The sequence below is a fragment of the Pezoporus occidentalis genome, unplaced genomic scaffold (genome assembly GCF_034315485.1).
Source record: "Pezoporus occidentalis ecotype Australia unplaced genomic scaffold, CSIRO_AGI_Poc_V1 ctg59, whole genome shotgun sequence".
NCBI classification, from domain to species: Eukaryota; Metazoa; Chordata; class Aves; order Psittaciformes; family Psittacidae; genus Pezoporus; species Pezoporus occidentalis.
Window position 1 is genome coordinate 3,303,773 of NW_026915932.1, and position 260,421 is coordinate 3,564,193.

Sequence of the window (260,421 nt, forward strand, 5' to 3'; positions counted from 1 at the left end):
TTGGAAGCATTTTATTCTAATTTCTGTTATTACTTTTAGAAACAAATTCAACTCTTACTGTAACATTAAAACCACTATTTTATGCCAGAGAAAAATATACTTGTAAGTTAAGAAAGGAGGAAGAATGAAATGGCACTGAACAATAGGGTAATGCATTCTGTGCACACTCAGACCTCTCCCTGCTGACTGGCTTCTGCGCAGGGAGCGAATGCTTTTGCTTTGTGTCCAGACTGCAGGTTTAGAGGCGAGAAAGCAAAACTGCACATGTTCTGTGAAGAGGAACAACACCACAGATTGATCCAGTTCATAAAGAAGGGAATGTTTTCTCCCAAACCATTATATTCACAAATTCTGGATCAGCACAAGACTGCATAGTTGCACCCTGAATGTTTTTTCGCCAAATGCTTCTTCCCAGAGTGTGGGTATCGATCTAAGTAAACCAGTGTAAAGGCTGCTCTGTCCAAGTAGCACAGTTTTGCTCCCGAGCACTGGGCGCAGGTGGTGGGAGGTTGTTTTGATGAGGTTAGGAAGCTCCACCCCTCTTTCCCTTAGCAGCAGCTACCCTGCGTCAGCAGTAATTGTGTGCCTTGCACTGCTTTACAGTGAGGGTGAGTGCAAAAGATACATCAATATGAGGTATCAAACAGAGCTTTAGATGTTCCTTTTAAGTGGCCGCTCATTTCCTTGAGCCATAACATGGGCTAAAGGTTAACTTACACATTCTTCGTGGAAGAACAGTTTCTTTTTTTGGGGAAGGGAGAAGGAGGGGGGAAGGGCGTTGTTTCATACTCTTTCCTACCTATAGACTAAATGTGATGTACAGTGCTGTTCATGCAGATTTATTTATTTTTCTCCCCCCACTGGATTACGTGCTAATCAGTCTGCGGTGCAGTGGAGCTAAAAGAGAAACTGTTGCCTAGCTATAGCTGGGCGGCTCTGCGAGCGCCCGAGCCCCCGGAGCCGAGGACCGACGCCGCTGCCGCGCTCCGGCTCCCGGCGCGGCCCCGCCGCCGCCCCGCCCGCCCGATGGGCCTGGCGCGGGGGAGCGGCCGCTGTCCGAGGTGCTAGGATGCTGGCTGCGCGGGGGGCCGGGGCAGCCCGACTGTTGCGGCGGGAGAGGAGCCCCACAGCCCTGCTGGCACGCGAAGGTAGGCTTGCTCTTTGTTTGAGAATCCCTGATTAATCAAAAGCAGCATCAACTGACTAAGGCAGCTGGAGAGAGCAAGCCTGCCTGTAGTCACGGGGAGGGGGGGGGAGAGAGAGAGATGATGGCACGAGCTAGACTGCCTCAGACCTTCTGTATCTAAGTGGCAATGAGAGAGCGTCTTTCCTTCTGCAAGAAGCCATTTGGATAGGATGCTTTCCATTCCTTATATTCCTTTCTTTTTGTCTCCACAGAACATATTCAGATGAGGCACCTTAGAAATCTCAGTGTTAGTGCATATGATGGTGCTGTAATCTTCTATGTTGTAAAGTGGGTAAAAATCATCCCGTTTCTCCTCTGCTGGACCTCAAAGCAGGGTGTTGTTTATACCCTCCCATTATCTGTACCCTCTCTTCTCTGAATGTGGATTTAAAGAAGCAAGCACCTGTCTTCTCTTGCCACTGCATTTTTTTAAAAAAAGCCAAACTTTCCATGCCATTTTAATCATATGTTAAGAAGATCTTTAATGTAACACACTGACTTGTAGTGATGTCGAATTCTACGATCTGGGCAATTTTGCCAACAAGATTTAATGCACTTTAACTGAAGAAAAAACTGAGCCTAACTGCAAATCTGTTTCTTATGGTGCTGAAATATCCCTTCCGACTGCACTGAGATAACCACAGGAAAGGGCTTTTACAGGCAAAAGTCACCTTTGATTATTGCACTTAGCAGTCCCCGTGGACTTAAATTTTGGTACGTACATATTTTAATACGTTATATAAGCATGCTAATAAAATACGGTGCTAATTAGAAAGAGAAAAAAATACAAAATGAAATAATGAGTAGTCAGAATAGATAATGATGAAGTTGCATGTATTTTTAGGAGGTATTAATCAAGCCATTGCTAAACTAAAAGCTGAAGTCCATTTGACTGGTTTTGTGTACTTCACATGTTGATTGTGCGTGTAATAGAGACATTTTGCAGCTGAAATTTTTTTGTTTGTAAAAAGCACGGTTAAATAATTAAAAACATTGTTTGCTATTTTCTGATGAATTCATTGCCCTAATTTCTAACATCTATGTTAGTTACTTAGACACATTGCACAATTAATATTTTACAGCATCTTAATGTGATGCTGGTGGCAATGAAATCTCCATTTCATTTTCTTAAGGAGGAAGAAAAATACATCAGCAAGGAGCGTATTCTTTCTTCTGAGTTCAAATGCACTCCTGTTTGCATACAGAACATGTCTGTATATGTCTGTGTGTGGTTTTATTCTTGTTATTCGTAAGTCTTCTGCATAATATTGGGGTGATAAAATGTCATAATTGCACTTAAGTGCTGGCCATTCAGAATCTAGATTTGTAATCGTCCAGCATTGTGTAGTTAGGAAGAAGTATTATTTTCCTCAGGGGATAGAAGTGATAAAAGTGTTACTGTGTTGCAAAGTAAACAACGGCTCTTTACATTCTAGAGTCATAGAGGAGTCATTGTTAGAAAAGACCTTTCCCTTTTCAGAAGGCGCTAGCAAGGGAGCCAAAATTTAAGGCTCAGGGTATTTTTTGCAGTTCTTAAAACTACATTGAGCATAACTGTCCCCTATGAAGGGTGGGACATCTGTAGAAATTGACTATTTCTTTAAACCCATGCAGTAGGATTCTCCTTCTTGAAGGAGCCACTTTTAACCTCTTTAAGTAAAGGGCTTAGCACTACTTAGCTTCAGTGATTTCACCCAGGTGCCAGAGCTCATTCTGTGCAGTATAATGAGGACAAGGTATATAATCTGTAATCCCAGTCAAAATGCAAAGTGTATTTTGTACTTCCAAATGAGTGTAGTGGTTAATTTGCTTTAAATATCTGCATAAAAAGTTGCCAAATGATATATAGTAGGAAACTTGCAGGCTATTTCAGAAGGTCTTTCCTCTTTGACATTAGAATTGAGTGCATTGCTGTGTGTGAATGCAGTAATGCCAGCTCATTGTTAAGAATGAGCAGGGAATGCAACTCTAAAAAGCATGTCCTAGAAATTTGTCTCATCACACTCAACTGTTCAAGTATTTCAAAGCTCAGTTGGTATAAAGCACAGTTAAGATAAGAGACAGAGTTCTGCCAAGTAGTCTGTAGTATATTTTTCCATCACCGATTTTTTTTTGTTTGTTTGTTTTTTTTTTTTGGTTGCAGTGAAAGTATTCTTTGTACACCCAATACCATTAGGTCCTTATTAGTGCTGCTGTGGTCAGCAGTTTGTGAAAACTGGATATGTCTGGTCTGTCTACTTTGCTCTTATTGCCTTACAAGCAACTAAAATGCAACAGCTCAAACTTGAGGGTTGTGCAGAATCCACTGAATTTAGTGGAGGGAGTTGACAGGTAATGTGAAAGCAGATGTGTCTCAAAGAGAGGAGGCAGTATTTGGAAGGGAGATGGGCAGGACTGGAGAGTTGTGTAGACCTTTATAAATTAGGGGTTGGACTCAGGACTTTGGGCAACCCCACTTTTGTGTTTCCAGGCTCCATTCTCCTATGTTAAAATTTAAAAAGGAAAAATAATATCCCTCTCTTTGGAAGAAGGCAATCAGTGCCTTTGTCATTACTTCAAAAAGCTCCTTCAGTTTAACGTCAGCATTGCCAATTTTCAATGCAGCACAGCTGCAGCTTACGGCTGTCAAGCATGCTGTAAAGCAACTGATGTTTTGGGGATCCTCGTGAATAAGAGGGGGAACTGTGTGTCTGAATATTAATGTATAGCACTGCTTTGATACTGTGATACTGGGTCGATTACGCCTCATTTTCTGAATTCAATATTTTTGCACACTGATGTATGAAAAGGAGGTGGGTTTGGGTTTGACCAAAAATGCTGTATGTTTGACATCAAAGCAAACAGTTAAATTAGAAGTAAGGTATGCAACAGTCTGGTGAAGCACAACACATCACTCCCCATAGAAATTGTATCTGAATTGATACAAAGATCTTGTATTTAGTTATGTAAATATTTCTAGGCAAACTGGTAAGGGGACTGCTTGACCTTGGAAGTAAACCAGATGCATTGGCAGGGAAGAAGAGAAAAATCTTGCTTTACTCCTCCCTTGCTGACAGCTGACTGCACAGTGCGAGCTGCTCTGTGGTCCTTTGCCAGTGTCCCTCTGATCTGGGAGTACCTGGAGGGGCCAGTGAACAGGATTGGTTGTTTTGTGTTGTGTTTTCTTCTCTTCTCTGTGAGGTTTCACACAGTGTGAGTTTGACCTTTAAGAGCAACCTGAACATGTTGGAGAACTCCTTTGTGTCCTTGTACTCAGGTGAATTTCCAAAAATGTTCATGTTCAGCGAACACTTGCAACAAAGTTCCTCCCATCAATTTCTGGTCACTTCTCAGTGTGTTGGCTTCAGTAGCTGAAATCCAGGGCTTTTCGTCCTCTCTTGCTGTCTCCTACTGTTGCTTCACGATGAGGAGGGGAAGAGAAAGAAGTTGTGAAAAGAATTTCCCAAACAGAGCAACTCCCAGTTACAGTTTTCTAGGACAGCTTGGTTTCAGAGAACAAAATGCACTGAAAACAATGTGATTGCAAATACGCTGGTGACTCTCTATGGTCCTTGTTACCAGCTAACAAAATACCTGGTGGCAATGTACATGTTAAGGGGGGCCAAAATGGTGGTGCCTCACCTACACTTTATATTACTTATTTATCAACTTGCATTTGCATGTTTTTAATCAAATATAAATGTAAAACAGAAGCTTGTGCTTGTGTCTGCCCTGGCAGATGGTAGGAATTGCTCACTGCCTGAGTTTACCAGTCAGCAGAACCTTTGATCAAAAGTTGATCAGTGCTGTCCACACATTTTCCAAGGAGGGTGGCCAGAAAGCAATGCATGCAGCTCAATGGAGCACATGGATTGGCTACGGCCTATTGCGGTCACAAAGCGCATTTACTAAGGTAACAGTTTCTCTGAAGTGGTGTTAATACCTTTAAATAAAATAGGTCATAGTGTGCTGTACAAGGAATACTAATACTGGAAAAATGTTTACAGTAATTAGGCTTTTTGCCCCAGGTGTTTGCATTTTTATTCCCTATTTAAGTGTAGCACCCACAACTGTACAATATTAGTAAATGCAATGAGGCTGTAAAATACCATGCAGGCAGGAAATACATGAGGTTTTAACTAGAAAATGCTTGCTACTGGTATAGAGGCTTTTCAAAGTTAGTGCCATAAATGCTGATTCAAGGTTTTGAAATATCTGACAGTCCTCCAACCCCTTCTGGGAATACTCCAAACTGAATTTGGTGTCATGAGCATCAGTAGTCATAGGAGCTAAGTAGCTACAATTGCTAAGTTCTATTGCAGGATTGGACCCCTGTTAGGACAAAGAATATATCTCGATCTATTTACTAAATGTTATGTAAATTGTTGCCATTCTGCATGACTTCAGTAAGAGAAAACATCAGTGATAAACCAGCATATAAAGTATCTGGTCAGTGCATGCAGCAGAATAAAGGCATTTTATTCAATCTTTTTTGCAATTAGAATGACTTTATCCTCTCATATGAGAAATAACTATCATAATGAAAGGAGATGCAGCATATCTGTAAGTGTCAGCTTATTTTTGACCTCAGAAAGGGAAAAAATGAGAAAAAAATATGCAGTATTGTCATCAAAGAGAGTGTGCAGCAGATCAAGTTGTATATGTCTTGGGGAAAAATGAATCTGAATGGCATTTATTGAAAGCCTGCTGAAGTTTTCTTCAGTATAAAATTTCATATTATATTTCAGAAGTAAAATCTGGTCCCTGGAGAAATAATGGCAAAACTGCCATGAAAGTCACTAGGGTGGGGTATCTCTGTTGTCCAGGTTTATCTGAATTTAATTCAACATGCAGAAACTAGGCTTTACTAGAAGTCCAAAATGGAAAATATAGTCAAATAGCCATCTACTGGGTAAATGACCCAGACTTTAACATCAAAAAGCATATATAAATGCTTTATGAAGAGTGTGGAGACAGTGAAGTTAGAGCTGTCGATGCTGTTAGCATTGGTTTTAATCAGGTAGGCTTCATGCTGTAGACAGAGAATACCAGGACTATGGTATATGGACTTACTTTTCTTAATCAGAGAGGTTAGGAATTGGTCTAAAATGATGTCTGCTGAAACATCAGTAACATTGATAGTGTCTGTTTAGCTCATTTTCAGCTTCACAATTCACAATTCATAAGGTGCCACTTATGGTAAATATATAGAATGGCTCAATACATATTGCAAGCCCGTGGAGTTTTAGCTACTTCCAACATGAAAGCTGTGTGAAATTGCATGCACGCACACACACTGAGCTGCTCTAAGACCTCACTTACTGGTTTTGCCCTTCCAGGATTAGTAGGAAATACCTATACCCATGCCTGAAAATACTTTTTAGATCAATTTAGTGACCCTGATCATCAGCCTTACACTCATACCTGGGCTTAGTTGATAGAAAAGGATATCTTGGAAGGCAGAAGAGGTGATAGGAGCAGACCTTTTGCATCCTCTGAATCTTCATTATTTTAACAGTCAGGTTACCACTGTACAGAAATAATTTTGATATGGAGAGCAGGGGAAACAATATTGATGTGCTTTCTAAGTATTAACTGCCTGAAACCACCTGCTTGTTGTTGATTCAGGTAATCAATGGGGAAGTAAAAATTTAAAAGGTGGAAAAATATTTCTCTCCTTTTCATCCTTGCGGATGGATATAAAAGCGTTTTGTTCTCATGTTCAGGGCTGTGTCTGAAGGCCCAGGGTGGATTGATAGAGTATAAGAGATTTTAATTTATTTATTTTTTTTTTATTTTAATCATTGCCTGGCCTGGTCAGAATTTTGCTTGTCTAACAGTGTAATAAAGATTAGAAATGTGGCAGTATACTAGGAAACAGAGGAAAGATTTTTCTTGCTGATTATGCAGGGACTCTGCCCTAAAATCTGTGTGCAGACGGATACTTATTGACTATTCAGTAAGATCACTTCTAGTTGCAGTACTGGCATGGTTCTCGGGCAAATTCCGAGAAGTCACACCATCCTTCTTCAGGGAAAGGAAGGATGCTCTAGTAGTGAAAAAGCTAAACCTACCTTTGAGAGCTGAGCTCAGCTGCCAGGTCACTCAGTTATGCTCTGCATTGACTTTGTAAGACGAGGACCCCGCTCACAGGCCTGTGTGAGGATGGTGTCACTTAGGATCATATGTCTCAGGACCTTACAGTAATCAGTATTTAAAACAAGAAGATGGTACAATTCTGTTTTCTTAAAGTTCTGTTTTACTTGTTTTATAAGTAGTCAATGCAGTTGTACAGAATTTTGCTAGCTATGTTTCTTGAAATTATACTTCACATTTAGTCACCTGTCATATTTACCCATGTCTAGACACCAGAGTTCAATTCCCAGGGTGTCTGCTGCTGAGTGAAAAACCTTTGGGGCCTTTCTGAGAGCTTTTAGGCTGCCTGCCATGGAGCCAGGAGTGACCAGGATCTAAATGTGTCTGTGCCCAAGTGTCTGTAATACCTGTGGAAGAAATATAGAAGGCTAGAGAATTCGGGGCCATTAGAGTTCTGAAGATCCCAGCTTAGCTGGGAATTCTCATCTGTTGTTTGAGCTTCAACAACTGTGTCGGGCAACAGATGACCAGGACATAGGGGTTCCTATCTGTATTACTAAGAAACACAGGAAACTATTTCACATCATCTCTTTCTGGATTTTGAATCTGAAAAAAATTTTGAACTTTTTTGTTCCAAACCATGGAACAGTATTTTCCACCTGAACTTTAGAACATCCTGGATAATAGGGGTTTTGTCTAGTGATGTGCTCTGGTGCAGCTTTATCTAAACTGCAAAAAGGACTTGCTATCCTGGGTTGTAAGCCTTTTTAGTCCAATTCAAACCGAGATCCAGGGTGATCGGTGTTGTTGTAACTGAAGGGTATTAAAAAAAGGCAAGGGGTGAGAGAAAATCTTTTTGTTTGGAATTTGAACAATGTATATGGCTGGATCTGCATTGCTTGCAAAAAAGGGACTTTTGGGTCTTATCTCCTTTTGTCTCGAGTAATGTTGTTCTGTGCTCTGAATTGCTTTGTTTATTATCTTTAGCCAGGAGAAAGTCTAAAAAATTGTCTCTTACAGAGATGTTAATTGCAATTGATACAATCTCGCTGTCATAAACCATAAGCTATTTTCCTACTGATTAAGGTATTCTGTGTTTTTCAACCTGCAGGAAACGTTGCTTTCCTTTGTTCATTATCTCCTGCAAGATGATGAGTTCTAATCAGGAGGAGGTCACTTTGGGAGCTTTTCTCCAGTATATTGAAGATATGGGGATGAAGGCCTATGATGGCTTGGTTATACAGAATGCATCAGACATTGCTCGAGAGAATGATCGCATGAGGAATGAGACAAACCTGGCTTACTTGAAAGAAAAGAGTGAAAAACGCCGAAAACAAGAAGAAGCAATAAAACGGTAAATATGTTGATAAAAAGACGAGTGGTGTGGCAGAGTGAATGCACGGTGAAGGGCTTGCTCTCAGATATGGTAAATATGTGTAGACCTGTTGATTTCAAATCAGCTTGCTGGTAAAAGCAGCACAGAGCATTGGCTCATGTTAGGCTACTAATTGCATATGCTTTATGTGATACTGAATGGTTCTGCCTCCCTTAGTGGAAGAGAGTGTTCCCATCCAAATATATTCAGTTAGAGCATGTATGGCATCTTCAGGAGCTGTGGTTCAAACAAACAAAAAGTTCTGGTGTTTGGAACAGGATGTGTAAATCTAGTGGAAAACAGGTCCTCATCCACTTGGCCCTTTTAGAAGCTTTCAGATGAACAGTTGTGTACTGTGTGCCAAGATGAGCTCTTGCAAGACAGGGACAGCCTCATAGGCCAAGATAGACTCTCCTTGAGTTGATGCTTCAAATTTAATAATTTTTCAAATTGCTGTCTGATGTTTAAAAAAAAAAAAATCTGTTATTTATGTTTTTCTCACCATTCTGCCTTCTCTGAAGTCAGTAAAAATACTGCAACCATTTAAATGAAAATGGATCAAGCCCCTGATGGGCAGAACCCTATAATGGCTCTTCTTGAACAATTCCATTGATTTTAATTGACAGTTAATGAGAGGAGCACTCATATGACCTGGCTTCTTGTGCCAATGGATAACAATGAAATCTCTGCAGCCTCTCAGAGAAGAAAAGAAGGTTGAATGGGATAAATATAAATATTTATTCTACACGCATTTGCATATGTTAAAATACATTTTCTTGAGGGGAGGTACAAATTGTCTAATGCAGGTTAATCTTCCATCTGAATGCTAAGCTTTTGTATGTTTATACATGGCTGGCTTGGGCACAAACTGATAAGAAGTCCTTTGATTTGTTTGACCCCAGCATGAATCTTCTGTATTTCGGTTTAAGGGATTAAATTTAATGCCTTGTCTTGGCTGCTGTACATCCAGGTATAACAGACATGTTGTGCTGTAAATGTTCCAACAACAGCTCTGTACTCTGGTAATTTTGATGGAATGTGAAAAGGAAAAAGAGCAGCACATAGTTTGTCACAGGAGGGAGAAGCAGCAACATAAAACAAAATTATGGCTGCTTTATGTTGCAGGAAGTAGATCTTTTTGGATTGTCACTAATTGGGATCTGTGTGTGTGTGTGTGTTTGTATGTAAGAATAATGTGAAATGTAGGTGAATAGTGAGAACCCATGCAATGTGTATTGTGGTACCTTCTGGACTATTTATTTTCTTGTCAGCTGAGCTTTTGGGTGATCTTTAGGGGGATTCAAACTATTGGGGTGTCAAAGGCATAGGCTGCTTGTAGCAGAAGGTATACTATGCATAGCTTCATGAGACAAAATATTTTTCCTTGCAGTAGATTAATGCAAGAGGGTTTAGGGTTTCCTTTTTATTTATCTGTGCTGGATACACATTAGGTTTCATTCTTGCCATCTTTATTTAGAGGTCATCTCTTTCTTTTGATTACTGAAGAGCAACATAAAATGCAACATTTCCAAGAAGAAAAAGGTAGGGAGACCTACCTCAAAATATTTCTTAATACGACAGAGAGGGAAGTTAAGTTCTAGTTATATTAAGCAGAGCGAGTATGTGAATCTGTGTCACGTGTTAAGTGAGAGCATACAAAAGTGCTAGTCAATAAATTGCTGTTTTAAAGTAGTGAGATGAAGAGTACTTTCTCATCTTACATTGCTGGCTCTTACTGAGGGAAAAAAAAAATTTGCAAATATTTTGTATTTATTAAAACTTAACTATTACATTAATTTACAACTGGTTTAAAAAATATATTCCCCAGTCCTTGTGATAATTTCTTCCTTTGATGATAAACTGTGTTAAACTGTCAATGGATACAGATGTATTTAGAATACAGCTGTCAGAGTTGACAGCTAATAAGGCTGTGCTCTGGCTGACCTGTTTGCATGCACTTTTCTATGTGTGACCATAAAGGTCACTAAGCATCAGAACAGGTTTCTTGGGCAGAGAGTAAGTTGTGTGCCTATATGGTTCCTGAAGCTTCTGTACCTAATTTGAATGGTGGTAATAGTATTTCCTTCCTTGTGGTTGGTTTGTATGGTTTTATTTATTGATCTTGGTAAAATGATTTTATGAAGAGCTCTGAATAAGTGCAGATGATTTAGGGCTGAGCCAAACCATGTAATTCTTGCTCATGCTAAACTGAGACCACTGAAAACAGATCTCTAGTGCTCACATTCAGTCAGAAGACACAAGGAAGATTACCAGCAATATAGTGAGTCTATCAGAGAAACAGCATGTATATGTGTGTGGATTGGAGGCATCAACGTTTCTTGAATATAGTACTCTTCTGTGGGAAACCATGTTTATGGTGGTCCCCTCTACTCTCTCCCCACTTGGCTTATCTCAGTAACATTGAGGGAGTAAATCATATCTATCTGATGAAACACCTTAGAAAATCCTGTCTTCAAGTTTCTTTTTCCATCTGTTTGCTGTGTAAACTTAGAGAGGGAAAATGAGCTATTTGTAATCCATACTTCGTAAGGGAAACTAAAAGCAGTGGCAGACCAAGGGAGAACATTGATTCGACTAAAGGAACCATGATGTCTGAAATCACTTAGGCTGAAGGCAGTTGAGTCGGCTCCCTGTAGTAACCTCCAGAGGTTCATCCAATACCATGGTGTCTATTGAAACATAGCAGTCAGAAAAGGTAAAGTAGAATTATTGATTCCTTCTTTGTTCTGTACTATATTCCTTACGTCTTTACCTTATCTTGGTGGGTATTTTTATTATGCCTGATTCCTAATAGGGTGGCCTAGATAGCAAGTGGTGCACATGTGCAGTGGTAACAGTGCTACCAGTCTGGAGAATACTGACAGCTGAAAACAATCTCCTTAGCAACAAGGGAGTCATCCCCTGTGATTAACTGCAGGTAGATTTTGAGCAGAAGAGGGGGTTTCAGCAAACACTCTCCTTTTGCTTATGGGAATCAAAATAAGGCAGCTATAAGTCTTTGGCACCTACCAAAAATTACCTAATAGTCTGTTTATTTAATTTTTCAAGAAGCTATTCAATTTCAGTGTTCAGATGGTCTCTTTCATAAGAAGGCTGATCATGTATATTAACAACATAATAATGAGTAATTTATTATCTAATAAAGTGGTGGTATTCACACACAACAGTATTTGGAAGCAGCTGTTATTTACCTAAATCATCTCATAACCATGCTGAATGACTTAAAAGTTCATTGAAATGCATTAGTCTGAGCAGTTTGGAAACAAGATCTGGTGAATGACCTAAAAAGAAAAGCTGTTTGATTGTACATTTTGCCTTCCTAAGGATAAGTTGCCTGTGTTCCTTCAGCAGCACTGATGTACCTTCCATGTGATTGCTGCCTCATCATGTGTGGTTCTGATAGGTTAATTGTGGGGAAAAAATGTATGGATCTATTGTACATTGCAGGGAATAAACACATCATATTGGATTGAGGGGGAGGAAAAAGGCAACTAGTCTTTGTCTGATCTTGCTGGGCTGAGTCAGCTGATCTGATCTGAATTTCTGACCTAATTTTAGTGTGGTATTTAGCAATCATGCAGAGAAAATAAGGTTAATGTGCTGATCAGTAGCTGAGATTAAGCCACAAAAAAAGTATGTTAGTATATGTATTTTGGACCTAATTTTTAGACCTTTTTACTTCCATCTTTTATTTGTTTGGTCTCACTACTTGATCATTGTCTGTTTAGGCAGCTGTGTCCAGACCAAGCGAACATACTGGCATATTGCCCACAGAGCTTATAAATTGCAAATACAGTTATGAAGCAGTATCATTTTCACTGGCAATAGAGTTGCAATACTGTGAGATGTACATTTGCTATGATACAGTATCTGCCGTAGGCAGCAGTTTCTGGGAACAGAAGGTAGATTTGCCTCAGCTGTTACAGGTGCCAAGGAAAAGGTGAGTATTTTGAGTTTATATCAGGCAGCTGTTAGAATGAGCAGTTGCTTTCTGACTCATCCTTAATTGAAATGTATATATTTAGATACTTTTCATCTGTTATACACAGTCTTGTGTGGATACTTCACCAGTGCTTTAATTGTATAAATACAAAATCTTGGTAAGAAACAAGTAATGAACCCTACACCTCCTCTGAAGGCTGAGATGTCGCATTAATCATAGGGAGTGGCTGGGGTTGTACGCTTTGGTTAGGAGGTGCTTTCAGAGTTCTGGCTTCTAGTCTTTAGGTGTCTTTCAAGCTGCTGTTTCTGTCAGGGAAGTTGTCATTTTGATTTGTAACGCTATGAAGATGTGACTGCTCTGGTGTAAAGCCGATGGTGTTAGTGGGCATGAATTTTTTTCTGCCAGATCATGGACTTGGCCATGAAAATATTTATTTCTACTTCTAATGATTTCCCTTACTTGTAGCTCATTCTCAGTACCTAAATGGCTCTGTGGAAAGCCTTGTTTCTACTTGTTGAAGGAAGTATCCAGACAGATGCTGTCAAGAGGAGGAGCTTTTAGGAGCACTCTCCTGAGCTAAAGCTAACAGAAATGGGCCAGCCAGTCAGTGGGAGAATTAAGCTCTTGTAATAAAGAAGGAATTGTAATGAACAGCTGTCATCCTGACCTCTCCTTTCTTTGGAAAATCAAATACTGAAGACTAACCCATCGGCAAATGTAAGATCCTATTTTTCTCTTTCCTTTTTGTTTATTTATTTAATTTTTAAGGTTGTGAAAGTAATCTAAATCAGATTTTATCTGTCTGTAGTTTTCTGTAATTCCTGTCCTTAGGTTCATTCATGAACAAGACAAAAGTTATATGTCCATCAGCTAACAGTTAAGTGTTATCAAGTTTGGGTGACAGCAAGCAAATATGAAAAGATTTCTAGGCATGGGATTGTTCACTGCTAAAATCTCTGTTTAGCAGAGAAAACGTGTGTAATGTTAGATTATATGGACATGCTGAGGAATTTCTACGAAGAGATCTCAGCCAGAATAAAAAGTAACCTAAGTAAAAGAATTTCATTATGAACTTACTGTTTATAGTAATATCTCTAGATCAGAAAAATAGGTGAAAGAGTGTTTCAAGTACTGTTTCTTCTTTTTCTGAACATTTGTCTGTAGTTGAGATTTTGCGTAGTGAACTTCAGATTTCTAAATTTGCAGGAATATTTGTGCTTGTGAGATTATAATATGCTTTTAGCCAGACCTCAAGAAAAAGGTGAAGGAAGCGCAATAAATATTTTGGATCATGGCAAGGGGCTCAGTTGAGATATCTGCAAGCACAGTCTCGAGATGTTACAACACACAAGCTTGTGAACCTATTGTTATTGGCTCAGTGTGTCACTATGGGCTTTTCATTGGGGTGTTTTTGTGATTTTGTTTCTTGTTTTTTCCAAATCTGAGTTCACTCAGTGAATGTGATTTTTGGATATTAGGTCAGTGGTGTGTGCTCCTTTAATCAACGGGTGTTTGTTACAAGGAAGTTTAACTGTGGCACTGGTTGTTTTATCTTCCTCCTGGACATGCTGCATACTCATTTCATCCTAGATTAAATTATTGCTGTGATACCATCTTTTTAGTAGAAGTGACTGATGAGGTATGAGAGAGACTAATCTTAGTATGATTTCAAAACCTTTTTCTCATGAAAATATCATAGGGTCTCTTTTGAAGTTGTGTTGATGTAGAAAGAGTAGCGTTGATGGCTTTTTTTCATCAAGAGTGAGTAAAATGGTTGTGCAGTCAGTGACCTCCAAATGTATTTTTGTTGCATTTATAAGTAAACAGATGTGATGATCTAGCCAACAAATCCTCCCTTCCAAATGCTCGTATCCATATGGCCGCCTGTATTATTGCCACACAAAGTAAACAACAGACACAATGCAAACTATATTATATTGCTGTTGCTGTTATTCTGAGAAGTTTTATTTTTGGACCGTCATACAACAAATGTCATTTAAAATTTAACCATAGAGTCTGATAGCCTGCTTGGTAATCCTGGAATCCAAGGAAATAAAGTAGAAATAATTGTCAGTTTGGTATTTTGGTATCTAAATCTTGATGTTATTTTCAATAAGTCTTCCAGGTTCTTAGGGCTCCTGACTACAATTTCTACTTTTCTGTGGGGAAATTATATGTTATATGATCCCCTCCTCTTCATCATTCCACAGATTTCTCAGATGTATACTAGCGCACTATGTAAGTGGGTGCATTTTTTCTCAGGATTCATTTGCTATATTTAAAAGCATAATCGGAAGTGTGAGGCCATAGAGAGCCCGGAGGACTTCTAAAGGGGTCACAGACCCCTTTTCTTCTACTTGTTAAAATCCAGTGTCAGTGGCTCCATGCTGTTGGTATTCACAGGCTGTGTGACCACCTGTGTAAATGGAACTGGCCTTGCTCCAATTCCATTCCTACAGGCTGGTGCCTCCTCGGCAGACTGAGTCATTCTGGAGGAGGTCTGTTGTACCACTGGGAGACAGTCCATGGCATACCATTGCTGAGAGATGCTGGGGGATGTATGGATCTTAACATCTGACTTTTAATCAGTCATTTCCAGAGGGGAGATTTAGATTAAACATTAGGAAAATTATATCATTCTTCAATATGAGGGTGGTGAGACACTGGAACTAGTTACCCAGAGAATTTTTGGATGTACCATCCCTAGAAGTGTTCAAGGCCAGGCTGGATGAGGCCTTGAGCAACCTGGTCTAGTGGAAGGTGTCCCCGCCTGTAGCAGAGGGGTTGGACCTAGATGATCTTTAAGGTCTCTTCCAGCCCAAACCATTCTATGATTCCAGTTGTATTTCTATTTTTTTTCTCACTCTATTACCCTTTAACTATAGGATGTGGGATTGTAACCAGAAAGCCCCTCTTGTGAAGACAGAGATGCATTTATTGCTATGGGGAAGTAGGTATTTTGCACAACCCTCTAGGGTTCTGGTGGTGCTGCTATTCCTAGTTAAAGGTTTGTATTTGTTTGGAAAGTATATTATGAAATTGTATAGAGTAGAGCAGAAATAAATAGACTGTTATTGTGAGGACTTGTCCTGGGTTTAAACCACGACAGAACTGAATAAAAGAAAAAAAAGGACTGGGTAAAGAAAAAGAAGACTGTTTTCTCAAGCATGCCAAGATTGAGTATTTATAACTCATCTAGGATGGACTTCATTAATGGAGAGACATTCGTTAAAACTGCACAATTAATATGCCATGTAATGTTAATGTAAAGTCTAGCCCAGGACTTCTGGCAAAATTGATCTGTCCTGGTTCAAGGCTTTCAGTAACCGAAAAGCACCCCATGCTGAAGTTCACTGGCACCTGACAACTGTTGTAACTGCCTGTGACCTGAATTAAGAATTCATGTTACAACCTGAAGGACAGATACCTGTACAGAAGGCATGCTGAAAGTAGTCTCATCGCCCATAAGTAGCAAAATTGCAGCTAGCCACACTCCTAGATGTGCACACATGCATGTTCAGCCACATGCACTTTGGAAATTCTGCCCAAGTAATAAACAAGCAGCACCAGTCTGAGAAGCCAGCAGAACTAAAGGCCTGTGCTAGAATAGTATGAGTGAATCTTTCTGAGCCTTCAGGAAAACCCATTGTTTAACAATACCTGTTCATAAAGCTGAAGAAAAACAAACATGTTCTTTGAGCGAAACAGCTCTGTGCATTGTTCTTTCTGGGGGTGTAAATCATAGCTGCTTTGGCTGGTTTTAATAATAGTAAAGATTACTTAATGCCCCACCCAGCTGGCAGGCATTTGTTCCCTTTGCATGTTCTCAGCATCCTTCTGGCAGGCTGCGCATGCTTCTCTATTTTTATTTATTTTCCTCCACAGGAAAGCACAAATATAGTATGGTGCTTGATTATTTAATTGGGATGTTTATTTTCTTAAAGAAGAGAGTCTGCTCCTGGCTATATCCCTGAAATCAGAGAGCCTCAGTACAGACCACCTCTGCAGCAGAAGCATCTGGTGATGGGCATCTTGTTGCCGAGTTACACTACATCAGTGGCTAAAATTTGTATGGAAACAGGAATGTGCATGTTCACTGATTAGATTTTTATGCGATTGGATTAAGATGGGGAGTAAGGAGAGATCAGAGAAGAAATGGATTGCAGAGACATTACTAGCTGTAGGTTTTGTAGTTAATTTGAGTTTCCTTTTATTTTTGCTCCTGGCTTTCCACTCTAATTTGACTAAGTGAAGTCAGTTTAAAAAGAAATATATATAAAACCAAGCAAACCCCCAACAAAACAATCAAAAAAAGCCCCCACCCTGTGGTGTGTGTTCTCTGCAAAGGGTCTTCATCAACAACACAGAGCCAGCAGCCATCTACTGTGCTGAGAGGCCGTGGTGGAGCTGGTGTGGGGGTGACACTACTCAGGCCCCAGGGAGCACTGCACTGCTGGCGGTTGGCAGTGCTGATGCTGCAGCTCCCCATACGAGCTGATGGGAGCCTTTGAATGAGCAAAGGGAGCTGGTTTGGTCCCACAGAAAGCAGTCAGAAGTGCAATTGGTTTTTATTTTATGTTTTATTGCACAGCACCCAAGGACCCTAAATGGAAATTGGATTCCTGCGAAACACTAACCCAGTGCACACACACAGCACAAAGACAGCTCACAGTGTGAGTTGAAATTGTACCCAACAGGTGATTAAAGGAACAGCTGAAGAGTTAAGGGACTGCTCATTTCCTTCCCTATATTAGTATGGCAAAGAGTAAGCTGGAGTGTATCCCCAGTGGTTGAGATGAATTACATCCAGCAGTACTCTCTGAAAGCTAGAGAGAAACAAACGCTTCCAATAGACTCTGGCAGATGCTTCTGGAGCATGTCAAGATTGAGAAGGCCGCAGCCAGCTAAATCCCTGCCAACAAGCATGTTACTTGACAAAACTGTAACATTTTAAAAGATCAAAAATGAGAGTAACTGTAGGGTTTACCATAAATTAATAAGATTTACTGGAGTTTAATCTGTTTCTCCTTTTGGTGGATTATATAGGGCGTATCTCACCAGTAGATCTCTGCTAGCTGAGGGCACTTTAGTTATTAGTTGAGATCACATGTTAGGAGCCATTAAGTGAATTGCTTTGTACAGCCTTTCCCTGAATGCCAGGGCAAATGCAGTATTTCATACCCTTAGCTAATTTCATGCTGTAATTTAATTTCTGAAACATACTTTTAATTGAATCTTTAAAGACAAAAGGAAGCTGCTGAGTCCTTTAGTATTGCAAAAGAGATTGTTTAAAAATGTAGCCCATCTAGAGAATAATCTCCCATAATTAAACTTAAAGTTTGTTTTTCTTCTCTGCATGCAGCTATGGAGAAACAAATGCCTGCTGTCTGCAGAAAACTCAGGGCTGAAAGAGAGGTATTGAGGCACATGAGAAGTTATTTATCTTATGCTCAGCTTTGTAGCTCTGACATGAGGCAGTCCTGCAGCCCTCCACATCATGCAAGTCTGAATGAGTAAACAAAGAAAGGCTAATTAAAAAATTAGTCTGCTAACACCAAAATCACATTAGTAGGAGCTCTTGAGTAGTGACCTCATTTTTCTAATTTTTGGTAATGAGATGAACTTGAGAGAGGTGTCAGCAATTTTGTCATAAACAAAACCAAGTAGCACAACAAAACCGGTTGTTTGCATCTTGAAGCTGCAGCCATGATTTTCGTGGTTTGATTTTGATACTCATCTTCCATAAGCAGAGAGATTCAAGGCAGTTTCACTAAAAAATCCATATAATCCGTTATGCAATTTTGTTATGGGAGAAACATCTTGATTGGATCAGTAATGATGCAGGTCTTCAATTTTATGGGCATCCGATTAAAAATAATAACAGTCAACATTAAATGCACTCTAATGGAGAGGAAATCCTGGAGCATCACTTTGTGTTTTAGTATTCTGATTCCTTTAAATCAGCAAGAGATTTGCAATGGAGATTTTCCCTTTTATTGCTATTGGAGAAAAACCTATGATACACAGTAGAAGTGAGATGTGTATAGGGACAGGAAGAATTTAAGTGGAGTAAGAAGCATAAGGTTAAAAAAGAGAAGGATCTAAAATTAACCCATGAAGCCCCAGCACAGTATCTTCTAATAAAGGGAAAGAACAAAAGCAACCTCTTGTTCTTTATGTGCTGGGAGAGCTCCACACTTCCAGATGCCCCGAGTTGGTAGCAATTACAGGCATGAATGGTGCCATAGGTTTTAAGACCAGTGCCTTGTAAGTGATTGAAGAGTTTGGAAGTGGGAGTAGCGATAGGGAAATCCATTTGGCTTTAGCTCAAATTTAATTATTTTTTTTTCTGAAAGGAAGCACTGAGAGAATCAGTTGTCTTTTCAGTACAGGTTACCCCTTTTCAAGCACTTGTGCAAAACGTATGGAGACAAAGGTCTAACTTTTATTAAAAATTCCAGATGCATTGAATTGAATGAAACTGCCTGCATTTAGGTAACTGCTCAGAGGCTCGTGTGCTCACTCTGCATGGTTAGGAGCCTGGTAAATTTTTGCTGAAACGTTGCTTGTTCAGCAGTATCTGAAATTATTTCAGGACTTGGATGTATTTTCCCTTGGAGCAGTAGCACATGTGAAAATCACCTGGATGTGTAGTAAATGCTAAAGGTCAAGGTATGCCAAAAGTCTTTGGGCATTTAATGTTAGATCCTGGCACCATGGGAAGGTTCCTAAAAGCACAAGAGCATTGGTGCCTTGCTGGAACTGACCTCAGCCAAGTAAAACAGTCCTATGGCTGTCTCTACTGAAACAGAATCATCTCCATAAACCTGGCTTTGGGTTGCAAGTAGGCCCAGCCACATTCCGTCACTGAGTTAGGAATGACAACCTATGTGATGCAGGTTTTCATCAGCTTGTTAAATTAGCAAGCCACTTCATTTTGGTACCAGACATTAGAACTCTGATGATGGGTTTCCTACCTCAGTGCCAGGAACATCTTTCACAGGAATCTTGCGTATTGACTATCAGCCTGTGGACGTTAAAAAAAGCAATTAATGAATTTTAGAGTTGGTTTGACATGGGTTTTGTTATTTCACTGAAACAGTTGTCCCCGTTCTTCTTTCTAGCAGTTATATCTGTGTTTAGAGAGCTGAAGCAGAAATACGATTTTCTGTGTGTTTAAATGGAAAAGGTTGCTGAAATTCATGTGCTGAAACATATGCCAAATATGCAGCTGCTTTCAAAGGCTGAACTGATCATGTTTGTGTTGTGTGGCTATTGTTTTGAGATTAAAAAAATTTAGTCGGCATATCACAAATACCATTTGAGAGATAATTTAGAATATTTCAGCTTTACATCCAAACTGTTAGGCTAAGCAAAGTGCAGCTTTTTTTCCTGGGCAGTCATATTCCTGCATTGTTAATCTGAATTCGGCTATGTCTGTGATGAAGCAGATCAAGAACTGCATATGTACTTGCCATGGCAACCCCTGTATCACATGACACATGCACTACTTGAGCCAAAGAGCTTCATGGCTTATTAAACAGGCCTGCACAGACCCAGACACACACCATTTTGCCATGTGACTTCTCTGACCCTGGCAGCTTTTTAAAGGGGAACTGTATTTGAGCATCACAGTGTTTTCATCAGCATCAACTTGCCCAAGTTCCTTCCTCTCCTCTTAGATGCTGTGCTGAGATTTTAAAAAATCGTAGAATCATGGATTAATGTTGACAAAACTCTGCTTATAAGTGGTTTTTTTTTTTTCTGTCATTTAAAAAAACTCCGTGTGGAAATATAAAGTAGTGGGTGTTTTGGTTTATTTTTAAATTAGACATTAAGGGGTTCTTTAGTGCAGTTGAGTGAATGATATCTGCTTTTCTTACCAGATTTTGGGAGAGTAAAAAAACAAACAAGCAAAAAACAAAAAACCCAAACACAACTCTGGTTCATTCCAGTATCAACAAAGCATTCCTGAAACATTTGCCTGAAAACATCTTTGCTCCTTGCTGCTTAACACACTTCCTCTTAGACCTGATGATGATGATGACAATGATCTCTAGCTCCTCACCTAGCAAAATGTAGCCTGATACAAGTTTTTCCTAACTTGATTTGTTTAAGAGAGGTTATTTATGGCACTTGATTGGCAAATCTGAGGGGCTGCAACCTGAACAGAATGAGTAGTTATGTCTGAAGTTAAGAGGTAGGTCTGGAGTTGAGCAAGTATGTCTGTCTGCACCTTACTGTCCCCAAAGGGAAGGGGAAAAGCAGAAATGCAGTCTTGTCCCAATTCCATTGCTGAAAAGCAGGTGCAGTGTATGTTGCCTCTTGTTATCTCTACTGCCCACTGGCACTGTTCTGTGCTCAGAGAAGAGCTGCTGGAAAACTGATTCCTTACCAAAACATCATGTAGTGGAAAAGAATCCCTTTCCTATTCTGTTTGCATTTCCTCTGTCGAATGCCTGACTGAAGTGTCATGGGTTTTCTTTATTATCTAGTCAGAACCTGAGGTTTTTGTGGCAAGCACATCATTTGAGCCCAGATACATCGCCAGGTGTCAGACTGAAATGGAGAGCAACACTCTGCACAGCAGCAATACATTTTGGAAACTGTATTGGTCTTAATTGCCCCAGAAAGCCCAGAAGTTATTTAGTCTTCTATGTCTGCTGTGTAGATACAATATACAAAGAGTTACAGAGAAACCAAATCCCAGGTCCCTGTGTTGAAATGAATAGGGAATTATAGTGTTGCTTTTGAACTTAAGGGAAACCTGTTTTCAATGTCCGTTTCCAGCCTGACATTTTCATCTTCATGTCTGAAGTAATCAGTAAAGGTGCGAATACTTAAAATTAACACTATTCAGCTAATAGACTGCTGGTTCCTTGTGTTCTGTTTCAAATGAGTTTATTGTTTGGTTACCATTTTGGAGATGATCCACGGTAAGGGAACAATAACCTGCTTTGGGATTTAATTTGGAGAGGTACTTGTATATAAATTGATCATTAAACAGAGTAGCAGAATTATGTTTGTTAGAGGCACAGATAAAAAATGTGCTCTCTTCTGATGTGTACATCCATGCAGCTCTGCTAGTGATTGTACAAAGATTCTAATGCAAAATCAACATTTGAGTTAAGAGACATTATAAGATGGTGTGCACTAAAAAAATCTTTTGGCAGAATAAGGTTTTTTAAGTTCCTGTTTTAATTGTATTTTTATGACAATACTGATTTTCAGCATATTTAACTACTTTGTTCTTAATACCTTCTCTGATACTATTAAGAGGGAAAGAGAACTTAGACATCATTTCTTTCCTAGGAAGGCACTGAACAAAGACACTGCCCATTCCACTGAAATGTTGTGAAGATTTTGACAACTGCTCCTGGCAGTCTGCTGCTGCTGCTGCCTTGTGCTCGGTCTGCAGGAGTGGAGCAGTGGCAGCAATATTTCCCTTTTGGTGTAGAGGCAAAGAACCAGCTTTTCAGAATTTCTTCATGCCTACAAGTGGGATTGCATTTTCAAAAGCGATTACCAGAATCAAATATTTTTTGAAAATCCCTGGCCCAAGCCTCTCTTCTATTCCAGAATTTAAAATTTTGTTTCTTCACTTAAATATTGGGAGTTTTCCTATCTAAAAGTTTGTATTTAAACGATAGGCTTCTATATTGTGTTTATGTGTCGTTGTGGCTGTGGAAAAGGCTATTTAGGCTCATGACAAAATATTTTGACTAGCCTCTTCCTAGTTGGTCATCTGTTTGTCCTCAGTATATGTTTATTGTGTATTATCTTCCCAAGAGATTATAAACAAGATGGTAGCTTTCCCTAGTTGATCTAGGCTATCATTTAATGATGGGCCAATCCACGAGGTTCTGCACAAAAGGGGTTTGTCTAAAATTTGTGGAAAAAATGCCGTTACCAGAATAAATCAGAAAAAAAAAAAAAGCCCAATAACTTCACTACAAGACAGTTAAGGTTGCTAAGAGACAGAATATGATTATCTGCCAATTTGTTTACCATTCCCAAACACTCAGAAGGGCAAGAGCTATGGACTGCCCTGAATTCTATGCTATGTGCAAAATAAACTGAATGCATTTTGTTGTCACATGCAGTTTTAAGAAGGGCATATGAAAATGACACAAGACCTGTAAGTCTGACCTGTGGTTTTTTTTTCTGACTGTATAATGTCAATTATTTTCATTTCCCTCTCACTCCTGAAACCTATATATATTGCGTGTATTTCAACTGATAACATAGAAAATGTGAAAAAAATAAATGTATAAACGTCCAATCTTTTAGGAAAAGACAGTTACACTTCCCTGGAAATGATACATTCTTGCTTGAATAGTAGCAGTGTTCAGTGCTCCTGTATCATGATTCCATTATTGATGTATGCTGATGTTAATTTAAACTTGACCGGCATGAGTCATTGACTCAGTTTATGTTTCTTTTTCTCAAATGTTTTGTGTTGTGCTTGCACTTTGAGGTAAGTACTGCAATTTATTTGGGTGTAAAGCAAGTTTGTGCCACAATGAAGTTTACGTTTCTTTGTGTCACCGTAGCAATAATGTAGACAAGATAAGATTTATGCCATACTAAGTTATCCATTTTCTTAGTTTGAAGGGCAGGCATCTAGTAGTTTTAGAACAGGCAGTAAAAAGAATGCTAACACCTTCCACTGCTTTTTCTTTAACAAAGATTCACTTTTAGCTAATGTGAAATGCTGCCTGTAAAACTGAAGAACTCGCCACAATACTGAGGCAATATGCACTTCTGACCAACCTAATAATAAGCTCAAATCTGCATTAATGTTCAATTAGTAGCTCTGATGTGGTAAAGCATGTCCATACAGGTGTGTTACTCTTTTGTCGGATATTGCTTTGGGAAGGCTGGGGTGGAGGATGGAGGGCTGTCCTGGAGTGTGAACTTTGGCCACTGCACTTTGCCCCAGTGAGCCTTCCATTCACTGAAGCTCAGCAGGACAGACGAAAGTAGATGTTTTTACCAAGCTTCAGCATAGCCAGACTGCAGGCCACTTCCCTAGAAAAATTGCTCTGGGACAACAACTGCCAACCTCTGTTTTTGTAGATGCAGGTAACCTCTTGCCTCCTCTTTAGGGAGACATGACAGAGTTTTAGGGAGATGGCATCAGCCCCTCAGTATCACTGTAGCTCATTCTCTGGTCCTTGTGGCTAGAAAAGGAGTCTTGGTTAAGTTTTAAAGAAACACATTGTCTGAAGACTTTATCAGAAGTGACCTAGCTGCAGACACATTGGCCTCTCACAGAGGATCATTCTTTTAACTTGCACTGGCAGCAGTTGAGCAGTGGAAGCTGTCATTGGGTAGCCAAGGATTAAGTTCCAGTTGTCCTCTTGACATGTGCTTATCGCTCTGGAAAGCTGTCTCCTAGGTTAGAGTTGCTCAGCAAGGGCTTTCTGTTGGCTGCTTCTTTTCCTTTTGGGATCTCAGTGATCCACTGTCTCCCACATGTAACGTAGACAAAATTGCGTGCTGCCTTAAGAAAAGGAGCTGAGCCTCCACCAGTGAAGCCTAGAAGGGCAAAGCTTTGTTGCTGGGTGATCTGTTTTAACTGCAACACCACTACCCATTGAGACACTACATGCTGTGTCTCAATGCAGAAAGCATGTTTTTTGCATGTGTGTGTGTGATAAATTGTTTTCTACTCCACCCCAAACAGGTAGTCAGGGAAAAAATTGTCATTTAAATAATATTTATTTACACATTTGAGCTTCTAGACACACAATTATCAAGATGAAAAGGGATTGGATCTTAAGCTTTATCCCTTTGGGCAGCAGTCTGAATTTCCTAGCTTTTTTCTCTTTTTCATTTTTCAGAATCACTTTGGGGTGTTCTTTGGGAGCAAATGAAATGCAGTGACAAAAAGCAGAAAGAGAGGTTGGCTATTTTCAACCTTTTTTGCCCTTTTATGGAAATAAGAGGGAGAAAAAAGCTTTTTTTTTTTTTAGTCCTTTTCTTTAATGGCAAGGTCATCAGAACTGCAAATTTACTGTAGACCTCATTTTATGAAGTGCTTTGTAAAAGACTGAGATAAATACTGCAGCCGTGGTGTTGATGCTCTGAATAAGCGATGCTATATGTACCTTGCTGTTTCTTTGGCATACAGCTTTTCCTACACAATTTCCAATTTTACTGTGTGTAATCGCCAACTCTCCACCTTCATGTTTCAACATGGAGATAGTATAAGTCAAATCTAAAAAAGGAGCTAAATGTCTTTGATACTGAAATTGGAATCGCTGTTGCAGAAGGGCCTTTCCCTTGCATGTTTTCTGTTTTGAGATACTGGTGATAATCCTGCCTGTTCTAACTCTTATGAAGTCCAGACATTTTAGTTCATACTTAATTTGCAAAAGAGACCTTAACTACTTTATGGAATATATAACTGGTTTTATTTAATTAAGGAATGTAAACAATTGTTCCATGCACATTAACAGTTAGTTTACAGATATTTGTGTTAACTACAGTAGTCTAGTTTATGAGTTAATGCATAATACAAGTAGTGTTTTCTTCTAGCATGTCCCCTAGTGCTGTACAGAGTCATGCTAGAACTCCTAGTGCAACATCAATTCCATGGTTAAATGGCATATAGTACATCTGGCTTAGTTAAACAATATTTTGTTATTACTTATTGATATAATTTAAAAAAAATAAAAACCTTTTATCCTTCCATATATTCATTAATGATATTTTGTATTAAGGCAATGGTGGGAAATTGGTGGAAAAAGCTGTCAGCATATCTGATGGCCTTTAACATGCTCAGCACAGTTATTGTACTTTTTTGGTACTTAATTGTATCTGATTTCACAAAGTTGCACTAACTTGCCTTGAGCTTTCTATGGCTTGTGGTTGTGTGTGATCTGCAGAGGTGCTTTCCTGAGCTCAAGCCTTCATGCACGCTGAATCTGGCTTTCATTCTTCTGAGTACATGAAATTTTGCTGGGCAAAGCAAGCACTGGCTGCTCAGTACGTGGATTTGCTGCTTATGCAGTAGCTAGTTTGTATATAAATAGTGTTGTGGTGCCTCCTGCTCCCTGAACCAGCAAGGAGGGAGGCCGGGGGACTGCAGGAGGCTGAGGGAAAGCATTACAGGGGGGTGGCTTGGGTGGCAAGCTCTATAGTTCATCTCTGTGGCAGCTGCAAGTCCCATCTGAGCATGAACCCAGTGCACAAGATAGAGCTGTTTTTTTTCAGTGCTTTAGAGCCAACTTTTTGCACACCCATGCAACTGCTTGTAGCTCCAGAAGAGAGCTGCTGTCACCTGGCGTTGGTCTGCAGCCCCTGAGGAAGGGGATTTGTACAAATAGGAACATAACTTCAGGAGCTTTTTTTGAATGCTTATTAACTGTGTTCAGACCAAGCACTGTGAATAAGTTCAGATGTCTGTTGGAGGCTACTAGGTTCTACTTTATTTAACTAAGTAAAAATATTAGCTATAGGAGTTCTTTGGGGTTTTGGGGTTTTCTTTTTGGGGTCTTTGGTGGTTGGAACATAGCTCTGAGCACTTACATTAGTGTTTGGTACACAGGCTGTACACAGTCATCTTTACTTTGTTTAACATGATGGCTCTCAGTGTATTAGCCTTTGAATACACTGCAGAATTCAGCTATTTGGGAAAAGAAACTCAGATGTGCTTATTGTCCTTATACAGGACTGGTATTCAAAGAACGTTACATTTGTTCAGATTCTGCTTTTTTATGCTTTGATGCCTGATGGAAAGCTGAACATGAGAACATTAGGAAATCCAGCTGGGGGCAGGTAAATACCTCATACGCTCAACTAATGGAGTGCTCACCTAATAGTGGTGATGAGCAAAAATGCAAGTGCTGCTTTCTTTCCATCAGATCCATTTGGATTTTCTGGCTGGTGTAGATTTCAAAGTAATGGATTCATGGCCTTGATTTTTACAGTAACAATAGTGTTTCCCAAAAGTAATCGGAGAACTTGGGGGAGGTGGTTGTTTTCCACTACTGCAGTGCAAGAAGAACACAGTATTTTAGTTCTTCAAACCCCTTGAAACACTTATTATAGCATCTGAATTAGTCCACTGACTTCACAAGTCATAAGCAGAGCCAAATACTGGAGCAGGAAATTGCAGGTGAAGGCAATTCCATTTTGATGCCAATACCTAAAAAAAAGAGACAGAGTGAACAAAATAGCAGATTCTCAGATTGAGCTCTGCTGCTTTATCACAGTCTCTTCTGAAGACAATGTCAGGAAGCATTCCTATTAACATACCCACCCTGCTTCACTAACAGGCCTTAAAACTTGCCCAAACTCCTCAGCTACATGCCTGCATTGTTACAGATGGCTAGACTAGCCCTTTGCCCAAGTTAGGATTTGAAGATAATTTGCTATCCTCCTGTTGATAAAGGAGGAAAGATCAGGTTATTGGTAACTGATGTACACCTGTATGTTGCAGTGCAAGCACAAGGTTGTAAAGGCTGGCCTAATTTTTCTTTTCCTCTTAGTTTCTTGTTTGCCTGAAAAATCATCTCCATCAGAAGCTTCTGTTAGCCTATCTGCTATTTGTTTATTAGGCCTGAAAAGTGGATTAGGCCCATGCATGTTCTTGTCAACTGTGGTAGAAATATTGCATAATGGTGCTTTTTCCATTTCTAATTTGAACAACACAGCACGAACATGCTGATAGGAGCTGCATGCTTTGAAAGGTGCAGGTGGAGATTCCCACAACTTTCCCTTATTATTGAACAGAGCTCAAGAATGCTGAAAACAAGGTTGGCTTGAAGAAGATGAGATCAAAACAAGGCAAAGAAACACATAGGGTAAATCATGCAAAAGTAAAAATGTTTCAAGTGTTTAAAATTCTCCTGATCTAATATCATCAAATGCAGCAAATACTCCAGCATCTACTGTCTTTCTGTGTTTTCTCACTCTAGAGATCACTAGATAATAATTAAGTCTTCCATGAGAAATCTTTTCTCAACTCCACAGTCATCTTTTCCTCCTACAGAAGAATTGAAAAAGCATTACGTAGACTTCAAAAAATCTGTTTTGTAGGAAATTCTACATCTTACAATTTTTTTCTCTCCAACTGAAACCAAAATCAGAGTTGTTTGGTTTTGTTTTGGTTTTCCCTGTGAAATGAATTTAAAAGGCAAGTTCCATGCCTTTTTCTTTTGCTATATGTAATTTTGAAATACTGGAATTAAAGGTCACTTCATGTTGAAACATCTACATGTTAAAAACTTCAAATGTCACTGTTGAATACTGACTCAGTGGATATGCTCACTTTTAAGTTGTTTTTCAACATAAAACACTATCAAAATTGGCATAGGCTGCAGAAAGTCTGCTTGCAGCAAAATACTTCATAATTTTCTCACATAAAATATCCTGTCAGAAGATCCCAGATAAGCTCTGGTATAAATGTGAGTTATACTTAGGAGATAAAAAATAAATCAAAAAGTACTGAAAACATTCATTCTGCTTGCTTAAAACAGTCACCTGTATCTGTTCTCCCTGCAAGGTGGCACAGTTGTTAATCTGTTGGATCCCTTTGATGCTTGTTTTGTCCAGTGGCTTTGCTGTGGTTCTTATGCTGGTGACAGCAAGAAAATGTGACTGTAGGTTTTCAGTGAAGTGCATAAGTGGCCAGCGAGCAGTATTTCTTAGATTAATCCAGTACAAAAGTCTTGGGGCATTAAAAGGGGTCCTGAATTAGTGTGCCCTAAGGTCACAGTCATGTGAAGGCCAGCAGTGGTTGATCCATGTTTATTTCAATGTGCTTTATGAACTGACAGTGATCAAAGATGCCGCTTGTTTCACAGCACTTGCTGTCAGCCTTGTGGAAGAACCTCCACTATCAGGGTCAATGAAGCAGAAACAGGAGAACAAAGAAAGACAGCAGAGGAACTGGATTCTCAGCTGTTTTCCAGTGGAAAGAGAAGGAACAGGGTGGTCAGATATAAATGTGCTGTTGGTGATTTGCAGCCCCACAACCCACCCTTTCCGTTTCCTGATTTGGGAATTGGAAGGCCTTTCTCCCATACTCTGTAGCATATGGAAACCTTCTGTCAGCTTTCAGCAAAGATGAGAAGTTAAGGACTCTACAAAATGACCACAGAAGGGTTACATGTAAAGATTAGTTTAAGTGTATTCTTCAATGTAATCTTTCTCTAGCAAATTACAGTACTAGCCTGTGCATTGAAGAGGGCCTTTCAATTTCATCTGGAGAGCATATTGAACTTTGTTTCACTTGAAACATTTAATTTTCAGTGGTTTGCCTTTTTTCCTCACTGAAGACCAAGACTGGTAATATTATGGTTGTTATTTGCATACTTGGCTGTTTATTTTTCACATTTTTTTGGTCATGTAGATCAAACCAAGAGAGCAGATGTACCACACAAAGAAAATTGAGGTGCTTGTTTGCTAATCGTAGCCATGTATAAGGTTTTACAGTACACAGGAGTCACTTTTTGGTTTGTGAAGTTGGCTGTCTCTTGGCTTTGCAAGCCACAGCTGTGCTCATGAGAAGACAGTGCTTGGATTCAGCCATTTTCAGGCTTAATTTTGCACTATATCCCAATGTAAATGCCTCCACCTATATGACCCAGGTGTTTAAAGTTGTAGCAGAAGGTGTCTGGATGAGCAGAATTGCATGAATGTTTACTGTATGGCTGTAACATACTGTTGGAATTTGCAAGTGGATGCTAGTCTCAGTGCAGTGCAGGCTTGCAGGAGCCTTTGGTTTAAAAGGTTGCAGTAGCTTTATGATAGCTAAGGTGAGCAGAACTTGTTCAGAAGGGTGAGCACGAAATGACAGCTTGAGAAAGAAATATACTGCCTGTTATTTTTCTTTCTGTCTCCATGAAGTCAAAAACATTAATCATCAGTTTGAACTAGAACAAATTTTAGGTCGTTTGCCTCCTCCGTGTTGTCTTCAATATGCAAGAATTTTCAGTTTCTTCATTGTGGTTAGGAGACCACAGGATATAAAGATACCTAATCTTGCCATTTTACCAGTGTGTTTTTTTTAAACCTTGGGATATTTATCAGAACCAGTCAAGGACCTGTAGAAGCAATTTGATGAATAATTTGTTTGACAAGCAGTGGCAGAGTTCATTCAATGATTCATACTCTCAGACTGCCTCATCTAAAGCTTTGAAGTTTCTTTGCTTTTACTGCTATGTCCTCATTTGTCTCTCTGCAATAGTTTCTCCTGAAAATGATGCTAATCACTTTTTTTCCACTCATTCTTTCTCTGCTGCATGGGAAACAGTGAAACATACTCTAATCGGAGCATTTTTGAGGCTGTGGTGGCTAAGGGTTTTACGATAGGCACTCAGACTCCACTCTCAGCCCACTCATTGAACACAGAGGGGGAACACGAGATCAGTTGTGCATTCTTTCAAGAAAATGACTCTTGTAAGCTGATGAAGCGTTCAGGAGCAGATTGACATTGACCTTAAAAGTAGCCAGTTTTCTCCCACTGGAGTTTTAGAACCTCACTGTATAGATGATTAAAAATTTAGTTTTCACCTTAAAGCAAATAGGTTTCTGTAGTAGAGATCTCTAGTTTCTGGCATATCTTTTTTTATGTGTGTGTGTTTTTCTGGTGCCTTAAAGCAAAGGAAGGCAAGTTGTCTACTCAACGAGGTATGATCTGTGACCATTTTTCATATGATGGAGTTTCCACTTCTTGTAACAGCTGTGTTGCTATTTATTTAGGTCCTTTATGCCTACTCATGGAGGAAACAGTTAAGACAGTTTAGTCCTTATTCTCTTCCTTGCAGACTGATGCTTTTGATATACTTTTTGTTGCTTTTTAATGTGAATGTGTGATGGCTCTGTGGTCAGGTAATACAATACCCACACTGGAAAAAAACCCTGGGTGGTCAAAAACCCTCACAACTTTGTAATGATAATGAAAGCTTATATGTCTGTTCTCCTAATAGCCTCAAGTGAACCATTTCCTGAACATGCTAATAATACATCCTATTACAAAACCGTGTTTTAACCATGTTAGAATATTTGTTGACTTAGGGTGGTAGTTGTAAACAAAGAGAATAAAGCACCTCTGCAGAATATGTTAGATTTGCTTCCACTTTGAGTTCATTATATTTGTCCAGATAAGAAGCCAGAAATCAATTCCAATTGTTTCCAAAAATCTTTAATTGATACCTTCTCCAACTTTTCCCAAACACAGAATTTGTCTTGAAGCAGTAAGGGCTAACGCCAAATGTAATACAGCTGCCTTTATTGACTGGACTAGCATTTGGGATTAACTCATTCCTGAACTTCATTTGAAATAAATCATTGGGGAAATGCTATTTTTTTTTCACCTCTGTGTGGTTTATTTGTAAGCCTGGTGCATTTTGGTGCTATCAGAGTAAGAATGCTGATGTAGGGGTCCTGATTCAGCTCCTATTCATTATTCATTTGTACTTCAAATAAATAGTTCAGTACTTGCTGCTTACTATGAGCCATCAGGCTGCTGAAACTGTCAGAGACTGCAGTAAGCAAAACAAAAGGTCACGAGCACTCCAGGTCTTTTAGTAATACTGCAGCAATCCTTCCTTACAATTGCATAAGCAAGAAACAAACACAGTATAATCAAGTTGTCTATCTCATCTTAGCAGTGCGTGATCATTAGTGGTTTTCCACTCCATGTGGAGTTGTTCCACCCCAAGGGAGATGAAATCCCACCTGAGAAGTTGTTTCTTCTTAAATTGATGCATATGCCAGCTGTTTCATGTCTCCTTTCTTTGATGGCGTGACAGACTGTGAAGGAACAACCGAGGTGGCTGCCGGCATTGTGTGCAATGGCTAGCAGGCTCTCTGCATCCTAGTGTTCACTCAGCAGATCCAGAGCATTAAATTAAGGCTGTAGGCCCTGCATACAATTTGACAGTAATGGTGTGTTAAACCCGCTGCTGTCTGTACATTAGAGGGTTTGCTCATAAGATCACAATGCTTTTTGAAAGGATGTTCCCTGATTCACCCTCAGCCAAGCTTTTCCTGGCTCTGTGGGGATGCTTGGGAAGAGAGGACACAGAGGAGTCTCATTCTGCCTCATGACTGCTATGAAAGGGCCAGAGATAAGCAGCACCTGAGATCTGGAGGGATTTAGTGATAGCACCTTCCATGTGCCTCTGACACCCAGGAGGAGTTGGGTCAAGAGGAGCAGCTTCCTCTTCTAATGTTCATGAACATGATGGAGATCTTGCTTCTTATAGCAGGAGTTTTACAGCTTTGTGTGAACCTTGGGTGCCATCAAAGAGAACAGGCTAGCTGGACTTTGGGTCCAACCCAGTGGGACAGTTTCTGTGTACCAGTGATACCTACCATGTGGAAGTCTTTTGTATTTTGTAAAATCACTTTCAGATTCCTTGGTTACACTGGCTGTAGAGCTAAATCTTCAGGAAATGTGGCTATTTTGTAAACTGTCAACTTTGAGTTAATTTCCAAAGCATTTAAAAATACTTCAGAATTAAATGTTTTAAAATTCTGGTCATGTTAATTCACTTGCTGTGGTGGTTTTGGTTATTCTTTCTCTCCCAGGCTTGCAGAAAACTCACTCAAAAATAATGACTCCTTTTAAAGGCACTGTGATTGACAGGACTATCCCTAGTTGATAAAGTATCATGTGATAGGTAATTTCCACCCATATTCTCTTTGCAGACTTGGGATTGATAGGGTAGGTGCCAAACTGTCATGTTATAGCCTTTAGTAATTAAAATATAGGATGGCATTAGTATTGGTTCTGGATAATTACTTGGGTTTTGAGCAAAGTTTTGACATACAATATTATGGAAGATCTCCAGGAATTTTGTTTAAAAAGCTCTTCTGCCACAGAAAGTGGGGATTATATTTTGCAGGTAGAGCTATTTGGAAACCAGTTGGTACCATTTAATATAAGAGATGGTTGAGTGATTTGTGGAAAATAAGGTTATCTGACAAATTCTGCCCATATTTCAGTTCATAAATCATTCATAAGCTGATCGTGACTTCCACAATGCATTCATTATTCATAAGTGCTCACTGAATAATTTGTGCAAACAAATTTCAGCCTATAGAGTACCCATGAGTTGTTTTGTTTTTCTTGGTGTGTGATAATGGTGTTTGGTTTTCTTTTCTTCCTGTACAAACTTTTAAGTCAGAGGCTAGTAGATAACATTCCCAAAGCAAATGGAATACCTGTTCTGTATGAAACAAATGATATTTATGTTATGCTTTGCCATTGCTGCTTTGAACACACAAGCATTGGTGGGTCTGTAACTGCTTATATTGTCAAGCAGAAGCCCACAAAATCATGGTTCAATTGTGTCTATTCTGCTGAAGAATTGTAAGTCCGAACTCCTAGTGTCACCCAATTCTGCACGGATTTTTCTCAGGAAATGTTTTTATGGCAAACTGGCCCTCTCCTGCTCCACCACTGTCTCTCAAGAGAATTTTTCTGCAGGGAAGTAGGGTACTGGGGAAGGGAGAAGAGATGAGGAGATAGTAACAGGGAGATAAATAATAATAAAAAAGATCTTCTGGAAATTATTATAGAATCATAGAGTGGTTTAGGGTGGAAGAGACCTTAAAAATCATCTAGTTGCAACCCCCCTGGGGCAGGGACACTTTCCACTAGACCAGGCTGCTCAAAGCCCCAGCAGACCTCTCCAGGAAGAGGGCTTGAGCTGATGTAAAGGAATCCTCAGTTTCTTTTAAATAAGACAAGAGGTTAAAGTGGGGGGGATTATCCTGTTGGAGAGACTCTTGTTTGATCTCCTCTGCTGTAAGCAGCATTCTGTCAGGCAAAGCAGGGCTTTGAAAAGAAGGGTTTTCTTCTGTCTCTGCCGCTGTTAAGAAATACAACCTTAAAAAAGTCATTAAACCTGTTTTCCTTTATTTCTTCCTCCTTTGCTTACTTCCTATATTCAGATTATGCACTGTTTACAGAAGGGACTAATGTCTAATTGTGGCCATGCTGTACATATCATGGGGCCATGGTGGCACATGAGGGATTCTGGAGTCAACAGCATTGGAAGGCCCTGCCTATTTTCAGATCCTTTCAACATCTTCAGCAGTGGTGTGGTGTGTCCTCTGTACCTCCTGAGTAATGCTCCTTTAGGCTTTTTTCTTCATCTTAAACTAAAAGCTGCTGGCTCAGAGGCCATCGATCATTTTAGGAGTCTCTGTTTTCTTCCCTTTATGTCTTGCCATGCTTGTTTTTAATAATGGAAAACCTCAAAATAAAATGGAGATACCATTCCTTAATTGAGGAATCTGAGACAGAATGAAGTTCAGAAGCATTTTAATTCCATTAGCCTGTAGGAAAAAAACTGGAAAGAAGTTTTCAATTTTTCATTAGAGAAAGTATAAGACTTATAAAAAGGATTTCACAAAGTACTCCTTAAGCAGGTGTTGAGATGCAAGTTTTGAGGCAACAGACCTTTTTATCAGTAGTTTGGGTTAACAGTCTGGTATGTTTCAAAGTGAGCTGTTTTAGCTGTTTTATTGACAGAGGAAGTACAATGTGGTATAAAACTGCTAGTTACACCTGTGTGTTTAATGTGCCAGGTTTTTTGTTATTGCAGGCATTAGATGTCTTGTGCAATGTTAAGTGATAAACAAACTCCATCTTTTTTGTATATATGCATAGGTACACGTGGTAGGGTCCAGGTGTTTCTAATATACATCCTCTTTATTGAAAAAGTCACACACATCCTAATTATTCCTGTTTGGAAAGCTGTAAGGATTAATGTTGTCTGATATTTGTACAACTGCACCATCCAGAAAGGCTAAGGAAGATTAAAAACAGCCTCATACATCATACTAAAATGGCATTTCTGAAGGCCTGGACACTGAGTACAGCTTGTGAGAAAATCTGAGGTGCTGACTATTTGGGATTCTATTTGAACACTAGAATTAAATCGGAGAGAAAGGATACAGCCCAGAATTCCTATGAGATGTGTGATGTTGTTCAAGTTGCATTCCTCAGCCAGTGTCTCTGCTTCTATGTAGTATTTGTAATGTTGAGAGGAGAGTCTGGGTAACTAGTTCAGGGTTATCTGACCTATGGATGCCTCTGACCTATTAGGATGGAATTTGGAGACTTTCAGCTACCCTGTGAAGGTGTAATTTTGTGATGATAATGCCTACTTGGTGTCAAACACAGCATATTGACCTGTTATCATTGCATCAGACAGCAAGTTTTGCAGGTTTGTTTAGAAATAGTTTCCTTATTTACATCCACTGGTTCTTCACTGGGACGGAGAGTGGAAATGAGCATCCCCGTTGTCATAATTGGACATTAGCCCAGTTTCCAAATTAAAAACTTAATCCAGTATGTGAGTTTAGTCACTAAATCCTGGTGTTTGGCCTTTATTCGTAATTCCCTGGATCCAGGCAGCTCTCAAAATTTGGGAAAATTTAACTGAAGATCTAGTTCTGGATTCAGATTTCACTGCCTATTAGGTGCTAGTCTCTGAACCACAGAAACAAAGCTGTTTTCCAAATATGATGCAACCAGTTGTTCTGCTGGAGTAGGGTCAGATAGTTACAAGCAAAATTTGCTCTCATCTAAAATTAAGCCTTCCAAGGTAGGAGCAGAGCATGCTTGGAACAGTATGTTTACTGAGAAGAAATTTGTGTCATGCTTACAAATGAAAGAGTTGTGTTTAACCCAAACTAAATTAGCATGGCTGAAGGACTTCTGAGCTGTGAAAGAAAAGGGGAGGCAGAACTTCTTAGGCCAGATTTGCTGCACCCTCACTGTAAGATGATGAATAAGGTACTTCTGTAGTACTCATGTGTTTGAAAAAAAACAAAAAAAAAACCCAAACCAAGCATCTGTATTAAAAGGCTTATCTTTTACAAGCCCTTAGTTCACTTTCAATACTTTAATACATACCACTAATAATGATTCCAGTTGAAGAGATACAATTATGCCATATGCCCTTTTATTGGTATCTAGGGAGCATTTGCAAGTACACAGAGATAAATGTAAGTTATTGCTGTGATAATCAAACCATGTGTGTCATATGGCACATAGAAATGATATACTATTTAATAAAAACTCTTGGTTTCTTTAATTAAGCAACATTTCATTTAAAAACATGTATAGGCATTTATTTTGTATATAAAATTAAATAAATATTTAAGATATAAATGTATAGGAAGGGAGAAAAATTATGTAAGCAGTAGCTAAAAATTACTTGATCAGATCTGGAGACCTCAAGAAAAGGTATCACTTTTTATGTCCTGTCACATACTGTGCTTTAATGATCATCTTTCCCTTCTCCCTCTGCTTTGCTGGGTACTAATCAGCTGTGTAATTTGACTGGTAACACTTTCATTGCTTTTACTCAATTTAGCCATCCTTATGTCCAAAAAATATATGAGTTTTAGAATTGAGAAATTCATAGCTGGAGATTTTTCATCCCTAATAAATAATAGAGACAATGGAATTAACCTCTTCATGTTGTTGCACTAGATTTTTTTTCTTTTCTAAAAGTTTGCTTTAAAGTTTGTAGCTTGTTTTAATGTTTTTGTTTGCCTATTCAGAATACACATTTCTACAGGATTTAATGCCATCAGTGGACTTTGCTTTCCCTGTTCAAGAAGTTATCCTTCTAAAATGTGTCCTTTTTTGTTTTGCCAGATTTGATCAGTTTGAGACACTTGCAGAATTTTCCTCCACCTAACTACTAAGTATTTCCATAGCTGAAAAGATAATCATTCTGTAGCTAGCAGAAGGGTGTACCTACCTACCTATCCCAGGCCAGAATATCCTTTGTAAAACAAGAAATCCCTTGGGTCCTAATCCTGGAGATGGAAGAAGGAATCACCATGTGGCTAAATAGCAGATTCTAATTGTGCATAAGCTGAATAAAGTAAGAATTTGTTAATTGACACTAGAGGAAAGAATTGCAGAAAACAACCCAGGGCTAGCTCCTGCTGCATCCAGTTGACGGAAGGATTCTCACCTGCTCAGAAATAGCATCAAGCTCCAACTAACTCTAGCATTTTAGCTGCTGTTTGTTTGGGGGTTTGTGATCTTCTTTTCTTTTCTCTACTCCTGACAACCTAGCTGTCAAGAGACTAACCTGCTATTTAATCTAATGATGTGTTTACATTTATTAATCAATTTGAATATATATCCTCCTCAATGTGACATTCTTCCCCATTGTCTCCTCCCCCAGATGTAAGCTGGCAGCATTCAAAGTGATGAGTATCTTTCTTCCTTTTTCACTTGAGAAAGTGGCACAGAAGTTAAAGCACTTCAAAGAGATTGTTATCTCTCCATAGCTGTTGTATAATTAAACAACGACCTTGCCATACTGATGTACATTCTTCTTGATCTTTAAGTAGGAAAACAAAAAGAAAAGGCATCTCTTATGTTTGTCACATGTAACAGATGAGCATTAGCCTTTCTTCTGTAAACGGCCTTGGCTTTGCTGGAAAGAAACTGAATTAGGGCAAGAAGATTTTTTGCATGCTGCTGTAGGAAGCTACTAAATATAATCTCTACCAATTGATTAAATTGTGCAGATGTGTGATTAATGATAGCTTGGTCAAATGTGACCTTTTAAATATAGGACAGGTTGCGTGCAATGACTTGCAAGATTTAATGTGGAGTTTTAAGCTACAGACAAGGGGGATGCTTTGCTTGTCCCTTTTGCTCAGCATGTCTCAAACAGGTTTTAGCTGTAGCAAATTAGGTAGAGCTAGATGAAATGAGAGCCACCTCCAGCTGAATTATCCAACTTAAAACAGCTTTAGCATGCTATTTTTAGATTTAAATATTCCTGCTTCATGGTGGGAGATGCCAAAGTTAATCTGCTTATGAAGATTCAGACTTATAATGTTTCCGCATGGGGTCTGTTCAAGAGGAAAATAGATTTTCTGTTTTACTGTTTTAAACACATTTAACTTTGGATTTTTAATTTAGCTGGAGGAAGCAAATTGCTATCTAGGACCACATTTTGGTATGGTAGATAAATCTTTACTGAGCCAAATTTTCAAGCATGCAAACTTGCATAGTGCCACACACTTTGAAGCTACAGGATTTCTGCCATCCGCAGAGGAATTTGCTTCTCTGGAATCAGTTAGTGCGAATGGTAGGAGAGTGGACAAGATGACATTGCATCAGACACTCCTTATTTTCAGCTGTTTCCATAAAGAAAGCCTGATCAAAGGTGTTTAAAAATACCTTTCCTATTGCTGCAAATGGCGGTAGACTGACAGTATAGAACTATAAAAGGCAACTCAAATGAGACAGGTTGACAGTGTTTTACTTGGTTTCAGACTCACTGCAGTATTGTTTAATGAAAGCATCTTGTAAAAGCTAGTTTATGTTTGAGCTCTAATTTATTTTTATATATAACATAATGATAACTATTAGTGTTGCTGATCTACGGTAGAGGACTGAATGTGCAAATAGCTTTTCTTCTAGTCTGGAGCTAAATGTTACTGGCCTGGCTGCAATCCCAGCTGGCTGGTTAAAGAAATGTGTCGAGGGATCACAGAAATATAGACATCAGTGGTGCATTTGGAGTTAAAACTTGCCCGCCTGATACCTTTGCTCTCCTTAAAGATTTTCAACACTGTGTAATCTGGATAACTTTTTAGCACAAAGAACCTGTCCAAGCAAGTGTCTGAAGCATGGTTTTAGAGCATGAGTTTTCTCTAAGGAAAATATTTGTCTTTAAATGTTTTCAGGTCTAGTTGAAACAACGTACGTATGTTTCATGTCTGTGTGAAATGTAATTGCTCACGTTTGCAAATGAAGAGCTGCCATGGCTGCTTTTGTAAAATTGCAAGCAAGCAGAATCTGGAGGTCAGGCCCGGTCGGTTTTAATGACTGACTGAGTGGTTCTTGGGAAAAAGGATGAAGCTCTGCTGCATTTGGAGCCTGCTTCAAATAAATGTCTTCTCTTCAGAACTGGGGCTTGCAAGCTCTACTTCCCTTCAGGGATTAGACTGCTTTGGGGCAACACTGCCAGGGGAGAAGGCTGCTGTAGGGCAGGAGAAGCTTGGGGAAAGGCTGTGCTTGAGGGAGGAGTTACAGCCACAGGACAGAGGTGCCTTTCCTTCACTCCCAGCCCATGATGTAGTTATCAAAAGCACAAGGCCGGGCTAGCAACTTAGGATAACAGCTACAGAAATAAGGAAGGAAGGGAAGGAGGAAAAGTAGTTGTAGCTGGCTGGGTAGTGGAGAACCAGTTCATTTCTTGGCTCCAGTCCTGCTGTGTCCCAGCCGTTCCCATTCTGCTGTTGTGCAGCAGGTAGGTGTGGGTGTGATAGAGTTGTCTTATCCCCCCTTTCCTTCTTCCCTTGAGGCAGTAGGATCTGCTCGCTAATATGCCTGTGGCAGGAAGGATGGATCTTAGCTCATTATCCTGTGGATCCAAGCAAAAGGAGAATGCTTCATTTCTTCTATTTGTGGGTTTGCTTGTTCTGGATGAATGGACTGAAATGATTCTTTCCGTGGAGAATGGGTATATGGGAGGTATGTGTTTCTGTCTCCTAGCTGCCTTGCTTCTGGAGTTGTTCTTTTGGGCTGATATTTCGCCTTGTCCAGCTATCAGTGTAAGTCAGGGCATAGTTTCAGAGATTGAATTATACTACTGAAATATTACTGATGTGTTAAACTGGTGTGAAATCAGTCTCACTACTCATATCAGCTCCCTGGGAATAAGGAAGGTGCTGAATGCTTCCATCCAACAGTATCTGTCACTGCCTGCAAATCCAGTGCTTTGAGGCTTCAGCAAGGACTTTGCTGTTCTCAGGTGTGGTACAGGGTGAGGTACATGAATCTCTGCTAGTGAGCCAAAACCACAAGTCTCTTGCATCAGGTTTTATTTACCAAGTTAAAATGGAGTTTGTTCTCTGGGGTTATTACTGTCACTCATTATTAAAGGTCTAATTAATGGTGTTGATTCTTTATTATTGATTTAGAATTAATTTCTTATTTCCCACTTCATGAATGTTAGCTATGTAAAAATAAAGGTTTTAATTAATTGACTGAGTTAACTTTTCCAATACACATCAGTCCCACTCCTTCCCACACATGTATCTGGAAGGGCAGAATAAAAGTGACATATGGTAAAAGGAAGCAGAATATCTAAGCTCAGGTCATCAAAGTGGTAATAATAAAGGCTTCACCAAATGGAAAATGCCACAAGTCTACTCCAGACTGTCTTCAGCACTCAGTTAATTTTTATGATTTATAAATAAATAATCAACACTCAATTCATTTTTATTATTTATAGCATTAATTATTTTGGGAAAAAAATCTGTATAAATTTAATTCATGGCATGGTTGATAAAGTGTAAATAACTGAAACTGCTGAAGCTTTTCCTCTAATAAAATTATAATTAGCCTTTTACAGTAACTACACTAATAAATTTTCCTTCTCCCTCCTCCTCATACTTAACAAAGCAGAGCTACTTAGTTGCCATAAGTTAGAGTCATTCCTTTAGTCTTGTGAAGTTTTGCTACTTGACTCTAGCTGAGAATCTGGCTCAAAGCAAGGCTGAGCCAAGGGAAGAGAAACATTGTCTACAAGGTATGTGTATAGGATTGTCACGGGCTGAAATCAATGCTTTGTCTCTTACAGAGGAGCAAAATAGGGCATTAAAATTATTTATACTCATTGAGATGTTTTATACACAGTGATAGAAATTTGGAGTAAAAGATATGGTTCTGTTTTGCAGTTGCTGCTAGTTACATATTAAACTGATTTTTATTAACACACTGAATACATGATAGATGTAATGCACCACTTCCCCTCAGTATGTCTTAAGTACCTGTCTGTTGCTTGTTGCTGTAACATCTCTGCACCTTCCGATCCACAGTGTACCTGATATCAACAGCGTGGTTGTAAAATGGGGCTAAAACCTAGATTTATCCCATTTTAGTCCCATCGCTTGAATCAGCAGAGCTACGTGTTTGAACTGCCTGGGCACTTGCTGTGGGATAACAAGAGGCTCCAAAGGGAGAAGACTTTTGTAGATGATAATATAAATGACAGAGCCAGGCTGTTCAGGCATTGTGTGATGAAGCACACAGATGAATAGAGGTTTTCCAAATTTTGAATGGCCTATGACTTCATGAGTGTACTCTTCTTTGCAGCCACCTTAGACTGGATGTTCTGTTCTTATTCTTTATGCATTTCTGATAGCCTTTGTACCTATGCATCGTTTCTTTCTTAAAATCACCTTGGATAAAGTAATTATTTTGTGCACAAGACTCATAAAAGTGCTTCAGGTTTCTCTGCTTACTACTGTCAATATATTTCTGGGTTTTGGATGTGAAGCCTCTCTCTCTTGGTTAATGTATTTCCAGGTCACTTCATCTACAGATTCTGCATTAAATATTGAGGCTTGTGTGTGCAATCTTTTCAGTTTTGCATGTGTACAGATTTTATACATGACAATGCATATTTTCAAGTGCAGTGATCCCATTTTCTTGGGTTAGTACCTGCAGATTTGGTGTATGTTTGCATTCATGCAGCAGGTATGTGATATTCTGATAGCTTTTTACCCTGCACAGGAGCGTGGCAGGAACCCTGGAGTGGAGCGCAGTCCTGGAACTTGGCTCTGGTTTTGGATGCTGGATTTTGCAATCGCATAGCCGTGCACCTCCACAGGATATAGGGAAGGGCTCTCCCTCTTGCTGACAACAGCCACTCAGCCTCTGTAGTCCCTTTAAAGTCTAGAGAAAGGAAGCCACACAAGATATCACTTAATGATGTTCTTGTAGCTGCAGTCTCCCAGGTGTACATGGAGAGTCATCCCTCTTCTTACCATTGTGGGAAGGTGTAGGCACATCAGAAATTGGCCCTTCCATGTCCGATTGCAAGAAACCTGCTCTGGTGACTATTCACCTTGAACCTGCAGGGTGGCTTGCTGATTCCCTGTAAATAGCACTTAGTCCAGTCTCAACCTGCTAAAACTTATGATGATTAACTTTTTTTCCCCCAAGTATTTCTTTTGACAGCACTATAAACAAAAGGACTTCTCTGCATCTTTCTTTGCTGAATTATTTATTTGAATGTAGGTATGAATCATTCTTTATTGTGGAATACAGTGCAGTCAGGTCCTAGTACTAAAACATCAGTGCTAATTAGTTGGAAATAAAATTGTCAAAAATCCTTGATTCTAATTAGGGTCTTCTTAATGTTTATACACTGTGGATTTGATCTTCTTCCCAGTGACTGTGTAAATCTGGGATGCTTTCATTGACTCTAGTACAGTATTCAAGCAAATAAGATGATAACTTTATGGCTTATTCTTAATGGTTATTATATGCTATTAGCTAAATAAGAAAGCTGTTCAAACTTTAAACTGTTTGATTAAGTAAAAACAGTCCACATGTTTCCTACTGCATATCTAGAGCATGGAAATTTAGCAGCTATGGAATTCAAGAAGTATAGGTCTGAAAAATAACTACATACACTTATCTATTTTACATACAAATGTGTAGATAATTGACTGATTCCTCTTCATATTGGCTGGAATTGTTCAATTCATATGGCTAAAGCATTATTGTGATCTGCACAATGAGTGATACTGAGTTGTGCCTGTTAAAAGTTATTCAGATCCTCTGAGGTTTCCCCACATAGTTCATTTTACCATTCTTTTTCCCTTTGAAATCAATTATCTGTCTGTCATTTTAAGTGAAGCTCAGCTACTTCTCTATGTAATTCCTCAGCTGTTCCCCATCCATTTTCCCAATCTCCATGTTCATCAAAACACTCAATCCTGTAATATTGCATCAGCTTTGTACTTCTGTCCCAAGAGTTTTGATGGTTAGGCCCAAATTCTACATTTAACCAGATGTGAAATGGGTTTAGATTTATTATTTTACTCTGTGTCTTCACAACTGAGATGAAGTATAGATTTGTACCCAATCCCCATTGAACTTTGAAATAGATCACATTTAGTGAACTTGGAGGATGACATCCTCTATAAGAAGGAACTTTTGAATCCTGAGTTGTCTCTTACTGGCTTCTGGCGATCTGACTGGGACCTCCAGAGGCACTTGTGCAATTCCCTCAGTCCAGATTTATATGCTGTAGGCTGTTCTCTCTGAGGCCCATGATCTGTGCTTTGTGAACAGAAAGACAAAAGAAGTATATATTCTTCATTTTTCTGAAATGTGTACTTCAAAAATCATAACTGCTTTTTGATAAGAGTTAAATTCAAATGGAGTTATGTCAAAACAACATGGTTGCAAGCTGTTTATTTTTGCAGCTACTCAAGTAAAAGCTAGAGTAGAAGACATTTTTACAGCAAATAATTGAGTTGTTATTTTTCTCCTTTATAAATTGCTTAAGGGAGCTTATGATTTCATTCATATTTTATAAATTTGTTATAACTGGATAATTCTGTAGCTAATTCTTGAGCTGTTAAATAGTTCATAAACAATTTACTTTGAGGATTTTTTTTTATGCAGATTTTGGGGTTATCAGTAGCTACTTTTGTTGGTTCATTACTAGCTCTGGGTTCTCACATTTTCATGGTCTATAGGATGAGTGTTGGATCCCCATTTTGGGACCTTTAAAGAGCAATTGCAGTGTAACAGAAATCATAGTGACTTTAACTGGGCTGATGTAGCACTGTAGCATATTAGGTTTCTGGTATGAGCATGCCGCTTAGTATCTTGCTGTCTGGGAGTATTCTCTAATGTTTAGCTCTAAATTGGGCTGGGTCTGAACTGATCCCAAATCAGGGTGAACTACCTCAGACATTTACATAGGGATTTGCTTGCCCCAGGATCTCTTAGGTCAGGTAAGAATAGAAACTGCTTTGCTGTTTAGCTGAAGATTAAATTAGAAAGGTCTTCTGCAGAAATGGATAATTTCTTTCCCATGTAAGTCGTGAATAAATACCTAGATGAAACTGTTTTCCTGTGACGCCAGCCTCCCTTGCTGTCCTGAGGCAGCTTTATGGGGACTTAAGCCTGGTTCTGTCCTGCTGCAGCCGCATTAGCACAACATGGAGAGGCTATCTAGGAAGTGCATAGCTGTATAGTGACACATACATTCGTGCTTGATGAAATATGATCCAATAAATGGAGAGATTGCACTTATCACTTGTCTGAGGAGGTTGGGTAGGAAACAGGGGAGATGCCTAGGAAAGGGCTGTTCAATGTGGTTTAGGTTGTACCTTATCTCATTCCAGAAACTCCAACTGGCTCAATTCTGCTGCATTTAAGATGACCGTAATGAGGAATGTAATGTCTCTGTGAATTACCTGAAAATCTTTTAAAGACTCTCTCACTGTTCTTTCCCTTGAAATTAAAGACTAATCTGGGGTATTTGCCATCTAGGATTCTACCTAATTACCTTAGGTTACTTGCCGGTCAGTAAGAGATACTTTATGAAGGACAGGGGAATTGCTCTAGTGTTTGAAAAGTCAGTAATTAGGCACATCATTCCCCACGAGACTGGTTTGAGGAGAAGTCCTGATCTAGCTGGAAACTCCTATTTCATGAGATGAGCCATCCCTTAAAGTGAGTCATCTCTCCACCCCTGGGACTTTCCCACAAAGCAGCTAGGCTGCATGAGGACTTTAGACTGTGCGGAAGACGAGTTCAAAGCATGTATTGCTGTATCCAAGAAAAATGGTGGCTGTTCATAGATCTAAAGGTACAATACAGACTTGGGAAAGAACAGTAATCTTAATTCCTTCTCACATGATATGAATTTAAATTGGATCTCTATGTGTAGTTCAGTTATAAACATGTAATAAACTACCGAACTTTTCAAGAGTCTTTTCCTGTAAGGTTATAAAACATGTAAAGTGTTTCTTCACAGTAATTTTTATTGAGTAGATCATACATTTTTAGTGAGTATTGTAAATCCTTCATTAGTGAAGAGTTATTTTGCTCCAGCAGTTAAATCAATATTTAGTCAGGTTTAAGCTACTTACAGTTTTTCCAATGCACTGGAATGGCTTTTTGTGCTTTAATCTATCAAAAAAAAACAAAAAAAAACACATCTAGAAAGTATCTTTAAGTACATTGAAGAAATATTATGACACTTTTTTGACAAGGTAACCAGCTAAACAACAGCATGAGGAAAAACTGAAAAGATGAGGATTACCTGACTTAGAAAAAAGAGTGAAGAACATTCTTCTAATGTATTTCCACAACTCTTCTCTGAGATGAACTGATGAATAAAAGGTTATAAGGGCTGTCGATTTTGATACTTTTTACACCATATCCTAGGACCATCAGTTCTACCAATGCCCAATGTTAATACTAAGTGCTTCTTTTTATGTATTGTGCACAGAAGTATTTTATAAAAGGTTGGGAAAATAGACAGTTGCTGGATGGTTTCTGCTAAGTAATATTTTATATCATGCTTCTAGAAAGTAGTTTTCTCTTTAGAAGTTACTAAAACACAGCTTATCAAGCCTTAGTTCTATTTTTAAGCTATAGAAAGCTGTGTTTAAAACATGGTTGTTATCCAAAAAACTTTCCCTCTCAACATGGCAAGTATGTGTAGCAAAAATGAATTGCTTTTAATACTGAATTTCCTGAGCCATCTTTCACACATTATAAGAGGCACAAACACATACTAGTAGAAGTCTTGGCTTTGCAAATAATCTGTTTATACATATAGGAATCTAGAGGGTAAGAGTCTTCTTTTATTACATAATATGACCAACACAGAATTAGAGGAATTTCTTTATAGTGATTAAGCAAATTACCTGGGAGAGAATGTAGATGTTAATTTTAACATTTTGTTTAATATTTCCCTGAGCTTTCTCGATTTAAGTAAACTGGAACTTGGATTTTTGCTTGTATCATTGAAATACTCCTACTTTATATTTATTCTCAGTAGTAGTATCACACTCCTGGCCCATGTTTTTAGGGTGAAATAGAACATCCATTTCAATGATTAGACTTTTATTCCTACCACAGAAAATAACGATTTGTTTGACTTTGGCCACCTTGTAAACATCCTAGTGCACAGGAATCAAGTAGACAAATGCCAAAGACATCTTTATTGATTTATACACACAATGACATTTACAGTGTGTGGTTGCCCAAAGTAGCAACATACAATTTCATCTAAGCATGGATGCAAGTTCTCAGGCTCACCCTCAAAAACAAACAAAATGGCAAAACTGAAATTCAAGGAAATGATCATAGACTGAATCTTCTGAAGTACTTTCAACTCATTTTGCATGTTGTTCTACTTAAATAATCAGATCATCTTTCTGTATTAGAGTGGCAGTTTTTGCTTTGGAAAGCTCCTTGCTGTAGATGAGAGTTTTTTGAGGGAATGAAAGTCACCACAAGTCATCAGTTGCATGATAAGGTATTTAATACACTGCATGATTTCCCTACTCCAAACAAAGGGAAATTTTGATATATACCATTGCTGTGCCAGCAATGCGAGCCACATCAGCAGATCTAGATCCAAACTTTGGGTCTGTTTGTGAACTCAATACTTTGATCAAGTTATGTGCAAAGGTGGGCCTGTATCAAAATGCAGTAGGTAATTATACTTGATCCTGGTGTAAATGAAATGTGTTGCATGCTCCTGTACTATCAGTGGGCTTTACAAAATTCTTGTATCTGAGTTGGACCTGAGCATTATGACATCTACCCATACAGCGTCATTGGAATTTTGTTGTACTTACGTCATTTTCGTAATGCTGGAGATACAGAGAAGGCAAATGCGACTTTACGCCTTTATTCAGAAGTGAAGAGTAGAAGTAGTTGCTGTCTTCAACAGATGGGTTTTATATCCAGTCCAGAGAGAGAACAAATATCCTCCTATATGGAATATTGCCAGTTTGAATCCTGATGAAAGCATTACTGCCTTTGGATCTGGGCCCTGGAAATGGCTAATTTAATACTATATCTTTAACCATTTATCTTGGCAGCTGATGTTTTACCAGTGGCACCATGTGTTAATATACAGGGTTATCCAAAGAAAAGAGTAAATGGGATGAGGGGATGCCCATGACTTGTATAGGTCATGTTATTGTAGTAATGTATTCCCAGTGCCAAACTGGACTGCTACTTCCCCTAAAACCTGTCTGCCATCAGCTTTTATTTCTATTTCCCTGCAGTGTATTTGGACTGTGTTTTAGGCTACATATTTTGTAAGTAGTGATTGGTAATTTCAAAACCTTTTACTGTCTCCATTTCACCACACTTTAATTCCAAGGCTGGTGTGTTATGAGAGCTGAAAGCCATATCCAGTAGCACTTCTATGGGCAACGTCTTCCTCAGAGAACGTGTTGCCTTTTAAAAGACCACTTGGTTGACCTCTTAAGATTGTTATTTGTGAAAGACAGAAGAGAGCTGAATATGACCGTCACGTCTTGTGGTCTGACTTTTGACAGCTCTGCTTATCATTTCCAACCAAGGAATTACTGTTGTTTGTTTCTTTCTCAAAGAGATTCAAGTGGGCTGGAAACAGGCTGAGGATGGACATTGTATGGCTTTTCTTCACTGGCCATTATGAGGTTAAAGGTGCTCTTGTTACCTGTCTTGCTATCTCTATGTTTTAAGTCCTCCATGAATGACACCTATAACATGTTAGGCTGCTGGGAAAATATTGCAACCAAAGTACAGTCCGAAGAGCTCCCTCTGAGTTTACCAGATAAACCATGCTAAATTTAATGGGCAACTGAAATCTTACTCATGGCTTTCACTGTAGCGTATTTTCAGTTAAAGGGATCCCATTGCTGGCTAGGTGTCACAGCAAAACATAGGTTTTGCATTGCTTTATTAGAAAGCATTGGACTGGCCCCATTTAAATATACTGTACTAAGGATGTTATTGTTAACTGTGCATTGACACAGTGTATTGTGTGAGCGATCCAAGTTTAATGGCTTTATACTCTCCATCAACATGATGTATCATAATTGCTTTTTTGGACCAGTTACAAGCTGAGTGTAAATATTTAGTATTAATGAATTCAGGTTCATTTTGTGTAAGTGTATCTGCAGTGCAGCAAATACGCATCCATTCATGAAGCATCTTGGCATCCTCAGGGCAGGACTCCCCCCCCCCTTTTTTTTTATGTCTTCCTCTCTTTTTGTGCTTATCTGCCTTCTGAAAGGCAAAATAACTTGCCTGTATTTTTCTCCAGTTATTACTGGTCCCCTCAGCCTTGGCCCTTCACAATGTTTAGTGGACCCACTCTGGCATTTCTGCCTGTCATTTCTTTTGTTATGAGCAAATTGCTCAAATAGTCAAATCCATCCACAGGTTGCTGGCCAAGGGCTGTATCATATCGACAACATGAAGTATTCTATTCTATCCTTTTTGTATATATCTTGTATTTTACATAACATCAGACTTTTGTTTCTCCTGCCAGCGTGCTGGAGAACTTTGGAAACCAAGGTGGGAAAGAATGAGATGACAGCTGTAGATGAGGTAAAAGCACATTCTGTCTCTGCTTCCCAAGTCTGAAGCCACACTGGAAAGCCCTTCTTGTGCTCTCAGGCCAAGGGCTTGGCCTTCTTCTGAGAGAATGCCATTGTGGACTGTGTCAGAAGAGAGTGAGTTGGGGGATCTTTGTAGCACCAAAAACTTCTTCTTGAACTAGTGATCCATGATGGCTTGTGATGCATTCCTCTCTGAAGGCTCTGGAGATGCCTTATGGCATACTGCACTACATTCAGACCAGTATTTGTGTGTAATTCAGAGGTGAAGTTCTAACCACATAGAGAAAAACAGAAATGTGACCCAGGGGTGGTTCTGGGTTTGAGATTGCAGCGTGGGAATTATGGGACATGGATTCGTGTTTTGCTTAGCTGTATGTTCTGCATCATCTGCCAACCTTTGAAATGGAGCAGTAGCTGTTATCTCACAGAGACAGATAAATGATCAGGCGATGCTCAAGCACTGTAAGCCTATGAGACTATATAAAAGACAGCTATACAGACTGGACCCCACTTTCTCAGTGGATCTTCTGAAGTCCTTGCCATCCTCCTGCCATGCAGCTCGATCTATAGGCCTAGCACCATTTTGTCAAACTAAACTGATTATAGGTGCTTAGAATCAAGGATGGCCCCTGCTTTCCTCAGTGCCCCTCATGCTCTCCTTTCCTCTTGTTCCTAGATCAGATCAACTGTTGTAAAATGTCAGAACAGGCATACAGTTGTGGTGCTGCTGGACATTGGCACAGAAGTTCCCTCAGTGTATAACATGGAGTGCACAGGGTGATTGATGGTCCTGCAGTACAGGGGGCATACGGAAAGGAGGAGAAAGGGCTGAAAAGATGAGGCTAAAATCAAAGGCTGAAGGAAATGAGAAAGAGAGCAGTGGGTGTTTCTCTCCAGGAAGTCCTCATGAATCTTTAGGTTTCCTGCTGCCTTCCCACATTTTATAAATGGACTGAACAGACGACAGTTTATATTCCTAAACCTAACAAGATGCTGCTAGTCTTCTGTGAAACTGGTTTAATACCTAGTGATAAGCGAATGCTTAGTAGCAGTTTTCTCTCTCAAGACAGTATGAGTCCTAAATACCTGGTTTTATTTGGTGGTTTGTGTAATAAGGCAGATGATCTTCTCATTAAGGCATGACTAGGGTGGAGCCAAGCTCCCTCTGTACAGCCTTGATGGTCTGACAAGTTGCTTCTGAGCTGTTACGGCTTTTGAGGAGACAAGAACCTCCTGGGGGCCAAGGCTGACTGTGATGGTACTGCCTGGTGGACGCCAACTCACTATTTCTGCCTCAGGAGACGGTGTAGGTAGAATAAATGCAGGAGAAGGAGGGAGTTGAGGTCACCTTGCTATGGTGGGGGTAGATGGCCAACACCTTAGTCTGCTTCTCTAAATCCTAAGGTTCTGTTGGCCTGTGGCTTTAAAGTTTGGTACCCAAAGAGAACACATGGCTCTGCAACAGTGTTAATTGCTCTGTGTCTGAGATGACGTGTCCTGTGGTTAATAATGCACATATTTCACAGAACTGCCCAGAAAGTGGTAGGCATTTTTGAAGATCAGGATAACTACAGCTCTAATGCCAGCAATAAAATTGCCATTTATATTAAAAGCCCCAGAGTGCTTAAAATTTAATTGGAAGTCGTAGATGAGACATTGCTTAATTTTCTGCTGTTTTTAATAATAAATTGGGGAAAACATGCATGCTGTAAACCTTTTAGCTAGGATTATCTAAACTCTGAGGTTTGTTGCTTTATTATTTTTCTTTTTTTTTTTTTCTCTTAAGTGTTAGTAAATAACTTTAATATGACTTTTAAAGAAAGTGGAGACAAGTAATAAGGCCTGTTTTGGATAGCTTGGAGGCCCAGCTGTTGACTGATGAAAGGCCTTACTCATGTAATCTCTTATAATTTACTTAACATTGCTATCTTATAGTAACTGCAATGGATAAAAACTCTACAATCATTCTGTAGGGAGCTCAGCCCTCAAATTGCACATAAAAACTCTTGTGTTGCTGGAGCTTGCTGTAGGTTTAACTCACTGAGCTACTCAGTAGATTTTACTAGCAATATTAACTAAGAGCACATGTAAGCCTACCCTTGGAAAATTTTAACGATGCTTTGGAGAATTCTGAAGTGGGTTTCCATTGCAAAAGAGTCGTCAGAACAAGCTTGTATTGCTAGTTGCCATATATCCCTGCTGTATGACTACAAAAGAAACTCTCCGAGTTGTTTTGCCTATTGACCTGCTAGTCACTTCAAACCCCAGTGGAGACAAGCTTCTTTGAGGATCTGGAATTGCTTATTTTTTGTTCAGCTTTCCAAGTATAAAGTTGAAACTGTATAGATGAATTTCCCTTTGCCTTAATAGAACAAGATTCAGAGTCTATTGAACACATCACTGCAAGCTCATCTTAATAATAATCTGAGTTTATAGACTCACTCAGCCTGAAAATAAATTGAAAGGTACTAGAATTAGTTTCTTGCAGAAATATTTTCTGCCACAGAAGTTCTAATGAGCAGGTAATGGACAGACTTGGCAAAGAGCAGAATACTAATAAAACACATTAGAAATGGAAGCTAACAAAAAAAAAAAAAGAAAAAAAAAAGAGAAAATGCAGCCAAACAAGAAGGCTCAATAGTGGTCATTATTCCTAAAGAATACCAATGGAATTATTAAATTACATATTGGAGCATTGTCGTTGGAAAGCAGCACTCGCTAAGACTAAAGCTTTCTGCATAAGGTGCAAATTGTATGTATGGGAGGTATAAGAGTGTGTACAACTCTGTCTCTAAATGAAATTTTGGGGAGCTTGAACTTTGTTTTGTGGATGATTTAGTCCCAGTTTCATCTTGCACTTTGCAGTTAAAAGGCAGGACAGAGGAGCAGCCCTGAGGTGACCAAGTGACTGGGGAGACTGGTCTGACTCGCACTCTTCTGTTGAGCCACAACAAGCACAAGGTGCCACGGAGCCTGGACTGCTCCTCTCCAGAGATAACCTTAGCCATTTGTCCAGCCATTCGTATGCACTGTAATCACACTGAGCAACTTGGCTTATAGGAACAAAAGTTAACATTTGTCAATTTCCATAGAAAACTGAACTATTTGTTGATACCCAGCTCTAACCCTGTAGTCCTGATAAAGCCTATAAAGGATTAGTGGGAAGGATCCAAGCCTGACTTTGACAAAGAGTGTGATGAGACTGTCTGTGATAATGGTACAGAGGGCACTGGGGAGTGTAGTCCTGCTCAGGTTTCTCAGTTTTGCAGTGGTTTTTCAAACTTGAGACATTATATTGAATTTGACCCTCTTGTTTCAAAAGCAAGATGCCATGGATTTGACCAGCTTGGATGTTTTCTTCTTCCAAGCCGGCTTTTTTGATAGCTTCATGATTTACAATCAGAGTCTTCCCAGCTGAAATAGGTAATTGGTTCATATCCTGACAACCAATGTAAACCTTTTGTGAAGGTAATATTGATGTCTTTAAAATGGGATCTTTAACTGCTCTCACTGTACATCACTATTAATACAGGAATTCAGTCTTTCATTTCCTGGCTGTATTCCTATTTTATTTAAGAAAAAATCATAGACTTTCTTTTATCTTTTCAGTTCATCAGCCAAATTTAATGTATATGTTATACGAGTGACAAATAGAGGGAAGCAGTTGATTTCTAACTGTCATTCCTGTATTACTTGTGTGTGTGCAAGTAGAACTGTCTAGTAACAGACTTAGGGATAAGTCTGGCTCTGCTTTTTCTGGTATGCACTACTCAATTTGCTCAAAGTGAGGAATAAAATTAGTGCTGCTTATTTTCCTATAATTTGAAGCAATCCTTTTTTCTCTTAGTCTGAAATTCAGGTTGTTTCCCAGTCCCATTGTGTTCACAATGTGAAGGAAATGTTCATCTGTTCAGTCCTAAAAAAGGAAAATTCAAATGCGGCTTTAACATGTCTCTTTGCTGATGTGGGCTTTCTCTGACGTGCACTGATTGCCTGTCATACTCTGTAAATCAAAGTTATATATCTACATGCCTCATGTTACAACTGCTAAAAGGATCTAGTTGTTTATTTAGCTTGGAGGGTGATAAACACAGATTAATGAGCATATGCAGAAATAACTCATATGTATTATGAAGATTATAATTTGTATTTATTTTTATCTGCATTTCAAGAATTATGGATGCTATTGTTTATTAGACAACCCAGTTTCATCACTTTTGTGGTAGGGACTCTCTCCCTGGTAGATATTTAATTTTGCTTGACACCATTCTTTTGTGAGCCCTCTTGAAGTGGATCTGGGTCTTGAATTAAAGCTACCCTAAAGATTTTAGTGAATATTCCTGTGAAGCATAAACTCCCTTTTAATATCTGAGGGTGGATTAAAAACTTCACCTTGGATCGCTCAGAAACATCTGCAAAACTCCACAGTTTTGATTCCCCAAGTTTTTTCTCTAGTGTCTCACAATCAGTCAGCAGGATTAGAGAAGTGCCTTGCCTCTCATTTTAAGACTGTGCTGTTATTCATGGGTATAAAGCAGAACTTGAAAGTGTGATGACAGGTAGCCATATAACTCAAAACCCTCAATGGAGAATATGCTGGTTTTACCCTTTACCTTCACATTTCTAGCAGGCAGTTGTTAGAGCTGCAATTATGTAATTGGGCTGCTTTTATCTTTTCTTACCTCTAATAATCATTTTGTTGTAAAGCAATGCATTCACTGGCTAAATAACTAGGTGCTGATAGGCTTTATTTAACAATTATTATTTTTTACTTCTTACTGAGTAAAAAATAAGATACAAGGAGATTCTAGAGACCAGAATAATGAGTTAGTCATCACCAGAAATGTTAACAGTTCTGCATGCTATTCTAGGGAGCCTAGAAAACCATTTCCCAAGCAAATTCAGAGACGTGTGTGTGTGAAGTCCAGGATGGTTCATCCTCCACAGAACTTCATAGCCCTTTACTGCATCTAGTAAGTGAGTGACAGTGCCTATTTAAAGATAATGTTGCCATGAGTTCTCTGTAGTACTTGAAAGCCTGCCTGATCCAGTACTATACATAATGGCCTCAAATGTTTGAGTCAAGGCTGCTCTGGTTTAAGGTTTCTATCATGAGACTATCTTGAAGGAATTTTTATTTTGGTTTAGCATTACAAAACTTGAAAGCTTGGCATAACCGCTCAAAGGAGCACACAGCAGCAGGCTTCTGTGTCCTGTGTGGGCACTAGGCAGCAGGGCAGGGAAAGGAGTATTGTGTATTCTGGAGCAGAAAAAACAGTATATCAAATTTTAAAATAAAACAAACCCAAAGTTGAATAGCCCTTACTAAAGACACACAGGTATCCCTTCGTGCTGCCGAGTTTGCGAAACAGCTGATTGGGGCTGAAATCCTTGGTGCATACATGCATGCATACATACATGCAAGGTGTCTCTACTGGCTTAAGTTGTTTTAAAGTAGACTGCTGCCTGCAATTTAGCACTGGGAGATGGAAAACCAGTTCATATTATGTTAGGATTATGGTTTCTAGATAGAAGACTTTTCAAAGGGGCTTTTCCCTCTCATGGAGGGAACTGAACCAGTATGTTCCCCACTTAATTTACCTTCATACCATTGAATGCAGGTTACAGGGGTCTTTGCTCTTTGTTTCAATCTTTTGAGTCCCTAAAATAATCCTCACACAGATTTTCGCAGCTTGAAATACATACTGCTGCTTTAGCAAAATTTCATTTCACTGCAGCTTCATAGCCTAGTAGTGATAATCCTTTGGGCAGCGTAAGTGTATGTCACTAAAGAAGCATTTAAGTACTACCTTCCTTCAGTATCAGAGCTTGTTGGATTTATTTTCTGTTCAACTATTTGGCAAAAAGCTACCCCTGCAAGAAAAATAAAAAAGAAAAATCTCAACAGAGCAGTGATCAATAAATAGTAATTAGCTGCACATCCCCATTTTTGCAAAAGTAATTCTGAGAGTGATGAAAATCAGCATGTGCTGATTTTAGGCAGCTTTGGCAGTTTATTGGCAGCTGTTATTGCAGCCGGTTGTCTCTGATGTTAAATTCCCATATATAGAGAGAGACCTTTTAGTGGGCTGCAAGAGTTAGTGTATCTGGTCCATTAGCTCTGTGCATGGGTAAGCAGGAGAAAAGAAATTCTGTGCTTTGCATTCAGACGATTCACCTCAATTTCTAAATAGAACACTTAGACGTGCACTGAATATATTGGAAGACCCTAAGGATGGAATTGATTCAGAGACTCTCTGGGTACATGCATGCATGGGGCAAGCTATATGTTTGCAGGTAGCTTCTTTTAGTGTCCTGACTGAAATAAGTAAGTCTTAACCACCTATATGCCCGTTACACTTGCTTTTCACACACTCTGACATGCAACATTAAATCAACTGTGTTTCTGAAAATATAATGTCTTTTTTTATTTATTTCTCTGAACAAATAAGAAGCTTCTGACAGCCCTGGCTAAGAAACTGACATCCATCAAGACAGGAAAGAGTTGGTTTTTATCATTATTTCTAAATTTAGGTGTGAAGCTCATTAATATTCTGATGTGGCGATAATGGTCACTTTGCTATGGATAAAAAAGTGATATAAGCAGAGATTTTCCAGGCGACTTTGTATAGAATCATAGAATGGTTAGGATTGGAAAGGACCTTTAGATCATCTAGTTCCAACCCCCCTGCCATGGGCAGGGACACCTCACACTAAACCATCTCACCCTAGGCTTCGTCCAACCTGGTTGTGAAATACGAACTCACTCCTCTAAACAAAGTAGCAAGGTTTTATTGAGGGACAAAGTCAATAAAGCAAAAGTAACAGTGCTGGGTGCATGACCGTAGCCAGAGGCGCAAGTGGTTAGCATTTGTTACAGGTTTATATATTTTCACTATTACATTAGTTACATACATATTCATAATTCCCGCATATAGGCGGGGGATATTATAAGTAGCTTCAAGAATTTATTATCATAAGTCTCCTCCTCTTGGCGTCTGCACACTGCTCTGCGTTGATTGTGGGCAGGGGTCTTGAGGATGAAGTAAACAATCTTCCTCTTGTGAGTAGGGGTCTTCAAGATGAAGTAAGCAGTCTTCCTCACAGTGTACTTTTCACCTTTGGCACAGTTGGACGCCCCAATAACCACACAACCAGCTATATCTGTAATTATTCTGATAAATAGGAAAGATTTAAAACAGTGTGACCTTCCTGCAAAATTTATTGCAGGACTGGCAGACAAGGAGTATCCCAAGCTAGCAGATGTTTGAGAGGCTCTGTCTCTAAATTAACTGATGAGTAGAAGGATGGTGTGAAATAACTCATTCATGTTTAGTGGGGCCACTAAATCCTGTTATCTCACCACAGACTTAAAACACAAACATTGCTCTTTAAAACTACTTTAGAAGACTAGTGTGAAACAATTAACTCATGTTTAGTGGGGCCACTACATTCCACAGACTTACAACATAAATATTGTTCTCTTTCTACAACCTAAGTTAAGCTAAAAAGTACTTTATGTTTTCTAGACACTAGCTTTCCTTATATCAAGCTTCACCCCCCCTTCTTTTACCTTTACAAATTCTTTTGCTGTGTGACTCCATTTTGATCAAGAGATCTGAACCTTTTTAACTTGTTGTCTAGTCTTGTGTCTTTAGTGAGCTTTGTTTCTGTTACTGTAAACTCGTACAGTTATATCCACATAACCACACCTATGATTTGCGAAAGCCAGTACATTTATGTGTTTATCACATGGTCTTGAACACTGCCAGGGATGGAGCATTCACAACCTCCCTGGGCAACCCATTCCAGTGTCTCACCGCCCTAAAAGGAAAGAATTTCCTCCTTATATCCAGTCTTAGTGAACAAGCCTTTCCAGGCTTTGACGCTGAGAACTGTCGATACTGATGTACAGGATTTCATGTAGTTTTATTTACCAGATTGAGACTGTTCAGAGAAGAAGGAAAGAGAGAGACCATTGCATACATCTGTATGGGGTGACTCTCTTTCCTGTTTCTGGGTTAATCACACCTGTGAAAAATGTTTCACTTAGTTTTTTGAGTCTTTGTTCATGTTGCAAGGCACAGGCAGACATTCATGCTTTCCAGTTAAATCACCAAGCGGTGATCGATAAATGAGCTGAAACTTTCCCTTCAGAAATCGAAAAACCAGAGATGGTAACATGGATACTTACTAGCAGAAGGCTGGTAATGCTAGCTGTAAAGTTGAGGCAATGGACTCGAGCAGGGCTCTTCCAGTGCAAAAAAGGGATCCTTTCATGAAGCTTTCTATGGGTTTCAACAGCTGTAACAGCAAGGTGATGTGTCCAGCAGAGTATTTATGTAGTTAGGGTGGGTAAGCTGCACTAAGTTAAACGTTTTTGTTTCCTGTGCAAAGACCAATTCAGCACACAGAGACATGGTAAATGGGGGAAAATACCCAGTTTAGCCTTGTGCTCTTCTTTAGGAAATTGTGCTTCCTGCAACTAGATGACCTTTGAAGATTCCTTCCAACACAAACTATTCTGTGACTGTGTGAGTGATTCTGTGAGTTTTGCTTTGTGCTGAGATGTCTGGAAGCAAAATTGCCCTGTATGAACATAGCAGATCTGGATGTTGAGCTGCCAAAAGGCAAATCTTTGCACAACATTGTCCTGTCAGTGGAGCCTGTGTCCATATCGCATCCCTACTGTGGCTGTGGTATGAAGACCTCCTCGCAGGCTCTGTACACCAGGTAGCGCCTCTCCCTTTCTTATCAACTCACATAATATTTAGAAAAGAAAACAGAGAGCCAAGCCAGGCTAGGGCCTATATTTTGAATGGAAAGTTATGAATAACAGGAGTATCCAAAGAATTATGTCAATGTCTGAAGTTTCAGGGCTAATTAAACAAAAGAAATCTGTATGTTTTGCCATGCCAAAGTGAAATTTGTAAGGAGTTTTCCTCCCAAACAAAATGTTGTTCTTCCTATTCACTGCCAGGTCAGGATCAAACTCCTTTCTAGCACTGGAGACCATAGGAAGCATTTATTTAAAACCTTAATTTCCTTATATTTGAGCTTGGATTTTAAATGGAAACTAGAGTCATGTTTGCTCAAGGGATTCAGAGGAGCATCTGTACAATCACTGTTTGAAGTAAGCCTGAATCTGGAAAGGTTAGACACTGTAATATCTCGGCAGGCTCAGTGCACTTGGTTTACAAATCACTGTTCTTAGAGTGTTGGCACATTTCATTAATTTGTCCAAGTTTAAACTTTTCCCAGCATCTGATCCACAGAAAGTTTTTTTTACTTTTTGCTTATTTTCCTTCCATTACAACTCGACTCAAAGCCAAAGAAACATTTTCTTACAAAAACCGACCAAACTGATTTTGTATGTTAATTTATTCCCATACCTCATTGAAATATTTACTTAGCCACAGTTGCTCAGGCAGAGTGGAGTCTGCGCCATGTGGCTTTCTGCTGAATGTGACAAAAACACAGCCTTGTTCTGGCTCCTCCCGTTTTTGACAGGATGCAAACCCCCACTCCATTAACACGAACATGCGTTTGCACTCAGTTTAAACTTTGCATATGGTTGATATCTAATTCTAGGTGACTCTGAACATATGAGCTTTCATTTACTGGCTTTTAGCTGTGCATCTCCCATGCAAAATTAAAAATATCTGTAGTCATATAAAACCAGGGCACTTTTCACCCCTGCCTGTTAAGCATCTTCTGTATTCACAACTCACAAACCTGTCCATATGCATCAGTTAGCCACCAGTCATACACAGGGCTGGAGCACTGGAGACCCGCTGCCCCATATACAGTAGCAACGGTTGGTCCTCTGAGGAAAGCAACATCAGGCCATTGTGGCTGTTCAGCCCAACCTGCCCATTCTTAGTCCCTGGTTAAGGAGGCAGCCTACTGAAGACAGAAGGAATGACACCGGAGATAAGAACTAGTACCTGCATTTCTGTTCAGACTCATGAAATACAGCTTCATTCAGCTCTCAGTGGATCAGAAGGTCCTTACTCCTCCATTACTCCTAACAAGCTGTCTAGCTTGTTAGGTTTGTTATAAAAAGAGCATACATAGTTTTTATTTATTGGTGTTTCTTATAAAGTTTCAGGTTTAGTTTGGTTTGATTTTGATATTTTCCTCCCCAAGCCTCAGCTACTGGCAGCATTTTCAATGTTTTGCATTATGAAAATTGTTTGCTGTGGAGCATCACAGATCATAATTTGAGATTAGGCTATCTGGCATCTTATGGAAAACCTGCTGAGGACAGTCTTGGTTAGTTTTGCTTTTATCATTCATTGTGTACTGCATAGGAATTACAGCTGTGTTTTTGGTTGCTCACCAGGGACTCAGTCTTACAGTGCAGCCACAGCATGTGGTGGTTCAGTTTGATCTGGAAAATCATCTGCATGCAAGATTCAATCCTTTTGTGGATGGCAGGAGCCAGACTCTTGACAGCAGCACAGTGCTGTTAGAGGTCTGTTCCACATACAGGTTGGCTCGAAGAAATGATTTCCTAGAAATAATCTAGTGTCAGACTATGTGGGCACACCCCATCAAGTGGCATTGCTTAGAAGAGAGGCACAACTGACAACCAATTTCTGCAAGGCTTCCTAGTTACTCCAGTACAACAATGCAGGTACGCAAAGAGGGGGTGTCAGCTCATTGCGTGTTTGCAGGATCAAACCCTGTGCCTGGGGGTTTGACAGGGGTAGTGAAAGAATAAATATTATTTTCTAGCACTGATGTTATTCTGTGTCCTGAGAGGCCTGGGCGACTTAAGCAGCACCTGATCTCCTATGTCAAAGGCAGAGGCATATTACAGACGTAAGATGTTTGATGTGCACAAGCATGTCAGTTGCTCACTTTAGATAGTCCTCCAGGTGCACAAAATAGCTATAAACTTAACCTTTGTCATGATTCATTTACATTTGAGCCTGTATCTAAAAGGATGGTAGTATGATCCTCTGGATCATGATGTAAGATTGTGAGACATCTGGAGTCTGTCAGAATAAGGAGAGGGACCTCTGGAGTGTAATTGAAAAAAAAAGGAAAAGGAAAAGAAAGTAATTTGGTTTTATGTTTAATTTCTATAATGAAAATGGCGTGGATTTGTGTAAAACCATACTTACAGTGCAGTTTCTGAATCCATGATTGTGATCCTGCCCTTCTTTATTCAGTATTACATTTCATGGTCTGCTGAAATCATGTTTAGGGGGATAAAAATAGTGTATCTTCTGTTTTTTGGCATCCAACCTCTAATTTACAAATATAATTTATGCTAATCTTGAAAGTGCTTCTCAAATACAAAGTAAAATGTGTCATCCTTAGTATATGTGTGTATAATTTATTCTGATGGGGAATAGACATTTCAAAGCCATTTCAGGCCTTTATACTCAGAACATTTGATATGAGCGGAAGAATGAGGTGTTCATTGCTGTATGAGTAAGGAAGTGATTAAAATATCAGTAGCTATTCTTGTAACCCAAAAAAGGTAGATGCACCAAGGGATGCACTGCTGTTTGCTCTATCAAGCCAGCTCACAGACAATCCCTGAGTGAAGTATTTTTATTCTTTTTGTATCTTTGCAGATGGTTAGTCATTTTTATGATGGGCTTATACAAATCTTCCTACAGCATCACAATTAATTTTTTGTGACTTATCTTTGGTCTCAGACAGCTTCCCTGATGGATTAGATGTGTGTCATGGTAGGGTAGCACTGGCTTGCAGCTCCCCAGAGGGAAGAGGCCTGGCCATCCGTGTGCATTGTTTGCCTTGTAACTCAGTTCTCCCCTGTTCTGCAGAGTAGCTTGCAGAGACTCTCAGCTCAGTTTCTGCCAGCTAACAAATCAGTATCTGACTGAGTCTTCCTCACAAGAAGAGTGAGCATCTGCTATTGAAATGGCTTCTCTTGGCTGTCTGGAGTGTCACCCCTGAGAGTACATTTGTCACCAACAGAGTACGTCCGCTTTTCTCCTGCTTAGGAGGTCAAGTCTTATAATCAGGTGTAGTTCCCCTTTTGAACTTGTGGATAAAAAGTCAAAAAATCTCATGTAAAGGAAAACTGGAAGAAAAATAGAAACTACACAAAGATGAGGAGAGCTAGCAAGTGGTTCTTGGTGCCTGAGGCATGAAACTAATCCGTTTTAAGTCTGAACTGATAAGAGAATATCTGGATGAATACCAAGAACCAAGGGTGGATAGATAGCAGGGAAGAAAATGTAGCTCTAGGGTATTCTGACTTTATGGGGCTTAGATATTCCTAAGAATTCTCCTACTCCTTAGAACTACAATGAGGGATTTAATATGCCACATTGTTTGTAGTTAAAGCAGTAACACCAAGTAAAACAAAAGTTTTTACACAACTATGATTTTTTATTTTATTTTTTTTTTCCCCAGGAATTACTTCAATTTCTCCTTGGTCCAAGTAATGAAACTTCACAGAAAAAGTAAAACTGTTACTTGCAGTGCAAACTAGTAACAGAGCAAACTAAAAAGACCACGCTGATTGAGGCAGGCAGTCTCTAGATACCTTTACTTTGCCATGTGTTCTTCAGCAGTGTGATGAGAACTTCTTGTTCTTAGTTTTCCAACTTGACAACTCGAAAATATGTTTCCAGTCAATAGGAACATTATGAGTCATGGCAAAGCAAGGTGAAAATGACCTGGCCTGTGCTTTGTCCATTTACAGTATTTTCTGAGTTCATTTCTAATGGTGTGTTTTCTCCTGTAACTTCCATTCTTGTGGTGAGTAATAAAATGAATAATACAAAAGTTATTGCCCTCTGCAGTTCTTCAAACACATAAACATTTCAGTTATTCCATGTTGTAGTTTGGTCAGTGCTCCAGTATCTACTTGCTAGAACAGAGCAGGCAGAACACAATAAACTGAGCTGTAATGTGTCCAGGACCACGATGATCACAGCTTATTTGCAGGTAGTCTGATTCCACATTATGGAACAGCAAGGTTGGAATGGTTTAGTTAGCTGAATTCTGACCTCAGAAATCTCAGCTGACAGATAATAGCTATATAGGAGGTATAACAAGACTTGTCAGCTCCATTATTTGGAGCTATTCTACCTATTTTAGTAATGAAAGCTGAAATCTTCTATTGCCATTTTGAGGCTTTGGTATTTGCTATAATGATTCAGTTCCAGTACTGTGTGGAGGAGGGAGAGGGATGAGAACAGTGCACCCGAGGAGGGATAATGTAATCTGGCAGCACTCGATGGTCTCCATCGGACTTGTTAAGTAGGCTTTGGAGAAGTCCCATAACTTGTTCTTGAAAGAAGAGCTGCTTCAGAACACTCTTCTTAAGTGTGTCTGGAGCTAGCCTTACTGCACTGCCCTTTCTGCCACCCACTGCAGCATCAGTCACTAGACCTAGGCAAATGCCAAAGTGCATTTTCAGCACAAAGTCAGGTTTGCTGTGTGTAGCGCAAGTGATTGTATGATTAATTTTGTTATTATATAATTCATGTCTCTTGTTGCAGACAAATGACTTGCCTTTTTAATGGTTATTTGAATGCTGTATATAATTCTTTGTCAGAGAAGCAGTTGAACCTGGCCAAGTTCAGATTGAAACTTCCCAGAGGAATAATCCAAATCTGAATTTCCATATATATTAATAAACTGTGTAATACTTGCAGCAACTCACATAATACAGTTTTGAAATGAGATAGAACTCATTATCAGTACAATGAGGAGCACAGGCTCTTTCCTGTCAGAAATAACGGAGTGAGAGCTACACAATTATTTTCCTTCGCTGCTTCTGGAGCCATTTATGCAGCAAGGTGTGTGTAAATCTTTCTCTGCGTGTTGTGGTGTAGTGGGACATATACCAGCCCCAGACAACTCCTGTAGTTGCAAGCAGGAAGAGTTTATAAACAAATCATTTCTGTCTAGTTTCATGGTGTAACATCAGCAGTACTGTGCATTGCAAAGTTGTGTTCCACAGGTCTCAATGGAGCATTGGCATGCTGCTGCCTGAGGGTAGGAGATGCCATGTTTGAAATCTGCCATCCAGCTTTTGTATTTGTTCTCTGGGTATGAGTCTGGAATGACTCCTTTCTCTGTGCGCCACGGTGGATTTCAGTCTCTATTACCAAGATGTGAACTTGGCACTCCACCTGATGTTATGCTTGCACTTGCTAGTCAAGCTCTGCTGGGAAACACCCGCTGCCCGACACTCAGGAATCCCTACCAGCATAAGTCCCAAACATAAGCTTTTTTGTGATCCTGACTGATGACCTCGGCCCAGTACCAAGAATGAGAGGTTAGGCTTCTTCGTCTTGGGGTTTACAGTGCAACTATCAGCTGATAGGTTGGCTCCTACACTCAAAGAGGAATGGACAGTCTTACACATGGCTGAAAAGAGGGAAATGGTGCCCTGCTGATTTTGTCTAGTAGCTGAGCAGGGAATATAGAAAAGCAAGACCAGATCTACTTCAGCACGAAGCAGAATAACAAGTTCTGTTCTCATGTGTACCTGCAACCTCTCTTTGACCTGGCTATAGGCTCTTTATTCTGGAGTATGCATAGGAAGCAGGTGAGATAGGTTTTCATCTGTGACGTTGAAAGGAATTCAGTAAAGAATGAAAAAAAATATGGAAAGGGAAGGAAAAAGGACACAGTTCAGTTGTTTAATGAGATATGTGTGTTTAGACACTGAACTTACATTTTGAAAGTTCTTATTTCTGGAGTACAGGATGCAGCAGTTCAGCAAAAACCCACACTTCATATAAATGCAGTTCTGTGTATTCTTAGGAAATGGGTGAAACCTATCATCTCGGTGGACTTTGTGCAAGTCCATCCATAATGGAATCTGCCTTACAGTGTGTAGTTTCAACACTTTCATGCAGTAGTGAAGTAAATGCACTAATTAAATAGTATAACTTGATGAGAACTTTCATGTCAGAGACATGGCAAACTGAAATTCTGCTTGCTAAATCTGACTTGTCCAATGGACTTAAGGAAGGAAGCAGACCCCCACCTGCATTCTTCAGCATGTTTGGATAGTAATCTTCTCTAAATAACATGACAGGCCCTTTTTGTAGTCCAGCACCAGAGGATTATATTATTTTCAGAACAATTTATGCAGGATTAGTGGAGACATAGTTAATCATTTAAATTAGCTACAGGTTTTTTATTAATCTTCAAAATAATGAGCTCTACCTTTTGATCTTTGTGTCTGAAAATCCCTCTGGAATTGATGCCAATTAGGATTCAGTAATAACTTGGTTATGAACATGGATCAGTATATGCATATGTGTGGCATGTGTGTGAGCAGGTGTGTGGTGTGTACATGTGCAGGTGGAGAGCGGCACATATTCAGTTAGACCTGTTCACTTGTTACTGATTTGGAAAGGGGATCTCTCCAGTCATGGAAAATAAATAAAAATGCAAGGACAGTAGTAAGCAAAAAAAGATTCTGCTTTATTATGCAGTCGTGCGTTGCATGGTGCCAATCCGATGCTTTTAAGACAATTAGATACAGCTTGTGTATTACCTACAGTGAAGATAGGGGACAGTATCAGGGAATGAAGTGACCTTAATTTTCACATGAACCATTGAGAAATGTTCTTGTCTTTTAAAGAAGGAAATGTGTTCCAGAAGCAAATAAACTGCATGAGCCCAAGGCAACACTGAATAGGAAACTTACAGATGAGCAGACTGACCCTGCTTAGAGCTTCACTCTATGTGAAGGAGAAACAGGAGGTAATTAGGGCTTTCCAGGACTTTGCAGTTCTCATACTGACATTTCTACATGCTCACAGTGGCACATACCATTTCAAACCTCCATGCAAACAGGCCTGTGTTGACCTGTGTATGTTGCATAGGTTTTTCGTGTAGTCAGTGAATTGCATTAATTGAGCTGTGTTATGGGTTTGCAGTAAAAGCATCAGTAAAAGCTATGATTCAGAACTGATAAGCATACATGACTATAGCAGGGATAATACCTTATTCTCAGTCCTGCCATCCATGGTACAACGTAGTATTTGGTATGATAGCACTTTTTCAGCTGAGCTTTCCTTCTTCTCTGTGTTCCTGAATGTTTGGAGGTTATTTTCTTCCTGGTGTCCCACAGCCCATTGCCTTTGCATCTCCTCTACTTGCATCTTACTAGTTTCATACTGCTCATGTTGCAGCTTCAAGTGGATTTGATGAGATGTAAATACTCAGTTTCCTATATACAGATAATTTTTTGAGCATTTCTTTCTCTTATCATTCTTTAATCTGAAGGGAAATGATTGACTGGGCCCCAAGAGCCTTGTTTCCAAGGTACATGGATGTCTGTAGTTAAAGATGAGTGCAAGGGAGTGTGGATCAATACAGGATATTGCATTTCTAAAGCAGTATTATTCTTTGCCCTACTTGTGGTCTCTTCCTAAAAACTGAGTTCTGACTTCTAATGTTTGAATTTTTTTTCTGTAGACAATTTCTAGTCATAATGCTATGAAATGTGAACAAAAGCTTTTCTCTATTTTTTCTTGTAAAACTCTGAGTGAGTGCATAGCGGTGTATGTACCTTTGAATTCTTGGCAACCTACACTGAGTGCTTTATTCTAGTAGTCATCTTCTTTCAAGAAAAGAAAAGAGCATTGCTGGTTTCCAAATTAAAAAGTACAATCTGCTCCTCAGAAGCAGAACTGAGACTGTGATTCCAGGTACAGTTCAGGCAAAGGTGGATCATTTACTTATGTGTGTATTTTCTCTTACAGCATAGGTGGAGAAGTAGCGAGAGGAAATGAAGGAAGCTACGTGGGGAAGCATTTCCGCATGGGATTTATGACAATGCCTGCTCCTCAGGACAGACTGCCACATCCTTGCTCCAGTGGCTTTACAGTGAGATCCCAGTCTCTTCATTCTGTTGGAGGAACTGACGATGAAAGTAGCAGCTCTCGTAAGCAGCCGCCTCCAAAACCTAAACGAGACCCCAACACCAAACTGAGCACCTCATCTGAAACAGTCAACACTGGAACAACAAATAAAAGTGGGAAACTACCAGACAGGACCGAAGGTAAATGCTATAATTCTTTGGAAAAAAGGTTTATGGTGACACTGTTAAGATTATCCAGTTGATAATCTTGTATTTAAGGATTAACTGTAGTTTCCCTCTCTGTGTAACAATTCCAGCACAGATATCCCAGATCATTGTGCTCTACATTTTGGACCCCTGGGTAATTGCCAACCATTGACATTTCTAACAGAACAGTACCACTTTTATTTCCTGGTTATATACTGGAGAATGAGTTGAATTATTCAAAATGAAAGGCAAAAGAAATTGCTATCAGGTAGCAATGTTACCTGCACACCAGCTAAGGACCACTCACTATATCACTAGCACCGTGCAAACCACAGTCCTGGACAGGGTCCTCCTCAACAAAGAAGTAAAGGACAGAAATGATAAAATACTGAAAGCTGCATGGCCCTGAATCTCTACAGCAAGGAGATATTATCCAATAGTAAAAATTATACCTGAGATGATATAATGTATTGCCTAAGCTTCTGTTTGCATGTAGGTCTACATTTTCTCTTCACAGCTACATTGCAGCCTAGTTACATTCTCATTTCTCCTAGTTCCATTGCAGCCAATGCAATATTCAGAAGAAAATAAACAAATGTGTTGAATAAGGTTAGAACTTCCTTACTCTGAACTACTAAAGAAGAACTAACACTGTAGGGATCTTCTTCTTCCTTTCTTCCATGCTGGAAGTCCATTTTGTGAAGCAGTAGGACCAGCTGTACTTCCTGCTAGGAGAGATCAGGATGACTGTGATTCACAGTGTGAACTGTAAGAAGGAACCCTTATGGACAAATGGTTTTGATCAGTGCTGGTCTTTCCTACTGCTGTGTTACATATCAGTTTTGACATCCCATGCATTATGTTGTGCTCTTAGTGTGTGTCCCTTTTGCTTCTTGCTGTGGCCAGAAATACTTGTTAGCTGCATTCATGTTACAACCCCTTTTAAGCAAATCTGATTTTGAAAAGTCATCGGTGATAATAAAGATGCAAAGCAATGTGTAATTCAACTGATGACACATATGTCTATGACTGCAAGGTTGAGCACAAACGCTGAACAAACTGTAGATATATTTGTGCTGTTGGTGGTGGTTATTTTGCATATGACATTTAGCATTACTTCCGTAGCTTGTCCTCCCCCATGACCATTACATCAACTCCATTGAACAGATTCACATGACAAATCCAAGAATTGAGTAACTGCCCTTAATAAAAGCAGTTTAGCACAATTTTACTGGACCAAAGGCTACACAGTGACCACTCAGATTTGTGCCACAGACAGATTTAAAATCTCATATCAGAAAGTTTCAAGTCCTCCATTTAATCTAGAAGGAGAATTACATGGCACAAACGTTTTGGTCTGATGTGCTCTGAGGTGAAAGATAGAAGCTTTTAAGTTTCTCAAAAGTTCTTTTGAAAAATATTATATTTCAAAATGTTTTTATAATTCTTTAACATATTAGCACTCTTTCTTCCTGAGTCTGCTCAACCAGAATTACAAAGGCTAAATGAAGTTTATCTTGCAGACAGGGCAGTAAAATAGGCTCTAACATTTTCTGACTTGTTTAATGAATATTCCTGCAAGTGTGCATTGAGTCTCAGAGTATATTTTGCTCTTTGGTATAGCCGACCTTCACATTATCTCTAGGATAATTAGGAATAAGGTCTGTTTTATATCCATCCCCCTAGCCCTTTTCCTCATTTACTGAGAAGCAAGAGTCTCTGAAAGCCTTAAAGTAGCAATAATAATAATGATAGTGATAATTGAAATACATTCAAGTATTCCACAGATCTCGCAGAAATTATGGCAGACTCCTTAAGTAGTCATGTAGTTAGGTAGAGCCATGTCCTTATGAAACTGGATCTTCTTCAGCACTATTATTATGGAAGACTGTGAAGATTTTGCTTCCTTTCCCTCATTTTCTCCTGCCATCTGAAATTTGACACTGAGGACGTAGTATGTAGTCATGTCCCTTCTGATAGACTCCAAAATTTGTAATTTATTGACATTTCTGTTTCCAAGGCCTGCTTTCTGTTTGCCTGCTTCCACTCTGTACAGGTTGAGCTCGATCTATTGCATCACAAGATGGTTATGAGTGGCATGCATGGTGCTGTAGCAGGTTCACTTTGTATAATTTCTATGACAATAGCATTACTACACCATAGTACTAAGTATTGCAGAGCACCTCATCTTTGTTACTGTAATCAATGTCTGAATATTCATAGCAAGATCTCTGGAAAGAACTGGTTAATGGTTAATACTCCATCACTAGCATAAAAGATAGTACCTAAGTGTTGCCTCTGAGTGTGACTAAATGCCTTCATGGAATATTGAGAATCTCTATGATACTTAATATATGCCATGTATTACATTCATTCTGCAGGTTTACATGTAGTACTGCAATGGGTACTTTTAAGCTATCATGAAAAAGTTCCTGGAGATTTTGAAGTGACATAACCCATTAACTGTTTTCATGTGTTCAGAATGCCTGCCCTGTTTGTATGTGTTTGGTTTTATATATGCCAGACTTACAGGAGTTTCACCAGAGTCTGATACATAGAAAGTAAAATCAGATTGTAGGGGGGTTAACTAAGCAGTCACATTTTAAAGTCTGAGGTATACTCAAGGTGGTGTTTGGATGAACAAACTAAAATGCTTTGCTGTCACCAGGAAAGGCTTTGTTATTGCTTGTGCCCTCCGAGGTAACAAGTTTGTTGTGATGAAAGAGTTTTCAGCCATCATCTGGCTAGCATAGGAAAGTTTGTATAAAACCTGTGGTCATACATTGATGAGGGCATCTAAAGATGAGCAGAATCAGATGAAAGTTAATTATCTGCAGTATTTATCTGATACAAATATTAAACCAGCTTTGTCCCAGAATAGGAAATTATTACTGTTGCTTTACAGTTAATCCCAGCAAATAAAGTATCTGAAATTGTGTGTAGCTCAAAGAAACCTGTGAAGGTCTGATTCTGCAAATCTTTTTTTTTTATCTGTGCAAGTGGTGAAGTTTTCCCATATCTAGTAGTTCTCATTCTAGTAGCAGTCTTTGAATTCAAGAGGCTGTAAACCTGTATCTTGCCAATTTCAGGTAAGATAGTCCATAGGATACAATACTCATGTTCTCCTAGGAAGGTCTTTGGAATGTCAACTCCGAGAACACAGAGGCTTAACTTGGTCTTTATTGTTGATATTGTACCTAAATATTTGTATATGCATGCCTCTGATACATTTGCATGTATTTGTGGTATTTGCAGGCTGAGTGGCTACTGCTTTTTCCAGGAGCTATTGAAAACAATGATAAAAACCCCTATTGTTTCTCCACCAACTATTGTGGAATCTTTGCAAAGGAGTTGTCACAAAATTATTCCCAGCTCATTTTTTTTTTATGGCAATGCAGAATAATTCAGACTATGATTTCTATTGTCTGACCCTGTGGCTACTTTGAAAAGGAATTTGCTACATTTCCTAGGCAACCAGGGACAGCCTCACCGCTCATTTTTATTAAACATGTTTACTTTTTGCTTTTTGATAACTATCCACTTTATACAAACAAAACCAATTACTGGTGGTAATTTTCATTCTTTTTCTGATCATGGTGAAGTCCAAATATTGAATCCATCTCATCTTAGTAACCACCATTAACATTAGATTATGCTTTGAATGAGAGCCTGACTTTACTGCAGAAGTAAGTGGTGGAAGAAATTTGGTCATGAGCTTGAAAGACCTTTTCCTCCCTAAGCACAAATAGCATCAGTAGCAGCCAGGGTGGTTCTTTCCCTGTACAGTCTACTTCCTTCCAAATTTGTGGGAGTGTGAGAATCTTCTTTCAAGTCACGATGACATGCATTAACCCTGTCACATTGTGCAGCAGTGTGGTAACACTTCGGTTAGTGTATTCCACGCCAGTCTACCTTGGCTTTGCCTGAAAGAGCACTCTACAGCCTGGAGAACCTCTCCTTAACTTGAGTTTAATTTCATTGCTGTGTTTTCACACTTTCATGTGCCTTCTTAAGCTCCAGTATTCCTTTTGACTCTTCTGGCTACCTCTCATATGCACCCACTGAACACCTTCCCCCCAGTGCATTTCTCCCCAGTGACAGATTTCTAGAAAGTTGTTTTTAAAAGTGTGGGTTGTCTTTTCTGCAGAGTTTTCAGACTCTGATAGGAACAGTAAACAAATGGAGCTGTGCCCCATATCACACACTGGAAGTGACAAGTGAACTGAAAGGGTCATTATAAATAACATTTCAGCATGGAAGGCCTGTCTAATCTTGATCCCAAAAGGGGTCTTGAGAAAATGCAGGAGTTTAATCTATGTGCTTTCAGTGCCCAATCTTACAGAAAAAAGAATTACCAAAACAGTGTAACTGGTGAATGTAACCAGCCTCAAGCAGTGGGTTTTATGTGAACCCTGCTTATCCACCAGAAAGGTTTACAGATCCCCTGCAGTGCAATCATAAATGAAGAGGTATCAGTGAATTGCATTGTGAAAGTTAACTTTTTGTTAAAATTCTGCTTAGTAAAATGGGTAATGACTACATTATACAAGCATATAATACATATAGATAATGAAAATGCAAGTTTTATGTGCACGCAGGTACATGCAAATATGTGCATACAAATGCAAATTACGACTCAGAGTAGCATTTTCAAGATGTTGCACGGGGTTGTTCTGCTTCTGCTAGAGCTCACAGGAAGTTTAGGTCTAAGACATGAAAATGCTCACAGGGATCCCCATGCCTTGAAACCCACTCAGTTTGTTCAGTGCTTTTCTTCCAAGTGTCATGTGTGGAAGAAGCTACCCTTCTTGTCTCTTTCTAAGCCCATGCAGTGGAAGCCTTTCTCTCTTGCTTAGCAGTCTCTAAAGGTGGTAAACTTGTAAGGAAAATATTCCTCTAGAGAAGAGCAATTACAGTAAGTGTAACTGGGGTTGCAGTCCAGCTGGTGTCATAAATCTATTTTTCTGTCAGCTAAACTGGAGACTCTGCATTGTAAACTTGAACTTCGATACTGTCATTGAACAGAACTTGCTGGTTTTGCATGATGCTGGTTTCCTTTTATTTTCTGCCTTACTGAATAGTGTATTTAACCTGAACTTTAAAATAGTGTCCTCTGCAGTAACTATGTCATGTTCTTCCTTGTAGCCAGATCTGATTCTCGCATCTTTTCATCCATGCCTGCTAAAGGAAGAAATATCACTAATGAGACCTATTCAGACCTTAGAAGTGTAAAGCAACAGAAAGATGAGTTATGGTGGGTATAGCTATGGGCAGTTTTAGATGCTACTGCTTCTGGGCTATCTGCTTGGCCTCCTGCCAGGCATGACAACCCAGTGCTGATGAAGCAGAATACAGTATTTTAGGAATGTCTCTTTGAGACATGGATGCTCCTGCACAACCCTACTGCTAGGCAGGAGCTGTGGCATGGGAGTGGGGCAGGGAGGTCTGGTAAGAAGCATCTTTCAGTAGATTTATTCAGAGCCCTGCACAGCAAGCACGAGACTTGGGCAGATGCTCTTGGAACACGCTCCCTCTTGGTGAGGGTCAGTCATCACTGTGGCTTGTGATGCTGTTGCAGTGCCAGGATATGGGTCTGAGGACGGGGTAGGGCAGGCTGCATGGCAGAACAGAATGTCCCCTGTATGTCACTGTGCCTGAGAGGCCTGAGTGCTTGTGTATTGTGCTCTGTATGGTTTTTAGCTCATTTTCCCTCTTTCCTCCAGTCTGCTCTGTATTTTAAACAAAACATTTTGACCCGTGAAAAGCTGCAGCTAGTGTTCATGTTAACTATGTAGGTATAATGCAAGCTGGTATTCAGCAATGCATGAAGCAGTGTCTGTTTTCATTCATATACCTTAATCTGATTTATCCATTAGTTTTTGTACACTGTAATGTAACTCTTTCAGACTGCAATGCTTGAGAGGGCTTAACTTGAAACTGTGCACACTGGTAGAAGGCAGCTGGCAATGATGGAGGGAAAATTCAAAGCCAACATCAGAAAACACAATACCCTGTTGTCAGCAGAGTGAGGTGGAATTGGCTCTTAACTACTCTTCAAAGGACCGCCCTGTGTGGCCAGGTGTCAGAGATGGATATATATGATGCTTCAGCAGCACTAGAGCACTGCAGTCTTTATTAGACACCTAGCACTTCCCTTTGTTCAGCCCTGCATCTCAGCAGTCTCCTTGCTGATAAAGTGGTTAAAAGACTGGAGGGCAGTGCTGGCCTGACTTTGCTGTGGGACTGTGCCCAGCAATGCCTCTGCTCTGTGTTTGGCCCATTTGGTTGCTGAAGCAGCTTATTTCCACTGACCTGCAGTCTAGCAGGAAGGGTATGACAAAGATTTCAATGTATTCTCTAGTATTTAGTAGCTTAGAGATTTTTCAAAGGCTTTGCTTTTTGGAGGGAAGGGGAAGTAGTTTTTCAGTGTTTTGGGGTTTTGTTTTCTTTGCTTTTGCTGAAATTTCAGTTTGCCCCTCCCTGCAGCAAGCCAATTTTCAGTTTGCAGGTCCCAGAGCTGGTTACTTTCATGTGCATATCACCTCCTTCATCTTTTCAGGTCTGTTTTCCGGTCCTTCAGATAAGGCAGGACAAGGGGGAAGGAATGAGTGAAAGGAGCAGTTCTTATAGCTGTTATAATAGCTTTCTGTGCAGAGCAATGAGCACAATGTGATTTTTGGAGGGATTTATAAACAAGTTTTGAAGTCACACAGGGAATATGCTCTTCCCCTCAAGGCACATATGCATACTCATTAACGTTAATGGAAGCTGCAGGCACTGAACAGAAAATAGACCATGCAGCAGTAAAAGACATGAAGATCTAGTTACCCACATGGGAATTGTGTTGTGCCCAAGACTTGGCAGTTGGTACTTTAGCTATGTTGTGCTAGTTTATCCTGTGTACTTAGTGTCTTTTTTTCTTTCTTTTTAATTTAACAAATTTTCTTTATATATTCCTTATCTCTCTTTTCACATTACGATGTTGCTCATTTGCTGAGAGATGCTGCACCTATGTAAAAAAGCACAAAATTAAATGTGCAGCCCCCCTGCAGTACAGATATCTCTCTGCTCTCAAGGTGGTGGAATCTGGGATGTTCTTGATAATGGAAAAGCCTTAATAATGTGAGTTCAGGGAGTGTTGTGCTGATTTACCAGATTGACTGCAAATACATCCAGTCCAGGAGGAGGCTGCCTGCCCTAAACTAAGGCTAGTAAACCCTGCTAAACACTTGATTCCTGCTGAGTGTGTGGGCTTTTCTGCACTGTATACCTTGGTGTTCTAGGGCTCAGGAAAATTTATAAGCGTGGTTGCAACCACAGGCCCAGACTGTGCTTGTGAATTCACACCATTCTGCCCTGGAATTAGCAAACCACCTAGGAGGTCAAAACAGTGTTGGGTATAACGCAGACATGCTGAGTGGGAGGGCTTCTCCAGGCTGTTGCCACCCTGAGGTCTGCTGACTGTACAGAGTCACTGTAATCTCTGGAAACACCTACAAGGCAAGGAAATGTGAGCCACTTACTCATGCAGTGAACTGGGATCTAGGACAGAGTATTAGCACAGGTTTCACATTGTATGAAAATCATGAGGATGCTTTTATAACCAACCCAGTACTTCAGCTGTGCTCCTGAGGTGCCTGAATCCATAATCTTTACCAGAATGACCACAATGAACAGTGAGTTTCTGAAGAAAGCTATCACGAGGGTGCTTTTGTCCACTGCATGGTTAATTTGCAGCCTAAGTAGACAACCCCTTTGTAACTGGAAGGTTATAGTGTCAATAAATCCACCCATTATCATCAAGTCACTCTATGTTAAGCCTGGAATACTGTGAGAAAAAGACTGTAAGTCATCGTATTTGTGACTATTTCATTTTTTATTTTATTTATACCTCAGGGAATCATAATGCTCAGGCTCCTCAGCATTTCCACCTGTGAGCTGAAATACTATGAAACACTAGGTTCTTGCATTATTTTGCATCACTGAATGGCTCGGGAATCAGGGCCAGGAGAGGAGGAGAGAGAAATCTGGGTAATTCACTTGCCTCATTTTGACAGCCCTTCAGACCCTGTTAAGTAAAAGAAATGCCCATGAAACTACAAAAATATCAGTTTTAGAATACTTGTACTACACTTCTATTTTCCATACTGTCTTTGTCATTGTTGAAGACATTGCGGACAAATGAGTAAGGCCTTGAGGGATCCGACTGAAATCCTAAAGTCTATGTTTATTCTCAGAGTTAGTATGTGATAATAGAGATGTCTGGCAAAACTAATTGGGAATTAAAGGAAAAAAAAAACCAAAACAGCTGTGCTTTTAATTCTACAACGAATACATTGGATTTCCACCTCTTTATCTTACCTTATTTTTAACTCATGTCCTAATTCTGTTCTCACTTAAACAGCCAAATGAGCCAAATCCTTATGGAGGGAAGCGCAACTGAGCTTTCCATGCATTTCCTGCCAAGAGGTTGATACTGAGAGGGTGGGAGGGCAATCACCCTGCATTCACATTGGCTTTACTGGGAATGCACGGTGCTTAGCAGAATCATGTCCCAGGAGATTTAGGTCTAGCTCCAGGTGAGATGCTGTCATGGCTATCCTCTGTTTCATTGGTAATTTCTTTCTGATGACTGTTTGAATATAGTGGTCTTGGTTGGTGCACTGGTTTGCTGCTTTCATCTCTTCCACTTGGCTTAATGCTGGATGACATCAAGCAACATATGCCTGACATGCTGCAATTGTGTTTGGCACTTCACGCTTTCCAGTCCGTACGTGTTCAAACAGTGCTGTGTTGGGATAATGTGCACAGCAGTGACAGCTCAACAGAGCACAACTTCTTTTTTGCAACACTGTCAGCTTGCCTGGAGGTCACAGTGTATCAGCCTGGGCTCTTCACAGATGCACAAGGAAAAAGAAAAACCAAGCACATGCAATTTTTTGTGCTAATTTTAGTGACCATAACTTTGAACTGCTGGCATGTCAAACAAGAAGTGCAACCCCCATAGTCCAGAGTGGTTTGCAGCTGGCTGCTGGTTCAGGGGGAGGCTTTGTGGTGGGAAGTAAAAGGCTGAAGCATGGTGTACTTGACATCATCAAGAGGCACAGCTTACTATCCATTTCCAGTGCAGTAGTATAATATTTGCCAGGGGTTCTATTATTTCTCCAAGATAAAAATGAATACTCTGCCTTCAAATTCACAACCAGCTTGTATGTAACAGTTGAATAACTCTAGCTTCTCTTATGCTTAGTAGTAAAAAAGAAAAGTGGTAGTGCAAGTACAGCCCTCTCTGAGTGTAGAGGGAACAGTATAACCTTTGGGTTGGTGGCACTTCCTGGGACGAAGAAGATTCCTGGCATTTTCCTCTCCATGCATGATTGCAAGGGGAGCTGTCTCCCCTTTCCTTTTGGTAGAATACCAATGGCTGGCTATAAATCTTGCCTTAGGATCAGTGTGGTGGTGCCAAAATGTCTCCTCAACTGGGAAAGTTTTAAGGGGGGGTGTGTTTCTGCTTATGACAATGGAGGTCTCTTACTACTTGGACTTTGCTGAAAGAGACAGTAGCTGTTTGATTAAACAAACAAACACAACAAACACAAAGAAAGCAAACATACGAATGTGCACCAAGCACAAATTTGAAGTTATGCCACCGCCGTGGATTAAAAATCTTGATAATGTGTCTAGCGTGTTTATTTTTTTTACGTATGAGATTTTGCAAACAAAAGCATGGAAGCTCCAGGTATTCTGTGATTCTGCATTATTTGTTATTTTCTGTTAAGGATGAGGTAATTTTTACAGCTGTTGTGGATAAGTATGTGTAGAGACTGTATGTCATAAGATCCACATCCTGCGAATATGTGCTTGCATGTCAGTAAATGTTATGCCAAATGGAGACTTGTATAAATGGAGGAACAGGGCTCTTCACAGCTCTGCTACTGGCTTGAATAACCTTGAGTATTTCACCTGGTTCTTGGAGTCCCAGATTCCTCCTCTGTAAAATAGAGAGAGTGACAAAGGCTTTGTTTCGTGACACAGTTTGCAGCCAACTTGGGATCAGAGTATTTCTGCTCACAGTGAAAACTTGGGCTGATGGGACACGTGTGAGCACTTTTGTGAACAGTGCTGTAGAAAGAGGCTTTTGAGCAGAGAAGGGAATACGTGAAAGACTGTCCCTGCTTAATGTGAAATTCCACACATCTGGCAGTGTTTCATTTGTGAACTCAGAGCAGTCACTGTGAAAATGAGAACTTCGAACATCTTGTTAACATAGGAACTGGTCAATTTCCTTTTCTCAACCTCCTGTTGGTGTCACTGATGCTGCAGTACGCAAATAAGGGTGGCAGAATCTAGACTATGGTTACAGTCCAGCTCTATGAAATGCTGAATGCCGTCGGTTTGCAGCACAGACTGTCCCAGGAAGTGGTAGGTAACAACCACCCATCAGAGCTTAGTCTGTTCTGTGATGCCTTCTACCAGAGGCTATGCCTCAGTATTATGGATGAATTCCTGCAAAGAGCTTTGCTTCTGAGCAACAGCAGAATGAAGCAGGCTATAAACACTGGGTTATAGCAATAGCTTCTGGTTTCGTATGGTCGTGCAACTGCTCAAAGCATGAGGGCATCCATATGCCCTAGTGACAGTAGGAGTAGATGCTAGTTCAGTCATTATGGGAAACTTCAACAGCTGCAAGATAGGATAAAAAGGAACAGTTCTTGCAGTGAAAAGTTGCTTGGCAAAGGAATTGATAAGATATGTTGTCTGAGAAAGCTGACTGGGATAACATTTTCAGCAGTCACTGTCTTTTCAGTGGCAAAACCAGCACTGGCTGCTCCCTACACCCATGCCATTCCGTTCTGCACTTAGCTGAACCATTAAGGCTGGTTTAGGAGCTGTGCTGTAAGGTTGGATGGGTCCAAATTATAAGTAAATGGGAAGGAGAAGGGAAAAATGGAAGGGAAGGAGGGGGAAGGGGAGTGCTGTGTGTGTGCTCACTGCAAACACTGTGGGGGAGACACAGGGAGAAATAATAACAAAGTTCATGCATGTAAAGAGCTTTTGGAAGGAAATGGTGGTCTTGTCTCTTTCTCCACTCATACTCAGGTAGTTGATGCCTGCTTCTTCCGTTAGGTATTCGCTAAAATCTTTCAGCCTGTGATACTGTTTTTGCTTTAATTGCCTTTCATTTACCTCAGCTTTCCAAACATTTTTGCTAGAGAGCTCCACATCTTGTCATTGCTCCATCTTCTGTCTTCTGCTTCCTAGTCTTCTTTTTCCCTTTTTTTACAGGGTGCTAATTTTTGATCAGTTCTCTATTTTTCCCACTAGTTCTACCTGTAAGTTGAACTGAACAGGTTCTGCAGTCATGGGTGAGGTAGAAACAGCTTCTGGCAGCAATGTCTCTGTTCATTTCTGTGCCCTATCTTTGTCTTTTCGTTCTCCATCTCATCTCTCAGGTGACGCAATAAGGTTAAGCCTGGAATTTGAAACAGGAGAGGGCTCTCCTGAAGCTTTTCTGGACCTGCGTACAGCACTTTCAAAGTGGTACTGTACACTGCAGCTGTGCCAGGTGAATTTATGGTGATTAGGCACAGCTGCAGGGCTCTTATAGATCAACACCATTACAGGCTCTACTAGTTTCACTAGACCACTCTGCAAACAAATGCAAGATGCAATGATAGATGATAGGTGCACAGAAAAGCTCTGAGTGGGAGGCAGCTGATGATGTGTGGCTTGTCTATAATTTTGTCAACATTTTATTTAGAGTTGAGTTACAGAGAGGAGTGACCCCTATAGAGATGGTAGTAAAATGATTAGCTGTGAGGCTCTCTTAAAGCCAGTTGCACCGAGTGTTTTGGCAAAGCTCAGCCTCTGACCACAGAGCTGTTACATCTCCCAGCACTGCTGCCTGCGTGTGAGCTGCTCTGACAATGCTCTGTCTACTTTAGCTATCATCATAATCACCCAAAAGAAGCTCAGTGACAACTGTCAGGAGCTGCTTCTGCCAGGGTCACCTTGTGTCTTTACTGTGGAGGCAAGACTACCCCTTTAGATGAACCCTTGTTCATTGGGCTCATTTACTTTCTCAATGCTCCTGCTGTGGTGACTCATTTGACCCCTTCCATCAAGCCTGTGCTTTGTTTTGAAATGTGAGCTCCATGGTGGAAGGACCATGGCAGCAAGAGGCTTTTTATACAACAGCTTGAAGGAAAAGAATTGCACAAAGCCCACAGAACTCCTGGGGGAGAGGATGTTAGTGAGGTCTGTTGGTTCCTTGTCACTAGTGGGAGATGCTGAGGAAGTGCAGCAGCAGTTGTGGGGCTGCTGTGCTGGTGGGATACTTGGAGACTACATTTCGTGTTGGAGTCACCAGGCGGTCAATATTCTGCACAATACCTCCTCAGTAGGTCTGCTGGCGTGATTTAATGGGCTGCAATTATTTTAGAAGCTTGCCAAACAAGTAGCTATTTATGTAGGCAAAGAATGGATTTGACCTACTTTTTGTAAGCAGATGATAGGCATTACTCTGGATCTGAAAAATGAAGAGTCTCATATCTTTGGACAAATTATTCAAGTCTTTGCATATAGTCATTCCTAGTGTTTTGGACAAGATATTTATGAACCAAAGCAACAATTAAATCAAGTGAGCAAATACAGACTATTTTCCTAGGCAAGTGAAGTAGGTGAGCTAAAGTTACGATTTCATTAAGCATTTGTTCTTTGTGTAGCTTCATTTCCTTTGTTTGCATTTTCCCTGTAAATCATTTCAGACTCCACAGTCTGGGTGCAGATACTGGACTTAGAAAACACCCAGTCAGGAACTCTTGTAGAGATCAGCTTCATTCACTGTCTCTATGAACGCTGGGACAGGAAGCCTCTGTACCATACCTTCTCCAGGAAGTTTATGAAAATCCAGTGCATAATTTCCCACATCATCTCCCTCAGCCACGATAGCTAGTGATCAGTTGTAGTGTTGTTCCTGCAAAGACAGGAATTGCATTCAGACTGGAGTATGCATTTGTGTATGTGAGTATTGCCAAAGGATACTACAGAGGTAGTCAGTGTCCTTTGGGCAGCAGATAATATATGAATAAGCAGCTCAGCCCTTAAAGACTCGTTGATATCACAGTGGTGTCCACTACATACCAAGCTCATATGATTAGACGTCTAAGGTGTGTGTCAGTGGGACTTAGCTCTTCACGCATGCCTAGAAGCATCTCTTTCTGAGCAGAAGAGAGATCATTTATTTCTGCAGGTCAACAAAAATGCTGCTGCACTTGCAATCATCATGTGGCACAGCCTGTAGAAACTATAAGACAAAATGCAGAGCCTCACCATCTTCTGCATGGTGTTTGGGTAGCCACGGAGAGGGGGCAGATAGCATAGGATGACAGCTATGGGAGAACTGAGCTATAGTAGCTGTACCACAGGCAAGATGGGGAGTGTCGGGGGCTGATATTGTCCATTGTTCTCAGTGTGAAATGCAGTCAGTTGGGCAGCTGAAAGAATAGAGCAGGAACAGTTAATTTACAGTAAAACCTGGTAAAAAGCTGGTCAGGTTTCATCTCCAGGGTGACAAACAACATGCCATAAATGTTGCTTTAAAACTGAAGAGTTTTACTCACGTTGCTGATCTGTGGCTGTTTTTCTGTACTCTGTTGTGCCCACGGTTAACTCTTCAGTGCTTCGATTCTCTATAGGTTCTCCACTAGAGCCACCAACAAACAAGCACATACGCTTTGCAAGTTAATTTCTCTACAATCATGATTCAGTAGTTACTCTTCTTGTAATTCATCTAATGATGCTTGCAGTTGATGAATTCCTGTGCCAATTGCCTTTCTATTTCTAGAATTCCTTCAGATTCGCTATAGTTACAGAAATTTTTATTGCTGCTATTTCACTGGCTGCAAAATCTGTTGCATGTATGCAGACTGCAGGCTATCTGAAACAGAACAAACCAGTACTTCAGCAATATTGGTTGCATGTGTGGGCAGTGTGAGGATCCTTTACTCGGATTCCCACTTCCCCAGTCATCCTCCCACTTCTGCCTCCTCAGAGCCTGCCTCCACTGAATCTGCTGCAACTTACACCCATGTAATACCATAGAGCCTGGCCCCTTGGGCATATTAGTTCAAAGATTTTTTTTCAAAATGGATACTCAGAAACCATTGAAACCTAAAAGAAGTTACTGTGAGTTTTTTTGTTTGCCTCCATTTGCACCCAGTTCATCAGTTTTCCAGTAAAAGGAGGATGATTCAAATTGATTTTTCTTTTGTTACTTATCCAAAATGTTGCTTTTTCTGCCTTTCCAGGGCTCTGCCAATTGCCAATTGACAATAACTTTTAGCTTCAGTGAATAGTACAGAAAGGCTTGATTGCAAATAATTTGTAATTATTTCTCAAACAGTCTTTTTCTTGCCTATTCAATTTTATCTGGAAAAATCAGGGACATCAATTACTCATTCTTCAAAAGAACTAGGATGTGACATTCAAGCTACATGAAAGCATGAAGCTGGGCATTTGGAAGGACACTCGGTCACTTTGTAATTTTCTGGAAGCTTCTGGAGACCTTTTCACTGTGGGAGAGGATAATAAGCAGAGCTCAGTGTGTCAGGTGGATGCACAGAGAAGCGGAGGGCTGTGGAAGAGAAAACCTGGAAGTCAGTCTGCTCTGGAGTGTGGAAGTCTGGGGAGGGACTCTCTCCAGCATGCTGATACTTCAGGGTTTGAAATGCCCTGGAATCTCTGGGTCTGCCCTCATCTTGCTAATGCAAGTAAAAGGACCTGCATCCCTTGCCGTGCTGGAGAGAGGCTCTGGCAGCAGGGCAGTCAGTGCAGTAAGCTAGCTTTTGTGAGGCCCAGGCAGGTATGGCTTCCTTGACATATGCATCGTGTAAGGAGCTGTGGTGTTGTGCCTGGGAATTCGGTGTTGTGGCCTGTATACACAGCTCTACACAGAACTGGACTGCAGGGCCCAATTCTACTCTCTGTTATGCTGGTGTTTAAATCTGGAATATCACTACTGAAACCACTGGGTTTCCACCACTTTGAATTAAATCAGAAATCAATCATTTTAAAAGCTGAAAGAAGTTGTAAGCCAAAATAAAGGGACCTGAATACTTTTGAAGTCTCCTTAATCATAGCCTTGAGACATTCAAGTAACACAGCAGTATTATTTTATGACACTGTCTTTTAGTCCTTTCATTTTCAGTATAGTTTTGTCCTCTTTAAATGTCTAAATAATTTCCAGTAAAAGCTGATAAATCCAGGAGGGGGGAGAAATACGTACTGCATGAAATCATTGTGCTGAAACCACCTATTGCTTGCAGAGCTGTTTGAATGAATCAGATGGCTCTTTTATACCTTCCATGTTCATTCCCTCTTTGTTTTTTTTTCTACTAGCATCTTTCAGAAAAGGAAGAGGTAGCTTGCGTCTGTGAGGACAATGCTATTTTGGAACCCACCTTTTTTCTGTGACAGAGATGTAACATCAGACTTCTCTGATGTTACTTCAACATAGTAGTGATATTTCTGTAGTCATTTGCTAAGATGTATCTTTGTGTGTGTCTGTGAATTTTGTGGCTGTTCTCAGAGTAGGAACATTTGCCTTCAAAAAAATTCCTTAGGGGAGAAGCGATGCATGTTCAACATTGCATGTCTCCAAAAGATACATTTAAATTTGTTTTTTCTACTGCTGCTTTCCAGGGATGGGAGCCACTGTGTACGGATTGATAGAAACAAATAAATTAAAATAAAGCCTTGCATAAAATACATTAGAGCCTAAAATGACAAAAGGTAGATGGTGAAAAGTGGCATTAAGGGGTGAAATGACAGGTGAGACCCTGTGGCCTGTGACAAAGAGATGAATTAAACTCAGGTCTCCTGAGTGATGATCTTTTGCGCAGTTCAGAGGACTGTGCCTTTTAAAATTCAGTTTCAGTAGGAATTTGCAAACTTCATCCGCAGAGATAATGAAATCCAACCCAGTATTAGCAACTAGTGCACAAATGCACTTAAGATCATGTGTAACTTGGAACAAGCAGTTAATTTCATTAAAGCTAGTGGGATTACTCATGGTCTTGAATTTACACATACATATACAGGTTCTGTGCTACCCTACAGCTGGATTTTCTCTGTTGAATTATGTGATGTAAATCAGAATCTGTGCGTATCTGATTCAGTATCCAGCATGTTCAGGGTTTAATTAAAGAAATTCTATTTCCTTTCACTCCTGGAGGCTCTTTTTGATAGAGGTATCCCTCAAAATACAGCAAGATTAATTCCTTCTGCATTTAAAGTAGAATTTCAAAAACTTTTAGGCCCCAAATCAGTTCACCATTTAGAGAGAAATGGTGTGCTATAGACTCTTGTAGAAATTGAAAGGGAAGAATTTTCCTGTTACATGTGCTTTTATTCTGTTTGTTACGGTGAACAGCACAAGAAATAGGCTGGGCATGTCTGAAAGCTATGCATAACCTTTGCGCTACAAATATCTCATTTCAAAAATGTCATCTTCTGCTTATTCAGTAGGGCTTTCATAAGGCTATTTTAAGCACTGCGTTTCTTGCTTCTAGATGAGAACTGAAGTTATTGCAGCCTTCATGTTTTGTTTCACTTGCAGTTTATTAGAGCTAGGTAATTGCTTGGTAGTAAGATGCTATTAAACATGGAGAGTTCCTGCCCAAGCAGCGTAAACTCCATGAAGTTCAGTTGTGTTTGCAAGGATCATTATGCCTCCAGTTTATCAGCTGTAGTTGTTTGGGAGGTTCTTATGCAAAAAAGGAGCTACTAGCATAACACCCCAAGCTCTGGCAGCCCCTGTGAGTGCAGGCGCATATGTAGCAGTTGCTGAGCTGTCTTCCTCTGGTCACTCTGCTCAAGCTCCTCAGAGACCTGGCAGTCACTTGCATTTGTGTGTGTCTGTAATAGAAGCCCTCACAAAGCTTTGTGGTGCATTTTGACATGGCTGCTAAAGGGAACTTCCATCTGGCAGGGAGAGAAATAGTTCTCACTTTGATTTCTTCAATTTAGCTTTGGATGAGGCCCCATGTGCTCTGATGTAAGAGAGGCAGAGTCTTAGGGCAAGTTACTGGCGACAGTTGCACCAAGGACATAGTAATCCATGATGAAAAGTGCTTAATTACTCCATGTTTAGGGCAGACAGTACGGCAGTATGTGTATCACCAATATGTCAACATGGTTTGCTTTTCATAGAAGTTTATGTTCCCAGCAGGCACCAATTGCTTTTTCTGCCTTATAAATGTCAAGTACTTAAAGCAATCTTGCCTGTTCCTCTCTGGAGATTGCCAAATAATCTCCTTTCATTGGCTATGGGATCTTGCCAGAGCTTCTGCATTCATGAACATTTATTCCTGCCAAATGTTGGTAACACAGGAACTGTACAAATACTCCCTGCTCCTTTCATTAGCTTTGCACAGCTCTGTCTGTTTGCAGGATTCCTGGGATTTTTTTCTCTTTATTCAGGGCTGAAGCAGTAGCTCATGGTCCACATTCCATTATCAGGTGTGCCATAGAATTCAGCCCTTGCTATGGAGCTGTGTTACAGAGTAGAAATCTGTGTTAAATAAACATGATCATATCATCATAGCCTTCTTAAAGCCAATTCAGTTTACGTCCTCAATGCCCCAGTGCAGCTGAGTGCATGTCCCAGTAGGTGTTCAGCAATTCCTCTGTTCCCAGTCACCATAAAAAGATCCCTTTGTTATTTACCTTATCTATTTACCTGTGTATTTTCTCTAGGAAGTCTTATAGGACCAAATTTTCTTGCTCTGTGTAGCATATAAAGGTACCTCTATACCTTTTAAAGGTTTTTAAAATATTTAAAGCATTTACTTTTTAATTTTAGTCTCAATAATCTGGTTTGTCAAGGGCAAAGAAAGATCTCAGTAATGTACCACCGCCTGGAAATAAATGCTTTAATAAAATAAACTGTGGCAGAGGAAAAAATGCTTTTAATAGAAAATGGAAAGTAAATCTTTCACCTTGTCATGTTTTACCTATGTATCACACAGCTTGACTGGGTCATTTGACCTTTTTGTTGATAATGTCACCAGATATTTTAGGCTAATGCTACATATCATGCAGTGGCAGATGAGAATGCTGTGTGTTTCACCGTGGTACTCAATTTCAACCCGTGCAAAATACTGTGCAAAACTAGATGACGGAATGTCAATCATTTTTCCATTACATTTCTCATTTCCTTTTCTGTATGTAGTAACTTGTGAATGCTGTGTATGCAAACCCCAAGGGCGGCATCCGTCCACCTAAGGATGGATCTAGATCATGTGGCAGAACCTCATTAGTTGGATAAAAACTGTGAAAATGGAAGGAGGGGAGAAGAATATATGACAAATTTTAGGTATTTGTTTGAAAACACAATGCTGTTAACCACTTCTACCTATTTTTAGATAAAAAATATCAGTTAACACTAGCCTTGACTGACCTCCAGCACAAGAGCATCTTTTGATTTACTTTGTCCGTCACTAACATCTCTCCGGATGTAAGAATGGGGATATGGCTGTGAGACAGAGTATATTTTCAATATGACATATGTAGCACAGAGATGTAGAAGACAGTGTATGAAACAGGCTTCTGAGGACGGCTGAGGAGCAGGAAACATTTGTATCTCAGGTAACCATTAAGGTGCACAGGGAACTGAAGACTGAGAAGCAACTGCGTACAAAATACACAATTTTGAAATGCAGCAGAGTCTGTAATCCTTTAACCAGTGTAGAGTCCAGGTCCTGAGAAACATATTCAGAAATGATCAAGCAGTTTGTGCCAGTCTCATTGTCTCTTCATTTTAATGACACCAAGAAGATTGATTTTGCCAGGGTTGTAAATCAGATTAACAGAGGTGTGGAGAGAGGATTGAGATCAAGTTTATGTCAGTAGAACATATATGAACATAATAAATGAATAACAGACTAAACAGAAAGAAAATAGTGATTTAGCTGGAATCATAGCAAGAAAAGTCTGCTAGTATTTTGAAATACATCAGGAGTAATATTTTTTGCAAAGCCCAAATGATTCTGGTAGCCTACATCTCATTCCCAAAAGTCTATTCTAATACATTCAAGAAAATTAATTTGGGTTAATTAAAAAGACAAATTTAAAGTGCATTAGGATATATCCACATAGAGAAAAACTATCAAGCTACCAAACACTCTTATCTGTGGTAGCTTTTGCATGTCCCTAGCCTGCTGCAAAGTGGAACACATTAATTGGAACCATTGTGAAAGCCTAATATCATTTTTTGGGTTTTGTTTCAAAATCTGACAAGATTTCTTTTTCATTTTGCTTTGTTGTACCTTAGTTATATGTTAAGCTTAAACAAATGCTGTTGACAAAGAGTGGTCTCATTACTTCATGTATGTGCATACATTCACAGCGCCTTATTCCTAAACAAAACTGGAATCCTGTTTAACATCTTCCTTTACTGCTATTCCTTGTAAGAAATGAAGAGAGCTTGTTTAGCAAATCAAAGCACAAGTATGACAAAGTGATAACACTAGGATTGAATCCTCCTCTGATACTGACCAAATCGCATTAGTAAGATGCTGTAATGCAGGCAATCTTGCAGCCCTGAGCCAGCGTCCTTGCAGACTGTCAAAAAGAGTGTCTTTCAGCTGGCAGAGCTGCTGGCTTTAGTAATATGTTTGAGCCTGTCTCTAAAAGAGAGGTTTTAACTCCATGAACACTGCCTGCTTGGTTTAACATTAGAAATCTGCTGCTGTTTTCTGATGGGTCAGCAGAAGGTGTCTGGAAATTTCTCTGAGCCCTGAGTTTGCAGTGACAGATCTGTAGCAGTGAGTTGCAAGGAGCAGCAATGTTTTGAAAGACAGGAAAGCTGACATTCTAGTTATGGATTATTTTTTTAAATTGGAAAACTTACCAATGAGGTATCAGGGGTTTCATCACAAGGACTATTTACCCTATAGGAATATAAATTAGGTTTAGTGTATGTGGTAAATTTTGTTTCTAAGTTTGTTGAGTCTGCTTAGGATAAAAACTGACTTCACCTGAACATTTAATGAGGCATTTTCCATTAGGGCATAATTTCTAAGAAACCTTTGACCTCTCATTTCAAATGAATATCATCACAGTGTTTTGATTTATAATTTCAAAGACAAAATGGTCTATTGTTTCTGGAAGTAACCTGCTTGGGAAGGATCTGAATCTGTGAGATACTATGTTCCCCTTTGACTTCACTGAAATCTCATTATTTCGTAGAATAGTGTCCAGATAAATGAGTAGAATTACCCCAGCAGCAAATTCTGTAATATTTGTATGTGTGTTCCTTCTCAGCCAGTGCTGAGAGAATTGTGCTTTATGCTAGAAGTTACTATAAATAAAAAAGTCTTGATTCATCACTGTGACTCCAGTATGAATGTCCAGGATCTTAACTGTTCCCTTGCAGCCATAAGGAGTTCATTTAAATACTTAGTTTTATGTCTTTGGCAACTCTATGGGACTTCAAAATCCCACAGTGATATTTGAAAAGCCTAATATTTAAACATGGGAAGTCCCTTGTTCAAAGAGTCTGGGAGAGAAGAGATGTCTCTGAAGAAGGGAAATTCTCACTAGCTACTTACTACTGGAGCATCAGAGCACTCTGGAGGAAGATGAGGAGTGTTTTGAATAGGGTGGTATTTTTATAGTGTTCTGTTGATATCATACCAGAGGAAACCGGCAACAGGCTGGTCCTATGAATCTGCTGTAGAATTATGACACTGTAATAAAGATCCTGTGGTTGACAAAGCATGTTACATACTTCTGAAAAATTTGTATTGTGCTCTGTTTTCAGTGTCAGCCAAACCAAGACCTCACAGTGATGAATACACAAAGAAGATTCCACCTCCTAAGCCGAAACGAAATCCAAATACTCAGTTAAGCACATCTTTTGATGAAACGTATATCAAAAAGCATGGCCCTATGAAGACACTTACTAGGGATGCCTCTTTGTCGCAGGTCAGCAGTCCTGCCCCAGACACTGAGGAAGAAGAGCCTGTTTATATTGAAATGGTTGGGAATATTCTCAGAGACTTCAAAAAAGACGAGGATGACCAAAGTGAAGCAGTCTATGAGGAGATGAAATACCCTATATTTGATGATGTAGGCCAAGATTCAAAATGTCAATGTGAATATGATCATCACACTTGTTCTTCTCAGTGTGCTACTCCCACAGTGCCTGACCTAGATTTCACCAAGTCTTCAGTGCCATCCACTCCCAAGGGCTTGCTTTGTGATATACCCCCACCATTTCCAAATCTGCTTTCTCACAGACCTCCACTGCTGGTGTTCCCACCAGCACCAGTGCAGTGTTCCCCAAATTCTGACGAGTCTCCTCTAACTCCACTAGAGGTCACAAAACTTCCCGTTTTAGAAAATGTTTCTTACATCAAACAACAAGCTGGAGCTTCTCCATCTTCACTGCCATCTCATACACCGGGCCATCAAAAACTGGAGAAAGACCAGACAGTATCTCATGGAACTAGCACCCCTGGGCACACCTCCTCACCTCCTCATCCTTCTACCTTATACAGAACACAGTCACCACATGGTTATCCTAAAAGTCACTCTGCCTCACCTTCTCCTGTCAGTATGGGTAGATCTCTTACCCCCTTAAGCCTCAAAAGACCTCCACCTTATGACTCTGTACATTCAGGAAGTCTCTCAAGAAGCTCTCCATCAGTGCCTCATTCTACAGCCAGAAACACATTGCAAGAAGGAGGAAAGATGGTAAATGCCTCGGTCAGTACCTACGGGTCATCATCTCAGAGTGGTTCCCGTTCTCGGACACCCACCAGTCCTCTGGAGGAACTAACTAGCCTCTTTACCTCAGGACGAAGTCTCCTGAGGAAATCCTCCAGTGGCAGAAGATCTAAGGAACCTGCAGAAAGTAAGTTCTTGATGTAATTTTTCCTTTTTCTTCCTTGTATAATACCTTTCACTATATTTTACTAAATCAAACTCTTGCAAAAATGAAATACCTTGGAAGTCTGAATTCCTTGTATAAATTTCTTGTAACAGGAAGAAAAGTGATTATTGATAAAATTGTTTTAGTTTTATATCATTATATTTTTAAGATTTTTGAGTGTGCATACTGCACTACAGAAGTATAATTCATGGCTTCATCTTACACAAAGAGTTAGTTTTCATTACCTTTTCCACAGTTTTAAGGGTCCTGTGTGAGCTGGGATCTTCCAACCATGTCACAGGTCCTTCCTTTCCAGATGGATGCTAAGACACAGTAATTGTCCAAGCAGTTTATAGCAAAATAACCAAACAGGAGCTGGTTTTTGGCAAAAATCCATTAATTGCCCTTAACTTGGCCAGCGATCACAGTGTGTATGATGGCAACTAGAGGTACCAGCTTAAACCATTTCTCTCTTTCCCACTGCCTCCTTCCATACTGTGTCACAGAGTGTTGCTTTCAGCTGTGACAGAGTAACTCCTTGGGAAGGCCATATTCTGAATTGATCTGAAAAGCAACATGACCTATAACACATTACGTACACTCGGAGAAAAGCACGGCAGGAAGTTGTGCAGGAAATCCGTAAGCCAATATTGACTTTTCATATGCTGTCTCATAAAACCATTGTCCCACATGCATTCAGGTTTACACAACATGCACCTATTTCTGAGCTAGTGAGCTGTGGAAACCCCTAATGAAATCGGCAGGAGTCACAGGTGTGAGTGAAAGCAGAACCTGGCACCAGTATTTCTGTTGCAAAAACCTTCCCATTCGGTGGTGCCAAAGACAAGTCTTGCAGTGGAAGCCAGCTGTAACACCTTTTGTCAGAGCACAAAGTGGGCTCAGGACACTTTGTCTCTTACTTCAGTAAAGTAGTTTATGACTTTGAATTCTTGACACCTGCTTAGTGGAAAAGCTCTCTTTGGAGAACAGCTGAACTTACATTAGTGTAAGTGCTATATTATACCTATTTGGCAGCTGTAACATATTAAATATAAGGTGATAAACTACTGGTTTATACCTGATAAAGGAAGGAGTTCTGGTTTCCAGGCTACTGTATTGCTACAGCATGGAAGTGAATTCTGCACTGCCTTTCTGGTTGTGTTTGTTTTGCTCTATTACATTGCTCATTGCAGTGTGGTCACATCACTTTGGGGCACACTTGTGGGGGCTTTTACAATAATACATATGCAATAATGCCAGATTTGTGTGCTGGATGGGATCAGGTTTATACCTAAAAGGCAAGATGATTCTTATAATTGGGAACAGTTATGAGGGATATATTGTGACATTTATAAATAATTGCAGTGAAGTGGTAGGGGGAGATTTCAGCAAAGTGCAAACATATTGAACATTATTAAACATACTTCTTATAAGTGAGCAGAGCTCTCTTGTAAACCCCATGTTACACCAGATCTACCTGGTGAGCTTCATAAATGGGACTGTTTTATGCTCACCAGTGTAGTCAGAAGTACTAAGTTTGGAATTTACAGAAATTCCTGAAGCGAATGTGGCAAATCCTGGGAAATTTCATCAAATTCGCAGCTGTCTCATACCTACCTCCGGAAAGATAGTCTCTCTATTCCACTTGACTAAAATTGAATGCAGACCTTCCAAGGGACTTTTCACTGATAAATTTAAAATAAATCTTGCCCTGCAGATCTGTACCAAGAACAGCTTTCTGCTTGGCCTCTCGAGGAGCATTCTGCTGGCTCCTTAGGAGTTAGAAATGTGCTCCTTATGGGTCACAAATGATACAATAAGAGATATGAAATAGAAACTGCGTTCATTTACTTTAAGGACAAAACATTCATGTTATAAATAGACACCAGTGGTGAAAAGACTCTGGAGTGCAGCTGTGTTGTGTAAATGAACAGACTGCCCATCTAATCCGATTGTAATTTTTCTGGTATTTACAGTATGACTTAATCCTGTGGGATTACTGCACAGAGCAAGGACCAGGTTTGTGTTCAGATATTACAGGGGAAGAAGACACTCTAAGATTACAGAAAACACAGGTCCAGCTTTTTATGTCTTGCAATTCTACATTAAAATGATCCACCATAAAGCATCTGAATTGTGGGATTCGAACGTAGAATCTGACCAGACTGTCAGATTTACATGCTCTGATAATACACAGTGGTAGATAGTGTAGACCAGACATAATCGTACAATCTGTTAAAGAAATCTTCCTCCTGCAAATCGTGCAGGAAGCCTAAGGCACTCATACAGTTCTTGATTATTTTTTTTTAAGCTATGGGAGAGCAAATGCTTAGCATAAGAGCAACTGGGACTGCCATGGTTTTATAGTTGTCACTTCAGGGTAATTTGCTCTCAGCATACAGAAAGATTTCCAGAATCTAGAGGATAATAACCATAAAAGAAAAAAGAAGTTATATGACTCTTACAAAATCATGCTGGGAAATTAAGAATATTGGCTTCTAGAATATAAAATCATTCTGAACACATCTCAAGCAACTTTCTCATTGAATCCTCCAAGCTGCAGCCCTCTGTGACTTGTCTGAAGCTCTCACTGCCATATGCTAGTAAAAAAAAAAATAGCACAATACTGCATTTTATATTCAGCTGAGTGTATTTAGAAAATATTGCAGCAGTTACAGAAAAATTTCTCTCTTGTCTTTATTGTTATTACTGCAACAGACTTTGTGAAAATTTGGCATCTGAGTCCAATACTCAGAATGTATTTGCTGTCTTCTAATTTGTGGCATATTTGAATAGGTTTCTTTTTGAGTAGGGGGACTGCACAAACCTGATTTCCAGTCAACAAGCAAAGCCATCCTTTGTAGCCTGCCTTTATTATTTTCTTAATTCTTATGCCTTTTTTTTTAAAAAAAAAAGCAAAAACCTCCTCCATTTTATTCCTATAGAGTTCACTGGAATTGCATGAGTGGGAAATTGGGATATATCAGTGATACTAAGGAGACTGTCACTTCAGGGCCACGTTTTCTGAGGATATGAGTTCTGTTGAAGCCCCAGACATGTTGCTGAATGCACTCAGCATCCAGTGGCTGCAGCTGTGATGTGCATATCTGGATTTTATAAACATCTCACTTACTGTGCTGGATTCTTCTAAAAATCCTCTTGTGTGCTGTTAGCATCTTAAATATGGATTATAGCACAATTATGAAGGTGGGGAGAAAAGAACAAAGAAAACTAAATTGTAAGGCCAAGCCGGAAATTAAAATAATGGTGGAAAATGAGCACAAAGAAACAGAGAAAGATGGGGAAACTTAAGGAAAACTGAAAAAAGATGTAGAGCATGAAAAATGTGAAAGAACGGAAAAGATAGATGTTATTGTCATTGCCTGTTCTTTAACCCTTCCTGCTTTTGTGTGGGATAACATGGTAGTGTGCCCTAACAGTTGGCAGGCTCCTGTGAAATGCAACATCAGTCCTCAGAGGGTAGAGGAAAACTGTGTAAAGGTACCAACACAATCTGGTATCATTGGGCTGCTGCAGTGTGTCCTTTTCTTATACAGTTGAAAGGTGTTTAAGGATGGCCACTCAATCCAGCTGTGCTGAATGACACATTCCCTTTGCTTTTAGCATATGCACTGAGTGTCTGTGTTACCCATATCCTTCAGTAAAGAGGGAATTATGGAGGGAGAAAGAGAGGAAATGGTCTTCAGATTTTCTGGAGCTGTATTTGTTCCCTGTCTTTTCTGCACCATAGAAACGTGTTGTACTCTGTGAAAATATAGAACTGTAGTCATGTGCCAGTGGGCATACCCACATCCTAAAAAGCAAAACAGAAGCTGCTGGTGTGCATCTGAACCGCACTCACTTGAAGGCAGTACATTTTTAATGAGTGAAATGGTCCTGCAAACCCTTGCCAGGAGCAGCCCTTTCTGTTTGTGTGTTGGTTATTTCCATTTGTTAAGGCTTCAGTTTCTCTATAATTTCCTGGGAATTTCATGCCTGTTCTGAGCGACTACTGCAAATAGTAATCCTAATGAACTCCACATATAGTAGTTGCCCGTGCTGTGTGCTCTAGCTCTGTGCATGAGGTGTGAGATCAGAACACACCATGCACAGCAGCTCATTGCTCTTTTCCTTGGCTGCTCTGCAGGGCTTCATAGGTGCTTTGGCTTTTGCCAAAGAGAGTTTCACTCTTCCCCTTCTAGTCACATGTAGGGAGGAAATTTGTGAACGTGCTACTGTGAAAATTCAGTTAAAGTGATTGGAAATTGGGATAATTATTAACATTTCCTGTTCCTGCCTGGTACCCACTGCATTAGGAATTTAAAATATGTTATTATAAGCTGTCATGTAGTGTTGGGAGGAGTGCATAAGTGGCTCGACTTGTTAAAAAGGAGCTCTTGCTGATTTCAGGCAGCTGAGACCCTCCCATGAAGAAATTGTGGAGTTAAGAATGGAAATTCTTACCTTTATTTGTAATTCTGTTGCTTTCCAGGGAGCTAGAAAGCAGCTTTTCATACCCTGTTAGATAGGACTGTATGTTGGAAAAGAGAGTTTGAGAAACAAGTCAAATGCAAGTTCACCCCACATAGGTCTGTTCAGTTGTTTAACCTCCACCTCTGTGCATTAAAGGCAGAATGAGGGACACAGGGCAGGATTTCAGCTTATGTATTTCTCATGGAGCTAGAATGAAACATGCTGGCCGAAGGAAGGTGGGCTTGGTATGCCATTGAACTGTGCATACCTCCTCATTTGGATAACTGCTCAGGCTTTGGTATTCTGAAGAGAAAGGGCTTCTTGGCAAGACTACGCCAGCCATAAAAAGTATTGTGGCTACTCTCTACATACCATTGCTCAACTACTGCGTAGCTGAGAGTCAGTATCAGAGACTGAAATTTGAAAGCCTATGTAATTTCTAACATCTAGGTTAGTATATTTTCTGTATTTTTATATAAAGCAATGCCAGCTTCTACTTTTCCACCCCTTTTCTGCGTCGTAGCAATTGTGTGCAGTATCACTGCTATGTTCAGTCTAATGAGACAGTTACAGTGTTACAGAAACAATACTCCATTACTGAAGTTACTCCTGAACCTTTGAGCCAGAGGTATATTGGCTTCTCTGCCACAGGTGAAGCAGCTGTTTCACTAGAAGTTAGCTTTTCTGGTCTGATGACTCATGATATGTATGAGATTAGACGAGGCGATCACAGCAGTCACATCTTGTTTGACAGACCTAAGAGTAGATCTGAAAGAAAAGACTTAGAGGAGGAAGCAGGGGGAAGTGCCAGAGGAAAAGGCATAGAATCATGGAATCAAAGAGGGTAAGAGAACACCAGCTTTGAAAATAATTACACTTGTTCATTACTGGAAGGATATGGTCTTACCACAGTTAATTGCATTTCGTTAAAGCCTGAAGACTCTGCCCTTGCCTGTCAATTGCTATCCGCCAAGATAGAAGCAAGCTGAGGAGTTGCAGCATCAGAAGCGCTTTCTTCAAGTGTTCACTTGTGAGTGCATATTCAGGGCAAGAGCTGTGTACACCTGCATGCACAAAGATCATGAGCTGTCTGGTCTGCTGGTGTCAGTTAGGGCTCTCAAACTCTGCCCTTCACTAAGGGATGTGGCTGTTGGGGTGAGTGTGTGATGTTGAGAGACAGAACTGAAAATGACTGAAGTGTAAACATGGGGATGACCAGATGTGGTCAGCATCCTTAAGGAACCAAGCTTTTGGGGGAAAACAAGATTCATTTTGCAGTTGAGTGATCTTGAATGCTGTTTCAGCCATACCTGTTGTCCTTCACTGGTAATCCTTAGATCCCCTGGTGAAAAGAGGTGGGCACTGGACTAAATATTTTGATCCAGAGCAGCTAGTCTGGCCAGATGGAGCCTCTTTCTTAAGATGACATGTGCTCCACAATTAACTATCACAGCAAATAACTGGAAAGAAAAGTCATAATGTGGCAGTAAGGTCATACAGCTAAGCACGCGAAAGGCAGGAAACCAACATTTCACCTCCAAGTGGGAAGGGATGAGCTGAGAAGCAAAGATACAAAGAAGAAATGTGTGAAAGCACGCACAGCAGCTCAGTGGCAGCTTGCACATCCCTGGGTGCTAATCCCCTGCTGTAGCTAAGCCATTGCTGCCCCATTTTGCATTGCGTGCCAGTAATAGTTCTTTCTCAGCACCAGAGATAATGCCAGGTTTGAGAACTTGTTTCAAATGGGTAAATCAGTAGGTACCTGTTCCTTATTGAAACACACACTATATCCTTTGTTGTCTTGCTGCTTTCACAGAAAAGCAAATATGTCTATTTTAAGGGCATTTAGTTATTCAAGTTACTAATGGGTGGGATGTCCCCTCCATTTTTAAGATGAAGAAATGTCTTTGTTACATTTCTATTAAAATAGAAAACACGTGTATTGAGATGATTTGCAGTGGTTTTGCTAATTGGTACCATGACATTGTCTCCTCTTCTAATTTGGCAATTTAAGCTCATCAGAAAATCAGGTCCTCCTGGGACTGTGACTGTATACAGAAGCATTGAAGAAGACATAATTTCATAAATAATTGCTCAGGTTTTTCTGGAAACAGCTGCTGTTTCAGTTTGATGTATATGGATTTATTTATTCCTTCTGTTTACATTACTTGACTGCTTGATAGAATTTCTGGTTAGCAATTTAATAAATGTTTCTTTTTTAAAAGAAAAAACGAACTTATAATGGGTAAAAAAGAGAAATTAATAGAAAAAAAAGTATTTGCTTTTTGTTAGATTTCAAGTATAAGACTGTTTCAGGTAAAGGATTGAAAAAAACGTTTTTCTCTTTAGGTTTAATGTACAGGAAGATGTGAGTTGTCTGAAAGTTGTTAAAACTAATAGGAAAAGAATGCCTTAGATTGATTTACCTATTTCAGTGTGTTGTGAATATGTAACATGTGCTGCACTTAAGGACGTGGATAATGATAATAGGTTCTAAGTGGCATTGATTTTTTTTTTCTCCCCCCAAAAGAGCTTTCTAAGCCAGAGAAATATCTTGACCTTTAGGCCAAATCCTCAGTACTTATAAATCACTGCTTTTTATTTGAAATCAGGAGAGCTACTCCAGTTTACACCATCTGTGTCTCTGGCTTCAAGAAAATAAATGTGTCCTTTGTGGCTAAAACAGCTTGTATTCAAAATGGTGTAGTCATACAGCAGGATGGTAAATCAGAGACTTTATTGTCTTTTTGTTTCAAACGGGACCACACAATTTATGACCAATTTATGGGTGCTCAGTAATAATGGCAAGAAATGCTTAATGTGGTGACGTTTTCCATAAGCATATATTACCTTCCATGAAACTGGTAAATACAATGTCTAACAATTTCTCACTGTTTTTTAGGGAAGGTGATATCAGTGTAGGGCATCAGGGTCCTCCTTTCGTGAAAGAGCTAAGGAAAAAAAAAGATAGAGGAAAGGAATCAAACTACTTTGACTTAAAGGAATGGTGCAGTTTTATTTATGTAGCCTCTATTCAGGAAGCTGGAGCATTATTTTCATTATTTCAATAATGATTTCATAATTTTCATTATTTGGAAATTATATAGGGCCTCTTCCTCGAAGAAATGTGAGGCATCATCTTTGGTTTATAGGACTTTTGTAGAGTATCTTTCTGAAATTGGAGAATTAGCAGTTTTAAGCAGGAATTGCATTTCAGATATGAAAGATACCCACGCATGTTAGCTTTATGAAAGGAAGCATGCTCATGAGAGTTCAGATCAAACCCGTGGCTGGGGTGCATCTTTTAGTGGGTCCCATTGGCTAGCTGCCTGGAGCAATGACTTTCAGTGTGGGATCAGGTTGTTCTCCAGCCTTTGGCTTTGGCAGTACAGGGCTCTTTTTCCAAGGCAGCTGTTAGATCTCTCTGAACTTGTTTTGATAACCAAGCACTGGACCCTGAATTGCGTTTTTTCAAAGTTAAGAATTCAGATTTCCTTTGCATTAGGATTCAAGTGCATTTTTGTTAAATCCTAAAAGTAAAACTAGAGACCATTAGTGGCAATGCCTACATGTATTGTTTGTTTTTAAGGAGCACGATGTTCATAAAGCACTTTGAACCAGATTTGATATGTTCCACAGGTAGGAATATACTTAAGTCTATTTGCTTAAACTAAATCACAGGGAAGGAGGTCACAGTGTTGCTTAGGAAGAGTAACCAAAGTCCCTGAGGCCGCACCACCACAACCAAGACAAGGACTGTGCACTTTAGGAAGGTAAAATACTGTGCATGTTTCAAAGACAGCAGAACATAACAGTTTGCCCAAAATTTATGATGAGTGAAAAAAGTTTTGCAAACAAAAAATCTATTTTTTTCCCCAGAAACTGGAATATGTACATCAGAGCCACAGGAGCTGCTCAAGTCTTTTGCATGCCAGCTTATGATCTGAAACCTGGTTTTATGATCTTTTGAGTTGCTGTCATTGCATCTTTACAGAAGATGGAGTTTAATTAAATACCTTATCTGTACTTACAGTGACACAGCTCTAGCTGTAGAAGCTGTGTGATTTTAAGAGAAGATGGTGGCAATATTGGGGGAAATAAAGAACAAGGTTTCTTCCTTCAGTTCTAAAATCCTGCAATATTTCAAACTTCTATTTCTCCTCTTAATATTTCTTAAAATGCCTTTACCTTGCTGATCTGTGTAAAAATGACTGACAATTTCTTGGGCTGAGTGGTTTATATATCCATTTTTAAGAAATATATGGTTTTCGGCATGTCTGACTTGATTCCTTGCAGAGTGAACTCAATTCTTAAACCCTGTTGTTAAAGGCCCAATCCAAAGGTCCTTGAAGTATAAGGTAAGATATAGTTCAGAGGATTGAATTATAAATGATGGCAAGAGGGGTCTTCTTGTCTTAGGTTGCTGTTCCTTGCAAAACAACTCTGCAAACCAAGGCACTTAGGTATCCAGAATGTAGCTGTGAATAATATGAAGACTAAGAAAAAGTAATGGATGGATGTATAATACACTACACACTTTTGTCATTGTGTTATCTAACCTGTCCATTATATACTGACAACAAGTTTTGGATTCGTAACTCAGAAAAGGTAGATATGCTACTCCTTAAGTTTTCTCTGGACCTTTCAGAAGTCTATCAGTAACAAGAGAAATCAAAGAAATAGCTGTATTTGTGTTATATATATAATATTGTTTCAAATATTGAACCATCAAATTGTAGGGGTGTACAAACATCCAGGTATAGGTAAGGTGAGAAGTACAGAAACATTGAAGAAATAATTGTCAGGATAATAATGCATATTAAAAAATCAGGTTCATTTACATTCAATTTGATGTGAAGGTTCAGATTACTTTTACTCCTCTGAGCAGAATTATCCGTCCCTAATAATTTTTTTTTGTTAAAACAGTAACATGCAATTAGTACTTTATCTGGCATTTAAGAATGAGTAAGGGGAACTATTGTTCTTCTAACTACTCATCTGAAAAAGAGAAGCGGCGTGTTTAATTTTGCTGGAGATGGAAATTACGGTATTTTTGTGTGTGACTTCAATTCATAACTCAAAAAGTGCCCTCTTCCAGGAAATATATAGCTATGTTACTGCTTGGGCAGTGTTTGAGTAATATATGTTCAATTTATATGTGCTGTAATGCATACAGAGACACTTGTGCCAGCCATGCTAGCTGCTCTGCATGCTTGTGAAAGCAGACTGACGTCTTACAGGCACGGGCCTCGGTCAGAGCTGTATGAGGCCATCTGCAATTCTGCTTATTTCCTCTGGATCTGAAGTCTTGTGCTGTCATGGCTTAACAGTTGCTTAGCTATCACAAGGAAAACCAGTTCACAAAATGAAACCTGTAATAAGAGAGTGGGGAAGGCCTAAAATGACTGACTCTGTTAAAAGGCATAGAAAGACAGTATGACAAACAGGTTTCATTCTGTAATCGGGAGAAACCTTTAGCATTAATTTGTCCCAGCTTGGCACAGAGGCTGCATAGAAATGCCTGTAGGCTTGTGCCTCGCTTTGTAACACTGAGAACAAAATTGAGGTAGGGCCAATGTTAAGACAATTTCAGGATTCCCTTTTACTGGTAAGGTATTGTGACAGAAGGACAGCTGTACAGATGGAACACTTGTTCTAATAATGAAAGGCACATTTTCTCATTTATTAATGGAGTCAATAAAGAGAAAAGCATTATTTAAAATGTTTTTCATAAAGGTAGTTAAAGTAGTAAAAAATTTAATTTCACGCCAACTTTGTAATGGATTTTTTAATATGAAAATAGGAAAGTGAGGGTTTCTCTCCCCAGTTTTCACAACCGGTGTCCCTTATATCTCTGCATTTTTCTGAGTAACCACATATTCTCACCTACTACTGAATCTGGATGAAGGCACACACTTAAGAAGAAATGAAAGTAGTAAAACAATGGAAAACCCCTGCATTCAAACTGCTGATATAGTTAAAAGGCTGGGTTGTTTTTTTTGACCAAAAAAAATGTTGACAAGTTTAATGTAGTCAGCCCTTCTATGAAAGATTGGTATTTTTGAAGTGAAGCTTTGAAACTTAAGGTCATGAACTTTCTACAAAAACATTTTTCTGAAAGTGTCTGTATATTTTAGCTTTTTTACCTCACCCTTGCCTTCTGATTTCTTGCCATACTGTGCTAGGACAAGCGCAATGCCCCTTAAACCATCGCTTCCTCATGCAAACATGAAGGCTGTATATTTAAGAGCCCAAATAACAGAATGATCGTGCAGTGAAATGAACAGGGTTAGGAAAGAAAGCAGTAAAGTAAGAGTGGGTACCATCATCTCTTCAAATCAGTAGTGCACAGAGGGAACACAGAGGGCTTCTACTGAAGTTTTCCTAAGTGCAAATCACCAATTTGCAACATTGCTAGCTCTGAAAGGAAAAGAAAGCGTGCAGTGAATATCGGAGAATAAAGTGTTCTGCTTAATTATGTAATTGTGACTGGTCAGAGGTAAATAGCAAACCTATTAATAGAGTGCCAAAAGAACATCCCTTCCAAGAATGCTGTTTGATTTGATCATGAGAGTCCCAGGACATTGCTTTTTATTTGCTTTGGTAATACATCTGTACAATGTGTATCTTCCAGATGTGGCCTTTTCAGTCAAAGGATCGGGCTGTGAAGTGATCTGCAGCAGAATAGGCACGCTTGAAAGATCAAGCACAGGACTGGAAAAAAATCATTAAGAAGTAATGATGGCCCTGTTGGAAACAGGATGTATTATAGTGTCATAACTTCTATAATATATGCCAAAATATAATTTTCTTGTATCAAATGGATCTCCTTATGTAAGACTAAAACTAGGTTTTCCTTTATGTCACTGTACAAGACAATTTTTCCTCTTACTCTAGGTCATCAAACAATGTTAACTATGTCTTCCCATGCACAGTTTTTAAAACTTCATCTTTTAAGTGACTGATAATGCCAGCTGAAGTTTATTGAAACTTAAAGAGGTCTCCTTTAGTCTAGACTAGTCTTTTTTTCTTCCAATCAGATTATAGCACTCATAATTTTAACTGAATATCTTTATTCTAAAGCTCTGGATGATCTTTTGGTAAAAAATCGATTCCTTCTTTTGTTAGTCTTCAATTGATTGCATTGTGAACTTTTTCTTTTCCTATCTTGTTTTCCTAATCAGGATTGCTGCCTTAGCAGCTTTGAGATAGCCACAGGAAAACAACCAAATGCATTTCTTCAGCAGTCCCTCTTTTCCCTCCCTTTGCTGTCTGTAGCAGGCAGATGCGATCTTCACTGAATTCCACCATATAAAGCAAAACAAACCCGACACTGCGCACCGAAACATGTGCTCAGTGAACACTGAGAAGCATTTCAGCCATGTCTCCTTAAATGTTAGATGGTTTGTGAGATTCTTTCAGGTTTTCTATTGATTTTGCATGGAACTAGGTCAGAGCTGCTCTTAATTGAACAAGCTGGCTGCTGCAACTCTCACTTAACTGTAAAAAAGGGGTATTAAAAATTGATATGCAAAGCAAACTTCTGCTTAATTAGCAAGCAGATGAACTCAGAATAGACAAACCACCATAGTTAATAAAGATGAGGAAACAGCTTTCACCAGCAGTATAATAAACTCCTATTTTCTGGGAAAAATGGGTTAAGTACTGAGCATTATCCATGTTTCTTGCATGTAGTATTAATAGACTATTAGTTTTGTTTGGGAGAGGTTGGGATAAATTTACAGCTGTGCTGATCAGACAAACCACCATACAACAAGAAAACCATTAAAAGGCAGCTCTGGTTTTTGAATGTGTAATAAAGGCAAATAAAAAGCCCAGGTGTGCAGAAAGAAGAAACTGTGGGATTCCCTCAAGAGTTTAGTGTTGCTATACGTCCAATGTTCATGGAAGTGCTCAGTCTGCAACAGATGGGCGCATGGTGCTCTCACGCTGGCAGTATTATAGGGAAAACTGATGGAGCTGTGCCTGGCCCACGGTTAGACCAGGGTTTGACCCAGGTTGACCAAACCCTGGGCAGCGCTGCTGCCAGCCCCGCAGTCTGCCCCATGTAAGAGGGTAGGAGGTGAAGGCTGCCTCTGATAGCTCTGATCTTCACACACACATATGCTGGCTGCAATCTGATCCCATGTCTCCACCCTTCCTGATGGCTAAGTGTGTCTTTGGGGATGCTCTATGCTCCTGCTTCTTCAGCCAGGTCCGTGGCCCTTTGCAGCCATACAAGGTGAGGTCTGACATGTCAGGACTGGAGGAGTTCAGGAGTCCTGATTCACATCTATACCCCATCTCAAGTGAATTACTTTGCTTTACACCTGTATGCAGATGCTGAATTTTAGACCCTGTGAGTAGTACCGTTTAATTCTCACAGTATGCAAGTTCTGCTGAGAGTGATGTATTATTTATTTAGGTTTATTACAAACACACAGAAAAGAAAGAGTAAATGAATAATGCATGGATGATTAGGTTATACATTTCAGCTCATAGCTGAGAGAGATGGCAGAGAGCAACCCTCATTTTAAGTTCCTTAAGACAATTGTTTTCCTTTCTGCCCCCAAAAACCTCAAGCTGTGTTTATCACTTTAGCATTAACACTAAGAAGCCACCACGACCTGAAATTCGTTTGTGCTTAAGAACAGAGTGGCAGACCATAGCTTTTTAGGTACAATGTTTTCCATAGCTGTATTTTTCAGTCTGCTTTTGTCCAAGTTACAGCTGCAGGCTCGGTCTGCTTCCCACTTTCTTTAGTATGTATGATTTTTCCCCTACCACAGTTCACGTGCCAGCCTTGCCCAGTGTGCAGCTATTAGGGGAACCTTCCATAGAGGGGAAATTGTACATGTCAATTATTTGTAAAATATGTTCAGTCTAAGAGAATTTAACCACCACCTTATTCTTGAAATGGAAAACCTGAGGTTCAGGTGAAATAAATAAGAAAAATGCATGTCTTTAAATATTGAAATACAATGACACCTGGAAGTGCTTGAAACATTTGAACGCTTTTATGGCAGTTCAATCAACTGTATCCATAAATATTTAAAGCAGTGAATTATTTCTTGAAATTTACATTTTTATGTACTGTTTTGGCTTACGAATTATTGAACAATAAAGATGTTTTCCATAATAATTTCAGCTTTCAAAATACAGCACTTGACTGTGAAAAGATTTGCCTGTGGCCATCATATGATTGAGGCTGCTCCCAGCATAACACTGAGCTTCAGTATCTCCTAACTCCAAATTAAGATTTTGAACAGCATGAGGTAACTTAGATGCCATCTGTGTTTCCACACTTCTCAAATAAAAAATAAATAAAAAAGCTGTGCAGCAGCTACTGCTACCTTTCAGCAGAATAAATATATGGCTGGTTAGAGTGCATGGATCAGTATGGGATCAGTGCGGGTAAAGCCGCCATTTAAATCCTCCTGTAGCTTTTAGAAAAGGTTACCCTGTTTAAGATATAGTGGTTTGATTTTCAGTCAATGAGGTGGTCACCACTCCATAGGTAACCATAGCTGGCAGGTACAGGAAGCATGGTTCTGCTTTCTGCCAATGCCTTGTGCCTGACTGCAGGAGGAGAAATCTGGAGCAATGAACGTGCTTTGATGAGACACAATAATTGGTGCCACTGAGCTTGTTCCTTGGAGCTGCATTTGCTGCAGGAAGTAGTTGACAGTATGAAAATATGCAAGTGACTGGGATGGTCAGCAAAAGGTCCCAATAATGTGCTGTGACCTGGGAAAGGAGCATTCTGAATTTCTGGAGCTGTCATGGACACATTAGAACTGAGCTACTTTTTCAGTCAAGCAACAACTAGCACAGTGATTTATTAATTAAATTCAAGTACGATTCCCATTGTAATTTATTAAGGAAACTGAAATTATTCTAAAGTCCTCCCCAAAATATTTGAGCAAAAGAGAGGCTTTTTTGGTTTTCATTTTTTGTGTATTCACAATTGACCATGAAAGTAATATCACAGAAAACTATCCAGAACACTGACATGTTGTTTTTCTGACTGTGTATCAATGTTGCTGATACTGATCACCAAATAATAATGATTCAGGCTCTGTGATGGGTTGCATGACATTGTAATCTGATCCAATCTGCTTTTCATTTTTAAGATATATTACTTTTCAGATAAACTGAGAACTGAAAACCCCCAAGAAAGGATAGTGGAATGTAAATTTACGAAGTCTAGACATCTAGCTGAAAACTGATTTTCTACACTTTATAAAGAAGTAGACTATAAGGCAAATCTTTATTTAGTCTGAATATTTCCATAGTTTCCAGCTGGTTGCAGAGAACTGCTGTACTTTGATTCAGCTGATAATAGAACTAAGGATGCACAAATCATTTTTATCAGCCAACAAGTACAAATGCTTCTCTGTTAAGTAAACTGAAGTGGATAAATCTTTAACTCCATACTCAAGCAGAGTGTTTCCACTGCAGCGAAACGCTGACTGCATGAGTGTGTGAAATTTCAATGGGTGGTGTTCAAGTAGTATCAATGAGGCACACACAGAAAAGGGTTTCACTGAGGTAATCACAGCATTTCCAGTAGCAGCTGAATAACATAGTAAATTAAATCTATTGAATGATGCATTAAGTTGGTGGGTCACTTACAGGGCCCGATTCCGACTGTTTTAAAGCATGTTCTATGATTTTGGCTTTCTCTTGTTTTGCCGGAGAGAAAAAGCTGTGATCTAGACAGCATCCTGTATTGCTGGGAAAGAGGATTGTGTGCATTTCCAAAGAATTTTGAAACTTTGTTCGTATCTTTCCCTTTCCCAGAGAAGTAGTATCTTAAAGAAGTGAATGTTACTGGTGTAAAGAAAAAAAGCAGATATATTTTTATGTAGCTGATATGGGGAAAAGTACATTATTATTTTTGATAGATCAGTGCTAAGAAAAAACATAAGAGACTTTTTGTTGATGACTAAAACAGTTCAAATGCGGTTATAATTTGGGCTCTACATCTCTATACATGTGTTATATGGGTACAAACTGTTAACTCAACCTTGGACCCTGCTGGGGTTACCAACTAGAAAAGACAGTTTGGATTTTCATTACAGTGTCTTTTTGCACACATTACAGTAGGTAAGTAACCTAGAAGTTGAAGGAAGAGGTTTGATTTTTGAAGGCCTGTGTCACATAAAATGTCACTGAATCCTGTTTACGAGATGTGCTAAATTGGGGTTGTTTCACTGTTTTCTGTGGAGTGATACTACTGTGTCTATTAAAAAAAAAATAAATCCTGACAGGTATGATATTCTCAACATTAATTTTTACTATTAGTTGGTAGCAGTTCATGAAATACACTAATGGTTACATATTGCACTGCATATCCAGTTGGATATTTTTACATGTTTCCTGTATGATGTTTCATAAAGGAAACTTCAAGCTGCCTGTGCTGTTGCTCATGAAGTTCATCTGCAGACTGGAATGTCGAAGAACTCAAAACAACATGAGATTTTGTTACAGTTGTGCACAGGTGGGGTCTCCACCGTACCATGTAGATAGATACCTAATATGGTGTCTTCCTCTGTTTGCTGTAGCAAGGGTGAACAGTGTATGGGGTTTTGAGCCACAGACAAATTAAAGTGGTTTGAATGTGATTCTTTTTCTGGGACTGTATCATCTGAGGAGCAACCAGTAGTCCCAGTTCCTGGCCATGGGGATAACTGGGAAAGGAAGTGGCTGCTGGAGCAAATTTTGTATTGCATCTCCAGCAGCACTTGACATCTCCTGCCTGCAAATGGCTTCTGGTGATTTTCCTTTGCTTGGCTCTCTCAAATCTTGTAGTGGCCCCTGTAGCCACAAAAAGATAGGTCCCAAGGGAAGATTGTCCATCTCTATCAAATGTGAATTCCAAGACTTTAGAGACACACAGAAATTATGTACATCAGGGGGTTAATTTATAAACCTGAATGGAAGGAACTATTACCTAAGGGTGTCTTTGAGCTTAAATAGGAGGCCTAAAATTCCAAACTCAGAGGGACTTTTGGGGCTTTTTTTTGCTAAAAGGAGGCAAACAGTTTAACAAGCTTTGAATAACTGACTAGCACAGTAATTAGCTGTTACAACTGAAAACAATGTAATGTTTCTTCTGTATCTACTTTTTCATGTGAATTTTTAAGAGCTACAGAAGGAAAAGATCAGGGATGAATTGTTTTTCCATGCATTGTTCAACCTGCAAGAAGAGAAGCTTGGGTCTCAAGAAAAGAACAGAAGATCACCAGCCATGAAGAAAGCAGACATCACTACTTCACTTGAAAAATCAGTCAATTGTGTTTTCAATTTCTCCTTCTTATATTGGCTCATGGTGTTGCAAGCAGAAAGTCATTTTCTGACTCCAAGGATTTTCCAACCAAATGAAATTTTATTCTGCAGGTTATGGTGCTGGGCACACCCAGAATACTGGACAGTTCTGTGGATCGTGTGCTTCTTATTAGAGCTTATGAGGAGTACAGCTATGTTGCTTGCACTGTACTGCTTTAGGAGAGAGCTTCCTTAAAAAGCGCCTGAAGAAGAGCTTGTTCCCAGTGAAATGACAGCTGAAAAGAATTCAGTTGTTTCCATAAATTGTTAATATAAGCATAATTTGGTAGGATACCATTTTTTAAAGTGTTTTCCTGACACATAGAAGCTGTAACAGAAAAACAACATTTTATCCATTTGCTGCTTTATTTTTTTGGTAACTAAAAAGTATCTTAAAACTTACATAAACTATAAGGTTTACACCTAGACAGTGAAATCGTGTTATAAATTGCCTTGTATGGAATTTTGAGCAAAAGATTGTTACATGGTGTAATTAAGACTCTCTATAACCAAATGTGCACTTGTGTATTTTGTAGAACCCCTAGATGAGCTGAAGATCAGAAGTCACAGCACTGAACCACTACCAAAGCTGGAAAACAAAGAGAGGGGAGGCCATCATGGGACAGCTTCCTCTAGGGAGCCAGGGAAAGCTCAGGAATGGGATGGAACGCCAGGCCCGCCTGTAGTGTCCAGCAGGCTTGGGAGATCCTCTGTCAGCCCAACTATGCTGGCTGGAAGCAACAGCTCAGGTAGGTCAAGTGGCAGAGCAGGGAAGATCTCATGAACCTCCTTGTGAGCTGAAGAATCTCTAGATATATACTGAAGTAGGTAAGTGTGCAAATTCCTTAGACTTCCAAGAATATCCCAGAATCTGCCCTGCCCATTGTCTGCTGCACTAATAAGTATTGTGCTGTTTGCTTGTGCTCTGACTGGAACAAGATTGGGATGGTGGCAGGTAATAAAGCTTGTTAACTTGCCGCTCATCATTTTAAAAGAAGTAAGGAATTCCACTTGACATTGAAAAGGGACTCAATGGCAAAGACACCCACAGGATGACATCTCAGAGGGAAGTTCATAAATTCAGATATCACATACAGCAAGAAAACCGCACTGCAGAAACAAGGCTGTCTTACTGATATGCACAGTGAGAGGATACAGGCAACCTTTCATTTATGTTAGTAAACAATTTCTAGAAAAGTGACTATGGATTTCAGAAGTCTCAAATTCATACCTTCAGAAATCATATGGATTCATCCATTTTATTAATCAAATTTTATATATATAAAATAGTGAATTGCTGTATACCCGGAAAAATAATGCAGCCTTGTTTATAAATTGACTAAGACAAGCACATACATGAATGATACAGATCAGATATGCATAGCTCTAGCATAAGTATTGTACTGGGTTTTTTTGAGGTTTGACTGTTCTCTTAAAGAAGTAACTTCATTGTTTATTGTTCAGATTCTGAAAAATAGCCATTTAGAAACAGTTGGCATACATCGTACTGAAGCCTCATTATGGTCAATGTTCAGTAAGCATAAGACCATGAATGAGCCTCTCAAACAAGAAATTATTCCTGCACGAGAGATCCACTGGGCAGTCAGTGGCAGAGATGAGTCTTCACAGTGCTGAGCTAGCAGACATGCTAGCTCCTCATGAAGGGGAACGCTTTCCTGTATGACAATGGGACTCATATTTTCTCTGCATTGCTGGGAATGACACCTGAAACTCAGTATATAACTTGAACAGGCTTTGCTGATGTGATGTATCATTTGCAGTAATTGGATGGTTCAGCTTTTCTTGCTCCAAATCCCCCAGACAGTTCCTCCTGGGGCAGCAGAAGTTACTTTTCTGCAGATCTCATGACTCTAGCACAGATTATTTGGGTATTACTGCCTTTCACTTGCTTCTCTGTTCTCACAAAGTGTCCTGGTAGGTAGGAATTTTCCAGATTAGCTCATAGGTTTCTTAAAAAAATCTGTTCCCAGTGTATTAGAGCGTCATCTATACTAATGCAGGTAAAAGGGTGGGTTTAAAGGTACCACATCAAAGTACGAGGACGTCTGATAATTAGACCAAAGGTCTGCACCAGTGTTTTCAGTTCTGCAAAATGTCAGTAGGGAACAGAGTAGAAGAGAATGAAAATCAAAGAGTAAGTTCTTAGCAAAATGTAGTACTTCTGTCCAACCTTCTTGCATCAGTTTTATTTCAAAGAGTTGGTTGATCTCCAAAAGCAGACAAAGCATGTTGGCCTCAATCTTCATTTGGCATCAGCAAACTGTAATAGTTGTTGAAGCATGCCTTGATTTAGTTAACTGTGACTTTGTCTTACATAGCTAGGACTGTCAAAGAAAAATCATGGAAATATTTTTTGGCTGAATTTTGACTCCTTTTTATGATTAAAATCTGAAAGCTGATTTTGATTTCTCTTTCCCCACAGTTTTTATGACATTTCATTTGATGAATATTGCCTCTCATCTGCCATGAATATTTGTCCCCCTATGTCTCTAGCTGTTGCCTGAGCGACATGTTTTACCTTTAATCACTGAGATGCTGCATTCAAAATTCTGTACACAGTTCCTCTCAATGAACTTGTACATGAACTTCAACAGTTCATTCTTCTCAATTAAATTAGAACTGTAACAGAATGCAAGAAGAGAAATTTAATACATCTGTATGGATACAAATGCTTTCTCGAGTCAAGGGGATGGAGTAATTCTGTGCTAGGAATTCAAACTTAGGTTTACTACAGGACTAAATAAAATCAGGGCAATCCCCAGTACAGTTGTCATTGCTGTTGCTCTCTTTCTAAAATCATCGATAAGAGGAAAAAAAAGCCACTTTTCTTGCGTGGTCCTGCCTTGAAACAGCAGTTTGCTGCCTACCTCCTAGTTCACACTGGTACAGGCATTTATTAGGGCAGTGTTGGAATAATTTAAAGAAAATAGGGTTAAATTGCTGTGCTGTAAAATTGAAAGGATGTGGAATGACTTCTCATGCGTGCACAAGAGGAAGCTCTGCTGCAGCACAGATTAACTAGTAAGTGGAATGGTCTGAATGAATACCTGACTGATTTTTTGTGGGTTCTGCACCTGCTGTTAAGATCAGATGGGAAATGAGCCATCTCCAAACAGAATCTTGAGCTCTCTGGTTATTTTGTTCATATGAGCCTGGCCTGTCAGGTGCACATGGGTATCACTAATGCCTGATTGTTCTTTCATCTGTCATATGATTTGTCAAGGTCACTTTCTGTTTCCTGGCATCCTGTCATTTCTTATGGAAAGCAGTGTAAGTGGTTTGAGGGCATTCTGGCATTTAGGAAAGTCAGTGCAAGTGCAGAAAACAGGCAGACGAGATCTGTGAAACAGAAGGCTGCGATAACTTCGCTCCAGGAGCTTCGAAGAGTATTTTCTGGAATGTTGCTGCTTTTTTTCCTAGCTGCAGCCTTGAAGCATTTTGCATTGCCACCTGCTGCTAGAGACGGGCACTGCGCTGCCTTTTAAATCTTACTCTACTCTTGTTGTGTCCTGTTTTTGAATCACCATCAGCTTGTCACTCAGCCAGCCCATTAGTATTCTAGCTGAAAACATTGTAGATAATCAAGAAGGGAGTAAATGCTCACCCTACACTGGAATTACTGGCTGGCATTATAGATTTGCAAAAGTAATGGATAGTTAAATTCAAGCTCTTTGGGGATGAAGCAATGCAAAGCCCAAGGTGCAAGAGGCGTACATTGGTACAAAAAGGGAGTAGCATTTAAGTACCTGCTCTTGCTAGCTAGGGCTGCTTCACTTGAAGAAGACTGAGTACTCCTATGAACCCCTAAGTTTTCTCCTCACAGGCAATATCAGAGCATCACTGTGCTACTGAATCTTCAAGGATTCTCCAAGTGAAGGCGACTTAATGCTTGGAGATACATGCTCCTGGGCAGCCTGCCCAACAAGGTCCAGCCCAGGATGCAGTGCTTCCAGACCTTGCCTGTGTTGGTCACTCATGTTCTCTGCACACAAGCAGCTCCTGTCACCTAACATAAAATGAGTAGTACTGGTACTAGTAGTACACTAAGGGCATCAAGCCAGTGCAGTATTAGCCAAGCGTATGATCTCCAGGGTGTAGGATCACACAGTCACAGAGCCTGACTGTAGAAGTGCACACTGCTCCCTCCAGCAGTGGTGTTACAGCTAGTTGGAATAATACACAATTGTCCTATTGATCCAGAGCCCCGAGACTGACAGTAGTCCATGCCAGAACCGTCAGAGAAAAACAGCAATAAATTTTAAGGAAAAAACACTGCCGGTAGGACATTGTTATTCCTTACCTCATTGCCTCAGTCATTGACATAGACCTGAGATATGACAGTTCACAACAAATCTTAATTTAAAACATACCCCAGCTAATATGGAAGTGGTTTTTTATCACTAACTGACTTGGCTGTGAGACCTGCTAGCTTTTGACCTATGAATATCTATCAATATTGAGTTCTACAGGTTCAGTACTCCCTTTGTGGTAACAGTTCTGTTTGACATGCTCCTGTGCTATGTCATGCTCCATGGCTTCTGCAGGTGAAGTCCTAAATACTTTTAAGAGACAGACTACTATGTAGTTTATTCCACCTTAAGGTTTCAGAATTCCAAGTTACATTTCAGCTTACTCATCTCTTTTTAGGAAACCAACATGGCCAGGCCAGCATGCTGATAAGAAGTGTGATTATTTTTTTCCAGTATGCATGTTTTCTTTTTCTTCTTTTTGTTTTTCCTTTCTTTTTGCATGTGATTACTCTCAGCCTGTCACATTGCCTTGTTTAATTCAAAATGTGCTTCTTGGCAGCTGTAGCAAATAAGCAATATTTCTCTTTTCATGTGCAAAGAAGAGACTGTGACAGGATAAGAAGCTTCTCCAATGTAAGTGACAGCCAGAGTATTTTTTTGAATTAAGATTAGGATAGGCAGAATGAAGGCTTCCTTGGATGAATAAAAGAACTCTTCCTGTTAAGATCCAAAAATAAAAATCATGCAGAGCTGTTGTATTTATGGAGAATATAGAAACCCCGAACACATTGATATAAAACTGATCAGATATATTTCCATAAAATCTTGTTGCATTTCAGCACTGTGCTTTATTGAGGAAAATCCAACAACACCCCTGCCCCAAACACAACCAGCCAAGCCTGTACATCCTTAGTTACAATGACAGCTCTTTCACTTTTAGAAGACAGGGTCATTTATGTGAGTTCTTAAATACGTAATTAAGTACACAAATTTAAGGCAATCCTGTGATTGGAAAGCCTATATTTCTGTGTTTGATAGTCTTTCCTAAAATTCTCATCTCTGGTGCTTTCCTTCAGGGCTGTTTGCTTGCTTATGTCCATGTGTAATCCTGCTGGCATTGTCAGCACTCAGCTTGAACCTGGGAGTCCAGTATAGCTGGTCCCATTGCAGGTGACCACATGTGTGGGTTTACTTCATACTGAGCTGGCTGTGGCCCCAAGCACTAGCATTGCTGGGAGTGTTGTGGCTGCTGTGAGTGATATAACTGCTATCCCCTACTAATATTACACTGCATCTGCACCTCGCTCCTGTAGGTGGTTTGGGCACTTGGTAAGGGATGAGTCATTTGAAGCTGTGCAAAATAATAACCCCAAAGTTTCATCAGTTAGATATAGCCATTGAATCTTATTAACATTTTTGTGCAGAACAGAACTAAATATGTTATGCAGCTTTCTAGCTACCCTGAACAGTCTGCTGTCCTAAACTACCTAAGCTACCCTAAACCTCATGCTGTCCGTTGATTGCAACAGGCATCTCTAATGGCTACTCAAGTGCACTGCATCCTCTGGCCCCAGTCCAGTAAAGCACTTAGATGTATGCCTATGAGTTCCCTTGCTTGGCAGCAGGCTGTTAGCCCTTGTCAGCACTTGAGTGGCTTATAGCAGTGTCAAAAGGCCCCTAGCTGTGGATGCAGGCAGGGCCTGTGTTTGGAGTGAAGTCTCTGGAACCCTCTTTATGCAGGTTTGATTTAGAGCCAGAGGATCCACCTGCACAGTGAAGTGATGGGTTGCTGTGCTGTCAGTGTGCAGCTAGATGTGTTTTAGCTTGCGTTGTCATGGGCTCTGAGCTGGTGTGTCCTCCTCAGAAGACAGATTCTACAGAGCCTCTCCTATGTGCTTGTGAGGTTGGCTGATAAAACTCAGCTCCACACCATGTATTACTGTCAGAAATGGGACTTAGCAAGAAGTCTCAAGACTGCTCATTTCAGATGTTAAGACTGAGCTGTCTCAGTATCATCCACATGAGATAAACTTGAATTAAACACTAGAAACCATCCCTGAGATTTGCTGGCAGTTGTTGTTCCTCCTTCAAGATTCTCAGTGGTAAACAGGAAAACCCATTTTCATTCCAGAACCAGACCTGACATCAATATGCAGGCCTTGCAGATAAGCTGAAATGACCATTTAAAGCATGAAAATCCAGAGGTAAAGATACTGAAAATGACTGAATGGTGGACACAAAAGACCTCTTACTACTTTTTAGATAGCCCAAAGCAGAAGTTATTATTTGCAGTGATCATTATTATTTTGAAGTGATCAAAATCCAGTTAGCCTCAGTACAGTGAATAAGATGTCCACAGCTGAAAAATAACATGCTGCAGAATGCACAGCAGAAAGCTGGGCATCACTTATGCAGCAAACTATTTATGGGTACTTTTTTCCCCACAGTAGTATGCGGCATGAAGGTGTTACTCAAAGCATTAATTACAGTAGAATAGAGTATTTATTTGGTCTAAAAATATTCCCACTGAGATTAGTGGAATGGCTATTAAAAAAAACAAACCAAACCAAAAAGAAAAAAACTATCTCCCTTTCACTGCATAACCCACCTTAACTTGAAAAAAGCTACATGGAGCTGTCTCTGAAGCCTCTTTTGGTGAGGATCACCATGGAAATCACAATAGTTTGCTTAATACTGTAACATAGATTACAGGGGGTTAAAGGAACTAATACTTCTTCTGTGTGTGATAGGTTCTATTTCTTTGATGCCTGATGAAAGGAGTCTCTTTGGCAAGAAAATGGTAATCTCTTGTTGTTGCACATATATCCAAATTGGAAATTATGACACTTCTCTCTGTTTTCCCAAAGCAAAGAAAACAATTCAGAAGCAATGGCAAACACTGTCTTGGAGTATTTTACATGCTTGGTGTCATATTTTGCTTGTCACAGCAATAACAGAGTCTCTATGTAGCAGTAGGGAAAAACAACCAAAAATACCCCAAATTCTTATCCTCTCTACAACCCCAACAAAATTCCAGGAAGGAACAGACATGAGGTCCAGTATTATACCTATATTACTGAAAGAAACATTCAGAGATCTGGCACACAGTGTAAAATCAGAACAAAAACAGGTCTAATCAAACCTTCAGAATAACTGCCCAAGTCCAAAAAAAAAAAAGCAAAGCAACAGCTTATGTACAAAATGCAAGGTTATGGGGGAGATCAGTCTGCTCCTTTTTGTCTGCTTATTGCCGTGTTGACTCATGGTGTGTTTACAGACTGACTAGGAATGAGTGAATTGAATAATGCATTCGTCAAACAGCATAAATATTTTTGCTGCTCAGCCAGCTGGATGTTAACCAAGCTATTAATATTTAGTTGATGAACATTCACCCATACAGATGCTTTCATTGGTCTAAGCCCTCCAGCTTAAGTGGATAGCTCTTCTCCATATCCTATTGAATTCTGAAACATCCTGGGAAAATAAACATTTAAGGTGACAATGGAAAAGGATCAGTGAGATTGGAAGAATACATTTCAGCATGTTGCTGGTAGGTGGCGTAACGTGCCAGCTGCCCTCAAGTTTCCAAGATGTGCCAAATGACCTTAAGTACCTGTTAGTGATGGACATCTTATTCCTTTCAAACAATGGCCCATGCAGTGGCTAGTGATGATACTAGAGAGCCACGTAGGAAACACAGATATTAGTATAAAACAAACACAGACTAAGCAGCAGTGTAAATGGGGCATGCAAAAACACATTTTGGAGACACAAGCAAAAGTTACGTGAGAAAACGTGCTTCAAAAGCAAACTTACTGAATCAGGATTGCACAAGGCATAGGTCATTCCTCGCATCTTGGAAACATAAGATTGCACAGGAGGAATTCTTCAAACGCACTGCAAGGCAGCATGGTATTACTATATTTACTTGTTATTCATGGTAAAGCAGTACTACCAGTGCTAAAATTGAGAGCCTATTATTATACAAAGTATGTCTGCTGAGTGCAAACATCCTTGCTCTCGGTGTTTGCCCACTACATACAAAAGATGGTCAGGGTTGGGAGGCTTGTAAAACATGTGGAGAATGAACACATCCACCTGAGCCAGAAGTCATGGGTTGAGACATATTCCCTTGGCCACTAACAGGAAATGTTGGGACAAATATTTTTCTTGAGCAGAAACAGGCAAACCCATTTCTCACAAAAAAGCAGTTTCTTCTAGACTAGATGTGGAGTGTTGAACAGTGGAGTAGCACACTGGTGTCAGCATGAGTCAGATACAAAAACCTTCACCCAGGACTCCCGAGCTGTACGGTCACCTTCATGTTGGTACATTAACAGCAGAAACCTGCCCTGAGAGCCTTCTGAGAAATGGATCCATGTACAGTAGCAGAAGGAAAATGAAGTAACTGTGTAATTTCTCTCTGGAATGGAGCTTTCTCTCAAGACAACTTCCACTTTTGTAATCACCTTGATTCTGAGGAACTGACTTCAGAATTTGTCACTGTTGATGTTCTGATTTCTCTTCTTTCTCCCTACTTTATGTCTTTCAATTCACTGCCATTACCATTAGATTTCCAAGTATTTTTTGAGTCTTTCCAAACCCCCAAGTGCAACGGTATCCTCACCACTTTTATACATTCCCTCCTTCATCTTCTGGCATTTCATGCTTTCCCTCAGCATAATCAGTCTTCAGGCTACCATCTCCCTCAGCTCTGTGATGGAGAGGTGAGACCAGAAGTTGCTGTAATTCCTTTAATCACTGCTTTATTTTATGAGGACTAGAAAAAGGAGGAGTGGGGGGAAAGCAACAAGAAGACTTCCTTTTTATGCTTCTTCTCTGTCTGGTGCTTTATGCTTTATATTTAAGCTTCAGAGACGGTAGAAGAGAGAAAAGAGTCCAGGACATAGAATGGGTTTTGTTTTAACCCTCTTCTTTCTGATCTCAAGAACTGTTCATGATTCAGCCAAATAACCAAGCCTTTAACTAGGAACCAAGCCTGGAGTATCTGTTCCAAGGGGAGCCTTGGCCCACCCTGTTTCAGTTTACTGCAGCAGTAACCCACCTCCTGTTCACTGGTGTATTTTCTTTTCTCTTCCTTCGCAGAGCCGAAAGCAAGTTGCAGATTAGGTCGATCTGCATCCACATCAGGTGTACCTCCTCCATCCGTTACTCCGCTCAGGCAAGCCAGTGATCTTCAGCAGAGCCAGGTACCATCGTTAGCCAATCGTGAATGACTTCATGTGCTGCAACATGCCAAATGTTTCTCACCTCTGTGTCTGTCATTTGTTACACTAAATGATTTTTTTGGGTCTTGTCTTTGTTTTCTGTGCGTGTGCGTGCATCTGTGTGTGCGCATCTCTCATTGGCAATGAAATTCCACTGGCCGCAGCCAGTTGAAGCTTCTTTGCTCTTAATTCTCTGTATCCTTTTCTGTCTTCATTCTGTAATATAATTGCAGTAAAACTGTACTGTATGAACTGGCTGGGGTTTTAATTTTTTCATGTTTACTGTACTTTCTTACTGTCTTTAAAATTTATCAAGCTTTGATAAATTTAATCTGTTTTTATGTAAATTTCTTTTAAATGTCTAAAGCACTTGCACCATTGTTTGTCAATGACTTGTACATACCTGACTTCTGCCCAGTTGTACTTTAATATTTGTGCCAGTCTCACATTTGTTTTGAGCTTAATGCATGATTGTATTACACTGTGATTTATCACTGTCCTGAAAACTGCTCTTACAGCAAGTTATTTTGTTTAGTTAAGGCAGCTAGACTCCCTCCATCTATAGGCCATGTAATGCTTTTATAGGACTATTAAATAGTCCACTGTAGTTATATTTATTGTGTATTGTTAGGAATCAAAAACCAAATCAAAGGAGTAATGTCTCCTTGTATCTTAAACAGAGGTACTTTTTTTTCCCTCATCAAAACCAAAAATGCCACATAGACCCTTGGGAAAGAAATGAAAGTGTTTGGATTTGGCAAATTTCTCCAGTAGTAAGAAAATGGAAAAGAAATAAAGACATGGGAAACCTATACTTACCTTTATTTTATATGCTAATACTGATATTGTATCATTTTGCTGCGCAGACCTGTATTGTTAGTTTGACAGAACTAACTGCTGAGAGTAGCAATTGAGAGAAGAGGTTTCACTTAAACATAATGTGAATGCCTTCTGTCAAGCTCAAAGCACTCCAGTATTGTGTCACTTCTGTGTACATGTACAAGAACGGGCCTACACATCACTGTGTATGTGTATGCACAGAGACAGACATATATGTATATATGTATGCATACATATATGTATGCATACACACAAACACCCTTATTTAGGTGGAAAATTTTCAGGATTGGCTTTCAGGGAATTAGATCCTAAAATCCTATTGAATTTCAGTGAGATTTGAGTGTAAAACTCCTTGAGGCTTGCTTTGCAATATTCACATATTTAAGTTGTTTGTAGCTTGGTGAGTTGCTTCTAGGAGGTCTTGACCAAAGTAGAGACCAGAAGAGTAAGGTTGATTTACTCAACCCAGACAGCCAACTGCTGTTAGGAAGGTTGTATTCGGGTAGCCTAGTCCATGCAGGTTAAAATTCTTTCACCTGCAAAACTGATGCTATTGTATTACTTCTGAGCCCTGCTGGACACAATGCCTAACAGAACAGCATATTTTACAGAAGAAAATCAAACCCATAATGGAGATTCAAAATGGCAGCCTATTTAAACACCATGTCAGGTGTTCCTTTAAAGGAAGAAAGTAGGGCAATTGTACTTGGCAAAAGTTTTGAGTATCCCAATGTTCATGTGGTATATGACGCTTTGCTGGTTACTTAGTGGCAAAGGCACATAGTGTGTTTTGAAGGGATTTCAGTCTCTCAGTTCATATTAAGAACTAAACAATAAGCCTTGAAAGCAGAAGCTGATGTGATAGAAGAGATAATGAGGCTTTTAGAAGCTGCAGCCAGGGTTCACTGAAACTGTGGAGGAAAAATCCACCTCACTTCATACAGAAGAAAGGAACAAAGATAAGAGGAATTTTCAAGTGACTGTAGAGGGTGATCTTGTTAATTGAATAATGTATGGTATGGACATGGCTTCATGAAAAACAAGAAAAACTGGTAAAAGCTTTTTCTTCCTGTAAGTCTTCCCTTCAAGCTGTCAATCTCTTACTGTCCATCTATTAAGTTGTCATTTATTATGATGGCATAATTTTTTAAAGGTGTGGATTTGACCCTGATTCCAGTGAAATGACAAAAATCTTATTATCTCCATGGCAGATACAAACATTACTTTGATTATGTTCTTTATACACCTCTTCTATCCTAATGTGCAAATAATCTATGACAGGTGAAATGTGTTTGGAAATGTCTGGGTTGTTAGCCAGTCTGAATCTGGCATACAGGGTATTTATTTCCATGTGCTGTGGCTATTGATTGTATTGATACCGGTTTCCTTAACCACATCATAATCAGCAGTTAGACTTTGCAAAATATTGAGAGGACATATCCTGTTGTCTTCCTGTTTGATGATGAGCTGGGCACAGCTAACATTCATACAGGGGTACAAGAGCTGGGAAAAGGCAGATTACTATTAATCAGTTTCTCAAATCCTCATGGATCCCAAACTGATGTTTTCCAAAATATTTAACTTGTGGAAAAGAAATCATATTTACAACTGAGCTCTCAAGGCACATCATTTTTTGGTACAGAATCATTCAAGGAAGTCGTGAGGATGCTTGGCATTTAAAAATAGGTCTGATCTAAGGAAATATGTATTGTAATTCCAATCAAATATCAGCTAAGTATGTATCTATTGACATTTAACTCCCCTATGCCTTATTTTCTTGTTTGTTTATTGGTGTAGGAATTGTGAGGATTAACGAGTTAATACTCACAGAACATATTAGTGGTGTGTTGATGGTAAGCATTATAATGGTCACCTATAAATAAAAAGAAAGAGCTTACAAGCAGAGGTTAATTATGTGGCTGGTCTCTAATAGAGAGCACTTTGAAGTTCTGAAGTGTAGCAGCAGCCAGCAGTTACCAACAGGCTGAGCCAGACAGAGAGCGTGCCAATTTGTGCTTAGTTCTGGTAAATGGTGAGAGCATTTTGAAAGAGCTGGTTGCAGGAAGTAACCTTGGATAAAGCTGTGAATTGACTCAATTTAAACTGAAAGGTAAACAGAAGTTTATCTTGGACCTGAAGTTATTGATTGTGTAAGTACAAAGTTTAAGAAATGAAGAAAGTAGCAGAGGAAGTCAAGTGTGGAGCTTGGAAATGTAATATAGCAGATGCATAGGATATATTTGAGCTACAGAAGTGTCATATAGCTGTATTCCCTAAGTACATATCTTAATACAAATGTCCTAAAGAGAGGCGTGTAAGTAGCAGAGAAGTTTTTTAGGTATCACAGAATGTAATGCCTTGTAAAGACAGGAAGGAAGAAGGAAAGAAGGAAACTTTAAAAGGGAAGGAGCAGGCTGTCCCCACGTGCCAAAAGATGAGCAAGCAGGGAAGAAGACAGGCCTGGCTAAACAGAGACAGCTTTGGCTGGAACTCAGGGGAAAAAAGGAGAGTTTATGACCTTTGGAAGAATGGGCAGGCAGCTCAGGAGGACTACAACGATGTCATGAGCTTATGCAGGGAGAAAATTAGGACTAAAGCCCAATTAGAAGGTAATCCAGCTACTGCTGTAAAGGAGAATAAAAAATGTTTCTATAAATACATTAGCAACTAAAGGGGAGGGTTAAGGAGACTCTTCGTCCTGTATTGGATGAGGGGGGAAACACAGTGTCAATGGATGAGGAAAAAGTTGATATTTACTGCCTTCTTTACTTCAGTCTTTAATGGTAAGAGCAGTTATTCTCTGGGTACCCAGCCCGCTGAGCTGGATGATGGAGGCAGATTGAAGCACCCGTAATCCGAAGGGAAATGGTCAGTGGCCTGCTACACCACTACACCAGTCTATGGTGCTGGATGAGATCCACCCAAAGGTACTGAGGGAGCTGGTGGAAGGGCTCACTGAGCCACTTTCCATCATTCATTGGCAGTCCTGGCTAACCGGAGAGATCCCAGTTGACTGGAAGTTAGGAAATGTGATACCCATCTACAGGAAGGGCCAGCAGGAGGATCTGGGGACCTACAGATGTTAGTGCTGGGGAATGTTATGAAGCAGATCACCTTGAGTGCTGTCATGTGTCACATACAGGACAACCAGGTGATCAGGCCCAGTCAGCATGGGTTTATGAAAGGCAGGCCCTGCTTGGCTAACCAGACATCCTTCTATGACAAGGAGACCTGCTTAGTGGCTGAGGGGAAGGCTGTGGATGTTGTCTACCTGGATTTAGTGAAGCCTTTTGCATGTTTCCCACAGCATTTTCGTGGAGAAACTGGCTTGGATGGGAATACACTGGGTAAAAAAACTGGCTGGATGGCTGAGCCCAGAGAGTGATGGGGAATGCAGTTAATTCCAGTTGGTGGCCAGTCACAAGTGGTGTTCCCCTGTCACTGTGGTGCTTGACATAGTTTGGTAGTGGAGTTGGCAGTGCTAGGTTGGACTTGATGTTCTTAAGGGTCTTTTCCAATCTAAATGAGTCTATGGTTCTGTGATTCTGTAAACATTCTCCAGTATTAGCAGAGAGCTTGCAGGGAATGGAAAAATGTTCTAGAAAGTCAGAGATAAGAAATGCGTGAACAACATTAGAAATAGTGAAAGTACGGTCTGAATTTGGCCTTTATATGGAAATAAAAACAAGTACCAGTCATTTGTAGCCATCCAGGTGGACAGAGAACAGAAGAAATTAACCACCATAGGAAGTTTATAAAGTAGACTAAACATGGTCCAAGGATTGGCCCAATAAATATCTCATCACCCATGCTGCTGGAGCCTCTGTGCTGGCACCTGAGATTTCTGCAGCAGGCATTGTCAGGTGTTTCACCCTGCAGTAGTCAAGCCTCAGTCATAACAGGCGACAGGGAACAAAATTGTTCACTTAGGTAAAGCAAGCAAGATTTGGAGTCACAGGTATGACTGTGATCCAGTGATCTTTACCTGCATCCTGGCATTCTCCACATCTTCACCTCGGGGTAACAAAGGATTATGCTCTATCAATGGACTCAAACCCCCCTGTCGCATAAAGGGTACATGGGCACTGAGCATGTCTGTCACAAAAGAAGAAAACTTATCAAGCAGCCTGCACGGTGGAAGTCCCACTGCTGGAGAGCAGAGCATCTCACATCTGTGGTTTGAATGTACATAACATCACCCCTAGCTCACTGCCAGGTTTCTCCGAAACAGTCTTCAGCACACCAAAACCCCACTGGTTCTCATTTTAACATAAAGGAGCCAATATAACTACAGATTTTTTGCTGCAAATGAATTTTGCAAAGTTACCTTTGTTTTCATGAAGATGCAGGTAGCTGCTGGAAAAACACGTGTATTAAGCTGCATAGCAGCACAGCAGTGCATGTTTATAATGAAGATCCACGATCTGACAGGAAATACATGCTTTGGAAACAAAACTCCTGATAGTTACAGTGTGATATTTGAGCTTTTCTGCAAAGCAGAGACTATTTTCAATCAGATTTCTGCAAAACTGAGTACTTTATCTGCAAATGTGCAGCCTCTCTTCATGCTGCCTGTTAATTACTGGCTTTTCAGTGGGAAGACAGCACTGTCCTTCACTGTTGCCTCCGTAAGGTATGCTATCTTAATTCCGAAGGTTGCATGCCTCTTAAGGTCTGGTGTCTTCTTGTGGGGAGGACCAGGCAGGAATATCTAGCTCCAATTTTAGTAATGAAAGAAGGTTTCAACTTTACAGTGATGATCAAAGTGAAATCCAGAAGCCATGCTGAGATTAGAAGGAATAACTCAGAGAAGGCAATGAAGATACACGGACACCTATGAAATAAGGATTTTCAGCTTGCACTGAAGGAATGAAGAAGAAGCTAGAAAATACATCAGAATCGGCACTGATTGGTTTTGTGGCTTAGTTTTTTAGTTCATTACGTGCCTGGTGAGACCCCAGCAAGCTGAGATGGCATTTTAATTCTCCCATCCAACACCATCAGTGAACATGACACAGAAGGCCCAACTGTGGATGAACTATTACCTTCCAAAACTGAGGATAGCTTTCATTTATTTTATAATTTATCTGAATATAAGATAGTAAAGGGGAAAGACCTCCCATTCAAGAATGGATTTGACCATGTACTTGTTTTCTTGTACCAAATGAAGCGAATGCATTTGAATGCATTTGAGTATGTACCTTGACAGGCAAGAATTTTAGATACAAGTTGGCTCTTTAAGTTTGTGTTTAGGTAGCAAAATAATGAAATGGAGTCATAGAAGGAGCAACTGTATTTTTCAGCAGAGATCTATCCTACCTACCTCTGAGATGTCTAAATCAGGGGTATAATACAGGTTCCCTGTGGGTTGTATGAAGAGAGGCGCTTGCGGAGGGGATTCACTGAGCTGAGCCCTCAGTGTCCACATACAGCTGCTGCATATCTGTTACCTCAGATAACCCGGTAATTTATCCTCCTAATTTAACCAGCTCTGTCAGCTGTGGGAAGCTAGCAGGGGTCATTCCTGCTCTGTGCCTGCTAGAGGCTCCTGGACATTTAGCACTGAACAGATAACAGTCGTTAAAATTTCTATTGCTAGGGATAGGCATTTATAGCTTTTCAGACTTAATCCACGAGCGCTGTTAGGAAGCGGCTGTACTGATGGCATGGCTGGGGCCTCCTGACAGTTAATCTTTGAAATGACTTGCTTTTGGCATCTTGATGCCAGGCTTTGTAGTCTGACTTGTGAGCAGTGCCCAGGAGAGAGCAGGCACCTGAAGTGGTGCTCAGGTGGGTGGGCTGTGCTTGTGTTTGGTGTTTGACCGCAGTAAGGGAGCTGGTTTAAGGGAATGGAAATCCAGGCTTTGCAGAGTCATAGAATCATCAACTGTTTTGGGTTGGAAGGGACCTTAAGGGTCATCTGGTTCCACCTCCCTTCCGCAGGTGGGAACACCTTCCACTAGACCAGGTTGCAGTCCTAAAAGCAGGAGACTAGGATTTTTCCAGCATAGTTTTCTAATGTATTAACATAGGTAAAGAAGTAGAAGACACACTTTCTACTTCAAGTATGCAGCAGGAAGGGGTTTTGTCACTGTCCAGTTGGTCTGAGATAGGTGTAATGTGCCCTGGTTTGTGTTCTGCAGAAAGATGAGAAATCGCCCTCTTCATTGTTTGGGTTTGTGCCGGAGAAGTCCTGGACAAAAGTGCACTTTAACAGCTGCTCACACTGAACAGTTTGGAAAGTCCAAAGCACTGGGGAAAGCTTTATTTGCCTCAGCGCTGGGAACTCGAGGCAGGGTGCCCACCCGGGGCAGCGGAGGTGGGGAAGCGGTGGGACGCTTCGGGCAGCTCGGTTCTGTGCGCGGTCTACCCCACCTCGCTGCTCCGGGCGGGCGGCTGCAGCCCTGTGTTGGGGGGATCCCGCTCCGCCCCACTCCGCTCCGTTCTGCGAGCCCGCGGCGCCGCCTGGCGGCCTCATCCCGCACTGCGCCACCCGGCGAGCGGAGCGGGAGGGCTTCCCCCGAGGAAATCCCTCGCGAAGGCAGAGAGGGCGCTGCCTCCCTGCCCGGCTTGCGGGGCTCCTGCTTCGCGCTGGCAGTGCCAAAGGGAAGGGCTAAGCCCCTTCAGACCCTGTAGGGACTGCGCCCGATTTTTCTAGAAGGTTATTTATTTATTTATTTGTATTTATTTATTTGTTTGTTTGTTTATTTATTTTAAGAATCACATGCTCATAGAGTGGTTCAGAAAGGACTTTAAAATCATCTATTTCTGACCCCCCTGCCTGTGCTGTTTGTTTTTTTTTCTTTCACTGCTGACTGGAATCTTAAGTGTTGCATCAAATAATGGCAGGAATCGTTGTGCAGGAATCGTTGGAAGCTGGTACTCTCACGCTGCCACTCCAGCCCCACACACAGTACAGCCTGGCACCTGGCATCAGGAGGGAGGGAAGGAGGAGGCCCGCACCAGCCCTACCTGCTAAATCCCAAATCCTTCCACAGAACAGCTTAGAGAATGTTTTGTTTTAAGACTCGATATTTAGGTGCTAACTGATATTCAGTTAAAACACACATTTTATCATGGGGGAAAAAAATACCTAGAATTAAAACTGATGTGAGACCTTATTTTCAGGGCAGCTATTATTTAATTTTGTGCTCCAGCTGAAAAATCCTGAACACATTCCAATTGTCCTATTTCGAAATGAAAGATGGAAGGGAAATACAACAAAGAAAAAGCTGAGCTATATTTAGCTGCTCTCCACGTGCATTCTTAGGGCAATGCCCTGTAGTTTAAGTGCAGTGGGGAACTTATAGAACTTCAGAGGAATAATTTAGACTTGAATTTTGACTAGTACTGAGTACTCTGCAGCAATGCAGCTGAGTATTTGTCTCATTCTAAGTTCACAAATAACTCTGTTCTGGGTCAACTAAATATCCTAAGTCCAGCTCTTGGTGCCTCTAGCCTTACGTGTGTATACGAAGAATATTATAGTCCTTGTAAGATTGTGTTTGCTCTGTAATTACTGAATGCAAGAAGCGTACATTGTTACTGTTGTGGCTATAGTTATTTTTGAAGGCACATAGACAAAGTACTTCCCCAATGAATTGGCATCTTCATGCTTTAACTGGCAAATGTGCATCCAAAAGCATATCAGCACTATGCTACTCTGTGAGCATAAACAAAGCATTTGTGCTCTTCTGTTCTTTTCAGCTTAAAGTTGCCGTTTTCCCCAGCAATAGCGTACCAGAGTTCAAAGCAGCCAGTAAACACCCTGCAGTTGTTGGGCATCATAGCAGGGCTGGGCTCCTGGTGGCTGCGTTTAATGTTCCATACCTGATCACAGCAGTCTTTTTCAAATATCCATTACATGGAAGAAACACAGCCATTGCAGGTAGATGGAGAATTCTATAGACTGATGTACTCTTTCATCCTGTTTGAACACTAGGGAAATGGTAACAACGACAAAAAAAAAGGGTGCTACTAAGAGAATCCGTATCTGCTACATGGCATAAACCTGTGTCATCTCTCAGTACTATTAATCTTTGCCAGATGCTCTGCTTAACAAATCACAACTGGAAACTAGCATCAGACTCCAGTGACTGTGCTTTTGTGGTTCCAGTAATGCAGAAGGATTTGCAATGAAAATTGCAAAATGTGCTGCTGGTTAAAAACCTCAGGGGGGATGCAGTTCCAAATTCCTATTCAAGAGGCATAGCTAATGACACTCTGGTATGACTTTCTCTGTCCCTCTTTTTTCCTCGAAAAAGTTTTGAAAGTCTATTGTGTATTTTGGATGTAGAATAGCAAAACATATGAAACGATTCATGGCTTGGTGGCAGTCGTTTTCTTCTCTCTGTGTGTAAATGTCAAGTGTTCTCCTTCAGCTGCAATGCCTCTGAGATCTCTGTGCTCCTGGAGCCAAGATTATGGTTGTTCCTTTTTGATACTTGATGTTTTTCTTCATTCAAAATGTATGTCCACAGTGTGGGAACAGTGCCATGCTACCCCCTCTTAGTAGCTTCTAGTTCTGCTTCTACAGCTATTCACTTAAAGGGACTTAATTACTCCTTATGTTTAACCATCACCTTCAATAAGGCTTGGGATGGTCACTGGATCCGAAACCTGCTTGATGTTGGCCACTAGGATCTACTGCAATAATGTCTGTGATGGAGTCTAAGAGTTGGAGTCATAAGTAAGGTCCTGTGTTGGTAGACAATGTGTGTCGAAAGACTGTCCTTACACCAAGGATTTGTAAGCTCAGTGTAATAGACGAGAAAGTAAGCAGTCACAGACAGTAGATTGGTAAGTATGTGACTGTCAGATATTGCTTAGGCTTTGGTTTGTGTGAAATTAGAAAGTGCAGAAACTATTTGGGGTGCAATCTACTGTATCTTTGACAGGGATTTTAGTCAGGTTTATATGCCACTACTACAGTGAAATGTATTTGAATGTCTAAAACAGGAAAGCCAGGGAAATTTTACTAGGAGCATTTTACAAATGATGTCTTTCCCAGATGGCTCTCGCATGGAGAAGCCTTTAGTGTCTGTGTAGATGAAAACAAGTAAATGTAGACATAGACTGGATTTTGCGGTTTTGCAAATAAGCTGGGAGGAGGAAACTCCTCTGGGTCCTACCTGGGAGGAAAGGCTACGGGGTACAGAGAGAAACCCCCAGCACAATCACTTCAGTGATGAGACATGGGCCAGCATTCACCTTGAGATGATGTCTGGATTTGATGAGCATGTGGCCTGAGTGCATTTGAAAAGCCATAGGATTTTGCCTTCTTGTTCAGACTGAATGCTCACGACAGTCACGGGTGAGTCATCGCACTGACCGCCACCACCGAGAAAGAGGTGCCGGGTGCGACCTGCGCCCCGAGGTGCCGCACAGCCTCCTGGGGAGTTTGCACTGCTGAAGATCTGAAATGGATTTCAAAGTACGCTTTTGTGCCTTTATGAAGTGCAGCAGAGCCCCATGCCCACGAGAGGGAGTGGTTGGATTGCTTTACACAGGGTTGTTTTTATGCAGCAAGGACAAATCTCTTGCACACGCGAAGGCAAAATTCTGCTGTCGTCAGCCCAGCTAAATATGCTGTCAACAATTTGGATGAGAGCAGCAACAAGAATTTTAATGCTTTAGGAAAGGCTCCACATTGCATTGTGTTGAGTTTCAGCTTGTATCTGGTCTTACATAATCAGTGCATGGGTCCAGAGCAGTGCAAATTGTTGCTAAATATACAAACTGCAAATAGAGATTGCTCCTTAAAAAAGAAAGGAAGAAAAGGAAATGCAAACCTTGAAGTGGATGGAATTGCTACATCCATCATCCCTCACCTCAAAGGCATGCCTGACTGATCGGCATGAAAAGCAAATGTGTCAAAGCTGTCTTCTGTTGGCAGGCAGCCCTTCTGTTGCTGTCCCAACATCTTTTCTTCATCGTTCAGCTGGGCTGGTCATGCAGCAGAAGCAGGTCACTGCATTGCTGAGTCCTACACTGCCAGCACTCTGATTTAAGAGCATGAGAGAGTGCATGCTTGGCAGCCCTCACACCCCCAAAGTGGCCTCTGATCCATCACATGCAGAGGCGGATCTGAGCATGCACTGCTATTGTGGAAGGTCCCAAGGCCCAAGCATGGCTTTGGTGACTCTCTTTCTCCATACTGCTCAATAGCATGGGGTTTAGGTACAAAAAAGACGTGTCAGGGAGAAGAAGTGATGGGTGAAAGCAGGTGAGCCGTAGGAAAAATAATGCTACAGAGAGAGTATCAGACATGGGAACAGAGTGACCTGTCTCTGAACACTAGATCTAGAGTCTGTCCTCATACCTTTCCTCACCCCCAAGTGCTGGGCTGGCTGCCACTATTTCAGCTGCAATGGAACAGAGTGGGAGTAAGAATATTCCATTACCTTACTCTGATCTCTTCTTGTTCTTGCACGGGTTTTGTAAGCTTGCCAGCAGAGTACAGAAAGAGACCAGTTTCCTCACAGAAGATGTTGAAACCTTTCAAATGCAGCAATATTCTGATAAAGACTGAAGTACAGCATTTATGAGGGGTTTTACTTGCCACTCAACATTTTTTACTGTCTTTACCTAGTTGTTTCTCAGATTGTGAGTGACAATTTCTTTAGTAGGCATAGGACAGGCATGAGAAGATCTCATCTGCAGGGTCTGCGGTTGCAGCGTGTTGTTACCTGGTTTTGATAGTGTTGGGACAAAGTACTGAAAAAGCAGTCTTACCTCAAAAGAGAAGTTTATGGGAAAGATGCCACAGCTGATGCAGCACAATGCAGGTGGTTGCTCCCTGGAAGGTGAGGTGCCCCCACAGCCCTGGAAGTTGTTCAGAAATCGGTGGGAACTGTGTGCCTCTGGAGCCTGATGGTTCAGATATGCGGCAACAGCCAAGCTTGTCCTTTGACCCAGACCTTTCTTTTGAGAGTCATGCACAGGTATGTAGGATGTAACATGGCATACACTGAAAAAAATAACTAATATTTCCAGTGAAAAAGTTTTGCAAGTTGATGAGCTGGGAAGGTACGTGCCTTGGAAGTCTTACGGCATCACTGAACAAGTGTTCCTAAGCTGTAATGAGCTCTTGCAGCTCATTAAACACTGAATCAGTGAGATCACTGTCCTGTCCTGCCTACAACAAGAAACTAAAAATGATATGGATGTTCTTCAACTCATTATTAGCTGCTCTTACAGCACTGACCATGTTTATACTAAAAAATAAGTAACAACTTGCAGTAATAATAAACAAACATGTAGTGTAATTTATGTGAGAAGGTTTCATTCCAAGCATCCATAAGTTTTCTACAGAGGAATTTGATTTGGTAGCATTCCTTCCTCTTCAGGGAATCTCTCTTTAAGGTGTTTGTCATAAATTTACTTATTCTCTTCTAAAACTTGTAAATTCACTTCAAAACTTGTTCTGAGACTTTTGTGTGCAAACAGTTAGCTTAGTCGCGTTAAGAAGGATGCAGTACCAGAACAATAGCGATTGCTAAGTTTATTTCAAATGGTCTTGTAACCACTATTGAAGACATTGTGCCTTGGTTAAAAAAATCCTAAAAAAAACGCAACCCACAAGCATGCAATTTCCTTCCTTCCCCCCCCCCTTTCTGTGTGTATTTATGTTTAACTCAGGGCAAGAATTTTATAATATTTAAAGGAAAAAATAGAAATAAAAATGGCATGAATTCATGGAAGCATGGGTTTATATATAGGCATTCTCTGGAAGTGAACCAAACATTCTGTACTCTAGGTAGAACAACCTTTCTAGTCTGCTCATATGCATTTCTGTCCCCTCCATGTGCCCCCACTTGTCTTACCTCTTTTGTATATGAACTGAATGTATCGTACCAGGTTTCTGTTGGAACTGTGGGTGCCTGATGCATAAAACATGGCACGGAACAGCAAGGTTTTCCCCACCATCTGCATTACATTACAAACCATTCAAGCTTTGTTCTCATGGTTGTCACCATTCCACCAGACTCTTTTGGTGTTTGTATAGCCTTATACAGTATATTGCACTTACTGTACCTGTATAGTATCTCGTCTGTATACTGTATGCACATAAATATGTATATTCACCCATGTATGTATGTATAGTATGTTTATATATCTCTGTATATGTATGTGTGTTTGTTCATAGTCTCTCACTAGAAATGTGTGGCTATTCATAAACATTATGTGTATGCCAATTATAAAAAGGTATGAATGCCAGCACCCACTTTTGATAACCTACTTTTTTTTTCCCATTTTGTCTTGTTAAACAATGAAAATAAAAATGTCATGTATTTTAAATGAGAACTTTAAAAGATTATTATTTTTACTAATGTTAAGGTTTCCAGTTCTTCAGAATGATGATTTGAACAGATCCAAAATTGAAAAGATACTTATGTTTCTCGTGGCAGTTTTCTGTGTTTGAAAGGTTGACAAATGTTTGGGAACAGCCCTCACTGTATAGTTTTGGTTCTATGTGCCTTATGCTGTTCAAGCTCCTAGGTGTAGAAATGCCCTTAACCAGATGAACTCCCATGCTGCAAATCCTGACTGTTCACATGTGGGACTTGCAATAAATCAAGGGTGAGATACATCTATAATGTCTTGCATGTATAAATACTGGTATTAGAAGGGCCTTAGGCTGGAAAGAAAAGTTTCTCCCGTGCAGGTGAGCCTTAGGAAAGGCTGGAAATACCTTACTTTATAAGTCAATTTTATGGGAACACTGTGGCCACTATTTGTCAGAACTCTTATGCTTTGCATTCCACAGGAACATATAATTGCCAATTGATTAGGCATTTATTAAAACAGTCATTTATTAGTCCTCTGTAAAATTATTCTTAATCAGCACACAACTTGTACGTAGGCCTCGAGGCAGCAAAGCACTGGCTTATCTTAAATAGCAAAATATCCCTGTAAATCAAGGGGATGACAGATACATATTTTTCAGTTGAGCACATGTTTGTTATTCAGTGAATTGGAGCTTCAATGATAATCATGTGTGTTTCTCTATGAGACCTGTGAGTGATAAATTTGCTTCCTTTACAGTTAGTATTATCATTGTGCTAACTTGTCCAGCTGGATCGGTGTCAGTGTATAGTAAGTTACTGCAGCAGAGTGGCAGCAGCTGCTCAGGAAAATCTCAGAAGACAGATCTTCGTGCAGGAAATACTAAGGAACTTGTAGGATGACAGAGGCACTGCTAGGAAGAGCCTTTACCCCAGCTAAGATCACATAATAGAAAATCCTCTTCGATGTTTAATTTAAAGATACAGGGTTAAATTCTGACCTCACGCATGTCAATGGCAAATTCCCAGTTCACTCATAAGCTATAATTGGAATGTCCAAGGAATGCTTTTCCTCAACAAAACATAGGATGGGGAAAGGACACATTCCTCTAATGGGTCTCGGTGTTTATGGGCCTGATCTCAACCCTTTGCAAGTCAGTGGCAATGAGTGGACACTTGGGTTTTGTTGGCCCATCTCTTTTTTTAAAGTCTGCAAAAGCACATGTACTATCTGGGGTTTATAATCACAATTGTATAATTCACAATGGGAAAGAATAAAAATGAGAAAAGACACAGCAATATGCATTTTTTAATTTAATATTGGTCAGATCATGGCTCTTGCCTGATTTTTGTGCCAAATGCTAAAACACAATCAAACAGTGCTCTTTTGCTGGTTGACAGTTTGTTTGCTTACATTAAGATGATGTGTGTATATAGGTTAACACAGAGCTTAACACTTTGTTCACTATGTATTGTCATTAGCTGTTCCGTTTAAGATAGGTAGTTAAATTTCCTCCTTGCTCTAGAGATCCAAGTTGAGTTTGCCCACTCACTCCCTGTGGGGGAGGCTGCAAGCAAAGCCCTGTTTCAGCAGACCTGTACTTGTGGTTTAGTATGTTGCAGTCTTCTCAATGAGTTAATGCCAATTCAGTGTCACAGACTGTATCAGCCCATGCCATCCTTTTGGAATTGCCTTCTAAACAGAACAGCAGGAACAAGGTGCAGGGAACCACTGCACCCAGTGAATGCCATTTTCTCAAACATGTGGATGCCAGTGTTAGTGTCTTTCCTGTATCCCAGCTATTCAGCATATCAGGAAATTCAGCGTGTCTGTATTAGATTTGGGTACTATACTGTCTAGCAATTTCTGATATAAATGAAATTGCATGATGTTGCTGTGAGGGTAGAGCAGATGTGGTATCTCATACTAAGGCAGGCTCTTACATGTTTGGATTACTTAAAAACTCTCAGTACAGTTTCTACCTCTAATAACTGTTAATTAAGATGCATTTTAATTTGGAGTTAGAAATTAATCATAAATGGAGTTCTCTGTCAATCGTGGGTTTATGCATCCTTAAAAAGAAAGTTGTGACCACCTACAATAATATGTTCATCTCTGTACATTCAGTGTTGTTTTCAGTCATGTTTTGCTAAATGTCCCCCCACATAATCAGTAGAATAATTAATTAAATCTAAGAAAGTTCTCATTGAATGAATTTTACCATCAGAAAAGGAGAAATGTAAGAATATATTTCAAAATTTCTCAAAGCAACTTCATAGTCTGTACCAGAGATATTTATGTGTTTTGATCACCTAGTACAAAACAAGTGGAAACGAAGCCATTGGTCATTTCAGTGATGAAATTGATAATTTTATCTTTTTTAATTTTAAAATTATTTTTGTGACCATTTAGTTGAAAATGCTAGAGAAATATAGACTCAGGGGCTTTGCTGGCAAACTAGTGTGGTGACGTTCTTCAGCCATCCCAGCAATAAAGGTTAGTTAAATCTTGAATTCTAACGCTAACTTCAATAGAAAGGGTGCTGAAGCTCATGTGTGTGTTTTTAGCTTGGGAAAAATGAGGTCCAATAAAATTGGAAAACTAATGGAATTTGTGGTGTCCCCATATCACATTTTTGTGATTTTAGGATTGGCCTCAATGTCCACTTTCTCACAGTTCTTAGTTCTTCCAAAGTCTTGGTTCCACTTATTTTCATTCTTGCATATTCAGTTTCTGGGTCCTTCCTGGCCTCTGATGGGTGACCACAAACAGTATCGAGACGATGCAACCTGCTGCTCTCAGCTGCCTTGTACATGTGAGCTTTTGCAGTCTGCAGGGGCTGGATTCAGAGGAGGAAAGGATCTTGCCCACCAGCAGCTCTTAGCATTCCATGCACCTCTTAACTTAAAGGGGGACAGGCTGTTCATCTCAGTATAGGATTTTAGATCTGGCAGGTTTTCAAACCTACCATGATTTGGAGTAAAAAGCACTAATCACAGGTGTGTTGTACTGTGGATGTGGTTACTCTGTCATAGGCAGGGCCAGCTGCAGTGGTCATTGAGGTCACTGCCACAAACTATCCTGCTGTTTTAAGCCTGGTTCGTGAGGAATTAAGGCACACAAGCAACAGAGCAAAACCTCCAGCAAGCAGAAGAGGTGGAGAGAAAGGGTTAGTAACTTCTCAAGGAAATCTAGGACATTAGAGCATTGCTCTGCAGGTGCTGTACTGCAAAATACAGTTTGCAGGAGATCTCTGCATCACTGAACTCCAGCAGAGTATTCTGTCCTTTGTCCCTCCTGTGATTGACCTAATATAATATTGAATTTTCCATTCTATTTTACAGTAAATGACAGGATGTATCATGGTGGGTTGCCTGAGTTCTGCATTTATTGCTTAACAAAGGCATAGATTAAGCTTTGATTTTTCATGAGTGATCTCACTAGGAATGCACTTTGTGATGATCCACTGTGTAAATGAGATGCATGAGACAACTTTACACCATGTCCCTAATATGAGTTACTTTACAGGCTCTTATTTCAAGTGTGCTAGCACTTACAGGACGTGTTAACTAACAGTAGGTCAAGCAAGACATTTCAGACAAGTTTGTGTTAAAAAAGAAAAGCTTAGATGAGAAAAATACATGTTTCCAAATAAGATAATAATGCAAGGACAGGAAGATCTATAGCTAGACTGATTGCCAGTATGAAAGTGGAAATTGGGATGGTGAATTTATCATTTAAAGTTTGCATTATTGATAGCGTCAGCAATAGTCCAGGGGTTACTGGAAAACTCAGGCATAGGAGAACCAACAGGGTTGGTTCTGTATAAAGTAACTGTGACATTTAGTAATTGGAAGCAATGAATCATGAAACTACAGGTCTGGAATCAGAGGTGCTGAGGGTTTACCAACAATTTGCTAATATAATTTTAGGAGAAGTGTTAATTGCTCATAATCTTGAATCTTCGAGAATTCCTGGATTGCAAAGATTCTTGTCAGTTGTTTGTAATTGGTGGATTAGTCAGGCCATAGAGCACAAGACAATGTGAGGCCTGTGTTTGAAAAAGGTGCCCAGAGTTTTCTTATAATACTGCATCATGTTACTATGTGAAGTGGTAGAGCAGCTTTTACAAGGACTCTTTTTCATTTTCCTATAGTATGTAAGAAAACGTATTTCCAGAAGTTTAGAAATTTAGAATAATGTAAATCAAAACATTAAACACAGCAATTCAAATGTTACAATAGCCCTAAAATGCAACGCATATACAGGTTCAGAAGCTGGAATAGCGTCAGTGAATTTTTTTAATGTTAAACATACAGGGTAAGGTTACAAATTGCTCCTTCCCACTCAACTGTTTTGTCAAAATTAAGAACAATGTGCTGGAGGAATTCTTTCCTGAGTGCTTAAAGGGAAAACAAGATGTTACTCTTGTCCTTTGCAGTGAAGAATTTGTGAAAGGCCAGAAAGGGTAGTTTGTGAGCGCTTAGCACCTTGCGTGTGCTTGTGATGCAAGTAAGTGAATGCACAAGATCATTCTAATGCGGTTGCTGGCACCATGGGACACCTTCTAGAGAGCACCTCAGGCACTTCTAGGGAATAATTTGCAGTTGCGTTATCCAGTTTCCCCAGGGAGCATTACCATGCACTGTGAATTGCACGGATGGTGTCTGCTTTCACAGCTCACGTTGCACATCCTACGTGTTCCTGAACATACAGTTCCTGTTAATCACTTTTGTATTAATAATCAATTGTTGTTTTGAATTTACCAGTAACAGGAGAACGGGTTAGCAGTACAAAGCTACATGAATGACTGTCACATTTGTCGTGAGCCAAATTACGCTCCTTCATGTCAATATTATTCCAGAGTACTTCTGTCATAGAGCAAGAAGCGACTGCAGATTTAGCCTGTAGTACTGCCCTCACCGACTTTTGCAGCCATTGAAGGTAACAACATTCAACTGCAGTGCAATGGTTATAGCTGACGGTTAGCAAAAGAAATGTTGTCCAGCATAATTTTCCAAGTGCTCTTCTGAAGGTTTTTTAATTCATTTGAGATTTTTTTTTTTACTGTTTGTTTGAACAAACTGTAGTCAAATTCCTGGACCCGTGAAGTCAGCCAGTGCGTTCCTGTTGGCTTCAAATGGGTGAGGATCTCACTGCTCAGATTTTGTGAAACCTCATTCTGGCTCAACTCCAGCCTTGGACAACTCCCATTTTGGGAACGTGTGCTAAAGAGGACCTCCACGTCAAGCTAAGAGTATCAGATAGCAGATCGTGAAGTAACTGTTGCTACTTAACATAGCCCTCCACTACTTGCACCCCGGCACATGACCGCCTTCTAGGAGTGGGATTTCCCACCCTCCTGAGTGGAATTACCCAGCCAGGTGGCTGGGACCAATCTGCACCAGAAAAAGTGCCGTCACAAGTTTCAGTGGGAAAAAGAGTTTGGAAACTTCTGTCTGAGGCAAGAGGGAGGGAGTACCTTTTCCTCCCAGAGGATGGTAAGTGGCTTTCAGAAAGCCTTTCTTCTTCACTCGCTGTAGCCTGCCAAAACAAACCAGCATGCTTGGCTCTGCTGAATGATGTGTAGCACTGCACACAGGTTGCACTCTTAGAGATCACTTTACAGATCCAGGACACATTTCTGATTATTTCCTCCAAATGTTGCTGATATTTTTTATTTCATTATATTCTGCGTTGATTTCAGATCACTTTGTTATAGCCTCACATCAGCTGTTAGGCTTTCAGTCTATCTGATATGCAGTTATCACAAAGAAAAGGGTATTTGTAGATAACAACCTGATCACATATGTGTGGTGTGATTTTCCCTGTAAATGAAGAGTTAGACCCTCTGCCCATCCAGCAGAAGAGGGAGATGCTCACAAGGGCCAGAGGAGATCATCCTCTCCCTCAGCCCATAACCTCTGCAATTTCAGCACAGTAAGCGGGAGTCTATAGTACTAGGAAAATATCATTAGGAAGCAGCACTGAATTGTGGGGCTCTCTTACAGCCCAGAGCTTCCGATTTCACCTCAAACAAATCAGCAGCCTGAAAATAGGCAAACCAAGAACTTACCAGCCGAGATGTCGTGAGGAGAAAGATGTGAATGGGATATGGTGTTGTTGTCTGAAGCCCTTATGTAAATCTTAGTGGAAATATTTTTTATGTCATTAAGAGTTTATACAACACAAACAACCCTCCCTCACAGAATTGTCCAGAGAATGAAACACCACGTGGTCAATTTAAATGTTAGAAAAGCTTCTTCAAAAATTAATGAAAATGAGCAGCATTTTTTAGCTTTGTGACTAATAATAGAACTACCTACAATATTTCAAATATTTCTCCTTTACAGCATTTTTATCGCCACGTATTTTCACATGCACTCGTGAAAAATTACAGTGCACCTTTCAATGTTTGGCTTCCTGTAATGCCCCTCAGCACTGGGAATTAGCATGACTTTGCCCTACTTAGGCTTCACCTGTGTGGCCTGACTTTGGAGGAACAGAATCACTCCTAGCATTTGTGTTTCTCTCATCCCAGCACAGGCAGGAGCTCAGGGCACCTGCCTGCCCACTGCATGGGGTTCATGATTGAGGTTTCGCAGGGCTCAGTTTGAGACCAGGGGATATGAGTGAGACTTATGTAGCACATACATCTGACCTCATGTCCTGTCCTTTAAGAACAATTGAACTGTAGATGTCCTGCCTGTCAAACCTCTGCTCCAAGAGAGTTATGTGATCTAGGTTAGAGCATTATCTATCTATGTATTTATGTAGATATTTATGTCACACATGAACAGGTAAAACTTATTACACCTTAAGAAAGAGGGTCCCAGGCCAGCACTGAGGATTCTTCGCTCTATATTTTCAGTCCAGCCCCCAGATTTTTCTTTTCACACCCCTCATGTTTTTCATTTGAAAAGACTGTGCTATGTGGGATCATTTGGTTTGTATATAACTTACAGGTATTGCCATATGTTTTTCAGTAGCATACATGTGTTCAGTGTACAGACCTGCTTATGCACTCTAGTGATGCACTGTGCCTGGTGCTGCTATCATGAAAGTCCATTTTCTGAAGGGCCAGGAAGTTTGCCTCATATTGTGAATGTTCTCCACCAAAAAGATTGTTTCCTACCCCTGGTGACCACAGCTAGCAGGTGTACAGTAGCTGTATCTGTCAGTAGCTGCTTAATGGTATTACTGGAGAGTATTTTTGTGTCTCTTTTTCCATCTGTAACTATTACTCTCTTTGCCAGACCAAACTATCTTGCTTAGTGAAGAACAGGGAAAGAACTATGTTCATTTACATTCCTTTTGCTTCCTTTAAACACCTATATTTTGAGCACTTTTGTGAATTAGCTGGTGCAGGCTGCCATGACTCCAGCGCGGATTGGAGCTGCACCAGCATTGTTCCACGGGCAGCACTGGGTGTGCCCAGGGCCAGGGCAGAGCCTGTAGAGAAGACAAAAATAATGTGCTTTGACACCAGGGGGTTTCTGGCAGCATGAGTCATTGACTGTTCCCCAAAGCCTGTTTTGAGTTTTCCTTGGGATTCTGAGGTTTTTTTCCAGTAAATTCAGATGGATACAGTGTGTACTGACCTCTGGATCCATGTCCTGACCTCTAAAAACAGTTGAACTCTCTGTCAAACATCTGCTCCAAGAGAATTCTGTGATCTGGCTTAGAGACATCATCTACCTGTTATCTATTTGTAAACCGTCAGGATTGCTGCTTATCTTTCTGGAATAAGTCAAGTCCTGTTAGGTAAGAAGAAACTAAGGCAGGCCCACAGTTACTGGAGTCACCTACACAGAAAAATATACTGGTTGCACTTTCCAGAGAAGGGAGGTAGTTTGTCTAGTTTGTTGCTCAGATCTTCACAAAGCATTAAAGCACTCACCAGAAGTGATCTTTCTTTACTTAGAAAGGTTTTCTTAGACAAAACATTTTCCACTGTTTTTTTTCCTAGTTCTAAGATGGTTTTGTAATATTACTTCTTGTTCCACAGCACTGCAAACACAGAACCTTAGAGTATGTAACAGATCTTAAGAAAATTCACTTTTGATGTTTTCGGAATAAAAATACTAGAAAAATAAGGGCAGATAATAAAAATAAGGTAGCATTTTTGGTTTCTTCTAAGGCCTTCAAGAAAGCTGGTGATTAAAACTGTATAGGGGAATTCAGTTTAGCATAGTAGAAGAAGTTTCTTACCTCCTAAGTTTGGGTCAAGCATTTGCTTTAAAGATTAAAAAAAAAACCAAACAAGAAGTCCTACAGCGTAATGAATAATCAAAGGGTTTATGTGTTTACCAGGACCTTGTAAGACATCCTCATTTACATTTGTGCTGAGTATCGTTCAGGTGAGAGAACTTCCAACCACTTTACGTTCTGTACTGTTTCTACGCACCAAGTTATCACAGAGCTTTTGCTGCCTGCTTAGGAGCAAGGGTTTGAGTTTACCTCCAGCACCTCCTAGTGAATGTCCAAACTTCTGGGCCTTTGTCTGGTGTTTTCCTTCACTTTCTTGCTCTGCCTGATTTTGAAGAAAAAACAAAATTTTCCTCATGCCCCATATAATTTAATGAGTAAAAATTCCGTCAAAACAAAAATTGATGTACAATCAGCAAATTTTATAATTCAGAGGAGATTATGTGACGCAGTACCTGATACACATCCTGGAATCTCCAGGCGATCCCTCCATACCATCCTAACATTAGCTGCTGGCTCTTTCTTCCCTTTCCAGAAAGAACAGGCTTTGAGCCAAGGCTCTTTGGTGAAAACCAGCTTTGCTTCTCCTGCACTGTGTCTCCTCAGCTATTACCTCCAGTGCTGGTGCATTTTGTGCCTGTCTGCCTACCCTCCACATCTGCAGCCAAGCTCTAAAATGCTGCAGTACTGTTCCACATGTTCTGTGGGAATTTCTTTCAGGAACAGAAGAGCTATATAGCTGTATAATGTTATGAATGCTCTACTTTGTTTCCGTAAATTAAGTCATCATTTTTTGTTCCTCTCACACTGAACAAATCCCTTGTTATGATATAGCAGGGATATTAACAACCTCGTGCATGACCAGAGGAACAGGCTGAAGCCAGAAAGGAGAGAGAATATGAAAAAAAGCAATGAAATCAAGTGTGAGCACCATCAGTTTAGTCACAAGAAGGATTAGGCCTAAATCCACAGTGTTAAACACATTAGCTTTAAACACCTCAGTAGCTCTACTAATGAAGTCATTGAGGGTTACTGATGTGATTAAACAGCTGGTTGACTGCTGCCTCATGAGCCTTAGCACCTGTAATTTCTCTAGGACACACTGACAATTTAGTTAACACTTTTTTGGGATTTTGTCTTAGCAACATGGTTATTGTCATCTCTGTAGTTCATTCATCTACAAGCTGGTGATTTCCTCTTACTTATGTCTTGCACCTTCAAGAGGAGCTCACCCTCTTTCAGTGTATTTTTATGTTGTTGCACATTAACACTGGAACTGGGCAAAACCATCCAGTAAAATCCTTCAACATTTGTTCTCACTTTTCAGCAAATTTTCCCCAAGCCTTTCAACATCATGTGTGTTCAGTTAGTCTATTTTAGCAAATTACTTCGCACATACCAGTTCTGCACGCTCATGCTGCGCATACCATTACCTGAATGCAGTTACAGCAGAGTAGTGTACCGTGTGGACAGTACACCTAAGAAGATGCTGATGTGAAAGACTTAACCAAAACCAAAAATAACAAGTGGTCTTGAAAATCATTGTCTGGGAAAGTGGAAACCCTCAAACTTTCCATAATACTTGAATCACTAGCTGCAACACAATGTGGTGGCCAGTATAAGAAAAGGCTTCTGGAGCTGCCTACACTTGGATTTATTTTAGGGGCTGTTTTACAAGGGATGGTGGAGTGTCTGTGTAACTGATACATTCTGCAACACTATTTCTATCTTTGGGACGTTGCAACTGGTATTTTGGAGTTTAGCATGTCAAAAAACCATGAGGACATTAGCTACCAGAAGACACTGTGTTGGCAATGGCGCTGAGTGTAGTACAGCGGCAAGAGTGGGGTGATGTGGACATAACACCCTCAGGGTAACTGTCGTACGTGCTGCGTGGTGCTTGTGATGCATGGTGACTAGCACAAAGTGTACTGTAAGGATTTGCTATTGGCACATACTCTGTTTACTTACATGATTAGTTATGAAAGAGAAGGTATTTCCCAATTCCTAGAAGAGAAACCCTTACTCAAGCACCGTTGTCATCAATTCCAGCCCAGAAGCTGGTGTGCAGCTGTGTGTTGTGAATATTTTGTGTAGTGAATCGTGTGCGGACTGTGTCCCTGTCCTGCCCCACATAGGAGGACCCAGCCAAAATGAAGACACTGCTGCGTAAGTACTAACCTGTCACTGATGAGTAGAGTGGCAGGGAATCTGCTTCAGGCAGAGCCTCATCCTAAGACCTGTGAAGTCAAGCCAGGGGTGGGGAGGAGTGTCTCTGGCTCAGTCAGTGAGTTTTGGACCAGGCCTGGACACCCAAGGAGAGAAAGTCTTGCAGCCATGGCAGATGACATGCCTCGTTACCTGCCTGCACCACAGTAAAAGTTAGATAGCTCCTGAAATAAAAATAAGGGTGTGATTAGGAAGAGCAGGCACAACAGGCTTCCAGAAGACTTTTAGCTCAGGACTTCACAAGGACATGTTACCAATGCATTACCTGTATATTTCTAAATCATAGAATTACAGAATCACAGAATCATAGAATCACAGAATGGTTGGGGTTGGAAGGGACCTTAAAGGTCATCTAGTTCCAACCCAACTGCCATAGGCAGGGACACCTTCCACTAGAGCAGGTTGCTTAAAGCCCATTAAATTCCTAAGAGTATTCAAGAACAAAATTCATATTATAGAATCATAGAATAGTGAGGGTTGGAAAGGACCTTAAGATGATCAGGTTCCAACCCTCCTGCCATGGGCAGGTGTAAGCGGCGAGGAGAAGCAGACAGGCCAACCCAATATGGGTGATAAGCAAACTTCTACTTTATTTGTGACGCAGTTCACATATATATAGGAGTGGTATTCAGCCACTCCTCCTTGGCACAACAGTATTGGTTAGCCCCACACAGCTTCCTCTACATTCTCCTCCCATGTCCGGTCTCCGGTTACCTGTGGGGGCCACCCCCTGCCTTGCTCGCACAGTCCTCCAGGGCTCTATGGTCCTGCTCTTGGAGTCATTCTGCAACAGGCAGGGACACCTCACACTAAACCACATCACCCAAGGCCTCGTCCAACCTGATCTTGAACACTGCCAGGGATGGAGCATTCACAACCTCCCTGGGCAACCCATTCCAGTGCCTCACCACCCTAACAGGAAAGAATTTCCTCCTTATATCCAATCTAAACTTCCCCTGTTTAACTTTGAACCCGTTACCCCTTGTCCTATCACTACAGTCCCTAATGAAGACTCCCTCCCCAGCATCCCTATAGGCCCCCCTTCAGATACTGGAAGGCTGCTATGAGGTCTCCACGCAGCCTTCTCTTCTCCAGGCTGAACAGCCCCAACTTGCTCAGCCTGTCTTCATACGGGAGGTGCTCCAGTCCCCTGATCATCCTCGTGGCCCTCCTCTGGACTTGTTCCAACAGTTCCATGTCCTTTTTATGTTGAAGACACCAGAACTGCACACAATACTCCAGATGAGGTCTCACAAGAGCAGAGTAGAGGGGCAGGATCACCTCCTTCGACCTGCTGGTCACGCTGCTTTTGATGCAGCCCAGGATACGGTTGGCTTTCTGGGCTGTGAGTGCGCACTGCTGGCTCATGTTCATTTTCTCATCAACCAACACCCCCAAGTCCTTCTCCACAGGGCTGCTCTGAATCTCTTCTCTGCCCAACCTGTAGCTGTGCCTGGGCTTGCTCTGACCCAGGTGTAGGACCTTGCACTTGGCATGGTTAAACCTCATGAGGTTGGCATCAGCTCACCTCACAAGCGTGTCGAGGTCCCTCTGGATGGCATTCCTTCCCTCCAGGGTATCAACCGAGGTTGATATTGTGGTTTAAACTTGTTTTACTCTAAGTACTAACATATAAGGTAAGATGGTTTTGCTTCAGTATAAAGAAAGTAATTCTATCTGAAATTCATTTATCTTGTGTCACCCCTTAAAATGTTTTTTACAGAGATACTTGAAAAAATATGCATATGTCTGTATTCTGTTTATTTTTCTGTTTGAGTACCTGATTTATTGTCACTTTTTCTTGCTCACGTTTATTCCTTTTGCTTTGCATCCTGCTATGAATCTGAACATGTCCTCTATCTATTTATCAGTAAATTCTAAATAAGCTTCAACCTGACCACAAAAACTACTAAAATCAATGAAGGATTCTATACTGGCTTCTAAGAAAACCAGTCCCCAGTTCTAGGAACCTGATGTGTGTCCATGCTTGGCGTTCTAAGATTTGTGAACGAAAGGCATATGCATTATTAAATGTACTCAAACACTCTTAATAAACCTACATTTCCTTCCTGAATTGCAAAATGCTGCCAAAGCATTACATGTGCATTTTCGTGACAAGATCAGTGATGTACTTGGACAGCCCCTGCGAATATATGGCGTGTGTTTACTTACACATAAATCCTTAATTTATGACTAATGTGGAAAATAAATGTTGGGAGACTCAAGACATCACTTCAAATTTGCAAAGTAAGTGTTGAAAGGAAGTTTTCTGATTTGCAGGTACACAGTGTGGCGTCCAAACACAAAGAGCCCTTTCAGGATAGTTTAGTATTAGCAATTTTGGTTCCAATTAAAAGCCTTTGAAGGCACACACATTTTCTGTCATGTGAGCACCCCAATAAACTCAAATAAAGCCACATTCTTAGGCTTCAGCAGGGCTGTGACATGTACTTACATGTAAATACTCACATGTACTTACAACTAAATGTATTCTGACCTCCTTTTTTGGATCAGGATCATGTTTTCAAGTATTCTAGATGCAAGAAAAGAGGGTGTTTCTAAACTCTTGGTGACTTCTAGTTAATGAAATATCACCACAGGATCAGATAGGCTAATCCATTAAATCATTTTAAAAAAATTAAAAACAGAGTTATATTTAGCTTGATACTCAGAAGTGTTAACACCATACTTTTAATGTAACAGATTGGATTTAGAAAGCAATATAAAACGTGGGTCTCAGCATATAGAATTTTTTATTTCCACAACTTAAGGATGTTGTTAAGATCAGTGTGCCTTTTTAAGATCTATTCCATCATTTAACACCAACCAGTGCTAGTTAGCTTTCAGTGCCCTGGAGAAGTTAAAAAAGGGACCTTTTATTGCCCATCTTTTTCATAAAGTAGAAGTTAGAAAGAAGACTGACTTTGTTTCTGTTGTTGGCATAAAGATTTTTTTGTTCATCAAACAAATTAGTGTTTTAAATAAGAGTAATGTTAACTTTGCAAAAAAACAACATATTCAGTTTATGACCAAATAGTTATTTGTATGCTTTCTTTCTTCTTTTATTCCCCCTTATTTTCTTTCTTTCTCACACCTTCCCTCCCACCCTGTAGGTGACATGTATGCAGTGGTTGCAAGGGGACCATACAATGCTGGATATGATTGAGAAAAAACGTTGCCTCTGCAAAGAAATTAAAGCTCGGCAGAAATCAGAAAAAGGACTCTGCAAACAGGACAGCATGCCTATTTTGCCGAGTTGGAAAAAGAATACTGGGACCAAGAAATACAGCCCACCTCCTTATTCCAAACAACAAACTGTTTTCTGGGACACTGCAATTTGACAGGCGTGTGGAGGATGTGCGCTCCACTGTGTTGCACCATGCACAGGTAGCCTGCTTTCTTAATAAGGCAAAGGCTCTAACCTAAGACTTACCTGCAGGTGGTGAACTTCCTAGGAAAAGCACCCATACAGTGCTCACCTGTCAATCAAGAGAGAGAATTAAGTTTCCAACTGGATTAAGGCATACATATTTATCTGGGATTTTTTTGGATCCAGATGATATCAAAATGTAAATACTTCACCAATATATTGAACCACCCAAACTGATACACTGTTTAAATATATATATATAAATTCAAAAATTTATGAAGAATTTTACTATATAATGTTACTGTTATACTGTTTTATTACCTATTTTCTATGTGGTATTCTAATGTCCTCACCCCTTCTGCCGCCACCATTTTATTTCTCTTACCTGCCTAGATTTGGCCTCTGTCTGTACAAAAGCATGTGGTTGTGGGTTTTGTTGAACAGGACAATGTACAAAACAACTTGGTGCTAGGGCTGTAGAAGTTACCTAGAGTCGTACTTGTTAGATGTCCTTAGCTTGGGGGGGGCTGGACAAAGGAGAGAGTTTTGGTGAGAAGCAGCAAAACTGCACACAATGCAAATAAAAGTGCTTAATGTGGATGCCCAAGTTGCATTTAAAATACTAATTATTCTGCATCAGTTTTTCCATAAAGTTAATCCAATAAATTGCCCCTGGCTTTATGTGAATCAGTTACTAAAATTATTTGGCCAAGAAATGAAATTTTCTGCAGAAAAGCCTGCAACATAAACTCTTCCTTTGTTGTATTCAGAGACCATGGTTCACTGTGACTAAGCATCGTACAGCCCGTGACGGAGAGACCCAGTCGCTTGGCAGGTTAAGGCAGTGGCACTGCAGCCACGGTTCTTGTGCACATTTGTCTTTGGTCCAGAAAATAAAGGCGACAATATCTGTTTACATATGTATTATTTTCAAATCCAGCAACACATCCTTACTTTAAGCTGTGTCAGATTTCCTTATTTATAAAGGCTGGAATTCAGACCCCTTGAAAGCCAGTAGGGAAATCCCTCTTGATTTCATGTGGTTTTGAAGCAGAGGCCCATGTAACACGTTCTCCCGGTTATGCCATTTCTTCTTCCTGGCTGCTTCTGTAATTGGCTTGCGATCCTGTATTATGTTACACCCATTTTAACAGAATATTATGTCATGACCAAAGAATTATGACCTCCTGGTTTTAACGGGAGAAAGAGATGGCTTATACTGATTATGAGGGTGAAATCCATGTGGTGAAATATCTTCCAAAAGGATTTGTTGAGAATGAGGAAAACTTGAACTTCTGTGGAGTAGGAGAAAACAAATCTATGGCATATATTTTGTATATTTAAATTTTTATCTATGTGTCTGAAGTTTGGTAGCACAAAAGTCCCTCTTTAAAACAATCATATTAGTATTATATTCGCCGAGAAGAAAAGGTGTGTTGTTTGAAACTTCTTGTTATATTGGCTTTTCTTTGAAATCATATTGACAGCATTGCCACAGCTGTAATTGCTGATCAAAAAAACCAAAAATAACAAATTTTAGAAGGTTTTTGTAATCTATATTGCTAAAGTTTGAGTTTGAGTAATGTGTTATCAGTAGTAGTTTCTTTTCAGACTCTGAAATAAATTTTTTAAATATTTTATAAGTAATTAACTAATGTATATTTTGATGTCCAAACTGAGATTTCTGTAAAAGATAGAGTGTGTGTTTATATGTGTGTATGTATATTAGCATTATTGTATATATATATATATGCATATGTGTACACACATATATATATGCATGTATCTGTCTATATATACTCATAGATGTGTGCATACGTATATACCCACATACATTAAATATTGGTGTGTGTTATGAGTATACAGTGGCTGGAATGGGTATGCAATTGAAATGCAGATTTAAAGGGCCCTTCACAGCCAGAATGACAGAAGACATGAAAAACCCAGAGGCTGTGAAGGAATCTTTGAATACATGTTACATCCAAAAGACACCAACTGTATATTCTGCTTATTCTCTTTTTTCCATAAAGAAAGAAAATGGCAGAAGAAAAACTCCAGAGATCTCGCAAAGTTCCAGAATCTACTGGAAAGAAGACGACTTGTTGGTTGTGAGAAATCTCTTGAGATAACAGGTTCATTATCCAGAAAGTGTTTATGCTTTTGTCTTCCTTGTTATGTGGCAAGAGAAGAATTTTTCATAACTGTGTGTGAAGTACTTAGCTCAGCCCTTTCCCCCAGCTGCACTAAGTCTCTGGTGACAAAATGAAAGCCAGTGTTCAGTCAGTCTTGATGCTCCTTCTCTGCACTGGTCTCTTCCCGGAGCAGTTACCGTAGAAACCCTACTACCGAAGCATTGATTTTGCAGTGCAGACCCGTGGATACACATGTGTTCTGCAGTGCCAGGCCCTTTGGGGGAAGGCAAAGGTTAGTGTAAACCGTTACATGTTTTAGAGTGTTTGTTCATAGAGTGTTTGTCCTTCCCATAACAATAGATAATAGGAATAATGATCAGGGAATTGAAGCATTCTTGTCCTAAGCAGACTTGGTTGTACACTTTGCCCACCATGAAACCACTCCTTGTTTTGCCTTTAGTGCTCAAAACTGTTTATGTAGTCCTCCCTAAATAACTGCCCGTGTGCTTCCAGGCCTCCATTGTATCCCATGGAAACAATGGCTTTTTGTTTTAAAGTGCGACAATACATGAAAAAAATAAAAGAAAACTCAGCACTTACCTTCAAAGCACTTTAGAAATGTGAACTAAACTTCACGCTTGCGAGAATCATTTTACAGAGGAGGGAAGTGAGGCTCAGGTGGGGTAGTTTCCAAAGGTCACGGACAGATCCATGCCACCCTCCTGTCCCCTGACTGCTGGCCCACCCCCATTGTTCGAGTAAAAGGTGCATCCTACTGCCGAGAGCATGCCATCAAAACGCTGTTAAACGTTTTCTACATCACCTATTGTCTCAGCAGTTTCTGTGTCACAGGGTGAATGACAGTGCTTAGTTGCGGTCATTAAAGCTGTAGTCTGTATAAATATGCAATCTGTATATACATACAGATCACATATATACACACACTTACGAAGACTGTATATATGAAATTGTTTGGTATGCACTTATTTTGCTTTAAACTCCTGAAGTTAAACATTATAGTGTAGCAATTTGTGTAAAGTGCACTGTGATTTCGAGAAAGCACAGTAAAGTCACAGGTCTTGTTATTCTTGCACTAAAAATGTGTTTACGTATATTAGCCAATGTATGTCTACTTTACTGCTCCTTTTGACAAATTAAAGCAAATGGTATAAAATGGTATGGGGTTTTTTGGTTTGGGTTGTTTATTTTTAAGTGGACAATGGCACTATGTTTTTAAATGACAGGGTTTTTAAATAAAATGAAATCATTCTGTGTTCATTCCAATGTAATACATTTACCAATATCTTGAAATTGAATGTCATGTTGCTTTTTTTCATATTTCATTAGAAATTGTCAGGTATGTGCCTGAGATTGTGTAGGAGTAAGGAGTAGCTAGAGGCTAACTGTAATCATATATTATTAGCCGTTTCTATATACACAGTATAAATACATATTAATTTTCTTTTCATTTTTGTACTTGATTTTTTTAGGTAAGATGTAATTAAATGTACTTTGATACTTCTGAAGTAATAAGATGTTGTTTGAAGATCAATTCTGCTTTCTTTAGTGCATTGACAATATTTTACAATAATTTAGTGCTTATTTATTTGTGCTCCAGTGTAATTATAATAAAAAAGCAATAGTTTAAAATATGTGACTGTTCCTTTTCATTTAATGGTTTCGGTTTAGAGCCGGGTTACTCACTAGGGATTAGCCAGAGATTTCTGGGAAGAAAAGTCGAGTCATAGATGTATATTTATGACATTCCCTAGGCACATTTTTAATCGCATCATTTGTGGGAGGAAATGAATTAATTCCTTTAGTAGGTTAGTATTTGCAAGCCATGGCTGGTTGTATCTAATGCCATGAGTGCAATCCTCAACTAAATCCTTAGGATAAGATTTCTTTAAAGAGCAGACAAATTTTTCTGTAAGTACCTTTCACAGTTTGGGATGAAAGATGCTCCCTTTGAAGACCTCCCTGCAGAGACCTCTGTTTGCAGAACAACAAACAGGAAAGGGACCCTCTAAAAACCGTTGCTTGAAAGTCAGCATAATCCTCCTCTTTCCTGGTGGAAGCTTTACTCCCATTGGGTTGTCAGACCCAGTCCTTGCAGAGGAATTCCACACTAGGAGGAGGGGACAAGACAGGGGCTGTTGGGGAAGAAAAGCAAGCGTACAACCTTACAAATGATGCTGATCTTCCCATGCTCAGTTTTTAAACTCACTGTGATTTTTGTTGAAGTTCTGTAGCCTGGACTTTGTGATTGAGATCCTCCCTCTGATTTTTTTAAGAAAACATTTTGTAACTTAGGAAGGTTTCCAAGAGCAGGCAAGCAAGTAGATAATAGAGAACCCAGTATGAAGCAAATGTGTTCTTGTTATAGTACTCAAGCCAAATTTCTCTCCCTTCATTGAAAAAGCTGCCTCTAATAAGCAAAATGGTACTACCCATGTTTGTATAGATCTGTGTGCAGAAGTGAACCACTGGGAATCTTTTGGTTGTCTCCTTCAGGAGGTAGTCTGAATCAGGCCACGGATGACCCAAAAAGTGCTTTCCAAGTGCTTCCCTGCCCCTGTGCTTTCCTCAAGGCACAGTTTCTCTCTCCTCAGCAGCAACCCCATTGCCAGGTCCCATGTATCAGCTGAAAAGCTTCTCCACCTGTTTATGCTCCCCTTCTTCCCTTCCAGCCCCTGGTATGGATGTTCAGTGTGACTTGTTCTCCGAGGCAGACTCCTGCCTTTTCTCCCAGGCTCCACATTCCACAGGAAAATTCTGTGGGGATGACTACAAATTAACTGAACAAGGTTTTACAGGGATTTCTCCAGGCCTTAAAGAGGAAAAGAGCTGTCAGATTAAGAGTCAGAATGTTGTCTGCACTCTTCTGTGGGACAGTTCATGAAGTCCTGAGTCTTAGCACATTTCCAGGATGACTTCCAGCACCCACCTCACTCACCATGCCATGCCTAACCGCTGCTGGAGACAGCGGCACCTGAACCAGAGAAGGAATGAAAGGGAGGATTGCCAAATGCAGCAGGGAGCATAAACTTGGGGTAAGTTTGGATTTCTCCCTATTTGAAATGTGTATTTGCTTTCTTTGCCACTGCAGAAACACTAAGTTCCATTGTTCCATTCCAGAAGAGGTTTAAATTAAAAGAAGACAAGACCATAAAAAACAATGGTTGAGTTTTACACTTGTGTTTGCTCTAACTTTATTTGAAAGTGGAAAGGTGCCTGCAGTGCTCTTTTTTGGGTCTCTGCTCCTTTTGCATTTTAAAAGCCATCACAATAACGCTGGCTGGAGTTACTGCTGGTTCTCTGCCGCAGTCACTCGGAGTGACCTTAGCTGGTGCCAGAGTGGCTGCAGAGCAATTAAAGCTCACAAGGGCCTGTCTTGCTTGGGAACAAGTAACTAGCCCTGAGCAAAGCAGAGAGGTCGAGCAGCCATTAGAGGAGAGGTGGGACAGCATCCCTCAGATCTACGGCCAGTGCTGACAGAGCTGGCAAGGGAAACGCAGGAAACCATACAAAATCTACAGAGACAAAAAACAACCGAAAAGAAACACTGCTTGAAAGCAAAGCCGAGCACATTTGGGATTTATTTCCTCACCCTGCCAACATCTCTTTTACGGTGCAGTTTTGCCTTTAAAACAAAATTACACACCTGTCACCTTTTAATTGAGATTTCTGGCACTGGGGTGGGTGGTGGTTTTAGCATTCTCCCTACCTGTGGCATATTTTCATTTTCCCTTTTCCCCTTCTCTCTCTCTGTCTCAATCCTTTCTTCCATGTTGTGTTTTGGGAAAATATGTTTGTAGGTACAATGGGAGTTCTCCTGCTGTCTTTTGTTCTTGTTAATGTTGTGCTCTCCCTATCCTGTTCTCAGCTGGCTCTCACTGTCTCCAAAGAGAGCAGGCACCACCATGGATTTAATTTTAATTGATAGCATTTATCAATGCTGTTCTCTGTGTATGCATCAGTTTCATGGAGAGATGCCGAACAAAGAAATGACACAGGATGAGGAGTTTGTCAGTGAATGCCAGGCTTTGGTCTCCAGTACAAGGGAACCCCTGAGGCAGCAAGGCCATGCTGCGGAGCCCTGCAGTGAGCTGGGTGGTTTCCATGTTCTCCAGGTGGGGTCTGTGTTCCAGTCAAGGCACGGCAGCAGCTTGGCCACACTGGCCCCTGCTCGCTCTTGGGCTTTCCCACCACTTTTGCAGTCAGCTCCTCCCTCAGTATCTGGCTGTATCTGAGGGAGCTGTACCTGGCAAGTCATGGCTGCGCTGCCCAGCCATCACAGGCAGCCCCCCTCAGCGTTCCTCATCTGAGAGGCCTCACCATTCCTTTGGAGAGTGTCCTGGCATGGTAAAAGTGGGCAGAAAGTGGCAGAGCTCGCTGAGGTGAGGCAGCAGATCTCTGGTCTCCAGCTGGTGAGACCAGCACTTCACCAGGTCACAGCCCGGCCAGTCCAGTGCTTGGCACGGGCTGAGCTCTGGGCCCTGCTCCAGTGCCACCTCTTGCTCAGGTGAACCTTTGAGCTGGCAGGCTCCATGCTGGGTTAGTCACACCTACTGTGACCTCCATCCCATGCTCTCAGTTCAGAGGAGCACAGCAACATGGTGGTGCCCCATGGCTGGCCAGGGTAGCATCAGGCAGCACAGCGCAGATCATCTCAAGGGGACATCATGGGGACCCAGCTCTGCAGCACATGACACCCACTGGAAGGTAATCTCTGAACAGTGTTGTGGTAACCAGCGTGCCCCCATGGGAAGGCTTCTCTCTGGGGAGGCAGTGGGAAGCTGAGGGAGAGGAGCCTGCACTTCCTCAGCAATCACTCTAAATTGAATGTCTCAGGGCCTCCTCTCTATGACCTTATACTTTGTTTAGACATTAACACCTCTGCAAAGTGGGTGTTAAATGGTGCTGTTAGTGTCTGTAACTTTTTTACATCCACTTGAGGAGTGTAAATGATTCTACAAGGTGAAGGGCAGTGGAAAATCAGCTTTCCCCCTGGCTCCAGCTGGCTGGGGAAACTCAAAATAACTCCTGTGGAATCCAATTCCCACCAAAGAGCTCTTTTCTTTCTCAGGTTCTTCAGGGTTTAGGTTTTGTTTGTTTTTTTTTTCACCCTGTTCTTGTAAACACAGCAACTGAATCTCTAGCGTATTTACTTTCTGCTTTAAAGAGGCTGAGATGTCCCTGGCTGAGCAGGCAGAGGCATTCACTTTCTGCCTGGCTTTTAGGTCCATTACTGTTTGAAAGTTTTGTCACAATTTCTGCTAAAGTGTGTGTCCCATCCAAGAAGTCTGAAACCAGCACTTTCTTTTCCTGGCTGTTACCCTGTGCATGAGGTGTGGTAACACAAGTTGTATATGGAATAAGCTGACAGGAAGAGTTATTCTCTGTGGTATGTATTTGACTGGCCAGGCCCTGCCTGCTTTGCTGTGTAGTAGGGCAAGTGAGCTCCAGGAGGGATGGTGGCACTCCAGTGTCCACTGCAGGTGGCTGTGCTGATATGGAGTGTTTTGGTACATGCTGTCTCATTGGGAACAAAGGGACTGGGGAGTGCAGCCATGATCACCTCCCCATGCAAAGCTGTGTTGCAATTAATTCGTGGCTGGCTACAAGGCTGTGTCTTCAGGTCTGTGCCTCCATCCCCTGGATGCTGGTTTCTCAGGTAAGCAGGAGCTTATGCTGTTCTAGACTGACATGAAGATCAAGAGGTTTCAGAACAGTATAGACCTAAGTCCTCTCTTGTGTGTCTTCCAAACACTTCAAGCAATTCAAGCAGCACCAAAAACTACAGACTGACTCAGAAGTATGAGTGCACCAGAGGAAAAACATTTGGTCCTCCCAGTGTACAGTGTTACTGTGCTCTTATAACCACATAAATATGGAAATGTTGCTTCATCCTCTGAACTGTTTCAATTGCAATGTCCACACTTGCCATCAGTAAGACTTCCCTGCTGCGCTTTGTCCATCTCTCTCCCTGACCATGCTGACAGAACATCTGGCCTAACTTCTTAAAAGATTTCTAATCTGGTCATAACACAGAATAAGAGAGGAAATTACCAAACTGAGATCCAACCTGTTCAGGGTACGCGAGGTTGCAAGTGATGCCATCAGTCTTGGCAAAAACTAGACTTGGGCAGCAGCAGTTAGCAGTGAAAAACCTGCAGTACTGTGCACAGGGGCAAAGGATTAAAAATCAGCACCAGAAGGAAAATTTAAGCTCTTGAAAACCACATGCAGAGCATCTTGCAGCACTTTTTTGGGTTTGCAGCACTACTGTGAGGAGTGAAAAAGTAGGCTTCTTTGGGGGAAACCCCAGCCTAGCATCTGAACTGAACTCTAGGTCAGGGACTGCCCTACCACTCTGTATGCACTTCTGTGAGCATGTGTGTGTCTTTATGTGACCAGGGTATCACTGTAAGTCCTTCAGAAACAGGTACTGCATGGAGTTACCACAGCCAATGCTAGAATGATCTTGCTGACAGTTGTGGCAGGAATTTAGTACTATGAACTGAGAGGGGACTGTGAATTTGACCAGTTATCATGTGTCTTTCCTTGTTCTTTTGCTTGCATTTCATTTATCCTAGGAAGCTCCCCTCTGTTTCATCACTTAAGTCTATTTTTGTAGACACAAACAGAAGTACAAATCTCCAGTACACTGTCAGAATTAATACGCCAAATGTAAGTCTGAGAAATGCTGAAAACCCTTCACAGTAACAAAAACCCTTCATAGTAACATTTTTTGAAACAAATTAAGTAATACTTCACATTGTTTTTTTTTTTCTTGTTTTTTGTTTGTTTTTCAGAAAGTTTCAGTTTCCCTTACTTTCTATCTGGTCCAGGAATTCAATCATGCATGGTATTTTGAGACTTGGTACCAAAAAGAAAATTCAAATTTTGACAAGATTTAATCCAAATAAGCATAATCTAACCATAATCTACTATTCAGGAACACAGAAAAGCAAATTTGAGCTCAGGCTTTCTGTACTGCCGCAAGAAAGCTTTCTTACTGCCATTTTCATTTCCACAGAGATGCTATTGCTCATGATAACAGACTTCTACTCCATATAAATCACTTTTCAGTCCTCTCTCTGAGAAAGAATGAATATGTAGTGATTTTTGCTCAGGTTTTTCTTTCTCTGCATGTCCAAAAGATAAATGAATGCTCTGTCAAGTGAGGTTAGTGGGTGTAGGTTAGGGAACAATTGTTTAGCGTCTTGGTATGGTGAAATATAGCACTTAATGCACCTAGCCTGCTAGTTCAAGGCATGTCTTAGGAAAGTTTTATACTGTTTCCATGACAAACTAATAGAAAATCAGACAAAATGCTGACTTGGGATTTTTGCTTGTGACAAAAGGTCCTCTCTGTCCTTCAAACTGCATCTCCACTGAAGAGCACTAGATAACACAACTGAGAAGAATAATTAGTGGTACGTTTGCTGCTGTGCTAGCACAGAGAAACACCCTTTTATATTTACCCTGGATTGAGAACATTTTATACACATTTGGTTTATCTTTGGCTAGAATTATTGGCTGCCTGATATTGTCAAAGGTAAATCAGAGCCTTAATGAAGGCCTAGTGTCAACCTGTCCCACTCTATTTCAGGAAACATTTTAAACTTTGGAGACCTTAGCTTTGAGTACTCTGTTACCTCTTCTCCCTCTTTTTAAATCTAGTCCCAGTTTCTACAATGTGCACCTTATAGATGCTTTCTAAGTTCCTGCTGGTTTGGAAAAAGCTAATTGGCTTCCACAAACAGAGATAGTTTGCTCTGCTGTGAGTTTTATTATTTTGTTTGTTTGGTTTTTTGTTTGTTTTGTGGATTTAAGTCTTGTGATGTTTCTATTTTGACACCCTCCTGTTAACCTTTGAAATAAGGAATAAATTAGTTGCCATGACAAGGAATAGACATACCATATATATATTAATCTATAAATGTACATCTTAAAAACAAAATGGATACCCGATTCCAAATGCTTCTGAACAATAAAATGCAGTCATTTGCCTTTTTGGCACTCAGGCCTTTTACATTAGCAGGTCTCATGTGTTGCGACAACACCGCCTTGGAATCCTGATTTGAAGATGTCATTTACTTCACCATAGATTTAGGCACTTATTTACGTAGGCACGTGAGTAGCTTTCCTCAGGAGAGTACAACATTACCTTCAGAGGAGGAAAGAAAAGTTATTACATGCTCTTGCAGAATCCAGACAGCAGTATATACTTTAGTTTAACAAATTATAATTGTTTTAAAAGAAAATAATTTTCAGTGTCACATTTATCATGAGCTATTTGATTGATGTGATTCTGTAATGGAATGTGAAACTTTAAGATATAGCCTTCTTTTAAAAACTCTTGTGAGGGGCATTAAGCTCTAGTGTGTCTAATTAATGCATTAAATATTCTTTGCTATCAGTTTAATCTTTATCTATCTCTGTGCTGCCTTGTTACCTAATATTAACTGCTCATTGAAATTGATTGTTTCTAGTCTTTTCAACCGTTGATTGTTCTTTCATGGCTGAACATTTTAAAATAACACTATTGATTTTTCTTACATTATAGCCCTCCTCTTAACTAAAGAGTGTCATTGTGGCCTAAGAACATGTGGAGACACTTACCAGTGCTGAATTTACAATAAGTAAAAAAATCTATGTTTAGTGCAAAATTCATGCAAGTATCAGGACCTTAAAGCAGTCAGTTCTACTATTCTATCTTAAACAGTGCTTTGGTTTATTTTCTTTAAAAAATGGCAAAAATATTACTCACAAATACGGAATAGTGTGACACAGAGCCTAAAATTTGCTAACTGGAATATAGTGGATTTCCACAAGCCTCTCATTTACTGATTTTCCACAGTTCCATGGGATCAGAGTAGGACTAGAGAATAATTTCTGTTCTCCCTTCTACTTCAAAAAAGCCCTCATACTCACAGGACTTACCTCTGTTGGTAAGTGTGCGTCATGTGCCTCCTTCATGCTGTCCATCATCTCTTTTGGCTTTTCCATGGTCATCTGATCACCTTTTATGACAAAATAAGCTGCTCAGTTGATAAAGGGCGAGTCATAGACATTGTCTACCTGGATTTCTCCAAGGTTTCCCACAGCCTCCTCCTAGAGAAAATGATGTGTTACAATCTAGACAAGTGGTCTGTGTGCTGGCTGGGAAGTGGCTGAATGGCTGCACCCGGAGGGTGATGGTGAATAACTCCTTTCAAACTGACAACCTGTCACTAGTGGGATCCTCAGGGATCGATACTGGGTCCAGTGCTGTTTATTGTCTTCATAAGTGATCTAGAAATGGGATCAAGTGTACCCAGATGAAGTTTGCCAATGATACCAAACTGGGTGGAGAAGCGGACATTTTGGAAGGAAGAGACACCTTGCAGGAAGACCTGGACATGCTGCAGGAGTGGGCTAAGAAGAACCTTATGAAATTCAACAAGGACAACAATCCAAGAACGCAGCACAGGCTGGGATCTATCCAGCTGGGGAGCAGCTCTGTTGAAAGGGACCTGGAGGTCCTGGTAGACAACAAGCTCGATATGAGTGAACAGTGTGCAGCTGCAGCAAAGAAAGCGAAGAGGGTGCTGGGCTACACTAAGAAGCGCATCCCCAGAAGAGATAAAAGTGTCATTATCCCACTCTTCTCAGCGCTTGTCAGGCCGCATCTGGAATACTGTGTTCAGTTTCAGTCCCCACTGTATCTACAAAAATTATGTGGACAGGCTGGAGAAGGTCCAGAGAAGGGCCACAAATGTGACCAAAGGACTGGGAAGCCATATGAGGAAAGGCTGAGAGAACTGGGTTTGTTCAGCCTTGGGAAAAGAATGCTTAGGGGAGACCTTATCATCATGTTCCAGTATGTAAAAGGTGACTACATAAAAGATGGAGATTCCCTTTTTACAAGGAGTCGCATGGGAAAGATTAGAGGTAATTGGTATGAGTTACTCCTGGGGAGATTCTGACTGGGCACAACAGGAAATTTTTTCACAATGAGAACAATCAGCCATTGGAATAATCTCCCAGCAAAGCCGTGTATTCCTCAGTGTCGGACACTGTAAAGATTCAGCTGGACAGGATGTTGGGCCATCTTGCCTAGACTTACGATTTGCCAAGAAAGGTTGGACCAGATGATCCTTGAGGTCCTTTTCAACCTAGTATTCTATGCTCTATGTCTGAAACAAGAAGCTTTGCAATCATCACAGCCTGCCATTATAAAAAATGCCTTGTGACCATAAAAAAATTATTATATCTCTGTCATTAGCACTTCATAAAGCAAGAAGTGTTTCATGTCTTCCTAGACTTGTAGCTTACACAGTGAAAAGGACACTGCATAGCTATTTAATAGACTCATAGAATCATACAAGAGTTAGGGTTGGAAAGGACCTTAGGATCATCTAGTTCCGACTGCCCTGCCATGAGCAGGGACACCTCACACTACCCTATGTCGCCCAAGGCTCTGTCCAACTTTGCCTTGAACACCGACAGGGATGGAGCATTCACAACCTCCCTGGGCAACCCATTCCAGTGCCTCACCACCCTAACAGGAAAGAATTTCCTCCTTATATCCAATCTAAACTTCCCCTGTTTAACTTTTAACCCGTTACCCCTTGTCCTGTCATTACAGTCCCTAATGAAGAGTCCCTCCCCAGCATCCCTATAGGCCCCCTTCAGATACTGGAAGGCTGCTATGAGGTCTCCACTCAGCCTTCTCTTCTCAAGGCTGAACAGCCCCAACCTTCTCAGCCTGTCTTCATACCAGAGGTGCTCCAGTCCCCTGATCATCCTCGTGGCCCTCCTCTGGACTTGTTCCAACAGTTCCATGTCCTTTTGATGTTGAGGACACCAGAACTGTACACAATACTCCAGGTGAGGTCTCACAAGAGCAGAGTAGAGGGGCAGGATCACCTCCTTCAACCTGCTGGTCACACTCCTTTTGATGCAGCCCAGGATACGGTTGGCTTTCTGGGCTGCAAGCACACTGAAGCCAGCTCATGCTCATTTTCTCATCAACCAGCACCCCCAAGTCCTTCTCCGCAGGGCTGCTCTCAATCTCTTCTCTGCCCAACCTGTAGCTGTGCCTGGGATTGCTCCGACCCAGGTGTAGGACCTTGCACTTGGCATGGTTAAACTTCATGAGGTTGGCATCAGCCCACCTCACAAGCGTGTCAAGGTCCCTCTGGATGGCATTCCTTCCCTCCAGGGTATCAACCGAACCACACAGCTTGGTGTCATCGGCAAACTTACTGAGGGCGCACTCAATCCCACTGTCCATGTCAGCGATGAAGATGTTGAACAAGACCGGTCCCAACACCGATCCCTGAGGGACACCACTCATTACTGGTCCCCAGCTGGACATTGAGCCATTGACGACAACTTTTTTGCGTGCAGCCATCCAGCCAGTTCTTTATCCACCGAGTGGTCCATCCATCAAATTGATGTCTCTCCAATTTAGAGACAAGGATGCTGTGTGGGACAGTGTCGAACGCTTTGCACAGGTCCAGGTAGATGACGTCAACTGCTCTACCCCTGTCCATCAGTTCTGTAGCCCCATCATAGAAGGCCACCAAATTGGTCAGGCAGGATTTCCCCTTAGTGAAGCCATGCTGGCCGTCACCAAGCACCTCATTGTTTTTCATGTGCTTTAGCATGATAGGAAAATAATGATAAAATTCTTTGTTTGTTTAAATATAAAGCAATTCTCGAATGCTAATGTGTCCTGTGATTTATTTTGCAAGTGGAATCTTTTCTCCATTTTGAAATGCATTTTTAACATTATGTAGGTTTTATATATTCATAAAAAATCAACGATTTTGTGTTGTTCACCAAGTTTAGGGCTTGGGAGTAGGCAAGACTAGAAACCTTTTTCCTTTTGGAATCAAGTTTCAAAATGACTGTATGTTCTGCTAAGCAAAAAATCTGACAGGAATTCGGGGTGGCAAAGCATGACATACTAACACATAAACACTAGGTCAGTGGCCACAGTGTCGTCTTTCAGAAGAGTTGTCTGTGGGCTTACTGTCAGTGGATAACATAAATATTAAGAAAACTCTAAAACTAGCCCTCAGAATCATGAAAAGCAGTTGTCTCTGCAAGCACACAAAATGTTAGGACTCTAGAAACCAATATAAAAACAAATACTATGCTTCATGGCCTGTTCTGTAAGATAGAAAGTCTTTTTATGCAAGAGAGATTGCTGGTTTCAGTTAGCTCTTTGTGTTGTATTATTTCTACCTTTCAGCTCAGGATGTGTTTCTGACTCTAATCTTATGGTCTCTAAAAGACAGATGATTAATACAGACACATGACTTATCCAGATATCATGCTGTGGTGAAGAGTTTGATTAAAGTCTCTGCCCGTATAGTAACTGAGATCTCTGAAGATTAGATAGTGCACTGAAAAGAAATCTATACATAAATATTTGCATGTATTAGAAAGGTTGAAAATATTTGCCTGAGAAGAAGAAGGTTTTTCCTTATATGTCAAAAATATTGAGAGTTTTTTGTTGGTTTCATTCTGGAGAAGATTCTTTCAACTGCGCAGAGAGGAATCACCTAAGTGAGCAGACTACTTTAAAAGCCATACATCTATAGACCACATTGCTGTCATTTCCTAAACAGCTCTTATTGCATCCCAGTTGGCAATGGCCCTTGGCTACTATTCCTGGCCTAATGCCATGTCCGTGGTTATGTCTGTGCATGTTGTCAGAGCCCTGTGGGCATGTTTTCCTTACTGGCCCTGATCAGACTTCCCTGGGGCCTGCACCCCTGCCCCACACACCTGCCCATGGGCCCAGGAGCCCCATTTAAGCCTAGCTCAGGGGCACTGATCCCTTCCTGAGCAGTATAATAGCAGTGATCTTCAGCTCTTCAACAGCCTTGTCCTGCTGATCTGGATCCTAGCCCTGAGGCTGATGTCCTACCTGGCCTGGCCTCGGACTTGCCTTGCACCTGCAGAAATGCCTGGTGACCTGAGGTGTTTTTTGCCCCCCAGCCTGCCCTGCTTTCACTCATCTCATCATTGGGAATTTTATTTTTCAGGAATATATAGAAAAAGACAAAATTAGGTAAAAGAAAAGTTAATGAAGCAATTTGAATGACTGTAGAAGACAGAAGATAAGGCATTGAAAAATTTTTATCCTGACCCAAAAAAATGTGAAGAATAGGCTATTGAAGAATAGACTGAATATGCTCTAGTGGAAGAAATGAAACTAAAAGGGAGAAACCAAACATTTACCAGTGTCATAATTAATGCAGTTAAATCACACCAGGAAACCAGCCAAAGATACTGTAAAATTTTAAAGCTGACACAAAGGAACTTGGCATAATTAGTAAAAAACCAAACCCCTCAGGAATTAACTGAGTAAATGGGGTAGGATTTTCAGTGTTTTGAGCACCTGCATCACCTATATTGACGCCTGGCTCTTATGAAACAGCTCTCAAGATTATGATGAATGAAGTCATCAAGGTATGTTGTGGATACAGATATTTTTACTCTGAAAACAGTATACAGTTTGAGGATAATTTTTTATGTTTTTGAAAACTTTGTCCAGTATTGCCCATGTTTGGTTTGGTACAGAAGGTGATTAGACTGGCTCATGTCCCATGCTGTTAGCACCTTGAACGAGATATGAGCCCTGGATCTTTGGATCTATGGATCTTTTCCCCTTAAGATGTTCTTCACTAGCTTCAGAAAGTTGGAAATCATCCTGGGAGTTGTTGGGGTTTGTATCAACCGTTAAAATCAAAATGTTGCTGTAAGGTTGTCCTGTAGTACACGCGCTGCTCTGGTTTATCTATTGTTTGCAAGGCATTGTCGAGCACTTCCCTTGTGTGCACACATCAGAGAGAAACATTAGAAGTAGTGGTCACCTCATGAGGTGATGTATGGCTCATCAGTCCATAGACTAAGTGTAAGCAGTAAACACCACAGAGAAAATACTGTCATGAAATCTTATCTCTGTGGAAATTACTCTTTGTATTGCAGTGAAGACTGCGTAGCATCATCTGAGCGAGCTGACTTTAAACCTTTTTCCATACAGTTGTTGTTCAAACTAACAAAGTATCATGGAAGACAAATACCAGCTACACAAAAAGCCTCCTGAGCTTGGTCTGTATTCTCTCCTTCTATTTTTCTCCTGGCTGGGTGAACTTCTGGCCCTTCTTTGTGAAGAATTGAACATTCAGCTTTATTTCAACAGCATGCAGTGCAGTTTTGATTATGAACAGGTCTCCTGGTCAGATCAACTTAGGGCAGGCTACTGAAGCAGGCTTGGAAACAACTGTTGTCCCTGGGCTACTAACGTCAAATCATATTCCTGCATACTTGTGACAGCAATGGGAGGAGAGGAATTGAACTCTAGATGAAGTTGCAGGCATCAAGCCAGAGGATGCATGTGTACAACAAGGCTAGATCAACTGTGAGGTGCTTTGCTGATAGTGGGTGGATGCTCACGAAGCCTTCCATAGTAATCTTTGAAATACCCTGGGTTTAATTTTGGTGTCAGGCTGCTTGTTTCTGCTGAGAACAGTTTACGGCAGAGTCGTGTGTTTACAGAGAACTGTTAGGCTGCCCTTTAAAGTGTTTAAATAATATTGTATCAACATGGTGCAGACTGATATGTATCTTAGCAACTGTGTCAAGTTCACCATGGGCTAAAAATCCAAATGGGAATCAAACAATCTGGAGCTTTAAAGCTTAGAAAGCTGAGAATAAGGAGAAAATTACAAGGTTATTCTGGGCTTAACCGATGCTCTCCTTCAGCTTCACACTCTGCTAATTGTAGGTTAACAAGTACCTTGAAACTATAATTAAAACGAAAGATACATACAATATCTCCACAAATTAATTCCATAAAAATGGTGTTTCAAGGCAAGAAAGAAATTGAAATCACAGAAGTGCAATTCAAGTTTGAAAGGTGGTAAAATCTATAATGAATAGTTATCAGTCAGTTCTTAAGTCTGGAAAACTCTGAATACAAAGTTGAATGACATATGTTTACTCCAAGTGCTATGTGAGTAAGAATAGAGGTGCAGCTCCTGCTGTAAGCCTAAGCAAATATATATCAGCTATGGTGCTGTTACAAAAAGACATGTAGCTCTGAGCTGTGCAGAAACCAGAACCATAAGAGTTTGCAGGCCTCCTGCTCACAGGTTAAATAGGCCATAAATTGTCCCAGAGCTAGCAACAGTCACTTGGCATCACATTTTGATGATCTACATTCACAGTCACCCTATTTATTATGTGACTATTTTGGATCATTCTTGAGCACACTGTGTGAACAATTCTTTTTGACTTCAAGAAGCTGAATTTGTACAGTCCACAGTACCTGGTACAGGTCTGCAATGTCACTTACATATAGGGAATGAAGGTTCCTCTATAAAGCACTTTACAGCTTTCAAAATGTGTCGTGCAGGAGTTGTTCAAATTTCCCAGGTACTCATTTATACAAAGATCTATCACTCAACTAATGGTTTGTATTAAGCTGATATTTAATGGTGTTATTAGTTAAGCCTGTTAAGTACCCTGGGAATAATTATAGGTCTGAGACTTTCTAGCTATCAGGACTTTAACTCATCAGATGTCTCTGCCAGATTTCTTATAAGGCAGGATTGTGCTTCCTTTGTTCATCTTTTTCTCTCACAAGAGCAGCTTTCAGTAGTTTTCATTGATTCCTACAGGAATGGCAAAACTTTCCTACAAGGGATAGTGTGTACAATGGTCGCAAAAAGATCACAGATCTGTAAAATATCTTAGTAAACGGGTGATGCCGTATCTCAGCTTCAGACTAATTCATAAGGTCATCTGCACTTTTACAAAGCTTCCTAGTTTAGGGTACACTTTCTAGAGGTGTTTATGACACAACACAATCATAGTTTCTAAGCAAAGCACATAGTGAATGGCGTTCAGGGTAGATGATTACATAGTAGCTATACTGTGGCTTTAAGGAAACTAAGATATTTTGCATTTTTGTGCTCATCACCTAGAAAGAGATGACCCATAATGCAGTGCTTGCAACTAATCACAAATATTGTTCTGACTGAATCTTTAAAAGTACATTTGCCTACAGAAGTGAAGCTGATATGTTTTTATGTCATGGATTTTATGGAACATTTTCAATATAGCTCCTAAAAAAATCTGCGTTTCAATGTATGATGTTAAGGACTTCTTGAAGATCTGAATTACTCTAGATGAGCAACTGGAATACTGGAGTATTGGAAAAAGCAGCTAAATGGGAATGATCAGTAACTCAAATAGTCAGAAAGGAAGCTTATTTTTAAGAGTTCTTGCTCTGGAAGAGGTTCATTTTTATTAAAAATGTAAAGTATGAAGAGCTAAATAGAAAGGCAGTGATTTTGAAGAGATGATAATCTGTTCCTAGCAAATATTACAATAAATATTTACTGTGAAATCAATTTTATTGGATGATAAAATCACACGGGTTTCCTCCATCATGCCAATTCTCAGGAATTAAATGCTTTTTTTGTGAAATAACCTTTTTTTTTTTTTTCCCATGGGAAAACTATATTTTTACAGGAAAGAAAATATTTTCCCCTTGGGAAAACTTTGCCTGAAGACAGAAAAATGTAGCTGAGAAGCTTTTTTGCTCTGAATATCATACTGGGAAATGAAGATGCTGAGTACCCCACAGCCTCACTGCCCCTTCAGCAGCCAGCCAAGGGAGGCAATATATCTCTGTGAGCATAGCTTCTCTCTGTTAGCTTAGGCTGTTCATGTCAATTTTATTCCAGTGAAATTACCAAGGTCTTTTCCAGCAGGCAGGAGGAAGAGAAAATTCATGATGGTTCTTCCAAAACAGTTCTATTTCCTAGAATTTGCTATGAGGACTGTAATCTCCAGTGCAGCTTCACAAACAGTATTACAAACTGAGAACTGTCTAGTGAAATTCCTTTTGCTAGCTGATCCTTGTTGATTTTGTTTGGTTGGTTTTGTTTTTTTTCCATCTATTCTCCCCTTCTTATCTTTTCCTCTGGGTTTATCTTCCCTTTCTTTCTGTCACCTTTCTCATTACATATCACCCCCTACTTTTCTTTCCGTAGGAATTTCCTTCTTGGGGGGAGGAACAAGAAGTTTGTTGTATTCAATCCCATTTCTTCCTGATAAAAGTATTTTTAAACTTCATGATATCTATATATATAGATATCTATATATATAGATACCATGAAGATATAACAGAAGAAAAGAACTAGACAATGACACCAGTATTCCTTCTGGCATGGTAAAAAAAAAAATTAAATGAAATGGCACAGCCTCAGTGTTTACACTAAGGCTAATTATAACACCACCACACATTGTCTTAATACTAATGTTCTCCTTTCCCTGAATGGCAAGGCAGTAATTATGAACACAATTTCATGAAAGGTGTATTTTTTCTTTACCTCAAATATTGTAGTTTCATGTCCTTGTTGCTTTTTTTGTTCTTGTTGACTTGCTCCCTGTTCTGGAATTAATGGTGTTGATTCCTTTGAATTTATATTTACCTAATACTTTCCAAATGACTAGCAAGGTCTTGGGCCTTAAATGAGACCAGATCACACTTTGCTTGAGAAACTCAGGAAGAATTATGGCACACATACATTTGTCAAATCCTGCCTGCACTCCTGCTCAGCAGGTATATATTTGCTCTAAGCCTGTCTGCAATTTTAAATGGAAAATTTTTGTTATTGCTGTTAAAATAATGATTTCATGAGTATATTCCTGTTTCAGCAGAATTTCTCTGTATTTTGTAAGAGAAACTTTTCCCATAAGAATAAATTAACTGCATCTATTTCCAACAAGGCTGTGTGAGAGAAAAATCTAAATTAATGTAGCTGATAATCCTTTCTTCTGCTCTTAGATATGTCTAAAAGTTGCAATTTTTTGTAACCCATGGTGCACTAAAATGACTTTAAGGGCTTCAAAGAAATACTGATTCTCATTTCAACATTTGTGTTTGAGCATAGAGCACAATTCTGAAAGCTTTTGTATCTTGCCCTTCAGTTACACTTTTGACACTTCAGCTACTGCATAGAACTAAGTTATTCTATTACAGAAGAATGTGTTTATTTATCTTTTCTAATTAGTCTTCTTAAACAAAATAGCTTTTTGTGTCCATTTATATATACTTTTTTAGACTAATGGTACTTTATATATATTTTTTTAGACTAATGGTACTTTATATGACTGTTCTTTTCCCAGATGTTGTTTAACATTTAGCTTCTATCTTTTGATTGGAATCATGTTGCAATGTTCTCATTTGTTTTGAGATTAGCTATGGTTACAATATTTGGCTTCAGCTTTTTGAACACTTTGGAGTTAAATGGCACTTAAATCCAAGATTAATCATGTCATTAGAGAAAGACTTCCATCTGCTAAATTTAAAATGACTTTGGATTGAGTAATTTCAAATATTAACAGCAAGGCATTTAAGCTTGAGCTTGCTTAAAGTCTATTGTTTGAATCAAACATCTTCTACTTCCTTTATACGTTTTGTCAAATCACAATGTAATATTTAGAAGATTGTTTTGTCCAATTCCATTACTTACAATGATATAACAAAATGACATTCTACTTTTTCATTCAGCACCTGGAAACCTTTCATTTAAATCTGCCAAAATATATAATTTGTCATTCTTAATGAAACATTTTGCATGCAGGCAAACATGCAACACAGTTCTGTTCTCTTGTTGGTTACTACTTTGTCCATGCCTGGTTACTGCACAGCCTGTGGTTCCGTTATAGGAAGTAAGTAAACCTCTAAGTAAAACTAGCAACACTTGGTTTGGTGCTTCAAAACAGAAATTACAATAGGAACACTCCCTGATTTCATGGAGACCAAGATGTGACTAAATATTGTTCCTATCTCTATCACTCATCTTTAGGTTGTGGACAAAAATCACTGAGCTCTTCAGCCCGAGAAGCACTACAAGCACGTAAGAAGCCATGCTGGAGCTGGTGAGCCTCTAGAGGCAAGGATTAGCTGTCATGATTAATGATCAAACAAGATAGTTCTTATTTATTTACTTTATAGGGGCTTATGAGAAAATAACCCTCTTGATTTTAGTTGTTGAGTGGAAGTTGGAGTTGAAGGTTCCTGCCAAGCAGTTATTTTATAGTGCATTTTGTATAAAGTTTCTCTGAAAATGGTAAAATCTGCCTGAAGTAAATTTCTATAAGCCTTGGTTATGTATTCATTGGGAAAGATTTCCAAGTGTTCTTGCAGAAACTGAAAAACTTCACCTTTCATTAAGTCCATGACCAATCAGTGTCTTCTCTGAAAGTATCTGCTGAAGGAAGAATTTCAGGAAAGAGAAAATACGTGGTACAATACCACTACCTTTTCCTCCTCAACATCAACTTCTCTTCATGTTTTTCTCTCATTCAGTTAGGAAGTTTTAAGTCCCTGCAGTGGGAAATGTCCACGACTAGAAGCTTCCCTGTATTTTTTGTGTTTCCCTCAGCATGATATTTTGTCCTTTATATCCTAGTTTCAGGCTTGTTATTTCTCCTTTTCTTTCTCTCCCACATACTAAAGAATTAAAAAAGGAGGGGTAGTAGCTGAATTCCTGACAGTAGAGATTTCAAGAGTGTGTTTGATTCCTATAGTGCAGAGTACTTTCATCTCCAATTAAAAGGAATAATGAATGAAAGTGTTTTAAACACAAGTTCAGTCACCAAATGATTTAATTTTACCTATGCAGCTGTAGTTTGAAATTTTCATACAGCACTGGATCTAGTGGAAATTCTCATCTGAATGACAAGGAACTGGGTCTTAAAATGCTGAAGCTTAAAAGTAGAAAAATGCAAACTATAGCATGGTTTGTAGATTTTCTCCTTCTTTTTCAAGATAGTTATTTAAGAAAAAAGAGAAGGAAACTTCACGACCGCATAATAACTCTTTCTGTATCTGTAACATAATTCTAGCATCTAATATGCAAACAGGCATTAAAATATTACATTACTCAGGTCAAGTTCAACAATCAATCAAAATAAATGTGTTCTCTTTGTGGACTTTGAACAACACAAATATATATATTCTTTTTCCTCTGCAACAGAGCAAATGCCAGGTCATGTGTGGGCTTAAACCAAGGCAAGCTGGATGAACTATGCGTATCTTCAGAAAAAAGATTAAAAGTTTAACAGTGTAATTAAAAAAAAACCCAAACTATTAATTCCTTTCGTACATAAGGAAGTAGTTACAACCGTGGTTTTATACCAAAGGTATTATATATCAGCACCAAAAAAATTAAGGTTACAAGATCTAAGGTTGCTCAACAAAGAAGCATTTTAAGAAAAATGCATAGCTATATAATGATTTTAAAATTAGTAATCAGTTTTGTCTGCCTTCTCAAAGTGGATAGGTAGTCTTCCGTGAGTTTCATCAACATCAGAAAACAGCTTATATCACCTTTGTTTTCTAAAAGCAAGTTTTTGCTCATGCTTGCAGTCCCATCAAAGTCCTGCCACTTCTGCAGCTCATAATCTATGACTGAAAAGGTGTGATTGCACCTTTTTTATCCCCTCCAACCTTAAGGAGAAAATATCAGCCCACTAGAGTATGCTCTTTGTTTTTGTGTTTCTGTCATTCCCAGCTGTCCCAGGTTTCATGGGTGAAGGCTGTTGATGTGTTAAGAACATTTGTAAATAAGTATGGATTACAACAAGTTTTGGCAGATTTGCTATCATTCATGCACATTCCTTGTTTTGGTGATTGCTGTTGTGTTTTGATTTTCATTTTTAATGAGGGAGTAGGAAATATGTTGGATGTGTGCACACCTGCTACATGCCACAGGCATGTGTGGGACAGTTAGCATGTGTGGAAATGCCTTCCTGCCATGGGAGTAACAAGCAGAATTTCCAGTTTTAGGCTGACTACTGAAAAACTTGAGTTAGGTCTGGCTAAGGAGCCTTTCCTCTAGGAGAGTAGAAGCTCAAGGAAAGGAATCACCAGAGGCAATAAGCCTCATTCCAAAGATTTAGTCATCCTGTTTCTGGAGATTTCAGCTTGTTTGTCAGAAGCAAACATGGGCATTTGGGTGATTTAGAATAAAGGGGCAATTATTAGCAATTGATTGGATTATATTTACTTCTTGATTTAAAAAAAAAGTGACAAAATAATGGTTTTGAGAAATCTTTTTTTTTTCTAAATCATTTCCAGAAACCTCAATATTAAAATCAAATTCTGCTAGTTCAAATGTGCTCAAAATCTCTATCAGCAAGCATCTAACTGTTGCTAGTTCACAAGACCATGTTTTGTCAAAGCAATGTACAGTAGTTAACTTACTGCCAGCCCCAGTTTCTGGAATGGAAACACAAGAGAATATTCATAAATAAATTACCCTTAACCTCCATTAAGCATTTAGTAAATTAAGTCTCAGGTTTATAGGGGTATTTAAAGACAGAACTTGCCCAGTTTTCTGAGGGAAAATGAAACAAATGGGAGTTATGTGGCTATTGAGAAGTTCTGGATCTGGGCCTAGATGAAAAAGGCTTAGCTTAATTTCCCTGAGAGCTCTGCTTTTCCCTATCCCATACCAATAGCAAGATTATATTTTTAGTGATTGTATGTGGAAATTTGGCACCATGCCGTTGTTTATTACTGAAGTTTAGCACTGAGTAGTGAAAGTAAATGCAAGTCATGTTGCCATTGGGACTATGTTTATAGAGTGTAAAGCTAAATTTTAAATTCTGGTTTGGTTTTGCTCAGGCCTGATCATGCAAGGTGCTTGGTGGGTCATAGGAGAATTTGCTTCCTTGGAATCTTCCAGATCAATGTAAATCTAATGCCCATTAAAATGGGATATAGCCAGAAATATAAAAAATACAAATGGGAGTTATGAAAGTGAGATAGGTGTCAAGTTTATTTCTTTTTGATAACAATGCTAATGAAATTTAGTTGTGGTTAACAAAAACTAGGGGATATTTTCTTATCATTGTTTCAGTCTTTGGCAACAGATAGCTTGACTCACAGGATTTAACTTAGCTGCCAAAAAAGAACCAGCGTCTTGACCCCAGTAATCCAAGGATGACTGAAAAATTGCCTTAGGAGGGCAGGGAAATGTTGCCTGATCTGGAAATTTTTCCAGGCAGACTAAAACTGGTGTGATCCCTTCCATGCTACACTTCACATTGCTATTTATGGATGGCTAGGTTACAACTACTACCACCAGCAGCAAAATTACTTTCTTTAGAGGCTGAAGGGTTCTTAACTGATCCCAGACTAAGATGTATAGTTATTTGTGTATATATATGTGATTGTGATAAGTATGTGTTTGTGTAAAGACTGTGAAGAACAACCTTTGTTTACCCTTCCTCTTAGCAGTTTTGTTAAACATGCTCTACAAAAGTGGAACTACAAAGCCAGTATCTAAATTTCTTGGAAATGGTGGCATTGTAGATGTTTGCTTCAGCTTTTGGATTAACTCATTTTAGATAGATTAAATATTAGGATAGATTTGATTTTATAGTCAAATTTCATAGAAGCTGGGTAAAGATGGTGGATACAGTACTGAAATATAGTCAAAGTAAGCTTTCTAGCAGCTGAGGTCTACATTGGATGCCTAACAGTTTTCTTCTTATTGTATTAGAACTGATGGCTCCCAGAGCATAGATGTAATCCTGAGCTCTAGAGGTTAGTTGCATACCAATATTATGCTGGCATCATATCAGGAAAATAATTAACACTTCTTTCTATTTTTTTTTTTTAGTAATCTTTTTCCTGGGTTTGAAATGATCCATCTGCTATAGCTTTGATTTCTATTGCTTTGTTATTTGTCTGAAAAAAAAAAATACAATTTTTGCATTTTTATGTACCTCTTGGCTCACAGGAATGAAATTCAGTATGACCCACAAGAAAGAAAATATATAGTTAGGTTTTCCTCTGACAAATCTTTACTGTAATACGATTTGGTTCCTTAGGGACTGAGTGAATGTTTCTTCTTGTGCTAGGCTTACCTTTAATGAAGTTTGGGTTCTTATTATAAACTACTATCCTTACATGTGCTGTTAATGGATTGTTTTGAATGATACTGGAGGGAAGAGAGAAAGGTGGGTCCTAATATTACTTTTTTTCCCTAGGTACACCTAAATATTTCTAAATTTATAGAAATTAAAGCATTGGCAATTTTAGGTTTTGAATGATTTTACATTCACAGAATCTTCAGGATTAAAAAGATGCTAACTAAAAATGCTGCGATAAGAGAACTATATTGTTATACACTCAAAAATTACAATATGGTAACATTAAGGATTTGTGCCTAACCTTAAATGTGTTGCCTTTGTATTTTCATGATTCATAGATTCTACTAATAAACTGTGTTTAGTACTGCTATAATATCTTACAAGTCCATATCTGGCAGCATAAAACCCACATCTAAACTAGAAAACATTCACTCTATTCTGGTTTTGTTGGGGTTTTATTGTTGTTGGGGTTTTGTTTGGGTTTTTTTTTGCGGGGATATGTTTTTTTTGTTTGTTTGTTTTTTTTAACATGACATTTTCCTGTTTCATCTTGAATTGTTAAGAATCTTTAAAATCCTAGGGAAAATCCTGAGAGTGACAGTGGTGCCCTTCTCTGACAACGCTGGTTATCTGGAAGTGAGGACATCCCCTGGTTCTTACCTCTCAGCTGTTGATCAATGCATACATCATGGACTTAAAAAATCTCAGACTAAGTGTTATTGCAATCAGCTGTGTACTTCAGGATAAAAAAAAAAGGTGTTGTTAGAGAAATACTGAGGAATGATCTTTCAGAATTGTCAGCGTTGTATGTGGTACCTGTCATTACAACTGCAGCATTTGCGAAGGTGGGTCACAAAAGGTCCAACATAATCATGCACTTGGAAATGATGATACCTGTGATAAAGGGCTGGTAATAGATTCCATATAATAAAATTTACTTCATCTTCATTTTTCTTATGTTATCAAAGAATCCATAGAGTTATGTTGTGATAAAGCTTGCTCTTTGTGTGTGATAAAGCTTGGGCTTTGTGTGTTCAGAGGTGACAGATGTTAAAGTCATTATCATTATTTTGGGCCAGACCTTCTGGTTATATTTTCTGTCTCTTGTATAGTTCAAGGGGCAGTTATGGAGTGAAAAATTTCTTTAAGTCACTTCTGTACCATTTTGTTCCAGGGAAAGATGCTGTGTTTAAATTATATTTTAACCCTGTCTTCCAGCACAGGGTCATGGGCTTGCTTCCTTTTCTGTGGCCACATGTGTTAGCTGCCAGGAATCCCTTGGAAAGCACTTAAATCCACCTGCTTAGAGCAGCTTTACTTAACCACAGAATGTCTACCCATATTCGCTGTAAGATCTCACTATGCAGTGAGAACAAGCTAAGCTATAAAATAAATAAACCTGGCTTGATCTTTTACACAGACTGTATCTAACTCCTTTTTTTACTGAGCACAGATCAGAAGGAAGTCACTTAAAATCAGTGAAAACAAGACTCCCAAGTGAAATGAAATAGAATTGGGATACATCCTGCACAGTACAAAATACACTTTTTACAATGCATCCTTGGGGGAATGCAGTAAATATGTTAAATTTAATGTGGAGCGTTGTTTTTTTTAATGAGCTGAGAGCATGATCTGCTGGATTTTTTTGTCTCTGATCATTTAAGACTGTATTGTATCTGAACTTCCACTTTCAACAATATCAACTATTATTACTTCAGGGGTATGAGAGCCAAAGAACAATTTTTATCATAAGGTTGTTTTAAATAAATATTTATTTTGATGTAGTTGTTTTCTTTTGGCTGACTAATCTCACCAACTGTTTAGTATGTTCTCAGATGATAAACCAGTTGATGCCATATAGTTAACAAGGGGGATGCTGAGGTCTGGGACAGGGCGCATTCAGTGACTGCTAAAGATTTTATTGCTGGGGAGGGAGAAATCATTATTCATGAGAGAAAATCAGGGTCTTAATTCATGGGTGGCACATGCAGTGAAAATCTGGCAAGTTTACAGGGGCATACTTGCTACATCCCTCATGCTCAGAGCTGGCATATTTATAGCATGTGGTGCCAAAAGCAAGAGGAGTAACAGGCCTAACGGTTTGGCAATCCAGCATGGGATGTCCATGCAGCATTGATGAGCAGAAATGAAAGATAATGAAAAGTGATCTTATTATAGTGAGTTTATTTGGTAGACTTTCTCCCTCTCTACCTTTCTCCAACGCATTTCAGACTGTCCTTCAACCTTGTCTTAATCTCTCATTTCTCCCAGTCCTGAGTGTCTCGCATCTGTTCTTTCTTCCATTATGAATAATCAGTCTGTCAAATGGATAATCTGCTGTAGACAGATCATAATCTCTCAATGAAGTGGGAAACTGAGATGTGTGAGAGCAGCCTATTGTCCAGAATACCCTCTGGTCAAAATGTGAAAGAGTCTAACAACTGCTGAAATATACTTTGTTGCATTTGCTGTTACACTCCTTCTTGCATGCATTTTCTTGGCTAGTCCCTAGCTTCCAAGGAACTTCCTGTATGGATTTGAGCTGTGGGGATATATACGCAGCCTCCTTCCATGGAGAAGCATCTCCATGCTTCTCCATGGAGAAGCCAAAGCATCTCCAATCACTCTCCAAACAATGTGGTGGGAGCAGGCTTTCTGAAGGGTAAGTCAACTGTGTCAAAGTAGAATGACTCAGCCATAGTTTTAACCACTAAGGATTGTGTAGCAACATTCTTTTCAGACAAGAAAAATGGTAGAGAGTAAATCAGATGAGTTTTTAAACCACATGGCAGAATGAAAGTGGTGGTTATGATACAAGCTGTTTCATCATCCTAGCAATTTTCCAGTGGTCTCAACTATAATTTTAGTAAATCCAGCTGTGGTGTTCAGTAAAAAAAAAGAGGTTTGGGGTTGGTTTGGGGTTTTTGGTTTGGCTTTTTTAGTTTTTGACTGAGTTTTCACATACTGTAAAAGGTCAGGGATGAATGGGAAAGGTTGATTCATTTCTCTCAGAGCTCTACCTGCCTCTTTAAAAGCTATATTTTGTTGCTACTTTGGCCTGAAGTTGGCAATTTATCTGTAACAATCTGTGTCTTGTGGTCTAAATCAGCCTTATTTCAACATACAGAGGCAGGATTGGCATCTTTGAACTAGAGACATAAAAAGTAGCAAGGTTGTTCTTTTATAATCCCAAAACATAGCTCTTACAAGTCTTCTAATTGTGGTGAACATAATGGCCATCCTCCCTTCAAAGTACTCTTTTAGGGAGCACATCTTTTTATTTCTGGCTGGGAAATGAGAGGGGTGGCCTGGCAGGGAGCAGCATTGCTGGAACTCACCCATCCTTGCCAGCAGTGGCTCCCAGATATTTGTAAGATCATTTGTGAAGCCATGATAGTCTAAGAGTATAAAGGAGGCAAGATCTGTAGACAGAGTTAATAGTTTTTATTAGACTGATATTCTTGGATAAAAGACAAGCTTTCAGGCACTCAGCCTGTCTTCATGTCTGAAATTGTGTTCTGCACAGCTTGCCATGGGCTGATGAGCTCGGTGCCTGCAAGATACTCTGTTTTTTCCCAGTGTTTTTTCTGTTCTTTTAATCAAGGTTATTACTTCTTCCTAAAATGCTCACTTGACTATCAGAAAATTGTGAACCTTCAGCAGGTGTCAGGAGATAAACTAGTCTGGATTACTTCATCACAAACATAGGTGGAACAAGTCATGTAAGTTCAGTAAGGTGGGCCATAACAAAATGGATGTGTATGCGTGTTTGTATTGCTATCCACCTGAGTACGTCCAGGATTTATTTCTCACTGTATGCTCTGCCTATGGCAATGGCCCTCCAGGGTGACAGAAATGGAAAGTCAACAAACGAGGTCATTAGGCAATATGGACCTAGAGAGGTTTGCTAACATAATCCTTAGCTGCCTGAATACTTTTTATGCATTCTTTCCCCTAGTTTTACACTGGACATAGTTTTACAGTAGGTCCCTTACTCAATAACTTGTGCGATTATACTGTAGCTGAACAATTATGAAGTGTTACATGAATAATGACTTGAGCATCCTTCTCTTAAAGCTCCTAATAGTTTAATCAACACCTATTAGAAACAACAATATAGATATTGCCATGATTTCTTAACTTCTGCATACGAATACATGAATATCAAATCCATAGTATACTTGACAAGTGCAGATGACATTATTTTTGTTACCTGTTCTTATGCTAAACTTTTTTCCCACATGATGTTTTTTCTGACCAACAAAATATAATGAAATTAACTTGAATTGCTAATATCTCTAATTTGGCTTTGCAGCAAACTTGTATTGGCAATCACCAATATGGTATGGTCAGCCTACTTCAGCCACTCCTCACTCTGGTATATAACCCTTGCAAGGTGAGAATGAAGTTTCTTGGAAGGTATTAGTTTCCTGGGTTCTTGTTTGTGCTTGTTAAAAGGCCTCACACTAATTATCAAATGAGTCATGCAATCCTGTTGAATTATAGTATATGCACCTGTAAAATGTTCTGCCAGATAAAACAGATTCTGTCAAGCATAACTAAATGTATCAATGTCAGTCAGCTTTGTCTGTGATAGAGTGGAAATCTTTACAGCATGTACAACATTTATTTAAGTGCATCCACAGCTTGTCACTAAATTAACCACACCCAGGCATAATAAAAGTGCCAGTCTCAGCACCTGTCTCTCCCTTGAAACTTGGAGCTGGTCTTACTAAGGGTAATGAGGTTCAGCTGTTCTGGCAGTGTTACCTTCACCCAGTCACGTGCTCAGAAGCTTTGTGAGTGCATGTGGTTGCTTTTGGCTTAGTGTGAGAGTGCAGCCCATGTGGATGCCTTGGAGGTGAGGAGGTCTGTGAAAGGACCCTAGAAAAGGGTTGCAGAAGTGCTTCTTTCTAATGTGGTAAATTAAAAATTTCCTTCTGCTTTGCTAAGACAGCTTCTTTTCCCTTTTAGGCAAAGCAGCAGAAGTGGACTGAGAACCAGCTTGTTTTTTCCAGAGTAAGAGGGACTTGCCACAGAGTACCTGCAACACTGAGAGTGGAGGTAAGTCAGAGATCCTTTAAAGTGGTTTATTTCAGACACTCAAGATTGCTATCTAGAAAGCCAGTGTTATGTATAAATGTACTTTGGACTTAGTGTTCACTGGGGGACATATGCTATCATCCTCTTGATGTCTTTCTGTTAGAATATCAGTAATACATGAAGCCTTGTAGGGAAAGAGGTTTTATCCTTGTTGCCTGCAGTTCTCAGAAGTGCCCAGACTATTTTTATTTTTTCTTTATGGTTGTTTCTGCTTTACTTGGTTTAAGTCATTTGGTACTTGGTTCTGGATGCTAAGGACTCTGAAGCCGTATGTTTTCAGTTGTGTCCATTTAACAATACATATCACAAATTTAACAGAAGATTCAGAAAATGCCTGTGTTTGGGAGAAGTGGGGTTAAGTAGTGGTAAAAAAGCCCTTGTTTTATTGAATATTCTCACTGTCTTTCAAAAATAAGATCATCTCTAAAGCCTTAAGCTTATGTGTTATTAACAGTAATAAGACCTGAAAAGTAAAATCTATAATTGAACCAGGCTCATCTGGGGCAATGTTTGAAGGATGGTGTGCTAGTGAGGTCTTTCAGTCTGCCACCTTAGTGAAAGTAGGGGAACGAAGATCTGTGTAGCAGCAAAGATGTGAGGGTTATTGATGTGTTTAAAAATTCTAGAAGCACCTGAGAATAGCCTCATAAGAATTAGGGCTTCTCCCTCAGAAAATGTGGCAGGATCAATAGCTGATGAGTGCAGTCCACTTCCAGTCACAAGAACAAGATTGTACTTACATGTTTGGCCCTTTTATTTTAAAACGTGTATGGAGATTGCCAAATATTGGGGTTGACATGAACACATTCCTTTTTTTAGTGGCTGAATGAAGAATAGGAAATGTGAACGTTAAGCCAAGCTTGGAACTACAGCAGAGAAATGAACCATATAACAAAGATAATACAAATGAGATCTCTAAGTCATTGGCTGATAAACACAGCTCCTAGTGCTATGCTGACCTCCACATTAACTTTCTGCTTATGTTTCTTTACCTGTAACAGAGAGGGCCAGAACAGAGGAAGAAGACTAAGTCTCTTTTGTACCAATCCATTACAGTTTCACCTGTATATCTAATGGGCTGCCAATAGCACTGTTGAAATGGTATTTCAGAAAGGCAGAGGCACCTGCTAGAGCAAGGCTTTGACCTGTGTATTTTCCAGTCCCCTGTACACAAGGATAATCTTTAAGAGACAGCCAAATTTTGATGAGTTGTGCAATGCATTAAATATGAAGAAAAGCTTTGCCAACTCTGATGCCTGAGGCATGGGTTACATTAAACATATCATCTTCACAATGTGTTTAACTTCTACTTGTTAATGCTAATAATTAAGTCACCCCAATTTTTAGTACGAGCCTTGAGCTTAGTTTACCTGGATTGTGATCTAGTATTGTTTCAGTCTTGGAACTGAAATGCCCTAGCCCCATTAGCTCTGGTATTTGTCTTATCACTAAAAGAAGCAACCATCCTGGGTGGCCATGAATCTGGATTTTGATACTATTTTAAGCCCATAAAGTAGAAAATAAGAAAACATCACTCAATGCATATTAGGAGTTTGGATAGCCAAAGCATGAAGAAAAAATATGTTGCATCTCTGTCAATACAAATTTGATTTGTCCTCAGAGATTCTTTAGTTCTCTTTGTTTGGTTTTTTTTTCGAATGAAATACAGTCACCTTGGATCCTGAAGTTGAAGTTACAAAATATAAAGAAGAGCCTGGTGTCAAACAGTTGTTAATCAGACAGCAGGAAACTTTTGTAAACTTTGAGTTGAATTTTTCTCTCTGCTTGTGTGAGACACTTCCTGTGTCCATGAGGGACAAGTACAACTAACTTTTCAGCTGAGCATCATACTCTTTAGCAGGTATAGTAGTTGGCTTGGCCTATGTAAAGAGCTGGTACACAGCCCAGACGAAGCTTTCTGCACATTCAGTCCTCTCCATAAAAAAATGATAGCTAATTCAGCTGGCATAAATAGACACACATGTATGTGTGTACATAAATAAGTGCATGTATATGTATGTGCACTGCACAATCAGTTAAAGAGAAATCATTAAGCTACCCAACAGAACCAGAGGGAAGAAAAAAATGGAAAGTAGGGTACCCAAATCTGTGGGGAGTTCAGAAGTGACTGCTTGCTTCAGTTTCCTGGGAGACATCTTGACAAAGAAACAGAAAAAATCCTGGCTCAAGTTGAGGAATGGATTAGTGGGTGCTGTTTGGAGTGCTTTTTCCCACACATAAACTTTCAGAAGTTTGGGGCTTATTTAACTGTCCAACACTTCTGAATAACATCAAGTAGAACTAATTACTTGTTTATATTTACTCATTTTCTAACAATACAGGCTTCACTGGGAAACAGCTTCTTTCCTCTCAAAACTGACTGTGGGTGAAAATGTCAGAAGTTTGTGGTTTTGTTGTTAGGGGGATTTTTTTAGGGTTCTGGGAACTGAAATGCAGCCTAAAGCTAAAAATGACACACCCATATATGAAGTTTAGATAAAATCAGGCATTCTAAAAATACTTGAAGTTGGTCTTACTTCTGGTAAGGTTAGTTACAAACAATCCTTGTATTTGATAACAAACTGAATCCTGTCTTCAGTTGTGTCCAGTATTAGACTTGGTGTCAGTATCATATAATCCTTATATAGTAAAAGTGCAATAAACTTCTCTGTACTGAGTTGTGAAACAAATGAAAACAATTATATTGATACTGAAAAAAATAAGGCTTCACCATAGATGAAGGCAGTAGGCTAAGCAGTAGCTATTAATGCTGGATGATTTCAAATCCAGGATCAGGTGTTTTTCTTCCTATCAGTGGGAATTACATACCAAGATATCTATACACATCTTTAATTGCTTCTCTGTTTTTAATTGCTGTTCTAAAGCTATTCTACTGAAATAATTTGTCCTAGTTTTATGAGAACACAAGGTTGTGATGTTTTGTTCACTAAGCATGAGTGTGTGTAGTAAGTAACAGTTGTCTTAGTGGCATAGAATTGATGTGGCCCCTTTGGGTGTGAAATTTCAGAAAGAATATATTAAAAATAAGTGCAGAGAATTACAAAATTAGTTAGAGTATAAGGGCATGCTGTGTGTTCAAAGGTGTCTACTTGGTCTGTTAACTTCTTCAAGTGAAGGTTAAGATGTGACTTGTAGTCAAGTGTCTTTGTAGGGAAAAGTAACAGATACCTTTTCCAGCTGAATGTAAAAACTATAAAGAAATTCAATGGCAAAAAGCGATGCTATGTAAATTCACAGTAGAGATAAGGCAGTCTCTTATCGGTAAGGGTTATTCATCACTGGAACAACTTACTAGACATGTAATGGTTTAACCTCCACTTAGAGTATTTAAGGTACGACTGAAGATCTTTCTAAAAGAGATGCTATAACTCCAACACAAATTATGGTCTTGAAGCATAAATTATTAGGTGAGCTTCACTGGCCTGTTATGCAGGACGTCAGACTATACTATCATAATGGTCCCTTTTGGCCTTACTGCCTATGACTAAGTAGCTCCCTGCAGGATTATGTGGAGGTATAAATCTGTCTTGGATGAATATCCCTATTGAGCTTGATGAATTGTGTATATACGCTTTATGGATCAGGCTAACAAAATAGCATCCATGAGCACTTGCCCAGCACTGTGTGTAGAAAAAAAGGAGACTTGTGGATTTTTCTAAAGGCCTCCTGTAGTCAATCACAACTCCTTAGAAAGGCAATGGTTGGTAAATATCTGCTATTATCAGCCTAGTTGCTAAATTCACTGAGCTATCTAGTGAAATCCTATTGAGGCAGCTGGCATGTTTACAGCTGTCTACTAAACTACTGAGAGATGATGGAATATGAAAGACAACTTATGATATCAGTAAAAATGCCAGATGTTATATGTTGGCAAATGTAATGAATTAACTGACATTGGTTACAATTGGCTCTTAGTGTAAGAGACCAGATTTGCAGATATTTTAATAATGGGTAATGCATAAATACCCTGGGCTAATGCATAAATCAACTGGGCTATTCTTATTGTCTAGTAACTTCCAGGAGCCTTGTTTCCTATGCTATCTAAATAACTAAAAGACCAGATCTTACATAAGCTTCTACAGATTTACATCCCTGTGCTGTATGCTTAACAGCCTATCTCTTCAGAGTCCCTACACTTGTACACAAAAATTTCCAGTACAAGTGGTGATACTTCTGAAATCAGAGCTCAGTTGCATCTGTATTTCAATGTAAATAAGGAGTACAAGGAATACTGCCTCTTGATGCATGATAGATTTCACCAGCTGAAGTCACAGAGGTTTCTTAAGTGAAAGAAGTGTTGGCTTTGACTGTGACTACTTTATTTGAAAAGGATCTCAAAGGACATCATGTTCTCCTCGAGGTCATACTGACCCAAGAAGTCTAGATGAGTTGCAGAAAAAAACTATTGTGCTCTCTGTAAAGACTTTTTAAAGGAGCATGCCAGGTTTGACATCATGGAATTCAAAACAAAATCTGACTCATATTAACTGTAATTAAAGTGTTATTTGTGTCAGCTAAGTACATAATGCCCTTAAAGATCATTATCCTGAGATATGTCAAGGTTGAACTGTCTCTATAGCAAAATCTGAGAGTGTATTTTAAAACTTATAAGATCCCACTGAAAATGCATTAAATCCTAGTATCCAACATATCCTGATTGTCAAATTCCACTTAAAATAAGTATTTATCAAAAAATATTATAGTCTATCCAGCAGGAATGTTATGCTCTGGTTGTATTTGACAGCTACATGTAGGACGGTCATACAGCCTGCAGAGAACAGTCTTAGTTTAGAGTGTTCTTCTAAGGGTGGATTTAAATAAACTTCCCAAGAAAGCTGGTGTGGCTTCAGCAGTCACTCTGCAGCAGGGTGACATTAGCGAGTGCTGTGCACCCCATAGGATTTGGTCCTTTTTCTCTGTGGTGCCTGCACGATGGAACCCATTGTTGGGCAGTGGAGGGGGCAGGTTACCTGTGAAAGCAGGGACAGCAGCAGTTGCTGTTCCTAAGGGCATGCTGTGAGTCATTCTGCTGTATTATTCATGTAGCAGGTACAGTCTTTGGTACCTGAGGGCATGGCTGGGGACAACCAAGGTTCAGAGGTAGGCAGGGTTTGTTTTGTGGCTTGAGGATTGCCTTGGTTGCTGGATATGTGCACTGCCTGGATGAGTTCCTGCCAGTGCTCCCATTGTGCTCAGCATTTCACTGACCATTGCATCATACCTGTGGGTACTCAAGGGTGTGTTTGAGCCATTCTTGTCTTGACTTTTGCAGGTGTGAATAGCCCCTAACATGGTTCCCATTGTTACCTGGCTTGGTTTTATAAACAAAGGTATTATTTAGTTCTAAATAAAACCTGGTTCTTCAGGTTCATCTGTAATCCTGAGCTCATGTCAATCAAAGCTGAGATCAATTTATATCACAATTCTGAGCGCATTCCTAGCACACTTTTCTTTATTTTCCTCCAAGAAATGCCATGAAATTTTCTGTAACTAATTTTAAAGCAATAATTGCATTGCTAGATGGTGTTCAAATGTTCTTGAAAAGCTTGGGAAGAGAGACCAATTCCTGCAGCAGTATAAGAACATTGGCCAGGGCTTTTTATTGAAAAACACAAAGTGTATTCTTGGGCTGGACTGTCACAGGTTCATTTGTTTCATGATGGAATGTGGCATTTGAGAATGGAGACCAGTGCTGCAAAAACTAAGAGAGGGGAGGCTCAGGCTGGACATGAGGTAAAAATTCTTTATAATGAGGGTGCTAAAATACTGGCATAAGCTGCCCAGAGAACTGGTGGATGCACCATCCCTGGCTGGATGTGGGTCTGGGCAACCTGATAGTGTTGAAGATGTCTCTGCTTACTGCCGGGGGTTGGAAAAGACCACTGAAGGTCCCTTCCAACCCAAACCATTCTATGATTCTATGAACGTATAGGTGGCTGTATGTTCTTATAATACTCTTGGCACTCAAATTTTTCAGTGCCAACTTAAATAATGCATAGTCTCTTTCCTATTTTCTTTAAAAATCCTGGTTAAGCATTGCAAGAATTGTAACAACTTAAAGAATTGAAATTGTATTTGAAAAGATGGCTAATGTGGTTTTAATATCTTTTCATGTAACTAAATAGTTACCTGCAGATAGTGACAAGTGTTCAGAAATGCAAACCAGACTGAGGCAAACAAAGCAGCATTGTGGAATTTGAGGTAATAGAATGACATTTGGCATGAATGAGCTATTTCTAGAAAAAGCAATTATTCAACCTCTCTTTTTCTAATAAGTTTTTATTAAACTTATGGAGAAAATCTTTGCACAGTATATAATCATTCTCAGAGGAGATTATATCACAAGTGTATTTAATAATGTTTATTGTTGCATTATGCATTTGGAGGACAGATGGTAGTTTGTAATGAGTTTCCACAACACCTAGTGCGGCAAGACAGGGCAGGTTTGCGATGATGAAGTAAATGAAGATGAAAGACATTATTAAAGAAAAAATTACTTGATCAGTGAGTATATGATCCTTTGTACCACAGTTAATTATGTTCATGATCACTTCCTTACATGTTTTATAGAGGGATGTGGCGGGGAGGAGGAACAGTTACATTTTCTCTTCCAAAATGTATTTTGAGTGGGTAATCATACTACCTCTCGTCACTGTCAAACTGCTGCTGTAGCAGGGCTCAGTGCTCACTTTAAAGAAGCAAAGCCAAATGCATCGATTGGTTTAGCATCTTTGAAGATAAAGTTCCTGACAAACTAAGGACTGAAATGTAGTGTGGTCTAGTTTAAGAAACGATCCGCAGAAACACAGACTTACAGCCACTGAAGCCAAGAGCAGCATATCAGTTTTATCTCTGCAGAAGGAAGATCAGGCAGCTGGTCTTTAGATGTAGAAAGCTAATTTTACATTACTGTGGTTATGTAGAAATTTGGTGAGAATAAGATAAAGGTTTGAGCTGCCAATTTAAACAGAGCAGATATCCAAAAGATGTCATTGTTGCTCTAAATTATTTACTACTTCTTAAAAATAGTTCAACGCTATTTGCTTGGTGACTGAGAAGGAATGTTCTCACTCAGCATCCATACCCATGTGTGCAATTCATTTCTAGATTAATGATTGGAGAAATAAATCTTCTCATTTGAAATCTTCAGTTTAAATTAAGCTCAAGTCATGATTAAAAATTTCATATTTGCAAATATTTTGATGTTGAGTCAGTGTTGCATAACTGGGCAGTAGAAAAAAAAAATGCTGCCCGCATCTACTTGTTTTCATCTCAAACTTTTTTTGAAGTGTGAAAATTGTGGCATTCCTTTACACCTGGAAAATTGGGCTGCATTGTGCCATAAGAACATTGTTTGGATAGTTACTTCTTATAAAGCTTTTAGGGGGGTGGTAATGACAAATAAACTCTTTGTAAAGAACTTCACCAGACTGCAGGTTCATGCTGAAGGCATGATAAATGCAAGGATCATGGTCTTTCTCTTAAATATATATTTATGTACTTCTTCAAATGTATATTTTTTTCTGTATATAAGTGATAATTTTGTTTCTTTTTCTAAGCTCCGCTATGTAATCTGATTAGACACTTTTTCAGAAGCTAGATATGTTCATCTTTATACTTCAGAATACCAAAACCTTGCTTGGATGATTTGGTTTCCTTGGTTTTTCTCCTCAAAATGCTAAAGTCCTGTTTGAAAATAGGATACAGATAGAATGACTGGAATTATCTGCAAATTCTACTTGTGACACTTAAAAGACAAAGGGTTTTTTTATTTATTTATTTGTGTAATCAGTGTTTTTAAAGCTAAGTTTCTTAACAGCTGGGGAGTGTTGGCTTCTTTCTTTGTCCAGACAGAACATTGTGTGTCTGTATGTCCCATAAATTGTGTTTTCCAGCTCTGATATCCCCCTATTTAATAGTTAGCAATTTTGATTTCTACTAGAACATCTCCTGGCAATTTCTTAGTCTCCTAATTATTCTTTAGATGAATTTGAGGCTTGTATGAGTATACACTATAAGTAGAAAAGCTATTGCTGTGGAAAGCTCTAAGGAAAAGAGGTGAAGGGGGTAACGGATGTAATTTCCAAGGAAAACTTTTGACTATGTAGGATGTGGTGTAAATCTTGCCTGAAAACCAGGAACTGATCATCTGGGAGGTGCCATATGACCTTCTCAAGTTCCCATTTCTGAGTTTACTATGATGTGGGAGGCAATTTCCCTGCAAAATGGAGGCAAATGGTATCTATCTATAACCAGATGACACTGCAACCACTTAAAGATAATTTTGAAATCTTTGGATGAAATCTGAATACTGTCAATGTGTACAAACGGTGAAGTGCAGGTTTGTTTCATGGAAAAAGAAAATAAAAAAGGCAAGCAGTTTTCCATTAAAAATTATTTGTTTTGTTGAACAGAAGAAAATTGTAGTGCAAACCACTATAAAAAAAACTATACACACTTTATCAGGTTTAAATAGCAGCTTTTATCTTCCATTGCACGCTTATCTATTGAAGATTAATTTTATAGCTTTTGTGTCTAATTAATTGAAATTGTCTAACATGATAGTATTTACTATGAAATTACCTGCTCTGGTAGAATCATTAAAACAGTCCATGCCAAATTTTCTCACCACTTTATAACCACTTCCCTGGACTGGGAAGAGCTTATGTTCTTTACTTTCTGAAGCAGCTCACAAAGCAACAGCTGAAATGCTTTGTATAATTAGACCAAACAGAAGTCAACTGGGGAGAGAACTTTCTCATGGCATGTCACTGTTTGTAATCTTGGTGATCAATAACTTGTAGCTAAACATGCTGCTGTTTTCGGGCCAGTAATGAGCAATTGCACAGAGTAATTTACTGCGAGGTGAAGTAGAAAACATAAGGAATTGGGGTTCAAGCAGCAGAGGAATGAAATTCTTCAAAAGAGTTAGAGAGAAAATATCAATAGTATGTACCCGAGATCTAATTTTCACAGCAGCAGCAGATATGTAAGAGGACTAGAATTAAATACTGACATTCTCTATAGAACATGTGTTTACTGATCTGCAATATTCACTCTCTGTTCCCAAGGTGGTATCAGTTGTGCTTTCATTATTTCTGCTTGTGTTATTTTGCTGTAAAACCTTTCAGAGAATGTCACTTCAGTCCCTGCTGTCTTCCCACTTCTGAACTCTGCCTTTGGCCAGCTTTTCCTCAGATTCTTTGGTGTCATTTCTATCAGCTGAAGCCTTTTAGCCCTTAAACCTATCCACTATGAGAATGAAAATACTTCCTTTCTTGCAACAGTTCACCATATCTGCCCTTCAGCATCTTTTTGTAAGGTTAAATAATTCCAAATGAAGAATTCCACTCATTCTTTCCTCATATGCTGAGTTTTCCAGGCCTTGATTATTTCTCATTGTTTTCCTCTGCTCTTTGTAATTGGCCTAGATAATTCCTATTAACCAGACTTGGTGGGTACAGTGAAGTTAGTCCTTCCCCTGTGGCACCTGTATGATCAATAGAGCAAAAGGACTTTTCTATGTAATTCATGCTTATAACCTGATGTAACTCCCTGGTTCTTTTCTATAGATTTGCTACTTGTACAGTTGCTATCCTTTAATGATTAAGACATTAATCCTATATCGTTACTTGGTTTTGCTTAAGAAGAATACTTAGTCTTGTTCACCTTAGTTGAACAAGAATTTGTTGCATTCGTCACTTATTGACTACATCTATGATTTTACATCTTTGCTTGTTAAAAATTCAAATTAAATTTGACTATCCAACTTCCAATACAGTGAGTAGTACCAGAGCCAGTGTAGACTCCTGCAGATTTCTGCTTTGATATACACTTCTTTCCTGACAGTGAGTGACTGACAGCTGTTCTCTGGATATGATTTTCCAACCACCTTCAAAATCATTACTAAATTCAGGGTATGACACCTACTGCTTCTTCTCTGTCCACAGCACCTGTTATCTAATAGAAATCATGTCAAACCAATCCAGTTTGCCCCCTTCTGTTACAAGGTTATATCCAATGTGGATGTGTCAAGTGTCATGTATTATCTTTTAAGTTTTTCTAAAAGGTCCAAGTTTTGCTGAATGTTGAAGCTAAGCAAGCTGGTATATTTTCTTTCAGAATCCTGTCTTTGTTAAAACATCTGTTGATATGAATACAGCTGCAACAGCATTCATTTTAGAAAGCATCTAGAATTTTTACAGCTAATGATATGAATCCTTAGAGAGAGTGGAGGAAGTTTTTGACAGCAGCATTCATTTACTATGACTGTCTTACTGTAAGTTCTTACTGTAAGGACAAAGTGGTCCTCTCAGCCCCTTCCCATGTATAACTTTATGCAAAGGTCTAAACTTGCTGGCACCAGCAGGAGAGTTCAACCTTTCTCTGAAGCAACAGGTGTTAGCTGCAACTAGGAGGTGTGAAGCAAAGCCTAAGGAATAGTTTAATGTGAGTCAGTAAAAGTAGTTTACAACATGGTAGGTTTTGATAATGCTTACAACAAATCTTTAATTGCACAAATAAATCGTGCCCTCTCAGACTTTGTTTAGGGCTTTCTTCTTCCCTGCCTCTTAGTTTAGTAAAAATAGTCCAGAATGCTAAAACACAAATTAAAACCCTATCAATTTTCTGGATGAGTTACTGTTAGTTTCTAAAATAAAGGGCAAATCAATGACAAGAATTGAAATTAGAGTATAAATGTTGTCTTCCCTGTCAAAGTAAAAATCCTTTATTAGATTCAAAATACTGAATACCACAAACAGCTGTAGCATATGTTGTATACAGACAGGCTGAGTGTGAATGCTTGTCTAAAAGATTTCGATGTGTTTATATAGAGGGAGGTGATAGAAGTCCCTGGAACTATATTACAGAGCTGTAAGAGGAGAATCTAATAACATCATCTAAATGCCCCTACACTTGGCAAACAGGTATTGTATTATAGATTAAATTTGCTAGAAAGCTTATGTAAATCATGTAATATTCTTCTTAATTGAAGTGATTTTTAGAAACTGTACTGATGTGTGAGAACAGCTGGATTCTGTTCAGGTACTGAGAGTATTGTATCAAATAATCTGTTTCATGCTAAGTTTAAAAACATCAAGTCTAGGTAATAAAGCAGTAAAGGTGCTGCTAGTTATATACATAAGCCTGTTAAAAACTGCCTCAGTAAAATGGCTTAGATCATTTAAGAGAAATTAAATGGATGTTGTCCAAAAAAAACCAAAGATATGACAGCCTGTGGGTGAACAGCTACAGCCAATTCCACTACTTGGATATGCTTGTGACTTCCGATCATGCACATTAGGGAGAAGAATTTGGGCCAAATTCTAAGTATTTGACTAGAAAACCGGATATATAGAGGTATGAAAATAACAAAAGAACAGCTGGCAAACACATGCTGTAAAATATATTGAGAATGAAGACAGCACACTTGAACCAAACCCCTGAATTCTGCATTCATTTTCAAGGCTGTTTTTTTTAAAGGACATCTGAGCACAAAGGAAAAATAACATACCTTTAGGGGGAGGATGATGTCATCACTGCAATTCAGCTTCAATATAGCTGATTCAAATAACAAGCTTCCAGGATGTATGCACTGTGAGAACAGGCCTACAGGACAGGAAGAAGTCAGGAAGAAACTGGAAATGGAAACCAAAAGTCTGATATGTAAATGGATTGCACAGACTACTTACTGTAATAGAAGGCAGTCACTGCTTAACTATAGTAAAATACAGTAGGATTATTACAAATTATTATAGATCTTGAGGGTATAGGATGAAAAGGAAGTTGGTTGAAAGTGATATATCAACAATGATTGTAGGAGAGGTCAATTACCCTGACAATACTAAAAAGGGAAGAAAAACCAAGGAGTGAAAAGAGTTAATGAGAAGATGCCCTGGTTTTGTCAACTTATGAGGCTACATAAATCATTTATTCTTGGTCACTTTCATAGAGAATTTAGTAGTCAGTGCTTTAGGGCAAAATGGAAGATTGTTACTTATGATTGGCCTCCTTGTGTTCAAAAACCTTCTGAAAATCATAATGGATCTATGTTTTGATAGTTCTTTCCGTGCTTTTAACCAAGAAGGCCTATTCAGTACAAAGTAAGGTTTGTGAAGAGCAGTAGCATCTCTTATTAGACCAAACTATTCAGTGTACAGGGATGTCCTATTCTAAGCTATCTGCAAAGTGAGGTTATTCTGTTGGTCCACTGCACCTGCATCCAATGAACTTGAACATGTCACAATGAATCTTCCCTAAAGATTAGCAGCAATTTTTTAAGTGAAAGGAAATTCCACTTGCCTGACTTTTTGCACTTTTCCACTTTATTTTCCTGCTTTGGCACACAGTGCTAGAGATACAGCCTCACAGATAACTTGTCTTGGTGTCCACTTGTCTTACGCAAGAGGTTAAGTGTGTCCAAAAAATGTCTAGACAGCACCTGATCATGTCAGCCTTCTGCTGACAGTCATTGACTACTTGGGAATAAAATATGCTATTGTGTTTGTGTATAGGACAGGTCCTGTATTTGTAATTTGGTTTTGGAAGACCAGTGCTAGATACCTGTAAAAAACATTCCTTGTCCTAGTAGCATTTATCCCTTCACTATCTTCAAAGTCAATTCCTTGGGAAAGTGGTGTACTGGTATTTCTTTCTGACACATTCTGCTACCTTGCAGCTTATCCAGGAGATGGGTTTGTGCATCATGAAGGATGTGTGGCGTTCACTGAACTCCTTGCTATTGGTAAGCAAAGAGGATTAATGTTGCATGTATCCTCTGGCTGTTCTAGGGGAGAAAAATCACATATGTGCTTAGGAACACTCCAAGTGGACAGCAGAATTGGATTTCTCCTGTCACAGAGAGGCACATAACAGAACTTTTTTGTGCTCCCCCCTCCAAGAACCTGGCTGTTTTAGACTCTTGAAAGAAACTTGATATTATTCACAAAGCTGCTCTTTTGCAAGCAGTTTTCTTACAATTTTCTTAAAGCTATTAAGTTATGTATTTTCTGAAATCATTATTTGAAGGTGATGTGGTAGTTTTTATTTTTAATATGCAACAGTTGGACAATTTCATGGAGGAAAGGTGCATAACCATTAAAATGACTAGATCAAAGAGAAAGAGGAATTAATATGCAGTAAGGATAGTAGTAGTGATGGTATGGTTTTTAAATACAGTATGATAATTTTTTCATTATGGGCCACAGACTTTTGAAGCTTTTCTATAATGTGACAGTGTAATTGAATAGGTTAAGGGGACTTGCCTGAATAAGGAGGAAATTCATGTTACTGAATGTTAAAAACAAGAGAAATATTCCATGAATCAGCTTTATTGAGTAACTTTAAACTAAGTGTGGATGTTCAAAACTTATAACACCTACTTTGTATGTCCTTTTGACCTGGCTGAATACAGAACAGCCCTACTGGATTAGGTTAATGGTCCCTCTGAACTAATATGTTGCCTTTGACAGCAGCCAGCAGCACATATTGAGGCAAGGAATATAAAATAGGGCAAACACATAATGATCCTTGGTGTAGACTACTACGTTTGGTTGGCAATCTGTAGCCTTAAGACTAAGGCTTCATTTGCACCAATGTTTTCAGTAGCCTTTAGAGGTTTTTTTCTATGAGCTTGTATAAATGATGTAGAAGGTAATGCTCATTTGTTTGTCTCTTGGTATTAAATGCTTCCAATGTTATTGTTTTGCAGCTTTAGCTTCATTTCGTAAAACAGGTGCTTCCTTTTTTTTCCCCCTCTGAGTTTACCACTCAGTATTTTCATGGCTAACTCCTGGTAGATGGGAGCAAAGCTTATCCACCCCTTCAATATTTGAGTCCCACTACATCCATGGCACTCTTATTGTTGTTCCACCAGAGTCCTAAATTGTTTAATCTCTCTTGACATGGAAACTGTTACAGATTTCTCAGATAATCCTCATTGCTCTTTTCTAATCTTTTCCCCACTTCGAAGGTCGGGTGACAGTAACTACACAAAGTACGAAGTGACTGAACCATAGATTAGCATAGCAATGCAAAAGCATTTTCTGTTTAGGTTCATTACACTTCTAATCGTGCTTTCACATACTTTTGCCTTCTTGAGCGCTGCTGAGCATCAGGCTGCATTTTCCACACAACTATCTGCATAAAATTCAATGTAATTTTCATGTTATAGCTAATTAAGCAATGATGAATTATAATGCATTTAGGGTTATTTTGCTCGCTTATGCAATTCTGTTTTGAATTTCACTTGCAACTTTATTGCTTATTTGAGATAATGAAATTCTTCTGCATTTTTTCAGTTCTTTTGTAGAGTAACTTTTCTCACTATTGAACATTCTTCTTTTTTTTTCCTGAGAATATTTTGCATAGATCTTCTGGCAGTTCTGCTTCCTTTAGAGCCCTTATTGGTCCTTTCAGTTTCAAGAATACTGTGAGATGATGCTTTGATATGTCACTTGCTCAATACCATCTTCAGATAGATTTTGATGCTAGGATGTCCCTGTGAAAAGCATTCTCAGCTCTTGGGTATTATATGTGTGTGTTAACTACTCTTTTATTATTATTTCAACCACTTGGACATATGCCAAAGATTAGGCCTCTGTTCTGGGTATTTCTGGGTCATGTCTGGAGCTTTCCTGAAAAGTGTTGTCCCACTTGCCTCTGGATTTAAGTGACAGGTGAGAACCAACAGGGTGTTGATGGTGTACCATCAGTATTAAGTATTGAGTTGTACTTCAGTAATTTAATTCAGCATAAAGGAAATAAGCACTTAAGCTTCTTTTGCAAGGTAGAATGCAATGGAGGAAAACTACAAGTATGTGGGATTTCCAGCCTTCTTACCTTATTTGTGTTAACCCTTTCCGTTCACTGGTGGGCTTTGCTACAGATTTTTGCATGCTGGTATTCATACAAGCTGAAGTGCAGAACATTAAAGAACCCCTCAAAGCTGTACAGGATGATGTTGGCTGTCTGAGAACCAGTATGTTGTGCAGACAATAGAGGCAAGCAGTGGATCAGCAAGCATTGATGTTCAGAGTAGGAACAAACTGGAAGAATGGAGATGTGGTCTAGTAAAAGCTTTATTGCTATGAGAATAGTTTTTTTTTAAATTCACCTGAATAGGTGAATTTCTGAAATACATGCTTTCAGACAGCACATGTATTTTAGTTTCTTGCTTATAGAACTTAAAACATAGGTCTTAAAATATAGAACTTGCTTATAGAACTTAAAACATGAGGGTTTTTTAAATCTCAGGAACATGATTTATCTCATCCTTGGATTTTTTAGCATTTTCACATTCAAAGTTGCTCATGCTCACCCTTCAAGTAACCCTTCCTGTGGTTCACTAAGAAATCTCTGCTTTATTTCCTTCTTGACACAAGTTTTCAAATGTTGAAGTCTTACAGACAAACTCAGATGTCACTTCAAAGCACTGTAAAAAGGATCACTAAAATGATCACTACATTTTACCACTCTGTTAAATGTTCAGTAGCAGAATAATACTTCCCCTGTGAGCGCCTGGAATTTAAATTGTTGCTCTTAGGATGTAAGTGAATTTTTGGCACATGGAGCTCCATTTTATGTTTGTTACCTCCATGAAAAGTGAAATTAGAAAGTCACCACCTTCATTAAGCTACAATTTCTTTAATTTGCCTGTCAGCACATATACCTGCATTGTATTAACCAATGCCAATTTTTCATGGTTTCTACAGACAGTTTAACCAGTTGAATTAATTGGCAAATAATGTCTCACCTGTGTTAGTGTTTTCTTGTAGCTATCATGTATCTTATACCATTTGGTAGCACAAAGTTAATGAGACTCCTAATGAAAGTCGTCTTAATATGACTTGTAAAAGTGGAAACTTAGCAGCATCTGTTTTTTTCATCCTAGATTTTGCAGTGGGAAAAAATTGTTTTGAGCTATGGCTTTTTGGCAAGGCAGGATGCCTCCCTAATACAGATGTAACTCAATCTGAACTTGGGGAGGGGGGGCACGGAATTTGCATTTGCAAATTCAGGTTAGGTGATGGCTCTTTGTTGTCAAGCTGGCACAGGAGTGTTGTAGGACTGGCTGCAGACAGCAGCTCCTGACATGCACAGGACAAACAGGCCCTCCCTTCTTTGCTGCTCTCTGTTTTCTGAGCCACTAACACTTGCCAGGAGGTTGAAGGCTGGGGGCATGCAGTTACCTCAGTCACAGTAAGAGTGGTGGAGCAATCAGCCTTTCCAAAGACTGAGCCACAACAGTGCCCTGGGCATGTGCTGGTCTTCTCATGAGAAAGTTTTTGCGTAGAGCAGGAAATGTTGCTTGTGAAGTAACCCATCTCTGGGTTTGGGATGTCCCTACAACCTTACCCCCCCCCCCCCCCGGCAGTTAAATTCTCCCCTCTCAGGTTAAGATCTGTGCACTGTAAAACTTAAAAGGCTGTGGCACTGAATGTCTAGTCAGAGTCCACGGTATAGAGTGGAAGTCTGGCTATTGGGTTTCTGTGGAAAACCCACTTAGAGATGTCAAAAAGTAGAAAGAAATTTCTAGGAGGGGGAATATTTTTTTTTTCTTGTTCTACTAAATCTGATTCTGTGATTAAAAACATTTGTAGTTGAGAAATGGAGGGGGAGATACCTTCCTCTGCTTTGTTTTTGGTTTTGTTTTTTTTTTGTTGGGTTTTTTTTCCTATTAGATTAGCTCTGTTGGAAGTCTATGTGCCAGGAGACTTTTTGCCTATTGCTTTAAGGCAGTAAGTTGATCTGCTTGAATTTGGCCATCAAAATGGCTGCAAATGTCTTGAAATTTAGGAAAAAGGAGAGTGGGGAAAAAAAAAAGGCTTAATAAAGAGCAGAGCTGCAACATACATCAAGCTTTTCTTGAGAAGTGATGCTGAATGGTGGATCTAAGCTTCCAGAAAAGCTGAAAAACACCTTATGTTAACTTTAGTTCCCAGGTGCCCAACTTTAAAGGTGCTGAGACTTGCACTGCCTGTAGCTTAGTTACCTGTCAAGTCTGTTTCACTGCAACCTCTGTGGGTGTTCATTGTATTGCATCAGGTTCTTCAGCAAGATACTTACCCTAGTAACAAAGATTTATTGTTTTATATGTACAGCCATGCAAATACTAGAAAACTGCTTGCAACAGCTCTTGCTGACTGGTAGTAGTGATGCTGCTTTTCTCAGAAGTTTTGAGTAATACAAAGCAGGAGCAGAAACAATGTAGTACTATGTATTCAGCACACTTAAATAAACAAAGGTGTAGGTAACAGATGGGTTTTGTTTGCAAACTACTTGAGGAGCTGTAAGCAGGAAGCACACAAAAAATGAGCCTCTCTAGAAGAGATTAAAATAATGAAAGAAATCGTTGAAAGACAATGTGATATGCTTGGATAGTTAATAGTAAAAGATAGTATGGTATCTCCAATATATAAGGTACAAGCTGAAATCTGCCTTGTAAGGTTGATATTTGGGAACTAAATAATTTTCAGTTAAAAGGAAGCTTGAGCTAGCTTTATCTCAGTTGAGGTCTACTGTTAAGCATTCAACTGGAGAGAAGGTACACAGAGCCCTTTTCTTCCTCTTCCATCCTCAGACTGTAAAAGACTAAAATAATCTCCCCTATGGAAATGTGTAGAGAACAGGAAGCTATCATTTTTTTCCTTACTTCCCCTTCTTGAGGTCCCAGGCGAAAGCATGCTCTTTACAGAAATAAGATTCTTCAGTTCTGGCAGATCCCCCTCCTGCCTCTCTCCTGAACACTTAAGCTCCTGTGGGCCGTATTTGGTCCCATAATGAATTCAAAGGTAAAATCAAAGTACATCTGGCATAATGTTTCCTTTAATGTACTTAGAAACACCTACTTCATGTAATGTAGCCAGCATCCCTACTCTTGCTTTATGCTTCTGTAAGTCAGAATTGTGCATTTCAAATTTAAAAAAATTTAGTTTTACCTAAGCTGTAAAAGTTAAGATGATGATAAATGAAAATTCCTTCCTGCCTGGGACTCTGGGAAACCCAAAGTGCTCTTCAGTATGCAGATTGTTGAGTAACTATTAAACTACTTTCGTTTATATATCTATGTGTATATCAGTATATATATACATTTATCAGTATTTCACAGAAAGCCCTATAGTTAATCAGCAGCAATATTTCCAGTTGCATAATCCTTTTTTTCTTTTGGTCATATTACTGTCATTTGGCTAGCAAACAGTCTACATTTAAAAATTGGTTCTGGTTCAGCCCATGTGTGCATATGTACAGTTCTCAGTCAGCAGCTGGTTGTGACTTACTCAAGTTCAAAGAGAGTTTAGATGTTAAGATGGAAATCCTGCCTGTAGAATAGAAGAATTAACCTCTGCCACCTAGGTCATTACTTTCTATGTCTGTTCATTTTGAAAAAAAATATTTTGTTGCATTGTCTTAGTCTTAGTGCTTTTTTTGTACTGCTTAATATACACTTTGTATAAAAATTATTTGGGTTAAAAACTGTTTGTCTTATTGGTGTCAACCTAAGCTGCTACTTGGACTGTCTAGAACCTAGAAACACTCCCTTTTGACTTAATTGGTTGCAGCTGAACCTACTACTTGATCCAGTGATGGGCATGCTGAAGATGTGCAACGTCACACAAATGGAAGTTTATGTACACACAGATATAAGGTACTTCCATATGGTTTGTACTTAATGTTATGCCCTGATTTTCTGAATGAAGTCCCCAGCTCTATGTAGACATCAGCTATAAATTCAAAGCAGCAGTGATTGCTTTGAAAGTAGCATTTGGCATATGAAAACTTTATGCTATGTCTGCTCTTGAATGTTACCAACTTTCAGGGCACCACCTGAAGGAAATAGTATGAGCTTAAGAGAGTGGACAAGCTACCCTAGAGTATGTGGGCAGAAACCATATTGTGGTGAAAGATAACCTTCTTTACAGTGGCTGTATTTGTCATCAGAAGGGGAGAAAACTGAACAGTGGTAAGTGAAAGATTTTACTTCAGTCTGAATCACACTTCTACGTACATTATCCTGTGCTACCTGGATGATACTTAGGTCCTTACAAATAGTTGCATGATTGAAGCCTAGTTTTATACTAAAAAATCCCAAGTTTTCTGGGAGCCCCCATAAACATAATGACAGGAAATATAATTTCATAAGTAAATTAACTGCTATCTAGAATTCAGATTCGTTTTACCTGTAGCATGATATGCCAAGAAAATGCTGAATTAAATAAAACATAGCCTGGAGTGATGTAAAAGATCTTGTCCCCACTTGCATTGGCCAGACAGCAAGACCCTGGTTAAACAGTGTTTTAACTGCACAAGTACAAATCCCATGTATTTCAACAGGAAAAGCAGAACATAGTTTTGTGTTCTTCAGTGAAGATGGGGAGTCCAAACCTACTGTGAGAGAAGGCCAAAACAATAGTTTTTTGTGTTTAGATGTTTGTTTCGTTGCTGTTTTCTGATGCGTTTTTTTTTTTTTGTTTGTTGGTGGGCAGAGGAGTTAATTGGAGCAATGCAACCTCAAATGCCCAGAAATATGGCCATGTATTTCTATGTAAAATGCTTTCACCACACAATAATGGTAAAGGTCTGAAAACTAATAAAAAAATAACTTGATAATAAAATAAAAAAAGGCATCTCACAACCACAATTTGTTCATTGCCAAATTGTCCTGGGGCACATGATGCAAAAATCATATGTGAGTCTGTTGGGAGGAGCTTAGAGACTTCTGCATTCATAAGTAGTGCAATACAGTTCCATGGCAAAATTTATCTTTGGATTTTTAGCTTATTAGCACTCAGCATTTATATGTGTGAGACCATAGTGTTCAATCCTACCAATGGTAGAGAGGTCAAGGTGTCCTAAGAAAGGAGCTGCGTTTAAAGCAGACTAAACCTGTGGCTAACACAAGAAACAAAGCAGAGCTGAAGACCCATTAGATACCTGTATCTGAGGGTGGGAAATGAGGAGGCAGCTGGACCAGTTTCAGAAATGTAATGGCACCTTTTTCCTGCAAAATATCCTGCTTCACGGCTGGCAGATAAATGTCTGAAATAATATTATTATTGGCTAATGAAGTCAAATGCTCATCTTGAGCCAATTTCAGTTGCAAGTCTCTTTCCAACACAAGCATGTATAACATCACAGCTCCACAGAGGCCTTTTGCTTTGGGCAAGGGAGCAGAATCCATCTCCCTTTTGTACCACAGCTTCTGTCAGCTTGTCACGTTCCCCTGGGACAGGGCCTGTGGTGAGATCAAATCAGGCAAAAGAATAATAAGTAAAGAGGATAAGCTGTTGACAGGATAAACCTTTCTCCTAACCTGCAGCCCTGGGATGCCCCACCCTCCCCTTGTGCAAAGAATTTAATACTTGGATGCTTCTTAGAGTTGGTACAGTGAAGTCTTCAAGTGTCATGCCTGATTGTTAGCTGTCATATACTTCTGTAATAAAGCAAGCAACCACAATTACTAAGCATTTAAGCTAAGAAAAATCTAATTTGAAAACAGAAAAGCACAAAAGCTGGTTTTGGCAGGTTACTTAGGTATGTGTTAGATCCAAAAGATTTGCTTTTGCAGAACTTTTCTTCAAATGATAATATTTATGGCATATGAAGTTTGACTGTTCAAGGCAACAAGGGTCCATTCTGACTATCTATGCCAGTCTCTTACATAAGGCACAGCACGGCTTTGCAAAAATCACTGCAACTTCTCTCGCCTGCAGTTGAGACTGCACATTTAGAGTAATAGACAGTGTGGAACCCTGGCCCCACTGAAATCTTTAGAAATAACATTTTATAGTCTTTCTCTTCATAAAGGCAGAGCTTTTTTTGGAGAGGGTTAGGGAACTCAACAGAAGTTAAGGCATTGAAGGCTCCTGGCTCTTTGAAATTTTATCTTCCAGTCTCGCATGTGGGATACACATGATTATGTTATTCATTTAATGGTTCCTGTAATAATTTCCCTGTAGAAAAATTATCTTATTTTCCAATAGAAAAAAATCAAGCTGCATTTTGTGTTTTTATAAGGTCTTGTTGGAGCCTTCAACTGTCAGGTGCTTTCACTGACTATAAGGCATTGGAAGTACTGACCAAGCTGCTTTACAAAGCTTGGGTCATCCTCCCAGAAATCACAGTACCAAGGAAACATGCAAGACAGCTGCAACTTTTCTCATGCTTTCCTAAGAAAAGCTGTCTATTGCTTCTGTTCTATATGATACAAAGCCCTAGTACAGTCCAAACCAAGTAGTAATTGAATGGTTCATAAAACAAGCGAGAATGAAGAACCATCAGGGTATAAGGCAAAAAAGAAGTAAAGATATGCAAGAAACTTGGTTGTATCTAATAATTTAAGGTTCTGGAGTTCACTGAAACTGAAGTAAATTTGCTATAGTGTACTCATGGGTCCCCATTAATATGTTATGATAGATATAAAAACCCCAAGTATCTTCTCTCTGTACCCATGAGTACTGCATGTCTCCTTGATCAACTATTGTAGTTCCATTAAAACATTTTAACTTCACTGGTGGGGAATCTTGATTGCATGGTGTCTTTCTACAGCTATCAAATCACTGAGATCTGTTTCAAGGTTATAATACCTCACACTGAATATGCAAAGTGTTTAAGTACTGATAGTTGCAATAGGCATAAATTGGGTCTGAGAAAAAGTCGTGCTCTTCTGGTAAAACTCTGAATTGTTATATAGAATTTTCCTAATAAGTCTGGGTGATCATGTCATGGTATCAGCAGCATCTCACTTGAAGGCAGATAATGACATTATTAAAATAATATGATTTACAATTACTCCCCAATTGCTGTGATCACAGTTTTTTCTTACCAGAGTAAGAAACTCTAATTTTAAATCTTTTTTATGGTAAACTTTTATATTTATAAATATTTTTTATACTTGCTTTTCCTGGCATCTGTTCGGAAATAGCTGTTCCACTTCATAAAGTAATATTGCTTCAAAGTACCAGTTTATTGTATATAATCTGCTAAGAAAACCAATTATTTTACATTAACATCTACCCTTTTATCATATAGGGAAAACACCTTTATATTTATTAAGGATATGATTTTTGTTGAGACTGGCAACTGCTTTATTTGTCAGAAGTAGGGGAAAGAAGAGATGTGACATCACGATGCAAATGGAGATAATGCAAAAATAACCTGACTGCAATGCAGACTTCAAGGTTATGTGGGGGTGTATGTGTGTACATGCAAACATGCATGTGCAAAGTTGTTAATTTATGTATACAATAAGCTGAAGTCAGTAGAAGTTGTCAACACCAGGCAGTGTCCTCAAGAAACTGTGCCATGGTAAATAAAAAAAAAAGTGAAATTATTTTGTTTTACTAAAGATTTTAGTTCTTGCCACTGAGCTCTCAATGTATATTTCTCATTTTTATTGAATTGTGCCCAGTAAGACAGGATGATTCTGAGAATGCAGATGTACTAGAAGTACAGTATACTCTTAAAAAAAAGTGCCAACAAATTGACACAAATGTCTGTGCAAGCTCAACTATTCATTTGTCTGTAGAATGTAGTCTAATCAGAAAAATGTGAGTTGTAGTTTTCCAGTATAAAATAGGCTTTTTAGTGACCTATTAGTTTCTATGAGTTTAAATGGACACTTCTACAACTGTGTTTTTCTAATAAAATTATAAGTATAACCTAAAAGAGGCCATTTGTCTGAACACAGGTTATTGGTTCTTGAAGTGTAAGGAATGCATAGCAGAAAATAACTGACAGACTCTTCTGCTGTAGGGTAGTTGTAATTGATGTGGGTCTTATACAGTTCCACTCTATCTAAAAATGAATAAGTAAAATTTTTCTGGGCATTGAATTAATAAATTATGGGGGTTCTCTAGCACAGTGAGTTTGGCCCAAGGAGAATGACAACCACATACTTACCTTGGTGTTAGCCTAATGCAAAACCTACAGAAAATCATGGCTATAAATTGCAAATACTCCCCTAAGACAATCTTTCTTTATTACTGGAGCACAGCTGATAACTGGCTACTGTGTTTATATAAAAAGCATCCAAAAAATAACATTTAGAAACAAAATTCTGGATTTACCATGGAAAGACTGAGATGCAAATGTGAGAATATTTTAATATAGTACATCACTGACTGTCCAAGAATCAGTTACAAGGAAGAGAGGATCAGTAGTTGCAGTACCTTACTAGTCAAGGTGTTTTCCAAATCGCCTTCCAGTTATTCCTGCAGGTAGGATATTTAAGGACCTGGTAGTGTAACAGAAGGACTGGTGTTGGACCACTGCTTGCATGTGTTGAGGCAACTCCTCTTCTCACTTGTGCAGCTATTGGCATGTTCTATCTTCTAGTTAAAAAACAAAACCAAAACCCAAACAAAACCCCCAAAACACCCATAAAAACCCCAAAACCATGAAACAAACAAACAAAGCCCAAATGAAACCCAAAAAATACCTTAACAACTAAAACAAGCAACCCCCTCAAAACACCCACCTGAAAAAAAAACAAAACAAAACAAAAAAAACAAAAAAATAAAACACCACCCCAAAAACAAAAAAACCACCCCAAAACAAAAAAAAAAACCCATCCAAACATGAATGATGTAAATCTTGAATCTTAAGTGTAGAATGGCAAAACAGCAGCAAAACTCAGCTGCTCCATACGTTGCAGGACTAAAGAAATCTGGTGTCCTACATCTGTTTCCTGCATGGATTATTGATGCATGATAGGAAGTGAACTCAGCTTGTTACAGCCTTCACTGGTCACTCATGGGGTCTCTCTCTGCCACCCATCTCCTTATTTTTACTGATTTCATAGAACATTGCTGTCTTTGGGTGCTCTTTTGAAATTGTTCAGTGGGTACAAAGTTATTGAGGGAGACTGCCATGTTTACACACCCAGCATGATTGCATAAATCCCATTCCTCTAGGAAACTGAAGTAAAAACCTACTTTCCTAACAGTCTGTATAGAACAAACCCCAGGGCCACTGAAGTCTGGTAGCAGTCATACAATTTGTTTTCAGTGGGATCCAGATTTTGTCGCAAAACTTTATACTTGGAGTTACGTACTTTGGTATTGCTAGACGTGTAAGACATTTAATACTGTAACAGTAGCTACCTCAAAGCTGAATTAATTTCTTTTGTGAAATCAGTGCCTTTTCTTAGGCCCACAAAGACAGTATTAGAGATGCTCAGACAGACCTGAATTGTCCACTGCTGGCTTACAACATGGGCCACAATATATAGCAGAAGGATCCTCAAGGAGTAAGAGGGGACCTGTGTTTAGATGTAGTTGGTGGCTCTATCATAGAACACTTTAGGTTGGAAGGGACCTTCAAAGGTCATATAGTCCAACCCCCCTTTCAAAGAGCAAGACAAGATTGCCCAGAACCACATCCCGCCTGGCTCTGAATGTCTCCAGGAATGGCACATCTACCACCTCTCTGGGCAACCTGTGTTAGTATTTTAGCACCCTCATTGAAAAAAATTTTTCTTTCCTCTCATCCAACCTATTCAGGACAAGTATTTTGAACTGTGCAATGCTAAATAAGAAGCTGTGCTGCATAGTGATGAATATTGTGGCTTAGAAATTAAAAATAGTGGAAGCTGCAGCAGTATTGATTTAGGTACTTTGAACAAAGGAAAACAGCCAGCATAGTCTAGGATATTTGGCTATCAAGAATGCAGGTTGGAGAGGATATACAATGGAGGACCTTAGGCAGACTTGCAACTTTCTTTAACAGCAGTGTGAAGGCTAGGCAGGCTACTCTGGGGACCTAGCTGGCAATGGATGGTGGTTGTCAGACAAACTGGTAACCACTAATGATTCTTACTTTTGCATACAGAGGTCTGAATAATATATTTGCAGCTCTCTTCACTCCCTTTGCTCATAGCCAATTCAAGAGTAAAGGAAAGAATTTACAGCATATAAGAGAAATGCAAAGACAACATTGTGATATATTATTTTAATTTGCCCAGGAGTTATAGCCCTCTTATTCAGACAAAAGCTTGGAACAAATAAAATTTACTCTCTCTTATTGTATCTGGAAAGGAAAAGGTCTTCTCTCTTGAAACAGAACTGGAATGAGAATCAAGAGCTCTCCTTTTTATCTGAAATTTGAATGTTGAGACAGTCTGAATTTAAGCATTTTAATTGAGGGATATTGATAGCTTACTCGGCTTTGCGTGCCATTTCTGTGTATGAAACTCTAAGCTCAATCTGTTTATCCCCCATAGAAACACAAATGGGGTGTCCTGCTCCTCCATTCACTTCAGTTAAAGTGCCTTCCGAAAAACTTGTGGGAAGATTGTGGCAAGCTTGAAGGGTCACTGCAAGGCAGTGATGAATACCCCTCACACTCAATGGCTTTACATAGAAACTTGCAGAATTAGTCCTATAGTTGACTTTAATGAAAGTAGAACCAGTTCCTCCAGGATGTAGCCGTTGACTGTCAGCAGGCTTAGCATTAGTAGAAACCTTGGCAATGCTTTACTCCAGTTATGAGTACAAAGCCTCCCTTTTTATGCTTGGACTGTCTCAAATGGCGAGTAAGAGAGAATGAATGACACATAGCTGATGCACAGCATTAAGACATAGTGAACATGTATCAAGGCAAAGAGGAAGGAAACCCTCAGAGCCTGAAAAACTCTTCCAGTTCTGAAAAACATTAGGGTAGTGAGGATAGCAAGTCCCAGCAGTGGTTTTTAGCTGGCTGTTGAGTTCATGTTTCAGTGTGGTTGTCCTTCTGGGGCTCTGTGTCTCTACCACAACTGCCAAGTCTCAGCCACCCTGTAATTCTCCTGCAGGTCAGATCTCATGCATGCCATGGGGTGCTGGGTACTTTCATCAGTGGCTTTCCAGAGCCTGCCAGTTCCATTGTGGTTATTTATCACAGTGCTGCTGCAGGCAGCATGCACCATGTTAGCTTTGGCTTTGCTTGTGTCTTGGGTACGAAATACAGTCGTCATGTCTAGGAGGTCTGCTTGCATTTCTCTCATGGCCTTTTGAGCTGTGGCACTTTTGCCAGAGTCCTTTCCTTTGACTCAGCCTCAAGTCAAGCTTTAGTCAGCCTTTTGCCCTTTGCTGTAGCAGTTCCCTGAAAGCATCTACGTTGTGGCATATCTTACTATGGTGAGGCTGAGTATGTGTCTTTGGCAAGCATAGTCATATCTAAGAACTGTGCATAGATTCATGAAGAAACCCAGATACATGTGTCTAAGAGCAGCTGTATAAACCTGTTAGGTCGATGTCTGTAGGGCTATTGATAATCAAGCAGAAAGCGCATCTAGCCAAGGATGCCGCAACACAGTAGAGACAGAAATATCAAAGCAACTTAGTACAGAGTGAGTCACTATGAAAAGCAGTGGCAGCAGAGCAGCTTGGACCACATAAACTCTGTAGGGAATGGGCTTTCCACACAATGGATTCATGTCTGCTATAAGGAGGGATGCTTAGTGTAGCCTGATGTACTAAATCACGTTGAACACCAATGTGATGTACGCACCAGCTATGTTAATTCAAGCTAACCACAGTTAAAGTGGTTCAACAACCCAATGTAGACATGGCCTAAAGAAGTGTAATAAAATTCCCTTCTTTTCCAGCCCATTTGGGGTTGTGTTGGCAGGTAATATAATCCTGGAGGTGGAAAAATTACTGTATTACCAACAGAAATTGGGAGGGGAAATCAATTGACAATATTGCTAGCACTTCTACTGCAGAATCACCAATTACTACACAATTCTCTGATTCTGGAAAAATCAAAACACAAGGCCTCAATCCCAAGAATATGCCATCCCTAAGAGTAAAGAATTTCTTTTTATTATTATTATTATTCTTTTATTATTAATTGTTTGATATCAGGGCTGCTTGTCATTATAATGAACCAATTAAATGATTGCTATTAATGTTTATACAGTGCAAGGGGAAAAACATTTCTCATCCTGGGCCGTAAGAGTACTAGGGATGTAGATTGTTCTCGTGTGACAGCTGAAGACTCCCTGTCTTGCCAAGATGGAGCAAACACATTCTCCTCTACTCCAAACAGTAAGGGGAATCACTAGTTTTTGGTAATCTTACAGTGTGTATACTCTCCTCACTAAGAACTCCCATATACTTGTGAATATCATTAAAATGAAGATTTTGGCCTAGGACAAATAATACATGTCCTACAGACTTGTGATTTATCATTGCTAGGCAAACACTTAGTTTCACACTTTAAGATTAAAATGAGGGTACCACAGTTGATACTTTCACGTGAGTGTAATAACCATGTCTTACCTGTATAATCTTCCATGTTATCAACCAACTATGTCTAGCAGACTCCAGTGTTTGTTCATAAATTTTCATTTTATCAAGTTCAGTTATCTTTGAAAGCCTGCACACTAGGAAGTCAAGGAGAATACCTGCTCTGACATGGCTCCCGAAGCATTGATCTACCTCAGTGCATTGAGTTATCCATGCCAAAAAGGCTCTGGTCTAATGCACCTCTAATGCAACTTCTGTGAAAATGAAGCCAGAGAACAGTCTCTCATAAAGATACACAAAATGTTGACATTGGACGTGTAGCATGTAAGTCCCAGTAGCTTTCTTTAGAGGCTTGAAATCCTAGTCCAGCAGAATAGTTCACTGTCCTTTCAAAAAACTAAGGGCAATTTGGACCATGCAACTGGTCATTTAAATGAAATTTAACTTTGGTTTCTTAAAAGTGAGATTTTTAAATCAAGGAAGAGGAGGAAAGGAGCAAAGAACAACCACAGTCACCTGAAGTGGTATGTATGGACTGCCATTCCTACAAAGTTAAAGTGCATGCTGGGGTGAGATATGAGGGCACAGGTTTTTTTTAGCTGTACAGTAGGAAATTACAAGCCTTTCTGTATATGTGACAAGAACCAACTGTTGCTTCAGTCAGGAAATACTGTAAAAAGTAGCATCATAATAATAATCCCAACACAAACCCAAAAATTGAGCTGATGGCTGTCTAGCAGTTACACCACTTCCATTGATTCATCGCTATAAAACTTTCTGTGATCACATAAGCTCATCTGCTGTTCACATTTGCCACCTGAAGTGTTTCTTATTAAGTGGTTTCCATGATTTAAAAAAAAAACAAACAGTCATTGAATTGATTTCTTAAAAGTCTGGGGATAAAAACCATTGATAGTTACAGTATTTGAGGTTACTTACCTGGGGCTTGCTTCCTTTCAAATGGTATAAAGTTAGTACTCTCTAAGTATGTGCATAAATAATGCAGCTGGTGAACTTAGGCTAAACTCCTTTCTTCCTTATTTATATTTGCTGTTCACTGTCAGATTCATATAAGAAGCAAGTCCTCTGGGCTAGAAGAGAGACAAAAGGAAATGATTGAAACAATTAACAAGCACCCCAAAGCAAGAGGACAAGAGTCCTGCCAGGTTCAAAGAATTGATGGAGAGGAATCGTAGAATCATAGAATCAATCATAGAATCATAGAATAGTTAGGGTTGGAAAGGACCTTAAGATCATCTAGTTCCAACCCCTCTGCCATGGGCGGGGACACCTCACATTAAACCTTGCCACCCAAGGCTTCATCCAACCTGGCCTTGAACACTACCCGGGATGGAGCATTCACAACCTCCCTGGGCAACCTATTCCAGTGCCTCACCACCCTAACAGGAAAGAATTTCTTCCTTACATCCAGTATAAACTTCCCCTGTTTAAGTTTTAACCCATTACCCCTTGTCCTGTCACTACAGTCCCTAATGATGGATAAGCCTTAGTTCTTTGTATGCTGTCCTTTAGACTCTGCACTAAGCACAATGTGGTAATACATCCTGACATAGTAAACACAGTAGTGTCTATAATATGGGGAAAATCAACTTCTGCCAATGGTCTGTGTTAGTTAAAGGGAGAAGTTGCTTCAAGCTGCCTTATGACCTTTCCCTTGGCTCTTTGGGACAGTAGTGAACTGTTTTAGTTTTGGATATTACAAAAAACGGGAACTCCCAGTATGAATCCTGAGGTAGGAGAAGTCTGCTAGAAGTTGGAAGCAGTTGGTGGTGCTTCAGTACAACTTAATTACAGGTGTGGGAGAAATAAGGTTGATGGAAAATATAAGCCAAATTATGGATATATTTTATTTTATACTGTGCAAGTTGTACGCCACTTGTATTACAGAATTAAGTGGGTGTATGTAAGTCTACTGATGATTGAGGCCTTACCTCCGTCCTAAAGCTTAGCTGTAGTACAGTTTTTTTTGCACGTTTACCTGTATGCTAAAATAAATTAGATAAGCAAGTTCATCAGGCAGTATTTATAGATTATTCTCCTGAAGTTCACCATCAGCATGGCATTGAGTCTGACCCCTCAGAGCTTTCTTGCTGGTTTTTAAATTCATTTCTGTATTTTCACATTCAGACCATCCGGTCTTAGTGATTCACTGGTTTAGCAATTCTGCAGGTTGCTCTTGAATCCTTTTTATAAGACTATCCACCAGGAAGAAGCATCCAAGCAAAATTGCAGTTGGAGGCAGTTTCTCACGTGAAACAGTCAACCTGCAGATTAGCTGCACTCACCTGGTACACTGCAGCTTACTGTTCACATTAAATGTTCTCTGTGATAAAGGATGTTGCCTTCAGGAAAGAGACATTTCTAGCCAGAGTAACTTAGGCGCCCTTGCATCTGAATTGCCAGAGCCACAGGTGCCAGCTAGTTATGTCAAAAGAGAAAACAGTGTACTTCTGTGATTTGGATGCCCAGCTTGGCCCTGTATCACTTCTCTGTTACCCAGGGGAAAGTTAAACCAGCTGGGCTGCAAAATTCTGGACCTGCCATGCTTACTAAGGAGCTTCACCCCAGGAGATTGTTGTTCCTAGCTAGGTGATATATGAATAACATCAGGATTTTACTGCCTGCTGTATTCACAGGACCTTAAGTAGTGCACAGTTTTAAAGGAAGGTTATGACTTGCAGCCAAAGAAATGATGTGAACCTATTCTTACTTTTATGTAGGTGATCAAATTTTAAAATAGGTACATTCAGGCTGACTGCAGCAGCTAAATGTTTTCTTGCTTGATAAATGTGTGTGGCTTTGAAATGAGATCTCTGAATTTCAATGTCAAAGGGTGCTTGCTGTTTAGTTTAATTGTTCCTTCTGATCAGCAGAGTAACGGGAGAACTAAGGGCTGATTTGGTTTTGTCTTTTTTGTGGGGTGTTTTTTGGTTTTTTCCTCCACTCATCTAAAGATGTTCTGGTTGAAGTTCAGGTGAAGACTTGTTTTCCTTGACTTACTGGGAGCTGTACATGAACAATTGCTGTCACTTGTCCTGTTTGCTGATGAACAGCAAGAAGGCAGAATAAGCAATTTTCAGAGTTGTCTGCTTCCTGTTTCAACTTAACAAGATGGAAGCTTGTTTTCCTGCAGACTGAGCATTTGCACTTGAAAGTGAAACAGGCCAGAAGCTTTGAACCCATATTACCAAAATTTTACTCTGTTTCACAGCTGCAGGGTTGAATGTAGCTGTGGGTGATCTGATTTTAGCTACATTTACGTAGTCACTCCTTCACAGCTCATCCGCTGAAATCAACAGACTTTACTATAATTTAAATTCAAATCAGTGCTAAAGAGATCAGACTCAGGCACTGTGATTTCTACATACCTCTACAGAGTCTGTGTCTGAGCCCTTTTTTGCACAGACTTTCACCTCATAACTTGCTATAGGACCAGACAAATGTAACTTAGTGAAAAGCTGGCACCATGTTTCCCGAAATTCAGTCTGTGCACTCGGTTTCTGGGTGGATAGGCACATATTCAAATTCCTTGTCTAAAAATTGCATGTAATTCATCATGAAAATGGAAGGCCTCTCTTTTTTCCTAGTGGTATTTATGATCCTCTGACCCTTCTACATGGAATATGAGTTTCCCTTGATGTCAATACTGAAAAACTTTCCTTCCCCACACTGGTATGCACATTTTGCATCTTTTATAAAAAAAATAGCTAGATGTATTAGCACAAATGAAAAAAGCATTCTTTCTTTTTCTTTTTTTTTTACTGGAATGGCTATGTTGGTTGATTCTTCATAGTATTTGATTCTCACTTAAGAGATGAAAACTGGATCACTCCAGTTGTACTGATGACCAAATACATTTGCATTTCCATGGCCCTATGGCTAAAAAAAGTTTAGTTAAATATTTACTTATCAGGCTTTTGTCATTAGAGTAACACATTTGTAGTGATTCTAACACAAAAAAAAAGTTGTTCCATAAGGCAAAAAGAGCGTTGCACAGATCTGCACAGTAAAACAAATACATTTATTTCAACCAGCATAATATTTATTTGGAAGCAGTTATTACAGTGTCACAAACAAGCATTACTAAGCAGCTGATTACTTGCATATTATTATTTCCACAGATTAAATGAGAGTATACCCAGCGTAATATATTTGTTTCCCCTAATTTTTCTAGGTGAATGCAAGGTACTAACAGAACTTTTGCACTGTGGGAAACCAAATAATTTTGCTTTTGTCTACCAACATACATTTTCCTCAACTGCTCTCCCTTTGTTGCTGTTGCAGGTGCAAAGTTGCACCTGCTTATTTCCCTGCCAAAGATTATGGTGTTTTGTTTTCCTCTAACTTATTAGTGTGACAGCAGAGCCTTTTGCACTGAATGTTGCCCTTCTTGGTGGGTGCAAGAAGGGAATGTTCAGTGGCAGGATCTCCCTTTAAACCTGAGGAAAGCAGGCACTGCTGCTGGCTCCCCAGGCTGACAGTCAACACACAAATCCAGCAACTGTTCCAGTGTGGTAAAGGTGCCCAGGCTGCTCTGTGTGGCAAAAAGCAACCCACAAGGAAAAGGGCCATGAGCAAGTGTAGTTAATCCAGTGGGGACACAAATTTGTAAAAAGCGGTGATGTCCCACAAAGACAGATGCTGAAGTTTGCTGAAAGCAAACTGAAAAAAAAACCCAAAACAACAACAAAAAACCAACCAACCAAAAAAAAAAAAAAACAAAAAAACAAAAAACTGAGATAGTCACATCCCCTGATGTGTATAGGATTGAAAAAAATAGACAAGCAAATTTGTGTCATGGGCAAAATAAGGTGGAACAGGGCTTCACAGGACCTGATTGCACTTTCCTGCAGCATGTCTGCATTGTGGGTGCAGACAGTTTCACTAAGGAAAAATCTGTTTACACCTTGCTGATGCAAAGTGGTGCCATCTGCTGCGACCTTCCCGCTTGTTAACAATAGGGAGCCCTTGCATTTCCTACAGAGTCCAGAAATTTTGCTAGATTTCACATTGAGGCATACAACCACAGTTTTTGGTGACTGGTCTCTGCAGCTTTCCAGGGGTTTGGGCACTGGCAGAAATCCAAATGTAGGCAAGGTTCCTCTGTGTGGCTTATAGAACTGATATATTGTAGGAGTGTTGGGATCATGTTTTGGCTATATGAGAAAAGATGCATATTTTCCAGTTGTATATTTCGCTCTTGAAACATTTTTGTCATATTTATAGCCCCACAAAACAAGAAGTTTGGAGACAGAAAGAAATGCTGCAGTTTTGTTGTTTTGACTCTTTAAGCTGCATGCAGTCTGTTTCTGTGGTCCTGGTTCAGTTACCTAGGAAACAGCTGTAGGATGGAATTTATTTACTCTGTCTGAATAAGTGTCTGAGATATATACAAGAGGATTATCTTGCTTGTATCTGTGGAAAATCAGTGAATGCTTATATTAGGCTAATATCAGGTATCTTCTACTATGTGAGGGTAATTACTGGCACAGTTTAACAGTTAACAAAAATCCTCTGCAGTTCCCAAAAAAAGAAGAGTGAAAGAAAAACTGTACGAATATATTATCAAGCATTTATGCTCTTAGGTCAGGGAGGGAAGCCACAGGAGACCACAGCTGTCTGAAGCAAGTGGGGACCGGAGTCCAACTGGCCTCTTCCACAGAAGATAGTGGTGTGCATCTGGAGCATGCTGCAAGCCAGGTGGAGGGCTGCCCACGGCTCACCAAAGCCAGATGTACAGAGAGGAGCAGACATGGGGTCAGATCTCCTTTTCCAAATCACACCCCAGTAGCCAAGATAGTGAGTTTGTAAACTTGGTCAGCCCTGTCTCTGGGAGCCCCTGTAAAACACCAGCTCTTGCAGGAGATGTTCAGGCAGAAATCTGTGTTCTTGTATTCTGACTTTGTTATCTGTTAGTAGCACAGGGTAATGACTCACTCATGGGCTGATGTGCAGGCAGCTGCCCATCTTTCACCTTTGCCCGTGAATCCTTAACACCCAGCATTTTGTCATGCCACATGAAAAGCCTGTGTTTCCAGGCTAGGAGACACTGATTCCTTCTGCTCCCAGTGGGACCCATTGCCTTGTTGGCCCCTTGCCCTTATCTGTTTAATTTATTTTTTTGACAAGAACACAATGTTTTCCCAGAGTGGCTATCCCAACATGCCCTGCAAACCTGAGGAAGGGTGAGAAGACCACCAGCCTGTTCCTCATCCCCATCCTTTCTTGCTTTCCCAAAACTCCCAACCATGACAATCTCTGTGTGGATAATCTCCACCCTCAGCATTACACAACAGTACTCATGTGCAGTGTGTGTCCAGCCTGACATGCTGATGTAGGTTTCACGATTTATACTACATAGAAAAGCAAAATGGTAGACAGGTTACAGCTGAGGCTTTGCACAGATTTTTTTAAATGGCCATTCAGGCCTTGTTGGTAACCCAGGAAGGGCTCTTGAAGCACTTCTTGTAAGTGTGTTTGTAGCAGAGATGTCCACATGTGGGCTCAGAATAATGCCACTAAGTGAAGTTTTTCACTTCTGTTTCCCATTGCAATCACTGTAATTGGTATGAAGGCAGAGCGTTTGTGTCTACTTTTAGAAGCTGGGGTAGCTATGGCTGCACTGGACACCAGCAATTTCTAAATCAGGGTAGTCTCGGCTGGATTTGGGACTCTTGAGTCCCTGGGGTTGAAGCTACATCTTCCACTTCAGAGCCTTGGCAGGCCTGCTGTCATTGTACTCTGTAATCAGCTGCAAGTGCTGGGCCTGCAGAAGAGGTCAGGTTTTTGGCTGCATTACTTTAGCCAGCATGTTGAGAAAAAAGTCTTGTATTTCAGTAGGGTTCAGCTAGACATCACAGTGAAATTTTGTATAAATAGAAATATTTTCAAAGTCATTTAGCAATTTGAATAGTATATAAGCCTTTGGTGACTACCCACTCTAAACTCTGCCACAGGGTGTACCAGATGCACTGCTGCTCTAAGATCACCCCAGCTGTGTTTCAGAGTGGTGACTTTTATCCTCCTCTTATAAGCTGTGCTGTGATGCTGCTACTGCTAAGTGCAAAGAAGACTGTTTGCTCCACTCTGATTTATGTACTGTGTAGTTCTGATTTTTTAATAGGATAAAGCAAGAAGGAAGTAAAGGCAAAATGTGGCCATTCATAGAATTTACTGTGTGTGTATCTTTATTGTAGTGCTTTGGTATTTCATCCAAAGTTCATAAAGTGCTTTATGAAGACAGTAAAATTATGAGCCATATTTTATGGGTGCTAAAACTAATTCTGGCTAGGAGAATTTCTCAGTGTTGCGCAGACTCAAGAGCAGGAAGAGATCCCCAGGTTTTTTAACTCTACATTCTCTCTTTTAATTAGTATATTATTTATTTTAATTAACATGGGCTTTTCTTGATACTACATTAGCATAAAGCAATCCAAACAACTCTTAGGAATCATTTTAGAAGCAGAGGAAGCTGTTAAACTCATAGTGTGAGCATACAGGAAATTAAAGCATGTAAGAAGTTTATGAATTTAACAGATGGCACTCTCTCAGCTCTTCGTACATATGATGATACGAATTTTTTAGGATCTTTATTTGAGAGGAATTCATTACACCACTAGTGTGGAGTATTCTTACGAAAGTCTTGGTTTTGCCTCTAGATGGCTCACCTGGAACTGCAATCACAAAAATGTTATCCAAAAAGGAATTCCTACAGGATATTCTCATGCTATACTGGCTTGCTTTTCCAGCAGCAATGGAGAGTCTACCATGTAAATGTATTATATATGTGTAAAAAACATTCTGCCAAATTGTTTTGCCTTTTTTAGGAGCAAGACTAACAGATGGATTAGGGACAGACCAGACTTATGAGTAAAATAACTTCCTATCAGCCATTATCATGAGTCACATCCTAAAATATCTTAGAGAGGGCTGTCTTTCTGGTTCTAATAAACACTTTCCAGGTGCAATCCTTGCCGTGGTGTAGGCGATCTGTTAGGTAGTGATCACGTTGTAATCTGTTTACTATATTTCAGTCCTGTAAATAAGAAATGGTGTTTTTCTTGGGGGATTAGGATGTAGATTACTGTGTGTAGTCCTAAAACTTCAAGTTATGTAAAAATAATCATGAATAATCTGTAGGAAGTAGAAAATACGAAAGCATTTTGGGAAAGAGCTAACAAGTTTTACTTCTCTTACTAAGCATATGGTTCATATAGATTTGTAAAAGTCTGGGTTAAAGTATATATTTCTTATTATGTACATAATAACTCACAGAGAAATGAAAAAGGGCAGCTGGTGGCTCAGAACACAGTAGAGCCCACCCAGGTTCCATAAGCAGAATTCAGAGAGGGCTGTGTGCTGAAGCTCACAAGTTTTGTGTTGTGAGTGTTTAGGGGTGTCCCATCATAGCCTGCAGATACTGTGAACTTGATTTAGAGAGCTCAGGGGACACAAACCAATACAAGCAACACAGAAATGAGCATCCTTTCCTTGGGGTTTTCACTGGAGTGTGAAAGAGCTTCTCAATATTTTCATTTCATAGGCTGTGCATTTGGGTTTGGGTTTGGGGTTTTTTTTAATGGTTTATTTAGGGTGAGATAAAAATCATCAGGAAAACTGCTTGCTTCACACCATTTTTGACTGCAATAGAGACTGTATTTATCCTTCATCTGACCAACAGGAGCAGCCCCCTTTATTTTCAGTGGCGCCCCACGCCATTCCCACTTGCGCATTCCACCTTTGTTCTGCGGGAGTAACTCCCCTTGACATCGATATGTTTTCCACACACTAGGTGAGTGCAGAGCCTGCAATTGACAGCCTCTGTGCTGCAGCTTGGGGAGAGTATTTCTCCAGATCGCTCCTTGCATTTTAATAGTACTGAGAATGTAGAAATCTCTTTTCTGAAATGGAGGGAGTAAATAAAGGAATAAAGGAAGTGTCAGGTACTGAAATAAGGATTAAGCTAATTTGATTTTTTTTTTTTTTTAATTCTACTATTTAGTCACACCAGCATCTTAGAGGTACATTAAACGTTAAGAATGTGGCCTCAGATTGCACAGATGAGATGGAAAGATTTGCCAGTGAAAAACTGGGGCATACAAAGATGCCCAGACTTATAGTGAGCTGGGAACAAGACTGAAATGTATTGCAGTGTCTCTCTTGCATCTCTGGTGCATGATTTTGGGGGGGAATTTTATTAATATCTAGTCAAACAAACAAAAAATGAATTTGAAATTCAATAGAACAATATTCCTCACTGAAACCTAGCTCTATCTCAGCCAAATTGATTATTTGTTGTAAGGTAGTACTAAAAAAGTCATCTCCAAAACTAAGTCTTAAGAAGTTGTGCCTGAATAGCTACTACAAACTTTGGTAGAAATAACATGAATTTCTCAGGGTGGTCCTCATGACTGTGTGCCTGTGTTGTACCTCCTGGTCAGAAATCTTCCTCTGCCTATGCAGAAATCTCACTTTCTTTTCTCAGATTCTGACTGCCAAGTTCCTCTACATGTTGACATTTGCCTCAAAAAAAAACTTCCTCAACAAAGGGACATTACATGGTTTTCCTCCCATGCACACATTTCAATCAGTCCATGATAGGAAAGACAGTAGATTTTTTTTTGTACTTCCCAAATAAGATGCTCAGAAACACCACCCAGAAGGGGCTCTGCTGTTGTGTTTTGTTTTTTTTTCTTTTCTGGTGGCCATTCCACTAAGATGTGAACTTCAGAGCCTACTTAGTCTTTGTGGTCTCTTCTAGGTGCTCAAGTCTGTAAATTATAGTGAGACTGAGGTAGACTCTGACTAGAAGAGCAATATGTTTAGGAGAGGTCATTATCAGAGGAAATCCTATCTGTTCCCCCATTTTTCCAGCACACATTAGATCCAAAATCAATCCAACCCTGCTGCTCCTTGAAGAATTTGTCACAGGTCCAGCACTACTAGCAAACCCAGCTCAAGGAAAGACCAGACCTACATTAACACAGAAACCAAGTATGTGGTGTTGGGTTGTTGTGTGGAAGGGAAGGTTCCTTTAGGTCAAGGGCAAAAGCGACAGCTGAGCAGAGATGTGGCTGCCTGCACTATCACTACTGTGCCCTTTGTATGTACATAAAACTTTGGTTTCCAGGGGTTCGCAGTCACAAACATTCCTCTGACACCCAAACAAATAATCAGAAATAAATAACCTGTAAAGCTGTTGATAATAAAACCAGAGAATGGTCATTCATAGAAATATGCACTACATCACTCCTCCTGACTGCCTGGTGATTCATCACCATTTCCCTTCTCTTGCCTTTTATTCTTTTGATTATTTTTGCTCAGGGATCCCTTAAACACTTTCCACCTAATTTTAGATATGTTTTTGTTTGAAATGATAGATCTTGGAAAAAGCCCTTTTGAATAGGAGTGTTTCCTATAAGTAGGTCAGCAGCCTTTGCTGACAAGATACTTTGCTTTCTAAAGCACTTAATGCTGCTTCACAAAAAAGAAAGGAAGAAAAAAGAAAGATACCCATTTGTTGACCTTTGTCTGGTGCTGGGCAAAGCGTCTTTCTGACCAGCTCAAGAGACATTAAACCAGTGATGTATAGAACTATATTTATACTCTGAATAAATAGACTAAAAATATCATTTCAAATAGGGTAAGCTGTAATTTTAAATTGTAGCACTTCTAAAGAGCTTTCACTGATATCAGACACTCCCAGGCTCCAAGCAGTATGGCACTGCATTTTAATCAAATAACTGTGAAACCACTGCCACAAAATTACAACCAAAATGTTTGTGTAATGTTATGTAGCTACGGAAACAAACTTGGGCTGCTAGAATTACCTTATTAACTAGTTCACAGCAATGGGCTCATTGCTGGGTTTTGGCAGAGTTGTATGTTAGGCTGTGCAATTTCTCCCCTCACCCTAAAGAGGAGTAAACCCCACGCAGATTCAAGACTGGGCAGGCACAAAGTGATATTGGGGCCTTATCAACTTTAGATTGGTTAAGGACAGAGCAAGTTCTTACTTTACTAATAACAGCTGGGAATGGTAAATCAACAGTTCTTGAATGCATGCAAATGCCACATGGTGTTTATAGTGGTATTTCCCAATTATTTTATTGTATAAACTTTGTTTTCAGACACACTTCATTTCAGTTCTAGCTATTCTGGGTGTTAGTAAAGATGAAACTTTTTGGTCACTATGTATTGTGCACAACAGAAAGCATGACACTGAAGTTACTAGACTTTTAAAAAATATATATTTACATTAAAAATCTATTTAGAGAGCCTTACTGGTATCCTTCCCTACTAAGCTCCATTCAGGCTTTGTCGGGAACTACTGATATCTAGGAGTGATCTGGGATCAGGAGGTCTCTCCACACTTCTCCTTCTCCTCCACCCCCTTAAATTTTTGGTGACAAAACACCAAAAATATTTGTGTGGACTGCACTCTCCTGCCTTACAGTCTCCCTAAAACAGGGCAGTTTAGTACAGAGTATTCATTTGCTCTGTGGAAAAAAAACAGCAAATATTAAATGCTATTAATTTTCTGCTGGGGATAACCCAGGGCTGCATATTAGATTTTTATGTATCAATAAGCAGTTATCAAAACATAAATATTCTATAATTCATGCTGGAGACAAGTTTCAATATTATTATTTTTTTCTCTTTTTCAAACATAAAATGTCATCAGTATCTATTGAAATCTTCCTGTATGGAGGTGAAAGGCAGAAGAAAATTGCATGTTAGTGAGAGAATGATTTTGCTGTGTTTATTTAATGAATCTGTATTTGGGATGAAAAATATCCAGGCTCTAGAGTGGTGGCTGTGCTCCCATGGGCACACAGGGAGGGACAGCAAGGTCCCAGCTCTGCCTGGCTGGCTCCCAGCGGGGCTTGTCTTGACCCACAGCTGGAGGGACCTGGCAGCTTTAAATGATCAGGGGCTGCTTCTTGTTACTAAGCTTCCAAGAGGAGCACCAAGCATGGGTAACCTTCTGGTCACAGAACAAGCTATGAAACACAAAGCACAATCCTCAGGTTTATTTTTGATCTTCTGTTTACATTGTCTTTTGGAGGCTGTCTCTTACTTGCACAGGTCATGGACGTAGCTGATTGAACTCTCTTTATGACCAACTCGCTTTGCGATACAGCCTTGCTAAGTCATCTGCTCTCAGCAGACAGAGGTAGTAACATGCAGACTTGCTATCAGAGACAGTTATTCAGGTAAATGAGGTACCTGAGGGTCAGCATGCTCCACTCATCACTCCTGTCTTCAGAGGTCTGTGTTCATGTCATCTCTTCTCTGTAGCCTTAAGAAAATGTCACAGAAAAAGTGCTTGGTTATACTATATTTCCCATCTGAAGAGAGTAGGCTGTAGTACAGAAACTTTGTCTCTCTCACAGCAGCATGAACAGCAAACATCAGGGAAAGCCTCTGGAAAGCAGGGAGCAGCTGGGGAGCTCTGTGGAAGGCAAGCTCCTGTAGAAGCTCTGCAGATGGAAAGGCATGAGAAACCTTTTGCAGAGCATCACAAAGTGATTCCTACAAACTATTAGATGCAGCCCTAACAATTGCACTATGAACTCACATTGTGGTTATTGGACAGATACTGCAGTACTAGTTCCTTTACACCTGCCAATCCTGCCATGGAAGGCAGACTTAGGAAGAAGTATGAGTGAATCCAACACAGGCTATCAAGGCAAGCCTGGTCTGGGATAGGGGCTCATGATATGTAGTCCATGCCCAGCTCTTGGCCCTCTTAGCCAGGCCAGAGACCTGTCAGGAAGTTGGGTGTACTGCAAGGATGTTGCCATCTGTCCACAGACAGCTGGGAACCACATAGTGACAGCTGAAAGCACAAGTCAAGGCAGCAACTTCAACAAGACCTAAGATGGTCATTGCCTAGCAAGGTATCTCCATACTCTCCTTTCTAAATCTGTTTTTCTCATTTCTGCCAGCAGTAAGAATTAACCACAGTTAAATCTGGAAAAAAACTAAATGTTAGCTCTTGGGGGGGAGTCAGTAAAGCACAAAATGCACATTGCTCTGAATCCAGTATAAGGGCTGTCCGTGCTGAGAGCTTTACTGATACCAAAGTCCAGCAGTGCTGATAAAGGCCCATCAGCTTCAGCATACTTTGAACATGAATGTGCTCTAAATATAAATGTTTGCCTCCTTCATTTTAGACATGGAAATCCAAGAAGTGGGTCACAATCCAGAAATAGTATGAGAAAAAGGAGCTGTTCATGATAGAAAGGACTTGTGTTTAAGGTCTTCATAATCTAGTATTGACCAGTCATAAAACTACACAAAAATGTATAATGCCAAATTTGTATGGAAAACATGAACACTTAGACATTAATGTGACTGTTTTGCAAAACTGAAGTTAAGCATTAATGCCAAATCAAAGCATTCAAATTCTGAGTCAGGTTTCCAAAAACTAGGAGGTTGGCTTACATTCTTCTTTCTCTATTTCTTTCTTTTCTTTTTTATTTCTTTGTTAACATAAAGATTGTAGAGGTTCTTGTCTTCTGATTATGAAGTCTAAAACTCAGATTTGCAAGCTTTCTCTGCAGCCATGAGAACCAGAAGCTTACCTTTTCAAATGTGTAATCCGAGATTCTCATAATAAATCCAGGATTTTAGACCTTAAAGAAAACATGAAATATTGTCAGGTTTATGATAAAATCACAGGAGCTGGCAGTGCTGTGTAAGCCTGTGTTTTCTCAGCTTTCATATGAACACGAATTACAGGATATTCCTAAGGTTTTCCTGGAAAGGAGATCTGTGCCAGGAGTATGCTGTGCCATTTACAATGGTAATACTCAGACTGGTTGTTAGCTTCAAATTTGGTTGTTAGTCTCAAACAAAATACTTTGATTTTTTCTTTTTTTTTTTTTTGAAGATTTGAACATCCACAATTGCCATTGACTTTAGACAGGGTTTTGACCATTGGTGCCACTAAAAATCACACTCAGACCAACTTTTTGTTTTAATAACAACTTTAGAATAACTGTACTGAACCAGACCAAAAGTTTTTAGCCAATTTTGTATTTCTGACAGCAGTCAATAACCTCACTGAGACCGAGCAGTGCAGACACACTTCACAGATGCATTCTTCCAGCCTCAAGAAACAAGCAGATCAAGAGCTTCCTGAGCCACAAGTATCACCAAGGCATTTTACAGCCCCTAATGGATTGTTCTTATACCAGAATTCTTGTAAACCTCAAGTGTCTTGTATTACACACTGGGACTAAGTAGGCAAAAAGATGACCTGTCTTTATCACAGAAGGCATGTCAAGATTCACAGGTTCCTCTGTTAACTCTCCTGGAGCTATGTGGTGGAGATCACATAAGCAGATACTAATTTTTCACGCATGGGTTGTGTCCCCTGTAGACCAGAAGATGATTAGAGTTGTGACATCTTCTGCATGGTTTTTAAAATCACATCTGTATCTTCAGCAGTCACACTGATCTTTCTTCCCACGTGTGCTCTCTATTATACTGGCATCTCAAAATGCTTACCAGATGCAATCACAGTATGTACCAAGAAAGAAAAGAATTACCTAGCAAATTCGGTAAGAGAAACAAATTCAATTCTCTCTTGGACTTACCCACCCCAGAATTCTGAAAGCAGGTGTCATAAAGTAGAACTAGGTCACTTTTTTCTTCCGAAAGAGTTGAGTTGTTGGTGTTGTCATCTATTTCACCAATTAGAAAAACTCAGAAATTTGAGATAAGCAGCAGCTACCTCTCCCTAGAACTGTTTGCATATTGTTTGCCAGTTTGATGAACCTTTTTCTCAAGAGTCTCTGTGAATATCCACCATTTCTGTGAGAAACTTGACTTCCAGTTTTCATCAGTGTCTGTGAACATAAGGGAGGGTCCTGAGTATTTAAGAGTCTGGTAGCATTTTATTCATGACGGAAGGTAAGGGTGTGTAATATAGACAGATCATAACTCCTAATGTAGTCACTCTGGGGTATTTGATCATGTTATTCCCAGTGTGCCTTTATCACTTTGTTGTGGAGGCTGGACTTCTTTTATGTGGAGGTGACAGAAATGGTTGTGTGCCATGAAAGCTGGATTGCTTAGGACTAGACCCCAGGGAGGTCATGGACTTGCATGATAAAGATGCAAACTTGCAGCTTCTTTCGGCATTTCTTTACAATAGGATTGATCTTTCTTTTCCTAGGTTGTTGAAACTACAAAGTTAGCTAAGCTATTACCCCCCCCTTCACATCTGCCACATGATGATTATCTCTCTTGAAAGATTTGTATAAAGAAAATCATCAAATGACATTACACATAAATACTTTTTGTTCTGGGCTTTAGGAAACATCCTGCAGCTTCTTTCTGAGACCGATATATTTTTTAGTATCATGTGCCGTTTTCAGCAGCCACCACCACCACACTTCACCTAGCAAAATGTAATTACCTAATCTGTGAGTCCTGTATAGGATAGCAGTCAGACACTGTGAAGACACTGTCATTTCTTGTATTGCACAGTTTCCAAGTTTCAAGTACAAACAGAAAATATCACCAGAGAAGATGTGTGTCTAGTGTCCCAGCTATCTACATAGGTTACACGAGATTATTTTGGATTCTCTCTTGCATTTATGCACCCATGCTACCTCCTTTGGAGTGAAACATTAATCTTGGCTGTGATTCTTAGCCTCAAATTATAGAGTTTATATTCTTAAAATCTGGAAAGCACATTGAATGTATGGTTACAGGCAAGCTGCTGGTTGTTAATTCCAAGTAAACCTACACCAGAGAGCACCCCTGTGGGTCAGTGTCTATGATTCATACCCACAAGTCCTGGATTGCATTGCTGAACAGCTGTAAATTGGAAGTTGTTTAAACTGTTCATGCCATTTGAGGTAAAATGTTCAGCCCAAGAGGCATGGAATGAGGGAACCTTCTTTATTTTCTCATGGATGAGGTACAGTACCACATAGTGATGTACATCAGCTTTGAGGACTTTTAGTGATTCTGGAATTCATGGTTTATTAAGGATTGCCAAAGAAAATGCCTCAAGTGTTGTTTATCTGCTGTAAATTATTTCAAATGCTTCTACTAGTGCTGTATTAATGTTTTATGTAATATTTTTATATAAATATTACACATTACTAGTAGCTTAAATAGAAAAAATACATTCAAAAATTCTGTAACTTTTACAAAGGTAGACTTCTTTCAGGAATCTATTTAATTGTTTAAAGTGTTAGCTATAGATATATTTAAGTATGACTTAGATGTTTCTAAACGGATAACAAAGATTTAGTGTAAGCGGCGAGGAGAAGCAGACAGGCCAACCCAATATGGGTGATAAGCAAACTTCTACTTTGTGACGCAGTTCACACATATATAGGAGTGGTATTCAGCCACTCCTCCTTGGCACAGCAGTATTGGTTAGCCCCACACAGCTTCTTCCACATTCTCCTCCCATGTCCAGTTTTTGGTTACCTGTGGGGGCCACCCCCTGCCTTGCTTGCACAGTCCTCCAGGGCTCTATGGTCCTGCTCTTAGAGTCATTCTGCAACAATTCAGTATCAAAGTCTGCTACTAAAATTATGCTATGCAGTGGCCAGTAACAATTTTTTTCATAACATTTGTTCCTCCCCAACAGGCCTCTGTGAAAAAAAGAAACAAAACACAGTGGAAGAAATACCCAGTTCCAGTGGTTTCACAGAAAAAGTGAAATAAAAAAACAACAGAAGAACAATGAATAATTTATTAAAAATAAAATTGAATTTTCAGTTCCTGCAGTTTCCAGGAGATAAGATAGAAAATGGTATCATTCTCAAAAAGAAGCTGATGTCTATTAGCAACCAGCTTTTTTTCTTTCAATATTGACTCCAACCTTTAGGCACAGATCCTCTAAACACTTACTGTGATTTTAACTTCAAGCATAAAACCTGTCACAAAATCTCTCTAATGGTATTATTCACATGCTTACAGTTAGGAACACCAATATGTCCCCAGGCCCAGGCACCTTCTGAAAAAGGGAATTCTAGGTCTTAAATCAAGATTATATTTCCTCTTGTACAGCTGAGGTAATTAGTGCTAGACTGCTGTTCTGGGGAAGCCATTCGAATTTTTTCCAGCATCATTCAAATTTGCTTGTTCTGTGGTCCTTCATGAATATTGCCGTGTGATAAGACTGGTGCACATGAATGTCAGTAAGAAAAAGGCATGGCCATAAAAATTAGCTTTGGTGGTAGCTCTGTACTGCACAAAAAGCACATCCATCTCAGTGCATAAGAAATCAGTAACTTAGACGTTGTCCGAAAGCATTTCTAAATACTATTTTGAGTTTGTGTCTATTGGGTGGTTAATAGTCTGAGAGGTGTAAATCAGCACAAATGTCACTTCCAGCGAGAAATACTTAGACAGTTCCTTGGTCATGACTGCTTTGAGGCTACCCGCTAGTGAGTTGCAACCATTGACAAGTTAAAAACAGACTGAATTAAAAAGGGAAACTTTACTTTTCATTTGAGAGCCAGTCATTTGGGCAGTTTGGGAGCAATATAGATATTGGGGTTCCAAGGACAACATCCCAAAGCTTAGTTTTAAGATCTCCAGGCACCATCATACATGAAGAAGTTCTTAACATTTCCACAGTTCCTGAGTTTCTGCACACTGTGTAGTGTCTTCCAGCGCAATTCCTGCTTTTGAAGGGCAAAAAGTTAAGATACCTTAGCAGCTAATGTTGTCAATAAAAACCAGGCACAATCTTCCCTCATGGGTGAGAGGAACTCACAATACTGTCTGCTGGCTTACCTTTTATGTTAAGTTGCAAAAGTCAGAAAGTTACAGAGTGACAGTGGCATGAGGACATCAGTATGATCTAAGGAATACCTTTGTCAGTCACAGCTTGCTGTGAGAAATCACCATCAAAGAAGGGAAAGCAGAAATTTCCACTGCTTTTTAGTGGAGAGCACTGGCCTGTAAACTTGTACATGAAAGGCATCTATATTGCTTCCTTCTGGTTGTGCAAAGCAGACCCCTGCCTGGCAACCTGCATCCTGTCAGAGATGCCTCCACTCCCATGCTTGCTGTGGGGAGCCTGGTTGTCAGGCATAGGGTCTAGTCCCTTTGGGGTGGAGGGAACCTGAAGAGCTCTTTGGTGATGGTGTCCACACATTTTGCTGAGGCCCTTTACATATATGTGTTTTTTTCATTTGTTTTTTTTTTTTATTATTATTATTTCCTTGTTCTTACGTGCCTTAAGCACATTAGAAAATGTGTGTTCCGGGAAAAAATTCTACAGGACTGAAAGCTCTCGTTATCACAGTATCACAGTATGCTAGAGATTGGAAGGGACCTCAAAAGATCATCTAGTCCAATCCCCCTGCCGGAGCAGGAACACCTAGATAATGTTACACAGGAATGTGTCCAGGTGGGTTTTGAATGTCTCCAGGGAAGGAGACTCCACAACCTCCCTGGGCAGCCTCTTCCAGTGTTCCGTCACCCTCACTGAGAAGAAGTTTCTTCTCAAGTTTAAGTGGAACCTCTTGTGTTCCAGTTTGTACCCATTACCCCTTGTCCTGTCATTGTTTGCCACTGAGTAGAGCCTGGCTCCATCCTCGTGACACTCCCCCTTTATATATTTATAGACACTAATAAGGTCACCCCTCAGTCTCCTCTCCTCCAAACTATAGAGACCCAGCTCCCTCAGTCTTTCCTCATAAGGGAGATGCTCCACTCCCTTAATCATCTTAGTTGCCCTGCGCTGGACTCTCTCCAGCAGCTCCCTGTCCTTCTTGAACTGAGGGGCCCAGAACTGGACACAATATTCCAGATACGGTCTCACCAGGGCAGAGTAGAGGGGAAGGAGGACCTCTCTCGACCTACTAACCACCCCCCTTCTAATACACCCCAGGATGCCATTGGCCTTCTTAGCCACAAGGGCACAGTGTTGGCTCATGGTCATCCTGTCGTCCACTAGGACCCCCAGGTCCCTCTCCCCTACACTGCTCTCTGACAGGTCGTTCCCCAACCTATACTGGAACCTGGGGTTGTTCCTGCCCAGATGCAGGACTCTACACTTTCCCTTGTTATATTTCATCAAGTTATTCCCTGCCCAGCTCTCCAGCCTGTCCAGGTCTCGCTGGATGGCAGCACAGCCTTCTGGCGTGTCAGCCACTCCTCCCAGCTTAGTGTCATCAGCAAACTTGCTGATAGTACACTCAATTCCCTCATCTAAATCGTTGATGAATATATTAAATAATACTGGTCCCAGTACTGACCCTTGAGGCACTCCACTAGTTACAGGCCTCCAACTAGACTCAGCCCCATAGACTACAACTCTCTGGCTTCTCTCCTTCAGCCAGTTTGCAGTCCACCTCACTACCTGATCATCCAGTCCAGAATGGAGCCAGAATGAAATTTCTTAGCTCTTCCCCATTTCAAATGGGTCAAAGGTCTCTGAGTATTTTACTTTCAGTCATAGCAATACAAATGTTATTTCTCAGATCATTAATATAACAAGAATAGTAGTTTGGATCACTTTTTGCCATTTATCACATAACATTTGATTGTTCATTACCTGTAACTGCATTTGGGACAAAAACATTATTGCACATATTATACACATATGTGCACATATGCATATATTATACACACCCACTGGGATTTGACACAACATGTACAGAATAATATTTAGTATTCTATAATGGGACTGGTCAGTCTGTTTAAGAAAGAACAGAGAACAACAAACTGAGTGGATGTTTTCCTATTGATTCCGTGAAAGTTTCTATTTAAGCACTAGATTTCCCTCCTTTTGTATTTCTTCTAAATTATTCTCCAAATCAAAAGCTTCATTACTCTGATAAGTGTGTTTTTCCACCTGAGGAAGATTTTTCCTCTTTCAGTCTGTGTTTTATGTGGTTGTTTGTCATGGAGACCTACACAATGACTTTAATCAATACAAAGTACCCTCTAGGAAATGAGAGACCACAAGGAGGTGCAGCATTATTAAACTGAATTACGGACAAGCGGTAAAGGAGACAAATGAGTATTTTGCTATTATAAAGCTTCACTTTTTATAGCTATGATGATTGAAAATGTTTACAAAGTATGCATGGTAAAGTAGTGGCAGAGGAAGAAGGCTGAGGAAAGTCCTAGTGCTCTGAATGGCAACAAACTTCTGCTGCACATTGAAAAATGGGTTGGAAGCTGAAAACCAGAGCTGCTGTCCTAGTGTGTCTAGAAAGCCACTCGCAGACAGCTGGCTTGCAGGGATCCCCTGACAAGCAGCCCCTGCTTGGGGTTGAGGAGGAAGCAGCCATTCAAACACTGAGCAAGGAATGCAGTTCCCTTCTGGTGTGAAGATGTTAGGGTAAACTCACAGAGAAATTGAATGTTGGTCACTAAGGAGAAGTGCACAGGTCCCCAGGGACACCTTACAGATAAGTAACTTCTACTTTAAATACACAATTGCTTCCTTCTCTATCTATTTATTTTTAAAGAGCTCTTACTTAGCTATTGAATATTAATAGCTGTGATGATTTCTATTGAAGTAATTTGAAAAAGTCATCAACCTTTCTGTAAGAAGTTGCTTGTCTGATTCCCAACATCCTCCTAATCAAGTTTTCCTTTCCTGTTACTTAAAAAATCTGGATAAATCATGCAGTTCATCCAAAATTCCCATGACAGAGCACACATGTATCATCCTTCCTCATCTGTCTGTCTTTCTGCCAGGATTGTATATGAACACCTTACTTATAAATTTGAGGGGCAGCAGTGAAATCCTGACTTCGGTTGACGTAGTCTTTGGCTCGTGGCCCTTTGTGGTAGATTAGCCTTCTGCTTAGGTTTGGGCCATATATTTAACCTTTATGGTTTGCAGCTACCATACTCATTTACAGCAACAAAATACTGAGTAATTTTCAAGATAATCTTTAAAAAAGCACAAAGCTTTTCTGTGAACTAGACCCTACTTTCATCTTTAAGGTTGCATAGCTCGAGAAGAAAGATATCTTTCAAAAAAATGTCATGTAACAACAAAAAAAGTTTTATTTCAGCCCTCTTCGCCTCTGCAAAAATGTGGGCAATGGTCTATATATGTGCTGAGCATACACTTGAATTCTTCATGCAAAGAAATCAAATGCCTGTTTGTAAAAGGATCAGGGATGTGTGCATTTTGCTAACTGCATGTAAACCATCTGTCCCGTTTGTGCAAAGTTCAATTGCATGTTGGAACTGCGTATCTACATTGCTTATGAATTTATACAGGCAGATCCTTAATGGGAATTGAATGGCTGGATAAGATTTTTTGGGTGAGCTTTTCAAAACTGTTTAACATTGGCTTAACTTTGCTTCAGTTGACAGAAATCCAGGAATTCATTATTGACTTACAGGAGACCAAATTAGGCTTGTGATGAATGCTTTGGAAAACACCTTTTTTTCCTTGCTCATCAACATATTCAAATTGTGACCCAAAGCCAGCTAGGAGCCTAAAGTGTGTTGAATGATGTGCCTGTGTGCATGGATCTGGTCTGGACCCTCCTCTTCACTTGTGTGGATTAAACTGCATGATGAGCTACACAATCTTTTCTTCTCATCTGTTAATGACCCTACTCCCAGTTCCTTCCAAGCTGACTTGCTGGTGAAGGAGCAATCACTGGCATGAAGTCTAGGCAAACCTACAAAAGCATGAATTCATTAGGGGAGGAGTGGAGCTAAATGTTTGTTTTTTTTTGCCTCATTAGCACTGGTGTAATACCTACTTCTGGAAAAAACCCTCTGCACATCTATTTACTGTCACCCAAGAACTAGGGCCTAGTCAGGGAGCATGCAGGAGATTTCTGAGTTGCAGAAATCTCACACACACTTTGTAAAGAGCTGCAGAAAGCAAATCTTCCTGCTGCCTGCATAGCTGCCTTAGCCCTGGAATTTGCAGGTCCCTATCTAAATGATTACAAAGCTCTGGCCATAATTGAACACTGGCTTACACCCACAGCCGTATAGACATAGAAGACATACACCTAAGTACTATTTTGATTATAAGGAGCTTGATATAAATAGTAGTTGCTGTAGTACTGGTAGTTAACCAACAGTGAGGAGAAGCAATCTGTGTTGGTCACCTATGACACAGGAGGTGGCCCATAAAACAAACTGTTAAGATACAGTTCTTGTGAAAATGTTTGGGTGCTCTCTGACTAGAGAATGAAGCACAAGAAGGAATGAAAAGCACTTTGTGTTTAAATGCAAACACAATTGTCACTACCTATCAGCCTCGCAAGTTATGGCATCTGTCTTTTCCAGCTTAATTTGTAAAAGAGAGTTGGCTTAGCAGTTTGATCTGAAGGACCTACCATGTATCAGGGCTGTCAACATTGCTAAATATCAGAATTAGAATGAAATAACTTAGTTTCCTTAAATTAGTGAAGCCCCAAGAGGGATTTGTTATTAAAAAAGTCCTCCTATTTATCTGAATTTTGTTTTTCTATTCTGGTGTTGTTGCTTTAAAAAGGGTGAAGAAAGAGGTGAAAAAAAGGGCAGGACAGGTTCCATTCAAGTAGGTGCTCTGCTGGCCAATGTAAACTGGAATTAGTGTCAAGGTCATGGGAAAGGTCATTGACCTAATTTGTTTTCCTGCTCTCAGGAGAGCACTTCCTGTGCTCCAGAAAAAGCAGAGAAAAAAGCTCAGCTCCTATGGGCACTGCCCTAGCACTATGAATGAATTGCACAGTGTCATCTGCCAAATCAATGCGCAGAAAGTCTCTCCTTTTCTACAGCTATGAATATAACAAGCCCTCAAATCTCACTGCAGCCATTACCATTAATCCCTCACAAGCAATACGATGCACGGAAAGATTATAGTTCCATAATGAAGCTTGGTACAACAAAATGCCTGTTTATCAACTTACTTTCTCAGTACGTAATTCATATCTGGATATGACTTAATCTAGGTAAAGTGGGTGTACTCATACAGGGCAACTCTATGAAAACATCGGTTAATTCTAGAGGAATTTGCTGGCATTTGGACTGAGGAAGAGAGGATCTCCTAAAATTCTCTAGAATTTGTACATGTGCCTATTGTAAATCTAGCCTGAGATAAACAAAAGTTTCTCAGTCTAGAACTTGGTATTTATTCACATTTAAGTTCTGTTGCATGCAGCAGCTTGAAAGAAAGCTTAGTACTGGTAGCCTGTCAGATACGAGGCCACACTGCATTGACTTACTACACTCCCATGCTTGAACAGCATTAGAGTGAGGTAAAAAGTAAGAAAATGCCCAAATCTTCCAGTACTCAGGTTGTAGTCAACACTGCTGCCTGTTTCTGAAATAGGCTTATCGTTTTCCCAGCACATTTTTCCCCAGGAAGGAGTCTGGATTTAGTGCCATCCTGCATCTGTATATCCCCTGACACATGCGAAGATGGGAGAATGGTAGATCACTTAAAGCATAAAGCCACCTTTCTGTGCTTTAGAGAAGATTCTGGCAACTTTTTGGTGCTGACTGGCTAGGCTGTGATTTTCCTTCCCAGTTCAAGGACTGAACCTACCACTAGAAAGCCAGTGGGAGCTATGAGATGCTGCTCCTCAGTGGGTTTGCAACACTCACTGCTGCATAAGGAGGGAGCTGCGCACCCACGCCCGCTCTGCATCCCCATCTGGAGATGCCCAGCTCCCATCCTTGCCGCATGCCACCTGTGACAGGTATTGCTGACCTCTTTGCCAGAGCCCTCAGCTCTCAGGGCATATGCCTTTCCTCCTTGCCCTTGCACAGCAGCAGCACCTAATCTCAGTCCCAGGGAGATAGCTTCAGAAGGAGGATTTGCCCTGGGAGGCACAGAAGGTTTAGTTTAAATATACAGTGAAAGAAAACCTAGCAGCATTTTTTTCTAGTGTCTGGTCTTCAGAAAAAAAAGTTTTGTTGTCTGCTGACACACTGGCCTGTCTCAATTCTGGGTTTTGGGGTTTTCGGTTTTGTTTGGGTTTTTTTTCTTTTTTTTTTGTTTTGTTTGTTTGTTGGGTTGTTTTTTTGTTTTTTGTTTTTGGTTTGATTGGTTTTGTTTTCTTTTGTTTTCTGTAATCTACATGATATTTGTTCTTCTTAATCTGTTTGTTCAATCAGACTTAACAAAGAAATTTAGCAAGGGTTTGGCTAAAAAAGCAACACTTTCAGTTCAATAAAGTCTTGAGTACACTGGTGCAACAAGCTTAGCTGTACATTTCTGTATGCTCAAGCATTTCAAGATCTTTCTTTTTCCCTTTTGGCTGGTGTTTCTTCCTCCAGTTAGATATATCTTTACAGATTTATTGTCTTAGGACCATCAATCATAGCACTCTATAGAAGTTTGATTTAAACATCTTTAAATAAACCTGCATAGAAGCATAATTTTTTAAACTTGGTTGTTTCCTTAGATATCAGAAAGTTGACTGAGAAATCATTATAGAATAGAATCATAGAATCGTTAGGGTTGGAAAGGACCTTAAGATCATCTAGTTCCAGCCCCCCTGCCATGGGCAGGGACACCTCACACTCTACCATCTCACCCAAGGCTCTGTCCAACCTGGCCTTGGACACTGCCAGGGATGAAGCATTCACAGCCTCCCTGGACAACCCATTCCAGTGCCTCACCACCCTAACAGGAAAGAACTTCCTCCTTATATCCAATCTAAACTTCCCCTGTTTAAGTTTTAACCTGTTACCCCTTGTCCTATCACTACAGTCCCTAATGAAGAGTCCCACCCCAGCATCTCTATAGCCCCCTTCAGATACTGGAAGGCTGCTATGAGGTCTCCACGCAGCCTTCTCTTCTGCAGGCTGAACAGCCCCAACTTTCTCAGCCTGTCTTCAGGCTTAGGAGTGACAGCTCTGAAATGGAGACGGCTGGGTAACTTTTGGAACTGCCTATGTTGGGGAAGGTCCTCCTTGTTCACCAGGCTGATCCCTTGGCAGGGATTGCTTGTTAGCCCATACAGAAAAGCACGCAGGGTGCATAGAAGGAACAGCACCTTCCACCACAGAGCGGGTCACAGACCTGGGAATATTAGCTAGCAGTTAAAGGCAGTTCTTTGGCACCTCAGGCTAGTTAGAAATGTGGTGTACTGACTTTGCTGTTAGACACCCCAGTATTTTAAGGACATGCCTTTTTTCTAGTATCGGTATTGCTCGCACTCTGTTTCTCAAATCTGGGGTTGTTTGCTATCTGTGAGGTTACATATTTACGTAGATAGATTAAATAGCCCACTGACACACTGCATCCATTTCTATTGTGCTAGTTTATAAATTTACATGGTTACAACATTGTCTAATTCAGTGTTAAAAATAACATCTTTAGACACAGACATTAGTAATGTTAACTCCCGCCTCCCCAAGTGTGGCAAGCAACTATTAGTAGCATTAGTATTCTATTAGCAGACATTTCCCAGAGATTGAAATTCACTTATATTAGAGCTGACTGAAAAAGGTAATACATGCATTAAATATTAATATGATTTTCTCATGAAAATATTCAGAGGACACATCAGAATTGTCATTTAGCTTTTCCTTCTGTTTGTGGACTATCTGTGATCATAATTTTCTTCCATTCATTCCGTATTTAATGAATTGATTATGAATATTTGAAAGTCAAGCCGTGCTGCTCAGTTGTTATTCATCAGAGAAGTCACACAGTCCTTCTTACATATTCAAGCATTTAGGAAGCAAATCCTCATATAAGCCAGTTTAAAATTTTGTTTCTACAAATTCTGTGCTGCAGCTTTGCGCCTTCTGTTTTAAAAACAGCTGAACACAAAGGACTTCTTAAAGTGATAGGCATTGTGCATTTCGATGTGAATTCAGCAACACAGATTCTACCAGATGCAAATGTCCATGTGCAGTAAGACAGTAACAACAATGCATATCTTTCCAAAGTGGCTGCTTGTGTTTTAAAGTTGAATTATACTCTTGCTTTTTAGCAAATTTAGGGAAAGTTTTATCTTAGGTAACTGTAGCACCTCCAAAGGTCTATTCATCACAATGTCTCTTGGACATCTCTGGATGTATTGGTCTCTTTGCAATGAGTGTTGAGGCAGTACAGACAACCAGCTTAGACGTGCCACTTCTGCTGGCTGATGCTGGGTGAAATGAATGGAGCTGAGCAGTGTAAGTCAGATGTTGCGCTGGTTGGTTGTTGCATCCCTTGCAACCCATAAGTGAAGTCAGTTATGAAAAGTACTGCTTGACATAATTATCAGCACCTGCTTCTATGGTTTTGTGTTTTGTTTGGCTGGTTGGTTTTCTGTAATTGGAGCTCTTGGTTTATTTTTATATTTATTAACTGAGGTTTTCAAGTTCAAATGAATCCATTTCTGTGTACTCTCTAATTTAGTTCTGTGTGGTACTAAACACTGCTTATTGCAGTTGTTCAGACTGTTCCAGGCTCATTATTTAAAAGTATTGGAATGACTTGCAAAATTTGAACCCATGGAAAAAACAGTTTGCTGCTTTTTTTTTTTTTTTTTTGCCTTTGAAAAAAAATCTGAACTTGCTCTGTATTCAAACTGAGCAACAGGGCTTTTGCCTTGACTAAGCATCTTCAAATTCAAGATATTTTAAAGTCTTGTAGAGCCTCTCATGAACACTGGAAGGAGTAAAAAATAATATTTAATCAATGCTGAAAGAGATATAATATGATGGAAGCTCTACAGCATCTCAGAATATTATTGCATGAGGTTGTCAAGCACTATTATCTTCAGGAGCGCTTGAAATATTCATGTGTTTAGGCAATTGATAATTCTGGAGTGCCTCCCAAAATAATACTGGATTTTTCATTTAAGGCTTTTCAAAGCAGCACAGAGCACTCGCTCCCAGAACATCCAACATCTGTAAGTCAATTTACGCTAACAACCCAAAAATGGGGGCACCACTAGCCGATAATAAAAATGTAGATCTTAGCTACATTGCAAAGAATCTGATGCATTGTAACACAGTGCACACCAAGATGCCAAGCACTGATCTTTTTTTTTAGAACAGATGTAGCCTCATGCTGTTGAATCCTCATATTTAAATAAACGTATGAGAAATGCGTAGCATTTAGCACACTCCTTCAGCAGTAACTCCAAGGGCAAGTTAAAATAACTAACATTATTTCTCTGAATGTTATCAAAAATAAATTCATACTGCATATCTTTGTCTATCTCTCAGTAGAGCACAACACATTTATAGGGCCTCCCTGCTTGTTTTGTTCAGAGAATACCCAGTAAAATGCATTAATTTGCATTGTGGGCAATTGCAATGACTGTCCACTTGCAGATCAGGGATTCTCTATGCTGTACAAACAAGGCACAAGGACATGCTGTCTAAATGAGAAGAAGCAGATAAACACTGTGTTTGAGATTCACAGTACTGTTCCTTTGAATAAGTATTTCATTTTCTGTACAGCATTGGAATCTGCAGTTTTGCTCTAACAGTAACACCAAGCTGAAAATGTGACAAGGACTTTACAGACATCAGCAGGATGTATCCTAGGTCCTGAAGGGCTTTCGGCTTCACTAGCTGATATAGCAGCTTCAGGATAAGCATTGAAAGAAAGGCAGCCAGCCTGTCATCTATCCTGATCACCACCCTGATTTGTTGAACTCTGTTTTCTGATTCATTCCTTTTGTATTTAATTTGGGAAATTCTACTAATGTTCATTTTCATTTTCTTCACTGATTTTGATGCCTTCTTTTAAAGACAAGCCAATACTGAAGGGCTGGCCAGCTAGTGAACTAGGTGATAACTTCTCCAGAAATAATGATTTCATGAGTTGCAGAAACAGCATGAAAATTCTTTTCAGAAATAGGAAAATGTTTAAAAAGGACCATCTTTCAGTTTTTTCCATTTAAAAAAAAAAAAGGCCTCTAGCTTTCAGCATTAGACAGCCAAACCGTAACGTTTAATCTGATAAATTCCAGTCTCTGTTTTTTGCAGAGCTAGGAGAGACACTGGCTTTTGCAGAATTTATCAACTATTCACAAGTGTTAATGTTTACAAAGTTGCTAGGTTGGGCTATGCATCTGCACAGCTATTTGGAGAGAGATAAAGGCAACTTTAAAAAATATGCCCTATCTCTCTGTTATTATTAGATGCTCTATGGGCGGGTTCTCACTTGTCTAAGGCTATTCCATTCCAAAGATCTTATGTGTTGTTCTTAAGATACTACTGTCCTTGGAATAAGGAGATGACAGCAGACCATTGTTTTCCTGAATTAAACATATAGTAATGTATTTCAGCTCCCTGTAATCCTCTTTTCCTTTACAGCTCTGATTTATGAGGGCATTTTTTGTAATTTAAGCCTGCTTAATAAAATTAGCCAGAGAACAACAGTTTCATTCTATGATAACTTTAAAGGTCTCAAATTTCTTTTGTTCTACCCTGGAACACGCAAAATACAGTCTTTGGAAAATATCACGGAATGGAACTGTTGCATTTGTCTATTTTAAATCGCGAAAAAAGTTCAAATTTTTTGAGTTGCTGTTTTTTTCCCTTTTCTCTCTCTCTGGTTGGAAGTGATCTGTGCCACGGGAATATTCACATTTATAACTTGTTGAATCTGTACTACTTTAGAAATTTTTATGCTTTGGCAATACAGACTAATCCATAGAAATATATTTAAGTCAGAAATTTCTAGCCATGTCTTTTGTATCAGTATTGAGCAAGGTCTGGGTATGGAGAAGGACTGCTGATGTTTGGTGATCTGTCTGCCGAGTGTGGTATCTCTCTCTCTCTCCCGCTCTCTCTCTTTCTCTCTGATTTATTCATCAATTTTTACTGCAAAGTCATCGTACCTTGGGTGATTATATCGCCACTTAGATCACTTAAGGCAGCCCAGGAATTGTCAGGAAGAGCCTTTTCCTTGAAGTTAACTGGGAAAGTGTTAGCCTATTCATTTGTATACCATCCTGGTATATGCAAGGGCATATATATATGCATATATACATACACACACACACATATATATATATAAAATTCTCACCAGAATAGAAATAAGAAATTTCTCAGAACCCACTATATTCTGTGATTTCTCTCCTGTTTCCTGCCTGAATGTGGGCTCTCCAGGCCACATATTTGGCTGTCTCACTTGTGCAGACTCCTGGGTCTGGGAGGAGGTGGTGGGGAGTGGGTAATGTGCACTCCCAGAGGGCACCTGGCTGCTGCTGGCTTTGTGATACCACCAGAGCTGATAGAGTAGGTGTCCTCCTCCAGCTCTTTCAGCCACCGGGTTTTCTGCTCCAAAACCTGAGCACCTCTTGCCCCTTCCTCTTCATCAGATGTCTCCCAGCCACCCCTCAGCAGCATAAATGGCTAACTAGACCCTTGTCAGCTTGCAGAAGAGATACGTACTGCTCCTGTCTGCCATTCCCACCCCAAGCAGCAGTCCCAGGACTCAGACTGACAGGGGAGCCAAAGGGTCGACATATTAGCACAGTTGTTCTCTGTGCTCAGATATGACCCTGCCGTCCTCTTTGCCAGCATCTTCATTCTGACCTTTCTATTGCTGGCACATCTTGTGGGCCAAAAGCAGCTCCCTGGACAGGTGGTTTAAATGCTACTAACAACTTGTTTCTCCACGTGTGGTTGTGAGGCTTTTGTTTGCATGTTTGCCTAGAGCTAATATTAGAAGAGGTTGGAAAGGCAACTTCTAAAATAAATCTGAGTGTATTTACTAGGCATGGCAAATTTACATACATCTATATGAGGAGGTGCTGGAGTTTTGCAGCGCTTCCCTAGGACATGTAAGCTCTGCCTTAAAATGGTGACATGTATAAATAAATGTGTACTCATAAAACTGCATTGAAGCTTATTGGTACACCAAAGATTTACATGGCAGCTTACTGTGTGTCTGTCCGGGTGGCTGTAATTCTTGCATAATTTCTGCCAGTCACCTGACCTCAGTGTTCTAGTCTTGCTTGAAAAGGGGTGGGGACTTGGTCTCATTGACGTCAATGCTAAAACCTCCTTTAAGTTCACCAAGAGATTTTCTTGTCCCTTTTATGTAGCTCTAAATGAGGGGTTTGTATATGTGCCTTCAGCAAAACAGGCTTTTGTATCTCTAAAGAGAGCTGTGTTGCAAAGGCTGCACAATGAGATGCTACCCACTGTAAATTATATAAAGGGATTAAAAGCGATAGCACAGAGGCTTCTCAAGAGAGGCAAAGGGTGAGGGCTGTTGTGCTGAAATTTGTAGCATGTATGGGGTTCAGCCCAGGGCCTGACCACACAGCTTTCTCTCTGCTTGTGTGAATGATGTTCACCAGCAGCAGGAGTGTCTCATCAGGTCTTTGCTAAGGTCACTGATTTTGGATAATGTAGTTAATGCAACTCTGATGGCTTCCTGAGAGATCCTAGGTGGCATATTTATTGATCGATATTAATTGTGCAACTTCACAAACCCAGTAAACTAATGCACAGAGAATAATGCAGCTGGAAGCCACCTCTCTGGTGCAGGGTCTTCAGATACAACAAATGTGTCTTTTGTTTTCAGCTGCAAACGCTGCTCTTCCCACTAGGCCCTGTTGTTGCTTGTAGGGTAGCATGTTTTAGGCAAGATAAGGGATTAGGAAAATCCACCTGTGGTAAACAGGTCTGTAACTAAGGACCCTACCTTGGAGACTTGAGAAGAAGGTAACAAATGAGAGTTGCAGAAAGCATGAGAATAAGTAACTAACATCTTTCTTATTTATCACTGGGCTATTCCTACATGGTGTCAATAGGAAGTAGTCTAAATTACCTAGAAAGTGCAAGAGATGAAGAATTTACTATGCATTCATTAGCAAAAAAGAAAAGATGGCACTGAACTATCTGGTGAGAGAAAAAATGATGTCTGTGATTCCTCCTTACAAGAAATGGCTTTGCACTGTGATATATTGCAGGAGGGTATTTACCTTTGTCCTGTGTTCCAATTTAGATTACAGAGAGAAATAAAAGCAAACGTTAAAATATAGATGATGTCTTCATGGCAGAACCCAGTCCTGTAGAAATACTGGGAACGTGTGACTAAGTTAGAAATGTTTATTCCTGCACTTCATGTTACTGGAGTTTCCCCAATATCGCTAGGAGAATCTGAAAGTAGGTGACAAGTATGGTTTAATATGTAGACTATGCTGTTAATGCAGAGATGTATTTTCCTTAGGTATGTTATGTAACGAAGTGGGCAAGCAACTTCATTATGAAAACACTGTGATCGAATTGCTGTGGATACTCACTGTGTTCACTGCTTTGTCTTCAGATTTCTATGTGCAATTTAGCTTCAAGACCTTTTAAGCTTGACAGAATAAAAGCCATTACTTGGAGGCACTGCCAAAGGGAACTGTGGAGTCCTAAAATTTTGTAATAACGGAATTCAGCTCAGAGGCAAATATGTGTGGAAGTGCACATGCTTTGTAGTTTGCACCAGGCCCTGTCTGAGGAGGTTTACTGCAAGAGACAACAAAGTTCATAGCAGCAGGATGTCAAGGTTGTCTCTCACAAACAAATTTGTCACAGGCAAATGACCACTGATTTTCTTTTTATGCCTTTAATATTAGCTACAACACAAGCAGTCATGAAACAGTCTTAAATAGATCCTGCTGAGGGATTTCCCTAATGCAGAGTCCATGCCCCATGCACACACTTTGTCAGTGCAGCCTGTATTTGCAAAAGTCCTGGTCTGAATCCAAAGGAGAGACCTTTGCAGGGAAGAGCTGGAGAGGCACTAGGGGCTCAGGGCCTGTCTACATGGCCATAGCCAGAAGCAGCTCAGGATTCACTGCCTAGTCTTATGTGCCTGGAGAACATCAGGTCAGAGGGTGTTCTTCAGTTAATCTTACAGTAAGTCGTACATCTTGCAGGGTGTCTAGTGGTTTCCTTAAGAGAACTGCTGCTGAAGGGCCAAATTTTTTTTTCAGCTAGGGATTTTTATCCCAATCTTGACAGATAAAAACTCATGGTTAAGGGCTTACTAGCTGTCTGTTTTAAAAGAGCTTCTGGGAACTTTTAATGGATGTCATTGTTCTCCACAACTGTTAAAAACAACTCTGAAGACTACAAAACAGTTCTGCATTGCCTAAGGCTTGAGGTAGTCACCACAGGTATGTACTTGAGACAGCTGGGAGAAGAAACACAGTTCACAGAAGCAGTCAATGCTATAAAGGATTGCCTGATACTTAACAGAATATAAATAGCTAAATTTTAGCTATCAGTAGTATGTGAGGATGATTGCTCAACTGATTATGAAATGCCATAACTTCTTAACCTCATGAATTGCTTCATAAAGACTCAATGTGGCATTGGTGGGGGAATGCTGTTTTCAGAAAATCATTTTGCTGAGTATTTTTGTAGAATGTGTGTTAAAAACCAAAATATTGACAAGTGTCACTGGAGTGAGGCAGAGTACCAAAAACCAGTGCAGGAAACAAACACTTGGAAGATGATGGGAAATCTATTTGGGCCAATTTGCTTTTTATTTATGTTAGTAAATTTAGGGGTTAACTCCTATCAATGCTGCTATTAGAATTATAAAGACAGAAAACTAATGGGAGAGAAATGAACTGATTAAAGCTGTTATGACTGCTTTTCCTGATGCAGGAAGGTAAAAAACCAACAAGTTTTCCGGAACAAAAATAGAAATATGAAATTATGATATAAATTAAAATCCAGAGAAGACTGGCCAGAAAAATGCTAGGCTTAAATGAGCATTAAAAGAGCACCAGCTTGTTCCTGGGGCTCTCGTGCTATTTATTGCATGGTTTTTCTAATGAAAGGTGCCAGACTCGCTCTTCTTACTGTATAACAACGCACCAAGGGGTTCTGGATGGAATACAGGATGATACTAGGGTGTCTCAGAAGCAGAGGCAAAGCCAAATAATGCCATCTGGTAGCCAGGTTTTAGTGAGTAAATGCAAAAGCTGGTGGAAGGTTACGACAAGCACACCAAAGCTTAATAATGCAGGGACATTAATCCTTTCTCCCCTGCCTGATTACCCCAGCAGAAAGTCTGCACCAGCCTGTGCTCTGTAAATGATTCAATTTACTTTTTTTCCTTTTTTTTTTTTTTTTGCTGGCATGCTTGTGCAGCATTTTGCATGTTTTCAGCATTACTCAAATAATAAATTAACAACAAAATTAAAAAAAAAAAATCTGTTACTTCAAACTCTGTCTTCCCAAGGTACAATCTGCCTACAGTTAATTTTATGCTGGCAAGCTGAACCCTGAACCAAAAAAAACAGAAGGTGTCTTCTCTGAGAAGGCACAGATGTATAACCAGGTATAGATGGTATAAACACGTGTGGTTTTCCTCATGGTCACTTGGAGCTGCTCACTCCTCATGTCTACAGGATTATCAAAAAGTTCTACTAAGTCTTTGAACTCTAATATATTTGAAAGCCAGTGGAAAGGGATTCATACTTGCACATCCATGCTCCCAGGAAATGCTAACCAAGTAGCTTGAATTCCAGGATCCCTTATCATGCCCTTTTCTGGGTCACTCCCATCACCAAAGGTTCATCACAGCTTCAAGATCAGGGTGAAGATAGTTTGTGCAGATGCTCATCCTATTTTAAGGGCATTGTCTTGTACTTGACATAAAGGGTCAGGACAGGGTTTCCTTCCAAAGACACTGCAAAAGAACAAGATCTGTTTGGTGAAAATAATACAGAATATTGTCTGTGATAAAGGATTGCTCCAAGCCATCCATGCCACCCAGGGTTGACCCTGAGCATATGGTACCTGTACTGCTATAGAAAGCCTGCTGTCCCTGCATTCAAGCCCATCTTGCTTCCTATGCACTGGCCACATGCCACTTGTCAAGCTGCCCCTCTGCTCTCAGCTGCCACTTGGCTGACAAGTGCTGTCTCAGAGCTGCCCAAAGTGCACAGCATGTCAGGCAGAGACTAACCTGAGCTGAAAGGCAGGTGAGCTGGTCTGTGATTTGGGAAGAATAAAAGCCGGTTTTAATTTGTACTGGGAATGAAAGAAAAAACAACAAAATCCATGCTGTGGGTTGAAGATCTGTTTTGGCCTCTCTTAATTAGCAGATAAAATGAAGATGGAAATCTAAATCCACAGTGGTTGGCTTTGAAACTGGGTGTGACCCATGCCAGGGAGAACTCTGCCAGGGGAGACGCCTGCATGTTGTTCTCCATCAAAGGCTGCTGGAGAAAGAGACTAAGCCCACAGGGGAACAACTACATTCCCAAGATTTACCCCTCTGGAGCATGAACCCAGCACGCACAAGAAATGCAGATCCCTAGCAGAGACATGACCTCACTTTTTAAAAGGGTCAAACTGTCCTTGCCCTAATGAACTCTTTGGTAGCTGTGGAGACATGAATGCTGGTGGACGGCTTGTGAGATCATGTAAGAGAGAGCTGGGAAACAGGTCATGAACTGATCAGTGTACATAGCTAGTGCCTATCTATAGCAAGCTTATTACCCTCACCTCTGCAGCCTGTAGAGCCTGTTATTTATATTAAATAAATATAAGTAACTCCCAGTATCCACAGAGCAACGGATATAGGCAATGGAGTAGTGATGTGCATACTAGGGTAGCCATATGTCCTTTAAATGTCCATTCTGGCTTGCTGGGTAATGCCCTTATGAATACTTGTAATTAATGGTAAGAACTGAGGTGAATACTTCCTAGTGACTTTGGGTTTTGTTGGGTTTTTTTGGTTTTTTTTTTTGAGCTAGAACTTGTTTTCTAAAAAAGGAAAGGTGGATGTACCTGCCTGGAATACATGTGCTTGACTTGGGAATATGCAGCAGGCACAGCAAGCCAGGCAGTGCCCATCCCAAGGGCTTGGGGTCTGATTTTGGCATGTGGCTGGTGGCTGTAAGCTGGCCCTTGCTTTGGCCACTCACCCTGAGGGTTTCAGAGGGCTTGGCAGGGCTCAGGACTTGTGCTACTCTGCTCACAGGGTTCATGCATGGCATGTTGGGAAGTTTACCACCCAGGGCTAAAATTCTGCATACGAAGGCAAGACACTGGGAAAAGGGAACTCTGGAATATGAAACTCTAGCAATTTTGAACAAAGTATGCCCTTTCAGCCAGCAGCAAACTGAGCCAATGTCCATGGCCCAGTGCTTGTTAATTCAATCCTCTGGGTTCAGCAAGCACAAAATAACTTTTTTTCTGCATCAGTCTGCCAACTTATTTAAAGCAACCAGTACCCTTCCAGCTTCTTGCAAGTCATGGGTGTTGTTGGTTTAGAAGTCACTGGAAATGAGAACATCTTCAGTGTTCTTTATTGTATGAGAAATTTTACAGAGAAGTGCCCAAGCAAGGCCAGGTTTGGACCTTGCAACTAACAGCTAGAATTGATCCATCTTTACGGTAGCTACACCAGCTGCCATTAAAAGGCCAAGGGAAGTAAGATTGAAAACTCAGTTTGTTCACATGGAGCAGTGAGCTGAAGGCTGAATACAAGCTCAGATGTTGAACGCTGAGAAGCCTAAAGCAAGCTTTGGTTCAAAAAACCTTATGTCAGATTTCAGGAGGTGATACCATAGTGTTAGACTTGGAAATCATTGAACACTGACCAGAAACAGAGCAGTAACCTCTCTCAGAAAACATACATCATCAAATATTTCTGGCATTTTTATTGATAACCTGTAAATACAAATAAGCTTATTCTGGAGTGTCTGAAGGTACTTAGTAGGTGTTGACTTAGTTGTGCTCTAGAGGAACTGGCTGATGTAACTATCACTCTCATAATGGAAAAATATTGTGATATTTTCAACCAACCTACATATTTCCATATTGGGCACAGCTGCTGGAAATGCAATATCAAGCTATGAAAAGCCTCTCGTTTTCTGCCGGGATAGTGGAGTGACTCCTGCATGCATAAATTTCCTTAGCACATATTTTTTAATCCATGTAGCACAATATATGCAAATCTGCACAGCGAGGATGTCCTTCCTCCTATCTATACCTATATACTCTCCACACTAACTAATGTTCAAACCAGGAGTGCTCCTGCAGTGGCCTCTTTGTCAGTAGCTCTGCAGTGTAATACCCTGCAGATTCACAAAGATAAGTACAGCTTTCACCCTCTGTTATCCCTTTGGGCCTCTATCCAGCTTGCCGTGTCCTTTTGTTGCCTGTTTCATCTGACTGTCTTAAACAAGTGTGACAGAGATTCCTGATGTTATTGCCCAGTGCCCTGGTCATATGTTGCTTTGAAAACACTGAAGCGAAAATTGGGTGGCTGAGATGCCTTTAGCTCAGCAGAAACTCTGGAGCCCTCCAGTAAAATATTGCAGTGAATCTGAGGCGATGGGTGGAAAAAGGCAGCAAGGCTGGTGAGGGAAAAAATACACTATTTGTCATTTTAAACATGTCTTGGTTCATAATGGGAATTTGGATGGGAAGCACAGCTGGGAGGACAGAGAGAGAGAGAGACATTTTTATTATGAAAATATGTGCTAATTGTGGCTCTAAGCAGGGGATGGAGGGTGGGACAGTATGTGATGGAGAAGTCACCTGCAGTGGAGGTGGGGAAGGAAGAGAAAAAGGGCAAAAGGATACTACATTTTTCATATATATTAATTGAAAATGTACCTATTTCTTCTCTAGTGACTGACCACCAGCTAACCGGGCAACCTCAGATCACTGAGTAAGATTCAGCACTGTTTCTGTTTCTGGCAGTAGCTTTTATGGATTGGTTCTAGCACCTGTTATTTAGACTTGTGTGAACAATTGTTTTCAGATAGAATGAAATGTTTCAGTTGACCCAAAACTGACATTTGGTTTCACTCAGTCCTCTAATAAACATATTCTTTCCCTTTCAGGCATCAATTTGTATTATGTTTGTGTTTGTTTAAAGCCAAGTAGTGGAAATGCAGAGCCATGATTGATACATACAAGAAATAAGAAAAAGTTTTCTTTCTTAGAAATGAAAAATTCAGGAATGTCCACATCACTCTCCCATGTTGTGAGAGAATTCTCTGAGCCTTTTACTTTCAGAGAAACTTTTAACCCCCAGGCTATGGTTGATTCTGAGCAGCTGGGTATCTGGCCATTTGTATTAAATGCCTGGCTATGTATTGGTATTGATGCTGATCAGACACCCAGTTACTCCACAAGTTAGGTAAATGTCCAAATGCTTTTTCTCAATGGTTACAGTATAGCTCCTTCCCAGACAGAATAGCTTCATCAGGACAGCACCATAGCATGGTGTTAATTAATCTCAAACTATTTGGCAGACAGTTCAGGCAGCAACTCAGAGAGCATTATTTGAAATAATACACTAATTGAAGCTGGTCTGAGGTTTTTTGAGCCTGAATTGGTTTTTGTTAATACCCAGAACATAAATGTGGGTCACTAACACAATGTTATCTGGGGCCTCAGATGTGATCTTGTTGAGACGTACTGAAGGGCTTCTACCTCAAGTGCCAGGAGATAAATTTTGTTCTGCAGTAAACCATATAAACTCTAATGGGCCCAGTACTTCTTCTGAAATAGTTAAGAGAAGCTCCACTGCTTCCAATTGCTATTCCAGTTCCCTCTTAACCTAAATGGTTCAGCCCTGCTCCTCCAGAAATGGCTCTTGGGCCAGTGACCCTCAAGAGGAAATACAGCAGGATTGATTTTTTCATTTTGTTTCTTTTAAGTCTTGTGGACATCTAAAAAAAAGCAGAAGGGCTCATAATTCCCGTTCTGCTTTCACCTTTGAAAATCCTGCTGTGAGCCTAACTGGATTGCTTAGGTGTTATCTACTCCTAAAACAATTATTTATGCAGCAAAATGCCGAATGAGGAAAAGGCACATTAAAGAGCAGCTGAAAAGTAAAATTTGGGTTGCTACTCTCAGTTCCAAGAACCAAGAAGGAATTTTGGTGAGGTAGGGAAGGAAAAAAGTTACGGATATACAGACAGATTCTGAGCCCAAGTTTTCCTGACTCTCCTACTCAAAGAAGTTCTCATTTTCTGGTGCTTTATGTGAATTATCAGTAACCACAACTTGACTGTTCTATTCTGCTTACCCAGTAAGCCTACTTTAAGAGCCTCTGATGAGACTGGTAACACTACATATAAATCAAACTCTTCTGCAGCTCTTCTGACAATGTATGTCATGAAAACACAGACAAAACATTTTTCCTAGGCACCACAAAAAATTCTGCTAATTTTCTTGTTCTTCACACCCAAAAGTTGGCCAGGAAGTGCTCTTGATAAGACCTAAACAGTGAGCTTCATTGAGCTCTGCAGTGAAAAAAAAGTTCCTAAGGGACCATGCATGAAGCAATATAGAGGGTGAGTCAATTAGAAAATCATCTGCGTCATGTGACGCAGGAAATTCTGTGGCTGGTATATATACTACAGTTTTCCCATAAATAGAAGTGAGGGAATTGTTGTTCTAAAACTTGAATGTGTAGCTAATTTGAGAGTGATCTCACAGAGGGCTGTTGCGGAGTTCCTATTTGTTATTATTTGGTGATTAAGCATAGCTTGTACATCTGAAACTCTTTGTCTATTCATTCCGCTTTTAGACTTGCAGCACCAGATGCCATACCAATTCACAACAGAAGATGATTCAAGCAGAGAATTCTGTCTATTTTGGGGATTTGTTAAGGCTTCCTCAGCCTTCATAATTCTGCTCATTAATTCCTTAACTGCTGTCATAAATCTTGTATTTTGATAACTCACTCATTAGCCCAGACAAGTGACGTGCATCCTTTGGTAGATCTCAGGACCCATCTTCTAAATAACAGACAGAAAGCAACAAAATATCTGGCTTCTTTCCTGGAAATTTAAGGCTAATACATCCCTTCTTTGCTTTTCACTGCCCAGAACAACAACAAGAAAATTTTGATGCCTGGATCTCCTAGGCTTAGTTCTTTTTTTTCCTTTCATTTCACTTAATGAGAGTTACTGTTTTTTCCAGTGAATACAGAATCATTAATCATACATTGAATCTTCAAACAAAATCCACAGATGCTTTTCTTATTCTAAAGGAAGCCCCTCCCTCCTCCTCTGAAGTCCCGTGTTTCACAAAAGGTTTCCCATTACTCGGAGACTAACTCGTGGCTGGAAATCTGTGTCTTCAAAGGCCATGGATTCAACAAAATAAATAATGAGACTTCCACCAGCTGTTTAAGTTAAAAGTGATGTAACTATTGAGATTTGTGCTTCCATACACACAAACAAAATAGCAATGGTCAGGAAGGAATTTTTCTTAAGTACTAAATTATTTGACATAACTTAAATAAGAATTTTTAGTCAAGAAAAGACATACAAAAATATTTTCCAGCATCATTAAATGTTAAAAGTTTGATTTTTGGTGTACAATCTGTAGCAGATATTATGAAACTGGTAGGAATTTATGAGGTTATTTAATTTTGAATTGTAATACGTGTATGATGAGAATATGGTTAACTGGGAATAGCATCAGTAAAGGCCAGCTCTTTTAAAGTATTGGAAAGCAAGTGCTAACCTATTTGTCTACTACTTTACAATCAGAATTTCAGCAGCAAAACTGACAAAACTTTTTGTGGAATTTTGGCATTACAATGAGCTTATTTTTCTCACATCTCTTTGGAGAGTAAACAAAAATAGGATTCCATAAGTCCTTACATTCTGAAAATCTTCCAAAATCTCAAAGTCATTGTGCAAAAGGGCTGATTTAAAAGGGGCAGACAATGAGCAAGGCCTTCATTGTCAGGCTGCGAGTGAACAAGTTATTTGTGCGCTATCAGTTATATGCTACTGTCAGATTTTTCGTTCAGTGTGAAAAGAGCATGATTTGATTTGGACAGCCGGACTAGGCTGCAGCCATATTGTTTTTTCCACTGATGTTAATGTATGTAATAGCACAAAAATTTCTGATTATGACAAGGCTTAGAATGAAATTATATGAGATATTCCCCAAAAAGTGCTGAGGGTGCCTTTTGAGGGTTTACAAAGCAGGTATCAAGTGCTGTAGATGTACATACATCACAGTGATCCATTTGGAAATCCAAGTCTTGATAATAAAAGTCCATCGTTTACACTTTTAGGTCAAGTGGAAGTACTGCTGACCAAAATGGGGAACAGTCTGTTTTCTCAATAGAAATTATATGACCCTCCTGCCTTTTTAAGTCTTCTATGTCTCATATTGTATGATTGACAAAATAATGGCAGCTGCATCTTTTCTAATTTCTTATCAGAATGCAGCTAAAGCTATACAGAAGGACAAACAGCCAGGGTTGAGGGGAGCTGGGAAGGGAGAGAGTTTGCATGGGTCAGGGAAACAAGCAGTGCAAAAGCTTCCTGAAAACATCTAACTAAAATATAATTACTAAAACAGCTTTGAAAAGAGGGAGTTAAATTACTGAGTGTGGCTATCATCATTTTCCTAGTTTAAATTATTCCAGCATAAATGAAATGAAATAGGTCCTGGACTCCGGTAATTAACTACCCTGCTCATGGGTGATCACAATATGTGCCATGTAAGATCCCTGCAAAAGCAAAATTTATACACCTACAAATGACGTGTGCATATTAAAACCATTTTTGCAGTTTACAAGAGTAGCGAAGTCCTTTGATAGCTAACCAAGAAAATTATAGTGGGGGGTGGGGGCGTGGGGGAGGAAATTCTGCATTCTCTTAGAAGTAATGAATTAGACAACATTTCCCTTGAATTAGTTCATTTTAAAAGAGAACAAACGGTTTGTCCTGCTGGGTAGCTTTCAGCAGGGATGCCCTGCCTGCCTTACTTCAGATCTGCAACATTATGTGCTTTCAATTAGTGGTAGCACTTGCAAAACTAGTAACACAGAAATTTTGGCATGAAATCTGACTCCAAGGCGGTGAAGGGTACTTAAGATCTACTTGGGGATGGGTGGGGGAATGCAGCATATTTGAAACAGTGTTGATCATTTGTCATAATGGTGTCACTTCTAAAAATCTCACTGCATTTTCATACACTTGGCTTTTAATTTCTTCTTTGCTTCCTTGTTTAGAATTTACTTTCCATTTACCTAGGGTCCCTATTTCCTATCTCTTTTGTCACCTGGCTACTTATTAAACCTACAGTTAAGTTTTCTTCAGGCTTTTAGGGAAGCCAAGTGTCCTAGCTAAACATGCTCAAAATACTGCAGTATTAAAATGCTTAACATTTAGTCCTCTTCATCTTCGAAGTCCTTTGCAAACACTAGTTACAACAGAACAATCCAGCATTGTCGGGGACTGAATTGTTCAGTCCATTGTCCCATTAAAGTTATGAAGCAATTATTAAAACACCCTTTTAAGGCAAATGTTAGTTCTTTTAACTTTGCAGTCAGCAAAAGCTGACTTCTGTTGCTATTCCACATCGATGTAAGTGCCTCTTGTAATACGTCTGCTGGCAGAAAAAAAGCCTGTGCATGTTTCAATGAAGTTCCCCAGTCCTACTTATCCTAGATATCTTGATAGGCAGGTGACATTTTGATGAGCGAAATAACAAATGTCACTGCTGTGGTGACAGACATATACAATATTCCAAATATCCACTGAAAAAAGAAGTGTTTAATATAGGAATGAAAGAGGCAACTGCTTGACGGGATTTGAACATGCATAACTATAATATTTTTAGCAATGAAGTCAATAATTTGTCTCGCTATCACATCTATCATGGTGCTAAAGTAATTTTTACCAAGACTTTCCTATATGCTGTTCTAGTATGTTGATTGTCAACAGTGCCATTGAAAGGATACTACAGCAGATATGAGAATTTTTTTTTTCCCCAAGAGTTGCATTCCTCATCTCAGCTAAAGGACTTAGATTGGTTTGGGTGGTGCTGAAGGTTGGAAAGCAGAAAGGACATTGCACATTGTCACCATGTTTTGTTAGCCTATTGCTGGTAATGAGACCTTATAAAAAAAATCTTGCTTTAAAATCCCCACAAATTTGACAATGTTTTGATAATTTTGGGTGTTCTCCAGCTGAAACAAAATCTAGGGATTGCAAATGGAAGTGGAGTGAAAGTGTGGAAAATGTTGCTCATGTCGAATCCTGCAGTATTCATCTGCTGAGTTATTCATGTGTCTGATCAACAGCATTTGTTTTTATCAGTGCCTAACTCAACCTTGCTTGCACTGCCACTTAGTCTCATTTTCACTCACTCTAGAAGCAGCGACCTGATCTAAGGAGCTGAGAAGGGAGCAAAAGCATGGGGTGTGGTTAGATGTTCTCTTTCTGATCACTTAAAAGAAATGAGCATATGAAGAAGCAGTTAGGCCACTGCGATCAAACTCATATGCAGTGTAGTTCAGTGATTTTGAGCTAGAATACCAAGTTTCCCATACACTTCTTCAAAGTCTCTGCAATGGGTGCGTCTTATTTAGGTAACAGACTGTCTTTTTGCATGACAGGTAACCTACAATGGTCCACAACCATGCAAGCAGGCTTTTCCCAATTTCATTCAGACTGCTTAAAAGCTTTATTGCAATTCTGGAGATAAAGATGATCACATTTCACTGACTTAAGAGAGTAGGTTTAATGCACTGTGTCATTTTCCTCCATCCTGATGGGCCTTTTTCATGTGTGTGATTAATACGTGTATTAATGCTAATAAAACACGGAGTTTCCCAGATGTCGACGTGGCCCCTTAATCCTTCCCTGTTCTGCTGGGGATAATCATTTTTACAACATGAGATCACTTGCACCAGTAAAGTGCATTTTAACACCTTTTGCTGTTATCTATATGAACTGATGATCCTAACAGAATCCCAGCAGCGCATTTAAACTTTTATTTCTTAGGTTAATCAGGCTAAAAGACAGTCAACAAAGTTTTCCAAAGGGGCTTTCTTTGCATTAAAAAGAAAAAATAAATAAATAGATGCTACTAGGATTGTTCGTCACCAGAAATTTTGCTCATTGAGAAAAGAAAGGCAGCAACACTATAAAAAGAAAGGGTGTTTTTGTCTAGGGGACAGCATGGCATACAAGGGGAAAAAAAAAGAAAGAAATATTTTCTGAACAAAGAAGTCAGGCCAGTCCCCCTATTTTTTTGATCTTTAATCCCTTCTCTCCCAAGTAGAATGGCAAAGGAGCCCTTCTCTCTTTCTAATAAATAGCTAGCAAAGGAAGGCATTCAATGCTGTGTCCCTTTGATCAGCACAAATCTGTCAGCTCCTGCAGCTTTTTTTTCTAGCTGCTCTTGTTCCTGGTTAAAAGTGGAAGTAATAACCCCTGAAAGAAATACCCTAGGTGTCCTGCAAATCATCAACCCTATTTTTTTCCTTGTTTTTCAGTGGCCCACCCTCCTGGCCTGAGCAGCCTCCTTACTAACACCCCTCTTCCTCTTTCCACCCTTTTTCCAGAATACCAGTTTCATTTGATACGCAATTCAGTGTGCCAGTCTGACCTACTGGGACCTTGCTGTCTGAGACTCTACCACTCTGCAGACAGGGGAAACCTTCCTTCTAGCAGCAAACAATGTTTACGCCCATACATCTGTCTTCCTGTAACGGAATTAAAAAATACTTCATAGACACAGCAAACGGATTTTAGGAAGTTACCTTTTAATAATTTATAATGCAGCCCTTACTTTAAAAGCAGCACAATGCAAACAACAAATAAAATATGGGTTGTGCTTGACCAAGCGCCTGAGATCCCGTTTTGCTCCAGTCTTCAGGCTGCTGCAGTTTAGACAACATCATTGCATCTCCACAATAAACAGTTTGCAAATATTGCTGCTTTCAGTCAGGTCACTCCATGCATTTTAAAGCAGGCTCCTTGTTTACTGCTCGGGTTATCTGCAATCTGCATTTCTTCTCCTCACAGTGTCAGCACCTGATCCACAGTTTGCAAATATTATGCAGTGGAAATAATTCACAAAGGCAAACAATTACAATCGAGTGTAGAACATGAGCCTGACTGGTAATGGGAGAGCAGGGCAGAGGCTGTGGTGTCTGCGTGTGTGTGTGTGTGTATAAAGGGTTGGAGGGGGGAGGAATGGGAGAGTGAGGAAAAGCGACTGTATAAAAGATTATTATTCCTAGACAATGTCATATCCTTAGTGATGTGTAATGATATTTAAATACCTTTCCATTTCCCCCTGGTGATGGCTGCACTGGGTGCGTTCTGTGTGCCTATAGGGGTATGTTTTTCACAAATCGGGATGGAGTGAATGCCGTTCGTTGTTCTGGCTGCAAAATGTCAAACTGCAGTGGAAAGAAATACAGCATTGCAGTGGTGGTGCACTGAGGCCCCCGGTAGGAAAGCAGGAGCTATTAAGTGGAAAATTCCTGCAGAGGACGTGTTTCCATTTCTAATGCGAAGAAAGAGGGTGTTGTTTAGGCTGGCAGGTCTGCGGAAAATACAGAAAACACAGGGAAGATGAGAAAATGACCTCATTGAACTCTGAGAACTTAAGCAAACAAACAGCTTCAGCCAACACTCTACATTCTTGCAGTGCTTCTGCCCAAACAACAAATTGACCTGTGAGTTATATAATCACCCACAAGCCCCCTGCCCCATGTATGTGTGAGGAGGGAGAAGGGGTCTTTCCCTGCAGGAAAAGCTGAGGAGGAGGGGGATAAACAGTAAAACCTACAGCATCAGGAAGGACTATATGGGGTTGAGCTGCCTGTCCCCCTACCCCACAACCTTCCCACCCCAAATGCAGTACTCACATGAGGTTCAGGTTTAATCGTGCTCTGAATACCAGCAGAATGATGGCACTAGTTGTTTGTTACAGTATGAACTATTTCAGTACAGCATAAATTTTCCATTTCAAAGGATCTTGAATGCCTGCAGGGAAGGTACTAGGTTTTGTGAGCAGAGGGTGGCCTCTGTAAAAGTTGGTGGGGGTTTCAGCTTAGGGATGGTTAAAAATCCATTCTTTGACCCTAGCTGGGGGGGGGCTAAGGGGAGCATGTTTAGGGTCTTGATTTCCCCTTATAGAGGCCTCCTGCTGTGTTGACTTGGACAGCCTGAGTTACCATTTTATATCAACTGAACAAATCCTAGTTTAAAAATGCAGGGGCTGACCGAAGACCATGGGTTCTGTGGCTGCTGTTGTTCTGCCAGCTATGGCCTGGCAGGAAAGGAAAATGTATGCCAGCAACCCCAGGCTCTGCCTGTGCTGAAAGGTTTGATACTTTTGAGGAATGCTTGCCTCAGTGTATTTCCAATAACTAATTAATTGAGCATGGTAGACGGAAAGCTATTAATTGGCAGAACAGCAGATAAACGATAATTCGTAGTTCACAATGATATTACTTGCAAATAAGAAAAGGGTTTTTCTGCTAACTTATAGTGTATTTGTTGTGGGAGCATGTTCTCTGCTACCCTGTAATTCCAATGTGAGCTTTTAACAGATAGGGCTTTCCTTTTTTTCTTGTTTACACTGTTAATATCCTGTTGTCTCCCAGTTGCAGACGATTTATGCACAACCAAAACCTGCTTTAGCATCCAGCATTCTGCATGGACTTTGCCTGTGATAGGCATGTTAGTTTTGACAGGTCATTGCAACTTTTAAGACTGATTTGTGCTTTAAGAAGAGGTATAACTGTAAGCAGATAAAGTGATTTGAATGTGAGTTTTTGAAGCACATGCATAGGAATGGACAAGGTTCACAGAGTCACAAACTGCAGACGTTCAGGTTTTATGTAAGCTGCTGTTTATATGTAGTGGTTTGATCCACTCTGAATTAGGGACCACTAGGCATGAATGCCTTGAGGTATAATTCAGAAAACCCCAGCAGCCGTAAGGAGTTGACTAGGTTCAGTGCTCAGCTGCCCTAGCCAAAACATTTTAGAGCAAGATAAAGTGAACTAAAGATGGGTGCTGAGGAGAAAATAAGACTATCCCAAACTCAATCCGAAAATGCAAACCTTGCTCCTTGCAGGGTTTGCAAACTGTGATTAAATTACTTTTTTGTTTGTTTTTTTTTTTCCAGTTTGAGATTTTCCTGAATATCTGGAACACAAGGCAAAAAAAGACAGAAGTACACAGAATTACATACGACAAAAAACTGTACATGCAAGACTTTCAGCATTATTGTGTAGGTATAGTTTACATTATTTGGACAAAGATTGAGAAAGGTAGCTAAAGATTGGGTCTTGTGGGTAAATCAAACTGAAATTCTCTCATAGCTGTTAAGTATTGCTTTTCAAGGCTCCACTTGCCACTGATTTCAGATATGGAGGAGATATTTTTGTAGTAATACAAAGAGGAAATAAATCTGATCTGCGTAGCTAAGATCTGAAAACCAATCTGGCCAGAATCCAGCGCCATTTCAGTTTAACGCTAAATGCCTGCACCCTCTGCAGGACAATGCCAAAAGACATTCAAGAGCTCCACAGCGTTGTGTTATTCCCTTTCTGGGAATGTTTAACCAGGGCAAACTATATAGTGCAGCATTTCTGCATGATGCCATGGATTCTGTTTCTCTTTTCCTTGTGCTGTGTAACTGAGGGGCACTGTAAGGGGCGCATAACTTACAGACGAGAACAGCTTTCTTCTCCACACTCTGACAGGAAATAAAAGGCTCCCAAAAATCTCAAGAGAAAAACAAACTTTGAGAATGACAAAAAGAAGCACTGCCAAAACAAAAGTTTCCAGCACCTAATAAAAGGAAAAAGGGAGATTTTTGCTCATCTTTACCTTGTGGCTGGGAATGACAAGAAAAAGAAAGACCTAAGGAGTGCCTTGTTTATCATTAGGGCTCTGGAGCTTAGCACCCATTGCAGGATTAACTCTTCTGAGGATCGCAGGCCTTTGGTTACACTTGCCCTCTGCTTTTTGTAGGCTCTTTGTCTTTTCACAGTGGACTTGGGTCATATCAGAGATTCTGGTTTGCATTTAGTTTAGAAGACTTTAGATATCTGAAGAGACTTCTGAGAGACTATTTTAAATAAAAACTTAGATAAATTTGCATGATGAAATACAAACCTGAGCCAAGGAAACTGCAGGCAAGCCACGTTCAGTTCCTGTCAATGCACCTCAGTCCAGCCCTGCCTTACACATTCAGAAGTGTGCAGAAATGTCTGGAGGAGTGCAGAAGTTTCATGAAGCACAAAAATAGGTAATAGAATAAATCAATAAATTAATGCTTTGAGAATTGCTCTTCTTTGTATCACAGCATCAAAAGACATATAGTAAAAGAGCCACAGAAATCATTGATCAAGATTTGTCTTTTATTTCTTTGTTATTTTATTTTAAATAATCACATTAACCACAGTTGGGAAATGTGAGCTCTCAGTATGCCCTCTTGTTCTGACCGTAATGGAAATAGGATACTTGGCCTCTGATTACTGATGGAAGCACTGAATGCCAAGGATTGTACTATCACTGGTCATATGGGTCAGGTTTCCTACCTTCTATGAGTCTAAGGTCTTGAAAGAAGTTTTGAAATCATTGCCTGTAGGAAACCTGAGTGTGAATCAGACTCCCTCCTTGTTTGGCAGGTCAGATGCCTCCCAGTTTGGACAACTGGAGGATGAGGACCCCAGGACATGCTGAAGAGTAAGTAAGTTTGCTGTTTTATCAGGATGCAGAAAGCAAGCCTGTAGGTCAGTATTTTCATACTGAGGCAGGAACAAAAAAGAAAACTTCACAGTAGACTGTATTTATAAGGCTTTCATGGATAACATGTATAATCTACCCTAGCACTGACAAGATGGAGACCTTTTCTATTTATCTGTCTTGGGAGCCATAGATGTAGGTCCTGCCTAGAAGCCACAGAAGGCAACATAAATCATCAGGTGTTTAGAAACCATGTCTTGGGAAAGCACTGGGCTTTCAAGTGCTTGAGGGGCATCTGCGAAGATGATCTGTGTTTTCCATGTCCACTGGAACAAGAATTGGCTCAAATGTCGTTAAGACAGAATTATCTTGGACTGTATTAAAAACATTATGTTGAGTGATGGGAGGAGGTGCAAGTACAAAATGGAAAGCATTCCCCTGAATGCAGATCCTTCCACATGCCAGAAGAAATATATAAATCAGTCAAAGTGTGATTCAGTTTATACTTGGATAAAAGTTTGACTCAGCATGGTGCTGAGTGCTGCTTGGGTGGTTTTGACTCAACTGGGTACTGGCAGCTGCTCATGAAAAAAGCATGGTGATAGAATAGGTGCAGTGTTTGAGAATGATAGCATAATGGAAGGCTTTGAGAGGGTTTGGATCTTCTTGTTGTTCCCAGCTTCTTGAAAGATCTGTCGCAATTGGCTTCTACAGGTATATATAGATATGTATTTTCCTTATATCAATTGATCCAGCAACGAGGAACACTTGATTAGACTTTCTGCAGGCTGATCTGTTTGCAGTGCAAGAGCATAGCCATTAAAATGAAAATAAGGCTAAAATTTGCCTTCTCTGCTGAAAGTTTCAACAGAGCTTTCTCCAGTTTTACACCTGTGAAGCTCAGTTAAATCGCACATGAGGCAAGACAATACAGATGCTAAAAAAATCTGAGGCAGGATCAATCAACCTGATGATTTCTCATACCTAAGTATCAAGGAGAAGTCCTTGGAGATCATTAATTTCTATAATGTTCATTACTAAAAGAAGTCTATGGGGTTTAGGGAGAAGCTATAAGGGAGTATTTTAATATACTCCTTTTTCTGCCTTTGGTTGTGATTCACGTAAGTAATGAGTTGTCCTGGGTTCAGCAGTAGCAGTCATTTTTCTCAGTCTTGGTGGCTGGTGCAGTGCTGTGGTTTTGACTTTCAGCCTGGGAACAATGCTGATAACACCGATGTTTTTAATTGTCACTAAGTAACATTTACTTTGAAAAAGGACTTTGTGAACCTCATGCTCTGCCAGGGAGGAGGGAAGCCGGGAGGAAGCAGAAACAGGACACCTGACCCAAACTAGCCAAAGAGGTATTCCATACCACAGCACGTCATGGCCAGCATATAAACTGTGGGCAATTACCCGGAAGGGTTAGATCACTGCTCACTTTGTGCTGTGTAGTGGTCAGTGGGTGGTGAGCGGTTGTATTCTCTTCCCTTGTTATTTCTCTTATCATTATTATTATTGGTGGTAGCAGTAGTGATTTGTGTTGAAGCTTTGTTATTGGACTGTTCTTATCTCAACCCATGGGATTTATATTCTTTCGATTCTCCTCCCCATCCCTCTGTGAGTGTGGGGAAGAAGGAGGGGGGAAGTGAGTGAGTGGCTGCGTGGTTCTGGGTTGCTGGCCGGGCTTAAACCATGACATGAGTATGATGCTAAACTCACTCTATCCAGCATGGTGGGAATGTTACCTAGTGTCACTAACAAGTATTTAGTCTGATTCAGTGCCATAAGCCCCCCACCACATAGAAGCTAATTGTGAGGATTAGGGCGCACCAAGGCACTCAAGCTCCAGTCCCGTGGGTCTGGGGAGAAACAACACATTTAAACATTCCAGCTATAGTTCCCTTGGCAACGTACATAACAACAACTCAGTGAAACTATGGGTTTCTCTTTTCTTAACCCTTCAGGATATTGACTGAATGAATACTTCCTTGAGGAAACAGTTCAGTCAACCAGATACACTCAAACACTCTTTAATCCAGCAGGCCTTTCTCCTTACAAAAACAACAGCAGTTGAATTCCATGTCAAACTGGTCTCCTCCCCTAGCATTAAAGGGTTTAATTTGAATACACACATATACCATTAGCAAATGCTTCATAGAAGCCTGTATGAAAAAAAACAGTAAAAAAACAATCCCAAAATGTCAATATTTCTTCTTATTATAAAGTTCCTGTAGACAGAGGGCATAGAGAAAAATACACAAGAAATTATATAAAGCACATAAGTACTCATAAGAAACAAAACAATACTGTGTTTGTGTGGATTATAGAACACAATATTGTTCCTGCCAGTTATAGCAATAATAATGCCTATAGCAACTTTATAATGATTCCTATGGGAATTTAAAATAATTCATTAGTATTAATACTTTGAAATAGTAAGATTTATACTGTCTTTGTGAAATACATGAGATCTGCCTCTGGGTTTATTCCACTGCCCAATGAACTTCTTGTGACGCTACACACATCTGCTCTTAGCAGTGGTTGTTCCTATCACACAGAAGTTTGGAAGAGGAACTTCGAGCTGAATGCATGTGCAGGTTGGTGTAAGACACCAGATCTCACCTGCACCTCACAACTGGCGTATGTTTCAGGTTGTCATTGCTAGATAGGATTAATGAACATGCTGACAAGGCCTCAGTTTATAGCTGCAACACCAATGATATTTTGTAGTTTTAATACAGTGGTCTGTCCCCTATTGTCTTAATCAAAAGTTTAAGTTTGTGAAAGCAGGGAAAACCCTTACCCTAGGGACTTTAACCTAAGGGTGGGATCATAAGCGATGCATAGTGAGAGAACTCACCTTGCTTCCTCAGCATGCAAGAAGTGAGTGATCTAGCTTTTTAGAAAAGCAAGAGAAACCATCAATATCTGTGATAAACCTAGAACTATTCCTTGGCTACAGAACACTGATGCACACTTACTTATACAACGGAAGAGACTGAAGCTACAGACCTAAATCAAGGATCAAACAGATGTGGGTGCATTCTACAGCAATTACAGTTCATAACCCAGCTTTATCCCCTTTTCTCTCCGTAAATTTTAATTTTTGTTATTTTCAAAAGGAGCCTTCATGATTTTTGCTTAGATCTTCCGTCCCATGATGGTGAGGCACCTTGTCACACTTTGTAGCTTCAAGCACATACAAGGAAGAACAAGTACACCTGCAGAATTGTTGGCTCTTTAGCCTTGAGTATCTATCACTCTAGCATTGCACTCCATTGTCATTTTCTTCTCTGCAGCAGCTCCTATGTAAATCTGTGGGAAGCAAAAGCCCCCTCCCCCAGCCTTAGCTCACAACAGGCTGTTAAAGGTTATGCAGCGTCCTCTCTAACACGTGGTTGCCAGAGTATCCTTGTTCCCTAGCCAACTACTATACTGAGGCTTTACTGGCAGCCATCCAGCTGTGCTTCATTTGGGAGCCTCTGCAGAAGTAAAGGATGTGTTTTCCCAATTTACTGGAGAAATAAGTCAGTTTGTTGCTTGTCTGCTGAAGATCCTAAGCGTTTGGGGAAGCAGTAACTTTTCACAGAGGACTGTAAGACAGACAGCCTCTCTTTTCCATATTCTCTACAAACCGGAATTTAAATCTTACTGCAGAGAGCTTGGATTTTGCACTAACCCACCTAGTGTGGATGCTAGAAACAAACATCAGTGTGGCACTGTGCCCAGACCAGCACAGGCACAGAGCCACACATGGTGATACTTCCTGCAACTGGGCTGGTAACTCTTAGGTTTTTACTGTGTGATGTGGTGGTACCGTCATGCTTGGGAGGCAAGAGGGTGTCTTGGCACATGCTGCTGCTTCTACATATTCCATTTAATCATTTTACAGCACCACAACAACACAAATCCCAGCTAACATTGCTTTTAATGTCAAGTTTCCTTGGGCCAACTGCATTTAAGGTGGAAGGAGTATGATGACCCTAGATACCTATGAAAGGGCCTTGCTTGCCATTTCGGTTAGTGTTGGTGACACCCAAAGGTGTAGCAGTGCTATGGCTGATCCCAGGCTGGACTTCAGCCCAGCAGCTTGAATGGGCTTTGGTTACAGAAGCTGATGGCAGGATACATGGTGGCAGCAGCAGGTACAAACTGTTGCCACTGCAGTAGTACATGTCCTGGAGGAGCCCAGGGCCGGTAACCCAGCTCAATGAAAAACCAGAGGGAGGGTCATGCCAAGAGGGCAGCTTGACAGGTTTTTACTGCTCATGCCGTGATTCTTCTGTCCTGTAAAGTCTCCAGGGTGTCACTGTTGGTAGAACAATTAATGAAGTGCATTTGTGCTCTTAGTGTCGTCTTGTTGTAACTTTATAGTAGCATTTATGAACTAAGTGCCAGATAAAGAAAGGAGGGGGACATCATGGTGGAGATAAGATTTACTGAGTTGTATATTTCTGCTGTCCCCAAAGCAGAACAGAGTTCCACACACTAAGGAAAGGATAATTTATACTGAAAAGATCAATAGAAGGTAAACACTGCCATCACTTCACCTGTCACTCATACACCTAACAACTGCTGCCTATATGTCTGAGAATTAACCCAACCCAAACAACACATACCCTGTAATAGGCAAGTTGAACAGGCAAGGAAATTTTCTTTTCAGTGTCTTTATTTTGAAAAGTAAAGAAATAATAGAGCCTTATGTTTAAGACCAGGTAAGCTGCATAGATTCAAGTTTTGGAGGTCTCTCTATAACTTTAGGCAATTTGTTATAATAGCATCTGTACAAGCTTGCTAATTTGGGGAGCAGTTTACCATCAGATATTGGCATCCTCTTTCATCCATACTACTTACCTGTTAACTTACACTCTGCTTTTAGCCTGGGAGAAGCCAACCAGGTTCTCTAAACAGAGGAGGTCAAAATAAGTTAAACACCAGATCACATTTTAAGGTTTCTCCCTGAAGGGTAGGTAAGTCTCACTTAAATCACTGTTCTAAGACTGTAAGCACAGCTATTGAGGACAGGCCAAATGCAAGCTGGGCGTAGTTCCCTAAGCCTAGAGTGGATTAAAAGGTATGATTGCAGATCACTAGGGAAACTTTAAGACAGCATGTAACAGATGAGCTAAGAATGATGTGTATTATTAGTACCTAAGCACAGATTTTTTGCAATCTAAGGCTGTCTATCTTAATTATTGCTTAAATGTGCTAATTAATAAAGGTGGCCAATCCCAAAGACATATCTCAGACTAGTTAACGGACAAAGGCACATTGTCAGTGGACTGTGTTTTATATATATAAATATATAAAAAACCCCGCCATAACATACATATATATGCAGTGCCTCTGTTGCATAGTACCTGAACTATTTATGCTGTAGTATTGCTAGAGGAAAGGACACTGTATTTGCAATTCATTAGATCTCCAAAGAAACAGTAAACACTTTATTGGTGCTATTAAGTAAATGTGTAAGAGGCCAGAAAAGCAATGTAATAACAAAAGAAAAGATGTCAGATGAATTATAGAGCTACATCAAGCATTACCCTGATACCACCCAAGAAGGCCTGATCATCAGTATTCAGCCTTCAGTACTGCACCTATAGCTTTAGCATTTCAAGCCTGAAAAAAAAAAGCAAGAATTTGGCTTTTGTTCACTGTGTGAAAGGGGAGTGTGTAGCTCCTCACAGTCCCACCGGACATGCAGAATTCAGTGACTTGCTCTCTACAACCTTTCACTGGAGGAATATAAAGGCAGGAAATGTATTTGTGATACTAATTAAGATTAGAAAATCCTCATTTAGGAAAATGCCCCTTGGCAGGGTATTAAGAAAAAAAAAAAAAAAGAAAACAAAACAGAAAAAATACCAAACAAAAATACATCCAAACCCCAAAGAAACAACTAAACATATTTCTGTTCAAAGTGATGGAAAGAGCTGTAAGAGAAAAGGGAATTAAAAAAGCACCCTGGTTGAGGTGAAATGGGTTATAAAAATGAGGCATAAAGCATTTTACTTCAGTGCTGTCAAAGGGTCCAAACTAAAGAACGGTCCTTTAGTCTAAGGACTGAAAGATGACAGACATCTAGTTAAAGTCCAATTTAATATAATGAGCTATTTGAAAAACTGGTAGTCCTTTTCCTAAAATAAAGTCATGAGAAAATGTCACTCTTTTTGTCACAATGTAAAAAAAAAACAGAAGCTGTTCTAACCAATATTACAGCTCAGTGGAACACAGTCCATAGTTACAGCACCAAATTTTACCAAAAGAAAGACTTTGAGAACTGAGACAATGTTTTGAGACCATATTGTACCCAAACCTAAAACTTGGAACATTTTAATCAATCATATTTTATAGACCTGTCAGAGTAACAAAAAAACTCAAAGGTAAATTAATATCTGGAAAGACCTGCATAATGTACAGTTTTGCTGATTAAAAGTAATGCACAGAGCATGAACTGGTATTAATAAAAGTACAAAATAATGTGTTATCCCTCACGGTATATATAAATGTTGGCTTCACTTACGTGTTTTTGGAAGTACTGTTGTCATGGTTACCATTCAGCTGTCTTTAGGTTTTAATATGCCCCATTTTGTAAGGTTGAGGTTCAGTTCAAGTTCATATTAAGCAAATCCACTGAAGTTTTCAGATGTGGTCTCTAATTTAACACGCATTATTTTCTGAGAGGCCAACTTGAAATACTTTTGGCATGATTTTAAGAGATGTCAACCACCTTCAGATGCAGCAGAAGTCAATGACCTGTATACAGTGACCGAGTCATGAATAATCTGCCAAATGGCATAGGCCATAACAGTCTTAACTTAAAAACATATAAACCTGCTTCACTTGGTATAGGGAATGTTTCTATACTCCTGCAGGCTGAACTTATCACCATTATACACTAAATGAATAATGTGTCATTCTCTCAAGCATTTATATATTTGTCTGAAACTATAGGAATGCTTGACTGTAATATTATAAAACATAATCTTAATTCCTATGTGAAATATCAATCATCCAATACTTTAGGTGTATTCCAACAAAAAACTTCATTTCCCCTTTAGCCAATTTCCTCATGTTCAAATATGGCGGGGAGGGGGGAGGGGGGGAAGGGTAGTTTTGTGTGACTGAAAGGCTTTGTCTTTGTTAGTTTGTTAAAAAGCTTGAGGTTCAAACCACGATACTCAGCAATAACCATAAAACCAGGGTAACTGAGAATTAACTCAGGTAACTGTGTGGGCTTTGCGTTGTCCTCTGCAGGTGTACCTGAGTCAAACTTATGTGTAAATGTCCTTTTTTGCTTCTCTATAAAAACAGGTGGACCTGCTCTTCAAAGTAGCTTCTTTGTGTCATTAGCCATAAAAAAGTCCTTATCACCACCTTCAGCAAGCCACCTGAACCACAGAAGACTGTGCGAATGGCTCTTTCCTTGCCTTCCCTTTTCTCTATTTAGCTTTAGCTGAGCAATGTGGCACAGAGGTGTTGATCTTTTTTGGAGTGCTGTGCATAGAAGTGAAGCTTGTTCACAGGGAAAAGGAAGTATTGTGGTAAAGCTCTGGCATAGTCAACTTCCCTTTGAGCATATTACAACCAATTTAGGACTAATTTTAATAGTGCCTACTTTTCTCTTTGGTACAAAAATGGGAAAGGAAAAATAAGGGGAGAAAGAAAGTACTAGATCAGTGTCTCTTTATTCCAGGTTCATCTCTTCCATAGTCTTTCAGCTTTTTGTATTTCTGTTTTTTGACTTCTGTTCCCTCAAGCGTAGGCATAGACAAACTAGCTGCACCCACTGTGTTCCCCATGGCAGGTCTTCCTCTGGCTTCAGTACTCATATTTTCCTAGAATTATTCAAAGACTTGGTTTCTTTTCCTTTTTGACTGCTGGGCTGTTAGTTTCTTTGATTTGCTTTGTTTCCTTAATGACTTGGTCCTTGTGGACATCTGCAGTGGAGTGTCCCAGAAGCATCTCTTTTCAGACTGTCTCTGCACAGTCATACATCTCAAGTGTGTAGGGTGCAATAGTTAAAAAATTCTTGCCCTTTGCAATAGCTCCAGAAAATTTCTGAGTCACTAATTTAGTTTAAAGGAAAATTTAAAGTGTAGGATGCAAAATGCAGCATAAACCATAAAGAGGACCATTCGTATTGTATGAACACATGCATAATCACCCATGTGCCTATATGTATATATACAGTTGTGTGGACTTTAGAAATTGCGCTTCTGCTGCACACTTAGACATTATTGATTCAATTTATTTGTTCAATCATTGATTGATTCGTGTATCTTTTGGGGAGCCATGCAGACATATAAGTAGGGTTGCTACATCTCTGTGTAGGTGCGTGCATTTGTAATTGGAGACGATAATAGGGTTTTTTATCAGACATCTCAACATTATTTCATTATTTGATTTCACAGTGTGCATTCTTCATGGTTCTTCACCTATTTTGGTACTAAATGGGCCAGTAAATTATAAGCTTTATCTCCTAAACCCTGGAGTTAAGCAGCATCAGATACCTGAAGATGGCTTGTATGCAAATTGGATTGAAGGAGGACTTTTTGGCCTCTGTTTCCAATTCCAGTATATGTTCAGGTGAGTGGAAAATGTTTGCTGCTAATCTCAGTGCTGAGCTGCCAGTTTATTGCACAAGTGATACACTTCCATACACTTAGTGATGTGGTCAGTGATCTATGGAACGAGGAAGAGAGCACTGGGATGGACTCCAGATGCACCTACTTGTTATGCTGTGGGCTCTGGAGGCCTGGAACCATGCAAAATAGGATTTCAAAAGTCACTTGTAGGTCATTGCATGAGACAGTAGCAATAGCATCTCTGAACAGGCTGCTTCTGCTGTGAAAGTGTCACCTGCTTTTGCACCATGTGAAACACTGAACTGATCAAGAGACTGTCTTCCACTGCAAACTTCTTCTCTAGTAAGTAAGTTTACAGTACAGATATGTGGGAATATTTATATCACAAACCCATGATTTTAACAGGTTATTAGCAAAGCACCAGCAGGGGGCCCGAAACACAAAGACTACTTTGGGATTTGTTCAGGGAACTCAAATAATTATTCAGAGCTTAATTGATCAAACTTCGTACTTAAAAAAACCTCCACCCCAAAGTCCTCATTCTACCTGCTTGATATTAAATGGTAAAACAGTACAGAAGTGAAAATATCCTGGAGCCCTGTATCATCTTCATTATCTTCACTGGTGAAGTGACTGAGTGAGTGGAGAGGTGTGAAATTCCAGCAGAGAGGAACATGCTGTTTTAAGAGGAAGTGCTGACATGCAGGCTACAATTAGACAAAAAATGACTGCTGACATTTAAAAATCATTACAGAGAGGAAATTGTGAGTGTAATTATGTCATCATTGACACTGCTCAAGTGTGCTGATGCATTTTTGCTGATCAAAATCAAGTGTTTATATTTGTAAACAGAATGCACTTAGCAACTCTATCAATGGAAATGTTCTAGACAAGAACTAAGGAAAATAAAGCCGAGGCACTTTGATGAAATATTCTTTTTCCCCTTCTTCAGTAGTCTATCTTCCCTTTTTTCAGTATTTTGATTTCAGGATCATTTCTTGTTAACAAATTTGTTTCACAGTATTTTGGAATGACAGTTTCACTGGCTTTTGTTTCTACTTCCCACCCCCCCCACCCCCCCAAGAATGATAGGCATGGCCATTCTGAAGGATACCAGAAGTCCATTATTGCCAAGACTTGATGCCTACAGAAGGCTATGAGAGAACAATAAACATATAATTAATATAAGTAATTAGGAATATAGTGGACTGAATATAGTGGGTTAGCATGTAGTAGAATATAGCAGAGCACACCAGAATATACTAGAATTTAGCAGAAGACAGCAGAACAAACTAGAATGTAGCAGAACATAATAGAATACAGCAGAACATACTAGAATACAGCAGAACACACCAAAATATACTAGAATATAGCAGAACACACCAGAATACACTAGAATATAGCAGAGCACACCAGAATATACTAGAATACAGCAGAAGACTTAGCAAGGTTCCATGGGATATAGCCATAGAGGGCAGGGGGGGCCAAGACCATTGGTTGATATTCAAGGATCACCTGCTACAACCTCAGGAGTGTTGCATCCCAACCAGAAGGAAGTGCAGCAGGAGGGCCAGGAGACCTCCTTGGGTGGATAAGGAGCTCTTGAGGAAACTTTGGGGGCTAAAAAGAGGCTTATAACAGGTGGTAGCAAGGACAGGCGGCCTGGGATGAATACAGGGATGTTGTCTGGGAAGCTAGGGACCAGGTTAGGAAAGCTAAGGCCCAGTTAGAATAAAACTTGGCTAGGGGTATTAAGGATAACAGGAAGGGATTCTACAGGTACATAGCAAATAAAAAACAGACTAGGGACAATATAGGCCCCCTCCGGAAGCTCTTGGGAGAACTGGTTTCCCTGAATTTGGAGAAGGCTGAGGTTCTGAATGACTTCTTTCCCTTGGTCTTCACTGGCAAAGGCTTTGACTGCACCACCCAAGTCTTGGAAGGCAGATGCAGGGACTGTGAGAATGAAGACCTTGTGCCCACTGTAGGACAGGATCTGGTTCGAGACCATCTTAAAAACCTGGACATACACAAGTCCATGGGTTCTGATGAAATCCATCTGCGGGTCCTGAAGGAGCTGGCGAATGAAGTTGCTAAGCCGCTGGCCATCATATTTGAGAAATCATGGAAGTCAGGTGAAGTTCCCGATGACTGGAAAAAGGGAAATATAACCCCCATTTTCAAGAAGGGGAAAATGGATGACCCGGGGAATTACAGACCAGTCAGTCTCACCTCTGTGCCTGGCAAAATCTTGGAGCAGATTCTCCTGGAAGGCATGTTAAGGCACATGAAAATCAACAAGGTGCTTGGTGACAGCCAGCATGGCTTCACTAAGGGGAAATCCTGCCTGGCCAATTTGGTGGCCTTCTATGATGGGGCTACAGAACTGATGGACAGGGGTAGAGCAGTTGATGTCATCTACCTGGACTTCTGCAAAGCGTTCGACACTGTCCCACACGACCTCCTTGTCTCTAAATTGGAGAGAACAATTTGATGGATGGACCACTCGGTGGATAATGAACAGGCTGTATGGCCACATGCAAAAGAGTTGTGGTCAATGGCTCAATGTCCAGCTGGAGACCAGTAACGAATGGTGTCCCTCAGGGATCGGTGTTGGGGCCGGTCTTGTTCAACATCTTTGTCTGTGACATGGACAGTGGGATTGAGTGTGCCCTCAGCAAGTTTGCCGATGACACCAAGCTGTGTGGTTTGGTTGATACCCTGGAGGGAAGGAATGCCATCCAGAGGGACCTTGACACGCTTGTAAGGTGGGCTGATGCCAACCTCATGAAGTTTAACCATGCCAAGTGCAAGGTCCTACACCTGGGTCGGAGCAATCCCAGGCACAGCTACAGGTTGGGCAGAGAAGAGATTCAGAGCAGCCCTGGGGAGAAGGTCTTGGGGGTGTTGGTTGATGAGAAAATGAGCATGAGCCGGCTTCAGTGTGCTTGCAGCACAGAAAGCCAAATGTATCCTGGGCTGCATCAAAAGCAGCATGACCAGCAGGTTGAAGGAGGTGATCCTGCCCCTCTACTCTGCTCTTGTGAGACCTCACCTGGAGTATTGTGTGCAGTTCTGGTGTCCTCAACATAAAAAGGACATGGAACTGTTGGAACAAGTCCAGAGGAGGGTCATGAGGACGATCAGGGGACTGGAGCACCTCCCATATGAAGACGGGCTGAGGAAGTTGGAGCTGTTCAGCCTGGAGAAGAGAAGGCTGCGTGGAGACCTCATAGCAGCCTTCCAGTATCTGAAGGGGGCCTATAGGAATGCTGGGGAGGGACTCTTCATTAGGGACTGTAGTGATAGGACAACGGGTAATGGGTTCAAACTTAAACAGGGGAAGTTTAGATTGGATACAAGGAGGAAATTCTTTCCTGTTAGGGTGGTGAGGCACTGGAATGGGTTGCCCAGGGAAGTTGTGAATGCTCTATCCCTGGCAGTGTTCAAGGCCAGGTTGGACAAAGCTTTGGTGGCATGCTTTAGAGTAAGGTATCCCTGCCCACGCCAGGGGGGTTGGAACCAGATGATTTTAAGGTCCTTTCCAACCCTAACGATTCTATGATTATATATACTATAACATACTATAATAGCAGAACACAGTGGAATATACTGGAATATAGAAGAACACACTAGAATATATCAGAGTATAGTGAAATATAGTAGAAGATAGCAGAACACACTAGAAAATACTAGAATGTAGCAGAACACACTGGAAGGCAGTGGGCTGGGCTAGGCTGGGCTAAAAAAAAAAAAATAATTACCTGATGGAACATGCTAGAACTCACCTAAATATAGCTAAATATAGCTGACTACAATACAGTAGCATTATACTAGACTTTAATAAATTACATTACAAAACATAATGTCATATAAAATGTAATATATTATTACAGTGTAATATGTTGTCATGCAATAGAATATCTTGTAGTATAACAGTATGTGATACAACCTAATGTAATATTGCAGAATTGATGAAAATATAGTAGCACATACTAGAATATAAGATATAATATAGTATGATATAATACTGACTAATATAACATGCCCTGATCTAATATCTACTCTAACAAGATAATATGTAAGTTAATATAACACAACATTACCTTCTAAATTCTGCTGCTCAGGAACTTCAAAGACTGCTTAAAAACATAAGAATATTTAAGTCTTTCTGAGGGGCTTTAGAAATAGTCTAATACTGGATTTGGGGCAAAGGGAGCCATGATGTCAGCAGGTGGAAAATACGTAAATGTCACCATTTACCTCGAAGACCTTGTTACCTCTGCTCATACCAAATTCTTGGCACGTATTTACTTAACACAGTCCTTCCTTAAGCTCTATCAAAAGTCCCGTACCTATGATATATTATCACCCAATGACAGGAAAATGACTAATGTGTGATACATACAAATGCTCAGTTTGGAATAGACAAAGTATATGAAAGGGTATGGCTCTCTCTGATTCCAAACCCAGATTTCTTTTATCTTGGAGATACAGGATAGCCATATATAAACACAGTTCCAAAACATGAAAGCGTAAGTGTTTACAAAGGCTGTTGAGTGAAGAAGGTCTTGTTTTCTGCAGTGAAATGTCCACAAAAAGAAAAATGTCTACAAATGCTAGTTCTCCTGAGGACGCCATCTTGTTCACAGTATTCTGGAGCATGCTTATGGTGGAAATTAAGAAAAAGACTCAAAGTGTTAAAATGAAGGATACTTAATAATGAGATACACTACATTATCAATACAGTTATTGTCAACTGTGGCAGAAACAGAAATATGAATATTGAATGTCAACTTTTCAGGTTGAAACTTACGACTTCTCAGCTGATGTCTACTGAGCTCTGAAATTCCTCTAAGTATCAAAATTTGTTTTTTTAAGAAATAAAAAACTTGGTTTGTGTTTGCCTTTTCATTCTTCTCCCCCTCCTCCTCTCCCGCTTTATTAATTTTGACCCTTGGGAAAGGGTTTTTTTTCCAGTTCACCTATTAATTCCCTAGGTGTCCTCCTGAAGCCAGTTTTTCTTCTTTTGGCACTGAGTCCACCACTTTCCATCACTGTCCCCATTTTCTGGATGTCAAAATGTATATCCAGTCAAATTGTGTTACCAGAATAACATCAAGCAACTCTAAAGGCACCACATCAGCAAAAGAGCTGCTTTCATAATATCATTTTATGATTGGATGAATACTGTAATTCCTTTTTAGAGTGATAAGGATTTCCATGTCAAAACACAGAATTCTTTGTGCCATTAAAATAGTAGAAATCAGTAGTTAGGAAACAGCCCACAGTGGGTGACTTGGGAGAGGCCAGTCCTACAGGTGTTTCTAATGACTATTTATTGCATCAGAGAATACTAAAGAATCCATGAAAATGTGGGCCACAGAAGTAGGTAATAAGGCTTTACTAGTGTATGAAAATATGACACAAAGAATAGTATTATGTTACTGTGTTTTATAGTAGAACACTTATAAGGCTACTTTCATTTTTATGTCCCTTTTCACTAATTCATACCTTTCTGGATTTATTTTCTCTTTGGAATTAGAGCTTTACGTCTGTTATCTTGGTGGAAAGCTTCCTTAATTACTGCTTGTAACAAGCTAAATAAAAACCATTTTCCTGTTCTCTGCTCATGTTTGAAAGTTGAAAAAAATTAATCTTTCTCTGCATAGTAAACTGGTGCCACACACTCTTTTTAAACACATCATTACAGAACAGCTGAACTTTGAAACTTGGCGATGTCTAATATTTTTTGTAATCTATCTCTAAGTACTCTTAAAAGGTATTACTCTGTCTGAAATTTTAATGAACACAAGATTTACAGAGTATTGCTGAGTACCAGGACTGTCAAGTAGTTAAAACCTTATCCTGTCAAAGGATGGTAAACAGAAATCAGTACCAATAGACAGCCCTGTATAGTCCACCCAAATGTGAGGAATTCAGCAGCAGTTCAAGATCTGACCCCAACAGCAGAACTGGAAGGGGCTATGAGAGGTCCTCTGGCACGTCCTCAATGAAAAGTCAAATCTACATGATTTTGTTTCATTAATTTTTTTAATTTTTATTTTTTTTGTTAAGACCAAGAGGGGCATTTCCCAGCTTCCCTGATAAAATGTATCCATCTTCACACGTGGAGACCTTTACCTAAAGTCTAACCTGGATCTTCCTAAACGTTACCTCTTTGAATACCTACCATGCAGTTCTTTTTGCAGGATGACTCTTCCAGTCTTTGAGGTTTTAGCCTCTAAGAAAGCTTCTAGCCTCTGTAACACAGCAGTGTGCAGTTTCTTTACTTCACTTGACAAGCGCAAGTGGTGTTGGTCTTGGAGTATTGCTGGGTGCTTTGTTCGAGGGAGAAGGGAAAAAAACACTTCCCAAATGAAACACTGCATTAGCACTGAAATGATAAAAAATATTGTAAGCAATAACAAAAATGCAAGTCCTTGGAGACTGGAGGGTGTCTCCCTATGCTGTCTGCATTCCACAATATTCTGTATAGTTTATGCTTTCATGGCAAAACAATTTGTCAGTCTCTCATTTGCTAAGATGTTGTCAATGTAACATAATGCGAAGTCCTGAGCTGCTGCTCTGATAGCCCAATCCTGTGAGCTGTTTCCATTTAAGCATAAAGATCTCTTTCAACAACAAAAAATGAAAAAGAAAAAAAAATAGCCATTTTTCAAGGTTTTCCTCAGACCAGTTACTACAGTGACATATGACCTTCAGAAGTTACATGACAATGAGTAAATACTAACATAGAAAGACATCAGCAGTATTGTG

General features: G+C 39.8%; 1 protein-coding gene and 1 long non-coding RNA gene across 5 annotated transcripts; both read left to right on the top strand.

The window, feature by feature from the left end:
• The first annotated feature begins 554 nt into the window (after window positions 1–554).
• Window positions 555–140,217, top strand: NYAP2 (neuronal tyrosine-phosphorylated phosphoinositide-3-kinase adaptor 2). Of its 3 annotated transcripts, XM_062638902.1 has the most exons (8): window positions 555–1,148; window positions 1,399–1,900; window positions 8,373–8,615; window positions 64,722–65,020; window positions 85,851–86,945; window positions 104,303–104,515; window positions 113,144–113,247; window positions 139,944–140,217. In XM_062638902.1, the coding sequence occupies exons 3-8, from the start codon at window positions 8,410–8,412 to the stop codon at window positions 140,169–140,171; spliced, it is 2,145 nt and encodes a 714-aa protein (XP_062494886.1). In that variant the 5' UTR covers window positions 555–1,148; window positions 1,399–1,900; window positions 8,373–8,409; the 3' UTR covers window positions 140,172–140,217. The 3 variants fall into 3 exon arrangements, with proteins under 3 accessions (XP_062494886.1, XP_062494887.1, XP_062494888.1); XM_062638903.1 differs by lacking the exon at window positions 1,399–1,900; XM_062638904.1 differs by lacking the exons at window positions 555–1,148; window positions 1,399–1,900; window positions 8,373–8,615 and adding an exon at window positions 13,188–13,317.
• Window positions 140,218–170,019: 29,802 nt separating this feature from the next.
• On the top strand, window positions 170,020–172,093 carry LOC134174242 (uncharacterized). 2 transcript variants are annotated; one of them, XR_009968571.1, is made up of 3 exons: window positions 170,020–170,102; window positions 170,278–170,367; window positions 171,226–172,093. It is a non-coding gene; the product is annotated as an uncharacterized LOC134174242 (long non-coding RNA). The 2 variants fall into 2 exon arrangements; XR_009968570.1 differs by having other exon boundaries at window positions 170,034–170,164.
• The last annotated feature ends 88,328 nt before the right edge of the window (window positions 172,094–260,421 follow it).

Coding starts and splice junctions, on each gene's coding strand:
- NYAP2 (XM_062638902.1), top strand. CDS start 8,410: ATGATGAGTTCTAATCAGGAGGAGGTCACTTTGGGAGCTTTTCTCCAG. Junction 86,946..104,302: donor ATCTAAGGAACCTGCAGAAA/GTAAGTTCTTGA, acceptor TGTATTTTGTAG/AACCCCTAGATGAGCTGAAG. Junction 113,248..139,943: donor GTGATCTTCAGCAGAGCCAG/GTACCATCGTTA, acceptor CCCACCCTGTAG/GTGACATGTATGCAGTGGTT.